We start from the raw sequence: 288,358 nt of genomic DNA on the forward strand, positions 1-288,358 counted from the left end.
ATGTAAATACTACAATTATATTGTTAAAGGATATATTAATAAAGCAATATAAATATTTCTCAATATATCATCTTCCACTCTACCAAATTCAAATTTCTCAATAAAGGAAGGATAGGGAAACAACGTCAAGTCATACATTGTGGAAACAGGGCCTTTGGTCCAACCTGCTCACAGCAACCAAAATTCCCCACCCACACTAGTCCCATCTGCCTGTATTTGACCCATATCCCTCCAAAGCTATCTTATCTTTGCATTTGTCTAAATGTTTCTTAAACTCTTTAGTAGTACCTACCTCCACCACTTCCTCCGGCACCCTGTTCAATGCACCCATCACCTTTTGAGTATAAAAGTTATCCATCAGGTTCCTACTAAATATCTACCCACTCAACTTAAACCTATATCCTCTGGTTCTCAATTCCTTGTCTCTGGACTAAAGACTTTGTCAATCTATTGTTCTCACAGGAGGCAGATTATTGGATAGTCAAAAAATGCTTTGTTCAACCATCTATTTTTATTGTTGTGAGAAACAAAAGCAACTGCTATCATACCATAAAAAATCCGATGATGAATCACGAACATTGTGATTTCTACAGAATCCCAAAAATACATTTTTGCTATTCCTGATGAAGGGTTTCACCCTATAATATTAATATTGATTCCATGGATTCTGCCTGACTCACAATGCATTTTGTGCATTGCAAAGGTACATTGTAGGTTTTTTTTAAAGTGCCCTCTAATTGGACATTATCAGGAGTCCAGAGAGATATATCAACATTTAAACAATTTCCACAAAATGGAGTACATATTCATAAAATCTGTACTGCGCCAGAGGTAACTGTTTTATTGACTTAAACGTTAAAGAGTAGCAATGAGGAAACAGGTCAATTTCCATTTATTTCAATTCCTAATTGTTTGACTTTGCAAAGGTTTTATGTCTCCTGCCTTTCCAACCATATTAATGGAAGTAGGTCTTTCCTGTTTACTCTATCCTTTTTATGCACATCAATTAACTTTAACCTCAGCTACCTTTCTTCAAAAAAAAACAACCTTTTAATGATCCAGTTTTTAATTGTTTTTTCCTTATTAATCATCCTCCAGTCCACTGAAGCACCCACTTAGCCAGAGATTATTAAAATATTGGTCGGGGCTTGAACAACATCCTTCTATGTTTCTTTTGACAGTCTGCGATATATATATCACCTGGGCCTGACAATTTGTCCAATTGTTCTGGATAGGAATCACATTTCAGATTGTTTCTTACAACATAGATGAAGGCCACTTGACACATTGGATCTATGCCAGATCACAAAGCCACTCTATCAATTATATTCTCCCATTTATTTCCCTGTAAACTATTCTCTTTCATGTTCATTAATTCCACATCAATTGTCTTACCTCCCACCTAAGCACAGATAATTTTCAGTAGCCATTTAACCTTCAAAAATTTTTTGAATGGGCAAGGAAACAGGATCACCCAATTGAAAACCATACACTCACAAGGGGAATGTACAAACTCCACACAGATGGAACTGGAGGTCACGATTGAACTCAGGTTTTGGAGCTATGAGGTATCAGTTCTATCTGCTGTGACATCCAATGTATCCAATGAACATTTACTGTTATTTTATGAGATACTTAAAATGGGAACTATGAACGTGAACTCGGTTTTGTCAATATGTTTCGACCATTGACCTTGTATTGCATCTTGTGATGTAATGCAATGAGATCAGGCATTACTGCAGAAGCCCAATAGTCTGAGATTGTCTGATCTCAGCCTGGTCAGTACTTGGAGGGAAGACCACCTAGGAACAATATGTGTTGTAGATTTCTGTGAGGGATGTTGGACAAAGTGGCGACTTTCTGCCTGCCTTACAGTAGACAAAAGTCAAATAATTTCATGTATGTTACATTCTAAATGTAGTATTACATGTCAATAATCGAACCTTTACCCTTTATCCTTGACAAAGATGGAGGATGACCAAGAGAAGGAGGACATTGCATCCATGTGCATAGTTTACAGCATTGCAGGCCATTACAACCTGAAGACATAATTGTGACCAAGGAAATAGCTGACTTGTCAATTCCAATGATCCATGCTGATTTTGTCAGGAGATTATTCATTTCCTTGTGCTCTTTGCACACTCTCAAAATGAGTTCAAGTTAAATTTATGCATATTTGTATGCAACAGAAGGCAATATCAAAGAGCTGTGTTAGATTTTAGCCATGCAAACTAGCAGAATTACTGCTGACAATGTACCATACATCACTTCCCAATTATTCTAGCATTTCATGTGATGCAATGGCATCAGGCATTTCTTGCTTATACAGTATTGTCCTGCTTCCAATGGAGCTACAGAAAGATTTCTACGAGTGCTAAACAAAACTTTGCATGTTCCAAGGTTCCTGTGGTCTCATGATGAATCATTTATTGGAATATGCCTTATTTCTGTACAGGACTACTGCACGCAATACTACCAGCTTTGGAACCAAACTTTGGAAGAGTTTAACTTAAAGGGCAGCAAATCAAGTGGCAGAGAAAGTTCCGAGGAAAAGGAAAGCAATTTTGACTGATTCCAAAAGATCAGTGATTAAATATGAGATTCAATGATAGATTTTCATAGTCTATAAATAGTTCATATTGCAAGTAACATCAGAAATCTTTGCATAGGATCATCATGGTTAGACCTGTAGACTCTGAAGTCATCTGTGATGGTGGATTAATTCTTAAGATCAACACAAGGTTAATTAGTATTTAAGTGTCACTCAACAACATTAAGTTAAAAGGTTGCAAATTTCTAGATGCCGGGAATGAGAACCATATCAGAGAGGAGATTAAATTGATCAGGAAGCCAATCAACAGACTCAGGCTGTAATGACCATAATGTTGAGCTGAACTCTGTAGAACACCATTTTTTAAAGAGGGAAAGCAGTGTGGTGCATTTATATACACAGTAAAATCCCCACTATACAGAATTCAAGCAATTGGCAGCCTCAAGCAACTGGCAAACAAATTGCGGAAAATAAATAAGTAAAAAATACGAAAGGTTATAATTGGCATTACCCCCCCCCCCCCTCCCACCATCCCATCAGTTAGTTTACCAATCCATCCAAAACACAATCTCAAGCAACTGTAAAATCTGGCATCTACCAATCCACATAGATGACACATGCCAAAGGTTTTACTGTATAGCTGTACAAATAAATCGCATTGTCAAAGAATATCAATATATAATTGAAACTTGATGTCAGCACCCACATGCAGAGAGGTCATGCTGTTAAGCATTTGTCTATTCTGTAGTTTTTACAATGAGCATAATTTAGCAGAACCCAAGATCAAAGGTGCACATAAGGATATAAGCAGAAATTAATATAATTGTTTAAATATTTCCAGTATTTTTTTTGTTTGTTTTTATGTTACATTTCCATCGTCTACAATATCTTACTTTTTTACATCTGGAAATCATATTGACCCAATATAATACAATGATGAGGAAGTTGATTATGTAACAAATGTCATTTTGTATCCATGACACAGCAGGAGATATTTTTTTGAAACTGACGTGAAACAACTCACTTCAGTGATCTTGTATATGCACAATGGAAGTCGGTTGCTTTGTGTAACATCACAGTCACTCTAATCTTTGGAGATGCATCTCACCCCAGCAGTTATTAAAAGGCTGACTGACACTTCAAATCTTTTACCAGTGCTAGCAAATGGCCACCCATTTCAATTCCGCCATCCCATTCCTTTGTGCTGACTTGTCTGCCCATGGTCTCATGCACTGCCACACTGAGACCTATAAAATAGAATATATTTTAGAAAAATTAAGCATTTTGGGTGGTCTAAGTTTGCAAAAGAAGAACCTGCATTAGATACATTGGTCAAGAAGACTCAAAATAGGAACAATATCCACTTTGGTCAGGGAGTAAGAGTCCATTCACACTCACACAAAATAAAATTCTTCCTTCCTTAATTATCGGTACATCCACAGTATGTTTTCCTTATTAAATCTTTCATAAATTAAAACTATTCTATTAATACACTTAATGTTCCCTGATGTAATGGCATTGTGAAGAAAGCATGCAAGTGCCTCTACTTCCTCAGGAGTATCCGAAGGTTTGATATGAAACCCTGGGAAATTTCTAGATACGTGGTGGAAAGTGTGCTGACCGGATGCATCACGGTCTGGTATGGAGACACCAACACTGTCGAGTGTAAAGCCTTGCAAAAGGTGGTGTATTCAGTCCAGGACATCATGGGTAAAACCGTCCCCACCATCGAGAACATCTACAGGAAATTTTGTCGTCAGAGAGCAGCAGGAGTCATCAAGGATCCATACCTCCCAGCACACCCTCTGCTTTTACTGCTACCATCAGGAGAGAGGTATAGGTGCCACAAGACTTGCACCACCAGGTTCAGGAAGAGCTGCTACCCCTCCACCATCAGACTCCTCAACCACAAACTCAATCAGGGACTCATTTAAGGACTCTTACTTTTGCAATTTATTGATATTCTCTCTCTCTCTGTATTGCACAGCCAGTTGGTTTACATATCTTTATGTGTACATTGAGTCAGGTGTTTTTTGCACTTCCAATAAGTGGCAATTCTGTCTCACCCATAGGCAAAAGAATCTCAGGGCTGTATGTGATGTAATCTATGTTCCCTGACAATAAATATGAAATCTGAAATCTGAGTCCCAGATCCTCTGCGCTCCCAGCACACCTTCTTACTTCTGATATTTGTCTCCATCAACTTGGAAGTCCAATAAAACTGATTTCTCCTGAAGATGAGGCTAAAGTCATGCTCTCAGCAGGGCTGCCAGATTTGACATCTTTGGTGCCAAATAGCAGAAATTTGGTACATTCTTGAATCAGTTGACAGCAGAAGGTGCCGATTGGCATTTTTTTTGGCAGTTTCAGAAGCTTTTTAGGGTCTTTTTGGTTCTGTTGGCACTTTTTACAACATTTTAAATTTTTTTTAAAAACCTGGTTCCAAATCTGGCAACCCTGGCTCTTAGTATTATGATTAAGTGATTGTCGTAACCAATGTTACTGTTGCATATGTAAAAATTGATGTCCACTCACCACTCAATGACTGAAAAATATTTCTGAATTTGCAAGTGAGGAACGGAGCACCTCATAGTTTGATTTTTATGCAGGAGAATGTCTCCCAATTCACTTGATGTCATAGGTAAAGGAAGCTGTTCTAAATAAAAATATTACCTGATCTGGCCAAAAAGATAATTTCAGACAATGCATTGGATGTAGTGTGTTTGAAGGATTATATTAACAGTCTATCTATTTCTTGCTGGATTTCACCAATGTACCCATTATCTCGATGGTTTTCAGTGGCCCATTTCCTCCTATTTAAACTATTGTTTTGCTACTATGTAATTTTTACAAAATCTTTCAGTCCTAATACATCTGAAAACTTTGCACATCTCTAACTTAAGAATCTCCCTTTTACTTCATCCACCACTGATGAATGACTATTGTGAAGCTCCGGAGACATTTCTAAATATTTTCTTTGAAATAGGCTTCTTTGCACAAACCTTTAGTCAACTTTCCTAATCTCACATTCTTTCAACAATATTTCTGATCACCATTGGAGAGACATTTTATTACATTAAAGGACTGTAATTTGCAGTCTAATGATCGTGAAAATGTCAGCATTTGTGGTGAGTAATTCTGTATAGCAGCTGGTTCTGGTTACTGTTCATGATACCAAGTACCCCTTCAGAGTTGTAGATGGTAGATTTGCAGATGCAATTAACATTAAATAAGATTTGGTTAATCTGTTACAAATCCTCTATCTGCAAAATGCAGTGACAATGTTAAATCCCACCAAACAAGGTGTAACAAAAATTTTTTTTAACAACACACTGATAGATAATTATTGCTGAACAACCTCTCTAGTCCAGAAAACAAATCCTGTGTGTAGATCATCATTTCAAGAGTAACATTAAAAATATACTGCATTATCCAAAATGTATTTTTATTTCCTATATTTATTTCACTTACTTTAAAATATTTTTAAAATCTATTTTAATTTGATTCTGTGCTCAGCTCACATAATAACATGCCTGTTATCAGATGCAAGTGATCTCTATAGCTGCTATATGATTCACATCAATGGGAAATTTAGAAATCCACATCACCTGTCTTCTACCCATGACATTGATTTTTTTTCCCCCTTTCAAATATCTTTCCAGTTCTCCTTTGAATACCATGATTGAGATTGATTCCATTCATCCTCTGCACAAACTGTCCTTCTTGGCACTTTTATCTTTATTCCCTATCATCTTTCCTTTAATCTGCCAATGGAAGCTGCTTAGAAACTTTGTGATACTGAATACATTTATCAGATTCCTTCTCGACCTTCTCTCTGCTGACTTTCACCATCAGTTCTTTCCAACTTTTCTGTATGTTATTAAAGGGTAATTCCCTCAAATGACCTTGACAAGTGAACATTATGACAGGATTGTCCTTGAATGTTCCAAGGATGTTGTGCCAAAATCCCTAATAAAGGCAGCTGTAAGAAATCTGCCTCCTGTGAATGCAGTACTACTTTTCTTTCATTTGCTCCCATCTCTAATTAATCTGCTATAAGACAACTTGCTATAAGAAACACCACCTTTGAGTTTTTAATTACGGTGTCAACAAAATGGAGACTAGAAAATGCTAATGGCCTAAAGTCAAGATATAAACAATTTATCAATAATCCTACTTCCCAGAATTCTAAAGTTCTACCTTTTATTGCAATTTTTCCCTAAAACCCAGAATGCCTCCTGTTCTTATTGGACACTAAACGGAGTGCATCGTAATCTCACAAGGAAATTACTTGCATCATTCAACAGATTACAATAACGTTTACAGGTTGAGAGTGGAGAGAATTCCTAAAAATGTAATTATTTGATCATTCATGGGATGAAGATGTTTCTGAAAAGTCAATGCCTGCAATAATAATATTTGCCCAAATTCCCAGCCTGTTGGCATAAAACAAAGGAAGTAGTGTTACTATTGCACCTGAGATCTGTACACGGAAATATTTTGCATTATTTTAAGACAATTCAGACAATTTTATCCCTGTTACTAGAATTCAATCCATCACCTAACCCCCTGTGGATGTCTGGGATTAGTCTTCCTCAAAAAAGCTTTTATTCAGATACTTTTGAAAAACCCCACTGTTTTACCATAACTGCCATACTTTTATTCCTATCCCTCAGGCTCCGCTATCCCCATGTTCCCTCCTTTTCACTCAGCCTAGTTCTGGCCCTTCTTTTCCATCTGCTTTCTAGTTAGACGTGTGAGAGAAACAAACACGGCAAGGTTAGCACCACACTATAACGGTGCCAATGACCCAGGTTCAAATCCGACACTATCTGTAAGGAGTTTATACGTTCTCCCTGTGTCTGCATAGGTTTCCTCCGGGTGCTCTGCATTCCTCCCACACTTCAAAATGTATGGGGTTGTAGGTAACTTGGGTGTAATTGGGCTTGTGGGCCAGAAGGGCCTATTTCTGTGCTGTATTTCTAAAATAAAATGGTTTGATTCTCTGGTAAAGACGTACCCACGCTTTTCAATAACCATTGAATTGAATCTCTGTGCAGAATGCTTTTCAATACGGAAGAGCTTGTGTTGTTGGACTGCCTAAGCAGAGCCCTTCCTCAGGATGGAAAAGGTATGGACAGGGAAAATTAATATTCTTAGAAGCACCCTTCTACATATCATTTATGAATAGCAAAGACAGCTAAGGGCAAGGGACACATCCCTGCAGGGCTCCACCAGTCACTACACCCCAGACAGATCTTTGTCCATTTATCATCATAATTTTTTGCTTTCTATTGCCAAGTTAAATTCAAAGCAAACTGGTTAGTGATTAATTCCATTTGCCTTTACATTTGGAAAAACTCTGAGAATCTTAAGCATTACCTTCTGAACATCTGAGTGCATCAAATCCATTTGATAGCTCTATGCCACTAATTTAGTTACCAGTTCTCAGACGTCTTCCAGACACTAAGATAATTTTACCTTTCCCTTATTGGCTGTATCCAGCATTTAAATCAAGACTAATTGGACTCCTAACAAATGGTCTTTTTTTTCCTAACACTAAATCCCTGATTTATGCATCTCTATATTTTGGTGAACGTTGTGATTAGTGGAGCAACTTCACTATTGATGTTTCTGAAAATATTGAGACATTCTTACTTTTTCAAAACTACTTTAATTTCCTCTTTATCCCCAATGTGTCGAAGTTATGGCAGTGTATGAAATTCACACAAAATGCAACTGATTTTATAAATTTCAAATCCAATTTGTGTGAAAGCTGAATTTGTCCTCAGAATGGGAGAAGCAACAAACAGACAGAGGAAGCGGTCAGGAGCAAATTGGAGAGAAACAATGATACTGGGGCAGCATCATAAACACAGAGCATATGAATAATAACATAGATTAAAATTTGGCAATCATTACTTCCAGTTCAGTGATTAAAAGCTGCACAAATGTTATATTTCTAGGAATAAAGTAACAATGTTTAAGACTATCCCTCTGCACCTTAATACAATAACATAAATCACATTAGTAAATATTAAAGTTGGTTATTTGACGTTCAAAGGAGAAAAGTTTTTTTAACGCACTTAACACACTGTGATCTGTGCAGGTGGATTAGAAATTGACAGGGAAAGAATTCTCAATGTAATGTGGCTTAACTGAATGAAAGGAAGTTTTTTTTAAAGTACGGCCAAGAGCATAACTCTTAGAGGACCAGGTATCAGTCACATTAAGTCCTTGAAATATGGCGATCATTAGACTGCTTAGGTTGAAGTTATTTTGAGATTTATGAATGAAGTAAGAAACAAAAAGCCTTGCAAACTCTGAAGGAAGGCAATTCCAATGAAGTTCTGAAAGCTGCAGTGACAGCTTACCAAGAAAAGTAAATAGTTCACTACTTATATGTTTATGTCTGATTCATCCATAAATGTCCTAAATTCTCTGTGTGTTATCCAGTAAATACCCACAGGTAACAATTTCAAATTGCTCCAAAAAGAGGTGTACAATCCCAAGCATGTTAATTCATTCCTATTGATCTCATGCAAACAATATCCTATTTATGATATCTGCTCAATGATTTTAATATCTCTCTCTTATTGATTTGTTAGACTCATCAACAGGGAACTAATTTAAAACCATAGAACACTACAGCACAGAAAAAGGCCCTTCAGCCCGTCCAGTCCATGCCAAATTATTATTTTTTAATTTTATTTATAACATGGTAGAAACTGATTATGGCCATTTAAACATGTGTCCAATTGCACCCAATTCAACTGCCACCCCGTGCATTTTGGAGGGTGGCAAGAAACCAGAGCACCCAGGGAAAACCCATTCAGTCACCAGGAGAATGTATAAACTCCTTATAGACTGCACTGGATTCCAACCTGGGTCTCTGGGGCAGTAATAGCTTTGCGCTAACTGTTACACTAACCATATTTCCCTGTCTGGTCCCATTGACTTGTGCCTGAACCATAGCCCTCCATATTATTCCTGTCCATGTAATTATCTAAAATTTTCTTAAATGTCAAAAATCAAGCCCACATTCACCATTTCATTTGGCAGCTCGTTCCACACTCTCACCACTCTCTGCATGAGAAAGTTTCTCTTAGTGTTCCCCCTATACCATCTCCCCTTTCACTCTTAACCCATGTCCTCTGGGTTTTGACCCATCTAAGCTTAGTAAAAAAAAAGCCTGCTTGGATTTACTCAATGTGTACCTCTCATAATTTTAAATACCTCTTTCAAATCTCCCTTCATTCTTCTACACTACAGAGACTAAAGTCCTAACCTTTTTAACCTTTCCCTGTAACTCAGCTCTGCAAGTTTTGACAACATCCTTGTAAATCTTCTCTGCACTCTTTCAATCTTATTGATATCTTTCCTGTAATGAGGTGACCAAAATTACACATAATGCTCCAAATTTGGTCTCACCAATGTGTTACACAACTTCACCTTAACATCCCAATTCCTATTCTCAGTACTTTGATTTATGAAGGCCAATGTGCTAAAAACTCTCTTTACGTGTTGTGAAAACCTTGGCAGTAATGTTGTCAAAGGAAGTAACTGGAGCAGGTTCTGAATCTTGTGCAGGAAGAGAATTTGACTGAGGAAGTGTCACAACTTGCAAAAGAAGAACCTGCATTAGATACATTGGTCAAGAAGACTCAAAATAGGAACAATATCCACTTTGGTCAGGGAGTAAGAGTCCATTCACACTCACACACCCAGAAGTTAATGCAAGCAAATAAGGAAACTCAACAATCATGATTTTTTCTATTTAGTTCCTGGCATCAAATCCCTCTCCAGAAAGTGACAGCTTTGTGCTACTATTTTCAACATTATTTGCAATGCTATATCATTTTGAGTGCAGATGCCATTTATTTAATTGAATGTTGACTGTTCTACACGTCAATAATCTTGCTGTGTAGTCAGTGAAGTGCTTAGCCAAAACAAGGTGAGACTAATTCATATGCCACTAATTGATGGTATTTAAACTTCTGATTGACAGTAGATGCAAGAAAACACAACCAAATTTCTTCCCCAATTCCTTGGCCCACTAGATATTTCCTCAATTATTTAGTTATTTCATTTATACTTCAGTAGATAAGAATGGGAATGGGAGTGGAATTGGGCAGGAACATTAAGTGCAAGTGTGATATATGTGGCTGATGATGGGGTTGAACCTCCACAACTGTTTGCTAGAGTTTAAAGAGAGCTTATATCCATCCTGTCAAAACCAGACAGAATATTGCAGAAACGAAGGCACCTCAAAACATTTGTCCAAATAATGCACATCACTGATATAAGCTCTAGGGAAAGTGGGGAAATTGGGATTGAACCAGAGGTTGGTCCATTCATCCCAAAGCCACAAGGTAGAATTCAATTTGCCTACTTATGGTGAAATGTAAGAAGTCCTATAAATGCCAATGAAACTCCAGACCATTTAATTCATTTGAAGTACATGATAAAGAAAGAAAGAAGGAAGAGGGAGGAAGGGAATTAAGGAAAAGAAAGAAAGAAAGAAAGAAAGAGGGAGGAAGGGAATTAAGGAAAAGAAAGAAAGAAAGAAAGAAAGAAAGAAAGAAAGAAGGAAGAGGGAGGAAGGGAATTAAGGAAAAGAAAGAAAGAAAGAAAGAAAGAAAGAAAGAAAGAAAGAAAGAAAGAAGAGGGAGGAAGGGAATTAAGGAAAAGAAAGAAAGAAAGAAAGAAAGAAAGAAAGAAAGAAAGAAAGAAAGAAGGAAGAGGGAGGAAGGGAATTAAGGAAAAGAAAGAAAGAAAGAAAGAAAGAAAGAAAGAAAGAAGAGGGAGGAAGGGAATTAAGGAAAAGAAAGAAAGAAAGAAAGAAAGATGGATAGATCTGTTGGTATGGTGTGGAAAAGACTGTTATACCATAATTGGCTGCTACTGACTGGACCTACCTCCCGAGACTGATCCTACCCATAGCCCCTTGCATGCCACCCTTTTTACTTTTGCTCTGATCAGTCAAGGAGGTGGATGGTTGTTTGATAGTGTTCCAGTCTTTAGCTATTAAAAGCCTGATTATTTCACTATTCAGCCTTTTGTTGTTTATTGACAGTACATCATACAGTTAAATGAAGTAATAGTGGGAGATACTCATTTGGAGTGAAACATGAAATTCTACAGTTGCTGAGATTGTACTAAAACACAGAAAAATGATGGAAAAACTCAGCCAGTCTCAGGCCCGAAACATTGGTAATATATCTTTACTTCCTACGGATGATGCAAGACCAGCTAGGTTTCCCCAGCATTTCTGTGTTTTTGATACTCATTTGGAGCAGAGAGCAGCAATTAGGCCAGACAAAGTGTCAGGCCTGTAAACTTCACTGTAATTGTATTCGGGTTAGTATCTACTGCTTCCTTTCATAATCAGTAGAAGATTGACACGTCACCATCCTGAATAACTTTTCTGAATTTGGTGCTACTTTGCAAAATCTGCAAACTGGAAAACATGTGCAATACTTGTGCCAAAATTATTATCTTTGGCAAATAAAAGTTTTACAGAACACTAACTTCCTCAGTTACATATAGTTCAAAGGGGCTCGATAGGAATCAGAATGAAATGCATCGTAAACATCATGTCATTTATTTCCATTGCATAAAGCAAACTGAGGATTATGTGATACAGAACATATTTGGATTACATTACTCAAAGATTGTTATCACAGAGAGCTTTATTATGTTCAAGCAATGTGAAAATTGCCAAGGAAGCTTATATCTTGCAGGTATCCCATAGGATGCCTTGTGACAATGTTCAAACAGAAGTCACAAAAATTCAAAACGGATTTGTTTTTATTAAATAAAAAGGGTAAAATTTCATGTGTCTTTCTTTGTTCACATTGGTTTTGGTTATAATTTTCATAAAAATTCATTTTCCCTTGGTTTAATTTCACAAATTTTAACATTGCCAAAACATTTCTTTGCTTTAATAATCTGAGCATGAACAGTAAAGCAATGTCTTAACAGCTCTGAGGAGTCTACGACTTATGGCATAGCTACTTATATGGTAGGTAGTAGAGATTTGTTTAGCAGTAATATTAAGATGCAATAAAAGCTCTTGCACAATAAAGTGTATTCCAAAGGGGATGGTTGACTGTGACAACTCTCACACATTTCTCATTAAGAGAAAACCAGGAGAGAATAAACTGTATTTGGATTCCATTCTGAGCCAATATGATAGTTTGAAATCTCTTTAAAAGTAACACAGTTAACTGAAAATAATTCCTTTCACATCATGATGTGGCTTTGCAGCCGAATCAACATTCACTGTTGCACAAATCCCAATGACTAAGAGCCCCTGGACTTACCCCATGCTACTAAGCCCTGGGCTCCCCCCATGCTACTACATCCCCTGCGCTCTCCCCTATGCTACTACAGCCCCTGGGCTCTCCCCCATGCGACTACAGCCCTGTGCTCACCCCATGATACTACAGCTCCTGTGCTCCTCCCATGCGACTACAGCCTCTGGGCTCCCCCCATGCTACTACAGCCCCTGGGCTCCCCCCATGCTACTACAGCCCCTGAGCTCCCCCATGCTACTACAGCCCCTGGGCTCCCCCCATGCTACTACAGCCCCTGTGCTCTCCCCCCCCCCCATGCTACTACAACCCTTGGGCTCCCCCCATGCTGCTACAGTCCCTGTACTCTCCCTCATGCTACTACAGACCTGGGCTCCCCCCCATGCTACTACAGCCCTGTGCTCCCCCCATGATACTACAGCCCCTGTGCTCTCCCCCATGTGACTACAGCCCTGTGCTCACCCCATGATACTACAGCTCCTGTGCTCCTCCCATGCAACTACAGCCTCTGGGCTCCCCCCATGCTACTACAGCCCCTGGGCTCCCCCCATGCTACTACAGCCTCTGTGCTCCCCCATGCTACTACAGCCCCTGTGCTCTCCCCCATGCAACGACAGCCCTGTGCTCCCCCCATGATACTACAGCTCCTGTGCTCCTCCCATGCGACTACAGCCTCTGGGCTCCCCCCATGCTACTACAGCCCCTGGGCTCCCCCCATGCTACTACAGCCCCTGAGCTCCCCCATGCTACTACAGCCTCTGGGCTTCCCCCATGCTACTACAGCCCCTGTACTCTCCCTCATGCTACTATAGACCTGGGCTCCCCCCATGCTACCTCAGCCCCTGCGCTCTCCCCATGCTTCTACAGCCCTGGGCTCCACCCATGCTACTACAGCCCCTGCACTCCCTTCATGCTACTATAGCCCCTGGGCTCTCCCCCTTTCTACTACATCTGTAGTAGGAAAGAACAAAGGCAATGCACCTCTATGAGTTTGTGTCATTCCCAAAGCACTTTGCAGCTGGTGACATATCTCTGAATTGTCCTCACTGGGGAGTGAAGGAAATGTTGATCACCTAAATTACTTCTTTGACATTAGTTAACACATACAAGGGCAAAAGACTCTTCACTGAGATAATTCAGTCTTATATATATTTCCTGCACTGAGAAATTATCTGCCAATGCTCCGAGCACCAGATGGAAGCACAATCAAAGGAAAAAGTTACAACCCATCATCGGGGTAATTAAACTGGAACAAACTAAGTCAATATAGGCAGAGATGTGAAAGATTGAAGGAAGAAGGTAAGAGGAAGGGGTTGATGAAAAAGTACATGAGCCAGGATTCAAATGGCAGATCGCTCAATGGGTCGAATGGCCTAAGTCCGTTCCAGTATTTTATGGTCTTATTGTGGTCCAAGATCACTACTAGAATGTTCAGAATTGAAAGCAGTCTGTAGCTGTACTCCTGGGAAGGTGGGCAATACATTCTGCAGACAAGAGCAAATAAAACTAAAACTGAGGGTCAATAAATGTCCAAGATGTCCCCAGGAGCTAGATCTTTAAGTGAATGGAAAACAGATCGAAACACACCAACGAGAAAGGAAGGCACAGAAGGAAAAACACACAACAAAATCTCTGTGACCATTTCTTTTCACTTGAGTTTTAAGGTAGAACATTTATGCATCTGATACTGTGACAGGAGATGTGGGTGAGGGAAATGGGAGCAGCTCGAACTTTTTTAATGAACATCTATGAGGTCAGAGTTCGGGTTATGAGACAGTATGGGAAGAGGATGACAGGTTTAATTTGTCTCAGGCCCCAACTTTTCCTTCCTCCAGTAAGCTCTTCCCCATCAATTTCATCCGTAAATGCTTCTGGAATATCAGAGGCAAACCTGAATCCAAAATCCAGATTAATCTGAATTTGAATTCTCATCAGACACATGGATTCATACACTGCAGAAATAGGCCCCTCCACCAATGATCAAGCACCTATTTGCATGAACCTGCCATTGATCCCATTTCTGAATTCTCCCAAGATTCTTATCAGTTTCTTCAGATTCTATCACACACAAAGAGCAATTTACAAATTTAACTTACAAACCCTCTCGTCTTTTTGGATGTGGGAGGACACCAGAGGTTACATGAGAAGCCCATGTGGTCACAGGGGGTGCATGCAAACCCCACAAAGACAGCACCAAAGGTCCGGACTATCCCTGGGTCGCTGGAGCTGTGAGGGACTAGCTCCATTAGTGGCACCCCTGTGCCGTTCCTAACCTCGTTTCCCATAAAGAAAGAACTCACAATTATGTTGCATCTCCCACAAAAACTAAGTGTCCCAAAATCCTTTGCGACCATATACAGCATGTTAAGAAGCCCTTCCAACCCATGACCCTGCACCCCCCAAATGCACCAATTAACCTATAATCCCCATACATTTTTGGAGGGTGGAAGGAAACCAGAAGAAACCCATGTTGACACAGAAAGAATGTACAAACTCCTTACAGACAGCACCGGATCCAAAATCAGGTCACTGGTGCTGTAACATTTGTTTTATTATTATTGGTGTGGACATGAAGGTGACTTTGGAAGCACTAAGTCTAACACAACGGGAGCACTGGAAGTCCATTTTTGTAATAACTGTGCAGCTGCTTAGAGACGTCGTTAACCGTTTTCCACCAGTTTTTGGCAGTGCCTGTCTTCAAAACTGGTGTAGGCTTCATAGCACAGGGCTCACCAACAGGTTCTATCAGCAACTGTAGCTTCTAGTTCTCTTGGCCGGATGTCACAGTAGCATAGTGTTTCCTTCACAGTGTCTTTATAGCAATTGCGTGGACAACCTTGAGGACTCCTTCACTACACTATAGAGCAGCTGATGAGGCATTCAGTGGTCATACATTCTGATGACATGTCCAAGCCTTCGCATCTGGGCACTGATGATCAGGGACTCAATGCTAGTGTACTTCATGTGGCCCAAGATCTCCAGATTGGAGCCTTGCCAATGGATGCCAAGAATGGAACAGATGGTGTGCATGTGCGATTTCTCTAGTTGTTTGATGTGATATCGGTACAGAGTCCAGGTCTCACATCCATATAGGAGAGAAGGGATGACCACAGCTTTGTAGACTTTCAGCTTTGTGGAGATACAGATATTGTGTTGATTGAGCGCTCTGGTACGCAGCCTCCCCAGAGCCTGGTTGGCCTTGCTGATACTGGAGTCAATTCCTTTATCCAAAGACCCATCACTCATGATGGTGCTCCCCAAGAATTTGAAGCTGTTTACATTTGTCAGCTGGATGTCATTAACAGTGACTTTTTGGTTCCATGATGTTGGTGTTTGGCACAGACTGATGGAGTACTTGTTCAGGCCAAAGTGTGTAGCAATGTCTGAGGATTTGTTGAGCATTAACTATAGATCACTATCTTTATGCCCCAAGAATGCACAGTCATCAGAAAAATGTGTTTCTTGAAAGACTGTGTAGAGGTACTTTGTCCATGCGTTCAAGTGGTGAAGGTCAAAGAGTACACGCCCTCCTACAGACCTTGGACAGCTGGTGACAGCATACACAGTGAAGAACAGATTGAACAAGACTGGAGCTAGTACACAGCCCTGCTTCACCCCATTAGAAATGGCAAATGCAGTTGATGTATCACCACTGCAGAGGACCTGTCCTATCATTCTATCATGTAGCAGCTGAATCATTTTTACAAATTTCCTTGGGCATCCATAACATTTCAGGATGATCCAGAGAGCCTCCTTGTTTACAGTGTCAAATGCCTTTGACAGGTCAATAAAGACAGAGTAAAGATGCACTTCTCCTGTACTTGTCTCACGTCAAATATCATGCCCACTGTATTCTATTCTAGCCGAAAGCTGCACTGTGCCTCTGAGAAATTCATTTCCAAGACAGTGACAAGTCTGTTCAGGAGGATCAGGCGAAAATCTTGCCTGCGATGGATAGCAGTGAGATATCCCTGTAGTTTCTGTGGTTTGAATTGCTTCCCTTATTTTTGTAGAGAGTCAAGATGAGAGCATTGTGAAAGTTGTCAGGCATCTCCTCTGCAATCCACATGTCTTCCAGAATGTCTTGGAATGCTTGTAATGTGTTTGGGTTTAGAGCTTTGTACGTCTCGGCAGGAAGACCATCCTGTCCTGTTATTTTATTTGAATTCATTTGCAAGATCATTTTATTGATCTCATCAGTAGAGCACGACAGGTCTAGGTCATCCAGGACTGATTGTTGAGGGGTGTGCTGTAAGACATCAGGATCAACTGTGGACAGCCTATTAAGTAGGTTGGAAAAGTATTCAAGATCTGGTCCATGCGAGGTGCTGAGTGTCGGACAGATCACAGGTTGGTTTGGTTGGTTCTCAACCTGCACATAGCCCCTTTGCATCATAGGCAATCAAAGACTGACAGAAAATCATTCAACATCAGTAGGCTTCAAGATCCAGGTCAAGTCCAAAGTTTTCAAGATGTACTTTTAATGAAAAACTCTCCAGCAATTCACCGCTTGTGGGATCCTGTTCTGAAAAGTGGAAGCAGTTCAGAGATGTCGTCACGCACACTGCAACAACTAAACTCCGAATGAAAACATGAGTGCATCAAGATTGGTTTGATGTAAACCACAAGTCCATTTCAGTCGCCCTTCAGGCAAAGCGCAAGGCCTATGCAGATTGGCAGAATGACCTGTTATCTGTCTCAAATAAAGACGTTGAAACATCTGCATCCCAGAGTACAGGTGGTAGAGAAAGACTGAGCAGGTGAAACACTATGCAGACATGCCAGCAGAGAGTTTTTCAGCTCCATGAAGTCAGTTTATGGTCTTTCTAAATGGTCCCCCTTGCTGTCATCAGATGGGTCAAGCCTGATCAAAGACCAAGAAGGACTGAAAAAACACCGGGTGCTCTAACAATGCTGCGCTAACCGCTAAGCTAACAGTGCCGCCCATGAAATAATATTTGATGAGTGATCTGGGAAAACTCAGGTGATCATTTGTATATGGTTCTATCAACAGCAATGGTCTCCTTAGACTCTGATGTTGAATATGTTAAAGGGTGACTGCCACTGGTTGTACTCACCTCCCACATAATTTGTTCCAAGGAAGTTCATTGGAACAGAATGTATGGAGATATGTACAGCCAGCAATGAACATGTTGCATGTGATTAACTCTCTAACGAAAATATCTTTCTTCCCATGTTAATTCATTGGTAAATATCAACCAGAACATTGGAGGAGATCCCTGTTTTACTTCAAAATTTGTGTAATGAAAACCTTCTACATCTCCCGTCTATTTAATGACTTGTCAGAATTGCAGCATTTCTGACATGTAGCATGCCTGCAGTTCCGCACCAGGGGCATTAACATAAGCTATTTTGTGATTATGTCTGAATCCAGAACCTTATATGTCAGAGGTAAAAGTGCCACCACTGAGTCACAGTTCAGATGGTATGTTATTTATTTCACCCAGCCTTGGGAGGTCTAGAGGGCAACTCCACCTTTCATGAATGGTTGGAGAAAGAGAGATCCTTTCTGAAGGAGAGGAAAATAGAGAATAGAAGGGGAGATGCAGATGTATTTTTTAATATGACAAATTATGTTTTTGTTGTAAAATAGTAAAATATGGATTGATAAAAAAAAACTTCTTGTCAATATCTAAGGATATTTAATTTGCAGAGAATGCCAAGCCAAGCAAACAAAATACATGTTACAAGAGGGGCCCCTAGTGGCACTCATGTGATATTGCTGCAGCTTGCAGTTCCATGAGCTGGACCTTCTGACTGTTGAAACAGAGGTGTTAATGTTAGCCACTCTTTACAAATGTGCTACAGACTTTAAAGCTGTGTATCTTGCAGCATGTTAAACCATTAATTGTCTGGATTTTTCTTATTTGACTAATTAATTATGTGGGTATGACCAAAATCTTATACTAACAATGGTCTTTTTTTTAATCTCGGGTTCTGCTCATTAAATTTAATTTGTATTTATAGGATGGGATGAACCATTTGTTACAAACTTTGAACAGGAGAGAAAAATTTAATCAGTTAAAGCTTTTGTGATAATGAAAATGACAAGTGCACGAGGGTAAAGAAATGCTAAACTAGTTTTTAAACTTGCTTGCCTGGACACCCTCTTGCACATTAGTGCCAGATTGGATAATCTGAAAAAGTTGCGCATTGGGAAGAAACCCAGTTAAAAATGGCTGGCAGGTTTTCAACGTGAAGCAGAGAAAGAATGTTACCTGCCCTCATCCTGATGGAAGCTGAACCTACTGCATTTTTGCTGAATTGTCCACTGGTCTTCGAAATCCAACCCAGAAATGGATGCTGCATACCTGGTAATGTTGTTATATCTGGCATCTGGCATGGAGTAAACATTAGATATGCTGAAGTGCTTTGTGCCCAGAAATACTTGGGCTAATATCCTGAAGCTCAAAATCAAAATGAATTCAATATTCAAATTTCTTCTAATATTGTCATGTAATAAAACCGTAAATGTAATATTACATGAAATTTCCTTTAGTCTGCTATAAGGCAGACAAGAGTCACCATTGGTATTTTCCGGCGCCCCTTACAGAAAGAGAAGTAAAAGAGAGCGCCTTCTAAGTCACAGAGTGTCTGTGGATTCACCTCCAGCGCTCCTACAGCCTCTGATATGATTATGGAGCCTTCAGCACCCTAGGCCCTTCGGCAACTCTTCTTCCCCTCAGTGCTCATTCGAATCCTTGACCCGATACCAAGTTCCCATGAGCCAATTTTCAGCAGCCCGCAGCCTGTATAGAACCTTTGACCGCAAGTTGCCATCAGCTCGCAGCCTGTGTGGGTTCTTCAGCCGCTGAGCCCCTCGCTAGTTCCCCTCCTGTGGTCCCCATCCAGTAGGGTAATCTCCTCTGCTTCTCCTTCTCGAGAAGGAATGTTTCTCCCCAGTGCCCTGCGCTGATCCACTGCTCCCCCTTGAGGCTGCTGCCAGCACGGGCACTGCCCAGACCCAGACTCCATTCTGAGATATGTCTGATCCTTCGGACCCAATTACAGTCTTAAGCCAAGGACTACCTGTACTACGTATTTGACATCTTGAAGTTTTGGCATTTCTATCTTGAAAATTAATGCAAGTGCAGAACAAAGACTGTAAAAGAAATGCTCTTTATTGTCATTTTGTCCGTCTTCAAGGACTTACATGTCCATTGAGGGCAGAAAAGAAATCACTAAATATTTACTGTTACCACTGGATGATAGTACTAAGAGCATTCACCTCTCACAGTATGGCTCATCCTGTGGTCTGCAGACGAATGGTGGTTCACACATGTGTTTGTTCTAGGTGCTTGGCAGTGACAGGCATTACTGATCTACTAAACAAGTCATCTGTAAACAAGGTTGTAATTTAGATTCTTTGCTTACATCAAGCTTGTTCCACTCTCTCCTCAACATCTTCAAAGCAGAATATTAATGGCAGACATCATAATTCATTATTTTCTTGTTGTCATACTAAAACAAAGACAAGAACTGGATTCCTTGTTGCTCTGTTGGACTCAATACAGTAGTGTGTTCATGAATTATGTAGTCCATTAATTCATATTAAAAAGGTGCACCAATGAAAATAATATGTATTCTTTATTCAAGGTTCATTCAAACTCCTTTTGCCTCTGAAGATTCCCAAACTCTCACTTTTAGCTCCATATAGTAAGGCAAGCTTCTATTATGTTAAGTATCTTTGTGCAATGCTTCAACTGAGAGGAGAATTCAGGTTCTGTTGACATGAGGTGATATGTATATGTCTTGTGGTAGTGTTGTAGGCTTCAAGAAACTTTATATAGATCAGGGAAACATTTTCATTTTCTACCTCCCTGCGTTCCATCTCTGTAGTTAACAACAGTAACACCATTGAAAAATTGTACGGCCTCTGGCTATAGGGAATACATTTCTTTGCATCAAGATTTGCAGCAACAAGTTCTTCACCAATTGTTATGGCTGGTTTTGTAGGTTAAACGTGAGTGTCCAGTTTGACCATGATATACAATTTAATACTTCTAAAATAATGAAAATATGATTGTCTTTCAGCCGTATTAATTAAAATTGGCAAAATAGTTACAATTCTATAATTGGTCACATTGCAAAAAAAGTACAAATGAATTTTTCACAAATGCACAAGAACATTCTAATATCATAATTGCAATTCATCTGACAATGCGTCTGCAATACGGATATGAATATGGGATATTGCACAAAGCTAAACCTTTTAAATCATGGAAAATTCAAAGGCATTATAGCATAAAGTTGACAGCAAGTTCAAGAATGAAATAGTACAAAGGAGGATTTGCATTATCTAAAATGCACCTGAACTCGTAATTCTGAACACTTATGCAGAGAAATCTGTCTATAATTACTACCTCTGGGACAGTCTTCAGGTAGTCTTTGTAGACAGGTGATCTGCTAATATGAGTTCAAGTCTGAATCTTTAATTTATAGTTGGAATTGACTTTTACACAGATGGTATTTAACACAGATTTAACTGTATATATTACACATTGTTATGGATAATAATTCTATACATTTCTAACAGATGAATTTAAATAGCTGACCATTTTTAACAACTGATGGGTTTTCTGTTAAATCATATTATCACTATTTTGCTAAGGCACAATATTTCTAAATAATATGAGCACAATTGCCAGAAATGTGATTGATCATTGGGATGTGAAATTCATGAGCAAGATTTTGTCAAAACAAGTGTCCTCATGGGAGAACGGAATGAGAGATAACTGACAATTCTCTAAAAATAATTTGGTCATGTGGACATATTGTGTAATTCTGTAAAAAATGATAACTACTACTTTTGGTCGATCAGGAGGGAAGCACACAGCCAATGGCTAATTTTATGTTTAAGCAATTGTTACTATAAAATTCATTCTACTTTATTCTTTCTCATATAATTTTTAAGTACGTGATCATCAGTGGAAAACCACATTAATAACCGAATGCAATTATACATGGCGAATGATATTTATGCTAGATTGCACACTTCATAGACTTTTAAACAAAACAAACAAAAAGATATTACTTTTTTTGGTTTTATTCCAGTGAGGTTTATTGCAATCTCATCTCAATCAAAATATAATTTTGCACAGTTGCCATGAATTCTACAGTTTGTCACACCATAATTAGCAATATCAAATAAAATGTGCTGCTGAATGCACGATGGGATTTGTTTGACCACCTGGTCTCACCTTGTGCCCAAACTAATACTGGCACATGGTAAAACGACTTGCTTTAATTAGCAATTAATTTAGACCTTCTTGTTCATTATTGCTTAATTAAAGTAAAGTATGTGATACGAGGAGCAAGTGCATTGTGTAATTGATTGTTTCAGTAATCACAGTCTGCTTTTACTGCTCAGAGCCTTTAGATGTTTTCATATATTGAGCTCTAATCCTCAGTGTATCTGGCCTGTCGATTCCGTTTTGCATTACAAATCATTCTGGCTTTGCAGTCTGCTTTAGAAGGTCATATTATCCAACTAAGGTTGCATGGTGTTCTAAGAAAGTCCAATATTATCATGCCTTTGTAAATGCTCTGGCCCAATGAACAGAAGCAGACACTGGAAAGTAAATGCTTTCTGTCCCTTGCAAGCACTTCTATAAAGATATCAGGAAGGAATTGGACATTTTTTTGGCCTTGCAGATCAGTTAAGCACTGCCACAGCAAAAATCATCCGCTGTCAACCAAGTATCTTCCAGTTCTCTTGAGATGGCTGGCTATGGGCAGCTTAATAATAGACTGTCTATAAGGCATTCCCAAGGCAAAGTGCCGAGGATTTAATGGGATAAGTATAGTAATCCTAAGAGGAGTATTAAGAATTTTGCACTCTTCCTTTTTCTGCCCAGCTATAATCAGAGAATAGTTCAACAGATCCATAATCAATTACAAATCTGCAGTATTTTCAAGGCTTTTACATAATTTATCATCCCTTTATGTATCTACATCTTTTTCAATATTTTTATTGGTTTCATCAAATAAATATGACATAGTTACATAACAATAAAATAAAACAATAACAAATCTTATATAGTAATAAAAATGGTATATTACATTGAAAAGAATTTTAAAAAATCAAAAAAATCTATACTAGTTATCTAATTGTCAATCCCCTCCCATCGGAAGCTACTGGCTTAACACAAACAGTCCACTAATAATAAAAAGGAAGGTAAACAAAGGTAAAAAACCCAGAAATTAATTAATCTTACAAATTTTGAAAATAATAAAGTAAGGGACCCCATATAGAAACAAAGTTAAGATTCATTTCAGTCGTGGAACATCTAATTTTTCCCTAAGTCAGATGTGCATTGTATCGGACAACCAATGAGTATGAGTGGGAGGGACAGCATCTTCCTATCTCATTAATACGGCCCTTCTAGCACTAAGGCAACTACGTGGGATTGTGAAGCAGTCAAGATCAAACCTGTTGCCTCACTTATTCCAAAGAGAGCAAGAAATGTATATCTAATGCAGATTTTTAAAAAAATATTTCTGCAAATTCTATAACTTGGTTGTGTAACAGATATCAGTCCAAGGTTTGATATTTTAGTAGAACCTAAAGAGGGGAAGCATCATAATAATGTGTGACTGAAATCACAGCTCACCTGCTGGAACTGTAGGACCTACCTCTCTTTAGTCTGTCCAAGGGTTAGAATAGTTTTATTTTGCAATACTCAGTCAGTTCAGGACCAAAAAGGAAAAGCTGAAAAGTGTGTCCAACAATCAGGATGTGTGATTAAATGTCCGTATATCTGATAAATTCACACACCAACATCATGAGCATAATTTCAATGCAAAGTGGGCACTAACTGCATAGTCAGTGGTTTTAATATTGTTCTGAGGTGGGAGTGAAAGTGGGCAAAGGACATTGCCTGAAGCTAGCAGGTTCTGATTGAAGCCATGTTAGCACACTTAAAGGAAAACTGCTTTATGGTTATCATTCCATTGACTCTTTGGCCTTTTTACAAGCTGAAGCTTATCATGGGTGAGAGCAGAAGTGATATTGGTCACTTTGTGGCCTAGGTCTTCCAGTCGCTGCTCCGCAAAATGCATGATTGCACAGAAGTTCTTTCCAGTGAACTCAATGGAGTCAATGAGAGTATAATCTATAGCAGAGAGGTGATGTCCATGAGCAACAAGGAGCTTGGTGAATTAGTAGGCCTTCCTTGAAATGTCAAGGAGTATGGTGGATCTGGATCCAGGCTTGCATCTGGTATTACATGAAGCTTTAGAGCCCAGCATGGAAGCAGTGCCCACCCAATTTTAACATTAGTGGACATCTATGGTCTGGAAGCAGGTCAATGGGGCTAAGTCAATCATTCTCGGCCTTTTTTCCCACTCACATACCACCTTAAGAAATCCCTCACTAACCACAAAGCACCTACGGCATAGGATCCCAAAGGTGTTCTGTGGTTAGTAATGGATTACTAACCACTGGACTAGACAGAATAATAGTTTAGCACAGACTAGATGGGCCAATGGGCCTGTTTCATGCTGTAGTGCTTTATGGTTCTATGCAAGCATCGTGCGATCTTTATGGTGAAGGTTTTTGATCCCACTTAAGTAGAACAGATGCCCCTCAGTATTTGAAAACTGCTGCAGCTACTCGTGTCTTCCATTGGGCACACAATAGTAGCAGTATTCACAGAGGCTTTGAGGATTACGGAGAGTCCTGGAAAGTCAGGAAATTTCATGTACAGCCCCTGAATACTTTGTTACCTATCAGCCAGCTATATTGTTCTGCGGTGAGGACCAGAACAGCTCAAGGTTGTCCTTCAAGCTGCATTGCAGACTCCTACATTGTAAATCACAGTTCTGGAACCACTTCTGGGAACATTACATGGAAGCAAGAGTATAGGAAATGTCATGCAGATCGGATTGAATGTGTCCAGGTACTGTTGATCAAGATGGTCAAGTTCACATTAGTTGAGGTCAAGTAAACATTTAAATGAGAAAGGAACTGCAGTCGTTTGAGGATCATTTTCTCCTCCTAATATACTGGATATACTGGATTACTCAATAATTATTTGAAAGGTTGTGGGAAACTGCTTTAATTTTATTAAATGAGCCTGACCTAAGAAGATACTCCAGAGTCAGGGACATTGACATCAGTTTTAGCGCATCTTACCCCAGTTGAAATTAGAAATTAACCATCTCCAGATTAAAGGTTTCTGTGGGATTGTTAGGTAAAAACATCATGAGCTGGGAATGTAGAGGGAGTCACCCAGTGCTGGGCCGTAACCTTGTACTCTCAGTTGTGACCTTGTACTCTCAAGATAAGAGTGGGGATGACAAATTGATGCGCAGGAGGCTAGCAGAGAGGGACAGCAACAGTTTATTCATTGGACAATGTCATGGTATGATAATTTACAAAGTACGTATCCTAAGGTATATAAAAAACACCACTTGCTGATAACGGCAGAATGCGCCTTCTCCAACTAACACTGTTAGTTGCAAGTTTTACAATCCGGCAATAAAGAACAAAGAACCTTGATTTCGACTCACTCATTCATGAACAAAGCAGGCCTAACAGGATGCAACACCAGGTTAGAAACCTCGTTTACCCAACAGACATTAAAACCTTGGAACCAACTTGGTATACCGTAAGGGAGCCAGAGAGTCACGGAGTTCTGCATCATGGAAACAGGGCCTTCAGTTCAATTTATCAATGCTGAAAACAGTACTCCCATTTGCATCCCTTCAGTCCATACCCCTCTACAGTGGCGTCACTAGGGTTGGTGTCAACCAGTGCGATAACTCATGGTATCACCAACCCCCCCCACCCCCCCCCTTTGTAAGGCTTTTTGTATTCATGTTACTCATGTCCCATATTTTCACTGAATGCAATGGCAATAGTGTTGAGATAAACAACTAGCAAAATTAAAATTACACCTTCAAATTACAACATTATACTACTTCATTCTCAAAAAAAGTTATTGATATAGGTTCACAGATACTAAATACCACAATATTGTAGCTAAAACACCAGAAAATTTGATAAAAGCAGTGACTATAAAAGCACCAACAGCAACGAAAACAACAGCGCCTGGTTGAAACCACGTGATTCGAAGCATCGTTGTAATTGGGTAATAATGACGGCTCTGACCGGAGCGCATTAGAAGGTTCAAAACGTGAATTAACGTCGAGTTTTAGCCTTGTAGGTATATTGATAGATGCCAACTGGGTTAACGAAAAATGATTTTGTTGTTATAACTAACTACATGATATTTTTATAAAAAATAATAAATTTCATCTGAAACACTGCACAAAAATTTTATAGACATAGACACCATCCCTTTGATGGTCTCAAACCTGGTGCAGTCCACACCCCACTAATGACCCCAGCGTCTCTCTAATCCTTTCCAGCCCATTAGCCCAAATATTTTTTAATCTACATAATTGTCCACTTCCACCTCTTCCTCTGGAAGATCATGCCATATGCCCAGCATCTTTTGTGGGATGAAGGGACTCCTCGGACCCCTTTCAAATCTCTTCCCTCTCATCTTAAATTTATGCCCTCTAGTGTTAGATTTCCCTACCCCGGGTTTAAAAAAAAGTCTGACTATTTTATTTATCCCTGGCCCCAGCTGATAATCCTATTGATAAGCAATGCTGCAGTTAATCAAAAAAAGGCAGTGTCTGTGGAGAGAGAAGAATCAATTTTTTTTCAAGTTGATATTCTCTTATCTGGAAATTATTATTGTATCTTCAGCAATATTTTGTTGCCTTAACCAGGAAGTTTATTTAAGGGAATCTACACTGAAACACGTATTAATATGAACATAAATATACATAAGCATTCTACTGAAAAGTCACTGACCTGAAATAATTACTTTTGTTTCCCTCTCCAACATTACGGGGTAAATGTCAATATGTTCAGAGACACAGAATTGTACCATGATCCTCTCAGAGAGGAAACATTTCTTCTGTGCATAGTTAACACAATTTGAAACTTTTTCTTTATGAGTTAATTTACAATTTACATTGACCTCATGGAGAAATCTTGTCCCCAAATTTGAGAATTGTAAATTTAAACAATTGCCAGTGGACCGTTGAAAACTTGAAACGTTTTGATCACTGTCTCTTTTCACTGTTATTCTTCTCTTGGCCCTCATATTCTTTCAACTCGCAGATGTTCAGGTAGGAGATTCCAATTCAAAATAGCTAGAACTTGCCCTGTTTGCGCCATTTAGAAATCTAAAGTCTTCCCTGGATAAGGCCATAATCACAAAGTTTCAATATTGTGCAGCTCTTGCTCAAGATTCAATCATCTAATCACAATGCAAAAGAGGGATTAATGAAATATAATGAATGTAGCACCTCCATTCTTATCTGATACAATAGTAAATAAAGACTGCTACCAGAAAACATTTGCCTTTTTTCTGTTAGTTGGCAATGATTGATGGAAAGCTGAACGTGACAGAGGAATGGGTAGAATCAGCAGCTTTAAAATTATCCCCCTTTAAAAACAGCCTTTTAAAACTCATAAAGAATCCATAAGTTTAATCCTCAGAAGTAACGATACATCAGCTAATACTAAATGATGATCTTCACCTCTGGGACAATATTTAAATCTCCTGCCCAGGGAAAATCTACCTCTGATAATTCAATGTTGGTGGTTAAATAATGTAGGACGTTTTCAATATTGACAGGACAGAAAATGGAGGTATCAGGACCAACCACCAATCATCTTAAAATGCTGCTGGCTGTTCTATCTTACCACAGAAAACTAAAATACTGTATCAGTCAACATTCCAACTATTCTTTGAGAGCAACGACCACTCTGCTATGCATTTGTTCCATTCTTAACATGATATTCATGATATAACATTATGTTATTCTAATCAAAGAACAAATTTGAGGAATTTTGCTCCTGTACATCCTCAGGATCCATTTTGGAGAATATTCAGGGTTCATACTTTCAAAAGTTGATCTCTCAAAATTTGTATATTTCCACCTGACTCCTTTATTATTATGTAATAGAACAGAACACAAAATTGCCTTCTGTCTGCCATGAAATAAGTTTCCTTTTCCGATCCTGTCTCTTACAGATTGGACCAGACGTTTGTAATATCCCAAGTTTCTCTCCCTCATGACATGGAAATGAGGGTAGTGAATGGAGACAATTAGGATGGTACAGATTACTGGTGAAAAGAAAAAGCATAGCAGTTAGCCCAACTACAATGCCAGCAATTTCCACCCCCCCCCCCCCACTGCAGTCTGTAAGGAGTGTGTACGTTCTCCCCGTGTCTGCGTGGATTTCCTTGGGGTGCTCCAGTTTCCTCCCACTCTTCAATCATACTGGGGATTGTAGGTCAATTGGGTGGCACAGCCTGTGGGCTGAAATACTCTGTTACTGTCGTGTGTGTGTGTGTGTGTGTGTGTGTGTGTGTGTGTGTGTGTGTGTGTGTGTGTGAGTGTGTGTGTGTGTGTGTGTGTGTGTGTGTGTGTGTGTGTGTGTGTGTGTGTGCTTGTATATACATACACATATATATCCCTTAATCTTACTCCCTGCACCACCACCATGACTCCAGCTCACCACAAGCCCTGCTGAGATTACTTTATACCTTTTAGAGACAGACATTACCTAGTTTACCAGACTTCAGTTCTCAGGTGGAGTCCGAATGAACCAATGAAGCAACGCAAAACTCAAGAAATGGTGAGTCACTGGCCCCCTGTTAATTAAAGTCTAACAAAAATATGGGATCTTATGTCCTTTCGACTTAGTGATTTTAAATTCTTGAAAATAGTTCATTAAAATATTAAAATCAAATTCCAACATGGCTTAAAATACTTCACTTCCCAGCAACAAGGAATTCCTGAAATTAATTTTGAAAGTAAATTTATCAAATTTTTAAAAAAATTAAATTTAGACATACAGCACGGAAAAAGGCCATTTCGGCCCACGAGTCTTTGGTGCCCACTTTACGCCCCATTAACCTACGCCCCTGGTACATTTTGAATGGTGGAATAAAACTGGAGGCCTAGGAGAAAACCCACGCAGACACCGGGAGAACACACAAACTCTTTACAGACGGCGCAGGATTCGAACCCTGGTCCCGATCGCTGGTGCCATAAAGGAGTTGCGCTAACTGCTACACCAATCAGTTGATTGGTTGTATGAGGCAAATGGTAGGTTTAAGGGAGGATATGGTGGGTGGGGTGACAGTAATGACCAAGAATTGTCAGCTTCCTAAGTGAACTGAACCCCTGAAAGGTGGAGACATTTTATTCAGGTTTTATCTAAAGAAATGTGTGTTTGGGTTGTGTGCAACCACATTGACAGGAGGGTTTAATCTTAAATTGATGGGAGGAATCTGTTACATTCTATTTTAAGTTCTTCACAGGGGAGAAGCCAAATTTGAATTAATGCAACAACTTTGAAACAACATCGCCAGTGATTTATTTTGAATCAAATTTGGGTCTGCTTGTGATATTCTATATGTCATCAATAAAATGAAGAGAATAACAGGTCCTTATCTTCCTTGCATTCTGCAAAATGTGATTTCTATTTACTATCCAGTGTATTCAATGAACAGGATTAATTTATTGAAATGCTCTATTGTAAATGTGGTATTTTGGGAATATTAATATTCATGTAACTTTTCTAAAAAACATTTTTACATGCAAATATATCCACTCTCTGGATTATTATCGTTGATGCCTCCTAATAAAATTAGCAGGCTATAATTGAGAAAGCAATAATTTAAAATTTAAGTGACAATTATAACTAAACTTAGTTTGAGGAATTTCTTTGAAATCAAATCATTTACTGTTTTTAAATCAAATAATTTTAGCCATAGGAATGAGTTCCAACATTTCATATTAATGTTTAAACACCATGAAGAAAATTGGCAATTTTATTGCTAAAAATAGTTGATACTATTTTCTCACTCTGGAAGTTATATTAATGGAGCTGTACAGAACAAACTCTGAACGATATGCTCATATCCTCTGGGTTACAGATCCCTCAATCCTACTCAAACAATTTAGTGAAACTGGTTCCTGATGTTTACTGCTTTTCATGAATGCTATCTGACCTGCTGAGTTCTTCCAGCTCCTTTTGTGTTGCTTAACATAAACACTTACAATTTTTCTACTTTCAATCTGACCACAGTGTGGAGCTGTTTTTGTTTTCTCCTGAGTAGACTGCATCGAAGAAACCATTGCTCATCTACAGAAGCATTCATTCATGATTTGAGGGGGTGCCATTCTGCTGGATAGACATATCTCTTTTTGCCTCTGCAGCATTGTCTTTTAAGATCCTTTCGCTGATTTTCTGTAGGGATTCTTAACATCATCTCTCTACAATGGAAGCTTGTGATATATACAAAATAAAAAGAACACTATTTCTTGCACAGATGATACATTTATTTCAAGAAATGAAGAGGAATCCTTAATAGTTTCAAATAGAATTAAAATATTCTTGATTTGAACAAAAGCAGGTGGAAAAAGGAGGTAACTTTTTGAAAATTTTCATTTTGATTTTAATGTAATACTGAACATCTTCAAATGCCAGAAAATGATGCTTTATTCAAAAAATAATACTTGTCCCTTATTTCTTTCCTTTTGGAGCTTATCCTGATATCCAATCTTTTGGAAAAGGAAGTGTCCAAATCATTTTTCTCCTTGTAACAATTGTGTTCTCCATCACCAAAGTTTTCTTGCATCGAACTATGTTTTACAAGATGAGACATTTGGGCAACAAGGACTGGAAATGATGTGCAACACTTGTGCCCACACCTCCTCCCTCACCACGATGCGGGGCCACAAATAGTCGTACCAAGCGAAGCAACACTTCACTTGTGAATCTACAGGAGTCATCTACTGCATCCAGTGCTCCCATTGTGGCCTTTTCTAAATCGGAGATATTGGGCACAGACTGGGAGATGGCTACACTGAGTACCTTCTCTCTGTCTGCATCAGCGATGGGGATCTCCCAGTGGCCAACAATTTCAATTCTGTGACATATGTCAACATGAATGTCCATGGCCTAATGCATTTGCAAACTGTGAATAGGAGGAGCAGCACCTAATATTCCATCTGGACCCTCTCCGACCGGATGGCATTAACATTGACTTTTCCAATTTCTGCTAAACCACACCCTGCTCTCCCTCCCTCCTTTCCTCCAGCTCTTCACCCCCATTCTCAGAGCCATCCCCCTCCCCCTGTTTACTTTTGGGCCCTCCCTCCTTTTTCAACCTATTACCTCTTGCATGTGCTTCTCTCCTTGCCCCTCTCCCCCCACCAGTTTGTTTGGGCATCTGCCTGAATTTTGTTGATACTTTGACAAAGGGCACAAGCCCAAAACATTGGTAAGGCATCTTAATCTTTGCTAATATTAAGTACCCTGTCTGGCCTGCTGAGTTTCTCCAGTATTGTGTTTTAACTAGAAATGATGTAAGATTGGGAAGAATTTGAATTTCCCATGGACAAAATGCAGTGTGCATGCCTATTTCATACCGATTCCATTTTAAAGGCAAGAGATGAGATCCTTTATTCACTAGTTAAGACTCCCATATGACCATTAGAGAATTAATGATCAGGATTTAGTCGTGCATTCCAGTGTGGATTGTTATTACAGATTATTCTGTTAAAACAGCAAGGATTGAATGTTCTTTGAATATGAGGCTCATCAAGAATGTGAGACGACATCAAGTAATGATCTATTCTAAAGCTACCAAATTCTTTGTGATATTTATACTTTCTCCTGAAGACAAGTTCTCATTGCACAGCAAGAAAAACCTATTATTTAAATCTTCTGTTGTTGGCTGAATAGCTGGAATTGATGAGTCAGAACACACAATTGAGATCGAAAATCTGGTTAATAGGTGCAGCAAACAACATTGCTCTCAACATCAAAAAGACTAGAGAGCTTATTATTGATTTTAGGAAGGGGAGGCATGAGGGACGACACAATTGTCTGCATTGATGGGACGGAGGTGGAGGGGGTTAGAACCTTCAAGTTCCTGGGAGTCCATAATTCAGAAGACCTCTCCTGGAGCCAGCACATCGAGCCACATTTGGCAGAGCGTTTAGCACAATGCCTTTACAGCGCCAGGGTTCGAATCCTGCGGAGTCTGTAGTCTGCACGTGAGAATATTTCCAGCACATACAACCTGTTGACTTCAAACAGTGCATGCAATTTTCACATTATCTTTTACCTCCTCCACTCTGCTATCTACTCTGGCACTCGGGTTCCCATCCTCTGCAAATCTAGTTTAAACCCACTGGAGCAGCATTGGCAAACTTCCCGCAAGGAAACTAAGCCTCCTCCAGTTCAGATGCAAACCATTCCATCAGAACAGGCCCCACCTTCCCTGGAAGAGAGCACAATGGTCTTGAAACCTAAAGCCCTTCCTCCTACATTATGTCATCAGCCACATGTTAAGCTCTATTATCCTTCTATTTCTATCTTCACTAGCATGTGGCATGAGTAGCAATCCTGAGATCACAACCCTGGCAGTCCTGTTCTTCAACCTAGTGCCTAATTGCTGAATTCTCCTGGTAGGACCTCCTCACCCTTCTTCCCTATGCCACTGGTCCTTATATGGACCACGACATCTGGCTGCTCACCGTCCCTCCTGAGAATGGCGTGAACTCAATCTGTTTCCCAGAACAGTTCCAGCTATGTGGGGGATTATGGGTAGGGATGACTGCCATTGCTCTGCCACAGTTTGAACCACAGAGACTGGCCCAAAAGGCCAAAGCAGCTCGGAGGGGTGCCGGAGAGGCTGATGGGGTTATCACAGTCTGCACCGGCCACCCCCTGATGGCTCCTCCCCTAATGGCCCCCATCAGCTACCCCTGCCTGATGGCTCCTGCTGGCTGCCCCTGACCTGACGGCCCCCACCGGCCGCCTCTGCCCTGAGGGTGTCATGAAAGTAGAGGGGTGAGTGGGGAAATGGGTCGTGGGATGACGGTATCATCAGCCCGCCCCTAACCATCCACTTGCAGAGGCTGTATATTCATGTGGTGTATTCATGTGAGGCAGTGGATTATCCTTCCTCGAGAGGGATTGCCTAGCACCTTGGAGCCATCTATAGTGCACTCAAGAAGGTAAGTCTCCCTATGTAAGGGCAGAGAGCCTTTGCCTTTACTGTCAGACATTTTCTTTGCATGAAAGATCCTTCTGTTAGCTCAAGATTATAGCATCTGCAGTTTCTTGTGTTCCAATTAAAATTCTTCATTTGACTCTCACTCGTTCACATTGTAGCCTCACCTGTCCCACATGTATGGTCACAAGTGATATTCTTGATTATCTTCAATTTCATTCATTATCTTACATTATTATACAAGATCACCTCGTTATCTTCTTTTGTGATCTCCATTGAGCAATTACTTGTGCCCTGACCAACCTGTATCCCCCATCCAACATTTAACCATTTGGACTCCAGCTATTTTTAACAGTAAACTTATATATACTCCGGACAGGGTCCATAGGTAAATTACAGTACGAACACCAGTATGAACCAGCTGGCGGTTGGATATAAAACCAGTCCCGGAAAATGGGGACACCGAGTATATGTGATTGTTAGTCGTCATTGAAAACAGGGACATAGAGTCCGAAGGGTTAATACAAATACCTGGTTATTTATTGTAACTTGTGCGAATCTACCATCCATAAATTAGCCGCAATGTTCTATACATTCCAAGAGAGACTACACTCTGAAAATAATAATCTGGCTTCAAGTATTAGGAATGTCTTGGATCTATGAATGCTGCTATTTGCATGTAAGTTTATAATCTTTGATTGTGGTGAATGCAGATCTACTGGACAGTATCAACAAGGCACAAATAAGGATAAAATTTAATTCTATTTAATGTGTCCCTAATGGACCACCATTTTTTGAGGATACCTTGTTTTCAACTGCTAGATCTGCTCTGATACAATAGTACAATAGCGTTTGGAATGATAGTCTGGTCACACAGAGGGTGAAGGATGTCCTCACCATGAAGATGAAATTTGTTTTATTCTGCCAATGGCTGTTGCAGCTTCAATGGGTAGATTTGTTTCTTTCATAATCTGGCATAGAAATAATTCAGACCAAATAACCAGATCGTCAGTAGTGGTGTTACTGAGCTATTCTTGGGGATGAACATGACAATCCCACACCAGGATATACTCTGTGTCTCTGATACCTTCAGGGGCTCATATGTGAGAGACTACTTTTAACTCAGTTATATGTTGGACATGTTACTTATAAGACCAACATTTATTCTCTTTTTCTATTTGAATCCACATTTCTTGATTACTAACCCAATGGCACACACACTCTGCAACTATGCCCACATTTGAGGTAGGTGTGATTGTGAAACAGGAAGTGCTGCAACTTAGTCAAAAATCATGTATGACTTTTATTTTTACTACTATTAATCATAAATCAAGTAAAATTGAATCTTGTTCTGCAGTGTAACACCAAATAATTAAGGAATCGGTGAGACATCCGCAATTTAAAATTTTACTGCTGAAAATAGTCGATCAACTGTGTGAAATTTAGCTTTGGACACTTCAAAATGTATTTAGTAGCTTCTAAATTAGAAGTCCTTGATCAATAGCAATCAGCTTGTCAGCATTTAACTGAGACAAATTCATCGCCCAGGGTATGGAATTTAGGAAATATGTTTTAGAACTGGGTTTTATGGCTCAACAGTGTGAAAAATATATTCAAATCAAATTCTTCTTCCATATAAACCTTGTGATAAATGCCAGTCTAGTTAACACAAGTGCTGAAAGATCATGGAAGATACATCCATGATTAAAAAGTAGAATCGATTACAAATTGTAGCCTGCAACAGCTAATCCAAATATCAGAAAATATCTAAAAGAGGCCCCTAAATGGATGCATGGCTCAGATTTTCTATCTACAATGAAAAGATTCCAAAATTTTAATTTTGCTAATCCTTTTACTACAAATGCTTTAATTTTATCAGTTCAACACTTTTCAATTATATCTGAAGTAATTTTTTTTAAAGTTGCCCAGATTCATGTAAAATGGTAGATTGCATGAGTTTTGACTTACTACCCGCCCCACTAAAGGAAATTTCTTCAGAAGGCCCAGAGGAGGAGAGGCTTTGCTGAGTAAATGCCTTTCAAAATCATAAAGAAATATGCTATGCTGAAGTGGCTGTAGGAAATTATTACTGTAGGTTGCAAGAAAGATCTATAACAAGGGGGAGATGAAACAGAAACTCAGGATTAAGTCTATGATCCAAATGTTGTGCTGAATATTAACAAAGCTGTAAACAATGGTGGCAAATGATCATGTAACATTGGTGGTAGAACTAGGCAGAAAACAAGATTTGCACAAAAATTGTTACCTGCTGCAGGTCAGCATGGTTAGTGTGTCGGTTAGTGCAACACTGCTACAGTGCCAGGGATTGGGACTGGTCTTCGAATCCCACACTGTTTACTGACCTGCTGCTCCAGCCAAACAAGTACATAGGATATGCAACTGCAATTGGTTCAACAGCATATTGGTTGATAAGAAAATACAAGGGCATTTCTGACAAGATTATTATTGGATTAAATATTCTGCATCCCTTACAAAGAATAATAGATAACCAGAGATAGTGAGGACCTGGTCAAGAGAAAGAAGAAAACCTATGTTAGTTGAAGACAGTGAAAATCAAGATAATTCTTTCAACAGCATAGAGGATTTAAGAGTTTATGCAAGAGACCAATAGACAGAGTCGAGGTGGGGGGAGGGTGGTGGTGGTAGGATGAGACAGTTCTGGCAGGTAAGGTTAAGGAGAATCTCGAGAGATTCCACAAGTATATTGAAGGCAAAAAGAGTAACTAAGGACAGAAAAGAGCCCCTAAAAAAAGATTAACATGGTTGTCTCCACAGGAGATTAGTGAGGCCTTTTAATGAATATTTCTCATCTGGATTTACCATGGGCAAAGCCATTAAGGTTCGGGAAAGAAAAGAGTGATTTTTTTTTGAAGAGTCTGTGTTACAGAACAGGAGGGGCTGACAGTATTAAAACTCAGAGAAAAGTGGTGTTTTTAGACATACAGCATGAAAACGGATCCTGTCGGCCCTCTAGCCTATGCCACCCAACTACTCCCAATTGACCTACAGCCCTTGGTATCTTTCAAAAGGCGGAGGGTAAATTGAGCCCCTGGGAAAAACCCATGCAGACATGGGGAGAATGTACAAACTCCTTACAAACAGTGTGGGATTCGAAGACCAGTCCCAATCACTGGCACTGTACCAGTGTTGCACTAACCGCTACACTAACCATGCTGACCCCATAGGAAAAGCTACGCACAGTATCAACAAGGCACAAATAAGGATAAAATTTAATCCTATTTAATGTGTACCAAAAATGAAGCAGTTCATGCCTGTATAGAACGGAACCTAGCCATTATTTAGGCATAGGCTGGTAAATGGCAATTAACATTTGTGCTACTCAAGTGCCAGGCAATGGGTAATGACCATCTTAAGAATAATGTATACACGGTAAATGTTAGGGCACTGGGAAGTGTGGAAGAATAGAGCAATCTGGGAATGCAGATACAGAATTTCCTGAAAGTGGTATCACAGATAGAGATTTTTTGGCATATTGGCCTTCATAAATCAAAGCATTGAGCATTGGAGTTGGGATGTTATGGCAAAGTTGAAGGCCAAATTTGGAGTGTTGTGTGCAGTTTTTGTCACCTTACTACTTAGGAACTGAGTTACAGGGAAAGGTAAACAGGTTAATATTTTATTCCCAAGAGTATAGAAGGGGAGATTTTATAGAGGTATTTAAAATTATAAGGGGGATTGACAGAGTAAATGTAGATGGGCTTCCCCGCCCCCCCCCCCCACACTGAGGGTAGATGAGATACAAACTAGAGGAGATGGGCTAAAGCTGAAAGGGGAAAAGATTTAGCAAGATCATTAGGGGGAACTTCTTCACACAGAGTGGTGGGAGTGTGGAACAAGCTGCCAGCTGAAGTGGTGAATGCGGGCTCAATTTTAATACTTAAAAATATTGCGGACGGGTACATGGATGGGAAGGGTCTGGAGGGCTCTGGACTGGGTGCAAGTCACTGAGACTAGGCAGAATTATAGTTTAACACAGAGAAGAAGGGTAAAAGAGCCTGTTTACTGTACTGTTATATTTTATGGTTCTAAGAAAGTCTAACCATGATGGACCATTCTCCACTTGCTTGATGAATGCAGCTCCAACATTAAGAAACTTGATACCTTCCAGAAAAAAAAAAGTCTATGTGATTGGAACCTCAATCATTACCCCAAATATTACCCAATGACACCACCTTTCCAAAATACCCTATTGTTAATTATTAGGCAACTCCAGCTTTACATCCCAATCCATAAAAGGCAAATAATGGACCTGAACATCACCACATTTGAGCTTCTCTCCAAATTGCGCATGACTTAGAATCATCAATAGATCACTGATTTCTCATCATTTTGTTCATATCCTGGAAAGCCCTTCCCAGTAATACTGCGAGATACTCCATTAGATGGATTGTAACTGTTCTGGATGATAACCTAGCACTGTATTCTCAAGAATGGACAATGAATTCTGACCTTGCTAATTAAGCTTTGATCTTGAAGAATGGGGAGAATATAGGAGGAAATGGGGAGAGCACAATTTCTGAGAAATTAAAATAAGCTGGAGTTTATTTCTGTTATGTGTTTGTCACGATTGGATTTCCCTTTCTGCATTTCATCCAATCATGAATTAATACCCCGTTGTTAAAGTTGAAACCCATTTAAACCACAGTGGCTTTAATTAATAAGTACATCTTTTATCTTCTTGCTTTGCTTGAACTATCACTGAAACAAATTAGAAAGGTAGTTGTCCAAAAGGATAGGGGCTGATGCTCAGATATGCACTCAGTTCAATAATAACATTAGCAGATGTAGATCATTTCACAGTCCAGTTCTACCTTCATATACTGTATAAAAGTGCAAGATGGTTTAATAATTTTTATGCAGATAGGAGAGTGGATTAATGGACCCAGATCTTGGGAAGTGACCAAGGTTTATCTCACCATTAGCCGATCTTCACAATCTTCTTGCAATATCAGTAACTGAGGGAGAGCTATTACAGCATCAAGGTAATGACATTTAAATGAAGTCTCATTTTAAAAAGCAATGATAAAGGTTCCACTGCTTTCACTGACGCTAAGTGTGAGAGACGCCAGAAAGGAAACTACCTGAGGAACTAAGACACGTTTAACACGTTCTAAAGAACATCTCATTAAGCTAATAACAGTAGATTTAAATTGCAAAAATAATAAAACAAATTAAAGTGCAGTTTTCTAATTATGTTTTGCCTATAGACATTTTGAAAGATAATGAATGAGTACTTTTTAACAAGAAGTTCACGTTCAGACAATTAATGAAGTTTAATAATCATGTCCATTAATTATCCTTGATGAGTTCATCTGGAACCAGTTTCTCTTTGGAAATTCTGCACGGTAAGGGTTTTTTTTTAAAAATGAAATAGTGTGAAATGAATAGTTGGTCTATTTCATATGCTAGCAATGTTTTCATATCAGAATACATCAATAGCATTTATTTTACAAGTTAATACTTTTCCATATTTTTACGGCATTTCAAACCACTTTCTGCAATATCTGAACTGATGCATTCACCAAATCCAACAAAATAAGCCAGATTGGTCAATTTTCTCATTGATGCTGGGCTTTACTGTGAGTAATTTGGCTGCTCTTTCACGTTAACTGTGCAGTTAAACGAATGAAATTGTTGTTAAGGATCTGAAAAACACAAAATGCAAATTCTTCCTTGGGTCATTAATAATAGTATTAGCTTGAAACTTTAATGTAAGATTAAGTCATCTGTGGAATTTGATTTAAAAAAAACATCAATTGATTAATGAATTGACAGGTAGATAAAATTCCGTTCTTTCATGGTGTATGGTCAAAGAATTGTTGCTTTTAAATGTCACCTCTGCAGGAAGCTGAATGAGTACAACTTGAGTTCACTTGTCTTGAAAAAACCTCCCCAAATCCAAAATGTTCATTTCTTTCCTTGGATGCTGCCTGACCTGTTGGATCCTTCCATCTTAGTTTGCTCAAATTTCCAGCATAATTTCTGTTTTTATTTATCTGAACCATCACATTTAATATATTAAGTTGCATTGTGACAAGGATCAACTCATACTGGTCTAAAGAGGACTTGTTCTTGTCCGTTGACAGATGATTCAACAATGTTTTGAATTGCCCATATATTGAGACGGTTTTCCAAATGTTGCTTACCAAATTATACAAGTCAGAATGGATTAACTGATTACAATCTTCTTGGTATTTAAGTATGTGTTTGCTCCCTTGCCCATTCCTTTAACTTTTATGCACTTTTAACCTACAAATACACCTGATAGGGACAGATGTATTGAGTAAGTTGTATATTTGGCATATTTGACAGGGAAGTTACAGGAAAACGCTAAGTATATTGATCAGATGCTTTATAATTTTATATTTAAACATGCAGCACAGTAACAGGCCTTTCCAGCCCATGGCACCTTGCTGCTCATATACCCCAATTAATCCACAACCCTTGTACGTTTTTGAAAGGTAGAAGGAAATCAGAGCATCTGGAGGAAAGCACACAGACAGAAAAAATACAAACACCTTACAGTGTCAGATCCAAACCCAGGATGTTGGTGCTGTAGTTGCGTCAAGGCTAGAAGATTTTGATATAAACATTGAACTCAATGCTGGGGTTTCAATTTAATTTTCAGCGTAGTTGGGGATTGTTGATGAAGCCAAAATTAGTGTTGAGATTCTAGTGGTAAGCCTTGTGGTGAAGGTACATATACAGTGTAACTTCCACTGCTTGGTAGAAAGTTCCATCAATCACAACAAAGGTAAAATTACCCTCAGAAATGCATGAAATTAAACTGGATTGAACGAAGCCATCAGTGAAATTAAAAAACTTTTATCCTAAGCATGACCTAATAATAATTTGCAGCAGGTTTGTACATTTAAAGACACAGCTCTTTGGCACAGCTGAAAGGTAAGGATGCAAAACTTTTTGTGTGACTCACTGACTTGGTAATAACTGGTACTTGACATTATAAAATACTTGAAATGCTGTGAATCACATAAAAAAATAAATGCTTCTTTCTTGCCAGATGATTCAATCGATGAAAGATTTTTTTTTTGCCGATGAAATAGAAAGCAATGTTTCAGCACCAGATTTTATAGTTAAGTGTCAGTTGTGGCTATATTGGGAACACTCTCATCCTGATCCATTAAGCTGTCTCATAATGAATATGACTAAAAAGAAATTATGTGGCCAGTAAAATGGAGTTGCTTGAGGGAGGATGTGTTGCTAAAATTAGGTGTTGCCACATTACAATAATGGCAATGTTTGAGAAAGTTCTTCAGTGATTGTAAAGCACTTTGGAAAATTCTAAAATATATTTGAGACCTGCATTTTATGACCTCTCATCCTTTCTGTATCAGGATAATTTCCCATTGTATCCTTTTTTAATCCGTTAATTCAAAAAAAATGGAGATTCTATTGCATTCGTCAAACTCTCAAGTGTGTTGCTATTTGATAAATTTTAGAAGAAACTTCTATAAATAGAACAATTTGGTCTTTGAAAGAAAAAGTTCCAATTTCTACTGATTCTTTCGTTCTAAACTCTCAATTCACAACTTGCATTCGATCTACCAGGCTATGCCACATTTTTGTATGGATCAGGTACCATACTCAGTTTCATTGAGGTGTAGATACAAGCAATGCCTCTTTGGCTTCCAGTAACAAGTTGCATGTTTGAGTTCAGAGCGTTTTTGAATTGGTCGATACAATCAATATAATTCACAACAATTTATAAAGTGTTATATTGCCCATCCTTTGGGTTTTCAGTCATATCAGACTGCATAAAATTTGCTTTTTGTAATTTTCATCTTATCCTGGAAAATTTAAAAAAATTTCATGATTTTTCCTTTTTTTCTCCTTTGAATAAACAGCCCCATTAATTAAGAAAATGAAAACTGAGCTATCGGGTAAATCCTGAAATTAGCCAATAGGCAGTAATTTTTTTTGCAATTAAATTGTCAATGGTGTCATCATAAATGTCATATTAAATCATTCATTTGAAAAATTACCCAAGGTAAAGAAAGATTGGTCTTTTAAATAATTTAAACTGCACTTTTGACGACATCTGCATATTTCACTAGACCCTTCTGCAGTGTCTTTGGGGAAACTTTTTCGAGTCTTCAGTCTATTTTAAATGTCAATGGAAGCCACAACAGAAAATGACAAATCAGAAATAATTTTGACCAAATATACTCAATTCTGTGATATGATTTAGTACCGTATGTGATAGTTTGTTGATATTCCACAAAACCATAGAGATTAGATCACTGACATTATAAACATCAATGTCACAGAATTGTAACCAAGTCTAATAGTACCAATTTCAATCAAAAGAAAATTGCCTCACATTACCATGTTTTTCAACTCTGTCCCTCCATCTTTGACAATCTCAGATAGCTTGCTGTTTAAGATTCCAGAATTTCTGAGAGACCAGTGTTGCCCCTTTCAAAGGATCTAGCATCAATACCTTCAGATATGATTCTTTGTCTGCTTTCCTCTGGTCTTCAAAATACAGAAGGAGGAACTCAGATAGTCTCGCAGCCTCCATAGGAGGTAGATAGATTTCTCGTTTTTCAGGCCTGAGTCCTTCCTCAAGGTATGAGCCAAATCAAAGACAGGCACTCCGGACATGTCCCTGGCCCACTGCCTGCTCCGGAATTTAATATAAACCATCTCCATGCCCACTTCCACAGCCAGGATTCTCCAGTCCCCACAAATACAGACCCCTTCTTCCACTTTAAAACTCCATCCTCCTGGAACTTCATTCTGCTCTGGACCTTTATTATGAGCCAGCTGAGCTCCAAGCATCAGAGTTTTGACTACAATCACAGTGTCTGCAGATTTTCGTGTTTCCTCGAGTCTTGCCTGAAATGCATTGAGCTGCTACCTCACTGTTCATGACAGTGACATTACATTAGAAAGGCATTGTATTTTGCTATTCACTCAGGGCTCAATAACTATTTGACATTTTTTTCCAGTCTGTTTAAAATCACTGCTTATAACATTTAAATAATGACTCGAGGTGATGTCATTGGCAGAATTTACACAGAAGCTCAAGCAAAATCACATATAGTTGGTCCATTCAGTCATGACATTTATGGTGCCTATAATTATAGGCCATCAACACCATATCCTTAAACAAGAGTAATTATTTTTAAATTTAAAATCCGAACCTCACTTAAACACACTGATGACCTTGTTTAGCCAGCCTCTTATGGATAGAAAATATCCATACACATGCATTTTGCTTGATTCCAAAACTTTTTTTTTAAACTTGCATTTCTACAAAAGATCATCTGTCCATTTTATCTTTCTATGCTCACAGAGAGAACAAGGTCAAAAGTGTTGCAATACTATGATCAAAGAACTGTTCATTGATTAACTTCAAATATTTACATGTCTACAGCCTTTGAGGAATAAAGTTATTTAAAAATAATCTTTTAAAGTGGAAACAAGTTGAGGATTTAAAAAAAAAAACAAAATTGTGGTCAGGAGGCTCAAAAATGCAACAATTCTGCTTTTCTTTGCAAATAACATTGGTATTTGTACCACCCTTTACCAGCCAGAAACTGAATGAACAAGCAGCTAGTGGCATTTCTAGTTCGGAAATAATCATGGCAGTTTGAATACTATTGAGGGGGGGAAAAAAAAAATCATATTTTCAATGCTATTTTTCAGCAATTTATTAATCAAGATTATTTCAAGAGAGTGGTGACAAGAAACAAACTATGTACATAATTTCCACATTTAAAAAAATTACGAAATCTCTTCACAAAAGTCATGTACAAATCTTATAAAGTGTTATTCATAGAAAAGTTGCAATACAATGACAATACATTTAGTAAATAGCTTGTAGCCTTTTGTGTAGTTTACAAGTCAAAATATGTGAGTGATTGTCAATGCTCAAGATTCAAAAGCCTTGTGCTGGATATTGCCCGACTCTCATTAAAACCAGTCACAAATATTCATCTCTTCCCTCATTTTCAACACAGTAAACAGGTCTGTACATTGTAACAATTGTAAACCCATGTACTTGTATATAGAACAGAATAAAAGGTGAAAAATATTCTCTCCCATTGAAAATCAAGTTTCATTAGAAAGCTAAACAAAGCAACATTGCCAAAGATTCATACACAGTGCAAACTAGCTAGTTTCCAAAAAAAAATTTACAGGACAGTCTTCCAAAACAAGAGGGTCAGAATTCTAGAACCGAGCCAATTTGGACCACAATAAAATTAGAAAAAAAGTTTTCATTTCTATCGTAAATCCTTGGAATTTTCTCAAGATTGTGTACGTTGAGTGCATTCAAGACAAAAGAAAATTAGATTTTTATGATGCAAAGATAAATACAGAAATATTGGGCATGCAAATGAGGAGAGTGGGGTAAGACTCAAGAACATGATCAGTCAGAATAAAGTGAGGTTCAAGGTTCACAGGATGCAAAGGGCCATTTGACATACTGCTGCACGAGTTTCCCCATATGAAGATTGAATCTACAAATGCAAGTAGCCAAATCACTGAGACAATTTGAAAGCTCCTTTCTACTTCTGTATTCTAACAAATACAAAGCCTTATTCCAGCAAAACAAAACACCAAACTAGATTGAAGATTAATTCAAATCTTGCTGCTGCTTAGCACCACCTCTTTTTCACAGCCCAACTTGATTCTAAGTCATCAGCCTATATATATTTTTCTCATCTTTATATCCCTTTAAAATATCACATTCCAACCCAGATTTATAATCTTCTTCAGTTTCAAAATATGGTTTGAACTTTATATTTTTCTTTTTTTAAAAAAAAACTACACACATTGAGGAATTTCAAAGCTGAAGTCCAAGTTGCTAATATCCTTTGGTTTTGTTTACTTCCTCTTACCCTTCTTAGGACTTGCCTTCCACTGTCTTTACTATTTCTCAATTTCCTTTTGCTCAGTGATTCATTTTTAGTCAAGAAATATTTTCCTCCATTGAAAAGAGTTATTTGCAAGTTGTTGAACAGCTGACAACCATTTGAAGACATTTTCTATCTGCAATAAATTTATGAAGTTCACCAAATGGATCCAACAATTAACAATATATCACAAGGACATTTTCTTACTTGATAGGAGTATTTTTGTGTAAAGAAAATTACTCTCAAGTGTAAAAATTCTAGAACATAATTACTTTTGTGGGAAAAAAAATAACAGTAACACTGAGTAAACTTCTACTCAAAACAAACCAAACACTAGGTTTTATTCAAATGTTGCATCACTTTCCCCCTCACCTTCATCTGACTTAACAGAGCCTTCAGCTTAAAATGCATTAGCTTAATGCATTATAATTCAAAAAAATGTCTACTCGAAATGTGTGTGTAATAAAATTTTAAAAATCTCCATCATCTCTGGATTAATTTCCATAAGAATGCAGCTAGGTAGTTTTGCATCAACTGTGCATTTTTCAAATGGAAATAAATAATACCTCCCTTTTACTCAATTGCTATTTTTAAATAACAAAAATGGGAAGCAGATCAATTTTGCTCCACACCCCATTAAGCAAGAAATAACCAACCTAAATATCTTTTCCTCAAAGCACAAGGGTGCAGTTTGACTACGCAGGAGAGGGGAAAAATATGCACCTTACATTTCTTACAGGACATACGCAACATTTTTTTCTGTACTGTGCAAAATACATTTCCGTCTGATCCTTCATTAAACCACCCAGCATTTATAATAGCTCTAATGGGACGGAACAACTACAAATCTCATTTAATATACATTTTTCAGACTTCAAGTCTTGAAAGATGCTTTTGCTACCTCCATCCTCATTGCCCTTCTGCAAAACTGCTATTTCCCTCCACCCCCCCCCCCCCAAGTTAACCAGAAAATGAAATTCTCCCACTTACTGGTGTTCCTGTAATTATAGATCAATGTGTCGTTAAGAAAGAACAATAAGGAAGAGCCTGGAGATTTATATTTCTTGTTGATTATGAATATGACAACTTCAGAAAATGCACACATTTTACTTGGTGATTGGTGAACTTTGGGTTTCTTCATGAAGAGTTAATTTTAGCAGCACCAGAGAGAAGCATTGATGAGGAAGGGGATTCTGACCCGAGTGAAGGCTTGAAGTACTGATGTGCAAATGGTTCACAGGCAATCAGTAGTTAAGCAAATCGTCTACGGATTAATTATTTCTCAAGTGAAATAATCAGTCCCTTACAGGATTACTGTATTGATCACAGTTCATCATCATCCGAGCTAAAGCTACTTCTCCGACTGCTTGCTTTAGATGCATTAGGTGACGTTGCAGACAAAGGATTTGCACCCATTGAGATGGCATTGTCTATTAGAGCTTCATCAAGCTTGCTCTCCTGTTTTAAAGCAGCACTGAAGGACAAGTCTGTGAAATGTGACAAAGGATCCAAATAGCTATAGGATCCTTCATTGAGTTCACTCAGCATCTGAGGCAACATTTGCTGTTGTAGATAATCAGAGCCATTGTCTTCTTGGTAGGACTCGTGCTTGATGAGTTGAGCAGCCATCTCCATCGGACTCAGACCCGATGACATGGTGGGCAAACCATGAGCTCTAGCCTGCATTTCGAGCTCCTGAAATTTTAAAATGAGAAATTCACTCAAATCAAATTTACAAATTAACACAATTTAGGAATTTTATTTATCATTCCATACAGCAGAGTCCTCAACTAGCATCTGACCATTGTGATAATATGAATCAAATTACTTACAGGTCTAATTATCACCTGCTATAAATTCAGGGCAGAATTAAAAAATTAAAGCTAAATCAACCATTCCAGGTTAGTCTCTCACTCTTCCAATATTTTGTTTTCCTTTATTCAGATTGCAAGTGGTCATTCTCCATTAACAAGCACCAGCCTTCATCATCCACTTTCAATCACCCACACATCAACCAGTCTCTCCTGCCTAACATAGACTTTTGTCTCCCCAGACCTCAGATTTAGCCAAAAGAATTAATTTCCACTGCAGGATAAAGGTGCTGCTTCTAATGTGAAAAATATTATTGGACTCAAGTTACACCAAGGAGTGTAGTTAAATTGGGGTTGATGAAAATTAACTTGTACTGGTTTGGGGAATTGCCTGAACTGCCATAATGTAGTGCCTGAAGACCAACCACCTTCTGCTACTCTCTGCCCTGACAAGTAGGGATGTTCATTGATTGCATGTTGGCTCAATAAACCCTTGGGCAATTCTGGCTTCATCCAATCAATTCCTCCCACAACCTCTCTGCAATTTTAAACAAACATCATACTTTCCCAATTCTGCTGAAAATTCTTTGGCCTAATAAATTAAGACTTTTCCACGGATTTTGACCAATCTGCTGAATACGTTCAACATTTATTATTTTTAATTTGCAATTAGTGCTAAGCAATCCCCAATCTACACAAAGTGGATCACTTCGCATCTCTCCTTGAAATTAAATGACATTGCCATCACAATCACCATAATCTTGGAGGAGGGAGCTGAGAATGTAATGTTGAGGTCACTGTCACCCAGAAACTTAAACCAGCCATACAAATACAATTATTACAGAACAATCTCAAAAACTCAGTAGCTAAATGCTGGAAATAAGCAAGACAGATAATGTGAAGATTAATGAAAAATACATGGACACAGGCCATTCAACTTAACTTATCCTCCAATAGGCACCTTCTCATATTAATCCCATTGCCCAGTCATTGATTCATAACCATCTATGCCCATGCAATCCAAGTGCTCATCTAGACACTCAAATGATTGAAGCTGGATGCCTGAAGTACTTTCAGTGCATTCCAGATACTTGCCAATCTTTGAAGAAAGCCTTCCTCATATTCACTCTAGATTTCCTCCACAGTACCCTAAAAACATGTCCTCTAGTTTTATCCAATATGGGGGTAAAAATTCTTGCAGTCTACACCTCTCATAACTTTATATACCTCAAACCCCATGCTTTCTTAAATTCCCTCCACTCCAGGAACAGACCAACTTTCAACAGTTTCCCCTTTATAACCAAACCATTCCATTCCAGAGAACATACCAGTGAATCTCCTCTAAACCCTCGAACACATCCTTTCACTGCCTCAAATGTTCAGAACTACATGCAGTATTGTAGTGCAGGTCTGACCAGAGTTTTAAATGTTGGAGCACAACCTCCCTAATTCTGTATTTGATGTCCCAATCAATGAATGCCAGTATCCAGCATGGCTTTCTAACAGTGTTATCTATCTGCATTGCCACCTTCAAAGACCCAAGGACTTTACTCTAAGATCTTTTTGTTCCTCAATACTCCCAAAGACCTATCCATTCATGGTGCATGCCCTGGTCTCATTGGTGCTCCAAAAATCCATTGCTTCATATTTCTCTGGACAAAACTCTATCTGCCAATTTCAGCCCATTTCACAAACATTGCCATCTCCCTGCAACCCAAGACTGCCTTCAACACAAAAAAATCTCTGCCTGTCCTGGTGTCATGTGTAAATTGACTAATATTTTCTCTCACAGCCACTTCAAAGTCATTTATGTACATAACATGAAAGAGTACATTCATGCCTCCGTCCTTCCTCACACCCTCCCCCCAATTAATCTTACCTACCAGGATTGGTGTCTAAAGAGGGAGGACAAAATCACTGAGGACCCCTTCCACCTCCACACAGTATCTTTCAGTTGCTCCCGTCGGGAAAGATCAACAGGAATATCAGAGCCAGCACCACCAGGCTGAGGTACAGCTTCTTCCCACAGGCAGTGAGAATGCTGAACGACCAAAAGAACTGCTCGCACTAACCATCAGAGACTCTCATATTCATGAAACAATATTTATTTATTTGAATATCTGAACACCTGACCTGCATATGTATTGTTTTTAATGCGTGTTATGTATGGTTATGTGTCTACATGTTTTGCACTGAGGACCAGAGAACACTGTTTCATTGGGTTTTACTTGAGCAATCAGATGAAAAGAAACTTGACTTAACAAGAACTAAAGGACCCAGCATCAATTCTTGTAATCACAGGCATCCAACTGCAACAACCTGAATACTCAACCGGTCTCCTCAAAAACCAATTTTGGAACCAGTTTGCGAACTTGCCCTGGATCCCATGGGCCATATCATTATTCTGTGGCAAATGGCTGAAAGCCTTTTATCCACCATTAATATACAAATCATGGTTTTGTCCAAGTTCAACAATATTAAAGAAGCTTGGAAGGTGAGTATTTGAAAGTAAATTGAATAGGAAAGGCAGGAACGGGTTCTACAGCCTGCAGAAAGTCGCCGTGGGTCACTTTCGGAGTTTCAGAGTGGAATTTCTGGACAAAAATGGATACAATGAGGGATATCGGACAGCTGTGGCAGGGTCTAAATGACATAACCTGCTACAAAACCAAATCCTGTGCAGTAGGAGTCAGCAAAGCTTCACTCCTGGATGAACTCAATGCCTTCTCCACCTGATTCAACCACAAGAACAAGACTACCACTGGCCCCTCCATGTCCACTGATGATCCTCTCCTGTCTGTAGAGGATGACGTGCACGCTGCCTTCTGGAGAGTAAATCCAAGGAAAGCATCCACTCCAGGGAGAGTATCTGGCTGAGTATTAAAAATCTGTGCTAACTAATATACCAACATTTTCATGGATATCTTCAACATCTCACTCTGGCAGAGCGTAGTACCACCTGTTTCAAACAGGAGTCAATCGTACCAGTGTCCAAGAAGATTGTGATAACCTGCCTAAATTACTATTGAACAGTGACACTCACAAGAAGTGATAAAGTGTTTTGAAAGGGTGATAATGAAGCATATCAGCTCCTGCCTTTGTGTTGACGTGGACCTGTTCCAATTTATCTATCGTAGCAACAGGTGGATACCATCTCACTGGCTTTACACAAAGCCCTGAAACATCTGGACAGCAATGATGAATATATCAGGATGCTCTTTATAGACTACAGTTCAGCATTTAACACCATCATCCCCTCAAAATTGATCAGCAAACTCCAAGACCTAGGACTCAACACGCCACCGTGTAATTGGATCCTTAATTTTCTCACCTCCAGATCACAGTTAGTGAGGATAGGCAAGAACATCTCTTCCACGATCTCTATCAGTACCAGAGCACCATAGAACCTAGCCTCCTACTCTACTCAATTTACACCTGACTGTAATTTGGCATAATAATACCATCTATGAATTCATTGACAATATCACAGTAGGGGCAAAAAGGGGCAATGAGTCAGCATGCAGGAGGGAGATTGAAAACTTGGCTGAATGCAGCACCAACAACCTCACACTCAAAGTCACCAAAACCAAGGAGGTGATTGTTGATTTCAGGAAGGGAAAGCCAGAGGTATACAATTCAGTAATCATTAGGGGATCAGAGGTGGAGAGGGTGAATACATTAAGTTCTTGGGAGTCACCATCTCAGAGGATCATTCCTGGACCCAAAACACGTCAGCTCCTCTACTTCGGGAATTTGTGGTGGTTTGGAATGACATCAGAAACCCTGTCAAATTTCTACAGATGTGTGGTGGAAAGCATGCTGACCGGCTGCATCACAGTCTGGTATGGGGTCACCAATAACCTGAGCATAAAGTCCTGCAAAAGGTAATGGACACTGGCAAGGACATAACAAGCAAAACCATCATTTACTGTACCAAGCTGGGAATGTGCAAATCTTGAACCAAACAGTCCATAATTGTGAAAGTAGCGAGTATTATGAAGTGTTGAGATTTTGGTCGATTTGATGAAGGGATTATAACAATGCATCTACAATTGTTTGTATGACTTGAAAGGGATCTTGTATATGGACTTAAATGCTTGATTGTCCCTCTGGAGTGGAGATCACAAGTACTGGGCAATAAGATGGTACGATTGAGAACATCCATTTGGATTGGTGCTGTCAGAGAGCAGCAGCAATCATCGAAGATCCATACCACCCAGCACATGCTCTGTTCTCTCTGCTACCATCAGGAAAGACATAGGTGCCACAACACTCGCACCTCCAGGCTAGAAACAGCTGCTCCCCCTCCACCATCAGACTCCTCGACAATAAACTCAATCAGGGAGTCATTTAAGGACTCTTACTTTTGCACTTTTTTTTGTTCCTCTTGTTTGTTTACATCTCTTTATTTCACTATGTGTGTACATTATGTAGTCTTTTCCCCATTCCCAATAAATGGTCATTCTGCCCGACCTGGAAAAAGAATCTCCGGGTTGTACACGATGTCATGTACGTACTCAGAATGTCATGTATGAATCAGAAATCTGAAGCTTCATGCCAATTCAGGGCAAAGCAATCCATTTGATTAGCAATCATTCCACAACAGTAAAGTTCATTTTCTTTCTACACTGCTTACCACGTGGAAGACACTTAAATTTCAAAACCATCTCCATTGCCTCGTAACTTGTGATCTTGACTACAGAAGGACAATCAAACACAAGATACCTTTCAAGTTGCATAAACCAGTGCAGATACGTTGTTTTAATTTCTTCATCAGATCGGCCAAAATCCCAACACTTCAACAATACTCACTACTTTCACAATTATGGACTGTTTGGTTCAAAATTCACACATTCCCAGCTTGGAACAGTAAATAGGGATTTTGCTAGCAATACGCACAGCCAGTGAATAAAATTTAATAATAGATTTAAAACCCCAAAATTTTCTTTGATGAATGGCAGACTCACAATTTGCCTTCAAGTCCAAACAAGACGTTTGGTTATACACTGAGCTCTTTGCAAACCTGAATCCGCAGTAGCAGTCTCCGGTTAGCCTGCTCCAGTTTCTTTTGCCTGTTCTCTAATTCTTGGATACGGTGCTGCTCTTTTTGAAGCCATTTGATGTATTCCACACTGGCTTTCAAAATTGTACCTTTATTCCAGCGCACATCACTGCAGAGTAAAAGGTCATCTTTTAATAAAAATCTGCCTTGGCAGAATTTTATCAAAAAAGGAAAAATGTAATCAAATTAATATCAAAAATTAAATTATTGAACAGATGAAAATAATATTATATTGCAAGACTGCGGCTTCCTTTGTTAATTTTTTATTGAGCCTGAAGGAAACAATGGTACTCTAATTAAGCAATTTCCTCTAATACAACACTTAAACAAAACCAGCTATTCTTGAACATTTTTTCACAAAAGCCCCCTTAGGATTCTGCTCAAAATTTATGGGCCCCCTACCCTGTGAAGCAGTAAAGTTTGGTTGATTTCTTCCTGTCGACACCTTGGAATCCCCTTGTTAAGGATTTCACTCCATGGCCTCCCTCAATTGTGCTGTGGCCCCAAGTAGGGTGGGGGGGATGGATATGCCTCCTGTTGAGAATAGCTTCTCTAAACAAATGATCTTAACCTTCAGTCCTAATATTCACATTTTGAGTGGCACCACAGTACATTACAAACTTCCATTTTGTATTCCAATAATGATTTTCCTACTACTTATTATTTGACCTTTCATCAGCCTCAATCTGTCCAACATTCTAACTGATTATAGACCTTCCATTTCCTCCTGCAAGTTCTCCTTCCTCTAGTTCTTAAAAACTGGCTTCTCTCCAACTTTTATCATTCCTCATCAAGGCTCATTGTACTGAAGCATGGTCCATTTCTTCCTGTAAAAACAGAATGGTGGAGAAACTCAGCAGGTCAAAGATCTATAACTAGAGCCCTCCATCAAGGCATGAGCAAAATGTAGCCAGGCATCAGAAATAAAATGGTGATGGGGGGGGGGAGGGGCAAGGAGAGGACCACAGGTCAACAAGAGTAAATAGGTGGATGAGGGAGGGCACAAGAATGGAGAGGGAAGGGGTAGAAAGCTGGAGAAAAAGAGAGAGGGATAGGGAAATGTAGGTGACACTTCCCAGCTTCTAATATTTCTCAATCTCGAAACATGTCACCTTCCTAGAGAAGGAAGCCTCGATATTCCAATCTTATTCATCCAAATAAATCAAACTTCGTAATTGCAGCTGTAAATGGTTTATAAAAGCAAATAAACATTTTCATAGCTTTGCACTTCATAACGATGAGTAAAACAAAGGATATTGTAAATAACAATACTCTACTTCAAACAAATATGAACAAATTAAAATGATAATAATAATAAATTCAAAGAAAAGTTTCTCGAGAGCTCACGTCTCTTCCATGGTCATTCCAAGAATAAGAAGAGAACAACATTATGACATCATAGTAATTATGATAACACTACAAAAACAATTAATCCTTAAAGGAAAGTCATAAAACTACCGTAAATCATAAACACAAGGTTTTAACATCTACATTCCAGTATTATTATAATATACATTAATGACTAATACCTAATAATTACAGAAACAAATGTAAATATGGTAAGTAACAAATTAAAAATCAAAACTTTCTGCTTCTTGTAAAAGATGGATTTTAGTAATAGGTCGATTTAAGTAACTAATCTTGGTTTTAATCTGCACTTGCTGAACAAAATCTTTTTTATCCAGAACTGTTTCCATGATTCTTCCCAACAAACAAGAATTTCTTGGTGTAGAATCATCCATAATAATTACAATGTTTCTGCATATAAAACTGCATTTAGCTTCAGACCATTTTTGTCTTTCTTGTAATAATGAAAGATATTCTTTAACCCATCTTTTCCAAAATAAATCCGCAATCAACTGCACTTATCTCCATCTATATCTTGCGTAAATATCTTCTTAATGAAATTGACCTGGAAGCATTAAAGTTTTAAATTTAACAAGTAAAATATATTTCAGTGTAAGTGCTTCGATGTCATTCAAATCAATAGAAACTTTAGTTATTGGACAACTATTTAAAATAGCTTCAATCTCACACAATACTGTGAAGATTGTCATCATGCAGCATTTGATTATTCAAAATGGAATTAAGAATTTTCTTGATCTAATCATTCACAATGATGTGATCCTGTAGGCAGGTTAACTATCCAATTAATTTCCTTTTGAAGAAATGAATCATGAACTTAATGTTTATTCCAATTTTGAATTGCTTTATGTAACGCTAGTTGAGCTCCTGTAAATTTAGATCCATTATCAGAATGTAACTCCTTCACTTGAACACATCTGGTGATAAAACATCGAAGAACAATGATAAAAGTGTCTGTATCAAGTGATGACTACTTCAATATGAATTGCTCTTGTAATCAAACAAGTAAATATAGCTCTGTATCGCTATTCAACACATCTTCCTTGTTTTACTTGTAAAGGTCTAAAATAATCAACTCCCACGTATGTAAATGGGGGTTCATCCGACAAAACTCATCTTGTGGTAAATACGCCATTTGTTGTTGTCCAGGTTTAGCATTTGCACATCGACAAATAACACATTTTGATATAATTCTTCTTATCAATGATGAAGCACCAAGTATCCAATATTTCTGGTGCAATTCTAATAATGTGATTATAACCACCATGACCTGTTTCCTCATGTACATGTTTAATAATCAATTCAGAAATTCTTTAGTTAAGATGATTGGATGTTTTACTTCTTCTGGCATTATGCTTTTTTCCCTAATCTTCCTCCTACTCTCAATACATAATTTACAAGAATAGGATTTAACTTGTAAACATGACTTGCCTTTGTAACATTCAGATTTTTCTTTAATTTTAATATCTCAGTATCAAACACATTTTTTCTGATAATAACAAATTATCTCAAATTCAGCATTCTCCAATTTATCAATTGTCAGAAACAGCTCCTTTGGCACTTCAAATTTTCTTTCTTGATATGATGTAAAAACATAGCCTTTAATCTGAGTATCCATGCTACTGCCTTTTTCCAAACAAAACCACGAGGAATAATAACAAATTAATCGAATCATCCTCTTTAAACATTTGAATAGTATTCACCTTAGTGTCTTGGATTTCTGGATCCTCCATAGAATTTTGAAGCTAATCTTGTTGAGATTGCAAATGACATTAAGGACCAAACAGCCAGGTGTTGACTCTTTTTTAGAAATGATTGAATATTTGATCTTCATGAAGCCAGGTAAGCTGGAATATCCATTGTTTTAACATACCTCCATTGATTAACATGCAAAACTTTCTCGATCTCATTAATTCTGTTAGTCACAAAAGTATGAAACATCATGGTTTTGTTATTAATGTATTTAAGCACTGATGTACTATCAAACCAAAACACAGAATCCGCTAATTCGATCTGTAATTCTCTTCTTAACACAGTGTCCATTTTTCTCGCCAAAGTAGCCACAGTCAATTCCATATGAGGTGGGATGACTGGCTTGAAGGGCGCCCCTCTGGCTTGAAGGGCGCCCCTCTGGCTTGAAGGGCGCCCCTCTGGCTTGAAGGGCGCCCCTCTGGCTTGAAGGGCGCCCCTCTGGCTTGAAGGGCGCCCCTCTGGCTTGAAGGGCGCCCCTCTGGCTTGAAGGGCGCCCCTCTGGCTTGAAGGGCGCCCCTCTGGCTTGAAGGGCGCCCCTCTGGCTTGAAGGGCGCCCCTCTGGCTTGAAGGGCGCCCCTCTGGCTTGAAGGGCGCCCCTCTGGCTTGAAGGGCGCCCCTCTGGCTTGAAGGGCGCCCCTCTGGCTTGAAGGGCGCCCCTCTGGCTTGAAGGGCGCCCCTCTGGCTTGAAGGGCGCCCCTCTGGCTTGAAGGGCGCCCCTCTGGCTTGAAGGGCGCCCCTCTGGCTTGAAGGGCGCCCCTCTGGCTTGAAGGGCGCCCCTCTGGCTTGAAGGGCGCCCCTCTGGCTTGAAGGGCGCCCCTCTGGCTTGAAGGGCGCCCCTCTGGCTTGAAGGGCGCCCCTCTGGCTTGAAGGGCGCCCCTCTGGCTTGAAGGGCGCCCCTCTGGCTTGAAGGGCGCCCCTCTGGCTTGAAGGGCGCCCCTCTGGCTTGAAGGGCGCCCCTCTGGCTTGAAGGGCGCCCCTCTGGCTTGAAGGGCGCCCCTCTGGCTTGAAGGGCGCCCCTCTGGCTTGAAGGGCGCCCCTCTGGCTTGAAGGGCGCCCCTCTGGCTTGAAGGGCGCCCCTCTGGCTTGAAGGGCGCCCCTCTGGCTTGAAGGGAGCCCCTCTGGCTTTTCCCATTACAAATCCACAATGTATTCGGTCTTGATTATTTTCCAGTAGTAAATAACTGACAGTTCCATAACCACCTTCGCTTGTGTAGGCAAAATGGTGTAATTGAGCAAATTGGACAATTCCAAAGTCTACTGGTTTAAAACATCTGTCGACTTCAAAATTTTCTAACATTCTAAGATCATCAATCCAATTCATCCAATCTTGCGCGATGGAATCTGATGTAGCTTCATCCCATCCAAATTTTCTTCTGCACAATTCTTGCAGAATTTTCTTGGCTATTAATGCAACCGGTGCCAATATCCCCAAAGGATCATATATTGAGCTTACTATTGAAAGAATACCTCTTCTCATTAAAGGCCATTCCTTCAAGATAATTTTGATTTGAAAACATCAGATTGAACACACCATTGCACTCCCAGAATTCTTTTGACAGGAAGAATGTTTTATCTCCTTTGCTCTTTCTGCCTCAGAAAGATCAGTCAACACATTTCAACTGTTACTAATTCATTTTGTAAGGAAGAAACCTCCTTTATTACAGATCTCTTTTTAAACTCATGATAGAGATTTATTGCTTAGTTTCCTGAAACTACTGAAGTAAGACAACAATCAACATAGAAATTATTTCTGATGATGATTATAGCTGGAGAATTAAATTGCTCTTCATTATCTTCAGTACATTTCCTGAGAGCAAAGTTTGCACAACTCAGTGATGAAGTTGCTCCATCTGGCCATTTTCTGTATTCAATCATATCTTTACTGTAATCACCATTAGGGGCACCATAATAATAGTAGAAAATCAGAATCTTCTGATGGTACTTTCACTTGATGAAACATCGCTTCAATATCTACTGCAATCACAATAGGATCTTTACAAAATCTTATCAGAACGCCTGTTAAAGTATTGGTTAAGTCTGAAAAAATTGAGAATTCAATGAAACTCCTTAAAATGATGCTTCACATACAAATACTACACATAGTTTCTCCTTTGGTGAATGTATAGCTCCACGATGAGGTAAATACCATTTTTTTACCATCTTTACATTCCAAAATATCTTCTAATACTTTTTTGACATACCCTTGGTCATCATATCTGACATAACGTTGGTATATTCCAAATTAAAGGAAGGATTTCTTTTCAATTTTCTCTTCAGATTCAGCATACACACTTTGGAATTATTTTATTATCTGGCTTGCAAATTTCTCTTATCTTCAAACATAAAGCTATACAGTAATGACCATCAACATGTTTCACAGAATTTGAAACTATATCCAGAAACTGTTTCTCCTCCTTCAAAGATTCTTGAATATCTTGGTGATATTCAGGGAAATCAATTTTAAACTGTTGTTCCCATAGATCATTAAGTTTGACAAATGAAATTCTGTTGACATTAACATTCGACAACTGATCATTTTTCATTTTTCCTCCTATGGTCCATTAATTATCCATCCGAGCAACGTTCTTACAGCGTCAGGTCCATCATTTTGACTCCTTATTACTTCTAGATATTCTAGATGTCCAATTAACATCTCAATTTAGCATCAATCTTAGGTAAGCAAACGCATTTTAGATGATCTCACTGTTTGATAACATCCCGAGATGGAATATTCTCCTTATTCACAGGCATTGTCTTCTGAGTATATACACTTGGAAGATCACAAAATTCATTGCTATCCAATTCAGCAATATGTAAACCTGAAACTATATTAGTTTCAATGTTCCTTTCATCATTCATTGTCTTCAACAAGATTTGTGATCTTTTATCATGAAGATTGTTTATTCATTAATTCAACAGTACAAAATGATGCAGTACTTCCTGCATCAAGAAATGCACAAGTCTTCAGTATGAAGCTTCCTTTTTTAGCTTTAACCTGTACAGGAACTATCAAGAGAGCTTTGTCACTGGTCCCAATAAGACTATTTGTCTGAACCGAAGCATTCTCTTTAACTGTGTCTTTAATCTTTGATTCAGATTGTTTGACATCCTTCTCAACTTTACTTTGTTGAATATGCAATAACTTGGGATGCTCTAAACTGCATATATCAAAACTGAGTCACTTGTTACCAGTTTAGCTGATGTGTCCTTTGCACAAGCAATCAAAACATATTCCATTCTTCTTTAAAAAGGTTAATTTCTCATCATACGATTTTTTTCTCCAATTGCAAACCTTTTTCTAAAGCATGTTGTTCTTTGCAATACAAACAGCTTTCCTGAACAGTTTGATCTTCTTTTTCCTTGTTCTTTCTTCTGCTTGTATCTGACACAGCAGTAACAAAGATACTTCGTTTTGGCTTCTGTTGAGATGATTATTTATACTTCAATAATTCCTAAAGATATAAAGAGTATCTTTAATATTTCAAAATCCTGATATGGTGTAAATATGCCCATGCCATTCCAAAAATTGTACAACATCCTCAAAGGTACCATCCCTTCTGGAAAGCATCTCATGCTCTGTGGCTTTGGTTCTCCATAAGTCCTTTAACGTACAAGGTAATTTGTTGACAATAATCAACAAATTAGCAAGCAAATTCAGTTCTTCCCATTGCATTACAACATCCTCTCAGAAAGAGTGCATATGCTTGCCAAGACTTTGCATCCCTCTGATTTTATTGCTGGCTGAAAGAGAATCTTGTCTATGTGGGCCCTTGTGATTTTAGGTTCATTGCCAGAATGATTATGCAATAATTCTTTTGCCCTTTTGAAACCTTGGTGTGGATCCATATATTGGCAACTTTTGACTAATTTCTTCACCTCTCCTCCAATATATGGCTCCAGGAAATACAAACGATCTTTGGCATTTCTAGGATTACTTTCAATGTTAACCATATGAACGTGTTGCTATGCTAACATAGCAGAAATTTCATTTTGTTTCACTATGAGTGATAGTATATTGTCTTGTTCACCATGGCTTGCGACTGGTTGTCTTGTTGTCAATGGAGCACAAGGAATTTGAAGTGGTGCCATAGGTGTTGGACCTGGTATGTAAGTGATGGTATGGATGGAGTTCCTTGGTATGGCTGTGATGGCATCGGTGGAGATCCTTGACTTGTCGACGTTTCCTTAGCAACACGTAGTTGAGAAGTCAGTTGTGAAGTATGATCAACTCGCATGGTTGAAATGCTCTCCTTTCAGGAAGATTCATAAATTGTGCACTCGGAAAAGATTGAATGTTGCTAGCCCTTTCCACAGGGTTGCTCATTGATATTAGAGCACTAGTAGTTCCACCTGTAGCTCCTTGCTCAAGTACACTCGTTTCTTGAGGCTGTGGTATCCATTGACCTGCTAGTGGCACCTTGGGTACTTCAGGCTGAGTGATAGATCTTGCAGAAGCCTTAGTTAATGCTTTTACTCTGGCCATTTTCATAGCATGCTGTTCCTCAAGCTCTAGTCTTTTCTCTCTTCAATAATCTTTTTCATTCCTCTAGCTGGAATTGTTGTTTCTTCATTTCAGTTTCCATATCTTCTAAAGCATATTTTTTTCACAAACCACTCATTTTGTGCATAGATAGTAACCAAGTCTGCATGCGCCTTAGCATGCATAGCTGATATGCTTGAAGCATGCAAAGCTGTACTTGCTCTAGATGTCTTTGAAAACTTTGAAGATCTTCCTACACTCAACCTTGGAAACACTATCATCAGGATTCACATCTGAACATTCAGATATTGCTGATTGAGTCTCTATCTTCAGCATTTTGCTCAGTACAGCACCAGTGGGGCTTTGCAATATACATTCATCTGTTCTAGTTCCACTAACCTTTAAACCAGCCTTTAAGGTGTGCAGTGCCTTAATGAAGTCTTCTTCTCTAGTCACGGACTCCAACCTTCTGCCAATTGTGGTTCATCCACTTTGCTGGCTCAACTCACAATCTGACAGCTCCATGAGAGGAGATGTTTGCTCGAGGTCTCTAGCCCGGCGAGACTTCTCCATATTGGATTCTTCACACTGCAATCTGTCTCCTTGGCCTCTTCTTGGAACAGTAAAAAAATATGTACCTTGCGTGGTCCCTTTTAAGAATATTTCTTAGTTCGGTTTTTCTGTAGTCTGGCTGCAATATCAGTTGTTTATAGAACACAGAGCCAATGGCTCCTTGCTTCTGCATATCAGAGAGCTTTTATCTCTCTTTCAAGGTTACAGGTGCCTGAAGTCAGACAGACATGCTCTAACTATCCAATTCCCGAGATGTTCTCATAGAAGCATCCAGAATTTTCTAAAAGATGTTCTTTAAATCTTCTTTCTTCCAACCAAATTCACAATTTTATGAAACATCTTTGCTTTGAATAAATTGTAGGTGACACTTCCCAGCTTCTAATATTTCTCAATCTTAAAACATGTCACCTTCCAAGAGAAGTCTCAATATTCTGAACTGTATCTTATTCATCCAAATAAATCAAACTTTGTAACTGCAGCTGTAAATAGTTTTAATTTTCCATTGATAGAAGCGAATAAACATTTTCATAGCTTCGCACTTCATAACATTGAGTAGAACAAAGTATATTGTAAATGATACTCAACTTCAAATAAATCTAAACTAATTAAAATGATAGTGATGAATAAGAATAATAATAATAAATATAAAGAAAAGTTTCTCGAGAGCTCACGTCTCTTCCATGGTCATTCCAAGAAAAAGAGAACTCCTGGTCCGCTTAGATATTATGACATCATAGTAACTATGGTAACTCTACAAAAACAATTAATCCTTAAAGGGAAAGTAATAAAACAAACACAAGGTTTTAACCTCAGCAGGAAAAGAGGGAGAACAGGGAATAGCCGAGCAGGAAGTTTAAAAAGTCCACGTTAATACCTTCCAGTTGGAGAGTGCATGGACAGAATATTCGGTGTTGTTTGTTAAATTTACGGGTGGCCTTGGTTTGACGGTACATGAGGCATGCATGGACAGATATCAGTACAGGACTGAAATGGTTAGCCACTGGAGATCTCCATCATTGACGTGGACAGTGATCTCCCAGTGTCCAGTATCTCTGATGTAGAGAAGGCCACAACGGGAGAACCAGATGCAGTGGATGACTCTCCCACATTTTCACAAGTAAAATGTGCTTCACTTAGAAGAACTGATTGGGGTCCTCGAGTGGTGGTGAGAGAGGAGGTATGGGTGCAAGTATGGGACTTCCTGTGGTCAAAGAGGAAAGTGCTAAAGGGGCATTTAGTGGTAAGGGATGAGTGGATGAGGAAGTCACAGAGGGAACAGGCCCTTTGGAAGGCAGAGAGGGGAGGAGAAGGAATGTCGGTTAAGCATCTTTATCTTTACCCAGTTTGACCTGCTGAGTTTCTCCAGCATTGTGTTTTTACTTCAATCACCACACCTTTTCTTTCTGTAACTAATTTTTGATTGAGTATTTCTAGCATCTGCAGCATTTTAGTTTTGTTAACAGCTTCACGTTGGTCCCAATTTATAGACGCCACAAAGGGTATCCATTAACTGACTAGAGGTTAATGTCCTATCCAGTCTGGTGTCAAATCATTGCCTAACACATCCAAGTAGAACACAGTCAGTTTCATTTTCCCACTTGCATTGCACCTTCACAGTGGAACAAATAAAAAAAAAACATTTCCAAAGCTTTTTTTGATTAATAAACACTAATTTCCATCCATAATTATTTTACACTGTATATTTCAGATTATCATACATCTCCTCACTGATTAAGCAAGTTTCTTAACATCACCAGTTAGATTATTTGCCAATCATGTTACATCAAATACCTTGGTCTGTTTCCCCTACTCACCCCCATTAACAAAGAATCTCTCCCCATGAATCCCAACTAAGTCAATCTTAAATTTATACACCTGTCAAATCTTTCCTCAATATTGTCCATTCCAAAGTGACAATCCCAGCTTCATATGGCTGCCATGTTTATTGAAAGCTCTCTGGAAGTATTTTTATACATGGCAGAGATAACATTTCGTCATCTCCTTGACATTATCATCCCTTCTAACCCAGCTAGTTAAAATTGAATGTCCATAACAATTTCCCTGCAGTAACTATTGTATCCATGGCACATGTTCAGAACAGCAGCAATTTCTAGGATCAAGGGCCTTTAAAAAATATATTGGAATGAAATGGAGAATGTTTAAAGAAATTTGAAAGCTACAACCTAGTTGAGAAGCAAGGAGAAATTCTTTAACAAAGTTCTAAAATAATTTTTGCATCATTTTTCACGGTGCATGGAAACAGATTTAGGTATTCATCTTATTGCATCTGATCTCACAGTCAGTATGACCATGGCTCATCATCCATCCCAATACAATATTTCCATTCCCACCAAATCTCTTCATACTTTTGTGCCAAGAAGTTTAATTTATCTCCATCCTAAATGCCAATATCTTAGCTTTCTGCAAGAATATAGCCAATTTTTAAAACAAGATTTTATTTTAAAAAAGCATCAATACTCACGGATCACTTGATTTTGGAATTAAGGTACCGAGCTCTTTAATACGATAATTTATGTTGAATCTTCGTCTTCGTTCAACTGTTGAGAATTAGTTGCATGGATCTGATTAATGGCATTTTTTGGTGTCAGGCTCAATGAGGCTACATAAAACCAATTTTTTTTCTTAAAGTGACAGTGACCACACTTACTCAAGTTGTGATTATCTTTCTTTTGCCTTTCCTTAACTAGTGCATGTGTTTCAGCATCTGGAGCAGTTAATGAGAACTTGGTTAGTTTTTATTTTACTTTAAAATGTAACAGATCACACGATTGTTTTAGGCCTTGCCATCTTAATATTGCAATTTTGCAGAAATATCTATAATCAGAATTGTTATTTTACCACTGCAACCATTTCTAAAACTCACACCACACTATAAGGTTACCCAGAGAGACTTCGTTTCCATGATCGCAGTATCCAATCTTAATCCAGTTATCCAACTCAAGTATTCAATTGTGAGTGTTCAAAATAAGACTGTGTTCTAAATAAAACAAATTTGAAATGTGACTGTAATTATTTAACTTCTGAAGGGAGGCTATCATCAACTTCCTAAATTCATTAGGTCTTAATGGAGCATGATGTTAATTAAAATATTAGATACAAGTTCCCAATCTGGATTATTAGAAGTAGCATAAACAAACCATCTTTTCAGGTTGAATAGAAATATGTTTGCCCCTTGATTAAGATTTTTGCAAGAAACACAGTAAATGGATAAAATTGCCATTGCCAAGAGTTCCAGGAATTGGCCAACCCCACACTATACCTCTGCAGTACAATGGCTCTATAATTCCCTTGGCTTTTTTCTTTGAAAAGGAAAGCTACATGGTACAGGATACTGCAGAATAATGCTAAGGAACAAACTAAAACAGTCATAAAGAAGAGTGAAGGTCTCGAGTGAGTGGAAGAAAAAAGCAGTAGGCAAGAAAGGTCTTTAGCTGTAGAAGCAATAATACAAAATCTTTAATATAAGACTTTAAAAGCAAATGTGATTTCATTCTGAGGGTGTGGGGGAGGGGTGAGAGAGAAATAAAACTAACTGGTGCAAGTGAATCAGGAAGAAAAATGTATATTTCTAAATTAAAGAAACAAGGAAGATTATAGAGAGAATGAAAGTACACAGGATATTGTGAACAAAGCTACAAGCAGGACCATTGAATAGAGGACAAGATTTTATGTGCATCTTGATACACGAAGCTAATTCAAGAGCATTCCCAATTATCAACCAATTTCTAAATCATCAAATGGCTCTATGTTCTTAAACTTGCCAATCCTCCCACCCCCTTCTCACCAGCAGTGAAACTGTGTTCTTAACACAAGTTCAGATAATTTCAGGTCTAAAAGACCCTGATGACAGCTGAGCAACAATACCTGTTGCACATGCAATAATGTTCCAAATCAATGCAAAAATAACACAAGATTAAAGGGATAAGAGGGCAACTTGGAGAGCAACATACTTGCATTAAAATTTTAATTTCTTTAAAAAAAAAGGAACTCTGCATCCAAGAACATGCAGAGCAGTACACTGACAGAAGCCAAAGTTTTTAAACAGGCAATGTAATGGATTAAATAAGTTTAATTTTGAGTTGGATTTTCATAAATAATTAAAAGCCTCCAAAGATTGTTTGTGGAGTCAGATTTTCGAACAATAAGTAGTTCAAAGTCAAGTTGAAGTACTTACCAAGGTTAAAAACACAAGGGGGAAAGTGGAGATAACATGTGAGAGAATAATTACTACAAACTGTTGTTAGGGACTGTGATAGTACAGATCTATCATCAATGTACATAGTGTATATAGTTACTGTATCTAGACTGTGCTTACAGCGATTGGCTGAGAGCTAAGCCACACCTATTGTTTGGGCCTTAAAGGGTTGTGTCCCTAGCCAGGTCGGATCATTCCGGACTGGTCGGCCACCTGTGAAGAGCTCCGGTCTTTTGCTAATAAAAGCCTTGGTTTGGATCAACAAGTCTTTGGTTCTTTCGACGAGCTCTACAGGGACAAGAATAATTTCCTGGGGAAGTTTTACACAGTCCTATTCAAAAACACGGCTGAAAGAATGGATCTCTGCCAGCAGTCCAGCTATTTAAATTTAGCTTTTAAGCAAGATGGGAGAAGTGTGGATCCTTTTGTAAGTTAGAAGGCCAATAGTCACAGTGAACAATTATCCCCAAGGCCAAGATTAGGAATAGCCCTTTAAAGTAATCAAACCATAATTAGTATCTCATGCATCAAGTTTGCAGCCCACAAAAGAATCAAATGAACCATTTACAGATGACTTCATTGTGTAAAATGGATTTACCACTTTACAAATAGATTTAAAAAGAAATAGTGGTAAAGTTAATTGTTGTTAGTTAACAGAAAGCATTCTTACGGCCATGGCAAAAAAAAAATCAATTTGGTCTGCATCAGTTTTGTAGACAAGATTCCACTTCTGAAAAATAGTATAACTAATTGAATTTCTTCAATTCTATCAACCCAATTGTCTCCACTGACACCAAGTACTTGATATGTTACTCCCCAAAGCTTAAACTTAACATACACTTTTGAAGAGATTTTTTTTCAGTGTCGGTTTCTTTTAAATTGAGCCTTATCAGTTTCAAGGTTGTGAAAATATACCAATTAATAAAATACTTACTTCCAGGGCGTGTAACTGCAATTTCCCTAGTTGCTGGAAGATTAGTAGAGCAGGATCTGCCAGTGAGTCCAATACTAGTTGTGTTCATACCCTGATCACCACCATAGCCAGCTAAAATACTGTTGGACAACGGCAACTGGTCAAACAGGAGAGAGAAGAAATGGAGATAGGAAACCATCAACTAAAGCCTCAAGCTCTTAACTAACTTCAATCTCCACACCATAAAGTATTTACTTCATGCTTCAGGATACAGAAAAAAAACCCAGCAAATTTCTTTAGATTAAGAACTATTGAATTCTAAAAACCAATAAATATAACCTACTACATTGTGCTGAATTAGTCCAATTACCACCTATTTAATTTTTGCCAACTTTCTTTTAAAATATGTTCTACTTACCTTGATGGAAATCAATCACATTTTTAAAAGACACAAGTCAAACTATTTAAAAAGCATGATTTTTCTCATCAATTTTAATTATAGAAGGGATCAATCAGTATGAAAGAATGATCAATCTATCCAAATAAAAGAGCTAAATTGTGGACAGTACTGAATAAGAAAATTCATCTGGAATCCCTCTATATTGGGATATTATCAACCTCACTCTTTGTACCCCACAATTCAACCATTTTATCAAGTCCCAATATCAATGCACTAGAATTTTTCTATCCTGTTGTCTAACCTAGTCTTGTACTGGAGGTTTACATATTTATCCTTAAATTCATCTCAGATTTATAACCTAAGCAGCTGATTTTCATTTGTTATTAGTTGGAACTGATTTCAATGAAGATCTAGAATGCACATGGTTTATTTCAAACTGTTTTGATCAGCAGGAAAACTCAGTATTTATCCACTTGTGAGATGGACAAATCTTCCAGAGATTAATCATTGCTCTAACTTTGTAAATTAAAGTGTTCTCTGCTGCAATCCTTCAGCTCAGTAATAAAGCTCAGTGCCAGCAGGTGCAATGCATGAGAGAACTACAAATCACAATAAGTCTTTGACAGGCAACAAGTTTCCTCCATACATCCCATGGACTCTGGTGGTCACATTTGTCTGTGAAATGTTTGAGAATGCATTTTAAAATTAAAAACAAAAATGCTATAAAACACAAAGTGTATTTAATTCATTGTAACACAAAAATCAATTTTATTAGTTTCATCAAGTAAACGTTACATAGGTACACAATAATAAAATAAGTATTAACAAATCACATATAATAATAATAGTGTTAAGACCTATGTTACCTTGAAAGAAAAAAAAACTTCAAAAAATCAGTTCTGATCAGATAGAAATATTTATTTGTCATTCTCCTCACAATCAGCTCTTGCTTTTTAAGGAGTTGCTGCACTTGTACTTGGATAAACCAAGAGCAAATGCAGTGGGCAAATTTCCTAGTTTAGGACCTGGGAACTGTCCTCTTCAATTTAATTTGGAGTCCACCAAAGTAACACAGGAAGAGATGGCAGGACTGAAAATGTTGCTGTCAATCTAATCCAGGTCCAAGACTATATCTCAGGATCTCTTGAAGAAAAAATGTGCCAGGATCTGAGTAGAAAATCTATCCCAAGGTATTGGGATACCTTATTGGATTTCAAATGTGGTCTCACTAATATTTTGTATAACTTCAACATGATATCCCAATACTTTTATTCAATGCCCCAACAAATGAAGACAAGTATCCCAAACACTCTTTTCAAGACTCTTTATCTGTGCTGCCATCTTTATAGAGCTAGGTACCTGCACCCTTCAGTCCCTCTGCCCCATTACACTCTTGAGGGCACTGCTGTTAACAGAATGTTCTGGCTTGGTTCAATTTACCCCAATGCATCACCTCCCACTTCTCTGAATTGAACTGTTTCTTCCATTCAGTGTCTGGTCTAGATCTCATTGCACATATTTTCCTGTTATCAGCAAACCTTGCCAGAAATATCCTTATACAAATCATTTATACAAAAAAACCAAGGGTCATAACCCCAAGGCACTCCACTGGGCAGTCCTCCAGTCTGAAAAACTGCCCTCTACAACCACTCTCTGACTCCAATCACAGAGCTATTATTTTATCCAGTTGGCCTCCTATCCCATGTACCCTGACCTGCCATATCAACCCACCATGTGATCTTATCAAATCCATTACTAAATAACATCAAATGTCTTGCGCTATGCTCTTTGTTACCTCTTCAAAAAATTCTATCATGTTTGTGAGACATGATTTCCCATGTACAAATCCATGCTGTCTGTAACTAATTTTCTCCTGGTTATCCAAATTCTGAGTCTATCTCTCAGAATCCTCTCCAGCAGTTCCCCTACCACTGATGTCAGACTAACAGGTCTATAATTACCTGGATTATCCTTACTGACCTTGTTAAACAAGACACCACATTTGTCATTCTCCAGTCCTATTAAACTTCTCTTACCCTCAGCAATGTTAAAAATGCCTACCAAGGCCCAAACAATGTCTGTCTCGTCTTCACACAATGTTCTGGGACACTCCTTATGTGGGCCCAAAAGATCTATTCACCTTGAAGCAATCCAAGACTGCTAACACATCTTCACTTCTGATGCAGACATCCCTTAGGCTATCTTTAGTTAGGTCCCTCTCCTCCCACTCAATTATTCTGTTTAACAGTATACGTATTCACAAAATATTCATTTAACATTCTACCTCCTCTGGCTCTACATATAAATATTCCTCCTGATTTGTAAGGGGACCTATTCTTTCCCTTGTCACCATATTGTTCTTAATATACTTCTCAAGATCTTTTCTGTTTCTTCCTTACATCGTCTTCCAAAACCTCTTTTAATCCTTATTTCCCTCTTCACAATACTGCTACATTCCTGAGGGATTCTCTCAAACCTATCTGCCTGTGTCAAATACATGCCATTTCCTTTCTGATCTGTGCTTATATGTGTATGCTCCCAGGGTTCTTTTACTTTGCCATTCCTGCCTTTGACCCTGTGTGGTGGTACACCACCGGCCTACTGCAGGGGGCAACCTCTGTACCTGCAGGAGTGTAAGGGGACAGGACAACACCTGGACGGCTGTCAATCAGTCGGCCTGAATGGATCAAGCCCCACCCGGTTGGGTGTCAATCACCCTCCAAGATTTTAGCCTGCGCCGGCCTCCCGAGGCCTCACTCAGAGTTGCTGCCACCACAGCCAGCCTGGCTCTGTAGAAGTCTTTGTGGATTAAAGCCTGTTGTACAGTCTTTACCTTGTGTGTGTCTGATTCCGTCTAACAGCACTCCACACCCTACTACGAAGATGCACATCTTGGACATACCTTCCTAATCACACTCTTAAATGGCTCCCATTTGACAATCATGTCTCTATCTTCTCACATCTGAGTCCAATTAACTATTTGTGAATTCTTTCCAAATCATGTCATGATTGGCCTAGCTCCAATTGTAGATTCTAACTTGAGGACCAGTGTTATCCTTTTCCATAGCTATCTTAAAGCAGATAGAATTGTGGTTACTGGTCCCAATCAATCAAGTTAGATCAATCAATATTAACCAATTATTTTCTGCATGGAACAGCTACCCCTAACCACATAATGTGGCATTATTTACAGAATGGGATCATCTTCTAAAATACCTTTTGGCAATTTGTTGTATTGCTACAGTTTTACTTGTGTATATACTGTATATATTCACTTCATTTTAACTTTTCTTCTTTCTCAGAGCAATGTGTTCACCAACAATAGCTTTTATAAAGTTTATCATTTGAATTGTTTTGTAAAATATTGCTAAACTAGTGAAAATTTTGATTTTATGTTCTTCATAGCCGATGAATAAAATTCATAATTAAAAACACTATCCATAATTAAACCATAAATGATCAGGCACCATCAATCTATTTGTTCTTTGGTTACTTTATAATCCATTGATAAACTTTGAAAGTTGAATGACCTCAGGACTCAAAAATATCTAAACTATACTTAAAAATATTGAAAGATTTCTTCATATTAATCAAAACAGACTATTTTTGCACATGAAACACTTCATTAATCTCAGTGCATGCATTATTTATCATATTAATGAGTGTTTAAATATAAACCATAACTTTCTAATCACAGCCTATGTCCTTTGTAGCTTTTGAAAACACAACATGTTATTCCAGCATATTTTTTTTAAAAGCAGCTCTTTCCACTAAATATTTTTTTAAAAGTGAAAGAATAAGAAGTTTCAGAATCCCAAGAATATTCAATTCTTGGAGTTAATTGTGTCAGCAAACCAACTGCAATGTTGCTATGTTTCATGCACCATTTTGGAACTCTGCATTAAGGTTCTGTGCTACCATTATCTCAAAAGAATAAATTAAATTTTACATACATCTCTCAGTAAGGTATCTACACAACCTACTCATAGTTTCAAGAATAGTTTAAACATTAAAAACAATAAATTTGTTCTTACCAGTTTTATTTTCTGTGATTCTATAAACTCCACAAAAGTGATAGTTTTACTTTTCTCCTTCATTGTAACTTTCCTTCTTTCTCAGAGCAGTGATGTGCTCAGCAACAATAGTTTTTTACAAACGTGCTGATTATCAGTTCACAAAAACAAATAGTTAAAAAAAAACAAATGGTCTCTGACTTCTTGGACTTTAACACTAATCTGATGTGGAGTGTAACTAGCAACTCATTCTTCTGCAGGCTGTTCAGCTCTTTGATGTGAGGTCAAGCAATGTAATTGTTGATATTTACTGGATTACAAGAAACTATTTCAAACTATTTCAATAGCAGTAAAACAGTATGATTAAGAACCAATAAAACTGTGCTTCTCTGTCTGATAAATAGAAGAAATATTGCATATGACAGATTTTGCTTCGGAAGATTTGCCACGATCAACAATGACTGCCGTGCTGTTCTTATCTTCAATTCCATTCTTTTGCTAGAATTATTCCTGACAAGCTGCACATAAGGTAATTTTGCCTGTAATATTCTTCTTATGACAGCCAGTCTATAATTCATCTGCAGTTAACTAAATCAATTTGATAGCAAGGAAGCAAATAACCAGAGTCTTGCTTCAGAAATAAACAAATCTAAATTATTTTGGTGATTCTTTTTTAACAAGATGGTTTGAGTTGATTTTGCTTTAAGTATTTTCTGTGATTTAATACAATAAATCCCCCATTATCGAGATGCTGGATAATTTTCTGGTTGCTTGAGATTGCGTGGTGAGTGATTGTCAAATTAACCACTAGAGGGCACCAATTTTAAACATTCCCATTTTTTACCTATTTATTTTCTGCAATTTTTTTTGCCAGTTGCTTGAATTCCAGATAACAGGGATTTTACTGTATTTACTTTTAATAGTTATTCGATTTTCTTCAGATCAAGGTTATTTTGCAAATGATATCTCTATTACACAATGCACCTATTACCCCCAAAGCCCAAGGAAATTTTGCAAATCCCCAATGTCTTTACTGATTTTCCTAAATGCCCATACAAAATCTCCTATCCAGATGCATCACTGAATGGAACTGCTCTCTCCAAGACCGCAAGAAATTGCAGGGAGTTTAGAACATGGCTCAGGCCACCACAGAATCACTTTTTACAATGTCTCAACAAAGCAGTCAACATATTAAAAGGCCTATCCCACTCCAGTCACACTCTCTTCTCTCCCCCCCTCCCCCACACCTCTTGTCAAGAAGATTCACGAGTTTGAAAACATACACCACTGGATTCAAAGACAGTTCCTATCATGCTGTTATCAGACTCTTGAACAAACCTCTCCTTTGCAGAACATCTCACAAACCTTACCTCATCATTGCTCTTGCATTGTTTTCACTTATTTTTTTCTTTGTAACTCTATATTCTGTGCTCCTATTTCATTTTTGCACTACCTGTTGTACTAAATTATGGGTTGTCTTGTCTGGATAGCACACAAAGCAACATTTTTCATCATAATTCAGTACACATTACAATAGATAAACAATTCAATCAGAGTGAACAGATCTGAAGAACTTAACCACGGTGTCAACAGAATCCTGTGTTTTTACCTCAAAAGAACATATTTATTTGAATTTGTCTGAAGCAAAAATAGTAAGAATGAATATACTACCTGAAGTACTCAGTTCTCCCAGAATCTGCTAATCAACAATTTTTTTTCTGAAAACATTTTAACGTACATTCACAAGTTGGGCAAAATAAAGGGGATGTTAGGAAAAACATTTTCATGAAGATGTAATTTTCATGACAAGGTAGAGGAGGCTACATGGCGTACTTCAAATGTAATAGGTTAATTGATGATGAGCACATAAAGCTCTACCTCACCTTGAAGATATTTGTAGCTCTGGATGGAAGCAAGGGAGATGGGACAAGTTTGCACTATCTATGCTGACAGCAAGAAGTGCCTTAAGGGAGTGGAGGGTTGGCTGCGGAGGGAAAAACAGAAAGGGGAACCTCGGAGGGATTATCCCTCCACGCACCGATATAACATTTACTTGATGAAACCAATAAAATTGATTTTTATAATACAATGAATTAACTGGTTGGTGTCAAATTTGGAGAGTGATAAACCCCATCTCTCCCTTCTGTCAGCTTGTTGCGTGAGGCCGTAAGAAAGAAAGTGTTGCAAACGTATTGAAGGAAGGCAGTGAAAACAATCAGGTCAAAGCTCTCAGACATGCAAAATATAGGTGTGTTCAGTTCAGACACACAGTCGATCCACAGGTTGAACAGAATCTGCAATCACTTCAAGTTAGCCTTTGGAGTCAACCCATGTTCCAACCAATTATTTTTGTTTCCTTCATCATCAGGCCTGATTACCTAAAGGTGTACAGATCAGAGGAGCTGGAGTTTATACCTTGTATTGGGGGAGGGGTGCATTAAGCCAAGGAGAAGAATCAATTGATGTCTAGGTAACAGCACCATTATTTACCATTAGAAGGGGAGCATTGCCATTAGAAGTGTAATTGCCTCTGTACTGTAATGGTCTTGTGTCTAAAGGATTGCAATAAGTAGAAGAGGATCCCAGTGATTACAGGCGCCTGAGAACAGGGCGCGCCAACTGATGGTTAGGGATGGTTCCAGACAAGGCAGGCGGACGTAAAAGGAAGACGAAGGCTGGAGCTCCAGCGGACCTGAAAGGGCGCGGGGCTGGAGCGGGCGCGAAAGGGCGTCGCCGGGACAAGGGTGCAGCAGGACCGGGGATAGACTGCGCGACGGGCCGACTAACCAGCTCGACAGTAATTGGCTGCAGGTGGAGGGCCCCGGGAAATGTGCAGCGGTGCCACGTGAGAAGGCAGCAGCGCGTGAAGCAGGAACGGAGGGCGGAGCACGTTGGTCGCCGAGGGAAGCGGGAGGCGGCAGGGCGATCCGGATTGGCTCTAAAAGGGAGACGTAGGGTCAATCTGGAGCAGGGGTGAAAGGGAGACGCAGGGTGGAGCGGACGTGAAAGGGTGACGCAGGGTGGAGCGGACGTGAAAGGGTGACGCAGGGTGGAGCGGACGTGAAAGGGAGAAGCTGGGTGGAGCGGACGTGAAAGGGAGACGCAGGGTGGAGCGGGCGTGAAAGGGAGACGTTGGGTGGAGCGGACGTGAAAGGGAGACGCTGGGTGGAGCGGACGTGAAAGGGAGACGCAGGGTGGAGCGGACGTGAAAGGGAGACGCAGGGTGGAGCGGACGTGAAAGGGAGACGCTGGGTGGAGCGGACGTGAAAGGGAGACGCAGGGTGGAGCGGACGTGAAAGGGAGACGCAGGGTGGAGCGGACGTGAAAGGGAGACGCTGGGTGAGTTGGTATGGGAAAGTAATAGTGTTGAAGGGCCTGTCTCCGATGAGCACATTTAAAGCTGTGTGTCTTTATGCGAGACCCATGATTCCAGCGATGCAAATCGATTTCACCATTCATGACAGAAATGAGACTGCAAGTAGTCTTGAAAAACCCCAGACACAGTAGAATCCATTTATTTCTGCTTGAATGATCAAGATCAATCTCTCTCAGCTCAGTATAGTTCACTCCTCTGACTTAACCACAAACTTCCCTGAGCTTGTACCAACTCCGGCATAAAGCTAGCAATTAGTTGGCAATGTTTGTGGAGGACTACGATACTCTAAAGGTCTCTAGCAACAGTTAAACTCAGTGAAGTCAGAGGCCTGAACTTGCATTAAGCAAGCAGAACTTGATTGGCTGATGTTCAAGTTCAGCCCTCCTGGCTTTGTGGCTTTTGCCTGTACTGTAGTGGAGATTGTGAAAAACTTTCCACCATCACTGATGTGCAGCTGGCACACAATAGTTGAACATCACTGTGATCACAAGAAATAGGAGCAGAAGGAGGCCCATTGAGTCTGCTCCACCATTCCAATCGTTAGCTTATCTGTCCTCTCACTCAACCCACGCCCAACTCTCCCCATAACCCTGTTTAATCAAATACCTGTCAATCACTGCCTTAAATATACCCAACGACCTTGCTTCAACAGCCACCTATGGCAACATGTTCCACAGACTGATGATTTGCTGACTAAATAATTTTTTCTGCATCTCTGTTTTAAATTGACACCCTTCCTTCTCTGCTGAAGTTATGCACTCTTGTTTTAGAATCCTCTACCATGGGAAACATTCTTGCCACATCCACTTTGAGCATTTGAAATGCCTCTATGACACCAGGACATCTTTTCTCAAATAGAGCACCCAAAACTGTACACAGTAGGCCAAGTGAGGTCACACCAGTGGTTTATAAAATCTCAACATTACAAACCTGGTCTTATGATGATGTGATTTTAATTTTTTTAATTTAATTTTTAAAAATTAAGACACACAGCACGGTAACAGGCCATTCCGGCCCACGAGCCTGCTGCCTAATTACACCTGATTAATCTATAACCCCGATATGTTTCGAACAGTGGGAGGAAACCAGATCTCCCAGGGAAAATCCACACAAACATGGGGAGAACATACCATCTCCTTATAAATTACCCAGGATTCAAGCCCTGGTCCCAGTCATTGGTGCCATAATGGCATTGTGCTAACTCTTATGCCAGCCGTGGTGCCCCTGATGCAGACTTTGTGGGAGAAATTGGAATTACACTGGCTTCGTGCTGCTGGACAAATAATACAGGTTTTCAGAAACACCATCAATTTCCAGAGCATATCCATGTGCCATTGACTGCATAAAGGCTGTTTTTCTCATAAGTTCTCTGGAGTACCTTCACTCTTTGGAAAACTGATCTAATAACTACTCATTGTTTGGTGTGACTGCAAGCCATTCTTGCATCTGTAAGTAATCAAGTGACAAGCCAATAAACATCTTTGCCACAGGGGATGGGTGCTCAAAGTATTACTGTGGTCTCCCTGGTCAATGGCTCACTCCTCAGCTCTCAAGGGTTTTCTTGGGTCTCCTGGCATCTTTACTGCTTTGAAGATTTGAAACCCAGCATCAATACATGTGCACTCTTGGGTCCATGTTGTATCATTGTTATTGGTAGTGCCCTCAGTGCTAGCTTAGCTCCTTTTTAAAAGGTATTTGAATTAGTGTTCAGGTTCACCTGGTGTGTCGGACTTGTGAAATTAGTCCTGCTTAATTTGCAGTAACAGAAATCATTTTGTAAATGTCAACTCTTAGAAGTTCAGTTACTCAATTTATCAATTAGATTAAACTAATATATTTATCTCCTGCAGCTTCAATTTTTACTAATTCAATTAAATCCAAACCTTTTAAGTTGTATCGTGGGACGAGGCAGGGATGTCCTTTAAGCCCATTATTATTTAATTTGGTTTTACCTTTCCAGTGGCTTTTCAGCAATCAGCTGATATCTCAGGAATCACAAGAGCAGGAAATGTTCATAAGGTGTCGCTTTATGCAGATGACCTTTGGTTGTTTATATCCACTCCTGATCAGTCGATCCCATCCATTTTATCACTTCTTTATCAGTTTGGGCAATTTTCAGGATATAAATTGAATTTGCAAAAGAGTGAGCTGTTCATTTTGGGTTTTTGGATTCCTAGATTCCTCTATTCCTCTCAAAATCCTTTCAGTTCAACCATCTAGGTATTACTATTACCAAGAAATTCAATAATTAGTTTAAAGAATTTTTTTTTACCTTAATGACGCGGACCTCTTGCAATTCTACTCTGAAACGTGTCCTCTCTTTGTGCGACGTTCATTATTACAATTTAAAGTAGTACACCAGGCCCACTATTCCAAAGTTCAATTGGCTAAATCAGTCGTTTTCAAATTGCCCTCCCCAGACTTGCATTCTACCTTAAATAATCCCTATGCCATAGGTGTTTTGTGATTGGTAAGGGTTTGCTTAAGGTGGTATGCTCTAGACCCAATTGTTACTGAAATATTTTGCATGAGAAAAATTGTTCTTGTCCCATTTCCTTTGGAGTTATGAAATTGTGTACATAATAAGTCAGTTTGTTATGCTTAGAACAGTGATTTTTAAACATTTTCTTCCCACTCACAAACCATCTTAGGCAATCGCTTAAGCAATCACAGAGCATTTATGACATAGGGATTGCTTAAGGTGGAATATGAGTGTGTGGGGTTGGGGGGGTGGGCAGTTTGAAAACCACTGGGGTAAATTCTATTCTAATCTCTCTTCTAAATGTGATAAATGTACACTTTATTATATGTTTTGGTTATGTCCCTCTCCAATTTTTGGAAGAGGTATTTTCGTATATTGTCTTTAGTTCTTATTATTCATTTGACTCCAAATCCTTTTATTGCTTTCTTTGGAAATAAGTGGGCCAATGGGGTTAATTCTGACTGATTCACAATCCCATGTAGTTGCCCTCGCCTCCCTTATCGCTAAAAGGGCAATTTTAATGAGATGGAAAGATGCTGTCCCTCCCACTCATACTCAGTGGTTGTCCGATATGATGGCATGTCTGACTTTGGAAAAAAATATATGTTCTGCGACTGAAATGATTCTTAATTTTGTTTCTTTATGGGGTTCTTTCCTCAATTATTTTCAAAATTTGTAAAATTATCTATTTTCTGGTTTACAACCACATTGGTGACCTTATTTTTTAATTATCAGTAGTGGTCTATCCATGTTAAGCCAATAGCTTCTGAGGGATGGGGTTAGATAAGTAGAATTGTAGTTTAATAGGTTTTATTTTCACTTTTTGATGTAATATAGGTTACATTATCATCTATATTATTCTATAAGATTTATTAATATTCTATTTTATTCTCATGTACCTATGTAACAATTATACAATGAAACTAATAAAAATGTTGAAAGGAGAAGTTCATTTACTTGGTTGAAGCTAACAGCACCTGGGGAATATTACTGGAGTAGAGCTGAAATATTTCTTCAGCTTCTCTATCTGCCATCAGCCATCATGAACTTCCACAAAGGATGAAAAAAAAACCTAAATTTTATGGTGAAAAGGTGTCTGTCTGGGTTCTACTCATTAAGTAGACAAAAAATATAATGATAGCACTATCAGAGGTACTGCAATGGCAGCACTGCTGCTGGTATGGACCTAGGAGAGCATGTAGCAGAGATGCAACACTGCTTCACAGAGTCCTACTGCCCAGTTCTAAGACCAACTGTGCCATACAGACTAATAGAAGAGCAGACTTTTTTAAAAAACATCCTGCATCCACGGAGGTCTTTCCCAAGATGGCGGAGCCTGTGTTGAGCAGTGTACCATGAGGAGTTGCAGACACTGGGCAGAGAAGCAGAATGTGCCAGAAGTGGGGGGACATCTCCACCCCCACCCATGTTGAGCCTGGGAGTTGACTCTACAGGAAGGTGACCACAGCACAGTGGAAAGGCTAGGGGCTGAACAGCTGAAGGATCCACACTGGCAGTGGGCTGCTGGTGACTTGCAGTTGAAGGGCTCGCACCAAACTGTGGGCTGCTGGAGACTGGTTCCAGATATCAGAACCAAGGTTCAAGAGGGTGCTGAGGGCAAGAAGGGTTCTCAAAGAGCCCTTCGCATCAGATTTTGGATGTGGAGCTTGGGTTGCCAATGGATTGAACAGGAGTCTGAGGCTGTGGGACCAGTGCAGGCAAATCCACAAGCACTCATTGTTTCTGAAGCAACTCACTTTTCCTTCTCTTTCTGATTATTGGGGGTGGTGGGCAATGCTCGTGGCAACTCTTTGTTTGCCTTTACAGCAGACAAAAGTTGAAGTAATTTGTGACTTTTTTGGTATTATCATGTGACAATAAAAGGAACCTTTGAATTTAGACTCTAAAATTGCTGAAAAGTTTCTTGAAAGCATAATTTCATATTATCCTTTAATATTAGTATAATGTGATTGCTGTAACAGTGATCCTAACAGAATCTTCATGGTGGAACAACAAAGCCCACCATTGGAATCTAACCCAATACTTGACCCTAACCCAAACCTCCTTCTGCTGCTCCTCGTGCCAGTTATTCATCTATCAACATGGAACCAAGTACATGAGTGGTGGGGAGGGGGAGAAGGGTGGAATTATAGGGAATGGACAGTCCAGCAAACTTTTTTGTTTCAGAAACGAACATAGTGTCATTGCATTTTATTCTTCTCCAGCACAATGGGACAATGTTGACCTTCCCTGCACACTACCCTGCCAACCTCTAGGTCATTAAAGTTACCTCTTCACACTATATCCCCTTTCACTCTTGCAAGTGATCCCAAGAATTAACCACCAATCAGTGGTTAATAAACTAAACCAATAAAGTGTTTAGTGTGAAAGCAAAATTAGCTCAACGCCGGCATCAGATGACATCATCTCACGCTGGGCTCTGATGCCCTCGACCCCTTGTACAATCCACGGTGTGTACAGATATCGGCATTGAAAACAGGCAAGTGTGAAATAGGTAACTCCATTGTGGGATTGAAATGACCCAAGTTTTTTGCATGAGTGCAGGAATGTGAAGGAAGAAAAGATCAAAATGAAGATATAAACTTTACCATGGGAAAGTCACAGCGGGAGAGAGAGGAAATAAATAGCAATAGCGGGCAATTTTTAAATAGCATGGGAAAATTGGTAGCGCTATAGCGCTCAATTTATAAAGACCATGGGAAAAAGTAATGGCGGACCTGACTTCCCAGAATTCTCAGTGCATGCAGCTGGGCAGACAACCCTTTCTCTGCCGCATGGAATTCTGGGAGGGCAGGTCTGCCATCGCTTTATCCCACGGTGTTTATAAATTGAACACGACAGTGTTACTAACTTTCCCACACTGTATAAATCATGCACTATTGTTATTTATTGCTAGCACTTCCCCCCAGTCCCTTATAAAGGTTTATATAGGTCGGCACAACAACAACGGACTGAAGGGCTCATACTGTGCTGTACAAAAAGCTTAATTATGTTATAATTAGGGATGATTAATTTTGTTGAAATTCAAGATCATAATATATCGATCAAGATTTAGGGCAGGTCCACCATTGCTCGATGTGTCACCATGTCACTGGTAGAAGGTAGAACGGTCCTAACCCCAGGGATGGCTCCTTGTAAGTGTGAAAGTGTTCAGTGTCCCAGTTAGGAGTGGTCAAGTGTGAAAAGCCAAACCCCCATTCCTATCCCAGGACTCTGAACTGGCCAATTAAGTGGGACGCAAGTGTGAAAGGGGATTTGTCAGCACTTACTGTGTTGTGCATTAGAGAAATTGGCTCCATGCAGCTGGGAGAATCTTCATTAAAGCAACTTGATTCCAAACTGATTATATCATCGATAACGTCATCCATCTAAAAGTAAATGTGATGCAGGTTAAAATGGCAATCAGAACATGGGTGCTCTCAGTTTTGTTTTAAGTGTCAATCAAATGGATTGGACAGAAGGCTACAATACATCAGAACTCCAGTATGAAATCACTGTAGTAGCCATGTACATGCATGGTTAAGTGAAGGATGCTAATCAAATTTATAGGTTTCACTTAAAAACAAGGCTGTTAACCAAGGTAATGACACATACCCTTTTAGAGCAACACATTCAGGGGCTTTGGCTAATAATACACAAAGCAACCAAATGTCTTGATAGCTGCATTATCATTGGTCCAAATGGCAATAAGAATTGGTCACAGCGCAGTTCTCCTATACAATTATTTCACGGGATGCCTCTCTGATCATTCTCAAACTTTTTAATTTTTTTTTTATTTAGTCATACAGCACAGAAACTGGCCCTTTCAGCCCACAAGCCCGTGCCACCCAATTGCCCCCAAATGACCTACAACCCCTGTACATTTTGAATGGTTGGAGGAAACTGGAGTCCCCAGAGAAAACCGATGCAGACACGGAGAACATGCAAACTCCCTACAGACTGCGCGGATCCCCATCCCGATTGCTGGCGCTGTAACAGTGTTGCGCTAACCGTGCCACTCTACAAGGTAAAGGTTTGTGGACTGAGGTTAGGTGTTTTAAGATACAAATTCCAATAGCTTGAGATAAAATTATAAAATGTCTTCATCAGTCTGAATGTTGAGTATAGAAGTTAGGAGGGTCATGTTGCAGTTGGATAAGATATTGGTGAGATCCCATTTAGAGTATTGTGTTCAGTGTTGGTCACTGTGCTACAGAAAGATGTCAAGCTGGAGAAGGGGCAGGACTTGCCAGGACTTGAGGGTCTAAGCTATAGGGAAAGGTTAAGCATTATTCCTTGGAGCACTGGAGAATGAAGGGTGGTCCCAGAGGTGTATAAAATCATGAGTAGACTAGGTGAACACAGTCTTTTACCCAGAGTAAGGGAATCAAGGACATAGGTTTAAGGTGAGGAAGGAGAAATTTAACAAGAAAATGAGGGGAAACATTTTTTATACAATGGATAGTGAGTGTATGGAATGAGCTGCTTGATGAAGTAGTTGAGGCAGGTGCTAATGCAATGTTTAAGAAAACTTTGGATGTATACACAGATAGGATAGGTTTACAGCATTTATTTTCAAACTGCCCCCTAAACTCAAATACCACCTTAAATAATCCCTATGCCATAGGTGCTCTGTGATTAGTAAGAGATTATTTAAGGTGGTATGTGAGTGGAAAGAAAAAGTTTGAAAACCATTATTTTAATCGTACCTAATTGACTCATTAATTGCATGGTTTCATAACTCCAAAGGAAATGGGCCAATAATAATTTTTCTCAAGCAAAATATTTCAGTAACAATTGGGTCTAGAACAGTGATTCTCAACCTCCCCTTCCCATTCACATACCACCTTAAGCAATCCCTTACTAATCATAGAGCACTTATGGAATAGGGATTGCTTAAGGTGTAATGTGAGTCTAGGGGCCACTGGATAAGAGGAATGTGGGCCAAATGCAGGTAGGTGGGTTCTGTGTGGGTGGGACACCATGTTCAACTTGCACAAGTTGCCTATTTCCACGCTGTATGGCTTTATGACATTTGAAACATTATACATTTCTGTTAGAGGTGCAAAGATGAAAGGTAATTTTAATTCTTGATTCAAACGCAGCATGCAGACAACACACTGAAAGTCCAACACATAATTTAAATTGGGAAGACCTGACAACAGGGAAAGTGAGGTATTCGAGAGCAAATAACAAAGCACTATGAAATCCATCCACAGTAATAGGTGAGCTTTGATGCTTGTGGAGAACTTAGTGAAAGTGTCTTGTATGTCCTCAGAACCAGAGAGGGTGCAAAGCAGGAGGATAAAAAAGTTTAACAACAATTTAGAGTCTACATTTATACATTACAAGTTATATTTAAAGAAATGAGTTCAGATATTGGAATTTTTGACAAACATTTACAATTCTATTTGAGTTAAAATTTAATTCAGTTGGAAAAAAAGTATGGCTAACTTTCAAGAGAATATCAAAATCTGCAAGTATGTAAACATATGGGAAATTACATAACATCTTCTTTCTTGCACTTATATTTGCAAATATTCCCCATCTTGCACTTATATTTGCAAATATTCCCCATCTGTCATTTGTAAGGAATGAAAGTGCAAACCTGCCAAGGTATAAATATTGGAAGCCATACCTTAACCTAAATTTATTATGATTTGAAGGTGTTTTGGCTTCATGAAAATTAATTTGCTGCTGTTATTTGAGATGGGGGTAAATTACCATTAGGTCATTTTTATGTAAAACTACCAGGCAAATACGAGACATTTCCAAATATGTTAACTAAATTAGAACCATGGAGCCTCATTATTAGCAGTTTTAAAATAGATTTATAAGAACTAGAAAAGAGAGGAGCAAGGAGATGAACCCATTTATTGTATGACTGAGAAAAATCTTAGATTTATCTTCAATTGGGTCTTGGATCCAAGGTTAAAATTTCAACCAGTTTTATGAAGTTAAATAAGCATTGTAAATCCACTTACAATTTTGCTTTCTACTAATTAACATTCAAATATATTCAAAGAAAGATTACCTCATTTTTATGGTTTGTTCCTAGAGGTAGCAGCGTAATTGGACTGTCAGGCATATTACTTTCACTACCTGAAGAGATATGACCATTTCTCATAACAGGAGGTGTTCCAACAGATTCTTCAGGGTATGAGTGAGAAATGGAAAAGCTCTCATTGGAAAACTTGGTGCCCAGTGCTAGGTACTGTTTCACTTGCTCCCTCTGTTTCTGGTGGATATGATACTTCGATGAGTTTTCCCGGTGTGTCTGGACCTATTGGAAGTAGTGTGAAAAACTCTGAAAATCTTATTTGTATTTCATATTGATGATTATAAATCACAGAAGCACATAATGTCACCATGAACTGCAGCAATAACTCTGGCCCCATATACCACACCACACAAATGGCTAACCTTCTCCAACGTATGTATTAGATTCATGTTGGGTTTAAAATAACAGAGATAAAACTGGAATAGAAGAAAAATAATAAATCATTTAGTAACAGCTGTTCTGCATTTGTTTTGATCTTTTGGAATGTCCAAAATCAGTTATGAATACCACAAAGCAATGATCACCATGGTCATGAGTGTGTCAAAAAATACATTTCTCTGAATAATATCCGATCCCCTCATGACATATTAACTTTGATCTATGCATAGTTTTATCTATATTTTGGAGTCTGCATTACAAATTAAAGATTTGTTAATTGACATATCATTTATTTTTTTTAAAAGTTAATTTCATTTTCAGTATCATTAAAAATTAATTATTTTGTTCCTATTTAAATGTGGCCAAGATAATAACCTCTCCCTTGCACAAGAAAACATTGTCCTGAAACTTTGAATGATACATCTCCAAAAAAAATTATTAAATATTAATAGCAATAACTGAAACCTGTGGAGGTCACATGCTAGTCTACAACTATTTCGCTTATGCTTGGGGGCACCGGACAATGTTAATGACGATCCTTTGCTTGCTTTTATGGTAGGCAAAAGCTGAAATGTCATGAACATACATTTTTTTGTATGATTACATGGCAATAAAAAGGAACCTTGAAAATAAAGCTAAAGCGAACATGTTCCAAAGCACCACTAAGCTGCTAACCTATAGTGGCAGTCCAGTGGAGACAGGTGGGGGAGAAGGTGTAGAAAAACATGTGCCGTAGTCTGCAGACAAAAGAATTTAAATATTTGAATTCAGCAGATCATTGTTATAATCAATTACAAACATTTATCAAAGTATACCTAATCCTCACCTTATAATATGCATATTCCGATATGTGGGGCATTTCTGGATCACAGAAGATGGTGGTTCACTTGAGGTTTATAAGGACAATTCTTCAGCTTCCTCCAGTGTTATCTTTCTACAGTTAGACTTCGGGAGAGTGCTACTGACAGAGCCAAGTAGAAGACTTTATAAACAGACCAGAAATGCTAAAGGATCTAATTGGCACAGACCAGACTATTCTTCCATTGTGAGTGTGACAACTACTTCAGAGAGCGACTGATTAAGAAAGACGTCACTTTCCTTCAGTTTGATCACAACAATCATTCTGCTTAGTCTATTTATCATGAAAGCCACTGAGAAGGCACTCCTCTCTCTTGTTATTGAGTAGCAACCATTTACCCAACTGTCTTCTGCCAGATTTTCCTCCAGGGTTTCTGCGGATAATATGCTGTTTGTTCTTCCTCTTTCAAAACATGCTCCATTCATTTTTATTACTTATTTCTTTAGCTCATTGTGTTGCTCATATTTATATACAGAGGACTTTCATCAACACAGGCTTTCAAACGGTATGAGTTTGGTCCTACTGTAAACAACTTTGTGCATTTTCAATTTCCTCCTTAGATTTTCAGTAACTGTACCATTACAAGTAGCCTTAGGACACAGTTTTTATTCCTACTACAAAACTACACAGGACTTGGTCTTTTTTTTATACCATGTAAATGCTGACATTTTTTTCTACAGAACTTATTGCAGATCCTCTTCTGGAGTTTTTGAGATTAACTGTTTTTATTTTTTTGCTTTCAGAACCAGGTAAAACTTCTGAACCAAAGTGCAAAAATAGTATGTTTCAAGGTCATTTTTATAATGCCTCTGTAGTGTACCATGTAGGTATATTTTCTGTTTCAATAAAGTATTATGGGTAATACACATGGCAATTTTCTGCTTTCTTTGAGCATATTTTAAAATTTGTAAAACAAGTGCGGTCATCTTCAGAAATATGTTGTTCCACTGCTTTGAAGACCATGTTTAAATTAGAAGAAATGAAAATTAATTTTGTTTCTTTAATGACTATAAAATCTGATTTTCCAGATTAAACCCCAAGAAGATGAAATCTATATTTAGTTCTGGTCTTTATTTTTAAAAGTGCAAGATCAATTCACTAGGATTCAATCAACCCTGTGAGGGCACCATCACCAGAAGGGTCTGATCATTATGGGATTCTTTCCTCTCAAATGAAATTTGCCCAGAACGTGCCATAGATTGTTCTTCTGAAAGATCTCCTGTGTGAAACAGTTTACAAGGTCTCCCGTCATGGACAACTGTTTTGCGGGCTTTGTTGAGGAAATTAGTTGACGAGTGGAGCAGGGCATAGGGAATAAGATATCATTGGGTAGAAGATCTCTGGGGTAGGCAGATCAGAGAGAGGACCATGTAGGATTGGGCTCTTAAAGGGTTTCAGGCAGATGATTAGAAGAATGGGTTTGGCGAGATGATGGCTGTGGCCAGACATGATATCATTGCACATAAAACATGGATGAGTTCTGCCATATGACTGCAGATGTCATGTGACTCATGGCTGGAGATGATTAGAGCAAGGTCAATGGGAAGAGGGTAGTCAGAAGGGCATGGGGAAACAATGGGGGAATAAGGAGATCATGGTGGGGATTTGGGGAGATGACAATGGGGAATGTGACAAACGATACAAAAGGCTCAGGATGATGACTGCTTAGCGAGAGCATCAGTAGCATCAGAAAGTTAAAATATGCACCGTCACGAAAGAAGATTGTTCCTGTTAATTCTCCGGCAATGCCCAGATGAAGTGTAGCTCATTAATGACAATGAAGCAGATCTCAATCCTCTACTAAGATCATCTTTAATGTGTGTAAAGTTTCTCATTTGATGACAAGTGAGTGCTCCAAGTTGTTTAACATCACTGGATAGGATCATCACCTATCTTCTCTAATGTGTCTCATGCATAAAGTGCTATGATCCACAACCCACTGCTCCAACCTATGACTGGAGCCACCTTGACTTCCTCATCGGAAGACCACAGTCGATACAGATCGGTAACATCTCCTCTTCACTGATAATCAACAAAAGTGTATCTCAAGGATGTGTGCTTAGACTACTGCTCTGCACCCATGACTCTGTGGCTAAGTATAATTAAAATGCCATCTGCAAATTTGCCAATGACACCATGGTTGTTGGCAGAATCATAGATGGGAATGAGGAAGGGTACAGAAATGAGATAGATTAGCTAGTTGAGTGGTGTCACAATAACAACCTTACGCTCAATGTCAGTAAAATTTAGGAATTGATTTTGGACTTCAAAAAGGGGAAGCCAAGAGAACACAAACTAGCCCTCAACAAAGGGTCAGCAGTGGAGAGGATAAGAAACTTCAGATTCTTAGGTGTCAACATCTCTGAAGACTTATCCTGGGAACATCATATCAATGCAATCATGAAAAAGGCATGCCAGTGGCTATATTTTATTAGGGGATTGAGGAGATTTGGTATAGACTCTTGTGTAGTGGAGAGTATTCTGATTGGTTGCATCACTGTCTGGTATGGAGGTATGCACAGGATGGAAACAATCTACAGAGGGTTGTTGTGATAGTACAGATCTATCACCAATGTATATAGTGTATATAGTTACAGTATCTAGACTGTGCTTACAGCGATTGGCAGAGAGCTAAGCCACGCCTACTGTCTGGGCCTTAAAGGGTTGTGTCCCTAGCCAGGTCGGATCATTCCGGACTGGTCGGCCACCTGTGAAGAGCTCCTCTCTTTTGCTAATAAAAGCTTTGGTTTGGATCAACAAGTCTTTGGTTCTTTCGACGAGCTCTACAGTTGTAAACGCAGCAAGTGCCATCATGGGCTTCACTCCATTAAGAACATTTTAAGAGGCAGTGCCTCAAGAAAGTAGCTTCCATCATCAAGGGTCCTCATCACCCAGGTCAACGCCCTTATTGCTACAATCAGGAAGTAAGTACAAGTGCCTGAAGACACGGACTCAACTTTGTAAAACCAGCTTCTTCCCCTCTGTCATCAGATATTTCTGAATGGACAATGAACCTATGGACACTAACTCATTTTTTCTCTTTATATGCACTAGTTTTTTTTTTAAATCTTGTATTTACAAGATTATAATTTATACTAGTTATTGCACCTTGTTCTACAAATCCTGCTGCTGCAAAACAACAAATGTCATGACACATGTTCACGACAATAAACCTGATTCCAAACATTTCTTCAAGCCCAAACATTTGGGCACCTTTCCTTCAGTCTCTTGACAATGTAAAAAAAAAACTTCTCTAAAATCTCCTTTTGATTTTCTTAAGTACAACTTTACAAAGTTGAGCATTCTATGCTCAGAATGCAAATGCAGCAGAAAACTTCATTTTAAAATAATATCATTAATATACAGGTGGCCACTACTCTTCATTATATCCCTCATATAGTCAACTTTTATGTACACATTGAGAACATTCATTTCTCTCTCCCATCAGCCTTATCAATTCCTAGATGTTGTCTTCACCCTCTGCTTGCTTGTCCGGTTTTAAAGCATAGGTTAGTCAAAATTTAATTTATTGTGAGCAAAATTTTAAGTCGGAATACTTTCATGCTCCTGGCTTGAATCTATCAACCTCCCAAATTATTGTCTCAGACTCATGAAGAAGTGAGTAAATATGAATGCATTCGCATCAAGTAATACACAAATAAGTCACAACAAACCTGGACTTGCTCTTTCAAAGAACTAACTAAATAATCCTACTCCTCTTCCCATCAATGCACAAAAGGTGGAAATTTGCATAAACTTATTTTTGTTTATATAATTTGCCATTTGTTTCATTTACTTGCATTTTCTTCTTCTTTAATCTTACCAAATTAAAAAGAGCTTGAGTTACACAGTCTCTTTAACAAGTTTGAACCCACTCTACATGACCTGAAGCAGGCTATTTGATTGACCATGTACCAGTGAATATGATACTCAGAGGTATTGCTATTACCATGGACAAGCAGAGAGGTTTTAAGGAGGGGTATAAAGATGGTGAAAGAGCAGGGTTCAAAAACAGCATAGATGTTTATAAATGTAAATGTAACCAAGAGCTAAGACGACCATGTGTTAGGACTTTTGATGCACTTGTGACATGTTCATGACAATACATTCTGATTATCTCTTCTACCAAACTCATTAGAACAGTATTTGAAAGATTGTTTTAATTTTGAGAGATTATTGCCTTGCCATCAGTAAAAAAAAATACAGCTTATAACTCTACTTCTATTGTTTGTCCATGCAAGTAGCTACACTAATACCCTTAATATCTGGCACCTATGGAGATTGGTAGATGCCAGATAAGTGTATTTTCTGGTTGCTTGAGACTAACTAATATACCTGCATAAAAAAATAAACAGCTAAAAAGACAAAAATACTATACTGTACTTACACTGAACAAACTTCATGCATAAATATGTAAACAAAGCATTTTACTTTATTTTCAGTCACGTTCTTTGAAAACATTTAACAGTTTCTGCATCTGCAGGTTCCTCCCCCTCCATGGAGCTGCCCGAAAGACAAATAATAACATTATAGCTAATTAACTCTCCCCTCACCCAAATTTGCAGATAAATATTCTGTCCAGGGTGACTCTCACTAAGCAAGGATACAGAGACACTTTATGAGAGCCACCCCAAAAGCGAGCAGCATCAATCAGCTCTTCATCCTGGGTGATGGCAATGCAGTTTCACACATTATTCACACAGCTGCTATGTGGAAAGCATGACCAAGGCATTCTACTAGCTGAATATTTGCACCCATTTTCACCAAATATTTCTGTGTTACTTCAGAGATAATTTACCTTTATAATTTATGTTTTACCTATTATTTTATTCTTATTTTTAACATTTATTTTCCTCGATATTTTGCCAAATGCTTGAATTCCGGATACCAGGGATTTTACTGTACATTATAAATGGTTACTAATGGAGTTTCCTGACTTGGAGAAATTTAAAGTTTACTTAGAATATTGCAGTGCTTGAGAACATCAAAGACTTCAGAAAGTACAAGACCATGGAGGGATTTGAGCACAAGTAGGGTGCTGCTGGGTAGGATGCCAATGTAGGTGAGCATACACTGAGGTTGTGATAGGAAGGTTTGGTGGTGCTCAGAATGTGGGCAGCAGAGCTTTAAATAAGCTTAATCTTATGGAAGGTAGAAAGCCAGAGGATGGTCAAGAGAACATGATGGAAGGTAGAAAGCCAGAGGATGGTCAAGAGAACATTATAGAAGGTAGAAAGCCAGAGGATGGTCAAGAGAACATTATGGAAGTCATGACTACAGTTAATAAAAATATGGTTAAGGATTTCATCTTCCAACAAGCAGAGATATTCTATTACAGGGAGTAAATCAGGGTTATTATATTGGTGAGAATTGAAACATTGGAATATAATGTCTATTTTCTATTTCCAGATTCAGATAAAAACTAATACTGTACTGCAGTTTGTTTTGCATTTCTTTTCAGCTCCCTCCGCCAACCTCTTTCAAAATGTATTAAACTAATTTAACATATAAATAAATAAATAAAAATAAGAATGAAAACTAGTAGCAAGGTGCAGGGTACTTGGAAAAGGTCATTTCCAACAGCAAGGATGCTTGTTAGCATTTGTTGTTTTGAGAAGACTGGACAAGCATGGGATATAGTTCAATTTCTATATTAACAAAGTATATTTGTCACTATGCCAAATCTATGCCATGGCTTTTATATGATGATTATTCTGATCTTTTTTTAAAAAATCACTGTATTCGGAATTTGAGATGAAATAATTCTTATTTATTACTGCTAGGAAGCTTGATTTTTTAAATCCTTGTAAGATAATCTTATCTATCTGATGATTCTTAGAAGATATCATTTAGATAGTCATATATTCTGAAACATTAACTGCTTCTTGTAAATTTAAGATTGAAGTTGATCCCTTCTCAATGTCTGCCAAGTGCAGATTTTCTTTTTCTTTTCTAAATGTTTTTATTGAGTTTAACATATAACCTCACACACAACATTTCTAAGGAAAGCATGTAACAAATCATCTTGTATATATGCAAGCACAAAATATAAGGAAAAATTTGATGAAACTACATCGGTGGTTCCTTGATCAACATTAAGGAACTAACGATTGAAATAAATCTATAATAAACAAGTTAAACCCATGATTGCCAAGTTAGACTAAATAAAAACAAATATAAAAGAAAAAAAGCCTAAAAACTATGTATAATCTATCCCCTTTCTCTAATCAAAGTTATATTGTGACTAAAAAAAAAGGAAATTGTGGATCCAATGGTGATCACCCCCCCCCCCCCCACCCCTTCAGACATCGGTGCATTTACAATTTTTTTATTTTTCCAATCACGATAATATTCTATGAATGAGCTCCACATCATTATAAATTGAAACTTTCTGAGGTTCAGGTTTTTTAGATTGCAGGTTTTATAAAATGAACTTCAGTTCATAGTTCATTGTTAAAGTCATTGACTTATTTCTGACCTAAATGATCAGTGGTTTGAAAGAAAAATATTGCACTTCCTCTTGTCTAGTGGGTGCTTACATGTATTCAGTCATGTCCTATGAATATTTTTCAGCCTGGTTTTCCATCCAAATTTATAAGGTCAAAGTATTTATGTGAATTATAAAAGGATTTGAGAGGGAAATGTAGAGTTGGAAGGAACAGAGAATAACAATGAAAATAAATGGAATTTTAAAATTCAAAACATCCAGCCATTGAAATTTTGATTATAATATACCTAGTATTCAAAACGTTGTGTCACAGCTGGCAGCACTCAAGATGAAAACGGATTAGTCCCACTCCAAAATCATGTCAGTCTGACCACACGTTTATCTGAGAGCATATGCACTCCCATGTAAAAGGACAGTACAGCACAGACCCATGATGTCTGCACCAAACTAGATTCCCAAGTTAAACTAAAACTCTACTATGATATGTATCCTTCCATTCATTCCCTGCGTTTTCATGGGTCTGTCCAGAGGCCTCTTAAATGCTACTTAATGACCCTATTGCAAAAGAGATTAAGGGAATTCTGACTAAAATATCTGCCTCAAACTCACTGAAAAAAAAGTTACTCTCATCATTCTTACATTGCTATTTTGTAGGACTGCAATTTTTCCTACATTATGTTACACTTAGACAAAAGTTCTTGATGGGCAGCAAAGTAAATTGGGACATCCTGGAGTCACAAATTAGTACCATGTAAAGGCTACTCTTTCCATTTATTTTCCTTCATAAAAATTCAAGTTGAAATCACTGAATACAATTGGTCTTCTACTAAGTTCACAAGTGTTCCAGAATCTAAAATGTTCACAAATGGGTAAAAGACTTCCTCACTCAATCTGAAATGTGAATAATACCAGTAAGGAATTGATTTAAATTAGGAGGACTCAACGCATGAAGTCCTGCAGGACCCTATTAAAGTGCATACACAGAGATTGCTCACAACTGCTGAATGCACTCATGTAAGTGAGAAACCAGGATCTAATTGGTTAATTTTGTTATAAAAGGAACAAATATAAGAACGAATTTGCACGGTTATGCTAATTGAAAGCAGCGCAAATAAGACCAGTTCAGGCAGATATACTTTCCTGTGCGCTTTGAATCTTTATAATTACAGTATTGCAACAGGGACACCATATTTTATTTTATACCAATATCGGAAATCATACTTCTCAAATGTAACTTCAATTGAATGCTAAAAAATGTGTTTCTTTTACCTTTTCTTATGTTCTATTCAGCAGTAGCTGAGGGCCTTTTTTGTGAGACAAACGAGGTTTAAATTCCAATTTTAAAATGCTGAGAGCAGTTCTGGTCTAGATAGTTTGTGGCAATAAGCGGCTGCATCGTCAACGCTACTTCCTGGATATTTTAGCATGTTCTCTATTTTCTGGAGCATGTCCTACTCTGCTATTATGAGACAGTCCTACTTGTCGCCACTTCATAGGTTTCTTGAAAGAGTTAATGCAATGGTAGCTGTTATTTCCTGTACGTTATTCCTTTATCCCTCGTGAAATTATATGTACTTTATCAGAAGTAATGCCAGAGCTTGTAAGGAGATTAAGCAGCAGGACATAAAGCAGTTAAATGAAAGGGAAAGTCTAAGTAGAACCCTATCTCTGTCACCTCTCTTCTTCACTAATCTCATTGTTCTCTGCCCACTGTAAAAATTCCAATTCAGAAGGAGATGGTTCTTATGCATCATTATCAACTTCCACCTAGCTCTCAAACACGCCCCAATTTTGTTCCTTCCATTACTCTGCTACATCTTCAGGGAAACATATTAATATATGAAGGGATTAAGAATTTAGGGATTACAGGTTTAGAAAAACTGCATTTAGTACCATTTGACACAGGGAAACTATGGCACCAGATTAATTGTTGGCCAAGGCTGGAGTAGAGAGTCTTCTGATGAGTTCTACATTCTTTTTCCATGGGCTTTGTTGCATTTTGACAATTGCCTGATTGTTATGGACATTGCATATCAATTTTACATACAGACGAGCTAATAGTAAGAGTAGCAGGTGAGGAATGTATGTGACATAGGAGTTGAAAATCTGGTGTATGCAATTTGTCCGTCAATTCACGCTGGAAACAGGGTTTTTAGCGGATTCCAGGTGATGGCTGTTTAGAGATATGCATTGTAATAGCGAAGCATGCTGCTACGCTGCCCTACCATTCAGCCATTAACCACTGTGGATTACAAAGTGTTAGGTGTGCAAGAGTTTCTTCCATTCTAAGAAGCATGTACTGGCACTGAGGGCCTTACAAAAAGAAAGGGAGAGTTGTCCCTTGCCTGACTGATATTGCTCGGGCAACCCAGAATATCCATCATTTTGTAAACTATTGCTATCTTGTTCCACCTCAGTGTCCCAGGCACCATAGACTTCTTCTAAAATTGCTGTCCTTCAATAATCTCCAGCTTAGTTTCATAGGCATGCAGCAGTATGTCTACGCCCAAATCTACATTTTAAAATTCAGCAAGGATTTTCAGCTCCATAGTCTTCAGCTTTAAGTGTAATTTGCACCATCCAGCACACCAATGTATATATAAATTAAATGATCCAAAACCCATTATGTAAATCTTTTATTAACATCAAAGCAACACAACACACTATGTGTATATTCACCCCTAGATATTTCTGTTAAGTGTGAAATCACCCATAAACTTATTCAATTGTAGGTGTCAATTATAAACTCTTGCCATCCCAGTATCCAAGAGCTTCTTTAAATAGTCATGTTCTTGTCAAATGTACAATACACTTGAAAGTCCCACAGCTGACACAGAAGAGAAGAATCTATTCATTGGAGATTGACCCAACTTCTGATCTAAAAACTAACCTCTTGACATCTGCCTGTAATGCTAATATTCATAGTCTAAAATTGGATTTGTTGCTAAATAATAAATAGCTCAAACGTTTAATTCCATAGAACATTATTACAAACTGCATAACTTATAGCAACTAAAAATAGCATTTCTGATATATAACTAACTTTTGTGATGCACTGGTTGATCCAACATGCCCCAAGCTCAGAATGATGCACATGTTCAAAGTAAAGCTGCAAAAGAACACCAGATTTACTAAATTGTGTGAACACATCTGCACAAAAATAGCACGGTGGAGACTAATGGTCGTTTCTTATGAAAGAAAAATGCAATGTATTCAGAGTCTTCATCTTTATCATCCACACAAAGAATGACTTGCTTCCAATCTGGTTTTATGGTTTCAGGATGTCAATGGAAATGACAGGCGGCTCTTCCTTAGAATGGGGTAGGAGAACTTAATGGGGTGACCAGGTGCAATACATCTTCGAGGATTGCTTACCCTGAAGAAGTTCTCCTCCTCTGCGGCTCGTTGGGATAGCCAGATAGGTAGCATGGACTGCAGCAAGACGAATCAGGGCCATAAAACAGCCTTGCATTGGCGGAGATCGGCTCTGTTGGAGACCTGCTTTTTGAACTTTAGGGTGACGGCTTTCATGCTGTCATGAGGAAATGTCAGATCGAGATTCATTTCTGAGGCATAAAATCTGAGGATAGTTTTCCACAGTCTCTTCCACTGTTTTAGTGTTGGAGGGCACGTGGAGTAGGTGGTGCTGCTTGTTGCATTTCTCTTGCAGTTGTTGTGTTCACAAAATTCAATTCCTTTGTGCTTCTAGAATCCACAATAGGATCTGGGAGTAGTCCTCCTACCACTGAGAGGAAACATTGAGCAGCAATTCCCCCTTGGTAGTTACTTAATTCTCTCTTTTCTTATGTCATCTCTGATGGCTCCTGGTATATTCCCAAATGTGGAAGCTGAGATTGTCGATTCATGATGGAATCTTTTCACTGCTGAGTTTTAGTACCTCAGGCAGACGGCCATCTGCTTCCAAGGCTTTATTGTTTTGGGTTAATGGTCTTTTGACATCTTGCTTTGAGATGGAGTGGAGGATGCTCATGTCTGGGACAGAGTTGTGGTTGATTTCTTTTAAGTGTTCACTGCCACGAATATTGAGTGTCTCAGTTGCTGAAGAGTGAAAATAAGTTCACCTCCATTCTCAGTAAGGTGGCTCCTTAGATGTTGAAGCCACTGATGGCCTTGACTGCGTTGAAGAACCCATGCTTCCCATGGATGTCAGTATGTTGCAGAGCATCCCAGCACCTTTCCGTCCACCATTTGTTCTTTCTGCTGGACTCTGCTTTCAGTTGCCTGTAGAGTTGATGATACTAACTCTTGGATGCATAATTTTTAGTCATGAATCTCAAATACATATTTGTTGCAATTTGTCATCCTCATCTCTCATAAACTATTTTTCATTTCCCCACTAATGAAGAAAGATTTCTATTTATTTCGATGTTTCACATGATCACTTTTGTAGTCTAGGAGAGGCAACAGCTGCTTTATACAGACTCAATTCCCACTAAATAGATGGTCTGTTTTCATAATATTGACTGGGGTTTAGTATCAGCAAGAGAAGCAAGGAATAACTCCACTGCTCTACATCAAAATACTGCATAGGAACTTTAACATACTGTATAGCGCCCTCCATAATGTTCGGGAACAAAGACATTTTTTTTTCTTTATTTGCCCCTGAACATCGCAGTTTTAAATTTGTAATCAAACAATTCACACGTGATTAAAGTGCACGTTCCATATTTTATTCACGATTGCTTGTTTGATTATTTTGTTTGACCATGTAGAAATTACATCATTTTTTATACATAGTCCCCTCATTTCAGGGCACCATAACATTTGGGACATAGCAATGGTACGTCTATTAAAGTAGACATGTTTATTACTTTGTTGTATGTCCCTTGATGAAACGACAGCATCAATTCTATGATTCATCGGCATCACCAGGAGCTGTGATGAGTCATTGTCTCATCCACACCTGCCTCCTGAAGAGTGTTTCTGATCTGTCAGTCAGACATTTAGGGATTTTCTTCATTGTGATGAGAATTCTTTTGTTTTGAATATTTTATTATTAGTACATAATATGTAATGTTAGTAAATATACATCATATGATGAAAATTCTTCTGACATCAGCAGTGGAGGTTATCTTTAGCCTACCACTCACTTTGCAATTATTGAGTTCACCAGTACACTCTTTCTTCTTAATGATGTTCCAAACAGTTATTTTTGGTAATCCTAAGGTTTGGGCAACTAACATAGTCCAAAGGTGATCAAAAACTGAGAAGCAAGCCTATCTCTCTTATACCTGCAACAATGTAGCAATTAAACATACCTGAGTAATCACAAATACCTATGAAGCCAAATGTCTCAAACGTTATGGTGCCCTGAAATGGGGGAACTATGTATAAAAACTGCTGTTATTTCGGCATGATCAAACCATAGGACGTTAACGCAAAGCTGTACAGCACCAGTGATCAGGATTCTAATTTGGAGTTTGTATGTTCTCCGCATGTCTTTGTAGGTTTTCCCCCACTGATTAAAATATACTGGGATTTGTAGGTCAATTGGGTGTAATTGAGCAGCACGGGATTGAGGACCAGTATGTCTAAATTTAATTTTTTTTTTAAATTAAACCAAAATGTATACAGATAATATTGAATAAAATTTGAAATGTGCATTTTAATCACATGTGAAACACAAAAGTCTGCAGACGCTGTGATTGTAGTAAGAACACACCAAAATGCTGGAGGAACTCAACCAGTCTTTTCAGCATCCATAGGAGACAAAGATATATTTGCCAATATTTCAGACCTGAGGCCTTCCTCAAGGAATAAGCAGAATAAGCCAGAAGGAGGAAATCTCAGAATTCAGACAATGCTGGCTGGGGGAGGAATCGAGTCCATCAAAAGGTTTTAATTGGATTTTAATAAGGGACAAGGTAAGAATATATCACATTTGTGCAAAAGGAGATGGAATAGGGAGAGAGAGGTAGGGAAAGGCAACAAGGAAAGGGGGCATGGGTTTAACAAATGCCAGAGGTTGATATCAATGCCAGGTTAGAGGATGCCCAGTCGGAAGATGAAGTGTTGTTTCTCCAATTTGCAGGTGGTCTCAGTTGGGCAGTGCATGAGACCTTGAACAAACATGTCAGCAAGGGAATGGGAGCAGTCCCTGGGGAAGGCGGAGAGGGAAGGTCTAGTGGTGGGATCATATACTAAGAGGCAGAAATAGCAGAGGAGGAGGATTCTTATTGTGCGTGGGGGTGGAGGGGCAGATTTGCAGGTAATAGAGGATATGAAGGTGTGTGCCAAGTTAATCCCCTGTAAGGATTCCATTCCATTCTCTCAATTCCTCCTCTCTGACACATTTGCAGCCAGGATGAGGATTTCCATGCCAGATCATCAGAAATGTCCTCCTTCAAACAACCTGGTTTTCCCTCTATCACCATCAATTTGGCGCTCACCCGCACATCTATCCTGGACCCCTCCACTCCCATATGCAACAAGGACAGGATTCCTCTTGTCTTCACCTACTACCCCACCAGTCTCCGCATCCAACACATCCTCCGCCACTTCCACTACCTATGACATGATCCCACTACTACACATATATTCCCCTCTCCTCTCCTCCCCTCCCTGCCTTCCACAGACACCACTCCCTCCGCGACTCCCTTATCCACTCCTCCCTCCCCACCAATTGTCCACTTGGGACCTACTCCATGACTGCACGAGATGCTCCTCTTGCATCCATACCTCTTGCCTCACTACCATTCAGGGCCCCAAACAATCCTTCCAAATGAAGCAACATTTCACTTGTGAATCTGCGGGGGTCATGTACTGCATCTGGTGCTCTCGTTGTGGTCTCCTCTACATCAGAGAGACTGGATGAAGACAGGGAGACCATTTTGTTGAGCACCTCAGCTCTGTCCACTGCAATAGCGTGGATCTCCCAGTGGCCACTCATTTCAATTCTCCATCCCATTCCCTTGCTGACATGTCTGTCCCTTGCCTCATGCAATGCCAGACTGAGACCACCCACAAATTGGAGGAACAAAACCTCATTGCCCAACTGGGCACTTTCAAATCGGCTAGCATTAATATTGACTTCTCTGGCTTTCGTTTCCCCCCCTCCCCCTTTCCCCAGCCTTTCCCTATCTCTCTCTCTCTCTCCATTCGGTCTCCTTTCAAACAAACTTGATAAATTTTTACCTCATCCCTTATCATATCCATTTAATACCTTTTGTTAATCTGGATTCCTCCCCCAGTCAACATTGTTTGAATTCTGAGATTTCCTGCTTCTGGCTTGTTCTGCTTATTTCTTGATGAAGGGCTCAGGCCCAAAACATAGGCAATATTTGTCTCCTATAGATGCTGAAAAGGCTGGCCAAGTTTTTCCAGCATTTTGGTGTGTTTTCACTTTAATCACATGTGAATTGTTTGAATACAAGTTTAAAACTGTGGAGCACAGGGACAAATAAAGGGGGAAAAAAAGTGTCTATCCCAAACATTATGGAGGGCACTGTACAATCTCAGAGAGTAGATAGGGCTTAGGTTGAAAGACAGCATTAGCTTCAACTAATTCCCTCAGTACAGCACTGAAGGGTCAATCTTGGTTTAGTCTCAGGTCTGGGGCTTACAACCTTTGACAAAGTGGTAAGAGTGCAGCCAATAGACATCAAAAATAACACTGTAAATCGCTCAATTTGTGAAACTTGTCCTGATGAATAACAATTCATTGGTCATAGCATCTTTTACAGACCAACCAAGTAGACATACTGATTGTTTTGCTCTCTCTTATATTTATTGACTAAACGGTTACAAATAATTGGGTTTTTTTTTCAAATTAGATAGTTGAACCCCCAACATTTATTGTTTATTGAACACGAGTCCAAATATTAAGCCAAAAAGCATAATTAAAACAGAACAATCCACACACAGAAAATTGTATCGTACTAATATAAAGTGCTGTGATATCTTCGTTGGTAAAGGGAAGTATATAACGATGTCAAACAAACCATAAGTATATACCTTCAAACTAATTTTAGCCATCATGAGCGTAGAAATGCTCCCTCTGGCCTTAGGGCACCCTCGATGATCCAGGAATGAATGATGCAGTATTTTCACTCTGATTGCTGTCTCATGACTTCCATTGAAAGATGATTGAGCTCTGCTGTGAAGCACCATGGAGTCATTATTCAAGCTTGCACTTGAATGAGATGACATTACATGAACTTATTGGATGGCAGGTCAGACAGAAATATGTTGAATGTACCTGAACAGTAGCCTCAAGACTGAGAGACTCTAACTAAAAATATGAAATAAATCATAATGTATGGTTACACAGAAATAAATGTGCCTTTAAAATTACCTATTATTTCTTCTTCTGCCTTTTCATCATTGATCAACTATGATAACATGATAACTTTTAAGGTCCTGCTTACTTTAAAATACTGTATGAAAAGTGGTTGCCTCACCGTGGAGTGTGGGTGCAGGGTGCCTGGAAATGGGCATTTCCATCAACAAGGATATGGGAACCATACATGAAATACAATAGAGAAATCCTACCATGAACCTCCACCACCTAAAATGACAGAAGGAGAAGACAACGAAATGAACTGACTCAGTAAATAAAAGTAAAAGATAAAATTTCTTGTTTATTTTTATTAAGTGACGACATTGTTTAACAGATTTAATGTATCTTATAGATTGAACTTTGAATAAATGGGAAGGGGGGGAGAGGGAGGGAGGGAAGGGAGGGGGAAAAAGGGGAGAAAATGACACTGTATATATTCAAGAGAAAAATGTCTGTAAGTATTTTGGTCAGTATGGTTTATTGTGTGAAAAATAAAAAATATTAAAAAAAAACAAGGATACTTGTCAGCATTTGTGTTTTGAGAAGACTGGAGAACCACGAGATGTAGCTAAATTTCTGTATTAACAAAATATATTTCTCGCCAAATTTACCTACAGCTTTTACATTGTTAATTATAAATATTCTGAAATGACTCTATAATTCTTATTTATTTATTAAATCCTCATAAAATAATAATACTTAGAAAATATCACCTTTATCCAAAAATGTCTTTTTACATGTGAAATACTAAAATTATATGAACAGCATGAAAAACTTTGCACAATATATAGCACTTTCATGCCTTATAATTGGAATCAATCTACCCCTTAAACAATTGTATGCTTTAATTAACATAACTATCGCTTTCATTCATTTCTAGTGGTTTAGTTTGCAGGCACAGTTTTGAAATACTAAAGAATAGACTTCGAGGCTTCAGTGCATTATCTTGGTCATCAAGAAATGTTTGATCATTTTTTTTGTTCCACTATTTGAATAATACATGAATTCCCAATCATAGAGTTTGACAGCACAGAAAAAGTACCTATTACCTCCCAAGTCCATATCAACTTTTCTGCCTATCTACTCTAATCCATTTTCCCACATTAAGCCCCATGCCTTGCTAACATGCATCCCATTTTAAAAGATAAGAGAATAAGGTGCTCCTTCAATAAATGTTGCAGGACATATTTTAGAGATAAAAATTGGTGGTGCTGTTAGAACTGCTGGTGTGACCCGGGGAGAATGGGGATCGGAGACACAGGGCTCCCCTGCAGGTTCCTACTGCCTGGTTGTACTGCCAACGGCTCCATACAGGCTTTAAATGGCCTGTTAAAGGGGCTGACGGTGTTTTATTTAAAATCTTGTGACAGCAGGCTCTTGGCCCAAGATGGCAGTGCCTGTGTTCAGCAGTGGCCGTAAGGGGTTACAGACTCCAGGGAAGCAGCAGACTGGCGCAAGGCATTATTAATGAGGAGAATACCACACCCCCTCCCATTGAGAAGATGAAGCAGGATATTGACCATGGTGGCAAGCCATCAAGCAGTTGGCAAGGAACCTACACAGGGTGTGGCTGCTGGTGACTTGAGGTCATAGGACTCACACTAGGCTTCTGGAGACTGGCTCGGAACTGGGATTCGAGAGGATGGTGAGGGCAAGAATGGCTCCCAAAGGACCATTGGTGCTGAAGGCTTCTCAGAGATTTGGATCTGGGCTCAGGTTGCCGATGGTTTGAACTGAACTGGTCTTGTTTGGCTGCAGAGGTTGAAGGAGCACTGGAGGCAAATCCTTGGACACTCAGTGACTCTAAGGGGGCTCTCTTTGGCTTCCATTTCTCTGACTCTAAGGGGCACTGGGCAATACTGATACAGACTAGAAGCAGTGTAATATTACATTTCTATTTTATTACATGACAATAAATAGTATCTGTTCTGAGATGAAAATGCAAAATAACGAGTTGTCAGCTTAACATTCATCTTCCCTAATATTTATTTATAAAAGGAATCTCAACCTCCTCCACTGAATTTCCAGTGTTCAATTTCATAATGTCCCTGCAATTTTAACTCCATACACTAACTCTTGTCCATTAATGTAAAACATTTGTCTCATGTAATATCACATGTACCCTTTCAAGAAATGTGACATGTGACCAGCTGCTCTCTGCATATTGTTGCTAATGTCTTACTGTAGGAATGGACAGAAATGGTCTGCTTGTACAAATCACTGCAAGGATGTTGTTCCTCATTATCAGCATTTCTTCTGTTTAATAAAGTATATTTGCCGTTAATTCAAATCGCAGTCCTGGACCATGCACCCTTCCGGTGAATCTGCATTATATTCCTTCCAAGGCCCTATGGTGAGGTATCCAGAGTTGCTCTTAGTACTCTATCAGAGACATCCTTATTAATTTTATATATTAATTGACAGTTGACAGAATATATATATGTGTGTGTGTGTGTGTGTGTGTGTGTGTGTGTGTGTGTGTATTGTGGAAAAGGCAAGTCAAGCATTTACTGTCTATGAAAAGTCAACCATTTTGGTGGACCTTGGTCACATCTAGATCATACTTGGCAAGAGCAGTAGATATCCTTCTCTGATGGATATTAGTGAAACAGGTATTTTTAACATTATTTCTGTTTCATAATTTATATCACAGATAATCATTTTTTAAAAATTTAATATTTATTTAATTATTTGAGCTGAAAATTCATCTGCTTTAGCAAGATTCAAACTCCCATCACAAGATCAATACTCCAGTCATTTGTATACTAAACCAGCAAATTAACTATTTAATTAATGGCTTCATTTAAATCAATTTCACTAAAATATTGAGGTAGCAACGTGTTAAACCATTGAAAACTGGTCATGTTGTTGATCTACTTTTGATATATGATCTTGATGCAATTTTTTTTGAAAAAGATGTCCTTGGTATCCAAATGATTGTTCAGTGAATCCTCTTCAAATGCATCCTTTCCCCCTTCAGAAAATTTTAACTTATCCAGCTATTGATAATACTAGTGCATCTGGTTAAGATTAGAGTACATTTGAGGAACTGATTTAATAAGTTCCAAGAGGACAGAATTCTATTTATTACTGGAAAGCTTCCTTTGAAGACATCATGTAAATCAAATTCAAAATGTGGACCCTTTTAAGTGTTGCTAAAATTAAATTTCTGGTTACCTGCCCAAGTTGTAATTTACCTTAAAAAGATGAGTATTTTATTGATAATCTCATAGACATTCATGAAAAAAATCAGAACCTTTAAGTTCCTGAGTTTCCATATTTCAGAAGACCTTTCCTGGAACCATCACATCAAAGCAACCATGAAGAAAGCACAGCAATGCCTCTACTTTCTAAGGAGTCTGAGAAGATTTGGGATGTTTTAGGATCCCTATCAAACTTCCAAAGGTACACTGTGGAAAGTATACTTGCTGGTTGCATCATAGCTGGTTTAGCATGTCAGTGGCCAGGAATGCAGAAGGTCGCAGAAAGTAGCAAACATAGCCAGGTCCTCCACAGGCTCTGACCTCCTACCCATTGCAGACATCAATGTGAAAATCAATTATAAAACAGATAGACAGATAGATAGAGGCAGGAATATGGTTTCTACTGATAGTTAAGACTAGAACTCAGGAACATAGACTCATGATTCAGGGAGTAGCTTTAGGATGGAGGTGAGGAGGGACAGTTTTCCAGAGAGAGAGAGAATCTGTGGAATTCTCTTTGCAAGGAAACAGCAGAGAGTGCCTCATTAAAACTATTAAAGATAGAGTTAGATAGATTATTGCATAGTAGAGAAATCAAAAGTTATGGGAGAAAGACAGACAGGTGGATTTGAGTCCATGGCTAGATCAGCCATGATCTTATTGAATGGCAGAACCAACAGCCACAATCATCTACTTGTATTTCTATTTCTTATATCTTATATTCTTACTGTTTATCATTATTAAGAGCTGAGTATTGCCATCATTATTGTGCAAATTCTGAAAAGCTACATGAGAGCAATTTACAGTCAGATGAAATGACTCAAAGTATATCTATGAAACATGTTCAACAGAAGAGTTAATGCAAAAGTGAATTGCCAAGGTTTATTTAAAGTTTTCTAGTGAATTTCTGTGAGCTCTTGTGGAGGAAGCTTGTTCATAAGGGAATAGTGTCCCTAAGAATGTTAGGTGTGTGCCCACACCAGCATGTTTGCACAGAAATGAAAGGCACAAGTCCAAAGACTTTGAAGGAAGTTGAAACACATTCAGTAACTTCCCATGTGTAATAGATCTGATGTTTTACAAGAAACTGGGGTTGGCATATGTTTAAAATTCCAATAACTGATCACATATTTTCCAGGAATTAAGACTGACCTCATTGTTGATGTAATTTCATAAGATTTTAAGTGTGTGTGTGTGTGTGTGTGTGTGTGTGTGTGTGTGTGTGTGTGTGTGTGTGTGTGTGTGTGTGTGTGTGTGTGTGTGGCAGCCTGCTGTCGCGGAGATCAAGCCAGCACATTGCGTGGTGCGCGCACGATAGTAAACAGCAGCATAACACACTGTAACATGTCCCATAACACAGTGAACCGGCACGGTTGAAAGCTGGAGCAGTACAAGACCAGCAGCCCTAAAATGGCGCTGGCCAAGCTGCCCAGCTAACAGATCAATAACAGGCTGGGAAGAAGGGTATTCATATGCCAGAATGTTCCTGCCCACTATTGTTATTCATGCAGCTGATGTCAGCCAATTAAAACAAATGGCAGGAACACCAACTGTATAAAAGGAGCCTTTCCGGCCTCAATAAATCTCAGAGCTTAACCTCCCACACTGCGAGTGTGTGTGTGTGTGTGTGTGTGTGTGTGTGTTTCTTTATAGCAGTCAGCTACAAAGGCAGACAAATCTTCAGATCAGAATGAGGAGGGAAGAACAACAAGAAGGAGGGGGAGGAGAAGGAGGAGGAAAAAGACTAAGAAGGAGGAGAAAGAGGAAGAGGAAGAAAAAGATGGAGGAAGAGGGAGAAGAAGATGTAGGAAGAGGGAGAAGAAGATGTAGGAAGAGGGAGAAGAAGATGGAGGAAGAGGGAGAAGAAGATGGAGGAAGAGGGAGAAGAAGATGGAGGAAGAGGGAGAAGAAAATGGAGGAAGAGGGAGAAGAAGATGGAGGAAGAGGGAGAAGAAGATTGACAATATGCTCTTGAGATGGAGGAGGTGCAGTTCTAAGTGCCTTTAGAATAAGTAAGACCACTTCTTGCTGTCTCTTTTTGTTATTTGAAATCAGCCTCATCGTGGAAAGAAGCTAAGAGGAAGTGACCAATGTGAGAGTTTAAGAAGAAACCTATTCCTGGGAAAACAATTCAACAAGATTTGTGAGTTTGAACAGTGTTAACAAATACTTCATTACCGCTTTAAGCAACAATTTAAAAGACTTGATGTTTTGCGATCACTTCTGAACTACAACTTAATGGACCTTCAAGTTCAACACAACTTTAAAATACTTGGCCTTAAATTTAACTTTTAAGACTCAAGTTTAAACTGAAATAGTTTGGACTCTAATTCACACTGTAGTTGCACTAGGAACACAGTGAGTGAAAGAACCATGCAGAATCAAAAGTGAGTTGAACCAACTGGCTTTAATAGAACTCTCGCATACATTTAAATCCCTCGAAACCTGATGACATAAGCCGCTAGGCTGTGGGCTTTCCCTGCACCCAGAGGTCTCACAGTCAGATCTTCCACGGACTTGCTTAAAACTCCATGAGCCAGTTCGCCTTTTGTGTGAGCAAGCCACCACATTAACCACCACCACCCCCACAGAACTAGCGTTAGAAGATGTGGAGTTCATCACCAACAGCTCTTTAGTCCATTTGGATGGCTGACCTTATCAGCGTGGGGGTGAAACAGTCACAGGGTGATCCAGGTCTAGGTGCTCCAGTTTGAGGTTGTCAGTGGTGAAGGTCTCCTCATGGCCACTCACATCGAGAATGCATGTGGTTCTGTTCTGACATACCACCTTGTCAGGGCTCCTTGTATGGCAAATGGAGTGGAGTCTGGTGCATGCCCCTGTGGACAAAGACATAGTCACAGTCCCAGAGGTCTTTGGGGACAAAGGAAGGTGTCAAGCCGTGGCACGAGGTTGGGACAAGAGCTAGTGTTCTTGCCTTCTCTCGGAGTCTTGTGAGCACTGACACGGGTGTCTTCTCTATTCCACGGGCCACTGGCACAAACTCGCCTGGAACTGTCAGTGGGACGCTGTATACAAACTCTGCTGAAGACGTGGCAAAGTATTCTTTGGGAGCTGTGCGGATGCCAAGAAGCACCCTTGGAGCTCGTACACCCAATCCGTGCCTCAGAGGTGCACCATCAAGGCTGACCAGGTGACAGTGGAAATGCTCTACCAGGCCATTGGACTGCAGATGGTAGGCCATGGTGTGGTGCAGCTGGGTCCCAAGTAGCTGTACCAGTGCTGACCATAGGCTGGATGTGAACTATGACTCCCTGTCTGAAGTGATGTTGCCAGGCAGACCAAAACATGCAATCCAGCTTCCAATGAGGGCTCTGGTCCAGGTTTCTGTGGATGTGTCGGTGAGTAGTATGGCTTCTGCCACCTGGTCAACCTGTCGATCATGGTAAACAGGTATGTTGCCCCGGGAGACTGGCAGTGGACTGACGATGTCCACATGTGTGACAGTTGGAAGGGTTAAGGAAGGGCCCTCACGTGCCTTTGGACTTTGGAGAACTGGCAGTGTATGCATGACCTGGCCCAGTGCTCCACCAGCTTGTGAAGGGCATGCCAAGCAATTCTATCAGCTACCAGTTGGATGGTTGCCCGAATGGACGGGTGGACCAAATCATGTAGTGTGTCAAAAATGCAATGCCTCCAAATGGCTGGAATGATGGCCCGGGGATGGCGGGTGGACATGTCACAGAGGAACTTGCTGCCTGTTGGGACAATGGGGATGTCCTCAAGTTTCAAGCCTAAGCAGGGGGGACATGCTGCAACTGTACAAGGTACTGGTGAGGTCATTCCTGGAGTAGTGTGTGCAGTTCTAGTCTCCATACTTAAGGAAGGATATACTGGCCTTGGAGGAAGTCCAGAGGAGGTTCACCAGGATGATCTTGGAGATGAGGGGGTTGACCAATAAGGAGACACTAAATTGTCTGGGATTATATTCACTCAAATTCAGAAGAATGAGAGGAGATCTTATAGAAACATATAAAATTATGAAAGGGATAAGATAGAGGCAGGAAAATTGTTTTCACTGGCAGGTGAGACCAGAACTAGGGGGCACAGCCTCAAGGTTCAGGGGAGTAGATTTAAGACAGAGATGAGGAAAAACTGCTTTTCCCAGAGAGTAGTGAATCTTTGGAATTCTCTACCCAGGGAAATGGTTGTCTGGTTGCCTGATCTCAGATGGTTGTTATAGCAACAGGAAATGCTACTTGTTCCCATTCTCTGATCGCTCAGATGCCTTGTAATGTGTAATTGAATCTGAATTTTGATCCACAATCAAATAATCACAATCCACACCCACTTAGTCTAAAAAAAATTTCGATATTAAATATATTGCATGGATATTTTAAAGTCATATTGAAATAAAATATGAAAGCTATGAGGCATACCAGTACCACAATTCACCGAGTCTTGTCAAATGAGGATACACAAATAAGGAGGGACATCGGGGTGGAGGCTCTTCTGCTTTTAAATCCAAAATTTGTTCAAGAGATAGAGAAAAGGAACAGAGTAAGGAATCCCAGAGAACGGATATTTATAAAGAGAAAAGGAATGGAGTAAATAATCCTAGAGGATGTGGACTTATAAAGAGAAAATGAACATGTGTAAAGATTCCCAGAGAACAACAATATTTAAAGAGAAATGGAACGGAGTAAAGTATCCAAGAAAACGGGGTCTTATAAAGAGAATCTATGAGGACCTGGAAAATTTCAGGATGTACCGACCTAAGAGAGGCTCTGCTTCCTCAGGAGTTTGCGGAAGAGCTCGTGGAGTTGTTCAAGTGAACCGGTACGGACTTGAAGGGCCGACATGGCCTGTTTCCGTGCTGTAAACGGTTATATGGTTATATGATACTTTATTAAACATATTTAAGGTTCATTTAGATAGATTTTTACATAAAAAAGAAATTAAGGGATATGGGGAAAAGGCAGGTAGGTGGAGTTAAGTCAATCGTCAGATCAGCCATGATCTTATTGAATGGTGGAGCAGGCTCAATGGGCTGGATGGCCTACTCCTGCTTTTATTTTCTTATGTTCATATGTTCTTTTGAGACTGCAGTGTTGTAGACTGACATTGCTTCTTCCAACTGCTGTGCCTTGGCGAGTGCCACGTCATCCAACCCTAGGAATAGGGAATGAACCAAGTGGATGGAGGTGCGAGACAGTGCGTCAGCCATGACATTGTTTTTCCTGGAGATGTGTTTGACAGTGGTGGTATACTCCGAAATGTATAACAGTTGGAAGCGTCAACCGCGAGGGTTGTGGGCACATCCACCCACAGGTGTACCAGGAAGGTGGCGTTTGCAAGGGCATCCTTAACCTGCTTGAAAGCCGCTGCTGATTCCATGTCCCAGGTGATTTCCTCGGCCTTGCCGGACATCAGGCTGAACAGATATCACATGACTTGGGCTGCTGATAGGAGGAATTGGTGGTAAAAGTTGATCATACCGATGGACTCCTGTAGACCCTTGACTGTTCTGCGCCTGGCAAACTGACGTATGGCCTCAACCTTCACCAGCAGGGGAAGCGCTTCATGCTGGTTGAAGCTGTGCCCAAGGAAATCAATGGCTAACAGCCCGAACTGGCACTTCATAGGGTTAATGGCCAGCTGCTAAGGAGTAGCCAGGCAGCGGCAGAGTTGGCATAGGTACGTCAAATGCTCTTGATGAGAGCAGCTGGTGATCGGGATATCATTTAAATAGACGAAGAAGAAATCCAAGCCCCACCCCAGTGAGTCCATGAGCCACTGGAAAATCTGTGCCACTTTTTTTTGAGGCCAAAAGGCATCTGCAGAAACTCAAATAGGCCGAACGGGGTGATGAGGGCCATCTTGGGGACATCGCTTGGGTGGACAGGAATCTGGTGATACCTCCAGACCAGTTCGACCTTGGAGAAGATCCATACCCCATGCAAATTGGCCGTTAAAGTCCTGAATGTGGGGCACTGGGTAGCGGTTGGCCATGGTGGTGTCATTGAGCCTTCTGTAGTTGCCCTATGGGCACCATCCTCCAGCCAACTTGGGCACCATGTGCAGAGGAGAGGTCCACAGGCTGTCTGAGTGCTGGACGATTCCCATCTCCTTCATTGTCCTGAGTGGGAATGTGTTGCTGCACACCAACGCTTAAGGACATCTGTGGAGAACTGCGGCGTAATAATCGTCAGGAAATACACTAGTACTCTGGCAAATTTGTTGCCTGACAAAGTCACAGAGTCCAGCTGTGGGGCTGGTAACTTGGCTTCACCAAGTGAGTAGGTCTGGCATTCACTAGGCACCGTCCCTTGAGGTCCACTAGGAGGCAGTGTGCCTGGAAGAAATCTTCACCCAATAAAGGCTGCCAATGCAAACGACCAGGTGAAATGGCCATAATGCAAATAACTTGTTGTTGGCAGTGGTGAGCACCAGTCTTGACTTCCCAGCGGGGGTGTCATGGCTTGCGGAGGGAAAGATGCTAACCACCGTCCCTGCGTCTACAAGAAACTTTCACCCAGAGTGTAGATCCCATAAGTAAAGAAGGCTACCATGGTGGCCAGCCACCGTAGCCATTAGCGACAATCAGCCCTATTTCCCGGTGGGCATCAACAGGGTTCTTGATCCCCACTTTTGGTGGTTAAAAACTCCAACGGTCCGAACTGGAGTCCTTCTCTGCTGTGGGCATCACTGGCTTAATTGGTAGCATGGGAAAGGCCTGCAGCAACTTGGTTGATGGATGCCCCACCATGGTGTGCCACAGGATACCTGCATGGGCTGCTACTTTGTGTAGGTCACTGAAATCATTCTCAGTGATGAGGAGGCGGATATCTTCTGGCGTATGCTCAAGAATTACTTGTTTGAACGGTAGACATGGCTTACGGTCGTCTACTAGTGGCAACATCTTGTTCGTTAAGGCTGATAGTGTGCAGTCGCCCAGACAGACCACGTGGAGCAACTTCGTGCGCACTCACGGCAGGAGAGGCCAGAGTAAGGATCAGGACTTCCTTGATTGTTTCATACCTGTCCACCACCAGTGGCTGCTGTAGGAAGTCAGTGATATGGCCTGCTGTTTCCTGGTCGAGTGAACAAACCACTTCGTATTACTTTGCCTGACTTGGAAATAGGCCTCAGCCTGTTTAAATCAGACCTGCAGCTGCAAGGTCCAGAAAGTGCTTGGGTCGGTTATCATCGGGTCCAAATGCCTTTTGGACCATCAGGGTCACCAATGTAGTCGCACTAGGCATACAGAGAGCGAAAGAACCACACAGAGTTGAAAGCGAGTTGAACCAACCGACTTTAATAGAACTCTCGCACACGTTTAAATCTCCCGGACCTTTACGTCAATAGCTGCTAAGGAGTGGGCTTGCCCTGCACCTGGAGCTCTCTCAGTCAGATCTGCTGCGGACTTGCCCGCAACTCCAAGAGCCAATTCGCCTGTTGTGTGAGTGAGCCACCACACACATTTATACAATTACATTCACGCATAGTGGGGTTTAAGCTTAGAGTTTAGTTTAGAGTTAAGTGAGAACTGTTATACGATTAATAGGTTAATATAAACTATTATTTTTAATTTACCACTGTCTGAAGAATCTTCCATTGCTGTTCCTGTGTTAGTACTGACGGGGGTTGGTTAGTTCATAACACCAAGTTATTCAATGATTAATATCTCTCTTCAGTTCTCCCAATATCCATCAACACTTTGTTCACCCTTTCCCTGTTGTTTTCAAGCATGTCATCAAATTCTCTGTCACATAATTAAAAGTCAATGTTGTAACAGATTAGTCTGACTCGTTTTAATCCTTGACATATTCTTTCATATTTTCCCACCTTTATCTTCACCATGCTTTTTCACGTTTTGATTTATGTTTATCCATGCCACATCCTTCTCTCAGCAGGCACACGCTCTGCACAAGTCTTAGACAAACCAGTCCCTTTTTAAACTTCGCTCATTAGCCCCTACCATCTCCTACACATAGAATAATGGAGAACATCAGAGTCCTCAACTAACATGCGATGAAACATTCTAGCCAGAATATTTGAAATTCAGTCATATGGAAAATGATAATTAATGCATTTTTCTGTTCAAGCATAATTGTTCTTGTTTTTTTTTCTTAAATGTGCAAAATACACAAGTTGCAGGCCACCCCAATCCATATGATTAATGACGACAATTGTATTGGAGATGTCACAAGAAACTACTTGAACTTTATGTCTACTCCAGTGCAAAGCCCCAGAAACTACTTTGTGTCAGAGTAGATGAAAAATGCCTCATTATTAAGATGAAGTTTTAACACTTATCATTCACACCATTCCTAATTCCAGCATTCACCATTCCTTAGTACTGTAATGACTTCAGTATTACAGCAGAGTTTGATTGGAATACGACACAAGATTGTGCCATGCCAAGGAAAGACCTGTGATGTTTTCCTATCAACAGGCTTTTTGTATCACTGCCACCAACTTTCTGACAGGCCAGAGTGTGAGTTCTGCATTCAGAGGAATTCCTTTCTTTGAGCCCATTTCCATAGCAATGGCAGTCATTAATGTTTCATCAAATGTGAGTTCCTGGGCAGTAAGAACCTCAGTGTGATTGTCTTCACCTGTAAGCCCACAGACAAACCCACCATTCAACACATGAAGCACTCTTAAATGACACTGCCAGAACAAATTCTCAACGCACAGTGAGAGGGGGCTAGGTTAAATGGCCCCTTAAAATTTCACTGCATGGGTTGCAGGACTCTAGATATGGGGAGAGATTAAAGAAGCCAGACTAATTTTCTTCAAAGCAAAGGAGGCCGGGGAAAATAGTAGGATGGGAAGGACCTGACAGAAATATTTTAAAAAGTATGAGATAGGATAAAAAGGCAGGATTATTTTCCCCGGAAAGCGATACCAAAAACAAGAAGCCATATGTTTAAGATGAAGGAAAGGAGATTTAAGGGATATTTGTGGCTTAATTTTAAACAGTGTTTGATTTCTGGGACTTGCTGCCAGAGGAGGTGGAGGAATCAGATATAATTGCTATATTTAAGAGACATTTAGGCAGTTAAGCAGGCACATACCGTATAGAGGCAAGGCAGTGAAGGATATGGCAAATGGGGACTGATTTACATGGGTAAAAGTTAGCATTGACATGATAGGCTGAAGGGCCTTTTTCTGTGCTGTACAACACATGGAGAAATTATTACTTTCTACTGATTTTTTTGTGTTCTGTACATTTTTCTATCATTTTTTCAGGATATTCCTAGTCGTAATTAAGTGAATCAACCTTGATTCCTGTTTCTTTTGTTTAATATACATATATTCATTACCTTCACATTTCCAGGCAAGAAGATCCTGCATTTATTTCCCTGGCAGCAAGGCATGGGTTCACCCAATCACATACAGTGGCTACCATTGATTTCCTTGCTGGTTCATTAACTCAAAAATCAATTGATATTCCAGTACAATATGACTAATGTATCTAATAATCGTGAGAAGATAAATGAATAAATAATTTAATGCTCTAATTTTTTCCCTAATATGCCAAAAGAGGTAATCAGATGATAATCTAGAATAAGCAAGTGCAGAAATTCTTGCATTTTCCACAGAAGCTACTCAAATGTTCTGATGTTCTGCCTTAATTTTGTGTATTTGCTTTTCAAATGTTTTGGACCTTTGATTCACTGAGGTTGAAATGTAACTTTAAATCCAAATTTAAGTATTCACTCTTGTTAATAATTTACTCAGCACCTTACAAAATGTTTTCAAAATGTTTAATTCCAGGCGGTATTGAAACTCCAAAGAAGTAACAGTTATCTACTAAGATTAATTCAAATTAATCATAAATCTTTCCTTTTCCCGTAATTAATTGTGGTAATTACATTGATTAAATACCAAATCTTATTTGTTGAATCAAAACAATTATTTTGCTTTGTTTCATGGACTTGTACAAATGATCTTTTCTAATTTTGAGCCTGGCCTCATAATGCAATTTAAATGGATATATAGAATGTAGAACAGAACAGCATTTATTTGTTGTGGACATATAATTCTATATGTGGCGCTGACCCATATAAAATGACTCCACATCAATCTAATCCTTCCCAACCTCACTTCCCATTTTTAGTTACATTCATGTGCCTCTCCAAGTGTCTTTTAAAAGTCCATATTTTTCCACCTCCTATCACCATCCCTGGCAATGCAATCCAGGCACCCATTCCTCTCTGTGCAAAAAAACTTACATCTGATGTCTCTCTCAAACTTTCCTCACATACTTTAAACAGACATTCTCTGGTATTGGGCAATGCTGCCCTGGAAAAAAGGTGTTGGCTCTCCAAACTATCAATGCCTCTCATATTAAAAAATAAATATTATATCAATTTTAATTTCATTTTTCTTTACTTTTATTGTAAATTATATGTCCACATTCCAAATTCCAATATTAGTATGTTTATACAATTGATCCACTCCCACTCATGTTCATGGCAATCAAAAACATGATAACTGTACCTTCAGCCAAACTTGTGTACAAAATGACTCAACAAAATAATTGCCAAATTAAGTTATCATTGTCTTTTAATATATTTTTGGTGCTTTCAGTCTATTTGGTCAGAATTTTCTTTTTCCCCTATGGAATACATTAAATGTACACCTGTCAAAGCAGATATCAATTGTACCTTATAAAAAATAGGGCATTTTAAGGCTGAATATATGAAAGTTAATGAAACAGAATCTTCAAATATTGTCATAAGTAAATGTGCTACCTATCAGCAGAAATGGTAAATTTCTGTCCATGCAATCAGGTAAATGTCACAGTGTCAGCTCAAGACCACTGTGCATTTGGAGATCTGGCAAATCAATCATAATACCCGAATAAAAATCTTAGGATGACTTGGTGTAGAGTCCAGTTACTAAAGAGGGAAAATAGACATTCTTTTCTTTTTAACAATGCTTTAAATTCCAAAAATTGATTAGAAAAAATGACTCATCACTCTCAATTAATACGACTTCCTGTGTGAAGTGCCTAGATACAATCATATCATCGTCTGATGTATACATTCTATACAGATTTCTCTGCTCCTCTCTTTCATTCCTGTTATTGTCACTTCCTTTGAAAACAGGAGCTGAAAGTTGGCTCAAGCACATATCCCCTTTATTATCCCCCCCCCCCGCCCACCCCCCACCCCATCAAGTTTATCTTGCGTTATGCCAACATCCTATAATCTGTGCTTCAGAACTGTGGTCAAACAGCTTTCAGTGACAAAATATTCCATTATAAATATTAAAGTGGAGGTTTATTAAGGATACATCGTTATTTAAGACAAGCAGGTTAAGCCATGAAAGTCATTTCAAACACACAAAATGTAATAGTCTGGAGCAACATCGAGTTGTTTGATGTTAACTTTTATGAAATGGGCACAATGCTTTGTGAAGGGGAAAATGTTAGAGGTCAGCTGCATTATCACCTTTGTGCCTGAGACTACTGCTGATACATTTCTGTCCCAACAATCTTTAACTTGCAGACAAATTGAAATTCTTCATACTATTCCAAAGATTTGTCCAGGGTTCTATTTTTAAAACTGTAATTGTTCAATCTTATGAACTAATTTTCCACGGTTGATGTGTTCTAAATACCATCACTGTCCTTTGAATTTTTACTCATTATACAACTGGATTTGAAGCTCATCAAGATTTAATAATATTCTAGGAACGTTCCATAGATTTCATTTTGGTTTGAATTTAGATAATAGACTATTGGCTTGAGATATCACTGCTACTGTTAAAGTTGAATACTGCACTTCATTTACAGTCGTAACTTCCTTTTTAGTTGACCTTCAATGTAACTCTTTCAAAAATTCTAATTTACTCAATATCCTAATGAAATGATGTTTCCCTTTGAGTCAGTTCTATTAAATTTTAATCTAATATTCTAATTGGTAAATGACCTGAAGATAATTTAATTCTTGTATTTTTAAAAGTTGTGCATTACAAAAAAATCATGTTTTGTTTGCATATTCCACCTGCCAAGAACACATTTCCTTCGGCATTTGTTAACTTAATTCCATTCAATTGGTAAAAGTAGATGAGTCCTTAAGGATAAGAATGAAAACCTGCCGAAACTTCTGGTTAATTTTCTTAATATGAAGGAATCATTCTGTGGTCAAACTACATTTTGCCTCATTATGGTTATTTACATTGCATATTCAGTGTTTGCAATGTGGAAATTCTAATTTGAAAGAATTGTACAGTTCATAAATAATTAGATTGATCTATTCCACATATTTACAAATAAAGAATTAACCAAAATGAAAGATTTTTTGTTTGCTTTCAGAGAAGGAATGCAATGTGATAACATTAAATAGCACATTATTTACTAAAGATTGTGTTTTTCAAATATACTTGTGAGCGAAGGTGTTAAATTCATGTGTACAGATACGGTTGAGATCAATTCATTTCATGTAAATTTTGAATTTTATAAAGACACATGTTGCACTATTTTTAATTGATTGCTCTTATTGTAAATTCATAAGAGATGAATCATTGAGTATTTGACTATGCAAAATGGAATTAAGAATTTTTCTGATTGACCTAATCATTCTTTCCCCCATGACGCGATCCTGTGGGTGGGTTAAATATCCAAGTAATTTCTTTCTGAAGTAATGATGTAGATTCCAATTTTGAAATGTTTTTCGTAACTCTAGTTGAGCTCCTATAAAGTTAGATCAATTTTCAGAATCTAATTCTTTTACTTGACTACATCTGGCTATAAAATGTTGAAGAACATTGATAAAAGAGTCTGTATCAAGCGATGATGCTACCTCAATATGAATTGCTCTTGTAATCCAACAGGAAAAAATAGCTCCGTATCACTCTTCAATACTTCTTCCTCATTTTACTTGCAAAGGATCAAAATAATTAACTCCCATTGATGTTTCTGTGTGGTAAGAAGTACTGCAGGAAATATGTTGCTGTATATTATATATGTGTGATATAACAAACTTTCAAAAACAATATTGCAATGTTAATCTGTTACTAACGATGTTGACTGAGGAAGAAACATTGATTAGGAAACCGTATCTAATTCTGTTGTTTTCTTTACAATAGTATTATAGGATTTTTGAGGGTATAATCAGGATCTTCACTGAAGTCTCGCTGTAAAGATAGTATTTACAGTCGATCAGAACTGCATCAATTGTCAGCTTAGATGTTTCTGGTTAAATCATTGTTGTGAGATTTGAAACATACTGGATGCCATAAATTGAGCCCTGACTGACATTGTTGTCATTCATTTCTACAAAGATGTCTTCAGGTTTCAAAGACTTTAAAAGCTCTTTGACTTTTTACAATTTGTTTAGTTCTTAATCTGAATTCACAAAGTAATCTGCAATTGGTATATTTTTCAATTTGTGTTTAAAAGCCTCCAATTTTTTCAAGAAATTCATGTGACTAAAGGAAAATAAAAGGAATAAAGTGCGAAGTCACACATTAATTTTGTGCAATGGCACAGCAAATAGAGCTGCTGCTTCTCAGCTCCAGAGTCCTGCATTCAATGCTGACCTTCGGTACAGTCTGTGTGGAATTTGCATCTTCTCCAAGATGGTAAGACCACTGTTCCCTCCAAGCTGTGCATGTGTACGTGCTCACACACATTTTGCAACTACCGCACAAAGGAAATTAATGTGCACACGAAAGGTTAATTACCTAAAATAATGTAGTAATTAAAAATTATACTTATTGAAAATAATCTCTTATAACTAACTGTTACTGTTAACTAGTTAGTCGGTTTTTCATATACCACTTGCACATCACTAATTTACTTCACCTCACCTTTCCTGTTCCGGTTTGCACGGCTGCAGCCATGTTTGGTCAACAGTGTTCATATTGTAAAGTTTACAAAGATCTGTTTCAACTTCTGCAGATAGTTTACTGAGTTCTTATTGAAAAAAAAAATTGATTCACTATGTCGATTTCAAAAGAAGCGAAGGAAGTAAAGCACAAAAGAACTGCAAGTTTAAAGTTGAATGACTTAACAAAATAGTGGAAACTGCTGCACTGGAAGCTCATGAGGTCATGAACGTTCAGCTGCGAGAAATATTTATGTATGATTCGTAAACTCAAATTATCTGTTTGTATTGTCGTCATGGGAAAATTGCTGGTGAATTTGGTAGTGGAAAAAGGTGGGATGATATTTGGAAATGACTTTTTGAAGTGTCATTTGGCAAATAAATCACATTTGGATAGTGTACATAAGCCCAGGCAACAAAACTCGTCATTATCCGTTACAGGAGAGCTACTCAGGTTACGTGAGAGTTCAGATGAGCGAGAACGAAAATGATCAAACCCAGAGGAGATCAAAGTTCTTATCAACAATGTGTTGTTAGCTGTTAAAATTAATAACTCTTTCCATCCAGTTCAACACATTATGGAAACGAATGATCAACTCCCAGAGAGCTGATGAAGCAAAATTATGCATTTAAATTTCTGGAGACTCTCAGCTATGTTGTTCAGAAAGACATGTTTGAAGAAATAGCTTCAGATTTTCACACATTAACAGTTGATGGCAATTTTGTGTAACATTACAATGTTTTTATTATATGACAATAAAGGAATCTTGAATCTTGGGTGCATGATACTTGGTGTGATTTGGGCCAAGGTGTGATTTGGGCCAAAGTGAATAATATAAGAGTCCAAGACAGCCATTCTCAACCTTTTTTTTTATATAGCCCCCCCCACCCACCTCCCTTAGAATTCTGCTCAAAGCTTATGGGGCCCCCTTTTCTTCCATACTTTCTCCTATTGATTACAAAATATGAAAACTATTTGGGATTTGTTCATTCCCTCCTTAAATATACTGTGGCCCTTGGGATGGGGGGAGGGGGTACAAAGGTAAAGGTCAACATGAATACACATTTACATTTTGAGATATGTACTTCAAAAGTCCTAGAAAAACTTCATGGTAGGATAATAAGGGGAAAAATGGATGTACTGTAACTAGGTGTGAAATGTGCTAAATGGGTATAACAGCCATCAAAAGGAAGAGATTGGAAATTAATGGATTCGGCATTAAGATTGTGATACATTTTAAGAATTAAGAATGCATGTGCCAAGAAGTCCATCTATCTCTATAATTAAACCAGACCATGAAAAGTCCCTGGTAGCTTTCTGAACACCAGCTTACTAAAAGTAGTCATGGTCTCATCTGACAGGCTGTCAGTCACCCATTTCACTTTTTAACATTGAATCCAATGTTTATAAAACAGAATCTATTTGGATTCGCATGAGACTCTCCCACCTAATCTCTCCTGCATATATACTTGTGTTGAGATAGAATAAAGATTGTTTTATCTATTACGAGCTCCTGTTTTAATAAAATGAAATCATTACTATAAGAGATAGTACAGAAAGGAGGAACTGAATGGTCACATTTAACCTTTCACACAAGCACCATCACAGGTGCAACAATTCAATACATTGGAAGAACTGAGGGAGTCTGTCACAGTCTGTTCCAGATTTGAGACATTTGCAAAGACATTGTGATTTTGCAAGGGAGAACAAGTCTGGCTGCTGAACAGAAAACAGCTTTTTGAAGCAGCTCTTGTGGCCAGCCATTTTTGTGGAATTCAGAGCAAAGCATGTTCTATGAATGACTGAGCCTTTTTGGTGGATTGACCTGAGCCAGGAGGGTCTTTTGGGAAGCAAAATGCTTCATTTTGATTATGATTAACAGTGAAGGTCACTTGGAGAGACCAGTGCCAGGGTCTTGGAAGCTTCGTGGAGGCCGCCCAGTTCAAGTCTTGCCTATAAAACAACCAGGAGTGTTATGACTACAGCTCGTGTGAATGGACATTTCTTCAAAGGCAACGCAAGGAGAATTCATGAGTCTGTAGCAGACACAACTCCAGTCTTCCCGTCAGTTCAATATTAGTTCTGGACATTAAATTTCAAAGGCCTATTCTTTAACACTGAATTTAAAAGACTGAACTTTGAAGTAACTTTTTGGAATTTGGCCTGGACAGTAATTGGCTGGGCATAATGCACACACACAAGTATGCCTGCCCGTAGCTGGGGATAGATTTAGTGTTGAAGATAGTTTAAGAGTTAAGATTATAGTTTGAGTTAGAAATAAAATTAGTGTTTTAAAATTAAACAATGTTTGGATTAATTGTTTATTGTGGTTCGTAACACATCAACTGCTCTTAATCTCCATGTGTCTCTTCAACCACAATATCACTTCCAGCCAGTCAATAAATTTGTATACGCTTCTAATCAAAAGACATTATGTGGAGTTTGCATGTTTTTCCTGTGATGAAATGGATTTCAGATTTGTTGTCAGAGAGCATGCGTGACTTTACATACAACCCTGAAATTCTTTTTTTCTGTGGGGAGGCAGAATTACCACTTATTGATAGTGCAAAAGACATTGTACACAGTCACAGGGTATGCATGTAAACAAATAAAGAACTAGAACTGTGAACAGATAATGAATGTAAACAAACTGAATGTGCAACACAGTAGAGAGAGAATAAAAAGATCAATAAAATGCACAAGTCAGAGTCCCTGACTGAGTTTGTTGTTGAGGTGTTTGATGGTAGATACTATTCCTGAACATGGAGGTGCCAGTCTTACCATATAACAATTACAGTACGGAAACGGGCCACATCAGCCCTTCTAGTCCACACCGATTTAAGTGAAATTCCATTAGTTCCATCTGCCTGCTCCCTGTCCATAACCCTCCAACACCCCCTCACATCCATGCACTCATCCAACCTCCTCTTAAGTGACAAAATTGACCCTGCTGCAACCACCTCTTCCAGAAGGTCATTCCACTCAGCCACCACTCTCTGAGTGAAAAAGCTTCCTCTTATGTTACTTCCAAAGTTTTGCCCCCAAACCCTTTGTGGCTCCTTTCCCTCTTTCTTGATGACAGCAGTGAGAACAGAGCATGTGCTGGGTGATGTGGATCCATGGTGATTGCTGCTGCTCTCCAGCAGTAGTGTTCCCTATAAATGTTCTCGATAGAGGGGGAGGGTTTTGCCTTTGATATCCTCCACTAGGTCCACTACCTTTTGAATGTCCAATAATATAAAGATTAAAGGTGGTGAATAGCAATCCTTTACTACAAGACTTGAAATAAAAACATCAAGGTCAACAAGCATCCCTGTTATGGAAGTATTTCCAAATACTTTACAAGGATGCCCTTGTAAAATCATTATGAGAAATGTATGTTCCAGGCAGGCTGCTTTGTACATATTTGAAAAGATGAGCATTTTTATGCTGGCAGATAATGTGTCTGAAGCACTTGGATCCATAAGAATTGCCATAAAAATTCAGAGCTGGGATCAGATGTCAAAGTAGGTCACGTCTATTCTTTGATTATAAAAAAAAGATTTTCTTCATGGCAGTTACACACAAAGGCAGGAATGTGAAGGCTTAAATAACAAGGTCAACAGACACTCCATACTCTACAATAAGTGAATGCATCCAAATTAAATTTCCTTTCTCAATGTCTTGGAAAGATTATATATTTTCTTTATTTTAAGCAGAAGCACTGAGAGGCACAGAACAGGTTCAATGACGTCTTGAGCAAAAGTAGTATTTAATAAGGAACCGCTAATAGAAGCCACCTAAAATTTGGGTAACATTAATTTGAGTTCATAAAGCAAAGGATGAACAGTGACTAACCTTTCACCATATAGAGTTGAATCAGTGCACTAAAATCAAAATAGTGATGACCACCCATCGAGCTATCTTCATTGCAGAAAGTAATTAATCTATTAAAACTATATCACTCTCCAATTACTTTTAAAAAAATTGAATGCTGGCATTTTTAAAGTATTTTATACTCTGGTAACTTTCAAATAACAATGTATCAAGATAAATTACTGGTACAGTGGAGTTATTTATAATTACAAGAATAGGAATTTGTAAATAAGATTAATGTTGAAAGGCTCATTATATAATTTCTGGTCATCCTTGCAAATTGGAAAATGTCTTCGTTCCTCAATTAAAATGACCTAATTATGTGATATAACTAAATTTTATGTGGAATTCAGTAAATACTGGCAGTCATGATTATAATATTAATTTCAAAATTAAATCAAGTGCGACCTGACAGAATTTTACACTAGCCAACGAAGATATAATAAAATAAGTGACTTCACAATATGTAGGCTCTTAGTTGTACCAGATACTTTCGATAGTCTTAATGAGGGTGAATGCTATTTCGTTGCTGTCATTTTGCTTCCCCAGATAACAAATTATAAGCTAAAAATGAAACAAAAACTGATATAATCATATGTAATCAGGGTAAGTAAGAACCTCAGTCATAAACGTAAAGCTGGAGGATTCACAAGTTATATTTTTAATATAGTGTAACTTTGGATGTCAATTTCCTCTACCTCTATTTATGAGAAATTAATTTTGCTGGAAGTATTTTCAGTCAGAGCCGGAACTAAGAGAGAGAACAAATAGCAAACATGGATGTTAGTCTGGCAACTGTGTGTCATTCCAATTATTCCGACAGGGACATCAGCTCCAAAAATAAGACAAATGAGAAATAGGTGAAGTAACTGGTGAAAAAGAATTCTTTCCATATGAGAAGAACTTTACACCAAACCTATTACTGGGCTTGGGTGCAAACCCTACCACCATCATAAGTCTATGTATTTCCTTCCCCAACCCACAAGGGAATACATACAAATATTCATTGCTAGCTCAGCAGATTCATCAAAAAACTTGAATACAACAGCAGCCAAAACCACACAGGTATTAATATACACACCGTCAGAACATTTTATAATAAAACACTGCCCTTAGTAAAAGCAAGAATTCACGATACTGACAATTCCTACCTGAAATCACAGTCAACAGCAAATAGTGCTGGTACAAAGGCCCTGAGTTTTTGAATCCCTGAATACCTGTGATTATTCCTGCTACAATCATGGCCACTGAAGTAATTAAAAAGCTGAAGGAAAAAGATACATTCTTCCAAACTACATGTTTACTGTCTGCGCTATCAGGAATTGTGGAGCTTTGGCTGTTAAAAACTGCTGAAATCACTAGTCTGACCCTTGTGCAATCAGCATTAATTATGTCATTGTGCTGATTTGTTATGACTAGGGAGGGAAGTACCAAGAAGTTAAAAAATAAATGGTGAGCAAGGTCTTTTTCTAAATATGTGGCATTTTTATATTTTCTATCACAAAAAAGGTTGGATCTTAAATATGATAGCATTATGTTATCATTTTACACTCCATGTTAAATGCTTATGAACAATTTGTCTTTCTTTTTAATGTTGATGGTTTAGCACACAGAAAGCTCCAATAAGTTCTATTACTTTTGAGAGACTTCTGATCATTCTTTCTGTAATTTAAATAGAAAGTATGTTCTCCTTCAGCTTCACTCCCATTAACTGCAACGAGCATGAAAGCTCTTGTTATCATCGCCAAGATAGTCTCTACTGGGGTCTACGATTCAAAGATTGGGAAGATTTCCTGAGGCCTGCACCAGCAGAAGATTATTACTTAGCACTCAGGCACATTAGAGGTGAGAAAGATATTCTGTTGGCACAGAGCACAAGATGCTTTGAAGCATAGACCTATGTATGTGTCTGATCAAGTAAATACTAACAACCCTATACTGATAGGTGTGGAGTGAAAGAATGTTTTGGCAAGCAGTACTTAAAATCAACCAATTTAATGTGGCACCATTCCTTCATCACAGCAGGCAGCTATTCAGACAGAAGACTTTAATGCAGATTAAATCAATAATGGTCCAATACACCATTACTGGAGATGTGCTGACCTCTTAAAGGTCTATTTTCCGAAATGGTGTTATGGAAAAAGTAAACTTTGTTGAAGTCAGTGATTAAGATAATTAAGTTGGCATTTCAAATTCTGCCCTTTGTACAGCTTTAACCCTTTATCAAGTGGTGGCAGAATTCATGGAGCAAAAGGTTGCTGCAAGAACCAAAGGGGCCAAGCAGTATCTGTCAAGGGAGAGGAATAATTGATGTTTTGAGTTGAGACCCTGAATTAGGTCCAAAGCAGAGGGGCAGGATAGTCAGTATAAAGGGGAGAGGGGTTGGGGTGAGGCTCAGACTGGTTGGTGATAGGTAGTGGAGTGAGGGATGATGGACAGAGGGAGCCAATATAGGGGGGGAGGAGGAATACCATTGGGTTGAAGGTTATAGATGGTGAATATGAGGTGTGGCCTTCAAGTTTGCATTTGGCCTCACCCTGGGAGTGGAGAAGGCCAACAACAGAAGGCTTGGTATGGGAATGGGAAGGGGAGTTGAAATAGCATGCAACTGGGTCCTCAACAATAAACTTGATGCTAAATGCATAAATGGTTCTTTCCTTAACCATCTATCAATTACACCCTTTTCCCCATAGGGTCTCCTATCCCCTCCCCCCATCAGCTCTTTCCTCTCTAATTTCACCATCCCTTCCTTACTTTTCAGAGACCAATGCTTGGACCACCTGTGTTTCCACATTACTCCCTAGCCACGGTCTCTGCTTTCCCCCTCCGCCAACACAATTGTGGTTGAAATAATGTGTGTAGTAGAGAGCATCCATCATAATTGACTGCTTTACCTCTACGACTTTGTCCTGCAAGATCTAGAGATTTGTGTCATTCAAGTTGTGAAATATGGTGTGAGGCCTGTTGCCAAGTTAAGTGTGATTTTGTGCAATAAAGATTTGGCTGTCAGTTGATGGACATTGATGGTCAATGTTGAAAGGAGAATCACTGTACCAGCTGTCCTCTTGTATGAATGGATTCCATTCTTACATTTTGTTCACAAGCCAGAAAAATACACAAAATCACTCAATTTGGCTAGAATAATGAATTATTATGACACATATGACTGAAAAGAAGGAGTGTTTGCTAACAGGAGAGAGAGAGAGAGAGAGAGAGAGAGAGAGAGAGAGGAAACTCGTTCTGCTGTTTGTAGGAACACTTACACGTTGGATTTTTGAATGTAATAATGTTTAGGGATGTTCATAAGTCAGGGGTTTGTAACCTAGAAAGTGATGAATATGTCTTCACCGACGACCTTGCTTGTTAAGGCCACTGAACATCTGGCAATGCTGCATCTTTGTACTTCATTTCAATGACCTTCCCTAAAAAAAAAATTGTGGAGCCCACCCTCTTCCATGTGGTGTTATGAGCCCTTTGGAACTTTGGAATAACCTCCACTGTTACTTTCACCATCTGCTGTAGCCACATCACACATCTTTTCAATGCTAAGCAGGCCGCTGCAAGTGATATTGACCATATACCTGTACTTAGGTTTGTTGAGAGGCATTGCATCATGGAGGCCAGCTAGGCTCTCAGTATCATTAAAAAAAACACTCCATCTCCCAGATGAAAGTGGCAATAGCTTTTGTTTACATGACAGTCAAGGTTCACGGTGCAGGATACGCCAAGGTTTTCCTCAATGTGGCCAAGCAATATCAGATCAACTCTGAATGAGGAACAGAAGAAAAGTAGAGTGAGTAAAGAGCAATCAACAGGGAACAAATAAATGCAACTGATAAGCAATGAATTTCTAGGACCTGATGCTCCATGCAGTTTAGCTGAACTAGAGATAGCCACTCATGCCTCTGAGCCATCTTCAAAGACAGAAGGGTAAGCAAAAGCTTTGGCATTTCACTGGAAACATTGTAATAAGCAGGAAACACACATTTGAAGGACTGACTGCACTGAGTCAAGTGGGCATTGTTTAATAGGCCATCTTAAATCCTAGAACACTATACAATTTGGCCTCTCTTGTGACACCAGACTTTGAGTATCATTGAAAAACACATTTGCTTTAATGGTGAGCAGTGAGTAGATTCATAATTAATTCAATATAATGTACATTTAAACAGCAACACCTGGCAATATTTCATGTCTCTAGCTACATCTATATTCACCTTTTAATGTCCCTGGAATTTGTTATTTAATCCTAACATTCAGTGATTGATTCAATAGACTCTCAAACATCAGATGTTCATTCTAATTCCACATTAACGGGCAAGAATTGATGTCAGTGCCACCAGTTTAGACGGAGGTCTCTGAAAATCACAACAGTGTAAATATGTCCTTTAAACACTTGTATTATCTAATTCTTTTAATCAGAAGAGTTGCAACTTGTGTCACAGTAGATGAAAATAACCGTCCAGATGAAGAAATTCCTTATCCTCTTCCATCATTGATCCTGATTCTAGACAGAGAAGTCATTAACTTTACATCGGCCCTTCCAGCCCCTTAAGAATTTTGAACATCTCAGTTGTTTGCTCATTACCCTTCTAAATTTATGAGGGTATAAGCCTGGTCTGCTTGGGTTTTTCCTCTTGTGGCAAAACCCCTCCAAGGAATCAACAAGTGGGGGAACAATTCTAAAATCTGAGAAATTTTGGAAGATGTCAACTGTTGCATCCTTTGTCTTAGTCACCTCTTTTAGAATCAGGTCCTAGAAATTCATTGCTTATCAATTGCATTCATTTGTTCCCTGTTAATTGCTCTTTACTCACTCTACTTTTCTTCTGTTCCTCATTCAGAGTTGATCTGATATTGCTTGGCCACATTGAGGAAAACCTTGGCGTATCCTGCACCTTGAACCTTGACTGTCATGTGAACAAAAGCTATTGCCACTTTCATCTGGGAGATGGAGTGGTTTTTTTAATGATACTGAGAGCCTAGCTGGCCTCCATGATGCAATGTCTCTCAACAAACCTAAGTACAGGTATATGGTCAATATCACTTGCAGCGGCCTGCTTAGCATTCACGAAACTAAAGATAAAGGCAGCAGTCATCTTGACAGCCACAAGTAAAATGCCCCATATATCTAGGTTCTTTCACTAAATGTACCTGTAAACTTTCATCAAAATCTTGGTCTTTGATATAATTTTATTGGCTATATTTACAACAGTGAGTGGGATTAAATAATTTGTTGTTCAGAGAAACCCAGGCTTATATGTCTGACCAGGATTTGCCTAGATGGACAACTTCCTTGCATTAAATCATCTACTATAATGTTATTTTATTGGAGAACATAGAAATTGAATGCTTTCCACAATGACAGCTCCTTGTATTTTCTTAATGTCAATATCTGCAAGTGTTAAAATTGTTCAGATGCTTGATTATTTTGAATTTTAATTTTTCTGTCCATGAGAGAAGTTAATATATTTACAAATGGACTACAGTGATTGCAAACTAATTAATGACATCACAAAGATGTAATATAAAAATAAAAACTGATTCTTCTGGTGAATATAGGAAACCTGGAATTACACTTATGAGACTATCATTCTCTGGACATCTACTTCCACAGCCAATAGCAACGTGCAGGGCTCACACTCAAAGCCTTCCTTCTTTCACCCTTGCCAATTTACAAGTCCGAAACTAATTAACTTGTGAAACTCGTATACAAATCTGCAATGAATTTTAAGTTTTTTTTTATTATGATATTACTTTTCAAGCAGTTATGTATTGTTAACAGAGAGGGTTAGCATTATTAAACTGAAACCACGGGGGCTTGCATTGTGGACTCGTCCCTTGATAATGGCACCAACATGTCACTTCTCAGTATTAACATTTGTTCAAAAATTGCAACGGTTCCAATTTTCATGTTCGCACTTATCTGAGATAATCTTTCAATGCTGTACCTTACCACAAATCCACAAGAGGCTTTGCAAAATGTGAAACTGCAAAACGTGAAACTGCAAAACTGTTCTCCGTCACACATCACACAGTATTTTATGCAAGAGCAGCAGAAAAATAAAATGCTGAGATCCACTCAAAATCCAAGCTCAGCTGAAACTCTGTATATCCTTCAATTTGGAAATTAATTTAAATATGTACACTGCATTCACAGAGCAATAGGTAATTTGTTTAAAAACAATGTACAGTTTCCATTTGAGATTTTCATGAATTAACAAGGATTGGTCCACAGTGCTATGTTAAAATGCAAACAAGTTCTCTAAAGAGCACCTACCTGCCCATACCAGCTGTATTCCAACATCATTAAATTTAGGAACTCTTGGCTAAGAAGAGATTTTGAACTTTTGTGGTCTATCTCGCAAAGAGATTCAAGCAACCAGTTTGCCTTTCAAGCATATGCTCTCAGGTCTACGCTACTACTTAGCCACAAGCGCAACCACAATCAGAGCTTTGTTGGAGTGTTGGAATCTTAGTCCTTAAACCTGTTGATAATGAACATGAACCCATTATTTTGAGTCAATGAATTGAAAGAAATAGGGCAAAGAATGAAAGCCACAGGGCCAATTATCAACATTCTTTGATGCATTACTTGCTAGGACTCACCAAATCACTTTGTGTCTTTGTCCTGATCCCTTCTGTTATTCATTAATTATTCTGAAAGGGTTAGAGTTCGAACAGCTAATTGCATGGACACTCGTACTTGGTGGGGATTCTTCCAAGACTGACAGTTTCCCCAACTGTGCCCAGCCACCCACTGCCATGCCAATTAATCTAATTCTTGGTGTTTTTTGTTCTCCATCCCAGGTTCTTTTTAATCTTTGCTCTAATGTTTCCTTCAAGGTTCCAGCGACAGCGAGGAGAGGAAGGAGTTTGGAGAATTGCCCGAGTCAGATTTATGTCAGAATTTCCTCCTCAGCATGAGAAGCCTTTGGGCCAGTCGTGATGGGGAGAAACATGAAAGTCTGCAGTTGCTGTGATTGTAGCAAAAACACAAAAAATAAATCTTTACCAACTATGGATGCTGCAAGACCTGCTCAGTTCCTCCAGCAATTTTGTATTTTTTTTTTTAAACAGGAATGAGCATTGTGGGCATTGTGCAGGGAGGTGGGACTAGAAAGGGGTGTTTGGTTCGGTGCGGACTAGAAGGGCCTAATGGCCTGTTTCCGTGCTGTAATTGTTATGTTATGTTATGAAAGACCATTCATCCTCTGCACAACATTTTCAATTAACGCTACCACTACACACCTTTTTCCTTTATTACAGCCATTGCTTCATTCAACACCAATATTCTGCAATGCTGACCTCCATTGTACTTAACTCATCTTAGCCTGAAAATTAATTCTCTGATATTCTAAAGAAAGAATTTGATTTCTGAAATTCTGTTATCTAAAAAAAATGAATGATTTATAAGTTATGTTCAGGATGTGAACTGTACTGACGTAGCCAGTATTTATAGTTGGTCTGTAATTACTGCTTAGAAGGTGATGATGTGTCACTGGAGCTCAGTAGTGAGGGTATTTGCACAGTCAGAGAGTTAAAGCATTTGATTCAGTGAGGATGTGTGAAAGGTTGCACATTTCCAAATTAAAATAATGAGAGATTGAGAGGCTTTGGGGTTCAGTAAGGCATGGACTGCCCTTGTATACAATTTATATGGTGGTCTTTATCATATGAGTACAAGATTAGAGAAGTCTTGCACTAATGATGGAATATACTTCTGCAACTTCACCTGGAATATTATGTCTGTATCCTACCTATGAAAAATATGCAGTAAAATCTTTATTATCCAGAATTCAGGCCACCGGCCAAAAAAAAAAATTTAAATCGCCAAAAGTAAATAGATAAAAAATACAAAAGTTTAAAATTGGTCAATTTGCCAATCACACAAGTAGGGCAGAAAGGCCTGGGGAGATTAGACATTCGATGATGTGGATTGGAGGCACCACTCCAGAGTCTTTGACAGGAAGCAGGATAAGAGTGAAGCTTTGTCTTCTCTCAAAGCAGTCACTAAATTTTACAGTTTCCATTCAATTTGGGACTGGGGGAAAAAAAAGTTTAAGGTCAGGAAAGGCCAAAAGTTGGAAGATTAGATGACATTAAAATAAAGAAAAATTTAAGTCAACGGTCATAACTGAGAAATGCTGGTTTGTTGCAGAAGAATGAAAGAAAGTGGAGATCAAAGAAGTAAGTGGAACAGACAATATGGTGGAGAGTGGACATAACCAGGAAGAGGAAGAGTGTATGGGGAAGGATTAGATGATTCTGGGAATATCTATGGGAAGAAAGGAATAGGAGACTGCTTTGAAGGAAAGAAGGTTGGAAGATGTAGAGAGGTCTAAGCCTATGAAAACAGTAACAACAAAAAAAAAATCACAAAAGCATTGCCAATTGTGCATTGCACAGGAATTGGTGTCATGACATCTGCTCAGCCCATAGGCATTGTACAACCTAAAGTTGCCTACTTAAAGTGTAGCAGTTGAGCATTAGATAAAGTTCATTCATGCAAATTGTACTGTAGAGTGTCTCATCTGAAAGGCAGTCCCTCAGTCCTGCTCTGAAACACGTCTAGACTTTGATGCTGAAGTTCTGGTATGAGGCTTAATCCTACAACCATCTGATTCAGCAGGTCAGAATGGTTTAGCAACTAAATCATAGCTGACACACAAACGATTGAATTGCCTCAGTTTCACTGTCACTAGTCCTTTTAAACTTAATCTGAAAACAGCTTTCCATTCACACAGAAATGTCCCTTGATCCTATTTTGATCAAACTAATCAAAAAGAAACTTTTTTGAGGCTTTCTTTGAAAAAAAAGTTGTTCCTTACCCACTGGAATCCTTCCTGGATTACGGTCTGATATGTAGGAGGTGCTAAGCGTACCACCCATATCATTGTGCAACCCTAGAAGATGTCTGTGGGTTACATTTCCTCACTTAGACAGAATGACTGACACTGATTGAAAGAGGAACTTTTGCTGTTATTGCACACTTGGCAGCTCAGCCTTAAAAAAAGCACCAGTTTAACCACAAAACGCAATTCTGAAGGAAATACAGTGACCTTCATGTAGAGTGCTGAGTGATCTTATTTGTCCTGCATAGTTCCCACAAATTGACTCCTGCTACATCTAGAGTAGCATACCCCAGTTTGAATTGGCTGGCGTTTTGTTGTTCATGCATTAGAGGAACTATTACAGAAGAGAAAAGTTACAGCTCAACTGATCATTACTGGTATTTATATCCCCTATGAACTTTTGACCACCTTTCATCATGTACCCCACTAATATAACCCTCTTTTCCTTCTCCATCATAAATTTATCCAGCCTCCCTTTAAATTCGTTGTTGCAGTTCACTTCAACCATTTTTATCAATAAGGTTGTTCCACAATCTAAATGTTGGACCACTTCCTGCAAAAGAATACAAAGTCATTGGGCTGCATCCTGCTCTTCCACTCCCTCCACCCTAACTTTGTCCTTAAGCTCTTTTTACATGTTTTTATAGGTCAAGTGGGGATATACAGCAGTCAGCTGAAAGGTATAACAGCCAGAATTAAAACTACCAGCCTAATAAACCATGAACTTATCTTCAATGCAGCCTGTAAATTAACTGGGCACTAAAAGTTCTAAATAACTGATGATGCAGACAATTCTTTCCATTAATTACCACTAGCGATTATTAGAAATAAAACATTCCAGGCATTATAATGGTCAAAAGGACAATCAGATAACATATTACCAGATGCTAACAAGAAAATTCAGGGATGAAACTGGCAATAATAGTTCTAAATGCAGTTGTAGGGGTTTGTAGGGAAATACAGAGGCTGGAATTTGGAACAAAACAATCGGGGGGCTGGAAAAACTCAGCAGGCCAAGCAGCATCTGTGGAGATGATAAATATGATAAATATTGCTGGATCTAAAATTGCCCTTGACGGAAAGTAAAATTAAGCACTTGTTTTCCAAAGCTTAAACAAAAGTATTTCTTGAAGCAAATCTCCAAGGAATGAGGTTGGTAGATATTCACAGCACATCAAGGGCTGATTTGGAAAGAGAAGTTAAGCAACTGAAAAGTGGAGTGATCTTTAAAACCTGGTTCCCTCAATCTATGTTACCAAGAGGTTTAGAAAATGTATTAAGTTGTGCAAGCATGAATTTCTATGATTATAGTTGAGTAAAATAATCTTGAATGATTATGGACCAAATACCTTATAGACATTACTTCATGTCAACATTTTTAACTTCTCATTATTATGTATTTTTATATTTTCATGCTGACAGTTTCAAACATACAGTAAAGCCCTTAGTATCGAGCATCTATGGGGATTAGTAGATGCCGGATAAGTGTATCTTCTGGTTGCTTGAGACTTACTCTTACAACACCCAACTAATACACCTGCATTAAGAATAAACAGATTAAAAGGCAAAAGACAAAAATACTAAACTGTACCTACACTGAACAAACTTCAATCGCATGAATCTGTAAACCTTAAAGCAATTTACTTTATTTTCAATCCCATTTTTTGAAAACATTTAATTGTTGCTGGATCTGCAGGTTCCTCTCCTTTCATGGAGCTGCCTGAAAGATAAACTATAACATTATAGATGATTAACCCCCCCCCCCCCCCACCAAGTTCACAGATAAAGCATCTGACCGAGGTGACTCAATAAGCAGGGATAAGAAGATACTTTAAGAGATTTACCCCAACGGCGAGCGGCATCAACCAGCTCTTAATGCTGGGCAACGCCATTGCTGTTTCACACAACTTTGTTAAACAGCTGCTACAAGCAAAGCATGACCAAGGCTCTCTGCTGGCTGAATATTTGCACCCATCTACACCAATGGTTTCTGTGTTACTTTAGAGAATGTTTACTTATACTATTTTAAACTTACTTATTTGCCTAACACCCAACTGATGCAGAACTGCAGTAATAACGGATGGAGTCAGCACAACCTAGAGCAGCCATTCTCAACGGGACCCCAGGGGCCACTGCACATTTAAGGGGGGGTGAAATCCTAAATATTTTGTATGTAGTAGGCAAGAGCGAAGTATGGAGGAAACCAACTAAACTTGACTGGCGGCCCATAAACTTTGAGTAGAGTCCTAAGCAGACCATAGCCAAAATAAAGGTTGAGAATGGCTGATCTAGAGTACATGTTGGTTTGTGTTAATAATGAAAACTGCCTGTAATGCCTGAATGGATTATTTTTTCCAAGGCAAGTCAAAGCATTACTGAAAATAATTTTTGAACGTTTCAAAAATGATTTTGACAAATGCAGCACATATGCAAAAACATAACATAGTAAAACCCTTGGAATATGGAATTCAACCAATTGGCAGCCTCAAGTAACCGACAGAAAAAAAAACAAAGAAAATAAATTAAAAAAAATGAAAATAAGTAAGAAATAGATGTCGGATAAGATAAATTTTCAAGTTGCTTGAGGTTACATGTTGCATGATTGGCAAACTGACCACTGGAGGGACGAGCGTCAATTTTAAACTTTCATATTTTTTACTTTTTTTTTTATTTTCCACTGATTTTTTGCCAGTTGCCTGAGGCTGCTGGTTCCTTGAATTCCAAATAATAGGGGTATACTGTACTAAAATAATGTAGTTCTGCATTAAGTCCATTGGTTTGCCATTTATTACACATTCTATTGATGGTCGCTGCCCAATTTACATGAGTCATGACAGTTCTGGTTCAACATGGCTGAGTCAAATTGGAGAGAACTTTGAGTGTGCAGATTCAGGTAGTGCTAAAGATGAACGAACGAAAATGATGCAGCATGTTCTGATCAATACGATTAATTATTATTTTTGCACAAATAATATTGATCAGCCTGATCAATGTGTTTCCTTATCTTTGTCCCAGAAATTATTCTATTTATCTTGAAAGGAGTAAAATATTCTAAAGACAACCACAGGATGTTTCTCATAAATGAACAATTTCAGGAGACATTTAGGCAAATGACCAAAAGCTTGAGCAAATAGGAAGGTTTTAGTGTACAGGAAGGGGCAGAATTTAAAAAACAAAAGTTGGATACATCTAGAGGCAATTCCATACCTTACGGCCAGTGGTGACAAGGTTGCAAATTGAGTTCTGCTGTAGAAGATTCGGAAGCAGATACATTGAATAAGGGTGTAAATTATGAAATCTTGAAAGAGCCCAGCATCAATCTTGCACTTGGCTTGGAGTCTATCATTTCCAGTTTGCCCTCCACCTCTCAGTCACCCTGTAGTCTAAGGGCAATACCTGTTAATCCATCTACGTGAGAGCATCTACTTTGCCTTGGAATCAGAATCGTCTTTGAGAATATGGAAAGGCATTAAACGGAGTGGCAAGTTTCAACATGAAGTGCTGGCATCATACATACTTCTTCAAGTTTCTGAAGGTGCAGTGCAGGGAAGAGTGACATATTGTTAGTGGTCTGGGGCAGAGAGTGACATTGTGGCTTTTGATTGCACCCAGTTTCATATCTGTCTTGGAATCAAAATATGTCTGCTTTCCAGGTTCTGGTGTGGTAGAGCACCTACCCAAAACTTGGGTTTAAACACGAAACAGAATCACCTGTCTACTGGCAGCTTACATCAATGGAAAGAGAATTAATTTTATTTCATGCCAGTCTTACTAAAGCTGGTTTGGCAAAGGCATTTGTCATGATTAAACTTGTTTTGCCATTGTAGAGAACAAAATAATCATGCAATGAAAGCATATGAGAGCTTGTATAACCAAGCAGTTGTATTAACTTGGAGCAAACATTTCACATAAAGAATTTTTCAGTTGACATCTCCTCAAGTTACAGGGGGAATAGTGTAAGGGAAGTGTGTCCAGGGCGAGTGGCAGACTATTTTGCACCCTAAGGGGAAGTGGAGACCGGTGACGGGTGTTTCATCTTGTATTCGTATGTGTAGGTTCTTAGATAACACGTGGATAAAGTAAAAGTTTCTTTAAAGTTGTTGTAAACAGCACATGAGTCATGCCATGAATCTGCAAGCCTTCATTACCGATCTCACATACTGTGTCTCCTGCTCTGTGTGTCAGGCCCCCTGCTGCCAGTCATCTTATCAAACAGTAATTATAATCAAGGCCTTGCAAACATGCTCATTACATCTCCCTTTCTTAAAACACAAGTAGTTTACTTTTAACTAAAATGTTTTCTTTGTATAACTCTGCAATTTTAACTTTAACACCAATAACTTACATTTTCATTTTTATCAACATTGTTAACATTTTTTTAACTTGTTTTGTGTGTTCACATTGTGAGAGAATATGTTGTGTTTTATATTGTATATAGATACGATTTGGGGAGATAAAGTGTGGGAGGTTTTTCTTTAGCATAGAACACGTACAAACACTTCAAAACAGTTCTCATTTAAAACACTGGAGCTCTGGTCAAACGAGATGGGTCAGCTCCGAAGGCCTTTGCAAAAGCTTTGGGGAGTGCCCAAGGGACTTAATGAATGAATTGTTGTTTTGAAAAGCAACAGATGAAAGAATATGGAGGATTAGGTTCAGAGCCGCAGTCTGAGTGAAGGCTGCTGTTCTAAGAGGGTCATGTGGTTTTGCAAGGAAAGAGAGAGAAAAACAGGCTTTCCTCTGAGAGAGAGATCAGTTCTGCAGTTTTTTTTACAGTTCAGCAGCAAGAGCTGGGCTGGAACAGGACAAACTGGCAAGCTTGTGGGGGAAAAAAACCATACAGTTTGTGAGTGCTTAGTTCAGCCTGGTCAAAGCCCTTGTGGTCCATACAAGAGGAGAGGACTGGCCGCCTAATATTTCACTTGAAATAAGAGAAACAAAAAGGAACTCTGTGGTGACCTGAAAGAAAGAGGTTATCATCTGGAGAACCCTGATGGGGGCAAGTTTCTTCGGCAAGACAATGAAGTGGCCAATCATAAGGGATCCGTTGAGTTGAGGGTGTCCAGCAAACAAAAAATTTCTCTCTAAAAACTAACAAGAACCTTCCGGAGTGATAACCATTTACCTTTCAAGCACCAAAGCCTGGTGAACTTCATAAATGTCAAATTCTGTGCACAGTATAGGAATTACCTGCAACCAGTAAATTTGGAGGATTGAGAAGTGAGATTGGTCTGTGAATCAAATAACTTTTCTAAACATACACACACATTACATACATATGTGCTTAGAATTAGAAGGGGGTTAAATTAGGTTAGTTTAGTTAATAGTAAGTTTGATCGTGTTTTCATGTCTAAAGATAATTAAAAGCAACTTTTGTTTCAGTAACCATTTGTCTTGATGAATATCTATTGCTACTAGGTTCATATTGTTATGGGCTCATAACAATATTTATAGACACAAACTTGAAGAACGAATAAGATAGTACTACTTTATTCCATAACAGGAGTCTTTAATTTTGTTCCGTGAGTCTCTTAGGAGGATTAATGTGTCTTGATTGTGCTTGAATCTGAGTTGTTGCCTCAGATGATGTCTTCTCAGATGTGTATTCAGGTTGTTCAGCAGTATCCATCTTTCCATCTATTGTGGCTGGTACCATTTGAAGATCTCAACGATTTCTTTGCAGAACAGCACCTTCATCTGACTGAATAGTGTATGATCTTGGTTGGACTTCACAAAGGACATTTCCCTTCTGAGTCCATGTTTGTTTTGTCTTTTAGCCTTACTTGGTCACCAGTGTGGAGTTCCAGTAGGTTTTTTGTTCCTCTCTCAAACTAATACTTTTGCTTTCTGTTATTCTTTGAACTTCCTCACTTTCTCCTCCTCTTTTGTTTCTAGGAGGTTCTCCTGAATGGGTAGGTTTGATCTTAGCCTACGTCCCATAAGGAGTTATCCTGGTGACATATCACACTCGAGGCATTGGCAGTGAGGGTATCAGACCAGATCCCATCATTCATGCACTGGTAAGTTCATTCCATTGTCTTTTGCCTTGTCCATCAGTCTTTTCACTGTACTGATTTTTTTCACTAGACCATTAGTCAGTGGAAAATGAGGACTTGATGTGGTGTGTACAAAGTCCCACTCTTTGGCAAACTGTCAGAACTTTAAATTGCAAAACTGGCGTCCATCGTCTGTGAAGACCTCGCTTGCTGAGCCCTATCTGGAGAATATGGCTTTCATACCTATTATTACAGGATCTGCAGTGTTGTTCAGTTTACAAACCTCTGGATATAGGGAGTAAAAGTCTGTGACTACAAGATAGTCTTCCCTTGACATTCAAATAGGTCAGCACCTAGTTTCTGATAAGATCTGTATGATGCTGGGTGTAGCTTTAGTGGTTTTGCAGGATTGCTTGCTTGATATTTCTGGCATTTTGTACTATTTGACACTTCATTTGTTATATCATTGTTGATTCTTGGCCAGTACATCATCACTTGTGCTCTTACACTTTTCGATTCCAAGATGTCCTCCATGGATCCTTAGACTCTTTGGGATAAGGATTTTGCTTCCTTTGTAGATGATGTCTTCAACCACTGATAGTTCCACCCTCCAGTACTCTGAAGCGTCAGGTGAGGAGTCCTGCTTCATGCTGGGCCATCCATCCAAGATGTTTTTTCTCATTTGTCTCAGTGTTTCATTTTTGTTTGTCTCTGACTTTGACTTCCATTTTTTTTCATCTGATATGGACAGTGCACTTGTGATCATGTCCACGAAGGCATTCACATCTTCATCCATTTTGGTTTTTCTGGGATCTCTCATGTCAACAGCTCGAGACAACGTGTCTGCTGTGTACATTAGCTTACCTGGAGTGTACGCTACATGCAGTGTTTGGCATTGCAGCCTAATCATCATTCTTTGTATTCTAAGTGGACATTCATTTAATGACTTTTGGAGTAATGCAATCAGGGCATATGGTAAGTCTCTACATTGATTGCTTGTCCTGACACAAACTGATGAAATCTTTCACAGGCATATGTGATGCTGAGCAGCTCCTTTTCAATTTGAGCGTAACGTGTCCCCACGTCTGTCATTGAGTGTGATGCTTATGCAATGGGTTGCCAGTCATCATATTTTTGCTGAAGAGCTGCACCGAACCCACTATGTGATGGGTCTGATGCTATCTTTATGGGTCTCATTGGGTCGTAAAACCTCAGAACTGATTCCTTTGTAAGCAGTTTCTTTGGTTCGCTCCATGACTTTTCATGCTCATTATTCCACTCCTATTCAATGTTCTTTTCTGTTAGTCTTCTCAATGGAGCCATCTTTTCTGAGAGATTGGATATGAATTTACCCCTATAGTTGACCATTCCATTAAACCTCTGTAAGTCCTTTTTGCATTGTGGCCTTGGCATGTTCCCAATAGCAGACACCTTTCTGGGATCTGGTCTGATGCCCTCACTGCCAATAATATCTCCTACAAATGTTAGTTCTATCACCCTGAGTTTGTTTTCCTTGTTGCCTCCAGCACTTTCCTTAGTCTCTCATCCTGCTCCATTCTCATAGTTCCCCATACTAAGTCATCCATTGAGGTTTCAACTCCGTCCAGGTGCTCGTAGATCATATGGATCATTTCGTGATACCCTTCAGGAGCTGAGGCAATTCTGAGTGGTAACCTTACGAATCTTTATCTGCCAAATGGACTATTGAACGTGCTCAGTCTTGAACTTGCTTCATCCAATTTTAACTGCCAAAATCCTGATGATGCATCCAACTTGCATTTGCAAACTGTGACATGATTTCTTCATGTGTCATAAGCTTAAATTGTACTCTCTTTATTGTTCTGTTTAGATCTCTTGGATCCAGGCAAATTCTAAGCTATCCATTCTTTTTGTCCATAGCGATAAGTGAACTCACCCACTCCATTGGCTCATCCATCTTCTGAATCATGTTCAGGCTTTCTATCCTGTCCAACTCTCTTTGGTCTCGATCTAATCTTCTTAAAATCAGTCTCTGATATTACATTAGTTTGTGTTCCAATATCCAATTTAACTGACATGTATATGTGATTTACTTTTAATCTCAACATCCAGTCTAATTTTCTTTCTTGTTTTCATCACAATATCTACATAGAATTCCTCTATCTCCCTTTCATCTACTGCACAAAACTTGCATTGTTGCACTACAGCAACAGGCATAATGGTTACTTTTGTTTCACATATAGTATGTTTTACCATTTTCTGGACACTTTTTTTGGTAGGTGTTGTGCACCGCATCGACGACATGACTTTTGATTGTCCATTTCATTTTTGTTCACTGGCCACACCTCTCTTTCCACTTTGGTGTGCTTTTGTTAAAAGGTTTATGTCTGCTCTTGCTCTCTGCATCCATGTTGCAGCTAGTTTCACTGAACAGCTCTTTTGCCTGCATTTTTATTGTCTCTGTAGCCCTACAAGACTATTATCTGGAATACCACACACAAGTCTGTCTTATATCAGTCTGATCAATACTTTCTTCCATTTTCTGTATACACGTGAAAAATCTGGGCCTCTCAAACATCACGTCACGTATAGGGATGCAGTATTTCCAAAACTATTCCATTAATTTTTCCAGTTTCATTTTGTCTCCTTCAGCAGCAAATGTGAAGTTATTATACACTTCCAGTGCTTCAACGCGCATGACATGCAAGGAAACTGATGCTTTCACTTTATCACTTCTCTTGTCAACTCCGACTGCCACGGAATACAATCCAAAATGCAGTTTAAATCTGTTCCAATTTTCAGCCACATTACCTGTCAACTGAAATTTTGCTGATGGGTGTAATCCTTCCATTTTTCACTATGTTAGCTTCTCTTCTCTGATCAGTTGCTGACTTTAGATTTTACCTTTTAAAAGTATTTCCTTTTAATTTCCTTCATCCCACTTCTGACACCTTGTTTCATCTTGTATTCGTATGTGTGAGTTCTTAGACAACACATGGATGAAGGAAAATGTTCTTTACCTTTTTTTGTAAACAGCACATGACACATGCCATGAGACTGCAAGCCTCCAGTACAGGTCTTAGTTACTGTATCTCCTGCTCTATGTTTCAGCCCCCTGCTGGCCGCCAAGTCTAATCAAACAGTAACTATAATTAAGGCCTTGCTAGTGGCAATACAAACATGATTACTATCATTACAGGGAGGAAGAGGGGGACAGTGGGGGAGGGTGGAACAGGAAAGCAGAAACTTGGGGGGTGAGGTAAAGTGAAGGGGAAAAGCAAAAAAAGGGTGGAAATGGGGATCGGGGAGGGAGTGGAACCAGGACCTGGGGGGGGGGGGCGGTGGTGTGGAGAAACAGAGATGGGAAGGGGAAAACAGGGACCAGGGAGAAAGGGGGGGGGGGGGAGAAAAATGGGGACGAGAGAGGGAGGGAAAGATGAATGGGGACCAGGAAGGGGAGGGGGGGAAAACGGACCAGAGTGGGAGGAAGGGGGGGCAGGGACTGGGAGGGTGGAAGAGATAAGCCATACTCCAGCAGCCCAACACCAACCCAATATGGCAAGAGCGAGGGGAGTGAGTGAGCGAGCAAGGGCACTTGCACCCCACCCCCACCCCATCCCTTGGGAAGCTGCTCACCGGACAGCGCCTTGATCACCCTGATTGCCACGTGCAGTTGGGGCAGTCCACAAATGCTGCCTGAACCGAGGAGTGGAGCACCCATGTGTCCCTGTCCGAAGGGCAATTTCAAACCAGAGTCAGTCTCCGGGAGTGTAGCAAGGGTATAGGGCATGGAGAGGGAGGGAGTTGCCTGGCCCCAACAACACTAAACTGCTACACTCATGCCTCAAAGTCCAAAGCTGGACTCTCCGACCTAATACCAGATGTCTGGCCACTCTTTTGAGGCCTGCACTAGTTCACCTAATGGTAGCGCTGGCCCTGATCGTGACCCATTCTTAATACTCTGATGTTGCATCATACCGGCAAATCCTGCAGTGCTCCTGTGTGGAAACCCAGTTAATTTTGGTATTATACTCATAGCAATAGTTACTGTCAAAACTAATCCTTCTTGTTGCTAATTTTACAACAAATTATTTACCATGATCACTGTTGGACTATCAAACTGCCTTTCCTTCCCTTCACTTTAAAGTGCACAGATCTTCTGGTATTGTCTCCTCCTGGTGGCCCAATGAAGAACTGGTAAAACAGTCATTCATTTGAGCAAGCAAGCATGATCAGACATTTATTTACTTGTGCGTGGCAATTTGCAGAAAACTTCCCTGAGCAACTGGAGTAATTTTCATTTCTGCATTAAAACCCTTAGCAGCATCTTTTGCTCCCTCATGGATGCTTTAATTAGTCCAATGAAAGAGATTGCTTGTTTTACTAAACAGTGCTCCATTCAAATTTTGCAAAAATGTATTTAATTTAATTTATACATACAGCACAGTCACTGGCCCTTACGGCCCATGAGCTCGTGCCACCCAAATACATACAAGAAATCCCCGTTTCTAAGGGTGAGAGGAAACTGGCACACCCTGAAGAAACCCACACAGATACGGAGAACGTACAAACGCCTTACAGAGAGCACTGGATTTGATCTAGGGTTGTGGTGCTGTAATAATCTGGTGCTAACCACTACCCTCATTGTTGAGAGATGAAAAGGTGGCTGGTGGCATATTTTTCACCTGAAGTAACACATGCCTTTGGAACTATCCAGTGATCCACTGTCTCAAGGATATCAGTGCAAATACAATGAAGAAAACACGGTTACAAAGAAAGGTGACTGCACGATCCAAGGTCTTTAGTTATTTAGTTGGGTTCTACAACAAGATAGTAATAAGAGGGGACATTCCAAGTGAACCAGTCACCATCATATGGTTTCCTCACAAGACGGGCTTTTGACTCTGAGAGGATATGAATGTACAATTATTTTCAAAGCTAGAACATTCCATGAAAATGTAGATGGATATGCATGAACTTGCATGGGAAATTGAAATTCAGAAGTTGTCAGAATGTTTCGAGCCCAGAATAGCATTGCAAAAAAACAGACTTGTGTTCACAGTGCTTTATCTGTGCCAATAAAATCATAAAGAAAATCAGACATTGTTAGAAACAGTCAGCTGATTCCCGGTTGTCACCTGCAAGATGACAATTTGCAAAAGCAAATTGACATTCTTCAGATGGTGCACATTGAGATGGTGTCTGAGACAAATGCATTTTTGTTTCCAGCAAATAGAAGTCCAAAAGTCAGAACTAGTTTTAAAAAAATGAATATGGGAGATTTTTAGTTAAAATGACCAGTTTTACGATCATGGAAGACACATACAGAACTTGACTCTTTTCATGTTTGTTTTAAACCAAATTCATTGCTGTCAATAAGAAAAAAAAAACCATTTATTTCATAGCTTGTATTTTCCTGGTTTTTCAACTCTTCAACTACATTTTACCTCCTAAAAGATATTCATCTGAGGCAAACTTCTAAACCAGAATTACTCTTTGTAGCAGGTGCCTGCATAAATACCTCCTTTCTTCAACTCTTCAGTTTATTGCCAATGTTTTAATCCTATTACTGCTAATTGAGTGGTCTGAAGTCCTTTCAGACATGCTAAGTAAAATTTAAGTCATAATTAGAATCAAAGGGAAATACAGAATCTTGTTAATACCAGTACTTAGCTCTCGTCACTTTATTAACTCCTCTTAGTTAAAAGAAAGATTATCCCCTTAGATTTTCAATGGAAAAATCTTGTTGGACAAAGCAACATAAATCTTAATTTTTTTTTTGGAAGTTCATATTTCGATTTGTACCACTGAAATAGAAGTAATGAGTATATACTTGCAGTGAGCTATGTCAACAATGAATCAGAATGTATGAGAGCAGGTCTGAGCCAACAACCAATCAAAGTCGATGAATGGTGGTGTAAATTAGAAGGGACTCTAAATTTTCATCAGTTATAAATCTAACAGAGACTTTCAGCGTAATTGTGTTGTCCCACTTCAGTCTCTGCAAAATTAAAATTGCTCTCTTTCATGCACATAGTAAAAATCGGCAGAACAGGTGGAGAGCTATCTCCAAGAGATTGTCTCTTATGGTTTTGCTTCATGTCAGTTGCAGTATAATCTGTTCTGAAGTGAAAATTTATATCAGATTAGTGAGGCAGTTTGCCTGGCAAGTGAAGAGCCTCCAGTATGTTTTTAATCTGGTGGGTGGTTTCACTCTTATTTTTATATAAAAAGGGAAAAATAACACATTCAATATAGTCTAGTAGTGCAAGATGTCCCCAGAGTCAGGTAGGACTAAAGAGAAAATCTTACGATTCTCTGCTTTAAAATATAACAAGGAAAGGAAAATTAGCACAGCAGTTTCCAGGCTTCACCATGTACAGGTAGCAAGTGAGTCCTGTAATGCAGGGAACATTGCTTACTGTAAAATGGGCTGAATCAACAGAAGTGAACGACAGAGAAGGGAACGATGACTGAGTGCAATGTTACACTGGTGAACTGGTCTAAAAATGCCACTGGAGTGCCAGAAAACTTTACATCTGGACTTGCTGAAGTACCAAACCTAGGTTAAAACATTATCACGAGTAGCTGATGCAGGCACTAAAGTTACTGGATGCATACGGTCATCTCAAAGTCCTTTGTGAAACACAGAAACTGCAGCTGGTAAAATATTGAGCAAATAATGAGATGCTGGAAGAACTCGGCAGATCAGGCACTTTCGAGGGATGTAATACTTCAATCGCAGCGTCAACAGACTTGAGTTTTACTCCAATTTGCATGACCTGCTGAGTTCCTGCAGCATTTCATTGTTTTCTCAAAGTACCGAATGTTTGACTTGACTACAATATTCCTGAATATTAAAATCATTAACATGGCTTTGATATCTCACTGCTTTGACCTTCCCCTACCCTCCACACCCAGGCCCAAAGGCAAAAAAAATCATTTTCTGCTCTAAGGTTTAGACGTGCCATCCCTCTGCAGAACCAACCAAGAATTCTGGTACCTTAGCATTTCAGCCATTTTTTTCTGTCTGCTCCCACTCAAACCAACAAACCAAATGCAGAGATTTCCAACCGTTTCATTAATTGGGGCAAAGCAAAGCACTAAGAAAAGATGAAGACATGGCAATTGCAACTCTTAAGCTCAAGTACATGGAATTCAATGAGAAAAATTTAGAACCTATTGAGAAAGAGTTCTGCTCATGTTCTCTCCCTTGTGGGCACACCCAAAACATGAAGAGAAGGAAGTTGAAGACTGTGTTCCCACGCCCAAGCATTCATTCAGCTCTCTTATAACCAATAATAAATGTTAAATCTTTTTTGTTGTGATAGTAATTACATTCAGCAGGGGACTCTGAAATAACTCTCAAAGGAGCCATGCTGGAATTTGTATTCTGGACAACTATTTTACAGGTAAAAATTACGTGCTATGACTACTAGTTCATGCAAGCTTCCTATAAAGGTAAATTATGATCTCTGCTTCACAGCAAAATTTCTGAGAAATACCTCAGTGATTCACCTGATTAGTTGGTATCTATTAAGTGTAAAATTGGTAGAATCTCTTAAAACAAATGTGAAAATAAATTCCACCAATCTATGAAATTATATTAGTTTTCATTATTCAAGAAAATTCTGGGAAATAATTTTGAACAAGATTCTTTCAAAAACAGATTCATTTTCCATGATTTTTGAACATTTTTTCTATCTGATCTGTGAATTTTTGATAAAATATTATTTCAGGATATCGTATTTATTTGGGTGGTTTTATTAAAATAACATATCAACAGCAGGAATACATTATCAGTCATTAATAACTTATTGATCACCAGGCCTCCTTGACAAGCACAAAAGTAGAGAAAGTTTAACTTTTACACAAAGTGATTCAGCCACTTTCCCCACACATTCTCTTTTCCATTCCATGCCTCTCATCAACTTTGCCTCCATCCCACAATAGAAAGTGACCTGGTAGCAACAGACATATACCATTGGACATCTGGAGGAACAAATGGTCATTTGGCTTGTAAATGTTTATTGACAAAACCCAGCCACTGCAATCCAGCAGGATCCCGCCCAATTAAATGATCAAGGTTTTAAGACATCCTCAGATGTTCTGGATGACTACCTTAAATCTTCCGCAGTATTGGGTAGAGTAGCTAAGTTATGAGATGAGGTCTGGATGACTGAACAAGAACCATGAGTTGGAATCTTATCAAAGCAGCTGGGGAATTTAAATTCAAGTGATTAAATAAAATCTGGAGTTTGACAAAAATAGATCTAGCCTAAATAACAGTCACTGTTAAACTAACAAAATTGTTATAAAATCTGAAAGTCTGTAGACACCGTAATTATAGTGAGAACACAGAAAAGCTAGAGGAACTCAGCATCCATTATCAACATTTCGAGCCTGAGCACTTCCTCAGTTCTTCAAATCATACTTAATCTGGCCAAAATGTGATTCAAATTTGACTCTTAACTGCTTCCTTAGTTAAGCAGCAATTAGAGGTTGGTGATAAATGCCAATCATTGCCAATGGCATCCATATCTCGTGAATGGATAAAAATACTTCCTTATGACCATTCATTAATGCTAAAGTGATCCCTTGATTTTTCATTAATTTCAAATATTAATCTTACTGATTTGTTATGATAAAATTAACAAAGATGAATGAATTCATGGTTAATTGGGATGTTTGTCACACATGCCCTTTGTTTAAAATTCCCTATTGCTAAGTTTATTCGAAAAGTCTACTTGAATTGTTACTTTGTAGTATTCTTTCAGTTGTTAGCATTAGCATGCTTCAACAAGGACATTTTGATTGACTGGGTCATTGTTAATAGACAACCTTCGCTGTAATCAAAGTTTTACTTTGGTTTCATTAAAAAAAATTTTTTAAATAAATTCATAGAAACACAACTAAATTGGTCAAAATTCACATTTACCCAAAACAAAATGTTCAGAATTGTCATGGTACCTTACTCATCTTTTAGAGAAAGAAGGATAAATTCTGAATTTGCAGTAAATCAAGTTAAAATATAAGAGTGGGCCAAACTTGGAAATCTTCTAATGACACTAAAAGATTAATCATTCAAACCTCGATTCCTGCAAAACTCAATGATGTCCAGATGAAGAAAACAGTGTGATTTATTATTTGATGATGACTAAGTAATGGTAAGGCACAGGTAATTGTTCAGTGATCCCCAAACCAATGTCCTTTTAATATTCTGACATGAGGGAATGCTACAAGTCCAGGTAATCCGCTCTGCACAATGAAAATGGTCAAATTATGCCATTCGTCATGCCACTATTTCAGAGTGGCAATCTTCTTCAGCATGATGCTGAACCAAGCCATGAAAGACCCCAACAATGAGAACGCTGTTTACATCCGGTACCGCACGGATGGCAGTCTCTTCAATCTGAGGCGCCTGCAAGCTCACACCAAGACACAAGAGAAACTTGTCCGTGAACTACTCTTTGCAGATGATGCCGCTTTAGTTGCCCATTCAGAGCCAGCTCTTCAGCGCTTGACGTCCTGCTTTGCGGAAACTGCCAAAATGTTTGGCCTGGAAGTCAGCCTGAAGAAAACTGAGGTCCTCCATCAGCCAGCTCCCCACCATGACTACCAGCCCCCCCACATCTCCATCGGGCACACAAAACTCAAAATGGTCAACCAGTTTACCTATCTTGGCTGCACCATTTCATCAGATGCAAGGATCGACAATGAGATAGACAACAGACTCGCCAAGGCAAATAGCACCTTTGGAAGACTACACAAAAGAGTCTGGAAAAACAACCAACTGAAAAACCTCACAAAGATAAGCGTATACAGAGCCGTTGTCATACCCACACTCCTGTTCGGCTCCGAATCATGGGTCATCTACCGGCACCACCTACGGCTCCTAGAACGCTTCCACCAGCGTTGTCTCCGCTCCATCCTCAACATCCATTGGAGCGCTTACACCCCTAACGTTGAAGTACTCGAGATGGCAGAGGTCGACAGCATCGAGTCCACGCTGCTGAAGATCCAGCTGCGCTGGATGGGTCACATCTCCAGAATGGAGGACCATCGCCTTCCCAAGATCCTGTTATATGGCGAGCTCTCCACTGGCCACCGTGACAGAGGTGCACCAAAGAAAAGGTACAAGGACTGCCTAAAGAAATCTCTTGGTGCCTGCCACATTGACCACCGCCAGTGGGCTGATAACGCCTCAAACCGTGCATCTTGGCGCCTCACAGTTTGGCGGGCAGCAGCCTCCTTTGAAGAAGACCGCAGAGCCCACCTCACTGACAAAAGGCAAAGGAGGAAAAACCCAACACCCAACCAACCAATTTTCCCTTGCAACCGCTGCAATCGTGTCTGCCTGTCCCGCATCGGACTTGTCAGCCACAAACGAGCCTGCAGCTGACGTGGACTTTTTACCCCCTCCATAAATCTTCGTCCGCGAAGCCAAGCCAAAGAAGATTTCAGAGTACATCCTGCTATACTTTAACCTTTTTGGTGCCTTTTCACATTTTTGAGAGGTTTTTCATTGATTTTATATTGGCATGTCTTCAACAATTAATTACTGAGTATAGATTCCAGTTTGCCTATCATAATAACAGGTCTACTGCGGATGCCATCTCACTAGCTCTATGCAAATCCCTGGAACACCTAGATATCAAAGGTGCATACATCAGAATACATCGAATACAGTTTGCCATTTAACACCAACATCCCCTTAAAACTGATCAGCAAAATTCCAAGACCTGGGAGTTAATACCCCACTGCATAATTCAATCATGGTTTCCTCACCTCTAAACCCAATCAGTAAAGATTGGTTAGAACTTCTCCTCCACAATCTCCATCAGTACTGAAATACCACAGGCCTGTGTTCTTAGCCCCCTGCTTTACTCACTTTACACCTATGACTATATGGCTTGGAACGACAATAACACCATCTACTAATTTGCCTATTATACCATGGTAGTGGGTTGTACAAAGGAAGGGGATGAGTTAACATACAGGATGGAGGTTGAAAACCTGGGTGAATGGTGCCCCCACAACAACCTTGCACTCGGTGTCACCAAAACTAAGGATCTGATTGTTGACTTCAGGAAAGGAAAGCCAGATCTATACAATCCAGTGATCATTAGGGGATCAGAAATGGAGATGGTAAGCAAATTTAAGTTCTTGGGAGTTACTATCTTGAAGGATCTTTCCTGGACCCAACACATTAATGGGATTATGAAGAAAGCACATCAGCGCCTCTACTTCCTTAGGAGTTTGCGGAGGTTTGGGGTGACACCAGAAACCCAGGCAAATTTCTACAGAGGTGTGGAGGAAAGTGTGCTGACCGCTGCATCACAGTTTGCTATGGGAACTCCAATACCCCTGAGCATAAAGCCCTCCAAAAGGTAGTGAACACAGCTTAGGACATCACAGGCAAAACCTTCCCCACTATTGAGTGCATCTACAGGAAACGCTGCCAGCAGAGGGCACCAGCGATCATCAAAGACACACCACCCGGCGCACATTCCGTTCTCACTGCTGCCATCAGGAACGAGGTCTAGGTGCCACAAGACTCACACTACCAGGTTCAGAAACAGATGCTACCCCTCCACCATCAGACTCCTCGACAACAAACTCAATCAGAGACTCATTTAAGGACCCTTATTTGTGCACTTTGATTTTTTTTTGTTCCCTCTGTATTGCACAGTTTGTTTACATTCGCTATCATTTTGCAGTTCTTTTATTGTTTACACATTTACGCTGTGTACAGTTTCTTTTGCACAACCAATTAGTGGTAATTCTGCCGCGCCTGCAGGAAAAGGGTATCTCAAGGTTGTATGTGATGTCATGTACGTACTCTGACAATAAATCTGAAATCGGAGTTAAAAAATATTTCTTGCAACTGTTTAGAAGGTAAAACAGTCTCTGAAATTACTTTTGGTCTCACGTCCAGGCTATTGGATTTAATGCACTGAAGGAGTTTGTTTGAAAAACTGGTAAAGTGGGTAGACACCTCAGATGAAAATGGAAAAGAAGGAATGTCAAGTAATGCATTTTAGTCCAAGAAAGAGCAAAGACAAAGTACAACCCAAAGGGCTTGCAGGAATGGATAATATGGGAATCTATGTACAAAATATTTGATGACAGCAGAATAATTTGGAAAGGTGTTGAAGCAGTTGGTATCCATTTCTTTATTAGAGAAATTAACATTATTATAAAAAGTATTCTTGTAAATTTTGTTCTCTGTCAAAGTCATATTATTACTATCATTTGGAATTGATACGAGTTGAGTCATAATTATTTCTAAAGTTAAAAGTGCATGTTCTGAAAAAAAACTCTATATTAGTTTTGTGAAATGCCTCTACCTGTAAAAGTTCTTACCAAAGGCTGGGTGCACTCAGTGGCAGTTAGTTCTACAACTGTTACCAGCAAGATACTAACGTTAATGATCAAATGGAAAATAACTAACCATTCTGGAAAGCTGAATATAATTAAACATGGTCAATATGGTTTAATGAGCGACACATCGTGTTGGACAAATTTGCTGGACTTTGTCAAACCTAATTCGGTCTCTGTGACCCAGAGTCTCTGGAACTTTAATGGGAAGGAAGAGCCTAAATGGCTGTTCATGTGGTTACTGGAACCTGCAGCAGACGTGGACATACCCCTCCATAAATCTTTGTCCGCGAAGCCAAGCCAAAGAAAGAAGAAGAAAGAAAGGAACGAGGACAGGCTATGAAGACTGCTTTTCCTGATGGCACAGAGTGATCATTTATTCTGGATTCCCATCACCTACTGATGTCCAAGTTGCTCACAGTATGGCAAGATGCCACTGTGAATGAATTTGATTTTCCTATTATGTTAAAATGCGAGAAAATAGTTTGATCATTGCCATGAATAATCTTGTTACTTTGATGTTACCATGTGGTTTTCTGTGGACTTTCAGATCCAGCAAAGAGCTATGATTTTTGCACACAAAATTAAAGTTTTCACTGTTCCAGAGCAAGATTATAAATAATATGATTCAAGATTTATTTATGTAATAATACAGAAAATGTAATGTTACATGAAATTTCCTTTTTCCTGCCATAAGGCAAAGATTCACCTTACTGTAAGAGAGAAAGAGAGTCCCTGAGTGTCCGCAAATTTGTATCCAGCACACCCACAGCCTCTGCAACCACACAGGCCCCTGTTCAATCCGAGCCCCAGATCCAAAACTATGACACGATCAGGAAACTTTTGGCCCCAAGGCCCTTCAATAGCCCCTCTTCACCTCAACACAGTAATGCTCGAAAACCTTTTGCTTCAATCCAGCCCACAGCTCCCTAGTTTGTCTATTTGCTCAAGCACCTTTTCAGTAAGTATTCTTTCACTTACTTTCAGGATCTCTGTGTTCAGGTGTTTAAATATATGACAAATGGGAGCCATAACATTTGTATCAACAGCAAACATCTTCAGATACTAGGGATCCTGCTGAAAAATTATCAACTTGAAATTTGTTTCTCCCTGAACCAACTCTGCCTGTCTTATGGAGTATTTCCAGTGTTTCGTGTTTTTATTTCATAATGGTACATGTCACTAAAATAGAATAATGTAGATGAACAGAGGTGTGAGTAAAAATGTACTCCTATAAATAATTCTCCAGAATATGGTATTTGAATAAATCCCCTGATACAAATGAATATCTCTCAGCATCAGACACATTCAGGACTGATAACTTTAAACATAGTCTAAAAAATTTATTCAACAGACTAAGTTCATAAATGAGCCACAGAAATAAAATGAATCAACTGTTAGAATTAAGTCCTTTGAAATGTTAATAAAATCTCTTGTAGATTGTAAACAAGCTTGTCCATCTATTTAACACTGATATCAATAACTTCCTTCGTAATTAGAAAAGTGTAACCAGGACAAATTAAAACACAAATAACTATTCAAAATTGAAACATCAGGAACTAAATTGCACACTGACAGAAGTTTTTTTTTCCTAATAGTTGTTAATTACCTTAAGAATATGTTTTGGTATTTGAGTTGATTTCCAGGTCTCCTTTGGGAAATGCTGGAATGCATGTGTTCTGGACAATACTGGAAGGTACTGCTGAATGGATTGGGGAGTGGTCCATCTCTCCTGGCATTCTGGCATCCAATATTCAATTTGAGAATGCATTCTGATTTTTATCCGGTTGAAGCTTTGTAACTAGAATAAAACGTAAAGAGAATTTTAATCAAAAGTTAGGGTTGTCTGCAAATTAAAGTTCAATACAAATGAGCACATTTCTTAAAGCACAGCTCTCAAGGTTCCAGCACCAGTCCCCCATAAGGGCAATTTCTCCTGCGATTATATCTTACCATCTCTTTGTTTAGAACATTCTCTTTTTTTTGAAAATTTTATTTTATAGTTTTCCATATATGTAAATATAAAGTATAATAATCAAATATTAATACAAAATCTATTGCCCGATGATATAAACCCCAAACCCCCAATCCCCTCCCCCTGAACAAACACCAAGAGAAAAACAATGAAAAATAAATTAAATGACATAGAAAAAGAAAGAAAAATAAGAAAACAAGAATCAGAGCATGGTTGTCAGAACGTCCCCTTCACCACATGGCATTAGTCCTTTATATCTTTTAATACATCCAAGGAGGTTGACGAGGTTCAAAGGTTAAGGAAAAGGCCTAGAAGTTAATTCCCTCAATTTGTAAGTATGAGCACCAAATTTTCATAAGTACATCATACTTATTTCTCAAATTATAAGTAATCTTCTCCAAAGGAATGCAGCTATGCATCTCTGCATTCCCACGCTCCATACCCAGGTGGGTGTCTGATTTCCATGTTACTGCTGTACATTTTCTTGCTACTGCCAAGGCAATATTTAGAAATTATTTTTGATATATAGATAATCTACATTTAGGTCTTATCCCTTCAATATTACTCAATAAAAATAACACTGGAGTTTGTGGAACTTTAATTCCTATAACACAATCTAAATAAATTGCCAAGTTTGACCAAAAAGTTCTCATTTTGGGGCAAGACCAAATGGAATGTAATAAACTGCCTACCTCCTAGAACAGTGATCTCTTGAACCAATTTCATTTCCATCACAAATCAGGATTGTTTCTTCATGAACTCTCCCTCCTCCCTCAGTACAATGGTCAAGAATTGTCCCCTCACCCAATGAATGATCATCAATCTTTTCTTTCATGCTCCCTCATGGATTCTTGCCTCCAACTCAATCTGATCCCAAGCACCAGGACCATTCCAATGAAATCTCATAGTTAAATTTAGCAGGATCTCCTTGCTAATATTTCTTGAATTCTAGGTCGCTAACAATCAGTCTTTCCCCCCACAATATCAGGTCCAGTTTTATCATCATTTTACCTGCCATCAGGTTGGGCACAAGCAATTGCAAAGTGATTATTTTAAGGACACTAAAGTTTTATGCCACCTTTTCAAAAAAATTGAAACTGAAAACTGAAGTGCAAAAGATTTGCCAATTAAGTATAAAATTATTTCATTTTTTTCCAAAAATTTCCTTTTCTTATCTGAATTTTGATATTTGTTTTAAAATAGTGCAATTATAACCATGTTAGATCAAAATATGGCTGTGAGATAGATCGATCCAAGATGAGTTTTTATCATAAGTAAGGAATGTCTAATAAATGCATGAATATGTCCCTTTAAAATCATTTGATCCCATGTTCATATATTCATTAGGTTACACCAGTGATTCTCAACCTTTTTCTTTCCACTCACATACCACTTTAAGTATTCCCTATGCCATAGGTGCTCCGTGATTTGTAAGGGATTGCTGAAGGTGGGATGTGGGTGGAAAGAAAAAGTTTGAAAACCACTGTTTTAATCATACCTCATTGACTCGTTATGTGCACGGTTTCAGAACTCCAAAGGAAATGGACTAATGGCAACTTTTCTCAAGCATAATATTTCAATAACAATTGGATCTAGAGCAGTGATTCTCAATCTTCCCTTTCCACTCACAGACCACATTAAGCAATCCCTTACTAATCACAGAGGGCTTATAGCACAGGGATAACTTAGTGGTATGTGAGTGGAAAGAAAAAGGTTGAGAACCACTGGGTTATACAGTGTATGAGAAAGCAGAATCAAAAGAATATTCTCCATTCCTTAGGAGGAAGAAGCTCAAATGTTAACTACCTGATTTTTGTCTGAAGAATTGGAGGTGCATCTCTTATCAATGTTCAAGCATTCCCGGACATATCATTCAACAGCCAGTGTCATTCAAGGAAGGCATAAGCTGGAAAAGGGACCTGGAGGTGAAATATTATGGGACCAGGGAGAGAAAAATGGAGGGAGAAACCATCTTTTTATATAAAGGGACTATCTTAAAGGATAAAGGATTTCAATTTGAAATGGTAACTGACCATCTCTCTCCCCATGGATGCTGCCTAACTTGCTCAGTTCCACCAGCAATTCTTTGTGCATTCAGTTTTATTCAATGAATCTGATTCCTTAGCCAATTAGAGCACCCCAGTGCGAAATTCAGATAAAAACAAAGTGAGCTTGCATTGGGCAAGCTCTGTTGAACTGTATCCTTAAAGGCACACTCAAACTGCTCAAAATGACTTTCTCTAAACTAATTTGAGCAGATTAAATAAAAAAAATCTGTTAGTTCCACAAAACACCACTTGTTACTGTTGCCCTGGTTCAAACTTGTGTTCTGTCCCCATCGCCATGAGAGCTGATCAGGTGACCAGTTAATATCCTCAACCCGTTGCATTTGGTTCACATGATGTCCAAACAGGCTCTGCCTCATATTAACTAGATAGGGGAGCAGATGCTCCATTTGAAATCAAGAAAAAATGTCTCGCCAGGTTATTGCACCTGCTGAACCTCTGACAGTCTCAACATTTTCATCAAAAACCACAAAAAAACTTCACTGCAATCAATGGCTTGATGATAAACATTTTAGTTGCTTCTCAAAAGTGATTTGCAAATGTATTTGGCCTCTTCTTTGAGGGGCAAGATCATTTTAAATTTAAAATATTCTCAAAAGTCTATGAGACTGACTCTTTCAATTTGTAGTTTAGGTGGAGAACCCATTGTCCTTCCTCACTTTTTACCCAGCATACACCATCAGGTAGTCACCCCAGTAATAGATGAAGAAAATCAGCATGAAAATAACTTACTTTTGGGTGACAGAAGCCCTTTGTGCCAATTGGCATGGTGCAAATAAGCACAATCCTGCTGTGTGGCAGAATGGTACCCTCTGCTGTTAAACTGCATGACAGGAAATCTGCACCCTTCCTGAGGGACTCTGCAGAATGATGTCACACTTCTGTGACCTTCTCTGCTCATTAAAACATTCCCAAAGACAGCTCTCTGCATGGGGCTACATGGCTTCAACAAGCATGAACTAATTTGCAGCCCATATTTTGGTCACACAGTGGTGAAAATTCTTCAGCGACAGAGAAATCTTTCAGCAGCTCCGCGGGCCCAAGAGCCCCGTTAAACTCTACACACCTACTGATTTGCTCTTTTCAACACTAATTGTTTCATTTCTTCCGTTCCTTACAAACTTAACAGCCAGATCTTCATTATTTATCAAATTCAATTTGTTGCATCCAGCGGCTATTGAAGACTTCACTGTGTAGCTGCAGGAGTCGAGACTTGTTTGAAAAAAATAAGCTGAAATGAAGACAGAAAACTGAAAGAATCAGCATTTAGGCTTGCATCTGACAAAGCTCGGCCCCTGCTTCGATAAAAGTTCATGTAGGGTGGCCATTTCAAAATTTCCAAAAGGGAGGACATAATATTTCTAATATATAGAGTTTCAAAAAAAATTAAACAGCATAATTTTATAAAATTTAAAGAGTATTGCAAAAACAACAAATGCTAACATTTGAACATGTCCTTTTGGAGTGGCCATCCTGGTACGGTTCCCCCCCCCCCCCCCTCAACATGAGAGATGAAGAGGAGATGTGTAGATAAATTCATTTCTCAAACATTTTTCATATATAAATTTAACTTGCCTCTCCAACCTGGACAATGAATTGCAAGTGTCAATTGCTCAGTGAGTCCTGTTTCCAATTTCCAAAAATTCCAAAAAATTTTCATGACATCATTAATAAGGCTGTTTTGGGGCTTGAATAGAATTTATTCAAACAAAACGCAAAACCTTTTCACCTTGTTCTTCCAGGTATTTCATTCATTTCTATTTGGGTTGGCACCAACCCAATTTCCACCAGATGCAGCAGAAAGCCTTGCTAATTGGGGCCTGCAGACTTAAAAAGAGCATTGGGATAGAGGTAATTATTATTTTCTTTGAAGAGGTGAAGATGTCCCTCTGGACACAACGAATGGTGATTCAGTATGGAAACACCCAGCATTATTCAGAGGAGAAAAAAAGTCAAATGAAAGCAGCATCATTCAATATAATTATGACTTCAGCTCCCCTCAGCCCTTATTTCTTGGACCTTTGGAAAATGTACTTCTTTCTTTGGCTTGGCTTCGCGGACGAAGATTTATGGAGGGGGTAAATGTCCACGTCAGCTGCAGGCTCGTTTGTGGCTGAAATGTCCGATGCGGGACAGGCAGACACGGTTGCAGCGGTTGCAGGGGAAAATTGGTTGGTTGGGGTTGGGTGTTGGGTTTTTCCTCCTTTGTCTTTTGTCAGTGGGGTGGGCTCTGCGGTCTTTTTCAAAGGAGGTTGCTGCCCGCCAAACTGTGAGGCACCAAGATGCACGGTTTGAGGCGATATCAGCCCACTGACGGTGGTCAATGTGGCAGGCACCAAGAGATTTCTTTAGGCAGTCCTTGTACCTTTTCTTTGGTGCACCTCTGTCACGGTGGCCAGTGGAGAGCTCGCCATATAATACGATCTTGGGAAGGCGATGGTCCTCCATTCTGGAGATGTGACCCACCCAGCGCAGCTGGATCTTCAGCAGCGTGGACTCGATGCTGTCGGTCTCTGCCATCTCGAGTACTTCGACGTTAGGGATGAAGTCGCTCCAATGAATGTTGAGGATGGAGCGGAGACAACGCTGGTGGAAGCGTTCTAGGAGCCGTAGGTGGTGCCGGTAGAGGACCCATGATTCGGAGCCGAACAGGAGCGTGGGTATGACAACGGCTCTGTATACGCTTATCTTTGTGAGGTTTTTCAGTTGGTTGTTTTTCCAGACTCTTTTGTGTCGTCTTCCAAAGGCGCTATTTGCCTTGGCGAGTCTGTTGTCTATCTCGTTGTCGATCCTTGCATCGGATGAAATGGTGCAGCCGAGATAGGTAAACTGGTTGACCGTTTTGAGTTCTGTGTGCCCGATGGAGATGTGGGGTGGGGGGGGGGGGGGCTGGTAGTCATGGTGAGGACCTCAGGCTGACTTCCAGGCCAAACATTTTGGCAGTTTCTTACATTCTCTTTAAATACCTTCAATAATCTTGGTCCCTCAATTCTCTGGATCAAGAATTCTAAAGATTCGACAACCTCAGTGAGAAATTCCTGTACACATGGCCTCCATCTAATCGTGTAACAATATTAAATTAGGCACTAGAAGAAAGTATCAACTACATGGTTGGTAGCAAGGTTGGTGTAGCAGTTAATGCAATGTATTTACACTGGCAGCGATTGGGACTGGGATTCGAATCCCGCATTGTCTGTACATTCTCCTCGTGTCTGCATTGGCTCCCCGTTCAACACGTAATGGGGGTTAGGTTAATTAGGTGTATAATTGGGTGGCCTGTAACCGTGCTGTGTGTCTAAAAAAAAAGCTCAGATCATTAGCATGTAATTGCATAATAGAAGAGATTTGCTAAGAAATTTGTTTTTACTGAGGTTCTGCTTTTTGATGCATCCTTGAACAAACAAGAGATGGAGAAGAGATGAGATGTTGTTATCATGTTTAAATTCTGCTTTGCTCAACCACACAGGTAAACCAATAAACAAGCAATTAATTTTTAGAAAGCATCAAAGAAATATGTAAAAAAAACAGGTCCTTTCAGCCAATGAGGCCATGTCGCCCAATTACACCAATTGATCTAGAACCCAGGTGCATTTTGAACAGTGGGTGGAAACCAGAGGAAACCCACATACAGGGAGAAGTTATAAACTCCTTACAGACAGCATGGGATTCGAACCCTGGTTCCGATCACTGGCGCTGTAACAGCGTTCTGTTAACAGCTACACTAACCGTATCACCCTATTTATTATAAATAGGGCATAAAAGACGTTTTACTCTTTCTTAAAATTCAAACTTCTTACTTCGTTACTTCAGTTCTGTGCAAGAAATAAAACTTCCCTCCTTGCACTCCTCTCTGTAATAAAATATCCACAAGGCACTGCACAAACTGAAAAGAAAACGAGAGTAGGAAGAGAGAAGGATCAGAGATGAAGCTGAGAATGAGTAAATATTTATTGGAAACTAGAGGGACAGTGGGTGTGTTGAGGATATACCTGGTTTATTGGATGACAGGACACATGCAAGATAGGATATGGATGGAAGGGCTGCATTTCAACAGTTAGGAACAGAAATTGGGAGAATTTATCCGGAAAGAATAGGCTTAATTATATGTTGACGCTTTCTTCTCTCAGAGGATAACAAGTCTCTGGAATTCTTTGCACTGAGGGTGGTAGTGGTCAGATCATTAGAAAGAGAAGGTGGTGAGAGTGAAACATTGGAAGATTGGTGGATTGTAGGTCATAGGGAATTGGCACAGAAGAGGAGTTGAGGCTAGCATAGATCAGCTGTGATCATAGAAGACTCCCAGAGTCATGGACCTACAGTATATGGCACAGAAACAGGTCATTCAGCTCAACTTATCCATGCTGAGCCAGGCTGCTTATCTGAGCTAGATTCATTTGTCTGCATTTGGCCCATATCATTCTTAGCCTTCCCTCTCCAACTACTTGTCCAAATGTCTTCTAAATGTCACAATTGTACCCACCTCTACTGCTTCCTCTGGCAGCATGTTCCATATTTGCACAATCCTCAGTGTATAAATCTATGCTCTCTTGTTTTAGACTCACCTACCATAAGGATAAAGCAATGACAATTCATCTTATCTATGGTCATCATGGTTTTACACATCCAATTAACACCTTTAGCGGTTGCTGTGGACACCTTCCCCTCCCATTCTTTATTTTTTATTCTGACGCTGTGGCAGCCCTTCGCAGCTCCCCCACGGGGCCTCACAAAATGAAGGACGAATGCGACGATCCAGCAGGCTGGACAAGGCCCGCAGCACTACCCTCCAATTGGCCACAACCAAAAGAGCTTAACTGGCCTATCAGAGAAAGCAGATCACAAATATGTCAATCAGTGCTGAGAAGGTTTTGACCATGCCCCTCAGCTTGAGAATAAAAACAGGGCTGTGAGTCCAATAGAGCTGAGTGTGTTAACTACACCCAACTGCCTGCCTGTCCCACATCGGACTTGTCAGTCACCAACGAGCCTGCAGCAGACGTGGACATACCCCTCCATAAATCTTCGTCCGCGAAGCCAAGCCAAAGAAAGAAAGAAACCAATTGATGAAGGCCAAGGTGTGCTTTGAGCTCAAGGTCAATAAGATGCTGAGGGCCTGCACTGCAATGGTCAGCAAGGGTAATATACCAGAGAGACACAAAGCTGGATAGAAAGTAAAATGCAAAGATCAGTCAGGACAGCTTCACTCAGGATGTTAATTTGAGCAACCAGCATCAAAAGGCAAAAGGGTTATGATAATCTCCCTGCCCATGTTCCAACTACTGGAGAGGTCACAGTAATAATCACAATATAAATTTTAATGCCCACAAATCATTATTCTATTCCGTACTCTTTCACATCGAATTCTTGTTTAAATCAAGCTGTCTTACTCATTGTGCCCAGCAGATGGCAACCATCCAGATTGCCTCAACAGATAAATAGGGTCAGGTCATGCTCGATACTCAAAATCTCAAGTTCTCTCCTTTATGCTCTGAGAGATCCACCCAAGGCCGGATTTTTGGCAAGATGAAACACCCTCTGAGTAGTCACCAGGCCTCAGATCACAGAACATGAGGCTATAGTCCCGGGATCTCTGCAATGGCCTTTGACAGTTCAACATGATTAATGGCATGTTTCACTGTTCTTCAATGTCTCAGATATACAGATACATAAAAACACTGGATTTATATATTTTTTTTTTATATAAATCAAAATTATTCCAAAAAACACAAAGAGGTATAAACTAAAAGAACCAACCTGAACTTAACTAAAGGATCAGATAGAAACTCAACTCACTGCATTCCCAAACGGTCATTGGGCAACAGAGTGGAAGGTCAGAGGTGATAGCTTGTGACCTCCACTTTTCTGCCCACCTCGAAACTCCATGTTCAATGTTTTCTGTTACTGCCTTTTGTCAGGTTGTACCCCAGCTGAGCAAAATTATCCAAATGTTGGTGAACTCTGGTCTTTATAATAAATTAGGATGAAGTCTAATTTTATGAAAATACAAGTGCAGTGGCGAGAAAGTAAAACATCTCTCAGCAAATGATCAATGACAAAATTATGTCATCATGTTGACTGTGTAGCCCTGTGTTGTTTCAGAACATGTCCAGTCAAAATAAATGATAATGAACTTTGATTGTTAACGTCCAGGAAACAGGGCAGCAAATATTGGACAGCAACGACCCACAAATATTGATCTGTAAGCAGCCAGACGATCAGTTGAATACAATGGATGATGTATGTAGTTATTAGGATGAACATAGCAAGTGAAAAAGGGAATACATGTTTGCCCAGTGACATTTTGGCAGATTTGCAAATTGATCGGATCATTTTGATGTGAATTTTCAATTCTGAAGTTATGTAACAAGGATTGTTATTCGGCCCCCAGTGATGGGAATGAGACTGCTTTGTTAGTTCATTTTTCCTGCCAAAGGTTTTCCAGTGAGAGCATTAGTGTACTCCAATGCATTGAGGTGCCAAGTCGAGGTGGACACAGAGGACAACCAGAGTGAAAGGGTCATAGCTCCTCAGTAGACCTGAGCTATACATCAGGTTTAAGATCTTGATGGATCTCATCATGGATCTTTATTTCAGATAGTATTGTACAGTGGGGTCAAGTTTGTAGATGTTGAGTGTAAACCCATTCTCTCACAGGCTTCATTGAAAGTCGATGGTTCACATTAAAAAGTCTGTCGATGTTGGGATTGAGTGAAATACACAAAAGAGCTGGAGAAACTCAGCAGGTTATGCAGCATCCATAGATAGTTTTCATGCCTGAGCCCTTCATTAAAGTATGAGCAATATACAAACATACCCCTGGATAAAAATGTTGGGGGGGGGGGGGGAAAGAAGAAGAGAGGAAAGACAAACACAGGCTAACAGGTAAGAGGACATAGGTGGATACTGATGGGAGGGTGGAAGAGAAAATTGTTAGCGATTAAAGAAGTACTGGGGGAAAAGGTAGCTCTCTGTATAAGCTGCTTTCAGGTGGCTAGAATACCCCAAGCTAAAATACCCAAATGTGGCTGCTGGGAAAGCACCTAAAAGCGGAGAATCCTAACCCGAGGAATACTTACCCAACCCTCCTCGGGTAGGTGTATTTTCCACTTCCGAGCGCTCCTCCTAGGCACCTGAAAGCAGGCAGAACTACAGCCAGAGTTGACAGGAGCCAGCATTTGCTCCATGGCACCTCTCCCCGCTACGGACCTGTTAGGTGCCAGAATGTCACTTTGCATACACCCACAGCAAGCTCCAGAGCTACATTCTCCCAGCTATTCCACCTGAAAGCTGCTACAGAGAGGGAAGGAAAGCGGATGGGGATGATTTGAGCTTAGTTTTTGAATGTGTGCCCATAAAAGCTTTGTTTGCATTATAAAGCTCAATGGCTAACATCAGGGTAATCTTGGTGTGGGGGAGAGGCAACATTAGTTGAATGATTTTCTATTTGGTAGAGACAGAGGTCCTGCAAAATTTAGGATAACTTGAGTGCCAGAGGTCCCATGGTTATAAAAATGGAAAGAGAGACTTAATAGTTTTAAGCAGAGCAGGAGACAGGGATCCCATGAGTTTAAACATAACATATTGGTTGTGTTACGGGCCCAGAAGACCCCAGAACCCAGCAGCAATAGAAATTCACCAAGATAAATGGTTATTTAAACAAAAGTTACTTTTAGTTTGCTTTAAACATAAAAACAGGATCAAACTTTAACTTATTACTATTAACTTAACCCCCTTCTAATTCTATGTGTATATAATGTGTGTATAAGTTCAGAAATATTCTTTGATTCACAGACCAATCTCACTTCTCACTCCTCCAAGTTCACCATTATCAGGCAATTCTTATACTGTGCGAAGAATTTAACATTCATGAATCTTCACCAGGCTTTGGTGTTTGAAAGGTAAATGGTTACTGCTCAGGAAGGTTCTTGTTGGTCTTCAGAAAGAGATTTGTTGCTCGTTGGACACACACAAATTGATTCCTTTTGATCAGCCAGTTCAATCTCTTGCCAAAGAAACTTCCCCCATCAGGGTTTTCCAGATGATAACCTCTTTCTTTCAGGTCACCACAGAGTTCCTTTTCTGCTTCCCTTATCTCAGGCAAAACATTATACAGCCAGCCATCTCCTCTTGTATGGACCACAAGGGCTTTGAACAGGCTGAACTCAGAACTCACAACCCCTCTTCAAATTTTAAACAAGCTTCCAAAAGCCACTGCAGAAAAACAGCTATCTCTCTCTCTCTATGTCACACTCTCAGAGAAAAACCTGTTTGACTCTCTCTCTCTCCTTGCAAAACCACACGACCTTCCTAAAACAGCACACTCCACCAAAACAGCTTGCTGACTCCAAAAATCAATTCATGAAAGATCTTATCAGTTTCCTGAGATGGTCCCTTCCATTTGTACCTCCTTGTGAAAATCTCCAGCACAAGAGTCTTTGCAGACTTGTAGGTACCACCTTATGAATAACTCTTGCATTTTAAAGTGAGATCTGTTTTGAAGTATTTGTATCTGTTTGTGACCTATCTAAAACCCCACAATCTATCTTCCAAAAACATACCTATACATAATATAAAATATAACATAATTTGTCACAGTTGTAAGTGATTAAAATAGTGCAATGATTTCAGTATTCCTTTGTACGTTTTTACTACTTGTTCTGATCTCATTGCCATTGTCCCACTCCATTACCATGGGTGAGTTAACAAAAGTAAAGCAGTGAGAACAAAAGATATTTGACGGCAATATAAGACTCCCAATTTCAACAGGGAATATTAAGAAGTTTTTTTTAGTGTAGTTATGGATAAACATTTAATGATATTGAAATATGTAGCTATAATATAGCAGAAAAAAACTTAGACAAAACATGGAACCAGGACAACAGGAAAACTTTTTAAAAAATTAATCCTGCTGTAATTGACAAGAGAAAACAAAAGCAGCTTAGCTATAGAAGAAAACATTTTGTAAAAGCAAACTGCCACTGACGGTCCCCACGCTGGTTCCACTGCCCCACTCTCCCCCAGTGTCGGGGTGGGGGAGGGAAGTAGGGCAGTTGGATCGTTGTGGGAACTGGTGGTGGGCAGGGTGGTGGGATTAGTGCCAGCCTTGGTTAACTAAGGAAAGAAAGTATAAAATTAAAATATCACGTGTACAAAGTAACCAAGAGTAGTGGGAAACTGAAGGTATTGGGAAAACATTAAAAGGCAACAAAGGACAACGAAATGAGAAATAAGGAAAGGGAAGAAGGATTATGAAGGTAAATTAGCACAAAATATAAAAACAGATAGCAAAAAAATTTATAAATATATAAAACAGCAGAGCCTGTCTAGTGTCAACAGAGGTCCCTTGGAAGATGAGAAAAGGAGATTGATATTGAGTAATGAGGAAATGGCCGAGGCATTGAACAGATATTTTGTTTCAGTCTTCACGGTGGAAGACATATCCAACATGCCAAAGAGTGGTGATAGGGATGCGAAGGGACGTGAGGGCCTTGATAAAATAATTGTTACAAAAGAGATAGTGATGAGCAAACTAATGGGACTGAAAGTGAACAAATCCCCTGGTCCTGATGCGATGCATCCCATGGAACTGAAGGATATGGCAGGGATTATAGTCGATGTGTTGGTAGTCATTTAAGGTTCAGTTAGATAGATTTTTACATAAAAAAGGAATTAAAGGATTTGGGGATCTGGCAGGTAGGTTGAGTTGAGTCAATTATCAGATCAGCCTTGATCTTATTGAATGGAGGAGCAGGCTCAAGGGGCCAGATGGCCTACTCCTGCTCCTATATCTTATGACCAACATCAGGCAGCTGGGAGAGTCTCCTGACAGCCTCCACACTGATCCCACTGCCCCACTCACCCCCACCAGCCCCCAACAATAGGTGATGGTGGTTGCTAGTGAACCATGCAGCAACGTTGCTCATTGTTGTTATTTACCATTATCACCCTAATTTCAACTTTGCATACAACACCCGGGAATATCTTTGACATTTTGTGGGGGGGGGGGGGGAAAGTGGGTCTTATATGCCATAAAATATAGTAGTTTACAGATAAAGGAAATAATCAACTGTAGTTGATTCCAGGAACCAGCTCTTGAATATTTTGCAAGCAAGGAACCAAGTAGGAAACGGGGTACTTTTAATGATGAAATCACTTATGAAATATCCTGCTAAATATCACGGGTCAAAGCCTAGGAGCAGGTCGAAAATCTTTCACCCCGCTTGGACCCTGCATCACCATTTCGCAATGAACAGATGGGAGAGAATCATTAAGAAAATGGAAGGGCAAGTGCTAAAAAGAGACAAAAACACTTGAAACAGTGGTTTAAAAACACCTTCAAAGTATAAGTATGCTGAATCAAGTTTGCATGTCAAACTGTTATCAATTAACCAACCAGATATTTCTGAATGAAATACGAATAACAAGCTCATCATGGCCGATGCCCCCTGCTGGCTCTTCTCCATATTTTTTTTTCCAAAGTTTCTGTGCCATTAGATGTAAAAAATTTCAAGTTTAACATTTTCACCATTACATTGGGAATCAGAATTAATTATCATGGATTTTGTTGCTTTGAAGCAGCATTACCCGTGCAAAAATTGCATTTTAAAAGAAATATATTTGTTCAAAAGAAGAGAAAAATTGAGGTAATGTCTGCATTTCATTGTCCATTCAGAAGTGGCAGAGGGGAATAAGCTATTTTGGTACCATTGGGAGTTTGTCTTCAGGTTCCGGTGCCTCCTTCCTGAGGGCCCTTGATTACAGAGGCTGCTTTCTTGAGACACCACCTCTTGTAGATGTCCTTAATGGAGTGAAGGACATTATTCTCAGTTGCAATCTAATTGCAAAAGTCAATCATTTAAGATAATTTGCTCCAAATAAAACAGCTTGGTTCAGAAATGTGCCCTTGGTCACTTGCACCGAACTTGCCTGTGCAGGTTTCACTGTGTCCTTAGCTTTTTCTTGTCAAAAATACAATAGCACACACTGCATACAGCATGCAGAGATATCAGGATCTCCAAGAACACAAGGCTTCCTGACTTGTACTCTCTCCTTACTCCTGCCCAATCACTATATGAACTGAACCTCCTGATACAAATCTGCTGTATATTTAAGATGATGGAGATTCTTCTGGAATGTTCAAATCAAGTAACAGAATAAACAGTGGCACGTTGGAACCTCAACAGACACACACCCACACAGACCTGCATGTACATGCATGCGCAGATGCACACACCTACAAGTTCATCATTATTAGCACTGATGTAGAAATAATTTTACTGATATTACTTAGCTTCACACAGTTACCTTTTTTTCTCCCGCAGCACAAGCTTGCAGATTCTGGCACAGATTTCAATCCCGACAATATATTGTGTCCCAGATTCACGTGTACAGTGAGCTCAGGGGCAATAATCAATTAAACAATTAATTATTTGGCTCTTCTGACCATCATTGTTCATGTTGAACTTTTGATTAATCTCTTCACAATTTATTTGGAGATGTGAGCAGTACTTGCCCCATTAATTGGCCACCCCTCAATCTCCTGAGAGGGCGATGATGACTATTATCTGATGTCCTTCACTGTATGGATTGTAAGGGCAGATATGGACCAACATTTGACAAAGATCTCATGAGAAGATTCGGTATGTCACCAAAGACTCTCAAAAAATTCTACAGGTGTACTGTGGAGAGCTTTCTGCTGGTTGCTCACTGTCAAGTGTGGAGGTGCCAATGCTCAGGGCAGGGAAATAAAACACCAAAGAGTCAATAACGTGGCCAGCGACATCATGGGCACCAATCTTCATTCCATCAAGGACACCTACAAGAGTCTTAAGAAAGCAACTTCAATCCTCAAAGACCCGTACCGCCATGCCCTCCTCACGCTGCTGCCATCAAAAAAGAGTTACAGGAACCTGAGGCTGAACACCCAGCAGCACAGGGACAACTTCTTCCCCTCTGCCATCAGATTTCTCAATGGACAATGAAGCACAGGCACTATCTCACTATCTCCTATTTTTCTTGCACAATGTATTTAGTTTTGAATCGCAATTGATGGAAATATTTGCACTGGTAACGCTGCTGCAGAGTGAATTTTGTGACAGGTCCATGACAATAAATTCTGATTCTTTAACAAAGAGAGACCACAAGGCTGAGCTGCTATTGAAGTCAGCCTGGCAAGATTCTGCAATACAGATGTCAGAGTATAATACTGGATTTAATGCTTGGGGTAACCATCAAGCAATGCTTTGACTGAAATGTTGTAAAGCTGAACATTGATGTGAGTGCATCAAGGTACCATCACAGGGCTGTCTTCAGCCATTTAGATACTCCAGAGGCTCTTTAAGATTAAGAAGTGAGCCGGTCATTGCAGCATGTCATCCAGGCCCAGATTTTGCAGCCAAGTTTATTGTGTTTAACTTTAATAAAGTTTCTGACTCTAGAATGTTGTCTGTATCAGATTCAGTCACGGTACTTTTGTTAGGGTTGTCAGTTTATTGATAACATTGAAATATTACTTATGACATGTCTGAACAAGGTTACTTGCTATCCATCTTCTGTGCCAGTCTGATAATGGCTATTTGTAATCAAACTGTGAACTGTGAGAGGAACTAAACACTGGGGAACCATCAGGACTTTATGACAGTCAATAAAGATCACCAATAAAAGTTGGTTCAAGAACCCTCACCAGAGGGGCTTTTGCTGTGTTTGCAGCTGATGGGAATAAACTAAAGGGAAATTAGCAAAGGGAACTTTTGTGAGAAGCCTGTTGAATGTTATATTTAGGTTAAGACTAATCTAAAACCACTTCTAAATTTCCCTGTTTTGGTCTATACTCATTTTAACCACATAGGCTTTATTCCTTCTAAATCTTGTACAGTATTTGCTCTAATAGTAACATCAGGTGGGCATAGACAGCCGGCTGAAGTTTTGAATTATGCAAGGATCAATAAGACGGTGAGAGTTTGTGTGTTTAAAACAAGTATGGCCTTTGGTTGAGCAATCCACTGTGCAACTCCTAGTGCTGTCTTATAAGAATGTTCAGGGGCCTGCCCCTGAACCTGTAACTCCTCCTCTGAGAATCCCCATAAAGGTGGATATGCCCAATTCCCTCCCTCAGTTCCTGTCTTGGAACTGGGCCAGCAACATGTGAGATGTGCCTACAGTTTATGGTGATTAAAGCCTATTAATCATGACTTCTAGTCTGATGCGAATCATTGATACCGAATCACAAATGCATTTGGAATAAGTTTTAAGGCTGCCAGTAAATGTAAGGGATGTAATGCAAAGATATAGAATGATAGAGCACAGTCCACTGTGTCTACGGTGACCATCAATTCATTACCATCATTACTCTATTCTTACACCAATGCTATTTTATTCTCACCTCATTTATCAAGTCTCCAAGATTCTACCTTTCACTTACTTTTTTCTTTGGCTTGGCTTTGCGGATGAAGATTTATGGAGGGGTAAATGTCCACGTCAGCTGCAGGCTCCTTTGTGGCTGACAAGTCCAATGCGGGACAGGCAGACACGGTTGCAGCGGAAAATTGGTTGGTTGGGGTTGGGTGTTGGGTTTTTCCTCCTTTGTCTTTTGTCAGTGAGGTGGGCTCTGCGGTCTTCTTCAAAGGAGGTTGCTGCCCGCTGAACTGTGAGGCGCCAAGATGCATGGTTTGAGGCGATATCAGCCCACTGGCAGTGGTCAATGTGGCAGGCACCAAGAGATTTCTTTAGGCAGTCCTTGTACCTCTTCTTTGGTGCACCTCTGTCACGGTGGCCAGTGGAGAGCTCGCCATATAACACGATCTTGGGAAGGCGATGGTCCTCCATTCTGGAGACGTGACCTACCCAGCGCAGTTTGATCTTCAGCAGCGTGGATTCGATGCAGTCGGCCTCTGCCATCTCGAGTACTTCGACGTTAGGGATGAAGTCGCTCCAATTAATGTTGAGGATGGAGCGGAGACAACGCTGGTGGAAGCGTTCTAGGAGCCGTAGGTGATGCCGGTAGAGGACCCATGATTCGGAGCCGAACAGGAGTGTGAAATTTACATCAGCCAATCCATTCATCAACTCATGTGCCTTTAAGGTGTGAGAGCACCTCAGGTCAACACAGACAGCATCAGAGGTCAGGTTATTGGAACTATAAGGCTATTTGTTAGTTGCATCATTGTGCGTCCTCTAATGCACACCATAGAAAACACAGTCAACTGCTATTAATTTTTCATCAAAACATGTTTGCATTGTACTTAAGTAGAATAAGATTACAAGCAAAAAGGACTATATATTGTTAATAGCACAAATACAGTAACCAAACATCACCTCGATCAGATGAAGATATGGTTCTATTGGTTGCCTAAGCATACAAAGGGGACGGTAGAGCAACAAAAACATTATATGAACAGACTGAACATCAACTGAAGCTCTGCAGCAGATGAGCAGCTCTGTAAAATCATCAACACATTCTACATTCATGTATCTCCATTGCTCATAAACCAGAATCCTGGAGTCCATGCAGCACAGAAATAGATCCTTGGGACCAACTTAATCAAACTGACCAAGGTACCTACCTCAACTAGTCCCATCTGCCTGCATTTGACCCATATCCTTCTAAATATTTTCCTATCCATGCTCCCGTTCAAATGTACTTTAAACTTTGCAATTGTACCTACTACCACCACCTCTTCCCAACCCGAACCTATTTCAATTTTATTGCTAAAATCCATGATGCTGTAAGTATCTTGATGATGTGAGTCAATTTCTCTCATAAGAAAGATGAGAAGGAGTAGCCTGATTTGCCATTTAATAAGATCATGGCTGATCTGGCCTCCTGCCTTCCCTCCCCCCCCCCACAATAAATTTTAATTCCCCTACTTTGCAAAAATCAATCTTACATCTTAAATTTCAGCCACTGCTACTTTTCTAAGCTCAAGGCCAAACCAGCTCAATTATATTCCGCCTCTGCCAACAACCAAGAGAAAAAGACTTCTTAGAAACTTGATGAGATTCACTTGATGTTCTTAATGTTAATTATTTTTAACGTGTATAAGCTCCATTTTCAACTGTGAAGCCAGTGAAATCAACATTCAGCAACAAAGAGACATAAATTAACAGCAATTTTGGAAATAGATTGGCAACTGTGGTCTTAAAAAATGTTTCACACAATACATGCATTGAGGTTATGAAAATGAAAACTAAAAAAACTACAAACGACAGTTAAGCCACATAGAAAGAGAAACATACACAAACAAGGAAGAACTCATAACTGAACTTCCTGCAGATGAAAATAATTCTCAGAATAATCGATAGAAGGGGAGAATCACACTTCATATGATGTTGCTGACGGTAAGATCAAAAACTAACTAAAAATAATGAGAGAATATTCTGCAATGTCAACGTTCAATATTAACCTGCACTTTCCTGTTGAAATTAGATGAAACACACAAGTCTGCAGATGCAGCGATTGAAGTAAAAACACAATGCTGGAGAAACTCAGCAGCGTACTTGAAAAAGCAAAACATAAAGATACATAAACAATGTTTCAGTTTACTCCATTCTTTAAAATTGACAGTAACTGATCCTGTTTCTACAATTGAAATCCAGAGAATGCTCCATTCATCCAAAGGATAAGATGTTACAGTTTGAGCTGATCTGACCAACACTTAATTTGAAGTAAACTTCATCTTTTGATGTATTGTGCTAACCACTGAAAATGTTGCCTTGCTGGATGGTGGAAATGAATTTTGAATTGTTAACACTGACACATAAATCTGATTTTATAACTATTTCTTTCACACCTTGATAAAATTTGCATTGTCTTTGAACACAAAACATTAATTTGTGGAAGATTCGTTCAGGAAATTTTAGCTTCATCCCATGTTTACATTTTAAACTTTATTTTGGTTTATGAAAATTTTATGAAGTTAAATAAAATTATTGTTTTATTTTAACGTCAGGTATGCTGTGCAAGAATTATTAATTTTGATTGAGAGTGCTGTCTGATGAATCCATAACAGAGGAGATAAAGCCCTGAAACGATGATGGCTCATTGGCCCAAAACATTAACTCCAGAACCTTCCAGACCTATTCAATGTCTCCAGCACTTTCTGCAACCTCACACAAAGTGCTGGAAGAACTCAGTAGGTCAGGCAGCATCTATGGAAAGCAATGAACAAGTCTCTGTATCGGGCTGAAGAAACCACCTTCAGGTATTTCAAAAGCTGGGTGGATCCCCAAATAATTAATTGTTAACAATGTACTGCAAGACATCGTGTCATCATGTGGAAATGTGTGTCTGGCTGGTTTTAATGATTCAAGGAAGACAAAAACAAAACTCTAATATCCTGGCCACCACTTCAATACGCAGAACCAAACATTATGATTTCTTCATCATTTGTGCAACTTTAGCAAATATTCTGCAGGAATCCCAAAGAATATGTACAAACAAGATCAATAGAAAGTAAAAACAATTAAGAGGTGTAAACTGTAACACTGATTTGCTTGCTGCATTTTTAACTAACCCATCAAATTAAAAATTACCCCCCTCGAAGCGTATAATCAAATTCCCACTGTGAGTAGATTCTTTTTAACATTATCGGTGTTACCTTTTTGTTTTGCCACAGTATAATTACAGGAAGTGTCTAATTACTGTTAATTACAATTAGAGACTTCAATTTCCTAATTAAGTTAAACTAAGCTCCCAGAGCTTCCGGACGGTGTGAAATGATTAATAAAACAGAAGCTTTGTATTTCCAGCTTTGCACAATACATTAATTTCATTATGAGAATTTAGTGGGGTATTTTTTTGGGTATCTGACCCTGCCTGTAACGTGGCAGAATATAATCAGTGTATTTGAGTTTAACTGAAAGTGTAGAAATACAAATTACATATAAATAATTGCACAGTCTAAAAGAAATAGATATATATATATATTTGCATTTTAGGGAGAAATTGGAAAAAAGAACAACAAAATTTGTATAATGTACTACTATATAATTTTCTAATCTTTCCTTCTGGGGGAATGAAGCTCCATACTTTTTATTTAAAGGACTGTAAAAGTTGTTCAGCAGTAAATCAATCTAGATTTAAACTTAGATTCTCCTGTCATAAATGTGGCTTGCATTTTTCACCAGTCTCTACAGAAAGAAAAAGTGATTAGTTAAAAAAAAAAATGTTGCATTAAGTTATTGATGGCAACTTCCAAATTTCTGCATTCAAATGCCAAAGGTCCATCTCAATATTACCCATATTGGTCATATGGCTACATATCACAAACTCTGGGGCAAAGTTGCTGCAAACAACCATTGGTGCCTGTGCATATTCTGCTAAATAGAGAAGTTAGATATTTAATATTGCCAATAAGACAATGCTGAAAAATTGCTGGTGAAGAAGTTATCAGTGTAGATCATTTTGTGCCTTTAGTCCAGGCTAAATTTAAATACCATTACAATCAGGAAGAGAAGGTTTAAAATATCCTAATCTTTGACACCAGCCCACTGTCAAGCTATGTTGTTCAGTTTCACCGCTAAATTAAGAACCATCTATAACTTTGCAGAGAGTGAACAGAGAATTTGGAATTCTGTGTGTCGAAACGCACATTGACACAGCACAGTGCCAACTCCAATGCCAGTTTGGCTTCTCGGAATTAGAGAAACTTTATTCGAATATATATGATCTCCAATGTACTATGCACATTCAAATCACAAATCCCAGGCCATGTACATGTATCTATTAATTAAACCACTTTTTGGACAATAAAGGTGGGGTTGACTTTTACACAGGTCAAACTTTTGATCTCATGAGTACCTGTGTCGTTCAACACGTTGGGAGCTCAGATGGCCAAGACCGGGTGTTAAGTTCATGATCGGAGCATCTGTAGCTCAGATGGGTGGGCGGCTGGGAAGAGGATCTGTGGTCGGGAGTTCAGATGGACGGGCGTCGGCGCGAGGAACTGCGGTCGGGAGTTCAGATGGGTGGGCGCTGGGGCCAGTGGCGTAGCTAGAGGGGGAGCAACCACTCCCCCTGAGCAAATTCTTCAAAAGTGGCACCTTTTCAACAATTTTTAACTCTTTACTTCCCTTGTGCGATAAAAGTTGAACCTCTTTTTTTTTTTTATAAACTTTATCGCATGGCCTTGGAAGAACTTTCTGGATTCATTATTTTATTTGACCAACCTCCCAGTGTTTTGAACTGAGTGCTCAATCTCCTGTGATGCGTTGGTGGCTGCTGGCAGCCTGGCATCTGGGGAACCAAAACAAACCGTGACTTCGTCATATCCTCTCAGACGCTGGATGATCCCGTGGAACTTCATCTTTTTTCATGTCACAAGTCCAGATACAAGTACATTTCATACATAATGACACTATTACTGAAAGATGAAATGAATTAATGTAGAATACAATTATGTATATAATAGCTAGGTAATGAAATAGTTCATGTAATGATAGAGAAATGAGTGTGTTTACAAGCCCAAACACTTTGGCGCCCGTAGCCTAGCCAGGGCACTTTCCTTGCTCTCCTACCATGGGTGCAATCATCATTGTTTTTTTTTTCCTGATGAGGAATGCCATGGAGAAAAACACGAAGAAGAAGAAACCATCTGGATGGGACAGAAAAAAGATTAAAGAAGTTGCAAATTGAGAAAAAGAATCATCAAAATGTCAGAGATTGGACGCCTACTTTTCATTCGGCAAGCATACAACGTCCACTGTACCAGAGGTGGAACCCTCTGAAGACTTTGCTACCTACCTTCAGTCCAGGACCAGGAGATGGATATGGTGCCCAGACTTGCTAGTACCTATCTTCAACCTAGGCTGGTGACAGCACCCTGGCTGCTGCAGCTGTACGAGTAGTGGAAGTGGAGCCCCTAGCAGACGAGACCACTTCAGTGGACTATCATCCAGAAGATGAAGATGACACATTGAGACTATGTGTGACCATTGACATACATATGTAATACCCAACAGATCTACACCTGTTTTGTGAAACACCTGTAAAATCTGATCTAATATGTGCTCTTTTTGAGTTAGGCCCTTGCCAGCCAAGTCTTAAAAATCATTTTGACAGTTTTGCAAAAGATGAACCTGGATGTCACTTCAGTGCAACTTGATACAAGAAACAAGTTAAAAGTGGTTGTGAAATAGATAGACACTGGATAGTTTACTCACTAAGAGGAAATGCTGTCCTTTGTTTTGTTTGTTGGCTTTTTGCAAATCGGTCAGATGGTTGGAAAGATTCAAAAACTGGTAGCAAGATTTTTTTATTTTTTTTTTTAAAAAAAGGTACACACAAATTGAAAAACAGGAAAAAAAGTGAAAGTCATGAAAGAGCAGAGAAAAAACCTTTTCATTACCAAATTTTGTTTGTTTAATGACAGAACTGTCTGGGCTGGCCTTGTAAAAGCAGAAAGAAATAGCGAAAAATAGGATGATTTTAACTCATAGATGTGGTTCTCTATTTGGGGAAAATGGGATTGGCATACCGTGGTCATCGCGAGTATCAAGGCTTAGGTTCCCCAAGTTCATATGAAGGCAGCGTTTTGGAACTTATTAAGATGTTTGACAAAAATGGTACATTACTGGAGCAAAATTTATTACTGCGTGATTGAAATGCAACATATCTCAGGCCTGACATACAAAATGATCTGATACAGTCCTGGTCAGCCCAGGTTCTATCAAAGATAATAGCTGAAATCAAGGTGGCCATGTACTTTGCAATAATTGTTGACTCTACTATTGATATCGGCAGAACTGATCAATTTTATTTTCGGTGATGCAATGGAACGATTTATGCAATTCAGCGAATTACTTGAAGCAAGGGCTGAAGATTTTTTTTCAACATTCTTCTTCCCGCAATCAAAGACCTAGGGCTGTCAATAACTGTGTGTTACGGACAGTCTTACGATGGAGAACCACTATATTGGGTGAAATATCTGGTCTCTAAAAAAAGATGAGGGAAGTTGTTCCAAATGCATTCTTTGCACACTGCTGGTGACAGAATTTAAATTTGGTTTGCAGTAAGCTCCAATATTCAAGCCAAGTTATTTTTTGGAACTCTAGAAAGTGGCTATACTTTTATTTTTCTGGCAATTTACCTTGCCTTTCAGTACAAAAAGGAAAACAAAGCAATTGCCTCAAATCTTTCACACTGATTTCAAAGAAAATTTGTAATGCTAGATGGGCATCCAGAACTAGTAGTTCGTCCATAAAGAATTCTGGATGGTGAGATTTTTAAAAAACTGTACTCCTAAACAGCTCACTGATGCAAAGGGTATTACTGGAAACACTCAGTGCTTATGAATTCTTAGTCGTTCTTGTATTCTGGAATAAATTGCTAGACAAAGCTTTCAGTTTATCCATATATTTACGGAAAAGTAATCTAGATCTGGTAATGGCTTCTCATTTGATACTGCTTTTTGAAAAAGATGTAAAATGAGTATGAATCTCAATTCAAACAGATTGAAATTGAAGCCACCGAGTTGGCTGGAAAATGTGATATTAAAATAGATTACAAGCAGCGCAGAGAAGGTAGAAGAAAAAGATTCCATAAATAAATTGCAGAGGATAAAGGAATATTTAATGCCTGAAAGAAATTCATAGTTGAATCCTACTTAGTGTCCTTGGATTCTGTTATAAACAGCACAAGTGAAAGATTTGAGCATTTTCAAAGTATGGCTTCCAAATTTAGTGGTTTAGATCAAAGCGTTTTTTGGCAATGCAGATAATGTGAAAAATTTGGAATTTTTAGCAGACACATACTCAGATGTCATCAACAGTCAAATTGAAATCATATAAGAGTTTCTTTCATTCAAAGACATGTACAAAGAGATAAAGAACACTAGCAATCAGGCAAATTCAAGGGTCAAGAAACTAACCATCAGCCACGTACTAAAATTCATGATTGCCAATGAAGTGTTCCATTCATTCTAACCTGTCCACACTGTACCACATTTTTTCTGACCTTACCAATAACTCGTGCAGTTGCAGAACGATGCTTTAGCCATCTCAAACACAAAGTCCCACCTTCATTCTACATGGGCGAGAATAGGTTGGCTGGGTTAGCTTTGTTCTCCATTGAAAGACAGTTAGCTACTGAGGTAAATTATAATAAAGTAATAGATAACTTTGCTAGAATTAAGCTGAGATGAAAGAGGCTGTTGTTCATATTGTTTTGTTTTGTTTTCATTTTACATTTAAAATGTAAAATAATTAAATAACATGTGTTTTTATTATGTTTTGATTTTAAATACAAATAAACATTATGTACTTTCTTTAAAACCATCTTCCTTGTGTTTTGATGTTAAATACAAAAATGTATAAGGAATTTAAAATTATTCAATATGCGCCTTTTTTATGTGCTTGTTCCCCCTAATTTTAGAACCCTGGCTGGGTCGAGGATCCGTGTTTGGGAGTTCAGATGGGCAGGCAGCAGGGGCGAGAATCTGTAGTCGGAGTGTCGGGAGCTCAGATGGATGGGCAGGGGAGGGGTTGACTTTTACACAGGTCATATAAAAATAACCCGATTTTTAGGCCAAAAAAGGAGGGGTCTATTATTACATGGTATCGAAAATTACACGAGTATATATGGTTAGTATTGCTTGATGTCTTCCCACTTGTCTCCCATATGTTCAATAAAGTTATCTTGTAACACTTGTGTCCAGACTCATCTCTGTGAAACCACCAAACCTGATACTTCCCAAACATAACACTGGCTCATAAACTGAATAAAAGCCAGTGAGAATGGTTCATTAACAACTCACACAAACCACTTAAAAATCATTTGTTTTTACTAAGCTGCAGTGTTCTAAATCAGTACCTTTTAAAAGGCCAGACATTTTTCTATTGTGCTCATGGAGAAGGTGGAGAATAACTCTCTGTAAAGCCAACCTCAAAAGAACTAAGCCAAACTAGGATGCCACTCACCATTCCACCAGGTGGGATTAGCAAGAAGGTGTTAAGGGTGACTGTTGCCAGTTCTTGAAGGCCCTGTTGAAATTTTTACTTAATTTTCCATCCATGTTAACAGATGATCGGTCTGCCAGGCAGAAAATGGATAGCAACTGGGAAAACTGAGCTTAGAGTCAGGGTAGAGCAGAGATGGAGAATGACATTGTTTTGAGGAAGATGAGGGAAACCTTAGCAAAGGAATAACATTGATGTTAAAAAATACTGCCAGAGCCACACAAAGAATGCCCAAGGATTCTTTGAAAGTATTTTTGTGGTAACCAGCAGACCTTTGATCCTTTAACTCATGACACAATGTGCTGGCCAGCTCAACCTTGAAGATGATTTTCCAGGCCATTATTAACCAATTAATAAAAGCCTTCATTGTATGGATCGGGCCATTCCTTTATTGCTTTGGTATTCATTGCGCGGAACAAATAGAGAAATGCTTGGCACACAGATTATCCATTTGCCTGGGAACTGCAAGCTGCACATTTCACTAACCATTTCGAGCCAGCCTCAACCTCAAGATATCTGTGTTGCCTGTCCACTGTCAAGTAGACCCAGTAGGGCTTCGGGCATTCACTGGCTTGAGAGGTACTACTCACATCCACTTTTCAGCTGCAATCTATGTGCTTTCAATATTAGGAACAGCCATTCTGTATTTAAAATCTGGTCATGTTGTTTGCCTCAATTGTGCTTGTTGGACAGTGAAAGGATGGTAGGGACGTAGGATTCAACATCAACATGCCCCAGAATATCAACACACCCCTCCCTGACCTTGGCATCATCATGTCCTTCTCCTTGCTGCAAAGGACTCATTAAGGACCTCACCCATTTCCTCTGGCTCCATGCATAAATACTCTTCATTGTCCTTGAATGGACCTCCCCCTTCTTTTGTGGCAATCTATGTGTAAAATGTCTTGAGGTTCTCCTTATTCCCAAGTCCTACATGCTAAAAACATTTTATGTCCCATTTTAAAACTTCTAATTCCTTATTTAAATTCATTCCTCCTTCTTTATATTCTGAAAGGAAAGGTTGGACGAACTTGAATTACTTGCTGTCAAGCAACAGAGCCCAAAAAACAACCTGACAGTATATCAAATTAAGGAGACACGGATTGGGTGGACAGTGAGAGAGGGTGGGCACACTGAATACTGGAGGATGTAGGTTTTGGTGTGAGAGGGACATCTTAAAAGACACATGCGAGGCGATTGATGTCTGGGCGCACTGACACAAAGTGGTAGAAATAAAAATGACAGAAATTTTTAAATAAAGATAATGAACAGGCAGGGAATAGAGGCCAATGGGCATGTCTTTAGTTTGGCATTGTGGCTGGCACAGACATGGTAGACCAAAGGGCCTGTTCCTGTGCATAACTGAACTATGTTCTGTCCTCATTTGACACTGGAAAAAATATGAAGTGCAATAAATGTACTTTCTTTGTACACTTCCTTTTAATGCCGATTGCAGGGGCACAGCACAGTATCACCGTTGTCCTTTGTCCCTCAGAATAGCCTTCAGTGCCAATATAGGCTAATGCCAAATAGAGCCAATAATATTTTTGTGTGATTGAAGACTTTTCAGGATTTGTTGTTGACCTTTCAAAAGAAACAGAAGTGGATCAAGTGGAATGACATAATAAATTCACATGCTATCATGGGAATGTTTTTATTATGATTGGCACCTGACCAAGCATGATTTTTTTTAAAATAAAGCATGTGCAATGTTAACTTAAAGGATTTCCCTTCATTGGTCTTTTGTCATGTGAATAATTTGTGGTAAATACTGAAATGGGAATGTGAGAATATTTCTTTCTGTTGTGGATCCAATAACAATCGACATAAACATTGCGACTTATTCCATGCCTCACAGACACTGTCAAAACTAAAATAGAGTGAATGTTGTACACAGCAATCATGATAAATGAAAGGATTATTAGGCAGCATGGAGAGTTTTGACAACTATTCGCAGCTCTGTCATTTCTTCTCAAGATGGCACCAAGTTAACACAGCTACTATTTGTGAAACATCTTTCACCATAATATAACTGAACAAAACTAGATGCAATGTAAAAATAAATTTTATGAGGAGGGTAATTTTACTTAGAGGGAGGATTTGAAATTGGGGAGACAAGCAAAGTCATTTACTGACAGAGTTCTGGAGTAGGGGATCCAGATACCTCAATGGCATATGGAATTTGTAGGATGATTGGGTGCAATTAGGCAACAAAAGTTTAAGTGGCCAGAATGGGCTTCTACTGTGTTGCATTGTTAAAATGAAAAAAAAATGCAGAGAAGCAAGGAGTCAAAAAATAAAAATAAATTCTAGTGGTTCCTACATAGAATCATTAATGTATAATAACTGTGCATCCACATTTATTTTTATTTAATTTTGATTTCTAGGAATCAATGTGATACATCTGGAAATTACACTGGATGATAATTATTTTCCAAACATTTGCTTCCTGAAAAAAGTTGGGGATTATGATAGAAACTTTAAGATAAACATAAAGATAACATCAGATTTTCTGCATCACATATGAAGATGGAGAAACATCAAAATAAATTTCATTGAATTTAATATATTTAATCGCATAATGATGCTGGGCCAAGCTTTCAGGTTGACTGCACATAACAAATGTGAGGAGCCCAGGGTTTGTCTTGGTCGCCAATTTTACAACCAAATCTGATCTCATAGGCTTTCTAAATAAATGCAGTCAAGCTGCATCTTTGGGCCTAGCACAGCTGTTGCAACATTGAGGAGACAATTCTGCTGTATTGAATCTTCCTGAAGATAATAAATGCTATTGTTAGGTACACTCACATTGCTATTACCTGAAGAACATATGCATCAACATGCATTCAATCCATATCACTGGAATACACTGCATAAGTATATGTGGGCAGCTTTGATATCCTGACTGCATCTATCCTGATGAAGCATGCACAGGCCTAAGACAACATTTGCATAACACCCTCACTGAGAGTGCATGTCCACGCATGCTTGGACTTACCAAAACAGCTTGCTTGTGGGCAATATACCAGTAGACTTAAAAATAGGTTATATCTAAAAAAAAACTAGGTGATATGAAAATATTAAGGGGATTTTTGTGATCAGCTGCCCAAAATCTATAAAAAAGTGTTTCTTTGTTGTTTAGTGTTATTGTAGAAATAGAAATACATAAACCAATGTTGACAACCAAATACCATGATGGCTTTCAAATTTGCGATATTTAAGGAATTAATGTTGGTCAACAGGATAATAGATGAACAGGAATAGCAACTATTTGCCGTATTGTTAATGTACAATGATCAATGCAATGTGCCATCAAATTCATTATTCCTTAAGCAGTGATTCCCAGGCCAAACAGCTCTGAAGCTTGAAGTTCCTAGCAAGATCATCTTTATGCTTATTGGATTTCTTATTCTTGGTATAATCTCAGCAAACACTGGGTTGGTTTCCATTCATATTCACTGCTTTTGTAGTCATATATTTTGACTTTTTAAATTTTCTAGCTTCATTTCGAGTACAGTTACAACATTATTTCTTCAGTAATATTGGGTGACTTAGTCACTATTTTGCTGTCAATATTGATGCTTCTCCAGAACAAAGAAAGCCGTTTCATCAGGTTGTGCGTGCACAATCAGATGATAATAAACTTGACCTGGACTTGCATTCTTACTAAACCTACAAGCATAATAGGATCGCTCAAATGGTTTTCCTTCTCATTTAGTCTGATCTTTTTTATGTTGGCATGACATGGCACATTTTAAGAGTTTTTCCTAGGCTGGGAACAAATATATCGCACAGCTGGAGGGTTATGTAAGTATATTTTACTTTTTCCTGTCACTTGGATTAAATGCGAGAATGAGTCACGGAGCCATGAGCTCCTGTCACATGTACAATTAATAAATGCCTTGTATTGCAGAAATTTTATTTTTGTACGATTCGTGCAAAATCCGGACTATGAAAGCAACACATCTCTACTTCTAGAAAATCCCCTTCTCATCTCTTATATACATGTTAGGCCCCTGAATATGCTTAAAGACTCTTTTTGTGATTAGCAAAATCAAATAGATTGACAACTAAGTTACAGAAATTGTTTTATTTTCATGCTAAAATTACTTTAAAATTAGGAAGTGAAATGTCCATGGGAAATTCCTGCCATGCAACTGTCTTTAATGGTATGTTAATAAATACAGTGGTATTTATTTTGATAAACCCTATTAAAAACTATGAGCTTGACAAGTTACACTGTGGAAAAAATAAGTCCAATTTTATTGGGGGTAATTGCATGGTTACTACACATTATAAATGATTTTCACTGTTAACAGTCATTATATTTGCAAACTTTAAAAATATTGGTCTATTTATTCAAACAGAATGTATTTATCAGCATTGCTTGATCTGCTTGTCATTGACCTGCTGGACGATGATTGGGCCACAAAGATTACACTTTTTAAATATTTGTATTTTTCATTTTCCACTTATTCTCACTTCCATTGTCTCTTCATCTATGATAGACAATGCACGTCCAGAATAACCAAGCAGCTATTCAGATTTGTATCTTGATTAGCAGAGAACTTTCAATCTCAAATATTCCCAATAAACTTATATCACTTTAGGGCACACAGTTGTAAAAGCCCAGCAATAAGCCTGATTCCATTACAATAGTCCACAACAGGCAATCTTTGTATGATAAATCTTCAAAAGATAGGTCACAGATCCTAAGCTGTTTACGTTTATTAAATCTTATCCATCCTGATGGAGTGACATTAAAAGGAGATCACCACCTTCAAAAATGTTACAAATGGAACCAAAATGCTGAAAGTATGAATAAAGTCCTTGATCTTTCAAATATCCATTTCTTCAGTATTGCTCTTCCCTGCTTCCCTCCTTTTTAAGCACTGAAGATTTTGAGATTGTTCTTGTGTTCTGCTCTCAAGGACTGGGGTTACCAACAACCACCAGCTCTATTCTGATCTGGATCCATGGAAACTGGCTTCAGGGGAGGACGACAATAAAAGGACAAGTAAAGCCATCTTACCTGAAGATGGGGCCCAGAGGAGGAGTTCTGATCTTAATCTGAAACCTAGACCCTCGTCTGTTTCTGATACTTTCGACCTTCCTGGATGGTGTAATGGAAGATTCAAAGAGAATCATCACAACAGAGAAATAGCAACTCAAAAAACAAACCACGCAACATTTTTTCATCCTCAAACCAACAAGTCTTTGCAATTTATAAACTTTTTCCTTAGTTGCAGATTACTAACTTATTCTGCTTTGTTGCTCAGCAATAAATCCAGAATGTTCTGCACCAATTTACCAAATGCCCAGATTCATTCAAACTTTAATATGTGTTCTTTAGCAAAATCCATGAATACAAGAATAAAATAAACTAGAGTAAGTTGGGTCCTTAAGTCTGCTCTGCCAATTAAAATCACCATGGCTGGTCTGTGCTGGCCTCACTTCTGTGCTTTTCCCCATATCCCTTTGCTACCTCAATGAAGGGCTCAGGCCCCAAACATCGGTTATATATTTTTATTTTTGCTGTACAAAGGACACTGTTTGACCTCCATTGTGTTTTTATTTCAACCACAGTGTCTGCAGACATTTGTGCTTTACCTCCTCATATCTCTGATTTCCTGGATCTTTCAAATATTTATCTCCAGCTAATAATTTTGTCTCCACCACTATATGGGCCAGAGAATTCCAGAGATTCACTACTCTTGGAGGGATTAAAAATTCTGCACACTTTCATTTTCATAGAACTAAATGAAACAGGCCCTTTCAGTCCACCTCGTCCATGCCAATTGCGATTTCCATCTCCATTAATCCCAATTTGCCTGCCTTGGATCTGTATCCCTCCATGCCTTTCCATCCAAATGTCTTTTAAACATTATAATTGTATCTGCCTTCACCATCTCTTCTGGCAGCTCATCCCAGATAATCACTGCCCTTTGTGTAATTTTTTTTTTTTTTAAAAACTCTATCGATCCTATCTATTTTCCCAATACTTTCACCTCGACAATATCATCCCTCAGCTTCTTGTGTTTCTGAGAAGATACACAACTATCTGCTTTCTCCTTGAAACTACAGCACTGGATTTTAGGCAAAACCCTGATGAATCTCTCTAAATATCCAGCCACTTATTTCGTGGTTTGTAAATTACTGGTACTCCTGCTCTAGCAAAAACATCTTAATCCTGTCAAGCTCATTTTGAATCTCAATGTCTGCATAAGGTCACCCCTCATTCTTCTAAAGTACAAGGAATACTCCAAGGAAATCGAAGATTATGGGGAGAAGGTAGGAGAGTGGGGCTGAGAGGGAGATCATCTCATAATGGAATAGCAAAGTGACTCAATGGGCTGAATGGTCTGCTTCAACTCCTAGATATTATGAAAAACTGCCTACCCTCTCTTGATGGAGCAACCATCTCATTCCAAGAATTAGCCCGGTGAACCTCCTTTGCACTGCCTCCAATGTAAAATTCCCGTTATCCAGATTCAAGCAGCCTCAAGCAACCGGCATAAAACTTGTGGAAAATAAATAGGTTTAAAATTGGTGCCTCGAGCAGTCAGTTCACCAATCCATGCAATCGGGTAATTCACTTATCCAGCATCTACCAATTATCATAAGTGCTAGATACTTTTAGATAGAGGAGAAAAATGTCTGCAGTTTTCCAGGTGAGTTCTCACTAATATCCTGGACAGTTGTAACAAAATGTCTCTATTTTAAAACTCCAACCCATTGACAATGAAAGCCAAAGTGCTGCTTGCCCTCTTGACCATTTTTGGACCTGCTTGCCAACATTTGTGATTCGTGGACCAGGACAACCATTTCATCAGCTTAAGCAATTTTATTGCCAACCTGATTTTTAGAGTCAAGTAAACTTAGGATTGGTCTTCAATTTAAAATTCAAGTTGGTGACCAATTCACTAAATTAAAATAGCAAGATTCAAATGAAGGTAATTTAAGAGTAAAATTTGACTTGGACCACACATATTTCTGGGGCTACAACAGCTATTGGAGCTTTATACTACCAACCTGGTTTACATACAAGATTGTTTTGTTCTTTAACAGAGTTGCAGGGATTCTGTGCAAGGCCAGCATTTGTACACATATCTGAGCCCCTCCCCACATTGTAACATTACAGAAATATGCTTTCTGCAATGGCAAGCATCCCTTGCAGTGGATCCTACATCCAGCCTATTTCCAGGTCCCTGGCATTTATCACAGTCATCCCTATAACCCAGTAGTTTTCAAACTGCCTCCATAAACTCACATTCCACTTTAACCAATCCTTATGCCATAAGTGCTCTGTGATTAAGGTGGTACGTGAGTGGAAAGAAAAAAGGTTTGAAAAACCACTGTTTTAATCGTACCTAATTGACTCATGTGTATGGTTTCATAACTCCAAAGGAACTGAACCAATAACAATTTTTCTCAAGCAAAATATTTCAGTAACAATTGGGTCAAGAGCGGTGGTTCTCAACCTTCCCTTCCCACTCACATAAAACCTTAAGCAATCCCTCACCAATCACAGAGCACTTATGGCATAGGGATTACTTAAAGTGGATTGTGAGTTTGGGGGGGGGGGGGGCAGTTTGAAAACCACTGCTATAATCTCTGACCTGCTGCTGAGCTAGTCCGAGGGCTTGCCACCTTCCCAGGCAATCCCTAAACATAGGCCCTGTGAAACTAGGATCTAATCACAATTCTGGATTGGAGCAATGCATTCAGACCCAACAAAGGCTTCCTCGGTTAATTCACTGGCACGTTAAAAGTGTAGAAAGTAGGGGAGGTCCTGAGTAGTTTAACTCCTTCATCCCCTCCTACACATTAATAGATTCACCAGGATCAAAACTGCCAGAATAGCACTAATTATTTAGGTGGGGGTAGCTCTGGAAACTCTTAGCATTGATTTCAAACTCATGAACTCTTGTCCCAATGACCATCCTCTCTTAACCAGGAGCAACAATCCATGCTCTGCCATGTCAAACACCACTCAGGAATTTTTATTTTAGTGCTGAGGATGTATCACCTAATCTCTCACCAATAATACGTCTGAAGGCTGCAAGGCATTATCTTTACTACCTTCAACCTGAAACTCACAGGAGAGGGTGTTTGAAAGTGAAACTGGAATGTGAGAACAAAATTTAGTTATGAAGTTTCTGATCACAACCTCAGCACTGACAATACCAATTTCTAGCCCCACCTGAAAATGCATTTGACATGTCCCTTAACCATCCTCTGCCTTTGTTATGCACCACCACTGTTCCTTCTAAGCTGTGTGCGTGCACAAAGGAAATTAATTAACAAAAGGTCTGTGACCTAAAATTAATAATTATTATTAATGAAAATAATTTCTTAGCTGACTGTTTCGGTTAACTAGTTAGTCCGTTAAACAAGTAGTTAATCATACTTGTATTGTGCCAATACAGCTTTTTACCCATGAGAGACAGATTGTGTCAAAATTATCTTGAAACAATTTCAAGTTTACATTTACGGTGCACACATACTCTTGAAACAGGAAAAGAAAATGTACAACATAAGATTTTAGGCACACTGACTACTAAAAATTAGAGGGAACATTGGGCACCACCTTTTCTTATTAAAGTGCAAGAATGAGCATTGTGGATTATGTTCCTGATGCCTGTTGGGTGCACACCCTGATTGTTAGAGATGGGTGGCAGATGTGTAATGGAGAGGTTTTGTTGAAAAGATCCATAATAGGGGTTAGTGAACCAATTGGTAAGGTAAGGTATTTGAAAATATATTGAGTACCTTTGAATGCTCACATGATATCACTGAACCTTAAGTGGTTTTACATTCATGTCCGCAGGACTTCATTCTTGGAATTGGCAAACAGAGCTCATTGTTTGCAGGTACCATAGCTTTCTCCCCTCTTATGGATTTGGGATTTCTCTCCTACTTTCCACCTCTTATGTCAAGGCTACCACAAAAGCCTGGAGCTCATATCCTCTAAATCTGGCACTTACTCACTCCCACATTGTACCATAGTCCAGGGCTGATTCACAGGAAGAATGCCAGCCCCTGTTTCAGTTGTAATGCTTCTTCCCTTTAAGAGCCTTAACCAACCACAAGCAGTATTCTGCTACTCCATTCAACAGTCTGAGTAGCATTGACTAGAACCTGAAATAACAGGAGGCAGAAAGTTGTTGCATTATTGTCAAGGGATTTGAATTAATCACTCATGATTCTTGTTCTTATTTTAGAAGAGGAGTTGACAAATTCAAATTAATTTAATTTAGACACACAGCACAGTAACAGGCCCTTTCGGCCCACAAGCCCGTGCCACCCAATTTAGCCCTTAATAATGACACACCAATGGTGAAACATTCAATCTTGTCAGGAAAAGCATTTCTTATCCTTCCAATATTCAAACACAAAAGGACCTATGATATTCTGGCCACTTCTCGTATTTCCCCAAATCTTCAGTCCAAACTAAATATTCCTCAATTAACAGCTATATTATTAATTCATATGTTTAAAAAAAAAAACAGCAAGAAGTCAAATCTAACGAGAATGTTTTGCTCAGGCAAAAATCCAAAATATGCTAATGCTATTGAGCGTAGAATTGTTCAGCACAGGGACATACCCTTTGGCCCACAACGTCCATTCTGACCATGATGCTGATTCAAGCTGCCACGTGCACATTTTCACTCAACAGTGAAATAAATCAGTAGATAATAATTTGAACACTATATATAAGTTGAATTATATCCCTTTACTTAAGAAAATTGATGAAGTTTTTAAAAATGGATGGTTACTAACATTATTAAGAAGAGTTAATTCTATAAAAATGAATATATTTCCAATGTTCTTCAAACATTGCCTGCATGTGGTTTGTACTTTTGCATTCCCTGTCTGTTCATGTATCTGTCTAAATGCCTCTGCAACATTACTATTGTATCTGTTTCCACCACTTCCCCAACTGCGCATTCCACACACCTATGACTCTCTGTATCCAAAATCTTTCCTCCTATGTCTCCTATAAGTTTTCCCTCTCTTTCTCTCTCTCTGCCTCTAATATTTAACATTTTTCACCTTGGGAAAAAGACTCTTCATATCCTATTTATTCTTCAAGCTACATCACATTGATATTTATTCATTTATAATGTTACATAATCACACATCTTTAGCACAGAAAATGGATTGTCACCCAATGAGACAACAAGCCAGCTCTACTTTTTAAAAAAAATAACATTATTAATATACAGGATCTTTCTATTCCTTTATCCCTTTACTTAGTTATTCTTAGAAATATTTGTCTCAACCTTGCCTAATTTTATATGCTGTTCCATATTTTCTTCTATGTTTGATTACTAAATTTCTCATATTTCCTACTCTATTTATTAGTGACTACTTTGTGTCTATGCCTTTTGGTTTGGACAACAAACTGGAATAGTTATTCTACATCTGTCTTCTCAATTGTTTTTTTAATTTTCTTAAGTACTTAAATTCAATTCACCTCAGACTTCTTTTTCAAAAATGTCCCAGCCTTTCAGCTTTTTAAGGTCACCATATTCTTTCCATTCTAGTACCATTTTAGTTAATGTTTCCTGAGCATTCACTAATATCTGTACAAATGTGTGCATTATTCCATGTGGTCTACTAAAGTTTGACGAGTTTAACAGAGCCTCCTGATATTGCACTTCTATCCTTTCAAAAGTGAACATCAAACTTAATTTGCTTCTTAATTGCTTCTTTCAATGGTTTGTTTATTGTGTCCCTGAATTCCATTGATTATCCCATTTAATGATGATCTTCCAAAGAATGTGAACTTCCTTAATAGTTCTTTGAAAGAGCAACACTTGACATTAACTATATTGAAATGAATTTGAAAATTGGAAGCCCAATGCTCTCATTTGATAACGTTGTGCTGTATTTTTCTACTTTCTTCCTTTGTATTAAGTATTCCTCCAATTTTGGCATTGTCTACAAGTATTGAAGTTATAGTACTGATTTTTCAAGTCCAAATTGCTCATTCAAATAGTGAATTACAGTATTCATGACCTCAATACTTTGGAACACCACTTGTTAGCCTATCTGAGTAGTTATCATTAATCTAGATTGTCCATTTTTGGGCCAATTTACTATCAATTCTGTGGCATTTTGGTTAAGAGTTTATTATTATTGTATCAACATTATTGAGAGCTTTCTGAAAATCCTGATATGACAAATTAGATTTTTTAAATTGTATAATGCATTTCTTCATTATAATTTTACATCAGCTATTCTTTTATTTACTGTAAACAATTGATACATTTTCTGTATCAGTAGTGTCGAAGCAACATTCTATATAAATGAAGAGCTCTATTTATAGAAAGGAATGCATCATACCTGAATATAAAATTGGTTGTGCTTCCGCTGTGAGTGCAGTAACTATACCTTTCAGAGTTATCCAGTCTCTTTCCAGTGAACACTGCGGACTGCAAGTGAAAGTATCAGACATATATACCACATCAATTTTGCTTCCTCTTTTTTTTAAAAATGAGATTGGAGTTTCCTATTGCCTATATCCTAAAAACACTTTTGGACTGTATTTTTAAGGTACAATATATGAAAAGTGGTGTGTTAATATTTCCTTATTGATTGCACTTTATCAAATATAATATTAAAAACTAAATATTTACTCAATAATAGAGTTCTTAATGAAAGCTATAGTCACATTTGTAATGGAGATTTCTTTATATTCTTAGATCATTTCTCTTTACTCAAACACAGACAATTTAATAGATATTGCAAAATGGAAAGTTTAAATTTATAGGAATTCCAACTAATATATCAAAATGTTATCACATGTTTAATAATGATTGGAAATTGCTCGGTCATTTGGTCATCTGACTAATTGCAGCAACACAGTGACACGACTAAACATAATATTAATCAGTGGAATATTGCATTTATCCTTATATTACAATAAATATAAAACCAACATTCAAACAAAACCTGCTGAAAATCATCAAATCAGTCAGAATCTGAAAGATATCTAAGATTTTTTCATCACATTTCTAATTATGTAATTTCTCAGTGTAAAATAAATGGGTTTATACATGTGAAAATTGGACATATGTTTTACATGTCTTTAATGCATTTGGGACCAATTTTAGAAAAGAATAATCTAAGTCAGAGCTTTGATTTGCATAACTAAATAAGCAATTGATTGCCAATGAATAGTAAATCTGTAGAAATCTGTAGAAGACATTTATCCTGATAAGTAAACTATATTTACCTAATGAAGATTTAAAAGATACAACTCCCAAACCACAAATGCAAGCTACAATTCAAGATGATACACTTACAATGTGTTGCCCATTAACATCATATAGCTTGGAACATGAATGACAGTGAAAAGTTTACTTTTTTAAAAAAAAACACACTATGAAAGAGTTAAACTTGTCCACTATTGTTTACCTGTGTCCTTTGTCTTCATGTCCCACCACTTCAGCTTTTCCAAGTGATCAGCTCGCCAAATCGTGCAAAGGCCATTACTTCCTGCATTTGTATTCTGAAATGTTGATAGAATGTTGCGGCGCCTCAGATGATTCAGACTTTGCTTCCTCTAATGGACAATATCGATTTGTGTGGCAGCCTCAGATATCACAAAAATGAGGTTTTATTAAAGGAAGAGGACACTTCAAATGTCCAGGAGTGAAAAACCTCATCCTGAGATTCTGTCCTACACCTTACCATCTTTTCGACCCTCTCCAGCTTCTTACCCCATTTATTATGCATTTCACCTTGAGTTTTATCTGAATCTCAATAACGACCCCCAATCCAAAACCTTGACAGACCATTTCTACCCTGGAGGCTGTGTGAACTGTTGAACTCCACTAACAGTTCTTTGTTGGCTTCATATTGCTGTAGGTCTGCATCACATATTGGCCAGACTATGTTAAGGGAAGAAGATTTTCTTCTTTGATGAACATGAAATGAAACATTAATGTGTTCAATTGCTAGATTGTGGTAAAAATGCATTCATCATTACTGATGTTAGCTGTGTGTTTCAGATTCATTAACTGAAATTTAAAACCCTTTTGTCACAGTGAAAATAACATCCCATCAGCTCACTGGAACAATCCCTATTTCATTGTTAAATAATTTTTTTTTTTAAAAACCTATTGTAACAAGGATGTTAGTTGGTTGCAGATAAGGTAAAAATAGGTAAAGAGGAAGTTAGGGAAAAGTCTGGGCATTTTTAAAATGAACAAGTCACTTGATCTGCTGGAGTTGACAGTAAGAAGCGCATGAATATTTTGAAGGAAATTAGTCTTGACAGCACTGGGTTATTTTAAGGCAATGAGCTCTGACAACATTACATAGCATTGAAAAATTATAAATCGGTGTTAGGTGCACCTGTAACCAAATTGCTTTTTTACATTGAAAACATTGGCATCCGAACAAAGTGGAAAGTGGCCCAGCTATATCTTGTTCATCAGGATCAGGATCCTACATGATCTCTTATTGCCACGTGCCCATTTTCACTCAACAGTGAAATAAATCAGTAGATAATAATTTAAACACTATATATAAGTTGAATTATATCCCTTTACTTAAGAAAATCGATGAAGATTTTAAAAAATGGATAGTTACTAATAACATTACTGAGAAGAGTCAATTCTATAAAAAATAAATATATTTCCAAGAGTGCAATATCTTCTTCAAACATTGCCCACATCTCTTCTGCAATTTTTTTCCAGAAATTAAATAAATATAAGAAAATTCCTTTGGAAGGTCAAGATGTCGAGAACTTTGTCAGAAACATTAACATGGAAATATGAATTAGGAGGTCTCCAACTTCCAAATTTGAAAAATTATTATAAAGTTACATAAATGAGATTTCTCTCTTCTTTGAAGAGTGAGAGAAACCAGCATGGATTGAAATAGAGATGGATAAGAAAGGAGAGAAGATACCAGAAGATTTCATATATAAATGAGAACAGAAACTAATATCTAGAAAGAGGGATACACCTTTGTTGAAGCATCTGATCAATATATGGAATAAAGTAAATAATAACAAAATAGGAATGAAGAATTTTTGGTTAATTAAAATGCCTTTTGATTCAGAATAGACTTGTACCATTTACTATGAATAGTTGGCTTTTTAATATTTGTTTCTCTAAAGGAATTAGAAATATAGCAGATTGTTATGAAGGATTAAATTTAATGTCATTTAATCAATTAAAAATAAATATGGTATACAAAATAACACAATATTTTGTTATCAAATAAAAGCATATTTATGAGATAAATTGGACCCAACAAAGTTATTGCCCAAAAGAAGTGAAATAGAAACTTTGATTTGCAATAGTTCCATTAAGAAATTTATATCTGTTATGTAGATATTATTGCAAAAGGGAACTTTGAAGCAGGGAATCCATAGATCTAGACAGAAATGGGAAATGGATTTAAATACAAATATTGTGGAGAAACATTGGCAGGAACTATGTCATGATAGCATGACAAATACAATAAATGTTAGATATAGATTGGTTCAATATAACTTTTTACACAAATTATATCTTATGCCACAAAAATTAAATAGATTAAAATATGATTTATCAGACAAATGTTTTAGGTGTGGTCATGTTCAAAATTGAGGCCATTTTGGATAGAATTAGGAAAATTTCCAGAACAAGTTACAGGAGTTAAACTTTCACAAGATCTAATGCTCTTTTTACTGGGTAATATTTTGGTGATAGGATCAAAATTTAAATTGATTTTTTCCCCAAAAGGAATTTATGAAAATTGTATTAGCAGTTGCAAGAAAATGTGACATGGAAATCAGGTTCCCATTTTGGAATGGAAAGATGGCATGCAGACATATATAGTTGTATACCCCTTGATATAATTACATATAATCTAAGCAATACTTTTTTTGAAACTTTGGTGCCCATAGGTACACATTGTAGGTATTAATTTATAAAGGATCTTCCCTAAACCTCTCAAAACATTGCTATCTTCTTGGGATAAGTAAATGAATAAAGGCCAAGTTGAGTGAATGGTGGTGATATTTTGGTAAACAGGTTTCTTTCTTTTTTATATTTTTTTTTTCTATCTTTTCTTTCTTTTTCTTTTTTCCACTTCTCTCTTTTTCTTTGGGGATTTTTATTTGGGAGTTGGTGGGATTTCAGGGAGTAATAATGTGTAACATGTACAATTGATTTGAAATATATGAATATTGTCCTTGTATCTGGATATTAATATATGTATTGAAATTTAAAATATTCACAAAAGAAAGCCTTCATTTTTCAGTAAATGTGGATTCCTGGAATAAAACATTCCATAATCATCTAATTATAGAGATTTTAATGTATTGCCTTGAATGGAAACTGGAAAAATAGCTATTAATAAAAATGCTGTTTTATGCTGAAAATTACTTGTCACTAAACCAAAAATAATGTACTTGTCACACACTCCAGATCATTCCTAAAATCATTCCTAATCACTGGTGTGGGAACTCTAGCAATGCCAGCAATTCTGGTTTCAGATTTGTTGTCAGAGTACCATCATGACATCGCAAACAATCCTGAGATTCTCTTTTCCTGTCGGCGCAGCAGAATTACCACTAATTGATAAAAAATAAACTATACACAGCACAAACATGAAAACAAATAACAAATGTAAACAAACTGACTGTGCCATACAGAGAGAACAAAATAAAAATCAATAAGTGCACATGTAAGAGTCATTAAATGAGTTTCTGATGAGTTTGTCGTTGAGGAGTCTGATGGTGGAGGGGTAGTAGCTGTTCCTGAACCTGGAAGTGCGAGTCTTGTGATTCCTATACCTCTTTCCTGATACCATCAGCGAGAACAGAGCATATGCTGGGAGGTGAGGGTCTTTGATGATTGCTGCTGCTCTCCGACAGTAGTGTTCCCTGTAGATGTACTCAATAGTGGGGAGGGTTTTGCCTGTGATGTCCTGGGCTGTGTCCACTACCTTTTGGAGGGCTTTACGCTCAGGTGTATTGGTGTTTCCATACCAGACCAAAATACAGCCAGTCGGCATACTTTCCACCACACCTCTGTCGAAATTTGTCCAGGTTTCTGGTGTCATACCAAACCTCCACAAGCTCCTGAGGAAGTACAGATGCTTATGTGCTTTCCTCACAATGCCATTGGTGAGTTGGGTCCAGGAAAGATCTTCCGAGATAGTGATTCCCAAGAACTTAAATTTGTTCACTCTCACTACTTTTGATCCCCCAGTGATCACTGGATTGTACACCTCTGGCTTTCCCTTCCTAAGTCAACAATCAGCTCCTTAGTTTTGGTCTCATTGAGTGCAAGGTTGTTGTTGGTGCACCATTCAGCCAAGTTTTCAATCTCCAACCTGTACGCTGACTCATCCCCTTCCCTTATACAACCCACTGCCATGGTATTGCAGCAAATTTGTAGATGGGGCTATTGTTGTACCGAGCTACAGTCGGGTATAAAGTGAGTAGAGCAGGGGGCTAAGAACACTCCTGTACTCCTGTTCTGATGAAGATTGTGGAGGAGAAGTTCTTACCAATCTTCACTGTTTGTGGTCCAGAGGTGAGGAAATCCATGATCCAATTACACAGTGGGATGTTAACTCCCAGATCTTGGAGTTTGCTGATCATTTTTTGAGGGGATGATGGTGTTAAATGCCAAACTATAGACGATAAAGAGCATTCTGATGTATGTATCTTTGCTGTTCAGGTGATCCAGGGCTTTGTGTAGAGCTAGTAAGATGGCAGTAAAAAGCCAGTGATAAGCATTAAAGTAAAAGAAAAATCAGATAATGATTTTTAAAAAACCAAGATGATCAAATGAAAGATATAGAAAGCACAAGGCAGCCATTCCCATTTGAAAACTGATATTGGAAATTGTAACATTTTGAGAAAGAACAAACAATTGAATGGAATTATTTATTTTCATGTATACCAAGATATTTTGTAAAACTTTGTTTTGCGTGCTATCCGAGCAAGTCAACCAATCCTTGAGTACAACAGCTAATGCAATAAAAATTCAACTTCAGAGTAGAATGTCAAAGAGAAAAGGTTCAGTTAAAATAGTGCAAGGATAGCATCATTTTACTAATGATAGAGGTTAATTCAATAGTCTGATAGCAGCAAGAAATAAACTATCCCATAAATGCGGTGATGCATGCTTTAAAGTTAAACTCATGAGAAGAGTGTATGATTGGGGTTAGGCGAGTCTTTTAATATATCAACTGCTTTCCCGAGGCAGCAGGAAGTCGAGATGGAAGGGTTAGTATTATGGTCTCAGCTGCACTGTCAACCCCTGCAATTTCTTGCAGTCTTGGCCAGTGCAGTTGCCGTACCAGATAGAATTCTTTCTCTGGTGCATCGATAAAAATTGTAAACAGATGCTGCGACACACAAATTTCTTCAGGCTTCCAAGGCATTAGAGATGCACTTCTAAGTGCATGGTTGACCAGGACAGGTTATATTTACACCCAAAAACCTAAAGCTATCCACCATCTTCAGCTCAGTACTGTTAATACAAACTGAGTTCTGTGATCCACCCACTTCTCGAAATCAATGACCAGCATCTTGTTTCTGTTGTAATTGATGGAGAGATTGCTGTCCTGACAGCATGCTACTTCATTATATTTCCTTCCTCTACTCCGTATTGTCATTGTCTGTGATCCACCCAACAGAGTTGCACCATCTGCAAACTTGTTGATGGAATTAGAGCAGTATTCGGCCACACTGCCACGGGTATATGAATGTGATTCAGGAGATTCCTACTACAATGAAAAGATACCCTCCAAATTCTGAGTTGTAACCTTTATTTGGCTTGATGTGACCAATTTATAATTCTCATTACTGTATGATGTATTCTTAACTGTCTGTACATAATTTTTTTTTAGTATTTGAGCACGATTAACAATGCGCTTTCTTTTGCCACCATCATAATACTGTACCATTTCCATAATCCTTTCCTCAGTGAGATGTCAAACATAAATACTTCATGACATGACATTATTGACCCTACCCTCTCCATATGGGAAAGTATTTTTACTGCTGCCAAATAGAGGTTCCCAATGACACAAGATGCATTAAAATCCTCATTGATTCAAGATGGGTGCAGTTTTAATTTGCTGGAAATATGCAAGTCATCGTAAAACTAAATGACCTGAAAGATTTTACTGACCAATGTTTAGCTCCAGAATCATTACATCAACCCATATGCATGTGGTACAAGTTGCTCCAGTCATCTCCAGGAGTATTATAACTTCAATCAGAAATAATTCATTTTGCTTAAAGGCATGTAAGCAAGAGAAAACTTGCAGATGTCATAGCAAATCAAAAACCCAAGGGCTCAGAATAAAAATCTAGACAGGAAAATGTTATTTGGGGAAAAAAAAGGAACACAAAATAGGTAATTTTACAAACAAACCACCTTTTAGCTTTAATCACCCTTGGTCTTCTCCCACTGCCCCATGATAACTTTGAGGTCAATCATTTGAGTAAAATGAGGGTTACCTGGAATTATACTAAAATTATAACAGCAGATGGGAAACATCTTGAAAATCCTTGATGTTCATACTTTAAAATGCAAGGATCAGTTGATGTAATTAAAACAAGGGGCATTCCCTTTTTTGATCACAACTTTAGATCTGAACACTGTCTACAATTGTTCAATTCAGTGGAAGTTTCCTTCTCATAGCTCAGAGGGAAAACGAATTATTTCCATTTCAAGGACAGAAGAAGTGGGTCTATTTCAGACACCAGCTTTATAAACATAGGAAAATCAGTCGAATATAAATATCTCAAAAATGAGACAGGAATAAGTGAGATGAAGACACAGTATGAGGTAGACCTGTGGTTCACACACAGCCGGAGAAGTGGTGAGTCAATTCAAATCAATGAAAGCGAAATACATGCTTATCATATCAAATGGGTAGTTACTGGGGATTTTGACAATTTTACAGTAAACAAAATTGTTTAAATTACTGGGTACAATAAAAAAAGGCAGGAAACATCAGCAATTCAAAGTGATTCGCTGCCTTGTCCGGATGAGATGGACTCTTAACTTTCTAAGCACAGTAAAAGTGGGGATGGGGGGGGGGAACAAACTTTTATCCTTTATTTTAATATGCTGAAGAATCGTAAATGTTAAACAGTGGAGAAGAATGGTTTGGTTAACTAGGGATAATTTACTTTAACATTGGTTATGAGAAAACTTTTGAAGTCAGTAAAGCAGGAAAAAAAAATAGCAGCATGGACAAATTAAAGAGAGCCAAATATGGACAAGTGAAGGGTGAATCATGCTTGCCTAACATTACAGTTTACTTTCATGAGATAACAAAGAAAATGGATGAAAGCCAAAGGATATTGGACAAATTAATGTTTAAAATGACAATATATTATGCTTGTTGTGAATATTGAAGCTATTGGATAAAAACAGATGTAATAGGGATACAAAATTGGCTATGGGATTAGAGTTGCAGTGTAAATTTTACTTAATCAAAAGGCTCAGATTTCAGAACAGTGCTTCCCTGTATTACTATTTTTGATCTCCAAATTTTAAGTTGAGATGTGATTAAATTAATAGTTAAAAATATTGTAAATTACTCCAAGAGCTCGAAGAGTTGATGGAATGGGATATAAAACAGTAAGGGAAAGTACTTTAATTAGCGAGAGATCTGTGGATTATTCCTTCCTTAAAGGAGGAGAGGGTTCGATAGCTGTGTATAAATTATGAAGAGCTTGGAATAAAATATGGAAAACTATTTTCAGAGATAAAATGCATTTAGACATACAGCACAGTAACAGGTCCACCTGGCCCACAAGCCCATGCCCTCCAAATGCACCAATTAACCTCTAACCCCCATACATTTTAAATGGTGGAGGGAAGCTGAAGCATCTGGATGAAATCCAGGAAGACACGGGGAAAATGAACAAGCCCCTTACAGACAGTGCCTGATTCGAACGCACATTGGTTAAACAAAGGAAACTAATATAAGGTAATTAATAAAACAACCTAATGCAATAAAGTATGAATAAAAAACTTTTCACAAAACATATTTGAGAGTTGTAAAGAAATGTCTGATTGAGACTAAAATCTTGCTAGCCTTAAAAAAGTTCATGGTTAAATACTTGAAGATCAAGAAATAGTAAACAAAAAAATAGGCTGAACTCAGATTGAATTTAAATTTAAACATACAGCATGGTAACAGGCCATTTCTGCCCACCAGCCCTTGCCAGGCAAATACCCTACACTCCCAGTACATTTTGAACGGTGGGAAGAAACCAGAGCCCTTGGGGAAAACCCGTGCAGACACAGAGAGAACGTACAAACTCCTTACAGACAGCGCGGGATACGAACCCTGGTACTGTTCACTAGCGCTGTAACAGCATTGTGCTACCCTGAATGGCCTTCTTCGGTGCGATAATAGCAAGCATTGCAGATCATTAAATAAAATTAAACAGAATAAATGGAAGGTGAATTTAAAATGTACTTGCATTGTAATGTAAAATGCATTGTTTCTTTTTGGTTATATGTTGTTACATGGGACATAAATATTAAATGTCTTCAAGTAAAGTGGAGCATGTTTATGTGGTTGATAAATAGTGGTATTTTAGGGCTGTGCTCCTATAACTGAGCCTAATCAAGCTGCTTGTTATAAGTTATTTAGAGCCACTTAATAAATTATGGGATAGAAGACAAATTTCTTCATATTATTTTGATGGATTTGTGTTCACCATTATAGTGGAAAACATTTTGCAGAATTTGAGTAAATTTGTTTCATTCAAACTAAATATAATTTTATGAAGAACATTATCATACCTGAAAGGGGCATTTCTGATGAGCACTCTATCAATTACTGGTAAATGTCAATTTTATTTAACTTCCTAAAATGGCAGTGAGCAAGCATTGGTCTGGTCATGAGGGCATTTAAGAAATGAAAAAAAAATTGGTCTTTCATATTTTTATTTTCCTTATGCTAAATAGTGTACCCATTTTGCAAAAACTATAAATAATATTTCACATTTCATTAAATAACAAATATATAACATCATAAATTTTGCAAAAGTTCAGAGGTCATCTTTATTCAATTAAACTTCCTCTCCACAAGGATTTTCGAAGATACTGTGTTTCTTTAAAAAGATTGCATTGGAAGTTTGGAATAATTTCAAGGTACCATGCACTGAGGAGCAAACTCAACAGGTCAAACAGTGTACTTTATAGAGCAAAAGATAAAAATGCATAACCAACATTTTGGGTTTGAGCCCTTTATCAAAGTATGTCGAGAGGAGCAAAGAGAACAACACTCAATGCTGTGCAGGTAGTTCAGATTCACGTGGTGGCCAAACTGAGAGGCCTGGAACCGGAGCTGGATGCCATGAGGCACAAGATGCCGGTGGAGGCACGTAGAGTAGAAGGCAACGTGGCAGTGGAAGTGAGTCTGGGTGAGCACATGGCCATAGAGTTTGAGAGCTGCTGGGATTGCAGATGAGGAGCAGAACTCACTTCGGAGAGCAAAGGAGAACTTCTTCAGGGTAACAGATTTCAGAGAGTTCTGCAGTAGACAGAAGTAAAAAAAACAGGAAAGTCTGCAGGCATTGTGATTGATGAAGGGCTCCAGCCCAAAATGTTGACTATGCACCTTTGTCTTTGCTCTGTAAAGGACACTGATTAACTTGCTGAGTTTCTCAAGCATTGTGTCACAGTGTCTGCAGACTTCCATGCTCTGTACTGAGATTGGATTAATTCTAATTTTGCTGGTATCTGGGCCACACAAATGGGGAGGGAGGGAGGGAATGAGGACTTGAGTGAGGGAGGGAGAATGATAAGTTGATTGGGGAGGTAGTACCACATGACAGCAGTTAAACTGGTACATGAAGAACCTGGGAATATTTATGCTGCCTCCAAAGTAAAAGATGGGGCTATACACAGAAACTGTATTGTGATCTGAATATTAGCCACGAAGGAAAGATTTAATGGAATCTCTCAACTGTGAAGGATTTTTGATCACATTTATAATTTGCCTTAAATTTGGATAAAAAATGTCATTTTTTATATTCCTTACAGTTTGGTTTCTGCCTGCATTTAATGTTTTCATTTTATTTGACATAAAAAGGGGACTTTTTCTGGGTTTTTTTAAAAAATCCTGTGTCCAAACTACTTCAGCTTTGAAATCAAAGCTGTTTTATTTATTACAGGATTCTATGCAAATAAACTTGCCCCGAGTACATCACAGTAATTCAAGACAGACTGAAATCCGAGCTGATGCACCAAAATTCCAAAATGTAGCAGTAGCAATTTTGAGGCCTTTGACATAAAACACACCTCTGGAGAAATGAATAATCTTAGCTTTTGCTGGAGGCATGGATGAATTTATGGGTCTGCCTTTATTACTATTTACCTCCATAGTTACCACGTCAATGTGGCTACCACGACGAAAGCTTGAATTACATGCATAAAACTCAACAGTCCAGTCACACTACAGAGATGCTGTTCACTTGTCCTGGCTGTCGGAAACATCTGTTTGTCTGGGCAGGTGAAAGATCAGAAAGTTCACCTTGACTGTTATTCATTATGTTCAGATTTTGCTCAGATGCAAAATACAGCACCAGATTTCTGGGCCTGAGCTACTTACAAGTTTTGTGACTTTAGAAAAGGAACTGAACAGAATATATTCTTTGCTAGTGGTTCAAAGGATGCAGAATGCAGTGGTACTGTTTGTGACAGAGAAGAACAGCGAAACGTGGGCAAGAATTGCAAAGTAAAATATTTTCTAAGTTGAGTACTGGGTAAAATATTGTTCTTCAGACATTTCAGTGCCTTTGCACAGAATCACAGTTAGCAGGAAGATGCAACAAGCGATTATAACAGCAAATAACAAGCAGATGCATTGCCTGTTGCTTCCATTTGGGTTAAACTGGCAAGTTTTCCATTCAAGAGACTGAGATACAAGTTATTTAAGTATTTTCAATGGGTTTTTTTTTGTAATATTTACATATAGTTATTTTGTATTTTTTTAATTTTTCAATGTTTTAATAGATCTTCAGTGTTACAGATAAACTGTGAAAGACATTCACAGGATCTGTCTCTCTGAAACTTTGGAAAGCTTGTGAGCCTAGCCAACTTCTGAGTGACTCAAAGAATCCAGTTGGCTGCCTAGTGCTTCTGGCTACAGCAGTGTGCCAGTCTGGGTGCCAGAGCAAAAGTGGACTGGGCGAAAAAGGTAAAAGTGATCAGTGAGTTTTGAGCAGTAAAAGATCTGCTTCAATTTGCTGCAAAGTTGTGAGAGAATAAATACTATGGCTGTAATTATGAGGTTCCATTGAGACTACACCAGGACTATTATAAAAAGCCATATGAAAGAATGTACCTCTCTTGGAGAGAGTTTACATATTTTAAAAGAATGGCCCCAGCAACGAGAAGGGTTTTCTATTAGTAGGCATCGAATAGCCAACTAGAATGAAACATATAAAATTTGTCAAAGGATCAACCAGATAATTACTGGGCTTTCCTTCTCATCTCTGCCACATAAAATTAGTATTTTAGGATTTAAAAGAGGATATGGTAGAAAAGTGGAAGGATCTTTTGGATCAATGTACTTCCTCCAGCTTCAATCTCATATGCCCTCATTGTATAATTTGGACAAAATGCATCAGCATCTTGAGATGTTGCAATTTTTGCCATTCCGTCTTTAGCTAGGTAACTTGTTGGTACAGCATCTTCACAGATCTCAAGCGAAACCAAGGATCATTGAACTCTTTGAATCCAGGTCCTGAGAATCTTCCCAATCCAATCACTTAACCAATGAATTGCAGAGGAATGAAGAAGTAACCACACAAGGCATTTCTAGAGTGAATCAAACGGATTTACTCGTCATCACCCACACAACCTTTTAAAAGCCAGAATCATGCGCTCAACCCGCGCTGATGTCACATGGCCAGTTCAATGCCTCCTGGGTGTTGTAATGCCACCATAGCACAGCTACATACGTACCAGAGCATTTGGAATTTTCAAAAGAGAAATTCCTACTCCCAATGAGGAAATATCTAATATTCACTTTTAGACAGTCCCCAGGATCAGGGATGACAAGGTTTGCATTCTGACTCAATGGTTAATTGATATCACTAAGATGAGATCTACAAACTTAAATGGGGAAAACAATAGTCTCAGTAGTTTGTGCAGTAATTCACTCCTGCCATTTAGGCTAGCTTCTGGGTTTTCATGATGCATTGACTTGACATTCTCAGTATTTGACTGAATGCATTTTCAACACTGAGTGATAATGGGTCAAAGATTTCTATAAAGGAATGGAGATACCACATTTTTTCTTTAAGGCTTTGAAAATATTCTTGAATCTTTCCCTCTGTCCAACTGGTAATGTCCTTTTAAGATGAAGCTTGGAATGGGGTGTCTATTTTCAAAGAATGGTGTACAGAATGCAAACAATTTCAGCTGCTCTACAAATCAAATATCTCAGACAATCTTAACTATTTCAAGTTATCGAGTAATTTCAAAGAATTGTAATAATTAACAATGTTTCTGCATTGCAATACAGTTCAAAATTGTATTTACATCGATAAACATCCTTAAACTGAACTTATTGTTGGATTTTGTTATGCAACAGAAAATGAGATGAGTGTCAATAATCGAAGTTAAACATACTGACATTCAGAAGATACTAGGTCTCTACGCTGAGATTGACCCTGCAGTGGACCAGACATTCGTTAATATCAAGGGTTGCATTCCATAAAATTTTCTGTGGGCAACCAAAAGCCAGGAAAGTATTCCAGTGTTTTATAGAACATAAAAGAGCAGAGCACAGGAACAGCCCATGTCTGCACTTACCATGATGCCAAATCAAACTCATTCTCTCCTGTCTGCACATGATCCATATCCCTCCAATCCCTGTACATTCATGTGTCAACCTGAAAACCTCTTAAACATAGTTATCCTGGTAGTGCATTCCACTCAACTCTCTGTGTATAAAACAATGCCCCATATATCTCCTTTAAACTTTCCTCCTCACCTTAAATGCAGGCCTCCTGTATTTGGCATGAACTCTGGTTAAAAGATTCTGGCTTCTACCCTATCCCTTCCTCTCAGATGCTTAAGTAATGTCTAAAGAAATCCACAATTTGCAGCTTTTGCAACACCCTACATTTGTTTTCAAGTTGTTACATAATGAAGATCATGTCTCATGTCCACAGATGGATGGAATTCACACTGTGATTGGGGGAACAGAACATCAGTCATAAGAGCAGGAATCTCTATGGAAGACATCAGAGAGACTCCTCAATATTTATCACAACAGATTTTTCTCCCTTCTGGAAGATGAACACAGTTATTACATCTCATGGTACATCCTCCTCTTCCTAGTTGTGGACAATAAGACTGTGGATTTGAGACTTTCCGTCTTTGCCACTCTATTTTAGAACACCAATAGGGTTCCATTGACCTCAAGAGTTAATTGGGATATAGCCTTTTGATTTTCATGTTGGTCAGGTAGGGTAGCAAGGCTGGACTGAGTAGGATGGAGCCAAGGATGCTCATGTACGTCAAGGATAATGTCATGGTTGAGGAGTTATTCAAAGTGTTGTCTCCACTGGGTGCTGATTATCTTTCTGTCCTTGGTTTTAAGTGGAGTGGGTTCTTTCACGTTTGGGCTGAAGTTTCCCTCAACTCTGAATATCATATTAAGTTGATGAGCTTCCAATCAGCTCCTTCCTTTTAACTCTTAAATCTAGGCAGAAATTGTATTTTCACTCACAAGTATTTTGAGGTGATTGTTGATTGTTACCATGTTGTATGAACAATTCTGAACCTTGGGTATCCATTTTATACTGCACTTTAAATAGCTGCTTGAGTGGAGATGTAATTTATGATCAGTACAGCACTTTGGCCAACACAATTTTTTTTTTTTTTTTAATGTGCTACATAATAAACTAAATTAAACTACCCATCATCTGAATTTCTGCTGGACATTTGCCTTTTCAGATCCATAGAAATGTTTATTTTATTGTCAGAAATGTTGCAGTTTCCAATTGAAGAATGCCTTCGTTACTTAGCTCCTTACTCCATGATCAGCTGACCATCGTCATCAGAACAGTCTTAGTTCTCCTTGGTGAATAACCCATAAATGGTGACACTCTATACCTCCTGCTGGCTGGGAGTCCACAAGCCATCTGAGAAGTGGTGCCTTTGTGGAAATATTCAGAGATTCCATATTTATTGTCTTCTGACAATACTTCTGTTGACATTGATGTTTTGGGGGCCACGTTGGATATCAATAAACACTGACATCCACTTCAAACAAGAATCATTGGAATCTGTATAATGTTCAAGGAACATTCCAGGAATACCCTGTGGTATTTTAATATTCAAGATTTTGCAGGAATCCGTGCACACATCTAAACCATCGTACCCTGTAAAAATAATTTCAAGAGCTGCATATGTCCCTACTAAACACCTGCCCAGATATATTGACACACTCAATGACACTTGTGATTTCACGACTAATTTAAGTCATAAAATATGGAACATTACAACACAGGCTCTTTAACTCATGATGTTGTGTCAACCTATATATACCAACAAAAGAAAACCAAAACATTTTGTGGTGGTCCACCACCGGCCTACTGCAGGGGGCAACCTCTGTACCTGCAGGAGTGTAAGGGGACAGGACAACACCATGGCCAGCTGTCGATCAGTCGGCCTGAATGGATCAAGCCCCACCTGATCGGGTGTCAATCACCCTCTGGGTTATAAGCCTGCACCGGCCTCCCGAGGCCTCACTCAGAGTTGCTGCAGCCACAGCCAGCCTAGCTCTGTGGAAGTCTTTGTGGATTAAAGCCTGTTGTACAGTCTTTATCTTTGTGTGTGTCTGATTCTGATTAACAGTGCACCACACACTTCATACCTCATAACCCTCTTTTTCTTTCATCCATGTACCTGTTTAAGAGACTCTTAAATGCCTATATTTTTTCAGCCTCTACCACTATACCTGGTAATGTATTCCAGGCACCCACAACTCTCTGCGTAAACAATGTATGCCTGATATCTCCCCTAAGCTTTCCTCCCTTGGATGTTTGCAACTCCCACTCGAGAGAAAAAGATGCTGGCTGCCTTCCTTATCTATGCCTCTCAGAATTTTATAGACCTCTATTAGACGTTCATGCAGAAGCCTAATAGCTTGAAAATGCATGAGATTGTCTGATCTCGGAAGCTAAGCTGGCTCAGGCCTGGTCAGTACTTGGAGGGGTGACCACCTAGGAACACCAGGTGCTGTAGCTTTCTGTGAGGGGCACAGGTCAAAGTGGCGACACTTTCTGCCTTATGGTAAACAAAAGTCAAAGAATTTCATTCATAAATGTAGTACTACATTCCAATAATGGAACCTTTATCTCTCATCCTCCCCCCCCCCCCCCCCCCAAGAGAAAAGCCTCTTAACCTTGCTTCATATGACACATTTTCCAATCCAGGCAATATCCTGGTAAATCTCCTCTGTACCCTCTCTTATAGCTTTCACCTTCTTTCTATAATGAGGTGACCAGAACTGAAAACAATATTCTAAGTGTGGTCTCACCCGAGATTTAGAGGGTTGCAATATTACTTTGTGACTCCTGAACTCAATTTCCCCCCAACTAATGAAGCCCAGCATACCACAGGCCTTCTTAACTGTCCTGTGCGGTAACCTTGAGAGATCAGTGGATTTGGATCTGAAGGTCCTTCTGTTCTTCCACACTATTAAGTATCCTACCATTAACTATGTATTCTGCCTTCAGGTTTCAGCTTCCAAAATGCATCACCTCACACTAATCTGGATTGAATTCCAGATGCCACTTTTCTGCCCATCCTGCCTATTTCCTGTTGTAATCTATGACAACCTTCAACACTATCCATAACACCTCCAACCTTTATATCATCCGCAAACTTGCTGACCCATCCCTCACATTCCTCCCATTGGTGCTCCGGTTTTCTCACACCATTCAAAACATACCAGGGATGGTAGGTTAATTGGATGTAATTGGGCAGTACAAGCTCATGGGCCAAAAGCGCTCATTACCATCCCGTATTTATAATATTTTTTTATAATATTTTTTTAAAAATGTAAACACAGAGTCTCTAATCACCACCACATCACAATTCCATGAACTGATCCATGCTCTAGTTTCATTTCCTTCAATTCTAGTAATCATTGCATTGAAATACACATTTCACATCCTTCAACTGACTACATTTATGTTTCCTCCCCTGCCTGTCCTTCTGCACAAATTCAAAATACATAACATCAATCTTTCCACCTTCTGCTCTATTCTCTGCCCTCACAATCTGGTTTCCGTCCCTTGCCAAGCTAGTTTAAACTCTCCCCAACTCTAGCAAACCAGTCCACCAGGATATTGGCTCCTCTCCAGTTCAGGTGCAGACTATCCTTTTTGTACAGGTCATACCTTCCCCCAAAAGAGATCCCAATGATACATAAATATGAACCCCAACACTTGCACCCAACTGCTCAGTGATGCATTAATCTGCCATAACTTCCTATTCCTACCTCACTGGTGTGTGGCAGCAGTAATCCAAAATTACCAACCTTGAGGTCCTGCTTATCACATTCCTTCCCAACTCCCTGCATTCCCTCTTCAGGACCTCATCCCTACTCCTATCTATGTCATTGGTACCAATTTAAACAATGACATCTCCCTTTTCAGCATGTTGTGGACTCAATCCAGAACATCCCTGACCCTAGCACTGGAGAGGCAGCATCTTATCCAGTAGTCTCGATTTTGTTCATAGAATCTCCTATATATTCACATCCAATCCCTTACCATTGTAGCTCACCTCTTCTCCCCCTTCCCTTCTCAGCTGAAGGGCCAGACTCCACTACAACTTTTCCATGGAAGATTACTCCCCCTCTCCCCCACCCCCAAACAGTATCCAAAATGGTGTACTTATTGTTGGGAGGAACAGCCAAAAGATGATATTCCCTTTCCCTCTCCTGACATTTACCTGCCTCTTACCATTCGGGTGTGACTGTCTCCCAATAGGTTCTGTCCACCACCCCACTCTGCCTTCTGAATGATCCTGTGATCCCCTACAAAAAGCTGCCATTCAATGCACCTCTTACAGGTGCAGTAATCAGGGTCTTTTGTGCTTTCCCAGATTTCCCACATGCTGCTATAGGAGCAGCTAAAATGTAAAATTAGTTCATTTCTCCCCTGAGTTATCTCTCACCTTTCCATTGCTTACCTTTTAATTGGGGCTTAGAACTACAAAAGAACATTTTGGAAAACATCCACCAGAAGAGCATTTACCAATCAGTCTGGAAACTTTGCCCATGAGCTCTGGCTCTGTTTCAAATTTGTCAACCCAGGTGAAACTTGTAGGACTGTCACCCAATCCGCAAGCAAGCAACGACCCCGCTCGTTGTCTCTCCACCGGCATTGGCTAGTCCTATTGCCGATCGCACCAATGAGTGGCGGGTAAATTTGGCGGAACCTGATTGGCCATAGCTCAGACTTTATTGAAGCGATTGGCGAGTGTAGCACTTTTCCTGGCGTTGTGATTCGCTAACGCGGCGGATTGTTTGATTGTAGCGGAAGTGCTTTGAAAGAAACATTCAGAGGACGAGGAGTGGGTCGAGCAAAGTAACTGGTGGGTTTGTGCAGCCCCCGGCGGCTTCCCCGTCCCTTTAAAAAAAACCCTGCGGTTGTCTGTCTCGTCTCTTCATTGGAAGGAGATGGATTTGGAAAACAAAGTGAAAAAGGTAAGTGGACTAGGCTTTAACTTTCAACACATGCCTTATCTTCTCAAGGCTGGGACTACGCCCACGTTTCCTTGGGGAAAGATCCTATTTAAGCCAATCTGCCACTGAATGAAATGATGGGGAACTCGTACGGGACATTGGCAGGAGTTCAGGAGGTTTAAAAGCCCGCTGGAAGATTTGGGGGGGGGGGGGGGTCTGAGACCCGACTCCGACGGGGCAGCAACGGGTCTCGGGTGGGGCTGGACCTTCTGGGTGAAGGTGACATGACTCTGGTCACTCGTGTGTCACGTCTGAACGCGGGCGAAAGTAACCCCCCCCCCTGGTCAGGAAGTCCCGTTCAATGCAAGGTCCAGGGTCGGAGCGCATAATCCAGCCTAATGGATGCAAGCTGTTAAATCCACTTTAGATGTGGACAAAGAGCTTTGCCAAGGCCCGGGGCTGTGGGTGGGGTGGGGGAGGGGAATAAGGAGGGGGGAGTCAAAGACAGCAAAATTATACTGTTTACAAACACTGCTGGAGAAACTCAGCAGCTAAAACTGTACTTTATGTAGCAAATCTAAAGATGCATAACCAAGGACTTGAGCAAAATGATACTGTCCCGGTGACATATTAAATGTTAATTGAGGGTTACGTGGACGCTGTGATCCAAGAGAATTCCCCTATTTCTATGACCATCACGGCGTCTGCAGTCTTTCGTTGAAAGCAGGAACCATGATCCCTGAGAGGTCATATTCCCTCTAAAAGAGAGCTGCTTTAATGCATTGATTTCGTAACTTTTTTTTTGCTAGAGTGCTTGTTTGGAATTTAATTCGCATTCTGTTCATCAATCCAACACTGATCCAGAGATGTGATATTGGGGGAACCCTTGGACAGCAGGAAAATGTTAATGGCACTCTGGTCCACTTGTATTTGTCTGCCAGCACCAACAGAATGAACCTGCTAATAACCACCAATGCTGATCACATCCCTGCGAATTGATTGACTGGAAAGCAGCTCAGGTTATTCCGAGTAAAAGTGTATTGTATAAAAACTAGTTCAAGGGTTTAATTTAGTATTTCAGTCCCTCTTGGATGTTCATCGTATTGATCTTTCAAAGTGAATTAAAGCATTTTAAGCAGAACCTTGTTAAAAAGGAAGTCTGAAAACTTTGGTTGTAGCACGATGTACAAGTGCTGGCAAAACTCTGGAGGACACTTAGCAGCTATAGGAAGTAAAGGGTAACTTTATACTTCACATGCTGCCTGACCAGAGTTTCTTTTTCTTTTTAAAATATTTTAATTGATTTTAATTGATTTTAATAAAGAACTTGTACAAAAAAGGTGGAATTCAATATGATGATATGAATAGTTGCAAAAACCAAATGACATTCAGTATGACAAAAAACATGAATTTTAAATCCATATCCATAATCATATTCTAAATGATATATTTATAGAAAATGAACTCTAATAACACAAAAAGAAAACCGTAAAGGAGAAAAACTCAAAACCCCTTTCTAACCACGTTGCCAGGTTCTAAATGTGATTAGTATTAAAAGAAAAACCAAGGTTTTAAAAATAAAAGTAAATAAAAATAATGTGGAAACAAAACAAGTTAGACAATTTAATAACATTGGAGTAAAATTATAAGAGAGGTGAGTCATAAATGATCCCCATAACTTCTGAAATCTTGTATCTGAATTGTTCATTGAATAACAAGACGTCACACGACCACTGATCATGAGAAGGTGGGGCAGCATCCTTCCCTTTGAATAAAATCGCACATCTCGCCAAAAGACATCGCCCGACTCTGAACCACAGACAAAGGAGAATCATTCCCTCCCATTTTACCGAAGAGGGCCACCAAAGGATTTGGTGTTAAAGCTCTATAAATAATTTTTGATAAAGCATGGAAAACCTCTCTCCAGTATTTTTTCCAGATTAGGGCAATGTAGAACCTTTGAATTAATGTTGCCATCCTCGTTTCTCTAGCGCTTTTGTGTATTAAATAGAACTGAGGTGGCTGAATCATGGCAAAGGCTTTGATGAATATTTGAATGACAGTTCTACAAAATTATCACTATATTTGTATGTCATTACATTGCTTTGCCTTTTAATATTGTATTTCAAAATTTGGGAAAAGCAGCAAATATTTTTTATTCATTTACTGTATTATTTGTTTATTTTTAATTATGGATAACTTCAATAAGTATAACATCTATTCATTTCCTGGAAAGTGTTTAATCTAGAATAATGTCTTGCATTGCTTAAGAGGACATTATTATCTTGGGTGTTACTTTTAATACTAAATAAGGATGTATTAGTAAAATTACTCCAAAAAGACAGCACCATTTCACAGACAAGAACGTGGTAAAGTGATTGATTTGTGACACATTGAATAATTTGCCAACAAAATGACATGTTGGTCTGTTTTAATCTTTATCTCTCCAGATAGAGATTATTTTAAAAGAAAAGCTACATTCCTTAATGTCTAAAATTGGTATAAAAAAGTTGATCGACTGTCTTCAAAATGTTTGGTATTTTAACTTGAAAAGATAATACAGTAAAACATTGGTGTCACATTTCAGTAAAGTGATGCAATTTTGTTTAAAAGCATGAATTCAGAATAATGGTTTCAAATATTTTGAGAAATCAAATTTTCAGCTGGCAATCTTTTGGATATAGTTTTATAAAACGATATTTTAAAAAGTTATTGCATGTGTTTTTGACTTGGAGGAAAGATTTTTTTTAAACCTTTTGTGATCTTTAGGTGATTCCTCAAATAGTTTTGAGGATGGTCACTGTTGTATGGAGAGGGGGAGAAACAGCACAGTTTATACATCAGAGTTCAACTGAAAGTATTGAATTGAATGACCAGTTAATTTATTTTAATGAAGTGGATTGAGAGAGAAGTGAAATCAGGAGAACAGAGTTGCTGCTCTTCGGTTAAATAGGAGCAATTTAAATGTTTCAACAAAGTGTGGCACTCTTGCTAGTACAAGACGCTTGAGTCCTGGAATGAAGTCTGCCAACAAACTCTTGAAAAGGTGAAGAGTTTATTGCTGATATGAGAGGGCTTCAATTAACAAAATTAATTCAGAGGGACATGGTGCAAATAAAGCATGCAAATATTGTACAAAGGACCAGAGAACGCTGTTGGGTTGTACAATCAGATGATGATAAATTTGAATTGCTGCATTGATAAACTAAATGGGGAAAATATTACACCATGTCTGAGATTTACAGATGTTCCACTAAATCTGGTGCAAAGTTCAGGATGTGCCAGGTCACTGTTGCTGAAACAAACCTGTCAATTGTAAAACTCTTCAGCTGGCAACAGTGCATCTTCACCAGGAAAGACTGCAGCATTTCAAGAAGACGGCTCATCATCACTTCCTCAAGGGCATTTAAATGCGAATCACAGCAAATCGCCTCATGAAAAAGTGATTTAAATGTTGATTTTTTTTTTGAACCAAATCCTTTTATTGGCTTGTTTAGGAATAAGAGGGCCACCTGGTTTAATTCTGACTGCTTCACAATCCCATGCAGTTGCCCTCTTCTCCCTTACTGCTAGAAAGGCCATTTTAATGAGATGGGAAGATGCCGTCCCTCCCACTCGTACTCAGTAGTGGTCTGATGTGATGGCATGTCTGACTTTGGAAAAAGTTGGATGTTCCACTACTGAAATGAATCTTAATTTTGTTTCTTTATGGGTTTCTTAATTAGTTTCAAAATTTGTAAGATTAACTAGTTTTTAAACCCAGTGTCTACCTTTTTTTATTATTAGTAGTGGACTGTTTATGTTAATTAGTAGCTTCCGAAGGGAGGAGATTGAATTAGATATTTCGTATAGTGCTTTTCTTTTTAAGGTAATTTTGGTGCTATTTGTATTGCTATATGAGATTTAGAAATACTTTATCTTGTGTGTCTATGGAACATTTATTTGATAAATGTTGATTTTGAATAGGGTGTGTCTTTGTTGGAACATCAGCAGCTTGAATCAGTGTTTTCATCTCCATTAACCTCTGCTTGTTGACAATATCCAGGGACCAACATTGACCAATTATGTTAATACAGTACAAGAAATAGGAGTCGGCCATACGGGCAGTCAAGCCTACTCTGTCATTCCGTGAGATTGTTGCTGATCATCTTCACCTACTTGCCTTTTCCCCATATCCATTCATTCCCCTGCTATTAAAAAAAAAATCTATCCAACCTTGCTTCAAGTATATTCACTGAGGTAGTCTCCACTGCTTCTATGAGAAGTGAATTGAAAAAAGTAGTTCCCCCTCATCTCCAAACTAAATCTACTACCCTGAATCTTGAGGCCAAGTCCCCTAGTTCTGGTCTCCTGCACCAATAGAAACAATTGGCCTACCTCTATATTAACTTTGCCTTTAATAATTTTATACATAAAATCCCCTCTCGTTCTTCTAAATTTCAGTGTGTAGAGTCCCAGACGACTCGATCTCTCTTAATGAGCTAGCCCTCTCATTTCTGGAATCAACCTGTTGAACCTCCTGCACTGCCTTCTGAAGTCAGTACATCCTTAAGAGACCAGAACTGCATGCAGTACTCCAGATGTGACCTCACCAGTACCTTTTAGAGCTGCAGCATTCCATTTCCCTTCCACGCGAAGAAATCAAAATCTGGGTATTCTTTTGCAAATGACGCCCTAAAATCTAGCCATCATCTGCAAGGCACAATTACCTGCCCAGGTTATTCCTACAGCACCCTTAAAGCTGCTCTTGGCCATCCATCACCAATAGCATAAGGCAGCAGGTACATAGGATCAATCATTTCCAAGCTGGAAGATATGCTAACTTGGAAGCAAATTGTCATTCCTTCACTGTCACTGATTCTAAAGCTTCAAGCAATCTCCCCAAACTGAACTAGTAAGCTGGAGACACAAGAGACTACAGAGCTGGGAAAGGTCTTCTCACCTGAAACATTAATCATTCTTTTTCTCCACTGATTCTGCTGAGACTGAACATCTTCTATGCATGGTTTGATGAAGAACAGGATGTCACCAAAGAAAGCTCCGCATCCCCTATATAGCCAGAGCTGAGGTGAGGAGAACCCGATGCAAGGTGAACCCACATAAGGTGGTGGGACCAAACAACATACCTGGTCGGGTACTGAAGGACCGCGCAGACCAATTGACAGAGGTTTTCATGGACATCTTGAACACCTCACAGCAGCAGACCATCATTCCCACAGGTTCAAAACTACCATCATCCCAGTACCCAAGAGGGCAACAATAACAGGCCTCAATGACTGCCGCCAAATGACACTGACCTCTCCCATTATGAAATGCTTCGAGCATCTGGTGATGGAATGCATAAAGCACACCTCCCAGAGACACTGGATCCATTTCTATTTTCCTTGAGAAGAAACCATTCCACTGAAGATGCTTCCAGCTTTGTCCCTTCATTCCATCCTGACCCAACTGGAGAATGATGCCTTGTTCACCAGGTTGCTGTTCATTGACTTCAGCTCAGCATTTAATACGATCATTCCCCAGAGGCAGGTAGAGGAGCTGTCCTTGTTGGGACTCAACACCCCTCTCTGTAAATGGATGCTGGGCTTACTCCGCTTGACTGCAGTCAATCCAAGTCAGCAGCAGAATATTGAGCACTGTCACACTGACCCATATAATCCTACTCCACATCAATCTAACACTTTTCCCCCCCCCCCCCTACCCCAGCCCATAATCCTCCAGTTTTTTTAAGCCAAGCCAAAGAAGAAGAAGAGTTTTTTAATGTTCTAATTACACCAACCTCTACTACCACCCTATCTTTCTGTAACCCTATTTGAGAAGTAGTTTTGTATTTTTATCCCCCCTTTAATGCATTTGGGCTTCAATTTGGAGGACTTTAATTTTTAAACCACGCTTGTCAGTATAAACAGGAATTGACACATCTCCACTGGGCAGGTTGGTTGTAATTTGATCTGTACTCTATAAACTAATTAGAGTTGGAGAAAATATTGTTCCCACATTTGACTGATGATCAGTATAAAATGTGCAATGGGGCCATGTAGTATCCTCTGAAACCTGACTCTTAAGAATGCCTTTTGGCCATTTTGGATAGATCAGCTGTAGACTATTTGCTGGTCAGATCTCAGATACGGTAGTTTTGTACCCGCAAATACACGAGGCTTTTGCTGTGGTGCACGCCCAGGTGCCCTTTAGCTATACAAATCTTCTCATCAGTGGTTTGTGGAAGTAAAATGAAGTGAACAACCATTCTGCATGTGTTCCAATATGTGTGATGTAAATGTATATCTAAGCCCTTATTAAAGAATACCAACATGATTGAAAATAATGTTGGACTTTTTAAAGTTTATCCGACTTCAAAATTAATTGTAAAACACGAATATATGTAGACACTGCAGTTGAAGTTAAAATAAAACACAATGCTGGAGAAACTAGTTTTCTCCAAAATAAATTGCTTGGATTAAATTGGAGATTTTGAATTATTTTGGCTCCTATTGGAAATGACCCTAAAAGGATAAAAAATCTCATTGCAGTTTTTCAGACTAGTTTGAGCATTTTTTGTTTCCTAAATAAACTATTTTTGGGACCCTAAAGCTGGAACAAAATATCAGTTTAATCTAGTGAACTGAACTGCTCGGCCCAGATGTACTTTTCTAAACATGTGAAATTAAAGACCTTATCTGTTGTGAAATGATAGATAAGGTTATTTCACAGTAATTCTTCAGCTGACATTTTGTTAGGCAGACATTGCAGCAAGTGGAAATGTTAAGTACTCACTTAACATCATGCCAATCATGGTGTACTAACCGACACGGAACAAAGTTAATTGGTTATTTATTATGTTCCGTGAGTGCCAGATTTGTTGGATTGTTTCATATTGAGCAGGTAGGGTATTTAGATAATCTCCTTGCATGTGTATGCTCGATCGTGGGATAGAAGTGACAAGGTGCCACAGTAGTGGTAATGGTGTAAATAGAATCTAATGTATCAAGGCACAGTGTTTGGGTATGAAAGTGAGAATGGGAACTGTCTGAACAGTTTTTAATTTGTAAATTTATTGTGAACAAGTCTATTTTTGGTTGGGGGGGGGGGAATCCAATTCCAACTTTCTGCATCCTGTTATCAGTCCTTTAATTACTTTTGAGCCTTTGTCCTACGGCTTTGAAATTGTCATATATCATTACTCCTGTATACCCTACTAGGATCATCTTCAAATATCAGGGTAAAATGGCAAACATTTATGCATTTAATTCAGCAACTGTGGGTTGGCTACTTTAGTCAAATTTTCATTTCAGCGCTAGAAACCATTGATTTAATGGGAAGATTCGTCCCCACAGAAACAAACCATGGTGATTCTTGTTTGTTCTTGGACAATAAATCAAATGGATTTGTGGTATTTAGTTGCATCAGTTTATGCACAGTGAATGTGATCTAAAGCCATTTCTTCTCGTTACCCTACAGATGACCCTGGGACATGAGCAAGGAGCAGGGGCCCCATGTCTGAAGTGCAAGGATAAATGTGAAGGATTTGAACTCCATTTTTGGAGGTAATGCACATTTCAAGAATAACCGAAGGGCCCCTCCCCTTTCGTGTGCTTTGGTAAACCCAATGCTTTTGGTTTTTTTTTTAAACGATGATTCATTTCCCCTCCACCTCTGCTGAGGGGAAGATGCAGATTCTTTGTATGTGTTTTTTTTAAAGAAAAATTTCTGTTGCTTCAAAGGATTTATTTTAAAGAATACTGTCTGCATGAACATATTTTACACAGGAAAAAATACAAGATTTGTATTGTATCATCTGCTGCCTCATTTTTACTATGAATCAGCAGGAAACTGAATATCTATTTCTTTACCTTCACTTACCTCCTGATCACTTTTTTAAAAGAAGATGACCATTGTATTCTTTCTCAGTAGAATGGGACTGGGCTTCTTCCTAATGAAGTTGCATATTTTACCATGTTTCATAATAGTTTGCTGGAATATTTCTGCCTGAGACCTTCTGAATTAGTGCCTCATTTTCTCTTTTTGATTTCCATGTTTTCGAAACTAAATTTTTTAAACTTGTGCGGCAAAAAGTGATTGTGGTACGTTGTCATGTGCTTTGGCAAAGTGTCTTGTGCTTTCCTAAACAAATGAACTGGAGATCCTTTGGAAGGAATGCATTACATTGAGTATTTATAGCAGCAAAAAGCTATCCTTTTCACTTTATTTGAAAGCTAGTCAGAGCCATTTTTAAACGCCATAAATTTTCTGCGCATTTGATCCAATCATTGCAATATTTCTGAAGCTCAGCGCAAAATTTGTATTTCTTTAACCAATTTGTTTCTATATTAGTTGCCTTGTCATTGGAATGACAAACATAGTCATTGGAGACTGGAAATATTTCCCTTATTTAGTTTTTTTTCTTGTACATTATAAAATGCTACAATGCCAAAATGTGCCAATGAACTCCTAAAATCTGTCTTTTCCCTTATTCCGTCTAATCATCTTGCTGACTATTTTCTCCTCTCTATTGAGCAGTATTTTCTTTCTCTTTTACATTCTTAAGGGCATGGCTTAAACTATGATTTTTAGTTCCAAATTAAAACGCTCTTATAGAGCAATGTCTTCATTTTGCTAACGTGGAGTTCCTTCACAACGCAACCTAGTTGGTGCCCGATGACCTGTTCACTGGGTTGTCGTTGCAGCAGGGGCATTCCTGGTAGTGGAGTCAATGTAGGAATGGTCCACTTCTACAACATTTTGTTTAATCAGTTTTCATTCTCTATGCCGAGAGCAAAGAAAAACCGACCAAACAAAGTTGCAAAGTAAATCTGGTGCTACGTTGCTAAAATCTGGTTAATTTTTACCCTTGTGAAACAAAATGGCCCCTAGCTCTGAATTCCCGGCAGTGCTACGTTATTATTTTCAACTTTTCAACCATCTTCAGAATTTTTGCTGAATAATTGATGGGTGAGAAAGCTGTTGATAAGGCTTAGTACTTCTGTTCCTTAGTGATTGTTCTCTAATCTCTGTTAAAAAGGGGAAAATATAATTGCCTATCTCCAGCCATTGTAGTATTTTTGTTGGTGACGGTATTTATTATCAATACTGTTGTATTGCTTGGCCTAATTGTGAGATGTGGCCTGATGCACATTTGGTAAAGAAGTTGATGCTACTTTAGCAGAGTATTATTTCCAATCTGAGGCAGTCAATTAGCCAGATAACTGGCTGGTCTGAATACCTCCCAGGGAGACTATGCTGCATTCTGTCCTCTGAGTGCTCGCAGCTGCAAAATATTTTTTAATCCCATTTGCTTTTGTTACAATTGACCCTTTCGCATCCATGCAGGGCAGTTCTGAGGATGTTGAAATGTGTATGCATTCAAAGGGTCCTTTGGCTGCAATAAAGATAGTTGAAGTGCCCTCATTAAACCACAATAGTTTGTTGTGCCATTGCTGGAGAGGCTTTTAGAATATCATTGTTAATGTTAGCCATAGTTTCTGGCTTCCGTTGGCTGCTGAATGAAGTTTAAATATAAATCGGGCTGCATTCAACAAAAAGCAAGTCAAGTGGCATTTCTGATCTGTAAATCAGGCTGCAAGAATAAGATCAGTTGGGGAGAGTTGGTGAAGCTATTCTAACGTGCAGGAACTGATTTATCAAATTGTCCGAACGTGGGTAAGGAAGCGGTACAGGACTTTGTGCAGCCTGAAGAAATTTCCCATTGGTCTCACCCTTGTTACATTAAATTGCTACACCTGCATTAAGTTAGAGAATGCCTTTGAGGTTCTACTTTTCAATAAAGTCAAAGCATTGGTATCGGAAGCAAAAATGACAGCTCTAGGTTTGGCAAGATTCGTTTTGCCAGATGAAACGTGAGCTTTGTTTTACTCTTCACTGAATTCTCCTGACCAGTGTTTTTGGTGTATATTTCTGGTATTGTATCACATTAAAGTAATTTGAATCATTTGGGAGTACAATTTAATCATTAAATCAAGTCACTTATCATTGAATAAACTAAACTTTGCAAATCTGCTCTCTTGAGTGTCTAGTCGTTAAGGTGTTGTTTTTTTTAAAGTATGGTAAGTAAATTCCCTGATGTAATGAATACATCTGTTTAAACTCGCCTTGAGCTTAAAGAACAACCAAACAATAACCAATCAGTTGCTGATTCTGTTGCTCCATCCAGATTAGTTTTAGTGCCTTTAATTTCTTTTTTTCCCATCCTTTCGTCAGCTGACCCATTTTTACTTTTCGTGGGGGGTCTTTTTTATCCCCACCACAGTCCTCCTCTCACCGTGCTCACCAGTCTCCACTCGTGCTTCCTTCACCGTCGGTCTGGATACCTGCTTTAATGCGTGAAGACATTTGATTACAGACTTTTAAGTGGCTTTTAGTTGGCTGGAATAATTTCTCCTTTTTCACTTTGACCACCTGGTTAAGAGGGTAGTGCATATCAAAGGCCATTCATGTTCTGTATAAATGCTTCTTTTTCTCACAAGGCTTTCCTTGTCAGTAGTGCAGATGTTGAATCTTTTGTTTGATACTGATTGCTGAAACCTGATGATTTTTGGCCTACTCGAGTTTTCTAAATGGCCTTGATTGTGCGCTCTAGTGTCAGCTGCTGTTTGTTACATTTTACTCTATGGACAGTGAGCTAATGAGCTATACCACTCACACAGCCAGTGCTGGAACTGTTTATAACTCAGTGAAGTTCTGTAATGTAACTAACTTTTATCAGGCGTCTTGTATCCATAAGTGGGAAACCTTGTGAGCCTCCTTCTGTCACTGGAGGGTATGGTACATTGAAAACCACTAATGCACATGAAAGTCTGAGGAGTCGAGTTGATGCCTTTCAGGAAGATGCATGGTGTTTTTTAAATTGGATATACTTTTGATTATGGGAGGTACTTCATTAGTCCCAGTAGAACAAATAGATTCTTCTAATGGCACAGTGCCATTTCTATTCAGGTTGATTAAGGCTATTGAATAAAGGTCATATTTACTCTGTCAAAAATGTGAGGTGGAGAGAAATTCTTTAAGATTGTATCAATAATTATTGGCTTTAGCAATAGCTGCATAAAACAGTTGTTACATACACAACAGCAGTAACAGAGATTAGCCCAGACGGTGTTATATTTAAAATATTTTCAATTATTAATTAACAATCATACAACATTTAAATTATCTAAACTTAACTACATTTATATATAATTATCTAATTTAAATTTTAACTGTGTGAATATATTGGTGTGTGTGGAATACCCCAAGCCACTACAGCTCGAGGCCCGATTCTTGAAAGACAGTTCCAAGTTTAAAGTTTAGAAATTCAATGATGGCGTGGGCTTTGGATTGAAGTTAGCAGCTCCTGAAGTGGGTGAAAGAAAGCAGTTACTCAGGACGCCCTGTTTGAGGTGCTTTTAGACGAGTACTTTCTTCAGCAATTAGAACCCTGTTCGTGGGTCAGTCGAGTGCAGTTTTTCTTCTGCCTCTTTAAAACCCTTCTTGTGTGTCAGTAGAAGTGGTCTCTAATTCCTCCAAAGCAAAAGGAGGAAAGCTGATAATTATGTCCATAATCACACAGAGGCCAAGTCGAGTTGATGTCTTTCAGGAAGATGCATGGTATTTTTAAATTGGAAATCCCACAAAGGAGGCCAAAGAGCTGTTGTAAACGCTGCTTCAAAGTGGTCTCCAGCCACACCGATGTATTCAGTCCTAATTTGTTGGTCACAAGGCCTCTGTTCTTGGAGACACTTCCTTGCTTCTCTTCAAATGTATCCATTTAGGAATGCAATATCCTCAAAGCTTGCTGCTCGTTTCACAGTCCTTCCGGCAGGTTGTTAAATTTCTTCTCTTAAAGGGAGAGTCCCAAACAATAAAATGAACTTTAAAAAATGGGGGGGATGTCACCCAGTCCACAACTCCAACCACCTATTTGCAGCCTGAATTGTATCAACGGGGACCTTTTTATGATCCTGGTCATAATTTGGTCATTATAAGGCACTAGTTGTGAATTTCCTATACCCTGCAGCCTTCCTTGCACCCCCTCGATTTAACCCTTTGGACCTTTCATAATGTATACTCTGGACTGGGTCCATTGGTAAACTACAGTATGAATGTCAGTACGAACCAGCAGGTGGTTGGGTATAAGACCAGTCGTGGAAAACAGTGTATATGTGCTTGTTGGTGTTCCTGGAAAACAGGGACACTGAGTTCAAAGGGTTAAATTGTTGCCTGGCTGTGATGCTTTTTGAGAAAAATGTGGTTTCCAAATTGATTATCACCCCAAGCATTTATTAAGCTGGAAACCACACCCCTCAATCATTTGTAGCTTCAATGATTATAACTAGCAGATTTATTCGATTACAACTAAAAATGTGTAATTGTTCTAAGACTGATTCCAGTTAGAAGGACAGCATCATTCAAATCGTGCATGTGGTTAACTAATATTTGTATTTCTTAAACTTCTAGGATGAAAGATAACTTTTTGCAAAGTCTATTTTTAATTTAAGCATGTCCATGCTTAGTGTTTTCTTGATTAATTTGTCTCATTACTTTTGTACTGTTTAATGCCTACAGCTCATGCATTTGTCATATTTTACAGGAAAATTTCCAGTTTAATTTCTGTATTAATTTTCCTTTATTGTCATTGTTTAGCGGAAGGGGCAGGACCATTGCACGTGGTTTCTGCTTTGTAATCGGGTCTGAGGAAATGAGGATATCCTGAGCGGCAAGAGGATGATCGAGGACTTTGTGCTAGATATGAAGCTGTCTCTGCTCTGTTGTCATAATATGCTTGATGTGTCTTTTTATTAAATGTATGCAAGGCCAATTTATTGCCACAATAAATTGGAATAAATAGAACCTGTAAATCTCTAAATTTAATGTGGACTTCAAATTCACAGAAAAATCTGTCGTAATTGTAAGTGTGGTCAAGAAGAACATGATGTCCTTACCACTACTGAAGAAGATAAGAAAGTGGGCAAACTTTTTGAAGATACAAAATACACTAGTCTCATTGCAAAACTTAAAACTGATGGTGCTCCTGTCTACAAGCGCAATATGGTGACACTTACCAATCCAATAGCAGCCAAAAAGGATGTATCCTTTAACACCATTACATATGAGTGGGCCCCACCTGTCCAAAATCAGGCATTGGTAAGTGACTCCATCATTTCTCAAAATTGATTTCTATTCTAAATGTCTTTCTAACCTGTTTTTTTTTTTAAATGTGATTTTTTGTTTGCATCAATATTTAGATTGTTCAAAAATACTGAGATTGTTAAACTTTGGATTAACGTAAACCATAGAACATTACAGCACAGAAACGGGTCCTTCTGGTCTATTATTCTGTCTAGTCCCTCTGACATGCACCCAGTCCATAGCCTTCCATATTTCTCCCATCCATGTACCTGTCCAAATACTTAAATGTTAAAATTAAACCTGCATTTAGAGTGCCACAGCACATTCCAAAAAAAAACGAAATACTGGAAAAGAACCAAACGTCCAGCTGTATTTCCATACCTGAATAACATGTCTCAATCTTTATATGGGAAAAGTTGAATACTTTGGCATTTTGCCATTCCAGATGTTATTGTATCACAACAGCTGCACATTTATTTTGTTGGTTTATCTGGAACACTCTCGTTAAATCTACTAATGTAATGAGTTCAGGGAAAGTAACCAATGGAAAATTAGTTTGTCTTTGAATATCTGATGGATCTTCTGCATGTTTCCTTAGAGGCAAATAAGGGAGAGAAAAAATTTATCTTGCCTGACTCACAAACTTGGAAGGCTTGAATAATTCAGCTATTTTCTTCCTTTGAAGGCTGTGCGGTACATGGAGCTGCTACCGAAGGAGAAGCAGCCAGTGGCAGGCTCAGAAGGAGCTCAGTACCGAAAGAAGCAGTTGGTTAAGCAGCTGCCTGCTCACGATCAAGACCCTGCAAAGTGCCACGAGTTGTCAGTCAATGAGGTGAAACAGATGGAGCAATTTGTGAAGAAGTACAAGAATGAGGCTCTAGGGGTGGGGGACATCAAACTCCCTGACAAGGTGGAAGCCCCATCTAAAGAACCAAGCAAAAGTGATACTGGTGAAAGGAGTGCAGCAGCTGCCCTTGGATCAGTGGCTGGGCAACCTGATACAAAATATGTAAGTACAGAAGCTACAGCTGTAAGATGCAGCTTAACTCTCGATACGTTTTTAATTGGACAATATCTAAAAGCTAAAGCATCCAACACAAGTCCTATATTTTTGTTTATTAACAATCTCCACTTTCAGACTTGATCAGCTGGAATTAATGACGCAGAAATTAATATCTACAAAATATGATAAGGAGGCTCAACTATTCTAATCACTTCTAAGATGTAGCTTTTATGAGAGGAATTAAAATAGCATCCTTGTTTTTAGGATTGTAGTATATTTTGAGCATATTAACATTTGTAAATGATTTTTTTGTCTTCTGGGTATCAGAGCATAAATTATTCTGACACTCTCCACACTAGTGTGCAAAGTAGCTTTGAATTCTTTTAACTATTTCCTTAAGAGAAATGACAGAAATTCTTGGTCTGGTGTAGATTTATTTCGACCACTTGAACCCAGGAAGTGATTTTTTTAAAATGCCCTTAACAGGTTTTGTGCTTAAATACCGAGACAAATTTAAGCAACCTTTTCTCCACCTTGATGGTCAAATGTAGAGTTGTGATGTTAAAATATAACCAGTATTCCAATTTGAGATCCAATTGCGTGTATTTACCCTCCTCTCAAGCCCGACAACTGGGAATTTCTCCCAAGTCACGATGCCCATGGCTCAATGTGACTGGTAAGTTGCTTCCTCATTGGATGACCACAGTCAATAGGAATCTGAGACGATGCCTCCTCGGTCAACACAGACACACCTCAAGATGCTTGCTTAGCCCACTGCTCCACTCGCTATACGCCCATGACTGTGTGGCCAGGCGTAATTCCAATGCCATCTACAAATTTGCTGATGACCCCACAGTTGTTGGCAGAATCACAAATGGCAATGATGAAGCGCACAGGAGGGAAATGAATCAGCTAGTTGAGCAGTGCCAAAACAAAAACCTTGGACGCAACGTTGGCAAAACCAAGGAGCTGATGTTGGGCCAGGAAGACGAAAACATGAACCAGTCCTCATCGAGGAGTCAACAGTTAAGAGATACAAGTTCCTGGGTTTTAACATCTCTGAGGGCCTGTGCTCGGGCCTCCACATCGATACAATCCGAGGCGGCTGGCCAGCGGTTATACTTTCTGAGGAGTTTGAGGAAATTTAGTATGTCACCAGAGACACTCAAACTTCTGCAGGTGAACCGTGAAGAGCATTCTGACTGGTTGCATCGCTCTCTGGTATGGAGGTGCCAATGCACAGTAGAAGAAAAAAAAACTAATGTTGTAAGTCTGCCAGCGCCATCACAGATATCCATTCCCACTCCACGGATACCTACAAGAGATGGTGTCTTAAGAAAGTAGCCTTTATCCGCAAGGACCCTCACCAGCCAGGTTCTCTTCACACTGCTTCCATCAGGAAGGAGGTACAGGAGTCTGAGGTGAACACCCAGCGGCATAAGGGCGCCTTCTTCTCTGCCATCAGATTTCTGAATGGACAATGAACCACAGACACTACCTCGCTTTCTCTTATTTTTACACTAATTTATTTGTCTTTAAACATAAATTTTATAACAATAATTGTGCTGTAATCCTGTCACAAACCAAATTTTGTGACCTGTTTGTGATAATAAATTCTGTTTCTAAACTAGAAGATTAAGCCATGGGGCCTTTGACAGAACAGTGTCGCAAACTTTGCATTTGTTTCAAAAGATAACCAAATCTTAGTGAGAAAGGCAAATAAGTAATATGAATGAGACCGAAAAGGATAACACTTCCTCTGGGGCCTGTTCTTGAAAATGGTGTTGTTTTTTGCACCAACTACAATTTCCATTTGTGTTATCTTAATAATCAGTATAGTTCAAAATTAATTGTTTGCCAGGGCTTTGTCCTGGGGATTTGACAAAACTACTTGACACAGATTCTCCATAGAAGGAACCCCCCCACCACAAGCTTGCAATTACCTGGAATCCCAAGGTATTTGAAATTGGCAAAAGCTCAAGAACAAATTCTGAGTCCCTGATGTTGATGCATGCCTCAGGCTTGATTAAGGTCGTGACCAGTGATGCACTTTCAGTGTGTATCTGTTTACTGCCTGATGGTTATAAACAAGTTATCACCTTTTTAAGAAAAATGTACAAATTTTAGCCAGTTTCCAATCTTTTATTTTCAGGTGTTCTTTTCCTGACTGAATATGAACCTTCGAGATGCAAAATGGAGGAATGAAGGGGCTTTTAACCCCAAATATGTAGCATTGCAGTTATCGAAGGAAAATAGAAGTTACTTTTTAAAAAAAAAAAAACCTTTAGACATGCAGCATGTTAATAGGCTCTTTCAGCCCATGAGCCCATGCTACCAAATTAACCTACAGCCCTTGGTCACGTTTTGGAGGGTGATAGGAAACTAGCACCCCTGGGGAAAACCCACGCTGACATGGGGAGAATGTACAAACTCCTTGTTGCGTGGAATTTGAACCCCAGTATGCTAAACATGGTGCCTATATTTTTTTTTAAAGATTGAGTTCATCTGTTATAACTGTCCAATCAGATTCCAATTCAATGAAATGTGGAGCAAACACATTACAATTTTTATACTGGAAATAAAGAGCATTTTCAAATACAGACAAGTTGGTAACAGCTGAGGAAGAGCTGCTCTTCAAGATCAACATATTAGCATTCCTTAGCACAGGAGCAGAAATGTGTCCTCTGTACTGGTAATGAGTTTGTTGTGATGTTCGGTGCAGAGTGTACATACTATACGCTTAGTAATTCTTGTTGCAGCCAAACACCTACCAGTACTTTGTAAAAGCAACTACAAGAGTATGCTTAATTGAATTAAAAAGAGACAAATAAATACAAAAGATGTGGATCAAATGTGCATGTTGATCTCCACTTTGAAAATATGGTTGAAATCCACGTTGGAAATTTGGTTATATTTAAATCTAAGAACTGAATTTCATGTGCAGGTTTTGTAGAACCATGTTGCAGGTGAAGCGCTCACAAGATTAGATCAATTTCTGCCCCAAATTTAGAACCTTAATTTAAATATGGTTTTTATTTCTCCAGTTCTCTGATTTTATTTGTATAATTGTGGTGAAAATTGCATAATTTTCTCCATGATTCAAGTCTGAGTGCAGCAAAAACAATAAATTCCCAAAAGTGGCCAAAATGCCATGAAAATGCATCCACGATTAAGATGAATTCTTTGTAGTTTGGGAGACGCAGAAATTTTTGTATGATTCTTCTATGCCCGCAGGGAAAGAAGGAACAAGACCCCACTTTGCAGCGGATTTTTTTTTTTGCCACCTGTTTCTGATGAAGTGGTTTTCTTTCCACAATTTGATCATCTCTGGTTTTACACTGCCAGACAAAATTTGGTCTGCTGAGATCAAGTTCCCATATATTTTTGATTCCAAATGACTCTTTGCAAACTGTTTACAGATGTACTATGGTCTGCCTCTTGCAAAATTGTAAGTTAATAAGATGCAGCTCACAGGTTATCACTCAGTAAGTCATTTTTACTCTTTTAGTGATAAAGGTTTAAATTTGAAATTTCCTCTGAATGAACATTTCTAAATATGGCTCAAGAAGTTTTGCCCAAATATTTAATAAGACCAGAGGAACCCTCTATTTGTTTTAAATGTGTTGGTTGAAAAAATAAAGGGAACTTTTCAATTTTTGTACTTTTTATTTCTAAATGTTTTGAGAGGTGTATTAAAACCTAAATATTGAGGAAGACTCTTGAAAAAAAGTGAATGCAGCAACTCACAAAATGAAATGAATCTTTATTTCCTCTACCACCAACTTGGTATCTTCTCAATTGTGTCCCATTAAAAATGCACCTGTGCTGAGTATTCGATTGCATGACGAGGTTTTTGTGGGACTCCACTATTTGAATTCCAAATGAAATTGGCATTTGTGGCCAGACACTGTATTGGTCCTGCGAGTTGGATAGCACCATCTCCAGACTGAAGGGTTTAGCAATTTATCAGCAATTCCTTTCATGTTCAAGAGAAAACAACTCTTTATATGTTAGAATATCTAGCCCCTAGTGTTTTTTTAGGCTGAGTGGAAACACTCAGCCGAGTGAGAGTTCTGATATGGTTTGCATTCTGTAAATAATTGAAGTAACTAAACGTCTTGCCAGATGCAGATACTATTCTCACAATTCCCATTTTTAGCAGAGCCCAAAATGACCAGCCATGACTCATTTAACCCTCTTAAATGGTTCAATATCATTTTTTCTATATAAAAAAAATTGTACTTAAAATCTCTACATGTCAATGTATTTCTAGGGGGCAGGGAAATCACTGAACTGCAGATGTTCTAAATTTAAAAAAAGACATTGCTGAAACACATCAAGTTGGGTAAAATGTGTGGAAAAAGGAGTAGTATTTCCAGTTCAAGCCCCTTCATCTGAGCGAAGACTTGAGCTTGTATACATTTGAGCTTTTTGGAAGTAGCAGTTCTGACAATTCCTGCACAAAAAGTTGTACAGAAAAAAGATTAATATAATAAATGTAAATCCTCCTCTATTTTTGAAATGATCCAACTGATGATTTTCAGTCTCTGCAAACTATCTTTACTAAAATCCTGTGCTCCGAATGTTCTAAACAAGTAACACTCTTCGTTGCCTATCGAGTTGTTAGTATTTACAACCATTGGGCAGCAGAGGGAGATCTTCACCTTCTTTCAGGCAATGCAATATTATTCCTTTGAAAGTAGGTGAAATAATTAGTGACGGTCCAACCCAATTTCTTTCCACGTCCATTATTCTTTTGGTTACAAATCCTTTGACTTTATTCTCACTCAAATGCAATATTTGGCAGCTTCATTGGTTATCTCAACAATGAATGCAAATCTTGCAAGATGTCTGTGCTAACAATATTAAAAGAATTCTCTTTTGCTGTCGATCCTATCTTCATAATTTAAACATTGATTTTTAAAACTTAACTGGTGTTATGATGCCGGTTTGGTTGGAAACTCCTGGTTTTCACAGGATCTGTGTTGGTTACATAACCTTGTTTCCAGTATTTTTGTTGCAGTTAGTGTTTTGACTTGAGAAAGCAAATTCAACATTGGTATGCTAAAGATCTCTTCTAGAATAGGTAGGCTGCTTTGTTCTAACAGTTAGGATTTTCATTCAGTAAAGTTTCTTTGCAAGGATAATAGATCTGGATTTGTTTTTCTCTGAACTCATTTTTATAGTTAACAAAGTTGTGAAAAGGCTGCTAATTCCTTTTCCAAAATCTCTTAATTATTTCGGCAAAATAACAACTCTTCAAACAAAAGCAGGTCCCTTGGAAAATTATTCCCTTCAAGGTCAGCACAATTGCTGAGGAAGTCCTGCGTGAGTCACTGGGTAGGAAGCAGAATCTGTCTTTATTAGCTTAATTTAAAATTGACTACTGTCATAATTTGTAATTAATTTTCTGTAAAATCGCTGCTGAATTACAATTAGTCATTTGCTTAAAATTTGTAACATTTTTTTGAGATCCCCAGGTGGGTCTATTTTGATTATTACATATTCATACTTAACATTTTCCATTTCATTGTCGTTTCCTCAAAATATTTTGGATTCTTTCCTTGAAACTGAACGTTTTAATGAAGCACTTGCTCAGAATTCTCATTCAGAATTGGTTTGACTCTTGTTATTTAATAACATTTAACTTGATATGTTGTGGTTTGAGACTGAAAACAGCACCTTGATCTAGAATGGTTATATGTTTGACTTGTAATCAAATATGATTAATTTGTCAGTAGTACAGTAAAATCCCATTATTCTGAATTCAAAAAAAATCAGAAAATAAATGGGTTTTTAAAAAAAAAAAAATCTAATGTTTAAAATTGGGGGCCACCCCACCCCCCAGTGGTCGGTTTGCCACTTACTATATCAAGCAACCGGAAAATGGGCTTATCCCGTATCTAACAATCCCCCTATGTTCCAGATACTGGGTGGGGGTTCTTGCTATTAAGATTTTAAATATTTGATTTGTAATAAGAAGTTTCAATATATGATATTCCACAACTGAGCATCTAGTGGGCAATTTTTTTTAAACACCTAAAAGATTCTGCTGCTTAATGATATTTTGTGATTTAATTTGCTCCAAAATCGGCACAGTTTTATGAGCTAATATCAGTTCCTCTGTCACTCTGCGCAAGTTTACATGACTTGTTGATTTTTAAGACTCCCACATATTCAAAGAATAAAAAGTAGTGTACATTGATTTAGTGCCTTTTACATCCGCATTGTCCAAAACCAGTTTGATGCCAATTAAGTTAAACAAAGTCTGCAGATGCTGGCAAGCTAGTGCCAATCGACTTTTGCCAAGTAATTGCTGCCATTTTGTTAGTAAATGTAGCAACTAATTTGTGAGCGATCAAGATCAAAAGAAAAGTTGGTGGAATTTATGTATCTGATGTTGCAAGGACAAACACGGCTCACTGGGACTTGGTGTTCCATTCGTTCTTTAATGCAGAACTAAAATGGTTCCTTGTTCTACAAGTTGATAAGATTGAGCATGATGAAGTCATATAGATGCAGTTGTAAATATCTAGCAGTTTGGTTATGGAATATTTATTGTTCAGTGAACTGGGAAAACATTTTTGCAGTTTATTGCCTCTTGAGATGGGATCTTTTGTATTAATTGAACAGACAAGGCCAGAATTTAACATCTCGTGCAAAGGATTGTTGTTCAGTTGATGCAGCAGTTCTTCAGCAATCTTTTAAAGAGAAAGCCCAGAGCATGGGTTCTGGTGAAGGTTATTTCAAAAGAAGCTCAGAGGGCTTGTTCAATGGTAGAAATTAAGGTATTCTTGTGAAATGTGCTTCCTTTCTGTAACTACACTCAAAACTTTGATTCAATGCAAGTTCTGGGGGTGGGAAATGCTACTTTAAAGACCGTTTTGGAGATGCATTATGTATTGTGCCTGAAACCATAAAGATTGATGCAATGCTGAATGCATTCCCAGATCTTATTATCTATCTGAACTAGACAGGAACTAAAATTGGTCTTGGTGGCTTTGAAATGAGAGGGAACAATGCCAGGGGATCTGCTTCTAATCTGTGTCCAGTAATCTTACTTTGAACATAAATGTATCTGTTGTGGACAAAATTAGTCATTGCAATAATTTTTCCCTGATCTCCTCTGGTCTTCTGGTTGTACAAGAGGTGATGATGTCTAGTTTCCAATTGTGGCAAACAAATCGATGCAATTTTAGAACTGTTTCTATAGCAATTTTTTTAAATCTGCAGATGTTTGAAATCTAAAATAAAACCTATGTGGGAAACATTGAGCAGCATCTGTCGTCAGAGGAATTAAAAATTTCAGGCTTAATATTTAATTAGAACTCATGATCACTCATTTTTGTTTGAGCACATGCATGTCTGGTAAAATCAAAATTGCGCAAAACTTTAATGTTCCCCCTGTCTCTATTTAGCATATTAATGACATTTTTACTTGACACTATAACTATCCCCCTTTCCACAAATGCTGCCTGACCTATTTAGTAGCTCAGGCACTTTGTTTATTTGCAAATCTCTTTATGGAATTTGATAAATGTGGTCGTCCCGCCACTCTTGGTTTTTGTACCTTAATCTGAAACGCTTCATTTTATTTCAAAGCTGTAGCAGTGTTTCAGCTATTTTCTGGACTCCACTTACTGAATTACCAAATTTTTGTTCTAGACATGCTTCCGTTGCAAGTTGAACATGAAGAAGGGTGATCCAGCTGTCTACGCCGAGCGTGCCGGTTTGGACAAGCTGTGGCATCCTGCTTGCTTTGTCTGCTGTATCTGCTGTGAACTGCTTGTGGATATGATTTATTTCTGGAAGAAGGGCAAACTGTACTGCGGCCGTCACTACTGTGATACTGAAAAGCCTCGGTGTGCTGGCTGTGATGAGGTAGGAAAATAAAACTTGTTTGAAATGGTAAAATTGTGCAATTTTAGTATTATCCTTCATATTCTCTAACATAGAATACAGTTGTATGGCTAAGCTTTTTTCAGATCAAGAATACTTTGTCTATTCTTCCATATATCAAATATGATGTTTCTGAAACTCCTTCATTTTGTCAGTCTTCCAGCAATCCATGATATCTATAGAAACAAAATCTGAAATAATCATCTCCCATTTAGATAAATCTTGCTTTAATCTTCACCTTGCAGAAAACCTAACAATTAAGAATTTGATTGTCATTTTCAAATTTTGTAGCAAAAATGCATTTGTTTTCCGAAGAACTACTGTGAAATTTCACTCAGTAAAAGTAATGCACAATGACGAAAGCTCATTGATCTTTAATGTCAAGTCACTTTTACTGACTCCATCATTATAAATGGTAATTCAATGTGTATGCAAGTCTACAGCCCCTTTTCCACTGGCACTTTATCCCCGGAATTAATGGGGAATTTACCAGTTAAAGGTACAGTGGAAAAGGGGGGGGGGGGAAAATCAGCACACTGATGTCGAATCTCGCTAGGGAATGACAGCCTCTACCCCTTTTCATATCCCCGGCAACAGCTGATGCAGGCGTGCTGATTTAAACCAGTGGAAAAAGGACAACTTCCATCAATTCCATTCAAAGGTAGACTCTGATCTCTGGGGATGAGTTGTGTTCAGTGGAAAAGCAGCCAGTGTCCTGGTAAAGGGTGGCCCAGTGGAAACGCCACAAACTGCTTCCTATCCCAGGACACTGCACCGCCAATTAATTGGGATGCCAGTGGAAATAGGGCTTACAGTACAACCAGCAATTGCTGCAAAAGCTGAGGCCAGACAGCAGATGTGGAGATGGAGGCTGGAAGAAATATTCCTGGAGAGGTATCAAAATATAATTTTTATCAAACCATCTGATTTGGCTCAAATGTATAGGATGCTTAAATCGTGAGTTAAGGCGTAGGAGCTATGAAAGATACAAAATAACAGGGATGGAACTTGATCACAGGATGGCTGTGTTCGTTACTCTGTCCATACTGGCACAAAAAATAAATTGACATGACATTACCATGTCACAAATAACCAGAAGGGGACATCTGGCACAGAGGTCAATTGTCAAATTTTGATGAAGGCTTTTACTAAACTGCATTTTAACTATTTTGCTGTCTGTACTGACAGGTTTACAAGAAAATTCTGGAAATGGAACATGACCAGATTAAAACTTGCTCTTTGAAAAGCTTGCCATGATTTTAAAGACATTTCTTGTCCCTCTTTTTTTATATTTTTTTGTTTAATACTTCACCATGGACCATGGACCATTTCAATAGTGTATATATATATATATATATATATACACAGAAACATTCATCATTAAAATATACACAATGACATTTTTTCCCCACCCCATAACATAAAGCAAGAATAAAAGAAAGAAAGAAAAGTAAATAAACAATAAAAGAACACAAAAAGAAATTGTCATCCAAAATTCCATATTTAAGTATTTTTGTACCTGTAGTTATTACTTTAAGAGATGGAGGTCTAATGTACTCTATATGGTTTCTAATATATTCTATGTATGGTTCCCAAATTTGTTCAAATAAAGTATATGTTTTTTAGATTGTAGGTAATTTTTTCTAATGGAATACACTTGTTCATTTTGATGTACCATTGTTGTATTATGTAAATCACTTCAAGTGATTCTGTAGGGACTGAACTAATCCCTTGATACTCTCATATCACACATTCATTATACATGTCCAGTATTCTTTGAAAAACCATCTGTATAATGATTTTTCACCACCATTGAACACAAACAATGCAGAAACGGGCCTTTCAGCTGAAAAGCACAAATCCATGACAAAATTTGTTTTTCTACATTTTGTCTTTGTCCTTTCTCGAACAACTTCAGCATGAACACATTTTTATTCCAAATCCTTAATTGTTTGGTAACTATTTGTGAATTTCCATAACCTAAACTGTTGTAATGCAGGGTAATATAGTTTATTTCATGATCTTCTGGACTTCAGAGAACAAGTCAGGTTACGTTTTGGGATGTAAACTGTAGAACAAGCCTCCTTATTAGGAGGGGAGTATAAGACGTCGATGGATTGTGAAACTTGTTCTTTCTCTTCTATTACAAAATGACCAGGTGCTTTACTTTGCTAACAATAGTGGCTTTACCTAAATTGACTAATAGTAGCATTCCACAGTAAAGTTGATTGTACACAGCTGCAAATGTACCACTTTAATCCTTTGAATGTTAGAATTGGAATGTGAAAAATTAAAAAAGATTTGTTCCGGCATGAAGAAATTGAGCAGATGGCTCTTTAACCCACTCCCCCTGGCCAGGACTGAAGACTGTGTAGAAAGAACTGCAGTAAACATAGTTCATGAGACATCTATGTGCCTTGCAATGTAATGATGCCTTCATGGTAAAAATTGAAGACTAGCCAGTCATACACAATCATGTGAGGAGAAAGTGCCTTGCAGAAGCGGAATATCAAAGAAAGAGTTGCATAAAGGCCCATTCAAAAGTAGCAACTTGTCAAAATTTGAAAATTCAATAGATGTCCTATTTTTCCAAAGTGGCACAGATGATCATTTTCTTGCTGCCATTCTAAACTAAAAAGGGTTTGAAATGAGGATGATGGCATTTTTTGCCTTTCGGAAAGAGAATTATACAGCAATACAGTCATTTTCTATATTTTGTTACTGCTTTATCAGGTATGTGAGATCAGCACTGGTGATTTCCCCAGAATGGAGACCTGTTAATAGAAAGCTGTAGCTTGTCCATGCAGTAGTCCTGTGAAAAACTAGCTATTCACATAGCGTGCAACAATGTAATTGCAAGCCCTGACCTTTCCTAAACTCTATCAGTGGAAAATTACTTGTATTGAAATTCCACAGGGAAGCTATTGTTTTAAACTGTTTTGCTCAATTGTATTTTAAATTAAGTCAAATGCCAAAAGCAAGTATGCACCGTTAACTTTATTGACCACAGAACAGTCCAGCACAATACCAATCTAATCATTGCCCACAACTATTTTCCTTGCATCCATATGCCTATCTATTTGTCTTTTATATGTTCCTATTGTACCAGCCTCTATTTACCCCCCCCCCACAGTACATTCCAGATCCCTATCCCTCTGGGGGGGGGGTAAAAAAAATCTTGTCTCTGACATCTTCCCTAAACTTTCCTCCAGTCACATTAAACAGATGTCCTCTAGTGTTTGCTTTTGTTGTTCTGGATATAAAAGTCCTGGAATAGAATGCCGTGCACAATTGCAACAAACTCTACATTATCCAATTTCCTGCATTTGGGATGTACTATACACCAAATATAGTTAAAATGCATGGATTCAGAAGAAGGTGTAAGCTTTTTCAGAAAATATTGTCTGGATAGCTCAAAACAATTATTGTTTCTAAACTCAAATATTAAACAATACTGTTTAATGCTGAAGTTTGATAGAACAAGTATTTGTTTAATCATGAACATTAAGATGAACGTCATTCAGGAGTTAAAGAATTAATATTTTGGAAATGTGTGTTTTTATATATGTATTTGAACAGGGGAGGAAAAAACAGGTTTATTTACAGAAATCTGTAGTGGGATACAAAAATCATATGTGCATATAACTTTCAAATAAACTGTCCCTACTAAGAAAAGGCATTAGTACCCAGAACAGAATTTCCCTTGCAGCCACTGTGGCCCAGTGTGTCTGTCCCACATTTGCCTTGTCGGCCACCAGCGAGACTGCAGCAGACGTGGACAGCCCCCTTCCTAAATCTTTGTTTGCCAAGGCATGGATTCTCCTTGTAGCTTGTAATGTATAGGAAAAGCTGGCTCATTGCATGTTACTCTATTTCCTTTAACACTTAAAATTTACAGGTGAAAACCAAGAATTGTGTTCCATGTTCTTCTGGCTTTCAGTTCTATCCTTGTTCTGCAGGTGGCACTGTGGTGCATATTCTATTCATTGCTCATGGCCTGGTGTCCTATCCAAGTCTCTGAAACTTTTTGGCTCACTTATTTGCACATTATCATATGCAATCCACTCAATTTGCCACATCACTAACTGGAAATTAAAAGCGGAGCAATATCTTGAATTCAAAAAAAGGCTTTTTATGCAATGTAATTTTTGAAAATGAGGATAAGATCTGTTTATCAATCCTCACTTTTTTTTTACAATGTGGGTCCTCAATTTCATGTGCATTATTCAACTAAGTCTCTATATTTAATGATTAACTTGCCCCGTAAATTGCTTGACACTGACAATGCAATCTGCTTCATCAAAGTGGTTGGTGTCGTCTGTACTTTCATTCCACTTGTACTGCTTTTAATCCTCCCATTTTCAATATCTGGAACTTTATCATAATCCAGTGCAAACAGAAGAAACAGTTAAAATGCAGTTTAGTAACAGCCTCCGTCAAAGTTTGGGAACCAACCCCTTGGTGCCAGATGTCCCCTCCTGCTTATGTGACTTGGTAACATGTGCCAGTGAGAACAGAGTAATGGACATTACCATCCTATCTTCAAGTTTCCATCCCTGTTATTGTGGATCTCGTGGTGTATTTGGCTTGTTTTGCAAATTTCATCTTTGTTTCTGTAGATGCCCTCCCATTTCATTTTCTTAAAACTCTTGCTTACTTTTTAAAATAAAAAGGTAACACAAGTATTCAGTGCCTATGGTTATTCCTCCATTGGAGGATAGGAATTTATCAAATTACTGTGGCAAGTTTCTTGTAATTGCAACAACTTATTTCTCGTTAATACCTCACATTGTAGGTAATTAATATGGACCTTGATTCATTGCTCTTATTACTGGTGTCTTTCTTTCTCATTCCCCAGCTAATATTCAGCAACGAATATACCCAAGCTGAAGGCCAGAATTGGCACTTGAAGCATTTCTGCTGTTTTGAATGTGACTGTGTCCTTGCAGGAGAAATTTATGTGATGGTGAACGAGAAACCTGTCTGCAAACCTTGCTATGTGAAGTTTCATGCTGTGGTAATGTATCACTGCAGAAAGACTGACTACAGTCTTGTAAACTTAAATTGTAATATGGAAGATTTGATGTTTCCCTTGAGAGTTGAGTCCTATTCAGTTTTGTTTCAGTTTAGATAGCCTTTACTAAAAGTGCAGCTGCCAGACTATTTGGAAATGGTTATTTTTAGCTTTTTTGTGTCATGCAAGTCTTTTTTGGGAGCGTCCATGTCATTTTGATTTTGGAAATGAAAACTGCAAGATAATAATTTATAATATTTATAAAGCTGATTAATTATCTATTTATTAAAGATGTGCATTATCAACATAATTTTGAGTAAATCACAGGAGGTGTCTATTTGGACCAATGAATCTGCTCTGAGCTATCCAGTTTGTTCCATTAACAAATCTTTCCCATTGTTTAATTTCCTTCATGTATTTGTCCAATATTTTTGAAAGTCTGCTTTGAATCTGCTTCCACATCCACATATTTTCCACATTTAAAAATAAATCTTTCGTCCTTTTGGATTCTTTTGCTAATTACCTTAAATACTGTATTATAATTCTGTGTGTGCGATTTCTTAGATGTGTTCAGTTCATGAAAAAGGTGATTTTAAAAACATTTTAAACTTATCACAAAGCAGACTAAAATTCTCTTACATTTGTCTGCTCATTCATGCAAGAGTTTCTGCTGCCTATTGTACCTGGCTCCTTTGCAACAGTCCTGCTGACTTTATTACTGATTTTTGTCAGTGGGTATGGCTAGTGTCCAATGTTGACCAACTAGTTTCTCCCCTCTGTTTCTGTCTCCCAAGGCAGAACACAGAAGGGTTAGAGTTTTCCACAATAACCAAAGATTTGAGGCTCTCTGTTACATCCAGTTAATCAGAACGACATCCATCCATAGTGATTGGTGTTATAGGCAGCTCAATAAAAGATGTACACTTTGAGTGGGCAACAAATCAGGTTAATTGAGTTCTTGCATCAGAGGCATTCATCCTTGAGTGGCTGCAAGAGTGAAAAATTGTTTGGAAGGCAAACCAAAAACCACCTTTACAGTTTATGTAAGGTTAACGTGCAAGAAAAACCGCTGCCTGCCAAAGGGTCAATGGATAAAGTTTTGTGTGGGAGGGAAGTGAACCTGTGTTAAATGACTAAGGTTCTGTGATGCTACAAACACTTTATCGGGTGCCAACTATGTATCTGTAATCCTTTTTTGCATGCCACTGTACTGTGGCCTTGAAATGGAGGGTGTTCTAGGAAATTGTTTTTTTAAAAAAGGAGCTAGTTTTGTGTTATTTAAAGTGATCAGAATAATATGCACATTTTATACATGAGCTAATTGGCAACCAGTGAGAATGCCAACAGAACTATAAATCCGAAATTTAAATTGATCAATATTGTCACATGTACCATGATGCAATGGGGAGGTGGAGTGGGGGGGGGGTGGAATTTTGGTTTACCTTACTATCCAGGCAAATCACCCTGTGGATAAACGTGCAGAGTTAAAGGCCAATTAATAGGATCAGTTGAGTTCCTGAATGGAAAAGAGCTAGACATTTTTAGTGTTAGAGAAAAGTGCAGTTAAAAGTGTGCAAGGCTGTAGCAAGATCAAGAGAATCTTTTTTGTGTATGAGAGGTCTGTACAGCAAGCTGATGACATCAAGAAAGAATCTGCCCTTGAATGCATGTTACTACTAGCATTTTAATGTGAAATGATTAGTCGGTGGACTGCAAGAAGAAGTTGATGTCTTGGAGAAGAGGCAGGATTAATGGCAGTAAAATTTAAAAGTTGAATACATTGTCTTTTTGAATTTTTTAAGAAAAGAGCCAACTGAAGCTGTTCAACTATTATTCCATTTCCCCATAACAATATCTTATTTTTCAGGTGTGCCAGGGCTGCCACAACGTCATTGATCCAGAGGCGCAGCGCGTTACGTATGGGAAATACAACTGGCATGCCACCTCTGAATGCTTCCTGTGCTCCTGCTGTGGAAAATGCCTGATTGGTCAGAAGTTTATGCCAATGGAAGGAATGTTGCTCTGCTCGGTGGACTGCAAGAAGAAGTTGATGTCTTAGAGAAGAGGCAGGATTAATGGCAGTAAAATTTAAAAGTTGAATACATTGTCTTTTATAATCTAAATTCTGATACTGGTGGTTGCAAATTGAGGAATTGGTCTCTGAATACAAAATACAAATGGAAGAAGTGTGACATGTTTGCATTTAAGGAATTCATTACTATTTGTGGATGTTGGTGAAATTGCCTCTTGCTGACAAAATATTTGTATTCCATGCAAAGTGTCTGTTCTGAAGATCAAGTTGGAAATCTCAATTATAAAATTCAAGGAATGTTCCTTTTGATATTAAGTACACAAAGTATTAGGTGTGTACTTTTTGCTTAAATAAAATTTTGATTCCTCTATTTCACTCTGTTCAGTAATTTACAGATAAGCTTCTCTGTTAGACACAACAACGTGAAACTTAAAGCACTACTGCAAATAGCTTTATTTCTTCTGTGTCTGAAGTTCTCCAGTTTAAATCTAACCTTAATGAAGAGAGCATAAAATGTTGAGAACATTTGTGCTCTCTGTAAGCATAAAATACTCTTCCCAAGAAAGGTATTGTGTTCAATTTTGGTCACTGAGAGGGTGCAGTCAAGAGTCGAGAGGACCTTGGGGAGGCCTGAACAGTTTGGGACTTTATTCCTTAAAGTGCAGGAGAATGAGGGGTGATCTAGTAGAGATGTATAAAATCATGAGATGTGAACATGGTCTTTTGCCCTGTGTAGGGAATTAATAATCAGGACATGGGTGTGAGTGAAGGGGAGAGATTATGAGGAATCTGAAGGGTAATGCATTTTACACAGATGGTAATCCTATGGAATTAGCTGCTATAGGAACTAGTTAAAGTGGGTACTACTGCAATGTTTAAGGACAAATACATAGATAGGATGGGTTTGGAGGGAAATGGGCTAAATGCAGGTAGGTGGAACCACTGTGGGTGGGACTCTGGGTCGGTGTTAGCAAATTGGGCTGAAGGGTCGATTCCCATGCCCAATGACTGAGTAGCATACAGCTGGATTTGCTAATTGTTCAGACAAGATGATGAACAAATGTTCTATTTACCATCTCCAGTATCATTACCAATTTATGCCATGCAAGCATCTTGTTTGAATTTGATTAGCTCCAATAATCTGATTGTTCTCATTGATCCAACCCTGTCGTTTTCAAGTGGAGGAAACACTGATTATGTTGGACTTCAGAGCAGCCATCTGCAGTGAAACCTCTCATCTATGAGGAGTTGTGAGATCATTCACGGGGTCTTTGAGACCTTCTCAATACAGTTCCAGCAGAAATATTTGTTGCCAGTGTTTTGCAATTACAGATGGAACCCAATTGAACAGATTAGGTGTGGTACAGTACTAGTTACAGCATGAATGCAGCCTCTCGCTTGGGCAGTAATAGTTAAGCAGTCTTTACTCCTTCCATGAAGTATGTCATTTTTGTTCTGACTTCAGTTCTCTATAATCATAATAAAATACGGTGTTAATGGAAGGTCACGGTGTGCAAATAGAGCATGATGTGTCTTGCAGGGTTATACTTGGGGGTACTTGATTGGTTTTAATAAACTTCTAGGTGTCTTTAAAATGGACAAGAGTTCATTGACTTAGCAACAGGATAAACCAGATTCAAAAGAATGGAAGTCTAGCTTGGGCACACTGACCCATTTCAGACCGTTGTGTGATTTAGTTTGGATCCAATGCAATGCAGTTTTTCGACTTTGTTTCTAAACCAGTCTGCTGGTTGTCTTGTGGCAAAACAGCTGAGAGTAATTGAAGATTAATGAATTCCATCTGCCATCCTTCATCTCCTGTTACATTTATAGAATAAGCCTTGGGGGTCATCTATGCTTCATGTTGTTGATTCCAAGTGAATTGAAATTTCCTTTTAAGTAGCTTACCAATAACTCTGTATAGTGTTGTGTCGCAGACCAGCAACAATAGAAATTCACCAAGAGTCTGTTATGGATTTACTTTTAAAACCATACATTTATAGCTACTAATAATATCTTAATTAAATTCACCCCAACTATGCATTCCAAACCCATTACAGGTTACACTATTCTGGGAAGTCGCTTCCCAAAGTTCATTCTTGCAAATCCTTGTTTCTTGCTGAGAAATGTCCTTTCTGACGCATGGTTGTCACAACCTCCCCTTTTCCTGGTGGAGGTGAAATGAAAAAAGTGACTTCCACGATGCTTCTAAAACCCAGGCATGGGTCAGTTGAAATGACCATTACTTTGGTCATTGTCCGATGCTGCAATTCTTCTGCTTTCAAAACCCAGATACAGGTCAAGCAAAGTGACCTTTCCTTTGGTCACAGTGGTTCAATAATTCTCCTGACGGAGAATCAGCTGAATTGTCCATTTCAGAGTTATTCCACCTCTGTCTTCATTAGGTAGCTGCTGGTCAATAATGAAATCCTGTTTCTTTAAGTGTCCCACTTACATGACTCACCACTTATTTTCTTGGATAAATATTATTCTTTCACTTCCTCCAGTGTATCATCTTTGGCTATAGTCTGCACTTGCCACTCAGTCTCACCACAACTGTGAATGTTTGCAGCTGTACTAACCCTTAAAGTGACAGTCACACTAAATGAAATAGGAGCTCACAATAATAGTTTTTTAAAAAAAAACAACAGTGCATCACAAGGATGCCTTTAGATTTTAATCTTAGACAATTTTTTTTCACCTTTAACTTTCATTAAAAGTTGATTTTTGAGGAGTGGGGTAGTTGTTAATTCTGACTGATAGAAAATGTGTTTTCTTGGAAGTGCAAAAGTAAATTCATGAGGCATTTTGTATTTTAGCAGTAAAACTTTGTCTCTTGGAATTAAGCAATACTTATTGAATGACCAGGAACCCAAGAATAGAGGTAATTTGTGGCATGTTTTTTTTTTTGTCCAAGAGTTCTTCCAGAATCCAGTGTTGCATTGCTGGAGATAAGTGCAGCATCCGATGACATATACTACACACACAGCTTTGTTATGAGAGTCATCTTGATGCAACCAATCAAATATCAGTCTTCACTATTTTTAAAAAAAAAATGCACGTTATGGGTCAGGTAGGGACAATTAAAACAATGGATTTCAAACTTTTTCTTTCCACCCACATACCACCTTAAGCAATCCCTTACTAATCACAGAGCACCGATGGCATAGGGATTAATTAAGTGGTATGTGAGTGGAAAGAAAAGTTGAGAACCACTGCACTAGTACATCTTGTAGCTTCGTGAGCTGGTATTCATTAGTTTTATAGCCCTGTGTGGCAGCAATGCATACTTTTGTTGTTTTATTGCAGATTAAAGTTTCCCTGAGACTTGCCAAAATATGTTACATGCACAGTAAGGGACGATCTTGGTCTTTTGTAAACATGGAACTTGAAATAGTGACAGAAAAATGTTCAGATACCAGAGTTACATTAAATCTAAATATTAGTTAATTCTGCCACAGTAGATTTATTACAAGGCAAAATCATGAAAACACAGAAAAATAGTTTCATTATAAAGATTGTGAAACACAAAGCTTTTGGGCTGAGATCAAAATGGTTTTCCTGTTTTTGTAGCATGGCTCATGGATTTTTTTAAAAACATTAAGCTTTATGATCATTCACCTTTATTTTTAATATAAACAAAGAGTTGTGGGTGTCTGGAATGTCTTGCCAGGGATGGTGGTAGAGGCAGAAACATTAGGGGCATTTAGAAACTTAGACAGGCATAGATGGAAGAAAAACAGGGTTATGAGGTAGGAAGGGTTTAGAATTTTTTTCTTTAATAGGAATATATACTGTGGGTCGGCACAGCATTGAGAGCCAAATGGGCTATTCTATGATGTAATATTTTACATTGTTTATTGTAATGAAGGGATTATCAGTGAGATTGAAAAGTTGGATAAGAAAACACACAGTACTGTGAAAATTGCCATGCTTGTGGATAATGTTCTTGTGTTGAACTCAATATGTGGCTCTTGCCCCATACAACCTACCAATTTTCTCATGATAGCAAACTGCTTTACAATGGAGAATTATTTTGCAGCCAGCCCACTCTTCTAAAATTCAAAAATCCACTCAGTTGCATTTAATTTCTATGGGTTTACGTTGCAGTGTAATTATTACACATTTCAGTAAGGGAAATTTCTATAAATAATAGCAACTTTCTGCACCAATGTAAGGGAATTATGCAAGTGAATTAAGAGAAACGGGTGAAGCATCAATTTATTAAAACAACAAAGTCAAAATGTCCAGGCTTAAACTTTGGTAATATGCACTCTTGATAGTCAACCATGAAAACCTGCAGATGTCGGGGACAAGTGCAGAACACAAAACTGCAGGAAGAACCTCAGCAGGTCACATAGCATCTATAACAGTAGTTCTCAATCTTTTTCTTTCCACTCACATACCACTTTAAGTATTCCCTATGCCATAGGTGCTTAAGGTGAAATCTGGGTGGTGTTTTAATTGTACCTAATTGACTCGTTATGTGTATGGTTTCATAACTCCAAAGGAAATGGGCCAATGACAATTTTTCTCAAGCAAAATATTTCAGTAACAATTGGGTCTAGAGCAGTGATTCTCAATCTTCCCTTCCTATTCACATACTACCTTAAGCAATCCCTTACTAATCACAGAGCACCTATGGCATAAGGATTACTTAAGGTGGTATGCGAGTGGAAAGAAGGTTGAGAACCACTGGTTTATACTTTCCTGAGACGGCAATATAATATTGTGCAGTCCCAAAGGATTGATATAAAGACCACAGAACTTCCAAATTTGGTGAACTGTGTGAAAGGTAGTTGTGTTCAGGAGGATATGGTCAGGCTGGTGGAATAAGCTCATATATGACAGATTAAATTTAAATCAACGAAAAGACCAAGTCTGTTTGGATACAGTTTCAACTTCTGGCCCTCCACTCTAGGAAAGGTACAAAGACTTTAGTAAGGGTGCAAAAGATATTTATTAGAATTCTGAAATTACAAAATTTTAATTTCTGAATAGATTGAGAAAGGTGGGCTGTTCCTATTGGAACAGGCAATGCCAGGAGGAGATCTGACAGAGGTGCTTATAATCACTCATTGTTTGCACAGAGTAAATGAAAAATATTCTCACAGGAGGAAGCATCAAGAACAACAGGACATCGAATAAAGTGATTGTTAGAATAACCAAATGACATGAGGAAAAGTTTATTTATTTACATAATTGGAACCTGGAATCCAGTGTCAATAGTTGGGGCAAGGGGTTCAGCCATGGTGTTCAAAAGGGAACGAGTTAAGTCCTTAAAAGGAAACAACTGTTGTGGAGGGTAAAAAAATTGGATGGGGAAATTGGAGTATATTTGAATAGGTCTTGGGGGAAAACAAACAGTATTCTCAATGGATCTAAATGCTGTAAATATTTCTGTCTGACCCACTAAAACTTTCCAGCTTTTTCTGTTTTTCCAATCTGTTATAAATGGAAGGCTGAGATATTTGCTGAAATATTGCTTTTTGTAATGATCCATGGATTTCCAGTACCCATGCAGGATCATATAATGCGGTACACAAGTAGCTCAACAACATTATTGAGTGTCTGGGCTGATTTCTTTGAAGCCTCCTAGTGTCCTTTTACCTGCACAGTATGTGCCAATACACTCACATGAACATATCCTATACTGCATTACAGACCCAAATAAAATATGGATTTTTATAATGGAACTTCCAGTATGAGACTTTCAAACATATTTTCTTAAGGGTAAACTTACTGATCTTGACTGTTTTGTGGATTAACTGCATGGACAAAAATGCTGCAGAAAAATAGTTGAAGTTAAGTATTTTGCAAATAACTTCTTGTTTTCTACCTACCCCAAATAAGTGGTGACAATCACTTGTCATCATTCTTTCATATCGCATTGAAGTTATACCAAGACACATGAAATCACTTGATAGTATGCCACGAAGTTTCTCTCTAAAGTTGAACTCTGGCTTCCTTCCATCTTATCTGTGATTTCAGTACTGCTGTGTGGCAAAAGTTACAGCAATACCATACTCCCTACGCTGGCCCACAATTATCACTATGGTGTTTCAATCTGGAGCAGCATGACACGGCAAATTAATTTATGAAGGTTTATATTGAAGGCAGGATAGATCGTTGTGGGACAGGTTTTTAAAGAACTTCATACAGAATAGAGAATTATTCCAGATGGAATCTTACTTTGTACTCCAGTTAGCAAATTGCATCAAGATTTGCCGCCTCTTTTTCTGGCCGCATACAGTTTTAGTCTTGCCACGAGGCAATGGTGACTGGGAAAATGGAGGACTGTCTGGACTGTAGCATATTAATTTGACTGAATTTGCAGGGAGAATGAATCCCATAGAAATTTGTAGCTAGGGGATTGTACTTAAGACCAGTTTAATTCATGGCCTTAGATACTATTTTTACTTTCTGAAATTGATTTAATTGGAAGTAAAATTTTACTGTAGGAGTTTGCAAAATAGCAAATAAAATCAATCAGTGGCAAATGGGTTTCTCCCATTGTTTCCAATTGCACTCAACATTTCTTCTGAAATTGCAAGCAGAAATGTTAGCTGTGAATTCAGCCGCCTTGAACATATTCATAAGGATTAAATCATACACCACCCCATTCCCCTCTTAAACATCACCCCATGTCCCTAAAGAAAGATCATGGTATAAATTGAGGTTAGATTCATCAAGTCATGGAGAGTTTGAGCCAACTATTAATCATCCTTTTACATTAATCCATATGTTAATCCCATTCATTATTGTATTGTCCTGACATTCTCATCAATTCACCCCAATTTTACTATTCACTATATGCTAGGGGTAATTAATTGAGAGGAACTAGAATAAAAGGAGGAAGCCCTTATGTGGTCACCAGCATAAAATGCAAACTCCACACAAACAAGCACCCAGATCTCTGAGGCAGCAATGCTACAATCTATAGCAGGGGAACACTTTTAGTATGACTGCCGGGAAAATGTGCTGAAAGAAATTAATATTTTATTGACCGTGTTGAGGCAGAATAAATAATTAAAGCTAGTAATACAAGAGCACAGTTGATAAATATTCTGCTAATATACTGTACGAGCGACAGTATTTTCAATAGCGTGCCACATTGTGTTGGAGTAAACCAAATGTTTCTCATGGGTCCATTAAATTATTAAGCAGGGAGTGGGTATTTCAACAGCCTGGTGAGGAATTAAATCAGAATTTATTATCATGGACCAAGTCACAAATTGGTTGTTTTGCGACAGCATCACGGTACAAACATTCATATAACCCACCTTACAAACAAACAAAACTATTGCACAATAAAGGCAAAGTAAAGGCAGTATCTTTGATTCATTGACCATTCAGGAATATATATATGATTAGACATCCAGCACTGTAACAGGCCATTTCGAGTCCATGCCATCCAATTTACACCCATTTAACCCACACCCCCGATCCATTTCAAACTGGGTAAACCAGAGCCCCCGTGGGAAAACCCATGCTGACACAGGGAGAACGTGCAAACTCCTTACAGACAGCACAGGATTTGAAATCCGCTCATGATTGCTGGCGCTGTAAAGGCATTATGCCTTTACACCAACCATGCCACCCACAAATCTGATGGCAGCAGGGAAGAAGCTGACCTTGTGCCACTCAGTGCTCGTCTTTAGACTCCTGTACTTTTATCCCCTGATAGTAGCAGACTGAGGACGGCATGGCATGGGTGATGGGGGTCCTAAAGGATAGAGGCTCCTTTCTTAAGACACCACCTCTTGTCGATCTCCTTGATGGAGTGAAGTCTGCTGCCCGTGATGTCATAGACTAAGTTAACAACCCTCTGGAGTTTTTTCTTGTCCCTAGCGTTGGCACCCCCATACCACAAGTGCTCTGTGATTGGTAAGGGATTGCTTACGGTGGGATGAGGGTGGGAAGGGAAGGTTGAGAATCACCCAATTGTTACTGAAATATTTTGCTTAAGAAAAATTGCCATTGGCCCATTTCCTCTGAATTTATGAAACCGTGCAGTTAACAAATTAATTAGGTACAATTAAAGCAGTTTTTCTCCCCACTCACATACCACCTTAAGCAATCCCTTACTAATCACAGAGCACCTTATGGCATAGGGAATAATTAAGGTGGAATGTGAGTTTTTAAAAAAGGTTCCCCACCCCTGCTCTAAAACTTTCCTATCCATGTACTGTCCAAATGTTTCTTTTAATTTTGAAACCGTATCTGTCTTTACCACTTCCTCTGGCATTGCTCACCACCCTCTGAAAAATTTTCCTTCAGGTTCCTTTTAAATCTTCCCATTCTCATCCTAAATCTATGCCCTCTAGTTTTAGATTCCCCTACCCTGGAAAAACAATGACTCGACTTCATCTATGCCCCTCATAATTTTCTAAACTTACAGGTCTTCCATTAGCCTCCTATTTTCTAAGGAGCAGAAAGTCTACCCAACCTGTCTTTATTACACTGGACAATTTTTTTTCCCCCAAAAGGATTGCCTGCTTAAAAAATTGGGATTCTGATAGACAACCAAGATGAACACAAAGATAATTTCAGATTTGCAGCATCATGTAGCAAGTTGGACAAACATTAAATAAATTAAATTTTCGTGTTTAATCACATAATGATGTTGACACATTGCATTAGTTCAACTAACCTAAAAATAGTTTGCCACTGAATTTCACTTGTACTAGGCATCTGATGCTTCTCGTGTCAGTGTCCAACAATAGTCGGCCAGCATTGATGGATTCCAGTGACACTGATACTGCTTTTCCATGGTCGCAATGTCCTGGTGAAACCTTTCACTTCGTTCATCACTGACTGCGCCAACATCAGCAGGGAAGATATCTGAGTGTGAATGGAGGAATGATGCACTTCACGGTTTTGTAAAATATGACAGTAAATCACAAAAAAAATTACATCTTAAAAGCATTATGTGATAGGAAAATCCATAGAATACACCCAAAGGTATTCAGGAAGCAAAAATCCAGAAGCCTGCTAGTGCTGGTAACATTCTTGTGAATCTTTCCTGCATTCTTTTCCACTTAATGAAATCTTGGGTGATCAGAACTCTGCACAAAATACTCTAGTTGTGGCCTCACCAACATATTGTACATGGTTTTCCTGCTCCTGTACTAAATATTGATGAAATCAAATGTGGTAAATGCCTTCTCTACCATGCAGATGCATTGAAACAATTTCCTCCAGTAAAGATTGGAGAACACAATGGCACAAGCAAAAGATCAATTTTATCACAAACAAAGTTAAGAAAAAATGTGGCAGTTCCTTTCCCAACAAGCTGTAGGCATTGAAGCGACTCAGTTTCCCAATTAGTATCAACCAAGTGGGATTTGGAAGGAATATCAAAGAAATATAACTGATATAGATATCCTCCATGATCCAACTAAATGATAGAACAGAGTTAAAGAAACTATATCTGTTGATAAATTTTTTTCCCTTTTCCTTTTAAAAGACAATCCCAAAATACTCCTCTCTGCTGGTAGAAGAGAAAAGAAATGATAATGTTTAAATCAGACTGAAGTGATGTTTGGAAATAATTAAGAGATTTTAAAATAATTTTAAAAATCATAAATTTCGAATCCAACTCAACTCATAGCAATGAATTCTAGACATTAAGATTAGGTAAAAGAAATAAAACCAGACACATACCACCTTTTCAATCCAGGTCATCAATGCCATTTAATAGGTGAGATGTGAACTCCTCAGCTCAGTATTTCAATTCAATATTGGGCCAGCAGCAAAGCAAGGATTCAGATACCCCACCTCGAGCTCATGCCTGACCTCCCTGCTACATTGCACAGTGAAAGATTCTGAACCCTACAGTTAACCAATAATTCTCCAAGGATCAACAAGCTATAGAGCAGAACAATCTATCCCAGTGAAAAGGTGGTTTTTCCCCTCGGTTGTGGAACATGCAAGGAATATGCAAAGGATGGGTATCATCATATTTGATGAATGGCAATATTCATTTTGCAAAGACAACTTTGCCAGCATGGGCATATGGCCCAGTCTGAAAGATAGATCCTTATCGGTGGATACATGTGTGGGAATGTGGCCCAAGCTAGAAGTGCAGTAGGCAGCCCAAACCTCTAACTATGCTAGCAAAATGGATACAAAAGCTTTCAACGCTGATTATAACTTGGGAAAGGGTAGCTGTTGGTAGAAGCTTATGGCAATATGACTGTGGCTTAGGATGCAACACCCTAATTTTAATGATACAGCATGGTAGAAGGTTCTTCCAGCCTATTGAATCTGTGCAGCTCTCTTGCACCAAATTAATCTACCAACCCTTACATTTTGGAGGATGGGAGGAAACCGGAACACCTGGGAAAACTGTTGCAGGTCACAGGGATAAGACAAACTGCTGAAAGGCAGCGTCAGATTCAAACCCAGGTCACCACGGACACTGTAATAGGTGTTGCGCTGACTGCTACGTTAACTGTGCTGAGTTGATCAACAATTTTAACTGTTCCATAGAGACTAGAAAGACTGCAGATTATTCTACTTTATCAGCCAATCGCACTTTCAGCTGCGACACTACGACCAACTCTCTATTTCCTGAATTGGCAAATATAGCCAGTTCCCGAAATCAAATACTTGTCATCCAGGATTTGAACACGACATCATCTGTTTGGATGGATGGCTAGATGCCAAGTTCAGCCAAATGGTGCATGTTCTCGCAGAATGCCTTCCAGAATTCAGAGATGATGTGCCATTGAATGAGGGAGTTCAACCAGTTTAAGTTGGCATAGTTTCAAAAAGCATATTTCTGAAATAAATTCAGTTCATCCAATGAAAAGACAGTTTAAAACTCACATGAGTCATTTTAAATGTTATATTTTTAATTTATGCTTCAGAAAGAATTTAGCAGTTGGTGGCTTAAATGTCATTCAGGGTTAGGGTTCAGATTCAAATTTGCAAATTCAAACTTTCCCTAAATTTGTAATAATATAAATAACCAGATGGCTGAACACTATATTTGTAAATAGCACATCTAAAAAATCTTATCCAAATCTTATCCAAATAAAATCCAGAAATGAATTCAACACCGACTTCCACTTCCACTAAGCTTGTGTGCTTGTCGTCATCATGCCAAGTGTTACTGTTAACCCTAGCTTCCTTACACATTCCCTTGGAGTCACTGATGACACGAATTACCCATGAACCTGTACACTGCCACGTTTGGTACGGGTGGATAGGTGAGTAGTATGGGGGCTGAGGACTGCCACCCACTGTTTATGCAGAGCTCTCTGCCAATAGTCTCAAGATACTCAGTGCCATCTTGTGTACTCCTTGATTATTAGTAGTCACGGTTCAGGGATTCCCACAAATCAGTGAAGTCGATACAATGAATGGTTGAGATCATCCATGAATTGTTCACTGTCCATTGAGTAAGGTCTACCATGAAGTAAATTGTTTCAGAGCTCAGTACTGAATGATAACTAAATGTAATTCAAGCCTCAATGCTTGGAATATTGGCCAGGGAGAGTTAGTTAATGTTGGTTTTCTTATCCTTTCAGTAGATATGGAGGATTTTGTCCAGTGGGAATTGGTTGTCTCTTTCTGTTATGCCTTGTACAGAACCATACAAGGATCTGAGGTTTGATGTACCAACTCTTGTTTTCTTTGGATGATAAAAGTCACTAGCCTCTTTTAAACTGCATTACCTGGGTAGCCCTCCTGGGAACCAGGTGCAATCACTGGGGCAAAGGTGCTAGAAGCACCTTTTAAATTGCAGGGGGATCTACCCATTAAATCACCCACCTGGCAATTTAAGGGGGAATCCCACCCCCACAATGACATGTCACATACTCATCGGAAGTACTGCTGGATGTTTGGATGCTGGCTACGCGGTGATACAGGCACGCAGGAGCTGATGTCACCAGAATAAGCGGGTCAGCTATTTTCAAATCACCTGTGGGCATGATCAAGTTTAACTGGGTTCCCTAATTAGGGATGGTCAGGGACGCGGTTGGATTTCAATGGGGTTGACCAGTCAGACCCTTTCTAACTGCCATGTACCTCGGGTGCCAACCAGGCAAATTGTAATGATGTACATGGAAGACTATGGTAAATTTCATCATCAGTATCTCCCTTCATTGATAAATGATTGCTAACTCCTGGACTACATTTTCCAAGAGTCCTTCATGGACCATTATTATTATTAGAAGGCTGTGCTACGTAGTGGGGTTAGATTGGTAGAGCACACATATTTTGCCAATGTTACCCCGTTGTTCTCTCAACCCCTCTCCCTATTCTGCAGCTTAAAACTTAAAACAAGGGACAAAGACAGTCATGGCCATAAAGCAAAAATCTGCAGAAGTTAGAATTCTGAAACAAAATAGAAACTATAAAGCTGGGAAGTTGGGGAGCAATGGTAGAAAGAGGTAAAGTTTCAGGTAGATGATCCTTCATTGAGCAAGAAGTTAAGAAACAGGTTTTCAGTTGCAGAAAAAAAGGGGTCAACAGTATAAAGGAATGGCTGTGATAGGGTCAAGACCAAGAGAAACTGTGTTTCAAATGGTAATTTTGTTAGCCTGGAGAGACTGGTAATGGATTATTAATCGCAATGTTCCTTTGGTTAAAATGTGTAAATGGAAGCAGATAGTGTAGAGAAAGGAAAATATATGCTGGTACTCTAAAAGACCACCCACCGCAAATTCTGAAACTGGCTTTTGTGATGGTGGAAATCTCCCCTTGGCAATTCAGAATGCTTCAGCCTTGTCTTCCATAGTTGTGCTGGGCCAAGCCCATCAATGAGGATGGGAAGGTTCTTCAATTTAGTTAAACAGGAAAGCCTGCAGATGCTGGGATTGAATGAAATACACAAACATGCTGGAGAAACTCAGCAGGTCACAGAACATCTATAGGAAGTAAAGGGTAACAACATTTTGGACCAGAGCTCTTCATCAGCTGTGAATGTTATAATCAAGATCACTATTATTTAAAAATTGAAGACCTCCTTTAAGTCAATAAAGATATATTATGAGAATTGGCGTTGTGCATGTTTCTTAGCAACATTTATAAAGTAATTATTTGATTTATTACCAATTATTTACTTTAAATTCAGTGTGGAATTTAACAGGCCATTTTCTATAGACAGAAATAATAACTCAATAGAACAAGAACTTAGATTGCTAGGATTTTTTTTTTGTTCTGTATCCTTAGGCTTCATTATTCAGGGACCATTCAGGCAGAAGCAGGTCTTTAGAACTGTTGTGACACTTAATATGTTATTACTAAAGGATTCCATTCTTCTGCAACTCCCATTCTATTTGAGTCTGGGGCCAGGAATCCCTTGCAGATTCCCTTCAAACAATTATCTTATTTGATTCTCACTGCAGGATGCAAAGGACACCCACCATAACCACCTTAACTAAGACCCTGCCTAACCATTGATCTGCTGACATAATGCTCCCCTCACCCACCAATCAGTTAATTCAACAACTCAAAACGGTCAACCAGTTTACCTATCTCGGCTGCACCATTTCATCAGATGCAAGGATCGACAATGAGATAGACAACAGACTCGCCAAGGCAAATAGCGCCTTTGGAAGACTACACAAAAGAGTCTGGAAAAACAACCAACTGAAAAACCTCACAAAGATAAGCGTATACAGAGCCGTTGTCATACCCACACTCCTGTTCGGCTCCGAATCATGGGTCCTCTACCGGCACCACCTACGGCTCCTAGAACGCTTCCACCAGCGTTGTCTCCGCTCCATCCTCAACATCCATTGGAGCGCTCACACCCCTAACGTCGAGGTACTCGAGATGGCAGAGGTCGACAGCATCGAGTCCACGCTGCTGAAGATCCAGCTGCGCTGGATGGGTCACGTCTCCAGAATGGAGGACCATCGCCTTCCCAAGATCGTATTATATGGCGAGCTCTCCACTGGCCACCGTGACAGAGGTGCACCAAAGAAAAGGTACAAGGACTGCCTAAAGAAATCTCTTGGTGCCTGCCACATTGACCACCGCCAGTGGGCTGATAACGCCTCAAACCGTGCATCTTGGCGCCTCACAGTTTGGCGGGCAGCAGCCTCCTTTGAAGAAGACCGCAGAGCCCACCTCACTGACAAAAGGCAAAGGAGGAAAAACCCAACACCCAACCCCAACCAACCAATTTTCCCTTGCAACCGCTGCAATCGTGTCTGCCTGTCCCGCATCGGACTGGTCAGCCACAAACGAGCCTGCAGCTGACGTGGACTTTTTACCCCCTCCATAAATCTTCGTCCACGAAGCCAAGCCAAAGAAAAGATATGGTCTTCCAATGGTCCTCAGCAGCCCACCCCCATTTCTACCTACCCTGACATGTCTATTTCTGACCTCAATTCCACACCTTGCCACCAGACCAGAGTCTCTCTCTCCATAAACCATCCCCCTATCTCCCTTCCTTTTTCCCCATGTTTTCGAATGTGATTTCCCCCTCCCCCACCCCCCGTGGACATAACTAGTTCCCTTCATGAATTCACAATGACAAAATGGATTGTCCTGCAACTAGCCCTTGATCATAACGTTCATCAGTTATTTGTACAGTAAATCGGTTTACATACCTATTACCATCACAGCTGTAAATGGGTGGGATTACAAATAAAGGATACAGAATAAGAATAAGATATGAAATTGAAATGAAGAACCAGTTACAATGTGAGCATCGGTGTACACCTAATGAATAGCATTCTTCTTTCTGTTAATCCTATTATTCAAACATGCTATCAATGTTGCTATTGTATCTACAGTATGTAACAATAGGATTTATCTAATCCTGTAGCTTTCCATTGGATACCAATGGCAAAGAAATCCATACAACAAAAGAATAACATTTTAAATAAATGTTGAATGTTCGATGTTTATAGTTTACCAGCAATTTTAAGTCATCAGATAAGAAGAGTAGGTTTGTGTGGTAATTAATGTCTTAAAGTACAATAATTACAACAGAGGTAAATTCTAAAATGAAGCTACTGCAACAGTTAAATTTAATTTTTTTTTAAAGTTAGACATGCAACATGATAACAGGCCAATTCAGCCTTAAGAGTCCGTGCCACCCAATTTACACTCATTAACCTACAACCCGGAACGTTTTTGAAGGGTGGAAGGAATCTGGAGCCCCAGGAGAAAACTCACGCAGGTACAGGGAGAACGTACAAACAGACAGCGTGGGATTTGAACCCAGATCCAATCCTAATTGCTGGGGGTTGTAAAGGAGATGCACTAACCGCTGCGCCAACCGTTATTGCATGTCGCGTGCCAGCAACCCATTCTGCAGCTAAGCAGCATGAATGAAGTGAATGTCTGCATTAACATTACCAAAATATCCTTTCTGCGTTCTGTCCTATGGCAGGAAAACAGAAGAAGACATATTCTCCTGTTTTTAAAATCACTTCTACCCTCTCCACCAACACGCCAATGAAATGTACTGGCCTGCAAACACATTTTTGCAGAGTTCATTGCTCTTGTTTCAGCATGCTGTGTGACTAAGAATCCTTAGAATAAATAAAATGAAGTCTAATGACTCAGAGTTAAAGTTTCCATTCTGAAATTCCAAACAAGAAAGGAGCAAGTTTGATGACTGGCCAGTGCTAAAGTTATTTCTCTCTCGGCAGCAGTTAGCTGAAACATTGGTGGTGGTGCATTTAGATTGTGGAAGGGCAGTGTTAAACATAAAAATCTGCAAACACTGATTTAATCTGAAATATGATTTTCAAAAAATAAATATTATTACTCCTGCAGAATGCTGCTATCACACTCTCACTCCAAAGAAATCATGTGATGTTATGTTCTGAGGGTGTGATTGCCATTACCAATTATTGATGCTTGGAAAAGTGTAGAAAGTAGCCAGTTGTGGGATATTGGGGTTGCTTCACCTGGAAGGAAACCTCCTCCCAGGACATGACCTAACAAGTTAACAACTCTCAGCAGTTGAGATGTTTTCAATAATCTATGCTTTTATCAATCTGTAATTGACAAGTTTGAGTTCATTGGCTATTAATGGGCAATTAATACCTCAGTCATGGCTACAGGAAATGATACATTTCTATCCCAGTCTGTGCGCTCTCCGTCTCCTCATTGATTCAGGAGATGTAAAGCGTAATAAGCAGTCTGAAATAAACCTCTGATTTTCAATGAGATGCGAGCGTAGTCTGTGATAGTACAGATCTATCACCAATGTATATAGTGTATATAGTTACAGTATCTAGACTGTGCTTACAGCGATTGGCTGAGAGAATGTGATAGTACAGATCTATCACCAATGTATATAGTGTATATAGTTACAGTATCTAGACTGTGCTTACAGCGATTGGCTGAGAGCTTAGCCACGCCTACTGTCTGGGCCTTAAAGGGTTGTGTCCCTAGCCAGGTTGGATCATTCCGGACTGGTCGGCCACCTGTGAAGAGCTCCTGTCTTTTGCTAATAAAAGCCTTGGTTTGGATTAACAAGTCTTTGATTCTTTCGACGAACTCTACATAGTCTCAAAAGTTTAAACTTACTTATCACATCCTTATGGTCTCAGTAAAGTACGGATGAGGCAAATATTTTATTTTTTTTTAAATTTCATTAAAATGGAAGGTTCCTGACAGGATAGCATCCACCTATTGGCAGAAGATTTTCTATTTATTGTTTAGTAACTATAGTGCCAGATAATACTGTGTTCCCTAAAAAAAAATGCCACTAGATAACCCTGCCCCACCCAACGTCTCGAATGGAAAAACAGGTTGCAAATGCTGCTTACCGCCCTGAAAATGTTGGAGGAGATCCTATCCAGCTGACCAAACATTGTAAAGAATGCTAGATGGAGATTTAGTTCAAACTGGGATTTTGACAGGTCCCTTCTGGTCTGACACATATGTTCCAGGTGACCTTCAGAAACATCTCACATTGCAGCTGCGCCTTTGTTCCATACAACTAGTAAACACACAAGACTTGTAGAAAACTGAGAAAGGCTGTAAACATGGTCAGTAAATAGCAAAACTAAATGAGAAGACACGAGCTCAAGACAGTAAATATTTAACCTCTTTTACTTAAGTATTTGAAAGAATTGTCACTCATCAGAAAGTGAATTTTCATTTATTTGCTATAAAAGGGAAGAAGGAACAATTTGCATATCAGGTCATCTTTGGGCAAATTATGTATCTTGTAAAAACATTTTGAGATTCAATATTTCAAAATCATATTATTTTGGAATAAACTAAATGACTGAAAAATAATTAGTTTTCACCAAGAGCAACTTACACTCTTATCATGGCAGTTCTGGCACTAGATAAGCACAGAGTCAAAGAAAGGAACATCAGCAGTGAGAACTTAAGAGGGATGGGTTTGAATGAGGAAGTTAAAGGTGGAGGAGGTGAAGATATGGAGGAGTTTAAGGACTGAGTTCCAAAGAGTGTGATTCTGGTTTTCTGTGATAAATATGGACCAGAGTGAACTAGAAAGAATAAAAATTTTATTTTTTTAATTCAGAGATAGATATAGCAGGCCATTTTGGCACACAAGTCCATGCCACCCAATTTACACCCAATTAACCTACACCCCTGGTACGCTTCAAATGGTGGGAGCCACCGGAGAAGACCCTTGCAGACATGGTGAGAACGTACAAACAGTGCGGGATTGGAACCCCGGTCCCTAGCACTGGTGCTGTAAAGGCTACACCAACCGTGCCGCCCACACTCATCCAGAGTATGATTGGATGATGTTAGGCAGATATATGTTTATGTTCAAGAGATAATAATTAGTATAGCAAAGATTTAAAAAGCACTGGGCATCAACCTTGCTTAGTGAACTCAAGTATCAGGGGAGAAAAGAACTTGATACAAGATAGGTGAAAGGCCAAGGAAATATGGATGTCAGAGACTGGCAAGAATATATTGCTTTAATCAACTTTAGGGGCAAAGGAAGTGTTTTGTGGGAAGGGAAATGTTTGGTGGGTTCAAAGAATAGTGGTTCTGGACGCAGAAATAATCTTCATTGAAACACACATAAGGGGGGTCACAATAGGGATGACATGCAAGTATTCTCAATCGTGCAATACAGTGTAACCAGTCACATTGGGCTTAGTACTACCAATACCAGCAACTGCTTGTATTCTCAAGCACAGTACAATCCAGTCACATCGAACTTAATACGATACAGGCTTATCACAGCCAAGGACTACAATGCACTACCTGCTGTTCATTGTCTAACACGCACACAGCTCAGATGCTGTTTACAACTACAACAGAATACAATAGCCCCAATCCCTCTGTATTGCACACCTTACCAACAACTCCTCCAGCATTGTCTACAGCAGGGTTGGAAGAGCGATAGAGGAAAAGCTACTACATGAAGAGGACTTTATAGAGCAGTAAGCTGGAGGGTCCAGCCCAGGTAATCACTAGGTGCCTAAAGGGGCCAGTGGTCAAGTGTGCACTAATGAATCCAGTTAATCGGCAGATTATGAGACTAGGTTGCAGATGGAGAGGTCATGTGACCCTCCACCATCCACACCACAGGCAACATGGACAAAGGTGTTAGCAGCGGAACTTGGGGGGCCAGAATTACTGAAGAGAAAGGGAGGTGATGTGTGGCCTAAAAGGACCCATGATTTAATCATGAATGATCATGATTAGAGAGGGAGTGCAATTTATGGATAAGTCTAAATGCAATAGCTGCCTCTTCTCAGATTCTGGATTGGATGTAGCAGGACCAGAGGCTTTCGGCATTTACTTTAAAATGTCTAAATGGTTTCACTTACATTTAATCTTCTTAAAAAGTACCATTTTCAAATATTACTTTTCAATTAACATTTTAACAGTTCATTTCTTAATCTTCATTAACATAGAACATACATATCAAATGTTTTGATTTTATGAGTTAGTTGTATTAAAAGCTTAACCGGCATTAGAATGCGAAGTAAGTTCACAAATTGAATGGGTGCAGTTTCACAGTGTGCAGAATATGGACAAACAGTCACACTCCGGCCAGAAATGAGAGGGGTTCCCAGCCAGTTCATGTTCTATGAATATTTAATTGTGATGGGTGTTTTGGCAGCAATGATTCAATTCAAGTTGGCAATTGAAAAATCTCTGGCTATCCTTGTCCAGGACACAAGGAAAGAAAGATAAATCATAATAAAATGTGTGCCATTTTATATTCTGGTTGCAGCTTCTCAGTGGGAAGAAGCTGACCCCCAGTTAAAATGTGCTACATTCCAGGCAAGTGATTCACCAGACATCACAGCCTGAAATGCCTCAGAGCATGTAGAATCTGTTACTGTGCACTGTAGTGGTGTTTGGGAAAGAAATCACTGTGGAAACTCAGCTGACAAAGCTCATTCGATAGTGGTTGACTTTTAAAACTTGGTTGATGATGAACAGTAGCATCAAGGTTGATTATTTTTCAGAAAGGTGAGATAAATATATTTTTTGGCACTGCACCAGTATTCCAAAAGTAAATTATATAATATAGAATAATTCTTTCTTTTCTTTGGCTTGGCTTTGCGGACGAAGATTTATGGAGGGGTAAATGTCCACGTCAGCTGCAGGCTCGTTCGTGGCTGACAAGTCTGATGCGGGACAGGCAGACACGGTTGCAGGGGAAAATTGGTTGGTTGGGGTTGGGTGTTGGGTTTTTCCTCCTTTGTCTTTTGTCAGTGAGGTGGGCTCTGCGGTCTTCTTCAAAGGAGGTTGCTGCCCGCCGAACTGTGAAGCGCCAAGATGCACGGTTTGAGGAGAGATCAGCCCACTGGCGGTGGTCAATGTGGCAGGCACCAAGAGATTTTGTTAGGCAGTCCTTGTACCTCTTCTTTGGTGCACTTCTGTCACAGTGGCCAGTGGAGAGCTCACCATATAACACGATCTTGGGAAGGCGATGGTCCTCCATTCTGGAGACGTGACCTGCCCAGCGCAGTTGGATCTCCAGCAGCGTGGATTCGATGCTGTCGGCCTCTGCAATCTCGAGTACTTCGATTTTAGGGATGAAGTCGCTCCAATGAATGTTGAGGATGGAGCGGAGACAACGCTGGTGGAAGCGTTCTAGGAGCCGTAGGTGATGCCGGTAGAGGACCCATGATTCGGAACCGAACAGGAGTGTGGGTATGACAATGGCTCTATATACGCTAATCTTTGTGAGGTTTTTCAGTTGGTTGTTTTTCCAGACTCTTTTGTGTAGTCTTCCAAAGGCGCTATATGCCTTGACGAGTCTGTTGTCTATCTCGTTGTCGATCCTTGCATCTGATGAAATGGTGCAGCCGAGATAGGTAAACTGGTTGACCGTTTTGAGTTTTGAGTGCCCGATGGAGAGAGGTCTGTAAGGCTGGCGGCAAAATTCTGCATGCCAAACTGCATGAGTTTTTCAAGCTCTGCTGGGACCAAGGAAAGCTGCCTCAGGACCTTTGTGATGACATTATCATCACCCTGTACAAAAACAAAGGCGAGAAATCAGACTGCTCAAACTACATGGGAATCACGCTGCTCTCCATTGCAGGCAAAATCTTCACTAGGATTCTCCTAAATAGAATAATACCTAGTCTCGCCGAGAATGTTCTCCCAGAATCACAGTGCGGCTTTCGCGCAAACAGAGGAACTACTGACATGGTCTTTGCCCTCAGACAGCTCCAAGAAAAGTGCAGAGAACAAAGCAAAGGACTCTACATCACCTTTGTTGACCTCACCAAAGCCTTCGACACCGTGAGCAGGAAAGGGCTTTGGCAAATACTAGAGCACCTCGGATGCCCCCCAATGTTCCTCAACATGGTTATCCAACTGCACGAAAACCAACAAGGTCAGGTCAGATACAGCAATGAGCTCTCTGAACCCTTCTCCATTAACAATGGCGTGAAGCAAGGCTGCATTCTCGCACCAACCCTCTTTTCAATCTTCTTCAGCATGATGCTGAAACAACCCATGAAAGACCTCAACAATGAAGACGCTGTTTACATCCGGTACCACACGGATGGCAGTCTCTTCAATCTGAGGCGCCTGCAAGCTCACACCAAGACACAAGAGCAACTTGTCCGTGAACTACTCTTTGCAGATGATGCCGCTTTCGTTGCCCATTCAGAGCCAGCTCTTCAGCGCTTGACGTCCTGCTTTGCGGAAACTGCCAAAATGTTTGGCCTGGAAGTCAGCCTGAAGAAAACTGAAGTCCTCCATCAGCCATAGAATAATAGTGAGCATATATTTAACATTTCTTTTTAAAGTCAATCTTGATGCATTCTGAACATATACACTGCCAATCTTTTAATCCATCGAAAGGAGTAGTTTAGTTTTCTGAAGTCTAGTTAAAAGAACTGGACAGCACGGTTAGCATAGCAGTTAGTGTAATGCTGTTACAGTGCCAACGACCTGGGTCCAAATGTAAGGAGTCTGTACATTTTCCCCATGTCTGTGTGGGTTTCCAGCACTTGCTCTAGTTTCCTCCCATCCTTCAAAAGTGTACCAGGGTTGTAGGTTAATTGGAATATTGGGGCAGCACAAGCTCGGATCGAAAGGCCCTACTGTGCTGCATGTTTATTTTTTTTTTTAAAGCTGCAACATAACTAAGAAAACTAGCTGAGAATGCTATTAACTTGTGTTCCCAATAACTATTTCCTTTCTATGTCAAATATTTTGACTATAAATGGAATCAACTTCATCAACATACCCAGGCAATTGCTGCAGTCAAGCAAGTTAGAGCTCTGTCCTGCTGTTTGTTGAGTGATAAGGCTTGGGTTCTGGCCACATTCCTTCACATGGCGAATGACCAATCACAACTTGGCCATTCAGGGAGAGTCTGAGTAAGTCCTGAGGAAAGGAATTTAAAGCACGAGAAGAGAATCTCACAAACCAAGAAGCCAGGGAAACAAACAATAAAATGCTTATTATTTCCAGCACCTTTTGATCAATTCATGAAAAATTAACATGTTAATGGTTAACATAGGAAGTCCAACAACCACTGAGTTGTGCCTTAAATTTATTTTGAACCATTATGCTGGTCTCTATGGAACACTTGCCCAAACAGTGGTGAGCCCAGATTTTTTTTTTAAAATACAAATACCACAGCATTTCTGCTGATGTAGTGCATTGAAATGGAGATGATACTTCTGGTGGTGTTCTTCTCCACTGTTAGCTTCACGGAAATATACCTTGCTCTCTGGCTTCTTAATCAAATATGTTGAGCGTTGCTGAGTTGCTGTACAAAGAAAATTTGCCCCAGAAGTAAAGTCAATTTAATTCTAAATAAACTTCAACGAACAAAGAAATTATTGCCATTCAATCTCTTCAGCACTGAAATAAACTATAATAAGATAGAACCTTGTTTATTCATGTATTAATAATTGCTGTGCACCATTTCATCAGATGCAAGGATCGACAATGAGATAGACAACAGACTCGCCAAGGCAAATAGCGCCTTTGGAAGACTACACAAAAGAGTCTGGAAAAACAACCAACTGAAAAACCTCACAAAGATAAGCGTATACAGAGCCGTTGTCATACCCACACTCCTGTTCGGCTCCGAATCATGGGTCCTCTACCGGCACCACCTACGGCTCCTAGAACGCTTCCACCAGCGTTGTCTCCGCTCCATCCTCAACATCCATTGGAGCGCTCACACCCCTAACGTCGAGGTACTCGAGATGGCAGAGGTCGACAGCATCGAGTCCACGCTGCTGAAGATCCAGCTGCGCTGGATGGGTCACGTCTCCAGAATGGAGGACCATCGCCTTCCCAAGATCGTATTATATGGCGAGCTCTCCACTGGCCACCGTGACAGAGGTGCACCAAAGAAAAGGTACAAGGACTGCCTAAAGAAATCTCTTGGTGCCTGCCACATTGACCACCGCCAGTGGGCTGATAACGCCTCAAACCGTGCATCTTGGCGCCTCACAGTTTGGCGGGCAGCAGCCTCCTTTGAAGAAGACCGCAGAGCCCACCTCACTGACAAAAGGCAAAGGAGGAAAAACCCAACACCCAACCCCAACCAACCAATTTTCCCTTGCAACCACTGCAATCGTGTCTGCCTGTCCCGCATCGGACTGGTCAGCCACAAACGAGCCTGCAGCTGACGTGGACTTTTTTTACCCCCTCCATAAATCTTCGTCCGCGAAGCCAAGCCAAAGAAAGAACATTAAAAAAAATTAAAACCATAACTGTTGCTTTGTCCATTAATCTAATTTCCTTTCCTTTGTTTGGTGATTTTACGATATTTTATTTGAATTCCAGCTTATATTTCCAGTAAGAATCGTGCATTTTTAAATGCTTCTGATTACTTAATTAGATAAAGTCGTTTGTTCAGGACCTTGATACCCTGCAGAACAAATCAACTTGACAATTGTTAAGATTAAGCAAGTATCCTTGGTCATTGATTTTGTATAAATTACTTCGGAAATTTCCTCAGCAATGGAATTGCTGTGGAATTATTCAATGTCCATGTGGGTTCACCAAAAAAATACACAACACTGGAGAAATAGTTCGTGATTTGGCAATGAGAGTTTATGCAATGTACAAGCCGAACTTTAGTCTTGACCCTTGCTATCATCATACTGCCATGTAGTGCCTTAAAACACCCATTCGCAAACTATTTGGTTATGGCCCCCTTAGGGCTCCGCTCAAGGCCTGGAAGCAGTGAAATTTAGTTACTTTATTCCATACTTCTCTCCTACCAACGACATTTTAAAAAATTATGATTTCAGTCCATGCCTCCTATTTAAATATGCAGTTCCCTGGGTGGGTGGGGAAGCCCGGGGGGTGGGGGGGGGTGTGGGCAGTGAGGAAGGGGAGCATGTATAATCCCCATTGAGAATGTCTCCTTCAGCCCCTCATGGCGGAGCAAAACACAATGGCATTTCTCTCAGTTAACGAGATCTCAATGAGAGAACAATTATAATGCCAATTGTCACAATAATAGTTGTCAATTAGAGGGGACACCAATACTCCTGAACTTAAAGCCCAGCAAAAGGTAGTGGACACATAGGCAAAACCCTATCGAGAACATCTACAGGGAACACTGCAGTCAGAGTGCAGCAGCAATCACCAAGGTGTTGAGTGAGGAAACAGATTTGGTATGTGTCAAAGGCAAGGACTCTGGCCTTTGATGGGGAAGGATTTTATTTAGAGAAGGCAAGTGTGGGAAATGGTAACTGATGCAAAACACACACAGACACACACAGACACACACAGACACACACAGACACACACAGACACACACAGACACACACAGACACACACAGTTTACAACAACCATGGGAAAGTAATAATAACAAACATGGGGAAAATAGCATGGAAACAAAATACACACACCCACTGAACTGGTACATACAATGATCTAGGAAAAATCACTATGATGTCCCACCACCCTTTGACTCAGTTCAGGCACAGATCTATGTTACCAGGGACATTAACTAAATGCTCCCAACCCTTTTAACAGTACACATCTTACCAACAGTTTCTCCAGTGCCCTTCCACATTTCTAGGCCTGGAGTGAAGCAGGGTAGTCCTAAGCAGGGAAAGAGAGAGAACAAAGAAAACATGACAACTTTATAGTGCTAGAGGGTCCAGCCCAGATCATTAGCAAGGACCAATGGTTTGGTGCAAGGAAAGTTAATCCAATTACAACAGCCAGTGGCCTAAGGCCAATTACAGGCAGGCTGGAGAGTCCAGTCTAGGTAATTTACATGGCTCCAAAAGCAAGGTGTGCACTAATGGGTGGGGCGGAACCAAACCTTGATTGGCAGCTGATGGGTCCTCCAACTAGGTAGGGGGCAGTGCTGTCACATGACAGCCACAACCCTTCCCACCACCCAGCACACACTCTGTTCTTGCTTCTACCATCAGGAAAGAGATATAGGTTCCACAAGACTTGCACCATCCGGATCAAGAACAGCTGCGACCCATCCAACATCAGACTCCTCAACAGCAAACTCAATCAGGGACTTATTTAAAGACTCTTACTTTTGCACTTCATTGATTTTTCCCCCTCTGTATTGCAGTCAATTTGTGTACTTTTCTTTATTTGTTTACAGGTGTACATTGAGTACAGTTTCTTTGCGCTACCAATAAGTGGCAACTCTGCCTCACCCACAGGGAAAAAGAATCTCAGGGTTGTAGGTGATGTCATGTATGTACTCTGACAATAAATCTGAAACCTGAAACATACCAACAGGAGGATGAGTGGGCTTCTCTGAAACTGATTCCCATAAAGGTAAATACAATTGAAAGTCAACACTAGTCAATAGAGCACGTTTAGCACTATGGATCAAAGACAAATTCATCTACCCCCTTTTTTTTGCCTTATCATAACTGCATCATATCTCTTTTATGTCATTTGTGACCTGGTGACTGGGCAGCAAATGTTTATATATGCCTTTCAAAGCTACCTCCTCATGAAGATCTGAAGGAAAAGGTATATTTTAATGAAAAATTAAGATACAGATGTGTAACCCATACCCTTTCTGTAGATTTATGTTACTGAATGGGTGCAAAAGATTAGCTAACTTCAAAAGAATTCAAATGAACGATTGCAAGTCCGGGCAGTACTCTAGCAGGGGTTGCTATCTAACTTTCATGATGTGGGAAGGGTGGGGAGTGATCAGCTATATTTATTTGCATTCCAAGAGAATATAGCAGCATGACTGATTGCAATGATAGAAGGAAAGAAATTCCTCTCCAAAACTGTAAACATGCATCAAAAAAGGATAATCAGGATGTCGAATGTTTTGACTAGGCCTGTGACTATTCACTGAAGGACATCATACCAAATAATCTATAAAGAATCCAATAATAACACAGCAGAAAACAAAACCTAAAGAACAAAAATGAAACTGTGAAATGTTGAATTTCTATAAAATGTTGATCGCTGCATGGATATTTAAAATTGGATGCTGTGATTCAGGAATTATGGTTTTTTTTAAATTTAAATTTCTTTGAGAATTGGAGAGATCTTAATGGGCGGTCTGCATTAATGTTTAGCTGGCAGCACCGTGGAGAAATGCAGAGTGACTGCAATGTGAAAGCCATCTTATCTCTTACTTGAAAAAGGGCTCAGGCCTGAAATGTTGCTATATATCTTTACTTGGTATGGACGCTGAGAGACCTATTGAGTTCCTCCAGCATTTCTGCATTTTACTTAGCTCTTACTTCTGCACGTTTTCATTGAACAATGGAAGCTCAAGACAAGTTGGATGTATGTTCTGCCACTGTGCCTAAGCATAGGAGAAGTATAGTTGTCTTTAGTATAGGGGCTGGGTGCACTTCAGCTTTATGTCAGGGACAGGGTTGATTGAAAAGGTTGACATCTTTTCATTATTTTCCATAATCCTTTTATTTTAAATAATATTTACCATTTAAATAAATTCTAACTGCATTTATTTTTTAATCTGTAATTTTTTAAATTTACTTTATTAATTTTAAATTGCTCCAGGCCAAAAGACCATCAGGGCAGTCTGGGGCCATGTCCTGAGGCCTGATTGTCACTCACAGCTTGTTCTGCTTCATGAGACGATTGCTACTGCAAGCCTTTCATCACAATGCCACAAAAATAGTATGTGTGCCAAATGGCAGTGGCAGGCTAGATCAGGCACCACTAACAGCACTAGTTAACACCATCAGTTGATCTCCTTGTATTGGATGGTTTTTTTTCCCCACTGGCTTGGCAATAACATAGAGCTGTAGGTACAGCAGGATCTAAGTTTACATTGTAAAGATAAAGATACATAACCAATGTTTTGGACAAATGCATCAGGGCTGTCTCATGCACCCGCGATGAGCTCGTCAACCATAAAATTTGCTGCCAAACTCCACTCCAATCTCAAATTCACCTGGCCCATCTCCAGCAACACTTTCCCCTTTCTTGATCTCTCTATCTCCATCTCAAGAGACAAACTTTCCGCAGACATATTTTACAAACCCACCGACTCCCACAACTACCTCAACTACGCGTCTTCCTTTCTCGCAATTTCTCCATCTCTGCTGTGTCTGTTCCTAAGATGAGGTCTTCAAGTCCAGTTCATCTGAAATGTCTGCCTTCTTCCACAAACGTAGCTTCCCTTCCACCACAATCAACTTGGCCCTCACCTGCATCTCCTCCATTTCCCGTTCATCTGCCCTGGCCCCCACTGCCCCGAGATGTAACAAACATAGGATTCCCCTTGTCTTTACCTACCAACCCACTAGCCTCCACATCTAACATATCATGTCGCCACCTACAATGGATTTCACCACTAGACACATGTTTTCCTCTCCTCCCTTCTCTGCCTTCTGTAGGGACCACTCCCTTCATGACTCTTTTGTTGATATCCCTCCCCACCATTCTCCACCGTGTTCCCCCCCCCCCGTCACTTTCCCCTGTGGCCGCAGGAAGTGCCATACATGCACCCATACTTCCTCCCTCACCACTATTCGGGTTCCCAAACAGTCCTTTCACCATGTATCCGCGGGAATTATATACTGTATCCGGTGCTCCCTTTGTGGCTTTCTCTACATCATAGAGACTGGACGCTTTGCTGAGCGATCCCTGTCAGTGACAGGGATCTCCCAGTGGCCAGCCTCTTCAATTCCACGCCCTGCTTCCACGCTCAAGTCTGTCCATGGCGTCATGAACTATCCCACCAACACCATTCGTAAATTGTTGGAACAACATATGATTATTTATCTGGGTTCTCTCCAACCAGATGGTATTTACATCAACCTCTGGTTTCTGCTAGCCTACTCCCTCCCTTCCCTTCCTTCCTCCAGCTGTCCATTCCCTTCCCTCTCCTTCCACAGAGCTATCTCTACTGTCCCTGCTTGCTGGTGTGCTCTCCCTCTCTTATCCACCTATTACCTCCATTGAGATCGTGCTCCTCCTTCCTACCATTTGGTTTGGGCGCCTGCCGACATTTTCTCATACCTTGATGAAGACCTCAGCTCCGAAGCATTGGTCATTTTTATCTTTGCTACATAAAGTACACTATTTGACCAGCTGAGTGTTTTTACCTCAATCACAGTGTCAGCAGACTTTCATCTTTTACTTTCGGACTTGATCAAGGTGTGAGCAAAATGTAGGTAGCAATAGTTGTCTTGCTCCACCACCAACATTTATTTGTCCAGTTACAGGGAAATTCCAGGAATATTCTTCAACTGCAGTAAACTGAAGATTACATCCACAAATATTATTGTTGTTCCAGCTGTAAAAGAAAAAGCCTCATCTGACTATCAAAGTCAGTGGCACAAAAGTTGAGATCAAAAATAGTCTCAGGGTCTAGGTGCAATGAATAGGGGACAGCTCTAAATTTACTACCAATTATTGTACGATTTCTCCTCTGCACTGGACAAAATTGAAAGGAATGTGCTGGTTTTGGCACCAAGGAAAGTTCTGTTTATCAAAATATTTAAGGTTTAAGATTATTTTTATTGTCATGTAATAATACATTAAAAATGTTACAAATGTGATATACTTTAAGTAAAACATGAAAGTCTACAGACACCGTGATTGTAGTAATGCTGGAGAAAATCAGTAGGTCAGATAGCAAAGATAAAGATAAATCACCAACGTTTCAGGCCTTCATCAAGGTATGAGCAAAATGTCGGCTAGTGCCTGAATAATATGGTGGGGGGAGCGGTGTGCTATGAGTGGAGGAGGCATGGCTTCCCTGCCTATTGCTGGTGGTCACGTGGTCTCCTGGTCTGAAACTCATTTGGAAGCCGTATCACCAGTCAGTAAGTGGTGTACTTTTTGTTTCACTCAAAGTGACAAAGTTGTAGTTTGCGGGTGAAGAGTCAGTTAAGACTTGGCTCGGCCACTGGTCAGTGCACACCTTGCCAATGGCTGGTTTCAATCACCTAGCGTCCTTATTGGCTAGAGCCCTATATTTAGCACCAGCACAGAGGACATTCTCTGTCTGCCTTGTGGTGATAGCCCAGACACTGCTCCGTGCCAGATCGCTACAGCAGACGTCACTTGGAAGGGTCTTGGGTAAGGTGCGCACTGCACTGAAGCTGAGCCGTGAGATTGGTATTGCTCATATTACAGTGGTACCATATCCACCTCTCAACAGATCAGGGGTCTGTTGACAGCCCTCACCCACAGCAGGATCCACCTGCTCTTATTCAGGGGTCCAGGAGGGTATGTATAACTCCTGCTTATAGTGTGAGAATGTGTACATCACCTGTGTGAATTAATACTTGTGTACAGTTTAATGTTCTCCCCTGTTTGTTTCCCATTACGATGTTTTTGCACACTCCCTTATAAATTATAAGCATATGTTCCCACGCTCCCTTATAAATTGTCTAATTGTTATATTAATAAAGTTACCTTTGATTGAAAACTCCTGCATCCGGGCTCATCTATCTTTGAACCCACTAAACCTGACAATATCTCAACAAAATAGGGGGAGAGGGGCAAGGGCAGGAGCATAACCCTACAGGCAAGAGGTAATAGGTGGACAAGGGAGGGAGGGCACAACAGCAAACAGGGAGAGCAGGGAAGGCTCAATGAACGAAGAGGGGTGTGAAGAGCTGGGGGATTGAATGATAGGAAAGAGAGGAAGAATGGGGAGTGGTCTAGCAGAATCCAGAGAACACCATGTTAATGTCATCTGTTTGGAGAGTGTTCAGACTGAATATTAGATGTTGTTCCACCAATTTATGGGTGGCCTTGGTTTGGTAGTGCACGAGGCTAGTGCGGGAGTGGGGAATATAATTGAAATGGTTGGCCACTGCGAGATCCCTGACATTGATGCGGACAGAGTGAAGGCGCAAAGTGAAGCAATCATCTCGTCTGCGCCCAGTTTTTCTGATGTAGAGATGGCCACAGTAGGAGCACCGGATACAATACATGATTCCCACAGATTCACAAGTGAAGTAAGTATTGCTTCACTAGGAAGGATTGTTTGGGGTCCCAAAAGGTGGTGAGGGAGGATTGTGGGTGCAAGTGTAATACTTCCTGCAGTCACAGGGGAAGATGCCAAGGGGGAGATTGGTGGGGAGGGATGCGTGGATGAGGGAATCACAGAGGGAGCGTTCCCTTCAAAAGGCAGAGAGTGGAGGAGAGGGGAAGATGTGTCTGATGGTGGGAACATGTAGGAAATTGCAGAGGATAACAGGTTAGATGCAGAGGCTGGTGGGGTGGTAGGTGAGGACAAGGGGAATACTGTGTTTGTTACATCTGGGGGCAGAGGGAACCAGGGCAGATGAGCGGGAAATGTAGGAGATGTGGGTGAGGGCTGTCGATGTTGATAGAGGGGAAGCCACGTTTTTTGAAGGAGGATATATCGAATGATCTAGACTGGAAGCAAAATGATGGAGATGGAGGAATTGAGAGAAAGAAATAGAATTCTTTCAGGGACTGGGTGTGAAGAAGGGTAGTTGAGGTAGTTGTGGAATTGGTAAGATTGTAAAAATGTCTGTAGAAAGTTTGTGATCCTGAGACGGAAACAGAGAGATCGAGAACAGGGTGAGTGTCGCCGGTGATGGACCAAGATAATTTGCAGTCAGGGTGAAGGCAACAAAGTTAATAAAGTTGACAAACTCATCTTGGGTGCTTGAGGCAGCACCAATGTAGTTATCAATGTAACAGAGGAAGAGCTGATATACTTTACCTTTAGCATGCCATAAGGCCGACGAGTTGCCACTGTATTGCCTGCCACCCCTTTCAGTGTGGGAGAAAAAGAAGTAAAAAAGAGTCACTGGAGTGTCTGTGGATGCACCTCCAGTGCCCCCACAACCTCAGCAACTGCACAGATTCCTGTATGATTCATCGGCTCCACCTCTGATAGGATCAGAAAGCTTTCAGCCTCCAAGGGTCTTTGAGAGTCCTTCTTGCCCTTAACACCCTCTCGAATCCCACCTCCAATCCCTAGTTCCCATGAGCCAATTTCCAGTAGACTGCAGCCTGTGCAGGTCTCCCACACCATGTCGCCCATAGCCCGTGGCCTGGGTGGGCATCTCAGCCTCTGAAGCCCCTCACTGGTCAGCTACCATGGTCACCATCCTGTAGCATTATATGCCATACTATGAGAAAGCATCTCCTCTGAACTAAACAATGCAAACTCATTAAGTGAGTCTAGATTAAGGTCCCAGAGTTCCATTTAATAAAGGCCCATTTTGACACATCTTAAAGCTTGTGTATAAAATATAGCATATGCCTTTTCTGCCATCTAGGTGGTTACAACAATGTGATTTTCTGTAATCTGCATAAAGTTACAAATGCAGGTAAGTAATTTGCAATACAATCAAACTTGATCATTCCATATCTGACTCACATACCAAATGTTTACATTACATGGTTGAAGAGTAGTTCTAACTAGTTTGAGCTGTCAGTTCATGAAGAATGGTTGAATAGTATGATGTAATTATCTTTCTAGGACATCCAAGGTAAACATCGAACATTTACAAACAATGGGCAAATGCCGGTTCCATGATTTCTTGTCCAAAGTGTCATAACCTCAACAGACACTTTGCATTCTCAGGATCATGTCCAACCTGCGACAACTATACCCGGATGTCCACTGTATGAACTAGAATACATGGGAGTGGTGTAGGACAAACCAGTATAGCTGGGTTTCATGCCAAAGTGAGACATTGGTGGAGGTTTGCTTTTCAAATGTTGTCATGTATCATTGAATGTTCTGTGCCATTCCTCAGGCAAGACCCAGTCACTGAAGATACCAAGGTGAAGCATATATAATGCACCTCCCTAAGTCATTGCCAGAAGTAAGTTGCCCCATTTATTAATAATAATCAGGCCACCTTTTGGTTGTACATATTTGATTCAAAGCAATGGTTAGGCTCACACCTGACTAAATAAGGATCAAGTTCCTTCAGGTTCCAACTTGGATGTGTACTCTCATGCGTACAACAGCCTTAAAGGCATTAATGGATGGTGCCTCCAGAAATATAGTTCAGAAAGGAGGTAAAAAATAATTACCTATAGCAGTACGCTTGGAGGGAGTGGTCAAACCAACTGTCTTGTGACAGCTAGACACAACAGTCTCCCACCTACTGGCAACTAGCCACTACAGCCACAAGGCATAGTGACTCAGCAGCACTACTGAGAAGCCCTGGCCTACTCAACATAGTTATGTCATGACGTCGTTAGCACTTCAAATATCATGATGCCAGGTCACATGTTATGTGTCTATATCAAGCCTGATAACACTTTAATAAACACTTTTTCCTCTTCGCTGGCTGACAACTTCAGGTGTGGTCTCATTATTTCAACATGATGGCATATGAGCACAAACATCATCTGCCACATTGGACCATGTCACGGGGCATTTTCAGAGTTCCCATTGTCAGAGTGAATAATGGACATAAAATATTAATGTATTCACAGACCAAACTAAGCTGTCTGAAGACTTTGGTGATGCCAGCATGGAAGAGGTGGGCGGAAAGAAGACTGCTGGTGGTCACCAAAGGAGGGCCTGCACATATGCAGTTGAGAAGAACCTGTGTGGGAAACTTCTTGCCCATGGAAAGGGCAGAGCGTACGACAGGACCATTGAACCTCGTTAATTAAAAGAGGAGCCAAAGACATCTTGGATGCATTTGACAGTGGGATACCAGTCAGGCACAGACAGTCTGCTCACCTGGCTCCTTCTTGCATCAGGAAAAAGTAAACCTGAGGAGTGGGTGGTAGCTGCAGGGCTAAGTCAAAGTCCATGATGATCAGCCCATTGGTACGGCTTCTCTGTCTTAACTAGAATGGCCACATACATTCTGTTAAAAATATGGTCAGACATAGGGGAGCATTAGTTCAGCACCAACAAGGATATCAAGGCTAAACACCACAAACTGAAGGTCACATGGAGACTTGCAGTCCCTCAAACAGACAAACTGTTGCTTATAGTGAGTTGACTCAAATTCTTCAATTTTTCCACAGAGTGGCATTGATGACATGCAGTAGAGATTTTAAGTTTTACACTCGGACAATCAGGGTAATTTTTGTGCCTACTTCAGGGAAGTTGAAGAACAGTGGCCCACTGATAGATACTAAAAGACATGATGCTATCCCTTGCCACCAACCAAGCAGAGTGGAGAGTAAGTGGGGGGGGGGGGGGGGGGTGGTTTGAGTATCAGAATTCAGATTACAGATTTTTGTCAGAGTACATACAAACATCACATACAACACTAAGATTCCTATTTCTTGTGGATGCAGCAGAATTACCACTAATTGGTAGTGCAAAAATTAAACTGTACACATGTAAACAATAAAAGATAACAGATAACGAATACAAATAAACTGACTGTGCAATGCAGAGAAAGCAAAGAAAATCAATAAAGTGCACAAGTAAGAGCCCTTAAATGTGTCCCTGATTGAGATTGTTGTTGAGGTGTCTGATGGTGGAGGGGTAGCAGCTGTTCCTGATCTTGGTGGTGTGAGTCTTGTGGCACCTCTTTCCTGATGGCAGCAGTGGGAACAGAGCGTGTGCTGGATGGTGTGGGTCTTTCATGATTGCTGCTTCTCTCCGACAGCAGCATTCCCTGTGATGTCCTGGGCTGTGTCCACTACATTTTGGAGGGCTTTACGCTCGGAGGTATTGGTGTTTCCTTACCAGTCCATGATGTAGCACACTTTCCACCACACCTCTGTAACAATTTGCCAGGGTTTCTGGAGTCATACCAAACACCCGAGGAAGTGGAGGCACTGATATGATTTCTTCATGATGCCATTGGTGTGTTGGGTCCAGGAAAGATCCTCCGAGATGGTATCTCTCAAGAACCTAAATTTGCTCAAAAGGTTGAGTGAGAACCATTTTATGTAGAGGCTTGGAAGTAAAACTCTGTGCCTCATATGTTCAAAGGTGATGATTCTTAAATGCCATAATTTTGGCTCTTCTCCCTTTTTAAAAAGATTAATTCAAAGAAAACAGTTTGAAGCAAATAGGTACCTTAGTCAGAATTACCAGGAATGTTTACTTTGTGCTAAAACTGTACAAGTTAAAATGCATAACCTATTCAAGCAAAATAAGATGTCAACCTGTTGTTAAAGACGAGGCTGAAACAGTTTAACATACAGTATATCAAAGCACTGTTTGTATTTTATCGTATCCAGGCAAGTACATTTAACTTTCCATCCCGCAGCCATAGCTGTTCTTTCCTGAAGTCAAGCCAGGAAAATCCTTGCAGCCTTGGCACAAAAATGGTGGGAAGCCTCATTCTGCAGTGGACCGCGTCCTGGGCTGAAAACTTTATATAACTCTGAACTTTTGAAGCAGTTGTTTGAGTTTCAGTTGTTGTGTACAACACTGAGGTAAATAACATTGACAGGTTTTTAATTCAGATTCGTGTTCAACAGCACATTGTTTGCATTAAATAGCAGACTTTGGCACTGTTACAGTTCTATTTTTCAGCTGTTTAAGCAATTACCCAGTGTTCTTTTATCTGGGTGTTGCTTCTCTGATTACAAAGTACTTTGTTGGTCTCCTGCCATTAATTCTGGCTGTTAATAATGATGCCCTGACATTTTAAGATAAAGCTATTAGTTCATATTAGACTTAAAAAGAAAATCCAAACAATTTCCTTCCATATAAAGTGTGCTCGGGATTAAATAAGGAAGATTGACCTTATCTGAAAATACATTTTGATCAAGAACCCAACCAAATACTGGACAAAGTCTCATTTTTAAAATGGATGTGTGATGAATACATGAATTAAGGAGATCAAGACTCATCTAGGGCAAGATTTGAATCCAAAGTAAGTTTCGGATGAAGGGAGGTGTATGTGCAAAATGGAAACTTGCCGTGTCCAAATACTTTAACTCTTTACCTGAATGCAGAGAGTCTGCTTTATATAGGGTGGTGGGTGAGAGAGCAATTCTGGGGAGGGGGGGGTGGCTACTCAGCTGCCATCCGGGACTGAGAGAAGTTGAGCAGTGACGAGGCAGTGTGGGGGCATTCTAGCCACAGGGAATTGGCAAGGGATTATAAATTCCCTTAGGTGACTGTGAGAATCAGTTTTTCTACTGATCCCATTAAGGCTATTCACTTCTCGAATTAAACTGCATAATTTCAAATCAGAGGTCTTCTATTTAAGTGTAGATTCAAATGAATTTCCTCTGCCAAAGGTAAAAAATGAAAGTCTGAAGACACTGTGATTGAAGTAAAAACACAATGCTGGAGAAACTCAGCTGGACAAACAGTGTACTTCGTACAGCAAAGGTAAAAATACATAATCAATGTTTCGATCCCTTTGAAAAGGTATGAGCAAAATGTAAAACTATTCCCCCTCATGTTAGCCATTTCAGTCCTGGAAAAAAGCCTCTGGTCGTCCACACGATCAATTTGATCACAAGGTCACCTCATCCTACTTCCACAGCCACATTTCCCTTCCCTCCTTGCTACTTGCCTCGTCCGTCATCGTGCCTCATGGCTTCCTGCTCCGGTTCCAGGCCTCCCACTTTGGCCCCCACAAACATCTCAAAGGCCGCACCACCCCCACAATTTTATTTAAGCCCCTATCTACATTTTGCTCATATTTTGATGAAGGGCTCAAGCCCGAAACATTGATTATGTACTGTATCTTTATTGCTGCCTATAAAGTACACTGTTTTATCTGCTGAATTTCTCCAGCATTGTGTTTTCGCTCTGCCAGAAGTTTGAAAATCTTTGATATTCTCCATCTGAGTAAGCTGCGGAGACTGAGTCATTGAATAATATTCAAGGATGAGACTGTCTGGGAAATCAAATCTTACCAGGGAACAGACACAAAAGTGCATCTGAGGCTAAAATGGACCAAATGTGTTTTTATTCAATGATTGGCTGCACCATTTCATCAGATGCAAGGATCGACAATGAGATAGACAACAGACTCGCCAAGGCAAATAGCGCCTTTGGAAGACTACACAAAAGAGTCTGGAAAAACAACCAACTGAAAAACCTCACAAAGATAAGCGTATACAGAGCCGTTGTCATACCCACACTCCTGTTCGGCTCCGAATCATGGGTCCTCTACCGGCACCACCTACGGCTCCTAGAACGCTTCCACCAGCGTTGTCTCCGCTCCATCCTCAACATCCATTGGAGCGCTTACATCCCTAACGTCGAAGTACTTGAGATGGCAGAGGTCGACAGCATCGAGTCCACGCTGCTGAAGATCCAGCTGCGCTGGATGGGTCACGTCTCCAGAATGGAGGACCATCGCCTTCCCAAGATCGTGTTATATGGCGAGCTCTCCACTGGCCACCGTGACAGAGGTGCACCAAAGAAAAGGTACAAGGACTGCCTAAAGAAATCTCTTGGTGCCTGCCACATTGACCACCGCCAGTGGGCTGATATCGCCTCAAACCTTGCATCTTGGCGCCTCACAGTTTGGCGGGCAGCAACCTCCTTTGAAGAAGACCGCAGAGCCTACCTCACTGACAAAAGGCAAAGGAGGAAAAACCCAACACCCAACCCCAACCCACCAATTTTCCCCTGCAACCGCTGCAATCGTGACTGCCTGTCCCGCATCGGACTTGTCAGCCACAAACGAGCCTGCAGCTGACGTGGACTTTTTACCCCCTCCATAAATCTTCGTCCGCGAAGCCAAGCCAAAAGAAAAAAAGAAAAGAACAGTCTCACATTTCTACACGTAAGAAATATATAAGAATGGTCCTTAGGGAAACCCTGTCTTATGTTCTTAAATTTTTACTTTCTTTGCCTGAATAGATTTATTTGTCATCCAACTGTCTGCTATCTATTTCGATTTGTCGGAAACCTATGGCTCTTTCTCCTGCAGCCTGTCATTGAGGTCCTCTTCATGTCACAGGACACTGAATAATATTTATGCTTGAACCTCCCACATAACCAATGAGCGCTGCTATCAAATTCAACTGGGTTAAAATGAAACCAGTGTAAAACGGAACCACACAATTCTAACTGGCTACTCTGTTCCCACCCAGCAATGTGGGTTGGGTATTATCCCTCAAGGAAAATAAAGCCTTTGGCATCATCCTTATCATCTTCAGACACCTCTATTCCAATCCTGGCCTGTCTTTTATCATCTACACCCATCAACACTGTCACTCTGCACTGTGTTGCTCTTCCCGCATCGCCCCGCTCACTCATCTCTGCCACTCACCGGTTCCCCCAATGCCTCAAATAGAGAATGCATTCCTTCAGATTAAAACCTCTGTGTGGTTTTGCCTGTTCCCTTCTTGTCACCTCTTTGAAAACTCTAATCCTCCAATATCTCAGTGATGCTCTCTTGAGTAATTTCATACAATTTTCCCAATGACAAGTTATCATTTTTTTCAGCAATATAAATCTCAATTTCGGTAATTCTCTAACCCAGTGTTTCCCAAACTGAGTTCTGCGGAAGAAATGGGTAGTAATAACTAAAACTTGTATAACAACTTTTAATTAATATTAATTACTTTTTATCTGTATTTCTAAACAGTTTCCTCAACGCTAACAAAACACTATAGCATCTTGAGGCCTGACGTCAGCGTTGTCGTCAGGCCTCAAGATGCTATTTTCAACCAATGAGGCTCAGATTTCTTTTGGCGCGAGGATGACATAATTTTTAAAATTTAAACTGCCTTCCCCCCTCACTCACGCGCACACTCCCTCCTCGCCCCTCGTTAAGGTTGGTGTACAACTGATGATGGAATTGGCGTGGGCGTAGGAATGGTTTTGGTCGGGATCGGGACCTGCATCGATAGAGGCATGGGGGGCTACGGTATGTATGCAGTCGGGGTCACCAGTAGAGACAACAGTGGCTCCAGCACATGGTTGGCGGGGACAGGGTTAGCGATGGAGGTGTTAGAAGCTCGGGCCTGTGGGCAGCAAAGGCTGGGATGCAACCCATGTCGGAAGCATCAGGGACTCCACCTGCGGGCAGCTGGGGCCGAGTTGAATACTCGCAACAAAGGCATTGGGAGATCCAGCCTGTGGGTGACTGGGGTTGGGTTGGAAGCCCACTTCTGGATGGTCAGTGGTGGTGGGCATTTTCCATCTGGGAGGTTCATGATATTTGTATTTGCAATTTGCTTAATATTCAGTTGAAACAAAATAATCAAATTCTGAAGAAATTGGATTTTGCAATCCACTGCATCAGACTGCTTACTGATTCATAAAAATAACTTAATTTAAATTAGACTCAACCACACTCAAACTGGAAGTTGACAGCATTCTACTTCCAGTAGGCTTCCGGTTCATAACTATGGGGTTTCACATTTTCCAAGTGCTCCCCAAAATGGTTCCATGAGCTAAAAAGTTTGGGAAGCCCTGTTCTAACCCTAATCCTTACCCCTCCACCTCTCATTTGTCTCCTTTAAAACCAATGATTTCCTTGAAGTGTTTTCACCAAATTGCTTGCCAACAGTTAGCCAAAGAGGAAAGTGGGCGACACAGCTGGTAGATTTGCTGTCTCACAACACCAGTGAGCCTGGTTCAATCAGTGCCTGATTAAGGTATTGCGGGGTCTGTAGCATATATTTTAAAGGGGCCCTAAATTGTGCCGGTTGGCGCATGCACAGTCCTAAATAGTGCTGTCTGGCACACGTGTGATGAGGAGGAAGTGTGACAGCAGCGCAAAGACGAAGTTGAAATAACCAATTTTGGGTGATTACTACCATTTCGTACTATAAAACGAAGCTGGAGATCCTTTAAATCAGTATCATTTACGGCATACATGTTTAGATATTCATTTATTGACACAGGGTGCAGGTCAATTATCCTTACATGGAATATTTTTATTTTAAAAATGGATATTGTCAGTACTTGTGGCAACTCTCTCTCTCTCTCTCTCTCTCTCTCTCTCTCTCTCTCTCTCTCTCTCTCTCTCTCTCTCTCTCTCAATGTTAAGTTTCAATAGTGTAAATGAACAGTAAATACAAGAGTTTAAATAATTTGCTATCTATGCGAATCTGTGGACGCCCCGCTAAAAGTCAGAAATAAATGGAAAGATTTCTTAAGATTAACTAAGGGCTGTATCACATTTCCAAACCAGTTCACTTGCTGCCTGCCATGCAGCACCTTTACGGAGTTGCTCTATTTCATTGCTACTGATTCTCTTGGCATTTTTGTGGCACCACATCGATTAAGCGATCCGGATTCTAAATTAGCTCCCTGGTCACAGTCACGATGGACTCCTTGTTGGACCGATCTGACCATATTGACTCCTGTAGGAATAAAATAAAGGCTGTTCACATTTCCAAGCAGATTCTTGCAGCTAATAATTAAGTAATCACAACACACCACCTGGAATAACCTTAAGGTTAGCAATTTTAACCAATAATTACCTTTAATCGGGGTTATTAACACAGACTATCAGTGTGGTATCTCATAGCCGCTAGCTGCTACACCAAGATGAAAATGAAAATGTTTAAGTTCATATTACATTGTACTGTCATAAACAGCAGGGGCCCTTTAAAAAGCAGAGCCTGTAGCAAATACTGTTTTCTCCACTATGTTCATCTGGCCCTGGGTTCAATCCTCACACAGTGCTGTTTGCATGGAATTTATCCTCATGAGGATTTCCTCATGATGCGCTGGATTTCTCCCCCATAACAAAGAAGAATGGGTTCCAAGGTTGATCGGTCACTCTCTATTGCCTAGGTGCAGACAGTTAATGCACAAAAATGCTGGAGAAACTCAACAGGTCCTGTAGCATCCATAGGATGCAAATATACATAACCAACATTTCGGGCTTGAGCCCTTCATCAAGGTATGATTACAAAGCAGGCATATGTCTGAATTAAAAGGTGAGGAGGGGGAGGAGGGAAGAAAGGGCAGGGGGAAGAGCACAGACCAACTGCCAAGAGGCCATAGGTGGACATGGATAGGAGGTCGGGAGAGAAAAGCTGAGAATTGATCAGAGGAGGGAGGTACCTCTGTAATGAGCCAGAAGAACAAAGATTGAGGGACAAGGGAGGGCAAGTGGCACTCACAGAACAGTGTTGACAGCTAGTGAGGCCTTTGTGCCCATGTTCATCAACTATCAAAGTTGTCGCTGCAGTTGAATGTTGGAAACATCTTTGATATTCACAAATGTTAAATAATGCTTAGTATCTGTGAAAATATTTTAAAAATGCTTAAAAATGTATAAAACACTAATTAAGGATTTTACAATGAAAACAAAAAAATGCAAGAATATAAAATTCAGAACACAGAATTTGACTTAATTAGACAACAAATATACTGTCTCCTGGAGGCTGAATTTTCTCATTATTTGGAAAAGATGTCTTTAAACTAGGTTTAAAGTCAGAAAGCAGACTTCCCTATAGAGATCAGGGCAGCCTGCAATAGTTTACACTGCCCAATCGAACTCCAGCAGAAGTCCACAATAAAGCACTGACAATCAGATGGGAATTGCCACTGGCAATCCTGGACTTCCACAGAGAAACAGGGATAAAATAATGGTGACATGGGTAGGGAAGGTCAGCTCCATTAAATTCATCAGATGAGACAGGCAGGATTATGAGAGGTGATGGTGGCAATCAAGGTGCATGATAAAAAAGCAGAAATTGCTGAAAAGGTTTGAGAAGGCATGGAGCATCTGTTGAAAGAGAAACAGATTAATAAAGGTTCAAGGATCTGTAAACATGATAGCTTTTCTTTCTTCAAAGGTTCCCTGACCTGTTGAACATTTCTAGCATTTGCTGCTTATATTCCAGTTTATAACATCTACAGGATTTTAACTTTAAAGGATCATGTCACCTGAACAAAATTGTCAACGCCTTCTCAGTCACATAAAATTCTACGATATTAGATTTAGATTCAGATTTCAGATTTATTTTCAGAGTACAAACATGACATCACATACAACCCTGAGATGCTTTTTCTGTGGGCGAGGCAGAATTACCACTTACTGATAGTACACAAAAACTGACTCAGTGCACACATGTAAACAAACTGGGTGTGCAATACGGAGAAAAAGAAATCAAGACAGTGCAAAAGTAAAGGACCTTAAATAAGTCCCTGATTGAGTTTGTTGTTGAGGAGTCTGATGGTGGAGGGGTAGCAACTGTTCCTGAATCTGGTGGTGTGAGCCTTATGGCACCTATTTCCTGATAGCAGCGAAAACAGAGCATGTGCTGGGAGGTGTGAATCCTGGATGATTGCTGCTGCTCTCCGACATTAGTGTTCTCTGCAGATTTTCTCAAAGGTGGGGAGGATTTTGCTTGTGATGTCCTGGGCAGTGTCCACTACCTTTTGCAGGGCTTTACACTCTGGAGTATTGATGTTCCCAGACTAGACTGTGATGCAGCCAGTCAGCACACTTTCCACCAGACATCTGTAGAAATTTACCAGGGTTCCTGATGTCATATCCAACCTCTGCAAACTCCAGAGGAAGTAGAGGTGGTGACGAGTTTTCTTCATTATGCCATTTGTAAGTTGGGTCTAGAAAAGATCCTTAAATTTGCTCACCCTCTCCTACTCTAATTCCCCAATGATCACTGGATTTAACTTGAATGGAAATTTTCTCTTCAAAATGCTCTCAAATCATTTTAAAGTTATTTTTTCTTTCTTTGGCTTGGCTTCGCGGACGAAGATTTATGGAGGGGTATGTCCACATCTGCTGCAGGCTCGTTGGTGACTGACAAGTCCGATGCGGGACAGGCAGGCTCGGTTCCAGCGGTTGCAGGGAAAAATTGGTGGGTTGGGGTTGGCGTTGGGTTTTTCCTCCTTTGTCTTTTGTCAGTGAGGTGGGCTCTGCGGTCTTCTTCAAAGGAGGTTGCTGCCCGTCGAACTGTGAGGCGCCAAGATGCACGGTTGGAGGCGATATCAGCCCACTACACTGGTGGTGGTCAATGTGGCAGGCACCAAGAGATTTCTTTAAGTAGTCCTTGTACCTCTGTCTCAGTGGCCAGTGGAGAGCTCACCATAGAACACGATCTTGGGAAGGCGATGGCCCTCCATTCTGGAGACGTGACCCACCCAGCTCAGCTGGGTCTTCGGCACCATGGATTCGATGCTTGCGGACTCTGCCAGCTCGAGTACTTCGATGTTGGTGATGAAGTCATTCCAATGAATGTTGAGGATGGAGCGGAGACAGCGCTGATGGAAGCGTTCTAGGAGCTGTAGGTGATGCCGGTAGAGGACCCATGATTCGGATCCGAACAGGAGCGTGGGTATGACAATGGTTCTGTATACGCTGATCTTTGTGTATTTCTTCAGGTGGTTGTTTTTCCAGACTCTTTAGTGTAGTATTCCAAAGGCACTATTTGCCTTGGCGAGTCTGTTGTCTATCTCTTTGTCGATCCTTGCATCAGATGAAATGGTGCAGCCGAGGTAGGTAAACTGGTTCACCGTTTTGAGTTCTGTGTGCCCGATGGAGATGTGGAGGGCTGGTAGTCATGGTGGGGAGCTGGCTGATGGTGGACCTCAGTTTACTTCAGGCTGACTTCCAGGCCAAATTTTTTGGCAGTTTCCGCAAAACAGGACGTCATGCGCTGGAGAGCTGGCTCTGAATGGGCAACTAAAGCAGCATCATCTGCAAAGAGTAGTTCACTGACAAGTTGCTCTTGTGTCTTGGTGTGAGCTTGCAGGCGCCTCAGATTGAAGAGACTGCCATCCGTGCGGTACCGGATGTAAACAGCGTCTTCATTGTTGAGGTCTTTCATGGCTTGTTTCAGCATCATACTGAAGAAGATTGAAAAGAGGGTTAGTGCGAGGACGTAGCCTTGCTTCACGCCGTTGTCAATGGAGAAGGGTTCGGAGAGCTCATTGCTGTATCTGACCCGACCTTGTTGGTTTTCGTGCAGTTGAATAACCATGTTGAGGAACTTGGGGGGGCATCCGAGGCGCTCTAGTATTTGCCAAAGCCCTTTCCTGCTCACGGTGTCAAAGGCTTTGGTGAGGTCAACAAAGGTGATGTAGAGTCCTTTGTTTTGTTCTCTGTACTTTTCTTAGAGCTGTCTGAGGGCAAAGACCATGTCAGTAGTTCCTCTGTTTGCGCGAAAGCCACACTATGATTCTCGAGGACATTTTCGGTGACACTAGGTATTAGTCTATTAAGGAGAATCCTAGCGAAGATTTTGCCTGCAATGGAGAGCAGCGTGATTCCCCTGTAGTTTGAGCAGTCTGATTTCTCGCCTTTGTTTTTGTACAGGGTGATGATGATGGCATCACGAAGGTCCTGAGGCAGCTTTCCTTGGTCCCAGCAGAGCATGAAAAACTCATGCAGTTTGGTATGCAGAGCTTAGCCGCCAGCCTTCCAGACCTCTGGGGGTTTCCATCCACACCTGCTGCTTTGCCATTTTTCAGTTGTTCAATTGCTTTATATGTCTCTTCACGGGTAAGGACCTCGTCCAGCTCTAGACTCAAGGGTTGTTAAGGGAGCTGGAGCAGGGCGGATTCTTGGACTGAGCGGTTGGCACTGAAAAGAGATTGGAAGTGTTCTGACCATCGATTGAGGATGGAGATCTTGCTGCTGAGGAGGTCTTTGCCGTCTGAGCTGCGCAGTGGGCGTTGGACTTGGGTTGAGGGGCCGTACACCACCTTTAGTATCTCATAAAAACCCCTGAAGTCGCCAATGTCGGCGCTAAGCTGGGTTCGTTTGGCGAGGCTATTCCATCATTCATTTTTGGAGGCATTTTGAATCATAAGCTGGAGAGACTGGCATTCAAGAGCTTTCTTTCCTCATGCTTGCCTTTGTCCCTAGAGAACTCACTGGGTCTGAATTCAGTGTTGAAGTCAGGAGGTGACTCACTCCTGACTGTATAAATCTATCCAAACACTGTAAAGTCCTTGCTCTGTGGAATTCAAGCAACTGACAGCCTCAAGCGATCAGCAAAAAAAAAAGATCACAGAAAACAAATAGATAAAAAATATGGAAGTTTAAAATCGGAGCCCCTAGCAGTCAGTTCAATCACGCAACACACAATCTCAAGCAACCAGAAAATTCACTTTCCGGCATTTAACAATTCCCATAGATGCTGGATGCCAGGAGTTTTACTGTATCGTGAAAATAAAAAATAATTAAAAGAAATTATTGATGTTGGAAATCTAAAAGAAATACAAAAATATTCTGGAAGTGCTCAGAAGGTCCAGCTACATTGGTGGAAAGGGAAGCCGAGTTAAAATGTCAGGTTGAAGATCCTTCATCAGATCGGTTCCTTTCTAGCACTTCCAGCATTTTCTGTTACATTGATAGGATAAACAGTCAGAATCTTTTCCCAAGGGTAAAATATCACATGTTAGAGGACATGCGCTTAAAGCGAGAAGTGGAATTTAAAGGAGATGTGCAAAGCAACTTTTTTACACAGATTGGTAGGTGGTTCGTGTGGGTGGAAGCAAATTAAGTCTTCTAGATAGACACATGAATAGGTAGGGTATGGAGGACTCTAGAAGTGCAAGCAGTAAAGTTTTAATTTAATTTGGGCACGATGCACAGGACAGCTATTGTGAGCAAAATGACCTATTCCTGTGCTTTATTGTTCTGGGTTATGTTTTTAATTTATCAAATATTTTACGTTCTCTTTGTGGTGGGTCAGGAAATTCCCAGAAGTGAAAATGGAGGGATCTGGGGCATTCATTGTTGCTGTCATTGCCAGGAGTGCAAACAAATGTGCACTCTCCCATGCTTTGACCAATGTTGGTGGTCTATCTGACTTCTGTCTTCCAGGTATTTTTCGTGTTTGTTTCTCCAAAGTTGTTTACTTGGTCATTTCAGTTTGAGTTTAAGTACATAAGTAACAGTTGGTATGGAATTGTTGAAAGTTCACATGTGGCAAGGACAGTAGATTTCCTCTCCATGGATGAGCTAGGTGGATTTTTAGAATAAACCTCATGTTTCATTCTGGACTTGTGTACCTAAGTTTTCTGATTGGTGTGATGCACTCATTCTTCCAGACCAGGTTCGATTAAGGCATAGTACTGCAGTCACTCATGCTCCTGCCTCACAGCTCCAGTGACCTGTTTTCAATACGCCATTGCTCTCCATGTGAAGCTTGGACATTCTTTCTGGGACCAAGTGCATGTTCCCCTAGGTCCCCTGGTTTCCTTCCACAACCTGAAGATGTGGTGGTAGTTAATGGGATACTGTAAATTAGTCCGAGTATAAGTAGGTGAACAGGTGAGTGAGAAAGAAGGTGAATGGGATTGAGGGGAATTTTCTGCTGGAAGCTGACATGGAGACAATGGGCTGAATGGCTTTCTTCTATGGTTTAATAATTAATTGACTGATAGGTATCTTTATTACAAAATCACATTCTGCCAAGGTGACCAAATATTTTGCTTATTTTGCTTCTGAGTGACAAGATCATAACTTTATTTTGCAAAGGTGAATTTTATGAGGACATCTGTAGATAAAAGAGGCTTAAATAACTTTGTCATTACTAACACCCTTTGCCAGCAGAGAGTCAGCCTGAAGACTACCTGGATCCATCCCCGATCCAAACACTGGCACCTCCTGGACTACGTTCTGGTGCGAGGAAGAGACAAACGAGATGTGATCCACACCAGGGTCATGCCCAGCGCGGAATGCCATACTGACCACCGGCTTGTTCGCTGCAAGCTCAACCTTCACTTCAAACCAAAGTTCAAGAACAGTGGAGCCCCCAGAAAGAGGTTCAATGTTGGAAACTTGCAGTCAGACGTAGTGAGAGGAAACTTCCAGGCAAACCTCCAAGCAAAGCTTGAGGATGCAAACTGCCTCACGGACACGTCTCCTGAAACCCTCTGGGATCAGCTGAAAATGGCCATACTGCAATCCACTGAAGAGGTACTGGGCTTCTCCTTCAGGAAGAACAAGGACTGGTTTGATGAAAACAACCAGGAAATCCAGGAGCTGCTGGCAAAGAAGTGATCTGCCCACCAGGCTCACCTTGCAAAGCCTTCCTGGCCAGAGAAAAAATGAGCCTTCCGTCTCGCATGCATTTCCAATGTCATTGGAAGAAAGCTTCTGAATTCCATTTGGATGTGGAAGACTTGCTTCCTCTTCAGTGCCGAGGAGAAAAAGATTCTAGGGAGTGAATTCCTCCTCATATGGCAAGGCACATCAGTTGCCATACAAACTTGACAATAGAGTCTTTCTCCAAAATCAAAAGATCAAGATCAGCTTCTGCCTCACAACACACACACACACCCACACACACACACACACACACACACACACACACACACACACACACACACACACACACACACACACACACACACACACACACACACACACAAGATTATTGCAGAAGACTCTTATTTTACATTTTGATGGCAAGAGAATTTTTAATATAACTGTAGCAAAAGTGACACAAAATATGATGGCCAAGCTGATGTATGAAGAAAGATGACGAGACACAGGTAATGCCTATATGGGGACTTAGAAGAATGAGAGAGGATCTCACTGAAACATAAAAATATTACAGGATTAGAGAAATGAGATGCAGGAAGAATGTTCTCAATATTGGTAAATCTAGAACCAGGGCAAGAGGCACAGCATAAGGATAAAGGGTAAGCGATTTAGGACTGAGGCGGGGACAAACTTCTTCCCTCACAGCGTTGTGAGCTTGTGGGACTCGGTGCCACAGGAAATCATTGAGGACTGTTTAATAGATATATTCAGAAGGAGAAGGGTGTAGCTCTTACGGCCAAAGGGATCAAGGGGTATAAAGAGAAAACAGGAACAGTGTTCTGAAGTCACGATGAAGCCTTGATTGTACCGAATGATGCTGCAGCTCAAAGGGCTGACTGGCCGACTTCTGCTTTCTATGGTAGCATGAAAAATTACCAATCCTTATGATTCTATCCAATGAGCTATATTATCTATTTTCGTTTGGTATTGATTGGTTGGGTCTGTGAATTAACTTTGTGGAAAATTACTTTTGCTCAAATAGGAGACACACATGCTTCATTATTCATGAAACATGAATCTTTCATCCAGAATTATTGAAAGTCCCCTTTTTTGGAACAAGGAAAGATGTTCAGGATTCAGCATTAATTACGCTACATGAGACAAGCACCAAAGGAAACTTGGAAAAGGAGGTATGTTTTACATCTGATTCTGCCTTTATAATTTCCAATCCAGGTGGGTTTGGGGGAAAATAGAGGTAAATAATCTTTGTTAAGCATGGAAAAATGGCAGAAAATTTTGAACTGTTTCAAATTATAAATGATGCAACAAGCTAGTGAAGATTTAATGGTTCATATCTAGTAAGGGCCCCTTTCCCATAGTCTCTTAGTCTCTTCCATACTTCTCTCCTACCAACAACATAAAAAACATCCCATGATTACATTCCATGCCCCCCCCCCTTAAATGTGCTGTATCCCCCAGTGGGAGTGGGAAGGGTTATGGCTCTCATTGAGTCTTGCTTGTTTAAATTATGGTATGATTATCAAAGTTAATAATTGAAAAGAAAACCACGAGATACATTTGAAAAGCTCGAGCCCAAAGATTTTGAGGTTGTACTTAGCACTCCCATTCCCTGCCCACTGCTTAGTGTTTCCATTATACAGCCTTGAGGCCCTTTATAATCAAAGGACATTAATAGGGATCCAATGTGATTTTGTGTGGAGTAAAATGGAAGCATTATAATCTGCCAAACCCTTCACTGATCCAAAACAGAATGATAATGAGAAGCAGTTTTAAATAGAACCTTGACTGTAGTTATTTACATCATGGGAATCAGTTGGGAATTCAATTGGCATGGAATTCTCAGATATTTTTGACTTTCAAATCAAAGTATATTTTTGCTTTTTTTTCTGCTCATAACTTTCAACAACATGTTGCTCAAACTGAGAGACTTCTTCTGGTAGCTGGGATAAAACAGCATCAGCTGTGAGTTCCATTTTCTGCCCCTTGGTATATAAGTGGGGCTGATGGTCAGATGATGCTTTGAGTTACTTATGGCTGATATTTTCTTGGAATTCAGGCCTAACAGAAATCAGTGCTTGTGATTTCTTGGCTTTCCACAGTTATTTCCCTGAAGTTATTACAGCTAAGTGATAAAACCTGTTTGGAATGGCCCGGCCATCATTTCAGACTTATGTAAATCCAGGAGATTCTGTGGGCATGAGAAAGACATCCGCAGGGAATGTTGCCTCCCAGGTGCCAGGGTCTGGGATGTCTCTGATCGGGTCCATGCATTCTGGTGTGAGAGGGAAAGCAGCCAGAAGATGTGGTACATGTGGTACCTCCTACATAGGTAGGAAAAAGGACGAAGTCCTGAAGAGTGAGTTTAGGGAGCGAGACAGAAGCCTGAAGAACAGATCCTCAAGGGTAGCATTCTCAGGATTACTGCCATCAATACATGATGCAACAAGCTAGTGAAGATTTAATGGAGAAGGCAGATGAATGTGCGGCTGAGGCGTTGGTGCAGGAGTCAGGGTTTTAGACTTTTGGATCATTAAGATCTCTTCTGGGGATCATGGGACCTGTAAAGATTGGCTTGCACCTGAACTCGATGGGGAGCAATATCCTTGTGGGCAGTTTACTAGTGTGGTTCAGGATAGTTTAAACTAGTTTGGAAGGGGGATGGGGCCTGGAGCGATAGGTCAGTGGAAGAAGTACATGGAGTTAAGCCAGATCTATCTTCTAGAGGAAGGAGAAGCGGAATATAGAGTATAAAAGTAGGAAGGTAGAAGGGCTTAATTGTATGTACAATTATACAATTGTATTGTATAAGCATCAGGAATAAGAACTGAGAGCTTGGATACATACATGGAACTATGATGTAGTGGCTGGTACGGAGACATGGGTGGCACCAGGGCAGGAATGGATTCTGAATATTCCTGAGTTTCAATGGGATGGGGAGAAGGGGAAGAGGAGTGGCTACAGAAAGGGTGGTTAATGTAAGATCCTCCACTGACTCAGTATGGTGGAAGTAAGGAACTATAAGGGTGCAATTACTCTATTGAGAATGTTCTATAGGCCCCCTAGTAGCAGCAGGGATATTGAAGAGCAGATTTTGGAAAGGATCAAAAATAACAGGGTGACTTCAACTTCCCTAATATTGACTGGCACCTGCTTAGTACCAAAGGTTTAGATGAGACAGAGTTTGTTAAGTGCATCCTGGATGGATTCCTGTGACAGCATGTTGACAGGCCGAGTAGAGGGAATGCCATATTAGATCTAATTATAGGTAATGAACTGGGTCAGGTGACAGATCTCTCAGCAAGTGAAGATTTTGTGGACAGTGACCACTCCTCCCTGGCCTTTAACATTGCCATGGACAAGGATAGAGTTAGAGAAGATAGGAAAATATTCAATTGGGGAAGGGCGAATTATGAGGCTATAATTCGTTTTTGCAGGAAAATGTGCTATAAAGATGTGGTCGATGTTGGTTGCAGGTTGTTTGGGATAAATCTGTCCTGGTGAGGCAGAGAAAGGTATGGAGAAGGAACAAGGGAGGTGGAAAATCTAGTCAGGTGGAAGAAGGCAGATTACACAAGGTTGAGGCAGTAAGGATCAGATAGGATTCTTGAGGAATAATGGGTTGCAAGAAAGGAGCTTAAGAGGGGGCTGAGGAGAGCAAGAAGGGTTCATAAGAAGGCCTTGGCGAGTAGGGTTAAGGAAAACCCTGAATCTTTTCACTTATGTGAAGAATATAAGGATGACAGGAATGAAAATAGATCCAATTCGAGAAGATATGGGAAGATGTGCCTGGATGCTGTGGAAGTGGGTGAGGTCCTCAATGAATACTTCTCTTCAGTATCCACCTTGATGACAGTGAGGACACTATGGGTTTAATGTTCTTCTAGAGCGTCTTGATATTAAAAGAAAGGATGTGTTGGAGCAGGTAAAATGCATTAGGACAGATAAGTCCACAGGGCCTGATGAAATATGCCCCAGGCTGCTCCATGAGGTGAGGGAGGGGATTGCTGAACCTCTGGTTGGGATATTTGTATCTATGGGAATGGTACTGGAGGATTAGAAGGTTGCAAATGTTGTCCCCTTTTTCAAATAAGGTACTAGGAAAAGTCCAGGTAATTATAGATCAATGAGCCTTATGTCTGTGGTGGGAAAGTGTTGGAAAGGATTCTTAGAGATAAGAACTATGGGCATTTAGAGGATCATGGTATGACCAGGGACAGTCAGCATGGCTTTGTGAAGGGCAGATCATGTCTCTCAAACCTGATAGAGTTCTTTGAGGAGGTGACCAGACATAGTGATGAGGGTAGTGCAGTGGATGTGGATTATATGGATTTTAGTAGGGCATTTGATGGGCTTATTCAGAAAGTCAGAAGGATTAGGAAGCTTGGCTGTGTGGATTCAGAATTGGTTTTCCTGTAAAAAGCAGAGGGTCGTGTTGCTGGGAGTACATTTGGATTGGAGGACGGTGACAAGTAGTGTTCCACAAAGTTCGGTTCTGGGACCTCTGCTTTTTGTGATTTTTTATTTAACAAGTTGGATGAGGGGGTAGAAGGGCAGGTTGGTAAGTTTGCTGACAACATAAAGGTTGGTGATGTTGTGGATAGTGTAGAGGATTGTAGAGGGACATTAATAGGATGTAGAGCTGGGTTGAGAAGTGGCAGATGGAATTCAATCAGGAAAAGTGTGAGGCAGTACACTTTGGAAGGACAAACTCCAAAGCAGAGTATAAAGTTAATGGCAGGATTCTTGGTAGTGTGGAAGAGCAGAGGGATCTGGATGTCCGTGTCCACAGATCCCAGAAAGTTGCCTCACAGGTAGACAGGGTAGTTAAGAAAGCTTAGGGGGTGTTATTGAGTTGAAAAGCCAGGAGGTAACGATGCAGCTCAACAAGACTCTTGTTAGAGCACATTTGAAGAACTGTGTCCAGTTCTGGTCACCACATTATAGGAAAGACGTAGAAGTGTTGGACAGGGTGCAAAGGAGATTTACCAGGATGCTACCTGGTTTAGAGAGCATTTATTATGAGCAGAGATTAAGGGAGCTAGGGCTTTACTCTTTGGTGAGAAGGAGAATGAGAGGTGACATGATAGAGGTATACAAGATATTAAGAGGAATAGATTGAGTGGGCAGCCTGCACTTTCTTCCCAGAGCACCACTGCTCAGTACAAGAAAACATGGCTTTAAAGTAACGGGTGGAAAGTTCAAGGGAGTGGTTGGTGCGGGGAATGCACGACCTAGGTCAAGGGTGGAGAGCAAGAAGGGGACATGAGAAGGCCTTGGTGAGTAGGGTTAAGGAAAACCCCCGACATTTTTTGCTTACATGAAGAATAGAAGGATGACTGGAATTAAAGTAGATCTAATTTGAGAAGATGTGGGATGATGTGCCTGGATGCTGTGGAAGTGGGTGAGTCTCCTCCCTGTTCTGGACTTATCCAAAATTGTGCTAAGGTGCAAGCATCTGGTTGAATTTAAAGTGGAGGGTTATGTGGGAGGTGTTAGGTAAAACATCATGAGATGGGAATGTGCAGGGCTGTAACAAGATGTGAATGCATCCTTGTACTTACAAGATAAGAGAGACATTGATGGATTGAGAGGCAGGAAGCTAGCAGGGAAAGGATAGCAACAGTTTTAGTCATTGGACAAGTAATGATATGATGATGTTCTAAGCACATATCCAAGGGTATAAAAAATCACCATTTTGCTGATAACGGCAGAATGCATTCTCCGACTAACATGGTTAGTCGCAAGTGTTACAATCCGGTAATAAAGAACAAAGAACCCTGATTTCGACTCAGCCTGGTGTTTGTCTCACTCATTCATGAACAAAGCAGACCTAACAGAGGCAGGCACAACATTGTGGGCCGAAGGGCCTGTACTGAGCTGTACTGTTCATATCTTCCACCGAGATCTGCTCAAATCAAGTTTCACAGATTTCCAAGATCTCAGATTTGGAAATTCTGCTCATTAAACCCATCAGATTAATTACAGCAGCCCATTGAAACAGTAAGGAACAATAGCTCCCTCGCTTTTAGTGTATTTTTTTTAAGTGTCCGAGTGATATCAGATGTTTGTGAATGATGAGAGTCTGGGATCAGGGCCACACCAGCTTCAAAGCCATTCTATCAGTGTGACTAGCCACTCCGTTGATAAGGACCTGGTGTACTGCAGCCAGGGGCCAAACCGACCCGTTGGGGGTGGTCTCTCAGTAGAAAACTGGCATCAATGCATACTAGGTAGGGTATTAGAAACAGAAAATGCTGGAAACATTCAATGGGTCAGATAGTATCATGAAAAGAGAGGTAGAAAATATTTTAATTCATTAGAAAATGACTTGTCTTGGTGTGGTGTTATGATGAGGGAGCTGGGGTAATAACCAAAGTTTTAAACCATTGAACCAAACACTTTGGTTAAAGTCCTACCAGAAAATTAAGAGAATTTAAATCCTGGTGGTTAATAAAGCCTCGGTAATGATAATCTTGAAATTACTGGATTGATGTAAAAACTTTTCTCATGTCCTTTAAGGAAGGAAATCTGGTATCCTACCAAGGATCCTACCAAGGATACTTCACTCTATGAGTGAAGAACTTTCTCCTCATCTCAGTCCTAAATTGCTTAGCTGTTATCCTTAGATGGTGACCCCATCCCTGTTCTGGACTTAACCAAAATTTTGCTCAGGTCCAAAGTCCAAATGTGAGTAAACCACAGAATGTTGCACCCAATGATAGTAAGAGGTGTCCAATCTTTCATCACACGAGGAAAACTGTCTGTTATACCCTCCTACCTTCCGACGAGAACAGTTTTGCTGTTCTGTCCAGTTCAATTTGACCATTAAAATCAAGAATAAAAAGAAATTACGAACTTTTCCCATATATTTGTAATTAAAGAAGAATTAGTTATTGTTTTCACTTTCACAGACATGTCTCCTTTCCCACTCCCACAATCGAAGCCAATAAGAGGGGATAGAAGGATAAAGGCAGAAGGTCTGGAGTGGGAAAAGCTGGCAATTTTTCAATCTTCAATTGGCAAGTGGAGCCCACTAGTTCAGAAGTTGGCACAACATCAACACTGAAACAAATGTGGGATAATTAGAATCATCTCGGACATTCATTTATTCCAAATAATTTAAATTAATTACTTTCAAACAGAATAGATCCAAACTCTTTTTTTTTCAGCATAATCCTGGGTCCACTTGACGCAATAAACAAGTTAGGCATCTGCTCAATCAAACTTAACTCAACCGTGTTTAACCCACTCCAGCATAATTCAGTTCAATTTGGCTGCGGGCAGCTCTGTACATACTTTAATTCTGATTCACCATTTATTTTGATACTATCAGAAATTCCAAGAAGAAATTTTATGCCCTAGTCTTGATATTAATTACTTGAACAATGATCATATTCTAATACTTTTTTATCCAGATTCTGGGACTTATTTAATTTCCATGAATCAGAAAGTGCTGTGCTGAAAATTAAGAAAATACATTCTCTGATATTGTTTGAGCTACGTTGCCTGGATATAATCTTTCAAATAGAAAGTGAGCTATTTTGGGCTGTAACTATTAGATTATTCAGGAACACCACATTTTAATCTCATGATATGGTGTAATAGTAACAATCTGAGTCTCAGCGTGGACAAGACGAAGGAGATGAATGGGGAATTCAGCAGACCAGGAATGACCACACTCCACTACACATCAACAACTCTCTAGTGGAGAGGGCAGAGAACGTTAAGTTCCTTGGAGTTCACCTATCATGGATCCACAATGTCTCATCAGTTGTCAGGAAAGCGCAACACCAACAGCATGTCCTGAGAAGACTGAAGCGGGAAAGGCTACTGGCCACCGTTTTGTCAACCTTCAACGGGACCTCTATCAAGAACATCGAGACTGGCTGCATCACAGTGTGGTACAGTTGCTGCAAAGAAACAGATCAGAGGTCAATCCACAGGACCATAGAGTGAGAGGAGTCTCCCTCCCCACCCCCCCCTCCCACCCCCATCAATATGATCTACCCGAATCGTTGTCTGAAGAGGGTGAGCAAAATCATTGAGAACCCCTTTCACCCTGCACACAGCATCTTTCTCATCAGGAAAGAGATATAGGGGTATCAGAGCCAGTGTTGCAGAAACAGCTTCTTCCCATGGGCAGTGAGAATGCTAAACGACCAAAGAAACTGCTCACTCTAAACATCGGAGAATCTCATATTCACAAAATATTATTTATTAATTTATTTGTAAATATGGGTGCTTGTCCTGCGCATATATTATTTATCTGTATGTGTGTTATGTCTGGTTGTGTGTCAACGTGTTTTGCACCGAGGACAGTTTCGCCATGTGGTACAGGTGCAATCAGATGACAATAAACTTGACTTGATCTATCTCATTGAAATGAGACAGCACAGGACTATTGCCTTGGTGTCAAAGAAAGATGTATGCTTCCATCAATTTCCATCTCTGTGGCTCTCAGAAGTATATCCAAGAATAATTATCACCCAGGTATTAACAGCACCCAGATTATCCTCACTACAACAATGAAACGCCTGAAATGATAAAATATTCCCCTGCAAAATATTGGGAAATCAAAGCTATTGTCCTGTTCCCTCACAAACTCTACTTTCTAGCAAGCATCTCTCTGCTTGGTATCCACCTAAAACCCAACCAGATTGTTCACGGTCTTGGAATCACATTTGACTCTGAGATGAGTTTCAAATATCACTAAGACTACGTCCAGAACATTGAATGACTCTATTCTACCTCATTCGCTGCTCACTTTCTTATTAATGTCTCTAGACTTCAGTATCCTAGCTCATTTTTCCGGGAGTCAGGTTCACATTAAGTATTTTGTCAAACTTATCTAGAAGAATCTTATCTGTATCAGGAGGGCCCAGCTCAAGGCAAGGGCTGAAAAACCCTTATCACAGGCTTTCAAGATAAACTGCTTCTGCAGATGGGCTGTGAATGCATGTTGTTACGATGTAAGGAATGTACCTAACTCCTGTAATTCCAGGGCTGCTAATAAAACAAAGTCAAGAAAGTATTTTGAAGGTAGGAGAATGAAGTTGAAAGGAAACATTATTTGTGTTTATTTTTAGCATGGCAGAGCAGACTCAATGGGCTGAATGGCCTAATTCTGCTCTTGGGTCTTGTAGTATTATGGTATTTATCACTTTCATGGCTTGCAACTTTTGCTACCTTTTATCAATGTGATGTTTTTATTATAATCATATAATGTGTGTATGATTTCTACCCAAGCTTCTCGAAAAGTTGTAATGAATGTTTTCTGTTAAAATTGTGTGTACGATCTAACCCTTCAGAACCAGCCACAGAGAAGTGCACAGTAACTTCAGAAGAGTGAGAACTGCTGGGAGCGCAGTCCCTCGTGATTCTGATTGAAAGAGACAATTGATCTTTTTTTATTATGCCCAGAGAGAAATCTTTTACCACGGTGTCTTACTGTTATCTGCACCATGGGTGAGAAAACAGCATCTGAGCAGTCCATATTGGCTTTTTCTACAGTACACTGCATTGAAAATCTTTGTAGACCAGAGACATTCACATTTGCTTTAGATTAATTCATAACAAATTGGTAAATTCCATCCTGATGCTTCTTTCACAATTGTGGCCATGCCACAATTAGAAGGACAGGGACACATGATGAGATTCCTCAAGCAATGCTCTCTTTGAAAAGTTTCAAGGCAATCTGGACAGCATTTTCCTGGTAGAATCAGCCAGTGGGCACCCACAAGCACAATAGAGATGACTACGCACGTCAGGCCAGAAGCTAACAGGTAAGTGAAAAATTCCTGAAATCCTTGGGTCCCCTGGATTGAATTGACTCCCGGCCTGTGGACCTCTCATCACATGATCACCTATTTTAATTGCTTCAGACAATTTCTTGCTTAAGAAATTGGAGCAGGAGAAGGCTATCTGGTCCATTGGTCTGGCCAAGGACAGTTCCACCCATTTTTCCCAATAACCTGTAATTCCACTACTCTGCCAATATCTAATTATGTCTTAAATATATTTAATGAGGCACACTCTACTGAATCACCCCTTATTATTCTCTGGGAAAAGCAGATCCTCCTCATCTCCATCCCAAGTCAACTGCCCCAAATCTTGAGGCTGTGTCCACTGCTTCAGACTCACCCATTAGTGGCACAAGTTCGCATGCTCATCCTGGCCGTGCAGCCATTTCTCCCATTCAACATCAGACATCTTCCATGATTCCACTCTCTTGATACAGTTGCTGACCTGCTACTCAAATTTCAAAGTGCAGATTTATTGTCAGAGTACATATATGACATTACATACAACCCTGAGACTCTTTTTCCTGCAGGCTAGGCAGAATTTCTGCTCATTGGTAGTACACAAAAAAAACTACTCAAGGAAAGGTATATATGCAAAAGAGACAAATAGAAATGTTAACAAAGAAAGAAATATAAACAAGCTGATTGTGCAATACAGAACATAGATATTCAATAGTAATTCAATAACCAAACCTCTGCAAACTCCGCAGAAAGTATAGGCACTGACGTGCTTTCTTCACGATAACATTTGTGTGTTGGGTCCTGCAAATGTCCTCTTAGATAATGACTCCTAAGAATTTAAATTTGCTCACCCTCTCCACCTCTGATCCCCCAGTGATCACTACTAGATCATACACCTCTGGTTTCCTTCCCTAAAGTCAACAATCAACTCCTTGGTTTTGGTGACATTGAGTGCAAGGTTGTTGATGCACCATTCAGCCAGGTTTTCAATCTCCCTCTTGCGTGCTGACTCTTCCCCTTTTCATACAACCCACATCCTTGGTATTATCAGCAAATTTGTCGATGGTGTTATTGGTGTTACAGTCATAGATGTAAAACAAGTAGAGCAGGGGGCTAAGAATCCAGCTCTGTGGTGCTTCGGTACTGATGGAGATTGTGGAGGAGATGCTCTTTCAATCCTCACTACCTGTGATCCAGAAGCGAGAAAATCCAGGATCCAATTAGATTGTAGTGTAGGGAAGTTCAGGTCTTGGAGTCTGCTGATCAGTTTTGAGGGGATGATGGTGTTGAATGCTGAACTGTAGTTGATAAACTTCATTCTGATGTATTTGTCTTTAGTGTCCAGGTTGTAGGGCTTTGTGTAGTCCCAGTGAGATGGTAACTGCCGTAGATCTGTGATGTGATAGGCAAATTCATACAGATCTATGTTGCCTCTCAAACAGGAGCTGATATGCTTCATCATGAGTCTCCCAAAACACTTCTTCACTGTGGATGTGAATGCCCTGTCAGGACACAGACGAGAGATCATTTCATTGAGCCCCTTTACTCTGTCCACTGCAATTGCATGGATCTCCCAGTGGCTAATTATTTCAATTCCGTACACCACTCCCACGCCGACATGTCTGTCCATGGCTTCAGGCACTGCCAAACCGAAGCCACCCACAAATTGGAGGAGCAACATCTAATATTCTGTCTGGGAGCTCTTCAACTGGATGGTTTTAACATCGACCTCAGGTTTCCATTAAGCCCCTCCCCTAGCTCCCTCCCTCTTGTGTCTTCCCACCCATATGACTTCCTGCCCCTGTCCCTCCTTCCCTCTTCCCCTATCATTTTATTCTGGTGCCTGCCTGCTTTTTGCTCACACTTTGATGAAGGGCTCAGGCCCGAAACATTGGTTATGTAGCTTTATCTTTCCTACATAAAAAATGCTGCTGACTTTCTGAGTTTCTCCAGCATTTTTGTGTAATTTGGGAGGAGCTTTGCCAGCTCTCAACATTCCCTTACCTGCTCCTGAGTTCAGTAGATTTGGCCACATCATTCTAATGATGCGTTGATCCTCTGTGTCTGTTCCAGGTACATATGAGCATTCCATGGGCAGCAATTCTGAGTCAATGAGTTCAAGCCAATTGATATCCATAGAATGTAACTGTGGGCCCCTCATTACTTCAAGGTTACATTGATTACACTGGGCAATGAAGATTTTGCTTCTTGATCACTTTGAATGTATTTTATGGATTTTGGACCATGAAAATCACCTTCAAAGTATCCTAACAGATACTGTTTTTTAGCTATAACCTATTTGTGTGGTTTCTTGTCATATTTAAAGTCTACTTCAACCAGACAAACCATGAAGTGCAGCGTGTCATTAAAAGTAACATAATCCCCATTTTATTTTCAAGAAGAAAACCTTTTGAAAAAAGTTTAATATATAATATTAAAAATAGGAAGTTTCAATTTAAGAAGTTATGGGGCCCATTCATAGAATTCTTTTTATAATTGGAGGAGTCAGTAAGTATTATACGTTGCGGTAGTTCTTTGTCTGTTCTCTGGGGGTCACCAGTGATTCCACATCATTATTGATTTCTTTTTCTCAAAAAAAAGGTAACCTTGATTAGAGGGAGGGGATTAGATTCGTTTAGTTTAGTCCTTTCATTTTTTTAATCTTTATTATTTTAAGATAACAGTCTAATAATGGGTCTGACATGGCTGCATTCATTATGATTATAACTAGGAGGAGTCAGTACAAGCAACTATTAATGTAGGTGAACACATTTTATTATTTTCTCATTTTTTCCCTCCTCCTCTGGTATGGATTTGCTTGTATACAATCGATTCATTATGTAATCATCAATTATTATGTGTGTTTATTATGTTAAACTCAATAAAAATATATTCAAGAAAAAAAATGTTGTCCTGCGTTATTGGCTGACATGACCTAAATTATTCTCCAAATTGGTTTCCATAATACTGCTGGAGCCTTCACTACTTTTGGGAAATAATCTCCAAACTGACAGCATACCTGACTGGCATCTGTCCAATGTCTGACTTCTCGAGCAGAGCATGATCCACAATATTAAAGAAACTTCAAGCAACCTATATCATTAAGGAAACAGATTGGCCAGGAATGGTGTCACTCTGGGTCTTGTAAATAACTTGTTGAAGAGGTAATATGGCTGTGCCTAATGGTACATCATTTATTTGGCTCAAGAAAGTTTCTTGTTTCATGTTTCATCTTGTGCTGTAAAGTTGTACACAAACCCAGATCAGTTCAATGATCCTGTGGGGAAACTGGTCCTTATTGAATGGAATTGTCCACCTCTGTTTCCTTTTCAGATTAATTTAATTTTTATTATTAGCCATACCTTGTCATAATAGTCCTCAGAAATAGCATTAATGACATTTTCCACCTAGTGCTTACCAATAAGCTAGTTACAAAGGAGCAGATAAAGGAAAGGCACAATATTTTGATTTTACAGTGCCAATTTTTTTCTCATGATCCAACTCCTTGAAAGTAACCCTCCAGGGCACACTTTTTTTCTCCAGGCCCAACTGGCTCAATTTCACCATATTTTTGGCCAAATTTCAAACCATATGTAATACACAAGATTGCGGGATAAACTTAAGCAGCATTCATAGGAAGCAAAGGTGTATAGTCAAGGTTTCAGGCCTGAGCCCTTCATCAAGATGGAAGCAGAAA

General features: G+C 39.4%; 2 protein-coding genes across 10 annotated transcripts; one reads left to right on the forward strand and one right to left on the reverse strand.

The window, feature by feature from the left end:
* Positions 1 to 42,880: 42,880 nt before the first annotated feature.
* Positions 42,881 to 146,234, reverse strand: tfec (transcription factor EC). 5 transcript variants are annotated; one of them, XM_069903865.1, is made up of 8 exons: positions 146,049 to 146,234; positions 80,354 to 80,602; positions 77,610 to 77,708; positions 64,070 to 64,205; positions 61,588 to 61,644; positions 61,402 to 61,477; positions 50,711 to 50,858; positions 42,881 to 45,571 (listed from the first exon to the last, which is right to left on the reverse strand). In XM_069903865.1, the coding sequence occupies exons 1-8, from the start codon at positions 146,208 to 146,210 to the stop codon at positions 45,200 to 45,202; spliced, it is 1,299 nt and encodes a 432-aa protein (XP_069759966.1). In that variant the 5' UTR covers positions 146,211 to 146,234; the 3' UTR covers positions 42,881 to 45,199. The 5 variants fall into 5 exon arrangements, with proteins under 5 accessions (XP_069759966.1, XP_069759965.1, XP_069759967.1 ...); XM_069903864.1 differs by having other exon boundaries at positions 50,711 to 50,891; XM_069903866.1 differs by lacking the exon at positions 146,049 to 146,234 and adding an exon at positions 81,585 to 81,793 and having other exon boundaries at positions 50,711 to 50,891.
* tes (testis derived transcript (3 LIM domains)) lies at positions 132,079 to 229,583 on the forward strand. 5 transcript variants are annotated; one of them, XM_069903863.1, is made up of 7 exons: positions 132,079 to 132,103; positions 207,602 to 207,687; positions 213,028 to 213,280; positions 213,951 to 214,274; positions 221,934 to 222,149; positions 227,026 to 227,184; positions 229,049 to 229,583. In XM_069903863.1, exons 2-7 carry the CDS (start codon positions 207,602 to 207,604, stop codon positions 229,238 to 229,240), a joined length of 1,230 nt encoding a protein of 409 aa, XP_069759964.1. In that variant the 5' UTR covers positions 132,079 to 132,103; the 3' UTR covers positions 229,241 to 229,583. The 5 variants fall into 5 exon arrangements, with proteins under 5 accessions (XP_069759964.1, XP_069759961.1, XP_069759960.1 ...); XM_069903860.1 differs by lacking the exon at positions 132,079 to 132,103 and adding an exon at positions 200,000 to 200,164; XM_069903859.1 differs by lacking the exon at positions 132,079 to 132,103 and adding an exon at positions 206,926 to 207,025.
* The last annotated feature ends 58,775 nt before the right edge of the window (positions 229,584 to 288,358 follow it).

The sequence above is a fragment of the Narcine bancroftii genome, chromosome 11 (genome assembly GCF_036971445.1).
Source record: "Narcine bancroftii isolate sNarBan1 chromosome 11, sNarBan1.hap1, whole genome shotgun sequence".
Lineage (NCBI taxonomy): Eukaryota > Metazoa > Chordata > Chondrichthyes > Torpediniformes > Narcinidae > Narcine > Narcine bancroftii.

Excerpts from the sequence above, each read along its gene's own strand:
- tfec (XM_069903864.1), bottom strand. The coding sequence starts at position 146,210 with ATGCATTCTCAAATTGAATATTGGATGCCAGAATGCCAGGAGAGATGG. Across the intron at positions 80,603-146,048 it reads TACCAAAACATATTCTTAAG|GTCCAGACACACCGGGAAAA; the intron begins GTAATTAACAAC and ends TACTTCCAATAG. Across the intron at positions 45,572-50,710 it reads GACTGCTACTGCGGATTCAG|GAGCTCGAAATGCAGGCTAG; the intron begins GTTTGCAAAGAG and ends TTAAAATTTCAG.
- tes (XM_069903860.1), top strand. The coding sequence starts at position 200,138 with ATGGATTTGGAAAACAAAGTGAAAAAG. Across the intron at positions 200,165-207,601 it reads TGGAAAACAAAGTGAAAAAG|ATGACCCTGGGACATGAGCA; the intron begins GTAAGTGGACTA and ends GTTACCCTACAG. Across the intron at positions 227,185-229,048 it reads ATGTGAAGTTTCATGCTGTG|GTGTGCCAGGGCTGCCACAA; the intron begins GTAATGTATCAC and ends CTTATTTTTCAG.